This window comes from Salmo salar, chromosome ssa15 (assembly GCF_905237065.1).
Source record: "Salmo salar chromosome ssa15, Ssal_v3.1, whole genome shotgun sequence".
NCBI classification, from domain to species: domain Eukaryota; kingdom Metazoa; phylum Chordata; class Actinopteri; order Salmoniformes; family Salmonidae; genus Salmo; species Salmo salar.
The window spans coordinates 36739137-37027494 of record NC_059456.1 but is presented as its reverse complement, the minus strand read 5'-3'; the positions used below and the strand labels follow the sequence as shown (position 1 = coordinate 37027494).

At 42.7% G+C, this 288358-nt stretch overlaps 4 protein-coding genes, 3 long non-coding RNA genes, 1 other non-coding gene and 1 pseudogene across 26 annotated transcripts; 4 read left to right on the top strand and 5 right to left on the bottom strand.

The window, feature by feature from the left end:
* Positions 1–19353: 19353 nt before the first annotated feature.
* Positions 19354–22315, top strand: LOC106571365 (solute carrier family 35 member D3). Its single transcript, XM_045696072.1, has 3 exons — positions 19354–20318; positions 20838–21445; positions 21498–22315. Exons 1-3 carry the CDS (start codon positions 19883–19885, stop codon positions 21693–21695), a joined length of 1242 nt encoding a protein of 413 aa, XP_045552028.1. The 5' UTR covers positions 19354–19882; the 3' UTR covers positions 21696–22315.
* Positions 22316–55000: 32685 nt separating this feature from the next.
* Positions 55001–62175, bottom strand: LOC106571364 (interleukin-22 receptor subunit alpha-1). 3 transcript variants are annotated; one of them, XM_045695678.1, is made up of 7 exons: positions 62104–62175; positions 59964–60096; positions 57726–57931; positions 57436–57611; positions 57083–57227; positions 56596–56735; positions 55001–56509 (listed from the first exon to the last, which is right to left on the bottom strand). In XM_045695678.1, the coding sequence occupies exons 3-7, from the start codon at positions 57916–57918 to the stop codon at positions 55499–55501; spliced, it is 1665 nt and encodes a 554-aa protein (XP_045551634.1). In that variant the 5' UTR covers positions 57919–57931; positions 59964–60096; positions 62104–62175; the 3' UTR covers positions 55001–55498. The 3 variants fall into 3 exon arrangements, with proteins under 3 accessions (XP_045551634.1, XP_013999842.1, XP_013999843.1); XM_014144367.2 differs by lacking the exon at positions 62104–62175 and adding an exon at positions 61933–62090; XM_014144368.2 differs by lacking the exon at positions 62104–62175 and adding an exon at positions 61933–62090 and having other exon boundaries at positions 57083–57143.
* Positions 62176–68618: 6443 nt separating this feature from the next.
* LOC106571518 (mediator of RNA polymerase II transcription subunit 23-like) lies at positions 68619–110956 on the top strand (annotated as a pseudogene).
* A 17787-nt stretch (positions 110957–128743) lies between these two features.
* Positions 128744–131137, bottom strand: LOC106571363 (uncharacterized). 2 transcript variants are annotated; one of them, XR_006759164.1, is made up of 3 exons: positions 129968–131135; positions 129630–129804; positions 128744–129531 (listed from the first exon to the last, which is right to left on the bottom strand). It is a non-coding gene; the product is annotated as an uncharacterized lncRNA (long non-coding RNA). The 2 variants fall into 2 exon arrangements; XR_001320917.2 differs by having other exon boundaries at positions 129630–131137.
* Positions 131138–131589: 452 nt separating this feature from the next.
* LOC123723884 (A kinase (PRKA) anchor protein 7) lies at positions 131590–137601 on the bottom strand. 2 transcript variants are annotated; one of them, XM_045695676.1, is made up of 3 exons: positions 136803–137601; positions 133876–133911; positions 131590–133264 (listed from the first exon to the last, which is right to left on the bottom strand). In XM_045695676.1, exons 1-3 carry the CDS (start codon positions 136849–136851, stop codon positions 133059–133061), a joined length of 291 nt encoding a protein of 96 aa, XP_045551632.1. In that variant the 5' UTR covers positions 136852–137601; the 3' UTR covers positions 131590–133058. The 2 variants fall into 2 exon arrangements, with proteins under 2 accessions (XP_045551632.1, XP_045551633.1); XM_045695677.1 differs by lacking the exon at positions 133876–133911 and having other exon boundaries at positions 136803–137600.
* Positions 137602–160569: 22968 nt separating this feature from the next.
* Positions 160570–168919, bottom strand: LOC106571361 (A kinase (PRKA) anchor protein 7). The gene is made up of 7 exons (XR_006759163.1): positions 168592–168919; positions 168175–168357; positions 166933–166972; positions 166504–166640; positions 165905–166063; positions 161673–161785; positions 160570–160671 (listed from the first exon to the last, which is right to left on the bottom strand). It is a non-coding gene; the product is annotated as an A kinase (PRKA) anchor protein 7 (transcript).
* Positions 168218–173919, top strand: LOC106571362 (uncharacterized). The gene is made up of 3 exons (XR_001320916.2): positions 168218–168363; positions 172456–172621; positions 173321–173919. It is a non-coding gene; the product is annotated as an uncharacterized lncRNA (long non-coding RNA).
* A 2310-nt stretch (positions 173920–176229) lies between these two features.
* Positions 176230–283985, top strand: LOC106571359 (band 4.1-like protein 2). 15 transcript variants are annotated; one of them, XR_006759162.1, is made up of 25 exons: positions 176230–176387; positions 221520–222088; positions 223017–223244; positions 246119–246223; positions 248095–248137; positions 256783–256858; positions 259809–260027; positions 261169–261256; positions 262444–262596; positions 262914–263011; positions 265485–265657; positions 268278–268375; positions 270831–270884; positions 271019–271051; positions 271640–271702; positions 275286–275444; positions 276412–276561; positions 277112–277174; positions 277483–278217; positions 279322–279450; positions 279547–279645; positions 280292–280372; positions 281100–281215; positions 282470–282599; positions 282884–283985. XR_006759162.1 is itself a non-coding variant. In XM_014144353.2 (24 exons), the coding sequence occupies exons 2-23, from the start codon at positions 221534–221536 to the stop codon at positions 281205–281207; spliced, it is 3510 nt and encodes a 1169-aa protein (XP_013999828.2). In that variant the 5' UTR covers positions 176230–176387; positions 221520–221533; the 3' UTR covers positions 281208–281215; positions 282884–283985. The 15 variants fall into 15 exon arrangements, 14 of the variants coding, with proteins under 14 accessions (XP_013999828.2, XP_013999832.2, XP_013999834.2 ...); XM_014144353.2 differs by lacking the exon at positions 282470–282599; XM_014144356.2 differs by lacking the exons at positions 176230–176387; positions 282470–282599 and adding an exon at positions 215737–215937.
* Positions 283986–284226: 241 nt separating this feature from the next.
* LOC106571360 (uncharacterized) lies at positions 284227–285572 on the bottom strand. Its single transcript, XR_001320914.2, has 2 exons — positions 285090–285572; positions 284227–284584 (listed from the first exon to the last, which is right to left on the bottom strand). It is a non-coding gene; the product is annotated as an uncharacterized lncRNA (long non-coding RNA).
* Positions 285573–288358: the final 2786 nt, after the last annotated feature.

Below are 288358 nucleotides of genomic sequence, written 5' to 3'. Positions count from 1 at the left end.
TCCAATTGGCTATACTAAAACTCTTTAAACAACATCATCCTTAGCTCTGGCATCTTCACCAATATTTGGAACCAATGACTGATCACCCCAATCCACAAAAGTGTAGACAAATTTGACCCCAATAACTACTGTGGGATATGCGTCAACAGCAAACTTGGGAAAATCCTCTGCATTATCATTAACAGCAGACTCGTACATTTCCTCAGTGAAAACAATGTTCTGAGCAAATGTCAAATTGGCTTTTTACCAAATGATCGTACGACAGACCACGTATTCACCATGCACACCCTAATTGACAAACAAACAAACCAAAACAAAGGCAAAGTCTTCTCATGATTTGTTGATTTAAAAAAAATATGAAATTTGGCATGAGGGTCTGCTATACAAATTCATAGAAAGTGGTGTTCGGGGAAAAACATACGATGTTATAAAATCCATGTACACAAACAACAAGTATGCAGTTAAAATTAGCAAAAAACACATACATTTCTTCCCACAGGGCCGTGGGGTGAGACAGGGATGCAGCTTAAGCCCCACCCTCTTCAACATATATATCAACGAATTGGCAAGGGCACTAGAACAGTCTGCAGCACCCGGCCTCACCCTACTAGAATCTGAAGTCAAATGTCTACTGTTTGCTGATGATCTGGTTCTTCTGTCACCAACCAAGGAGGACCTACAGCAGCACCTAGATCTTCTGCACAGATTCTGCCAGACCTGGGCCCTGACAATAAATCTCAGTAAGACCAAAATAATGGTGTTCCAAAAAAGGTCCAGTCGCCAGGACCACAAATACAAATTCCATCTAGACAGCGTTAACCTAGAGCACACAAAAAACTATACATACCTTGGCCTACACATCACCACCACAGGTAACTTCCACAAAGCTGTGAACGATCTGAGAGACAAGGCAAGAAGGGAATTCTATGACATCAAAAGGAGCATACATTTTGACATACCAATTAGGATCTGGCTAAAAGTACTTGAATCAGTTATAGAACATAGGTATAGGTCTGGGGTCCACTCACCAACCAAGAATTCACAAAATGGGACAAACACCAAATTGAGACTCTGCATGCAGACTTCTGCAAAAATATCCTCAGTGTACAACGTAGAACACCAAATAGCACATGCAGAGCAGAATTAGGCCGATACCCGCTAATGATCAAAATCCAGAAAAGAGATGTTAAATTCTCCAACCACCTAAAAGGAAGTGATTCCCAAACCTTCCAATAACAAAGCCATCACCTACAGAGAGATGAACCTGGAGAAGAGTCCCCTAGCAAGCTGGTCCTGGGGATCTGTTCACAAACACAACAGACCCCACAGAGCCCCAGGACAGCAACACAATTAGACCCAACCAAATCATGAGAGAAAAAAAAAGATAATTACTTGACACATTGGAAAGAATTAACAAAAAAACTAGCAAACTAGAATGCTATTTGGCCCTAAACAGAGAGTACACAGTGGCAGAATACCTGACCACTGTGACTGACCCAAACTTAAGGAAAGCTTTGACTATGTACAGACTCAGTGAGCATAGCCTTGCTATTGAGAAAGGCCGCCGTAGGCAGACCTGGCTCTCAAGAGAAGACAGGCTATGTGCACACTGCCCACAAAATAAGGCGGAAACTGAGCTGCACTTCCTAACCTCCTGACAAATGTATGACCATATTAGAGACACATATTTCCCTCAGATTACACAGATCCACAAAGAATTACAAAACAATCCCGATTTTGATCAACTCCCATATCTACTGGGTGAAATACCACAGTGTGCCATCACAGCAGCAAGATGTGTGACCTGTTGCCACAAGAAAAGGGCAACCAGTGTTAATACAACACATATTTATGTTGATTTATTTTTCCTTTTGTACTTTAACCATTTGCACATCGTTACAACACTGTATATATACATAATATGACATTTAAAATGTCTTTATTCTTTTAGAGCTTCTGTGATTGTAATGTTAACTGTTCATTTTATTGTTTATTTCACTTTTCTATATTATCTACTTCATTTGCTTTGATAATGTGAACATATGTTTCCCATGCCAATAAAGCCATGCCAATAAATGGAATTGAATTAATAAGCAGGTAATCTCTGCACTTTGGTAAAACTGAGGCAATTATTTTTGGGTCCAGACCTAAATTGTGTAGGTCCTCTGAAATCAGAGTGGAGTTAGGGGGTGAGATGCTGACTATTAAAACCTCTGTTAGCTACCTGGGATGCATCATTGATGGAAGCTCGGTAGGTGTGAGCATGGTCATTAAAGTGCTAGGGAAGGTTAATGCTTGGGCAAAGTTTTTGTCTAGAAAGTCCAAGCTGCTTGATAAAGACTCCAAGAGAGTTCTAGCCACTGCCCTCATTCAATTACATTTGACTACGCTAGTACTTCATGGTTTGGGGGCTTATCTAACCTTCTGAAAGGGAAGCTCCAGCTAGCCCAAAATACGCTGATCAAGGTAGTATTGAAGGTGAGTCCACATACTTTCAGGAGCTCGAACGGCTGCCTGTTCAGGCTAGGGAGTTCCAGATCAAATCAAATCAAATTTATTTGTCACATACACATAGTTAGCAGGTGTTAATGCAAGTGTAGCGAAATGCTTGTGCTTCTAGTTCCGACCATGCAGTAATATCTAACAAGTAATCTACCAATTCCACAACAACTACCTTGTACACACAAGTGTAAAGGAATGAATATGAATATGTACATAAAAATATATAAACGAATGATGGCCGAACGGCATAGGCAAGACTGGGTCTGGTTAATAGGATTATTTATGGTTCTGCACTCAGACACAACCACAGCACCAGATCAGGTGTTGCTAATGTGTGCTTATACAGGTTCATGAGTAATGCTGGGAAGGGTACTTTCTTGTCAAGGTGGAATGAGCTGCATCTGCCCATAAAAACAGCTTCAAGAAAAATACTTTAAACCTTTCTGATTTCTTGTCTGCCCATGTGAATGTCCCTTCTGATATAACTGCAATAATGAAAAAATATGTTTTTCTTCTTTGTTTTTATGTTTTTTATATATTTCGCAGCCATACTGTGTACAACCGTGTTGCCGATCTTGCCGAGCCATCTTGTCATAAGAGGACCACAATAGAAATTAGTCTGTGATGATTTTACTCATGTACTTTATTGAAGTTGTATGTGTGCTTGTTTTTAAAAAGGTTGAATGAATAAACTAAACTAAACAACATGCCTCCACCAACAGAGCCCACATCATCACAGCAGGCCTCCCCAGTGCAACAACTTGTCTATCTATCTGGTGGCGTGCAGAGGACAGGCTAGCTGGTTGGCTGCTGAGGTTTGGACCAGCACCAGCCTGACTTATTGATCTGGTTGCATCACTGCCTGGTATGGCAACTGCTCGGCCTCCCACCGCAAGGCACTACAGAGGGTAGTGCGTACGGCCCAGTACATCACTGGGGCCAAGCTTCCTGCCATCCAGGATATCAGGCGGCATCAGAGGATGGCCCTAAAAATTGTCAAAGACTCCAGCCACCCTAGTCATAGACTGTTCTCTCTGCTACTGCACGGCAAGCGGTACCAGAGCACCAAGTCTAGGTCCAAAAGGCTTCTTAACAGCTTCTACCCCCAAGCCATAAGGCTCCTGAACAGCTAATCAAAGTGCTACCCAGACCCCTCTTTTACGCTGCTGCTACTCTCTGTTTATTATCTATGCATAGTCACTTTAATAACTCTACCTACATGTACTTATTACCTCAATTACCTTGACACCGGTGCCCCCGCAATTTGACTCTGTACCGGTACCCCCTGTATATAGCCCTGCTATTTTTATTTACTGCTGGTCTTTAATTATTTGTTATTATTATCTCTTACTTTTTTGGGGGTATTTTCTTAAAACTGCATTGTTGGTTAAGGGCTTGTAAATAAGCATTTCACTGTAAGGTGAATGTGTTGTATCTGACAAATAAAAATGGATTCAACAATTTGATTTGATTTGATCGGGCTTACCAAAGAAAAACTTCCCACTCAGGACTGAGTCCTTTTTGGGACTTTTTCTTTGATATTGTCACGTCCTGACCAGTATAAGGGTTATTTGTTATTGTAGTTTGGTCAGGACGTGGCCGAGGGTATTTGTTTTATGTGGTTCGGGGTGGTGGTTAATTTAGTAGGGCGTTTGATTTATTATTTCCAGGTTTTGGTTTATGTTCTATGTTTTGTACTTGTATTTTCTTTCTTGGTTGGTATATTTCTATGTGTAGGTTAATGGGGGGTTGGACTCTCAATTGGAGGCAGGTGCTTTCTCGTTGCCTCTGATTGAGAGTCCTATATATGGGTAATTGTTTGGTTTAGTGATTGTGGGAGATTGTTTCTTGTTTTGCCTGTGTGAGCGTTACAAGACTGTTTTGTTGTTCGTGCGTTGTTGTTTTTGGTGTTCTCTTCATTTAAAATAAATGATAAGATGCGCATCCACATTCCTGCTGTGTTTTGGTCCTCCATTCCAGACGACAACCGTGACAGATATGCCCTATCACTGGATTACTGTAATTCAAGGCACACCTTGAACTCTTAACACACACCACACATATGCTGCTATTCACTTTCCTTGATCTGTTTTTTTGTTTCCACTGTCACATGTGAAGGTCAGTGGCTATGGGAGAGCACTCCTATATATTATAGTCATCATTGTGTCCCACCCTGGTGCTTCTGGGCACAGAGCAGGATCATGAGTCTCTCACACGCGGCACATGACAATGTTTGCCTCAAGGCTAGCTTACAATATTGTGGTGTTCTGGCCTCAGTGACTTGTATTTGTGTGTAACATCATTCACATTTGTGTATGTGTAACTGACCGGGTATTGAACCAGGATTGTCAGTGTAAGTTGTAAGACCATGTGTGTATACAGATTTGTATCCGAAGTACGGCCACTCTGGAAGCTAATACCAGTTTACATGAACAACTCCTGGAGCATTACTGTTTAGAGCAGTGTGTTTTACCATTTGGAACATGTTGCTGTCTCATATTCAGCTAGGACACCAGGTCATTATTGTCCAGTACTGCACTGCATCGATCACCTTCACTTTAAAGGTAATTAACGGAAATTATTTCCCTAAGATCGTCATGGCGCTTCTGAACAAAAGCTTTTTCCTATAGATCGAAAAAGACGGCCCGTGCCTTGTGTGCCATGCCTGTACTGTCCATTCATTAGAGGCATGGGACTGGATTGAGGTGAAGGCATCGGTTGTAACACAGACCTCATCCAAGGCCTCATGTTGGGTGTCTTTAGAATTCACCAGCTTCTGGTGTTTACATGACATGTGTCCTGTTTGATTTACAGTGCTAGGTGAGCTTGGCTTGCCATGGTGGGCTCTGTTCATTCAGGAGTGTTGGGACAGAAGATAAACGATGCGCTGGCCGCTGCCTCCTGTTATTGGAGGGCTAATTATAGCAGGATATTGTCTCACCTGAATTCGCCTGAGCGCTGGCTGGGCATTGTGGCAGGAACGAGAGCGAGAGCCACCTACAGTGTCTGAGCCAGACCACGTCATCACTGGGCCTGGATCAGATGTATTGTTTGTTTCCACAGAAACTTAGTGAGTGTGAGTCATGGAGATAGACCGTGTCATCTTCTGAGTCCTACTGACACTACTCTCTTAAAGTGAATGGGTTGTTATGTACTGCAGACTTAAAGGGGGGAGCCTTGTTCTCTTTGTGGATCTGTTTCATTCTTCTGTTGAACACCGATCTATCATTTAGACTAGAGAACACACATTCATCCTCTGCATTGTTTTTCCAAACCTCTTATTTCCTTTGATTCAAACGCGTTGTGCATTCTCTCTTGGTAGCCTAGTGTGTAGAGCATTGGGACAGTAACCGAACGGTTGCTTTTTCAAATCCCCGAGCCGGCAAGGTGGAAAAATCTGCCGTTCTGCCCTTGAGCAAGGCAGTTAACCTCCCAACAACAACTGCTTTCCTGCGGTCCCCCACACCCCTCTGATTCAGAGGAAAGACACATTTTGGTTAAATGCATTCAGTTGTCCAACTGACTAGGTATCCCCTTTCCTTTTCCCAATCCAACTTGTTAACTTCCAATGGGCTCCAGTCCCACAGTGCAGTCATAGTATGGGAGAGGCCTAATGCTGATTAACAGCTTTCTTCTATAATATCACTCTAAATGACTGACTCCTCTGGCACACATAAAACACAGGCCTTGGCCGTGCTCTATGGCAGTGTTAGTATTATTGCTTCCCTAATGTATTTCAATAGGCCCAGAGTATTTTCAAAAGAAATGATTTAATTACAAATGCAAAGTGGATCAGTCTGGCGCGGGCTGCGTCGGGGCTTTTAGCCACCACCCCCGCCGTCAGAAGGGGAAGGGTGAAAGAGAAATGGCTTTTCAATTAGTTTGATTGCCTGGTGTTGTGTTGGGCTGTGTTTGCTTCCACAGGCTCTGGGACTACAGAAACCCAGCCTAAAACCCCAAACAGCAAGCAACGCAGGTGTAGAAGCACGGTGGCTAGCACGGTTACCTCCGACCTCCTTCAATATCAAATCATTTCTGGGTAACAATTAAGTACCTTACCGTAATTGTTTTAAATTAAAAGGGTAAAAAAATAAACAAAAATAGCCTCTTAGCAAAATGCAATTTCTCAAGAAAGTATTTTGCTTGGACTGTCTGGGAGTGGTCAGAGAGGGGGCAAATTGTAGGAGCCTAATGGGAGGGATGTTTAACCTGAAAATGAGCTGGCAGAGAAGAGGGCAAACTCTCTTTGTTAATGGTCTATTAACTTATAACCCACTCAGCCAAACAATCTGACATTTCTGTCTTTTCAAACAGCTCTTGCACTAAAAGTGCATTATCATAATTTTCCCAATTTCACAGTATTATTCCAACCTCATAGTGTGAAAATATATGTAAAACACATGAAAATCACTATTTTAACTGCATCCCTTTTCAGGATATGCCTGCACTTGAACAGTAATCAAAATGATTCAGATGCACAAATTTGCCCTGCTTCTAATTGTTATGAATGGCGATGTACCTGTCATCTCCAGTTAGCCAAACTCAGTTCATCTGGGGGCTGAAAATCTCTTTCTGGCAGATGTGTGCCAGTTGCACGTCTCCGGCTGCCAATGGAAGTCGTGCCTACCCAGCACAACTACACAAAAGCCTGCTTGGCGCTCCAAACAATTTGTTGGGATAAGTGTGTTTGAGCAAGCATGCATTTTGCCTAAATTGTTCTCTGTCAGGCCCAGGTTTGCCTGTTGCCAGCCTGCGGTGGTGCTGGAGGGTTTGGTTAGCTGTGCCAGGAAGAGGGGGCATGCAGCATGGAGGAGGGGAGATACTCCTGCAGCAGTTCTTCTCTCCCTCTCCCCATCAGTGGAGAGAATAAACCACAGGCTAAAGCATATAGCCTCCCAATCTCTATCTCATTACGGCAAGAAGATACAGCCTTTACACAGCCCACCACCCTCTTCAGTCTACACGTGACGGGTTGTCTCCTATAATACAGCCCCAAACACACAGCATAGCACCACACAGTATAGCACCCCACAGAACACCACCACACAGTATAGCACCACACAGTATAGCACCACACAGTATAGCACCGCACAGTACCACACAGCATAGCACCACACAGTACCACACAGTATAGCACCACATAGTATAGCACCACACAGTATAGCACCGCACAGAACAACACCACACAGTATAGCACCACACAGTACCACACAGTATAGCACCACACAGTACCACACTATAGCACCACACAGCATAGCACCACACAGTATAGCACCCCACAGAACAACACCACACAGTATAGCACCACACAGTATAGCACCACACAGTATAGCACCGCACAGAACAACACCACACAGTATAGCACCACACAGTACCACACAGTATAGCACCACACAGTACCACACTATAGCACCACACAGCATAGCACCACACAGTATAGCACCCCACAGAACAACACCACACAGTATAGCACCACACAGTATAGCACCACACAGTATAGAACCCCACAGAACAACACCACACAGTATAGCACCACACAGTACCACACAGTATAGCACCACACAGAACAACACCACACAGTATAGCACCACACAGTATAGCACCACACAGTACCACACAGTATAGCACCACACAGAACAGCACCACACAGAACAGCACCACACAGTATAGCACCCCACAGAACAACACCACACAGTACAGCACCACACAGTATAGCACCCCACAGAACAACACCACACAGTATAGCACCACACAGTACCACACTATAGCACCACACAGCATAGCACCACACAGTATAGCACCCCACAGAACAACACCACACAGTATAGCACCACACAGTATAGCACCACACAGTATAGAACCCCACAGAACAACACCACACAGTATAGCACCACACAGTACCACACAGTATAGCACCACACAGAACAACACCACACAGTATAGCACCACACAGTATAGCACCACACAGTACCACACAGTATAGCACCACACAGAACAGCACCACACAGAACAGCACCACACAGTATAGCACCCCACAGAACAACACCACACAGTACAGCACCACACAGTATAGCACCCCACAGAACAACACCACACAGTATAGCACCACACAGTACCACACAGTACCACACAGCATAGCACCACACAGTATAGCACCCCACAGAACAACACCACACAGTATAGCACCACACAGTACCACACAGTACCACACAGATCAGTACCACACAGATCAGCACCACACAGATCAGCACCACACAGCATAGCACCACACAGTACCACACAGTATAGCACCACACAGTATAGCACCACACAGTATAGCACCCCACAGAACAACACCACACAGTATAGCACCACACAGTACCACACAGTACCACACAGATCAGTACCACACAGATCAGCACCACACAGATCAGCACCACACAGCATAGCACCACACAGTACCACACAGTATAGCACCACACAGTATAGCACCACACAGTATAGCACCACACAGAACAGCACAGTATAGCACCACACAGAACAGCACCACACAGCACAGCACCACACAGAACAGTACCACATAGTACCACACCATATAGCACCACACAGAACAGCACCGCACAGTATAGCATCACACAGTATAGCACCACACCACACCACACAGTATAGCACCACACAGCACCACACAGTATAGCACCACACAGTATAGCACCACACAGTGCCACACAGTATAGCACCACACGCACCACACAGTATAGCACCACACAGTATAGCACCACACAGCACAGCACCACACAGCACAGCACCACACAGCACCACACAGCACAGCACCACACAACACAGAAGAGCAGCCTCTCCTCCCCTACATAGACCCTCCAAACTTTAACAATTACATGTTAACAGCTCCTTATAGAGCAGGAGCTTGAGCTGCTTTGAGGCCAGGCTGGGATAATACATCACAGAGGGGGAGAATATGACAGCTATTCTAGCATTCAGAGGAAATCCACAAAGAGGCTCTCACACTACAGAATTCAGAATTCCTAATTCCGATTTTGGAGAAAGTTGAAGTATGGGATTGGATCTCTCCGCTCTCGGCCACCCAGCAGGGACTGGGGATAGGTATACCCCTCAGGGGTCATTCCTCTTCCTACCGTCCTCCTCTTCCTAAGTTAACCCTCCAGACTGCTGCAGTGCTGGCCTTTATGTGGCTTTCACTTTATGTTTTACAGTAAAATAATTAATGGAGGCCATTTTTTCCTTCAATGGAAGTGTCACGGGCTGCTTGGCAGCGAGACAGTCTCCTCTCTGTAGTACTCAGAAATAATGAATCCCCCTCCCACTGAGATACACAGGAGAGGAAATTAACTGTGCAGCTCATTGGAGACGTATTTCTTCCAGGCTAAATCATACTGGACGAATTATATATTGTAGGTCCATGTTTGTTTTTATGACCCTCCATACTTCATTGTTCATAAAAGAGAAATCATCTTAGCCTTTATTCAAATGTACGTGGATAGATAGGCCAATATATAATTTGTTGCGTGTGAAGACTTTTGACTGTCGTGCCATGGAGCTTTTTGCCTTTGGAGCTAAAAAGGCTAGATCAATTTGCCACGCATGCTATTGGATAGCATTGTCCATGTCTTTATGAAGACTAGATGAAAGTGGACAGTATGTAATTCAGTTGACAACCATGACATACTGTACGTCTGGTAGAGTTCAACCTAATAATAAACCCCACTAAGGCTCAAAGACATATTTGTCTACACATTGTTGAAAAGGCACTTTGAGGCCTTTTTGAAGGTGCTTTAAAAGCAATGACTGCTTGAATTGCCAATTTTCTTTCAATCTCCACCCAGACACTCTACCCACAGCATGTAAAATAATATTGAACATTGCTAAATAACAGTGTGTGCATGTCTGATGATCAAAAATATTTTCCCCAACACTAAGACACTATAAACGTCCAATGCTATTATAGGAACACAGTGTCACGCCCTGGTCATAGAGAGGGTTTTGTTCTCTATTTTGGTTAGGCCAGGGTGTGACTAGGGTGGGCATTCTATGTCCTTTTTTCTATGTTTTGTGTATTTCTTTGTTTTGGCCGGGTATGGTTCTCAATCAGGGACAGCTGTATATCGTTGTCTCTGATTGGGAGCCATACTTAGGCAGCCTGTTTTCCTTTGGGTTTTGTGGGTGGTTACTTTCTGTTTAGTTGATGTTCCTGACAGAACTGTTTGGCTGTCGTTCTTGTTTTGTTTAAAGTGTTCTATTAAAAGTTTATGATGAGCACTCAACACGCTGCGCCTTGGTCTACTTCCTGCAACAACCGTTACACACAGTACAACTGTGCACCGAAATGACCCTCAAAGCTTTCCATTCAACTCTCAAATCCAGACCTATTGTATGAATGTGACCATACAAAACTCACATGCATCCTAATATATCAAATCAAATTGTATTGGTCATATACACATGATTAGCAGATGTTATTGTGGGTGTAGCGAAATGCTTGTGCTTCTAGCTCCGACAGTGCAGTAATATCTAAAAAGTAATATCTAACAAATTACACAACATATTCCCAATACACACAAATCTAAGTAGGAATGAATTGACTATAAACATATGGACGAGCGATGTCAGAGCGGAACGGACTAAGATACAGTAGAATAGTATAGAAACAGTACATACATATGAGATGAGTAATGCAAGATATATAAACATTATTAAGTGACATCATAGTCCTCTGTCTGACACCAGTTCGAAGCCCAACAAAACTTAATTTCTCATCATATGAAATCACATGAGGACATCATCTCCATCCCTCAGATCACATGGAATCTCCTTTTGATGAGTGCAGTCTGTCTGTGTGTTCACAGGTGGTGGACTGCTCCTAGGTCAAAATCTACACACCTCCATGCCTGGCTGCCCCTCTGCCCAGTGCACCGCAGAGATCTCATAATTGGCCTGCTGCAAGGAACGGAGGACTTTTAGGACGGTGGTGGGTTTGCCAAAGCTTCCCTTCAGCTTTCATAGTGCTGCTATTAAGAGCCCCCACACACAACTGAGCCTGAATACAGATGGGAAAGCAGGGATTCCTCCTTAGCTCAACACACAGGTCTGGACTCTATCAATTATCTTTGATAAACTGTCCATTGCATTACAATGTTCAAATTAAATCAAACTTTATTTGTCACATGTGCCGAATACTTAGGATGCGCCAAATGCTCATTCTTAGGATATGAAAGTAAATGTCATGAATCTGACAGAAAGTTCTGTGATCCCTAGAGGAACAGTTGAGAGGAGAGATCCCTAATTTAGCCCTCAGCGATCCCAGCTTTGTGCTGCTTAATGCATAAGAGTTACAATGCTGAGGCCTGATCCAAATGTTCTCTGCAGCCATTTTTTTCTGTGAGTAATTATCATAATAAAAGTGACTGCACTCAGACTCTATGGGCACTCACTCTGTCTTTGAAGGTCTTACATGAAGCAGAGTCACTTCAGAGCTGTCTGGCATGGCACAGAACTGAAACATTTGCTATAACTCTCTTTGAATTAGTTATTTACAGTCTTTGCAATTGCTTTTTTTTGCAATTCATTGTCTTTCACCACTTTATTCTGTCGCCTATAGGCCTACTTTTATGTTAATGTTTATGTTCTTTTTTGTTGTTCATGTCTTATCAAGATTTGCTTAGAGCTATGGACTAAATTACTTAATGGCAATAGCACTGGATGCATTCTTATCACTCCTACAGTAATTCCTCCTTGTCGATATGGGGAAACTAACGGGGAATATTAGAATTTGCCTTTCTTGGCTCAAAATGTGATATCATCATGAAACATTCTAATTAAAAGTGTTGTTAATCTATTTTGTATGCCTATTGTATTTTAATTATCTGCCCTAATGTTGATTTTCCACACTGGAAGCTATATTGGCGTGGTCAAAATGAATCTATAGATATAGTTAAGACATCAGAGGCAGTAATGAGTGGTTGAGATAACATAGTGAGGAATTGAGGATTCTCCTCAAAGTTTTGTCTTAAGGAAAATGAACTGGGTCCATGTGCCCGGCTCCCCGTTTATCATGGCACGACAGACAAAGACAAAAGATTTAAGTGCCTTTGAATGGGGTATGGTAGTAGGTGCCATGCACACCGGTTTGAGTGTGTCAAGAACTGCAACGCTGCTGGGTTTTTTATGCTCAACAGTTTCCCGTGTGTATCAAGAATGGTCCACCACCCAAAGAACGAACATCCAGCCAACTAGACAGAACTGTGGGAAGCATTGGATTCAACACGGGCCAGCATCCCTGTGGAACGCTTTCGACACCTTGTAGAATCCATTCGAACTGATGAATTGAGGCTGTTCTAAGGGAAAAAAGAAGTGAAACTAATTTAATGTAGGAAGGTGTTCCAAATGTTTTGTACACTCAGTGTAGGTCTTCACTGTATCTGAGCATACACCACAGCCCTGGACTTCCCTACTGTATTTTCTTACATTTACATAATTTAGCAGACACTCTTAACCAGAGTGACTTACAGGAGCAGTTAAGGTTATGTGACTTGCTCAAGGGCACATAGACAGATTTTTCACCTAGTGGCTTGGGGATTCGAACTAGCGACCTTTCTGTTACTGGCCCAATGCTCTTAACCACTATAGGCTACCTGTCGCCCCATTGCATTGCTGTGGCGCAACAGTTGGCACCTTCTTGCTGAAACTGAAATGCTGTGCGTTGAAGCACTTGCAGTTGAGTTGCTTCTGTGTTGAGCACATGCAGCTGACATCACAATATATCAGATGGCATATCCACATATAAAGATTTAGACTCTACTTTAGACTGTAAAGATCTACACAGAAATGTTGATTGACAAGAATAGAATGCTCTCTCCAGTGACTTCACTCTAATACACCTATACACATGGCCTATGGACTGCTGTTTATATCACAGGAAGTTGGTGGCACCTTAACTGGGGAGGACAGGCCCGTGGTAATGGCTGGAGCGGAATGAGTGGAATGGTATCAAATACATCAAACAAATGGTTTCCATGTGTTTGATGCCATTTCATTTACCTTGTTCCAGCCATTATTATGAGCCGTCCTCCCCTCAGCAGCCTCCACTGCTATATATTCCTAAAGGTCACCTTTGGGCACGAAAAATTGTCCAACTCCGCCTCTTTCAAACAGAAATGGGGTGTGCCTTTGGTGGTTCATCAATGTGTCATTTTGGTTATGCGTAGCTAGTTCATTAGCTAAGCTAGCCACTGTAGCTACTGTAGCCAGTAACTCCTCCTGTATGTGTTGACTTCATTTCACAGGATTTGTTTTTGGACGGAAGGTGTAGAGATCGGTAAGAAATAGCACTTCTGTATCCAAATATCTTATTCATCCATTTTATATATATTTTTTTGCATTAAATGACCTGGTATGATGGTGCATTGATCAGTTATACAGTTTAAAGCCGTTATTTTTTGTGTTTTTGCCCAAAGTCGACCTATAACATGGAGAACATTACAGTCAACATATGCATGTGGTTATAAGAATAAACATAGACAATAATTCATTGGAATAATTGGAAAACTTCACAAACAAAGTGACAAACTCAACCATGTCACACTATTACAACCCTGCTATAGTCAAACAAGTATTGGGGTTGAGTGTGGCTGGGTTGAGTTTTTTGGCTCAAAATGTGCTCCTCATGTGGTGAAGAACAGGAGACGACATGGCATGCATGAAATTAAGAATTGGCTTATATTTTTGCAATAAAAAAGTTTCGATAAGTAATAGATTTCTATCTTTATTTCATGTAACAGAGTTGAGTTGTTGAGCATGAGGACACCAATCTAACAATAAATATACATTTAAAAAATATACAGTGAGGGAAAAAAGTATTTGATCCCCTGCTGATTTTGTACGTTTGCCCACTGACAAAGAAATGATCAGTCTATGATTATAATGGTAGGTTTATTTGAACAGTGAGAGACAGAATAACAATAACAAAAAATCCAGAAAAACGCATGTCAATAATGTTATAAAATGATTTGCATTTTAATTAGGGAAATAAGTATTTGACCCCTCTGCAAAACATGACTTAGTACTTGGTGCCAAAACCCTTGTTGGCAATCACAGAGGTCAGACGTTTCTTGTAGTTGGCCACCAGGTTTGCACACATCTCAGGAGGGATTTTGTCCCACTCCTCTTTGCAGATCTTCTCCAAGTCATTAAGGTTTCGAGGCTGACGTTTGGCAACTCGAACCTTCAGCTCCCTCCACAGATTTTCTATGGGATTAAGGTCTGGAGACTGGCTAGGCCACTCCAGGATCTTAATGTGCTTCTTCTTGAGCCACTCCTTTGTTGCCTTGGCCGTGTGTTTTGGGTCATAGTCATACTGGAATACCCATCAACGACCCATTTTCAATGCCCTGGCTGAGGGAAGGAGGTTCTCACCCAAGATTTGACGGTACATGGCCCCGTCCATCGTCCCTTTCGTGCGGTGAAGTTGTCCTGTCCCCTTAGCAGAAAAACACCCCCAAAGCATAATGTTTCCACCTCCATGTTTGACGGTGGGGATGGTGTTCTTGGGGTCATAGGCAGCATTCCTCCTCCTCCAAACATGGCGAGTTGAGTTGATGCCAAAGAACTCCATTTTGGTCTCCTCTGACCACAACAATTTCACCCAGTTGTCCTCTGAATCATTCAGATGTTCATTGGCAAACTTTAGACGGGCATGTATATGTGCTTTCTTGAGCAGGGGGACCTTGCGGGCGCTGCAGGATTTCAGTCCTTCACGGCGTAGTGTGTTACCAATTGTTTTCTTGGTGACTATGGTCCCAGCTGTCTTGAGATCATTGACAAGATCCTCCCGTGTAGTTCTGGACTGATTCCTCACCTTTCTCATGATCATTGCAACTCCACGAGGTGAGATCTTGCATGGAGCCCCAGGCCAAGGGGCAGGGACAGTTCTTTTGTGTTTCTTCCATTTGCGAATAATCGCACCAACTGTTGTCACTTTCTCACCAAGCTGTTTGGCGATGGTCTTGTAGCCCATTCCAGCCTTGTGTAGGTCTACAATCTTGTCCCTGTCATCCTTGGAGAGCTCTTTGGTCTTGGCCATGGTGGAGAGTTTGGAATCTGATTGATTGCTTCTGTGGACAGGTGTCTTTTATACAGGTAACAAACTGAGATTAGGAGCACTCCCTTTAATTAAGAGTGTGCTCCTAATCTCAGCTCGTTACCTGTATAAAAGACACCTGGGAGTCGGAAATCTTTCTGATTGAGAGGGGGTCAAATACTTATTTCCCACATTAAAATGCAAATCATTTTATATCATTTTTGACATGCGTTTTTCAGGATTTTTTTGTTGTTATTCTGTCTCTCACTGTTCAAATAAACCTACCATTAAAATTATAGACTGATAATTTCTTTGTCAGTGGGAAAACGTACAAAATTAGCAGGGGATCAATGTCACGACTCCCACCGAAGGTGGCGCCCCCTCCTGCTCGGGTGGTGCTCGGCGGTCGTCGTCACCGGCCTACTAGCTGCCACTGATTCCTTTTTGTTTCCCCCTTTGTCACGTCCTGACCAGCAGAGGGAGTAGTGGTGTAGTATTTTGGTCAGGACGTGGCAGAAGAAGTCTGTATGTGTTGTCTAGATTATCTGTTTCTGTGTTAGTCTTGTGACTCCTGATCAGGAACAGCTGTGGATCGTTTTTTCCTGATTGGGAGTCATATATTTAGGAGTATGTTTGTCACTTGGGTTTGTGGGTGGTTGTGCTAACACTGCTAGTCCTTTTGTTTGTAGTAAGCATGTTAGCCTGTTGTGAAGTTGTGTTTATTGGTTTCCTGTGTATACTTTGCTTTAATTTATTATTCTTTACATTAAAAGATGAGTATCCACATTCCGTCTGCAGTTTGGTCCATACAACACGGCTTCAACTTGTATGACACCCTTTCTGTTATTGTTTGCACCTGTCCTTAGTTGGGTTGATTAGCGGGGCTATATTAGCTAGTTGGCCCGCCTGCTCTTTGTACGGGATTGTTTATCTGTTAGTTGCTTTGTTACGCGCTGTGTTGTATTTAGCGCTAGTGCGTGGGTTGTCACTCACTGTGTTTTGTCCCCTGTGTTTGGGGCACTTTGATTTTTGTGTGCGCTGAGTTCGTTATTTGGGGTGGCAGGTGTTTTGCTGTGTCGCACATTAAAAAGCCATCACCCGTATCGCTGCTTCCTGCGTCTGATTACTCCTCCACTACGCCTAAGCATTACAATCAAATACTTTTTTCCCTCACTGTTGTTAAAGTAGCGTGAATTCGATCTGGTATCGGAACAAAATAGTCAGCACATAGTAACTTCTGATTTCTTTGTACTTTAATTAATGCAAACCCTTGAAGGGTAAATAGGTGGTTCGTATATACGGGCTCCCTGTAACACCTCGCAGGGAAAAACAGAGAACTGAAATGACATAAGTTCTTCCTTAAATACTTATTGACAGACGTAGTTCCCTCTCCCTGAGGGCCTGTCATAGTAGAGGCTTGGGTGTGGTTTAGACTTACTCCAGCCTATCGTTGGCGTGCAGGCTGGTCCCAGCCTCTAGACGCATCTTTGTTGCCAAGCATAGTTGTCTTCTAGCTTATCTTCATGTGTGTAACCGAGAGTCAGACACTCAAGGACAGTGCCTGTTTTTATGCTACAGCCATTCTCCCCTCTATCAGTTCCTCACATACACCTGTCCTTGAGCGGCCCCACAACCAGGCAGTGTGTGTGTGTCATGAGTCTACTCAGCCTACACTACTAGTCAGCACCTCTCCAGTTAGTCATGTCTATTATATGTTGCTCAATCTATGTTAATACAATATAAACCTCTTAGTGCATTACAGTCCATTCATACTTAGGCCTACATCTACTGTAAATGGTAATGCATCACATCTAATAAGTGAAATAAAACCCACCAATGTATATATAAAAAACGCATGACGTGCTTGTCTTTGCACTATATTGTTCAGAAGACTTGTATGATGTCACTTCCAGTTGATGACACAAGGATAAGTTCATTATTGTTATGGGTGTAATGATGGGACGGTGAGTCGGAAGCAGGTGCAGGTGAAACGTTTTAATAAAACAACAAAACCAAGAACACGACACTAACATAAGGCAGTACGTCGATACACAAGAACTATACCAACTGGTAAGTGAACATGGGAGAGTGACATATAAAGGGGAGGAAATGATTAAGGTAATGGAGTCCAGGTGTGAATCATAATGATTGATTAGGACGAGGAGCTTGTCGGCGAAGGTGGAGGATAAGGAGGAGCAGGAGACCATGGGGGAGATTGGTTGACGCAATGGGAGGATAGACTGAGGTATGCAATTTAATATTGTGATTTTAATCAATAATCATGCATTTATTTAAAAAAAATCCTCAACAAAAAAGCACAAATAGATGTTTACATCTACGGCAAAATCTATGACAAAATGCTTTCTGTCAGTTAATGTATGTGGACATCCCTTCAAATTAGTGGATTTGGCTATTTCAGCCACACCCGTTGCTGACAGGTGTATAAAATTGAGCACACAGCCATGCAATCTCCATAGACAAATATTGGCAGTAGAATGAACTTACTGAAGAGTTCAGTGACTTTCAACGTGGCACTGTCATAGGATGCCACCTTCCCAACAAGTCAGTTCATCTAATTTATGCCCTGCTAGAGCTGCCCCGGTCAACTGTAAGTGCTGTTATTGTGAAGTGGAAACGTCTAGGAGCAACAACGGCTCAGCCTTGAAGTGGTGGATCAGACAAGCTCACAGAACGGAATCGCCGAGTGCTGAAGCACGTAGCGCATAAAAATCGTCTGTCCTTGGATGCAACACTCACTACCGAGTTCCAAACTGCCCCTGGAAGCAACGTCAGCACAATAACTTTTTGTCGGGAGCTTCATGAAATGAGTTGCCATGGCCGAACAGCCGCACACAAGCCTAAGATCAAAATGCGCACTGGGTGTAAAGCTCGTCGCCATTGAACTCTGGAACAGTGGAAACACGTTCTCTGGAGTGATGAATCACGCTTCACCATCTGGCAGTCCAACAGACGAATCTGGGTCCAGCGGATGCCAGGAGAATGCTACCTGCCCCAATGCATAGTGCCAACTGTAAAGTTTGGTGGAGGAGAAATAATGGGCTGGGGCTGTTTTTATGGTTTGGGATAGGCCTTTTAGTCCAGTGAAGGGAAATCTTAACGCTACAGCATACAATGACATTCTAGATGATTCTGTGGTTCCAACTTTGTGGCAACAGTTTGTGGAAGGCCCTTTCCTGTTTCAGCATGACAATGCTCCTGTGCACAACGTGAGGTCCATACAGAAATGGTTTGTTGAGATCGGTCTGGAAGAACTTGACTGGCCTGCACAGAGCCCTGACCTCAACCCCATCAAACACCTTTGGAATGAATTGGAAGGCTGACTGCGAGCCAGGTCTAATCGCTCAACATCAGTGCCCGACCTCACTAATGCTCTTATTGCTGAATGGAAGAAAGTCCCCGCAGCAATGTTCCAACATCTAGTGGAAAGCCTTCCCAGAGGATTGGAGGCTGTTATAACATATATATAATAGGCTGTTATATCCATATTAATGCCCATGATTTTGGAATGAGGGTTTTGATGAGCAGGTGTCCACATACTTTTGGTCATGTAGTCATTGTAAATAAGAATTTGTCCTTAACTGACTTGCCTATATATATTTACACATTTAATTTAAAAAGCTTTTTTATGACCCAATACTTAAAATATACTTAAGGTAAGAGTGACTCAAATCGTACCGGTTTCATGGAATGACCCCTTTATTGTGAGTAAAATGTAACCGTTGTTGCGGCAAATGTGTTATTCCATAAGGCAAATTCAGCGCTTAATTAAGTGTTGCGCCCATGGAGCTCTCTGGTGCTAGAGGGGATATACAGTACTGGTGGGCTTATCCATATGCACGTCGCACTGTAGTTTAGTTCTTTCCCAACAGCTCTTCCAGCAGTCTCTGGTCTCTCTCTGCTGTATCCAACAGCATGGGAAGCAAAAGAAAGAAAGCTAGAACTTCTCCAACATGAGGTAATTTAATTGATGAAAAACGCATGCTGGCTGGCTGCAAATTTAAACAGACGCGTCAGAATACCCAAGCTTTTTTTCTCTTCAACGTTTTGGGACCAGCCTCTATTTGCGTTTACGGACCCCTTTATATGGAAAGGTCCTGCTTGCAATTAAAACCTTTTCCTGACATTAACAACTTAGACTTTTACAGCTGTGCGTTCAAGGAGGAAGACTGTACACTGTGTACACCACTTTATTCCAAGGGACTGAGTGTTCAATAAAGACTCACCAATATTTTCATTTTCTTGCTCTTGCGTAAAGGGAAATTCAAGGCAAGTATGGAAGTTTGTAAAGGTCGTTTACTTGGTATCTCAGTCGCTGTTGCTCATGGATTTTTCTCGGGATCGTTGAACATTTTACTAAAATTTCTCATCACGACTTATAACTTCAACTACCTCACTCTCATCCAGTGCCTCACCAGCACGCTGGCAGCGATTACACTGGAGATTCTGAGGAGACTGGGAAAAGTAGACATACCTCCGTTCAGTCTTCAACTAGCCAAAGTCTTCGGAGGTGTTTGTATTCTGTCCACATTACAGTCCACTCTAACACTATGGTCTCTCAGAGGACTGAGTCTACCCATGTATGTGGTTTTTAAACGGTGTCTACCGTTGGTCACCCTAGGCATCGGCGTGTGCGTTCTGAAGAACGGTATCCCGTCAGTGGGGGTCATAACGGCGGTGCTCATCACTACTGGAGGAGCAGCTTTAGCTGGTAAAATTACTCTTATTCAAATAACATTAACTTCTAATTGTACAGTCAAGTAAAGTAGAAATGAAACGTCATAATTGATTCTAAATAGCCTATACTACGCAGTAAGTTGTGATGAATGTGTATAGGCCTCAAACTGCATACCAGCAATAATCTATCCTGGAGTTTATATTACACATACACGAATGGGGTTAGTGTAAAAATAAAATAAAAAAACAAGCGATTACCACCGTTTTTTCTAGAAACGTCCCTTTGGTAAAGTATCCAGATGCAACAACTCTCAATGTTGCTGCTACTGTGAGGAAAGTTCAGCACCATGCTCTGTCCCCTTTACACCATACATTTAAGACGCACATCCTATCCATATGGATAGAATGTGTGTTAAAGATGTGGCTCCTCACTACCTTTTAATAATGCTCAGAGCATCAGGATACCTTACAATAGGTTTCACCCTGCAAAAAACTAATGTAATCACCATATTTTTTTTAATGTTCTCTCACCACTGTGTCTGTGTTTACTCAGGGTCTGGTGACGTGACGGGTGACACGTTTGGCTACGTGACGGGTGTCCTGGCTGTGATCATCCACGCCTCCTACCTGGTCTTGATCCAGAAGACCAGCACAGACAGTGAATATGGCCCCCTCACGGCCCAGTACTCCATCGCCATTATGGCCTCCCCAGTTCTCTTAATCTGCTCCATTGTCAGCATGGACTCCATCAACATGTGGAGCTACACGGGCTGGAGTAACCCCTTCATCTCAGGCATCTTCTCCCTCTGCATAGTCATCGGCTGTGCCATGAACTTCACCACGCTCCAATGCACCTACATCAACTCGGCCGTCACCACCAGCTTCGTGGGAGTGGTGAAGAGCATTGCCACCATCACAGTGGGCATGGTGGCCTTCAGCGACGTGGAGCCCACCAGCCTGTTTGTTGCCGGCGTTGTGGTCAACACTGTGGGTTCCATCACCTACTGCATCGTCAAGTACTTTGAGACCAGGAGGAAGACCCTCTACCAGGACCTGGAGGAGCAAAGCAAGGACGAGAGTCTGCCTGGACAAACTTACATTGAGAAGAAGCCTCCCAACGGAGACCTGGAGCCCCTGCCCAAATGGTCACGGATGGTCCGATGAAGGATCGATTGAACAGGTCCCCACACAGGACCACCTCCTCAATGATCAGAGCCTCAGTGACTACCCACTTCCAGACACCAGCAACAGCATGGAGTCTGTAGAACTCCAGAGAGAGGCCTTTCATAACGAGAACCAGGCCAACCAGTCTGTGAGTGACAGTTACCTAAGGGTGTGGAGGTCCATCCGTAACCTGCAGTTCTCCAACAAAGACACCTTAATAGATAATATGGAGGTGCAGAGCCCTTAATGGGGAATCACTCTAATTTCAAAGGGTGCATGTTTGGTCAGTCTTTTCTGTTTGTATGTTTTTTCTGTTTGTTTGTAAGACTGGTTGGACATTGGGCACTGATTTAATGTTTAGAGATCCGTATTTTTCTCATGAACATGCGCTTATGGAAGCAGCAAAGTATTTTTGAGAAGATGGAGTGTTTATATGAATTGGAAAGAATATACTGACTATTTATAAAAGCATTTATGTTTAAATGTTTTATATGGATTTATCACTCATATTAATAACAGGTGAATAGTTGATGGTAAATTGCTAAAACTAGGGGTCAAAGACATCTGATACCATAATAATGGAATACCTCCCCATCTTCCCCCAACCACTATTTTGCTGTATGGTGAACAAAATGAATTGTCCGTGTGACAGTGCATTGGGTAAGGTATGTTATAAAAAGATGAATACCAGTTGTTGTATGAATCATTTTATTTGCACATAATGTTACTGCCTGTCCAGATTCTGTAAGTGAAGAGCAATAGCAACTGACATTTGCATGTACAATGCAAAGTACATTTAAATGTTTTTATGAAACTCTTACACTGTGATGTTGGCCTCTTCTTTATGATAAATCCATTACATTGAAATCCATGGTAAATGTTTTACTTTCCATTGAGAAATCTTTTTGAATTACCAACAATAGATAACTGTTTTGGTAAGGTTCACTTAACATCAACACAATATAGGCGTACTGAACATTTCTCCCTGGGGCAGATATGAGGTAATTGTATTTGTGAGGAGATCATTCTCAGTAGAGCATATAGATCCTTAATGTCAACATTAGATTGGAAAGAGACTAGAGAATGACTTCGATCCTACAGAACACATCACTTCTCTTATTGGCTCATTAGTCAAAGTACACCACAAAGTACATCCCTCAGAGAAAGTCTCAACTGCTCTGGAGTAGAAAACAGCTATTTCACATCACACCCAAGGATGATGCCTGTGTCATGATTAAAGTAATACTGCATACATAGCTGTAAGGTAATGCATTCTCCAGTATGTCTTAGAACCCCTCCTTATCTAAACGCATGCAGTGAGAGTATGTCCTTCCAGCATACCTGCAGGGAGAGGAGAGGGAGAAGTGTGGGCAATCTGTCCCCTCACCAACCAGAAAGAGAGAGGCCTGCAGTCAGCACATTAGTTGCAGGAAAATCCATCCCAAATGGCTTTGAAATGCTTCATGGGACTCTTGAAGTACAGATAAACCAGGAACTCTGAGTGCTGATAACAGAGGACTTCCAAGAAAGAGGAACAGAAAAAAATTCAACTTTGTAAAGGAAAAGGGGTTGGTCGGTGAGTTTTATCACATCCTCTCTTTTTTTTGGGGGGGGGGGAATTCAGTCAAATGAACCAGGAAAGGAAACACCATGCAGTCTGAATGGTTTTGAAATTAAACAATATTCAAGATTGGCTGTTATGCTGCATTCCAATATTCTATTTTCAATTATGCTGTTATCCGGGTATTCTCTCTGTAGACCACTGATTGTGGAATCATAGAGGGATATTTAAACACCTCATTAACCATATCTGCATGGATGCTCCTAACTCCGTACAATCCAAACCGTGCAGCTACACTTTCTCATTTTGGCCTGCCCATCAGCACAGCCTCTTCCTAATCCTCATCTATGTGATAAGGAAACTACTTTAATGAAATGCAATCTGTTTTTTCCATTTTCCATTTTTGCTAGCACTTAGAGGTCCTTCAGAAAGTATTCACACCCTTTACTTATTCCACATTTTGATGTGTTACAGCTCGAATTCAAAACTGATTTAAAAAAATGTCATGTTTTTTTTGTACATTTGCACATTATTTTCAAAATTCTTTAAGCTCTGTTATGTTGGTTCAAATCAAATCAAATTTGATTGGTCACATACACATGGTTAACAGACTGTCACGGGCGTCGTAGGGATTGGACCAAAACGCAGCGGGAATGTGAATGCTCATTATCTTCTTTATTAAACAAAAAATGAACACCGAACAAAAAGAACGACGAAAACAGTCTTGTCAGGTGCAACAAACACTAAACAAGAAACAACTACCCACAAATCCCATAGAAAAAACACCCCTCTTAAAGAGGACCTTCAATTAGAAGCAACGAGGAGCAGCTGCTTCTAATTGAAGGTCAACCCAATAAGCACCACATAGAAATAGACATACTAGAACTAACATAGAAATAGACTAACAAGAACATAGCCCAACAAACCCCGAAACACTCTAAACAAGCAACCCCTGCCACGCCCTGACCAAACTACAATAACAAACAACCTATTTTACTGGTCAGGACGTGACACAGACGTTAATGCGAGTGTGGCGAAATGCTTGTGCATCTAGTTCCGACAGTGCAGTAATATCTAACAAGTAATCTAACAATTCCACAACAACAACCTAATACACATTAATCTAAGTAAAGGGATGGAATAAGAACATGTATATATAAATATATGGATTAGTGATGACCAAGCAACATAGGCAAGATGCAATAGATGGTATAGAATACAGTATAAATAGTTGAAGTTGGAAGTTTACATACACTTAGGTTGGAATCATTAAAACTCGTTTTTCAACCACTCTACAAATTTCTCGTTAACAAACTATAGTTTTGGCAAGTCGGTTAGGACATCTACTTTGTGCATGACACAAGTCATTTTTCCAACAATTGTTTACAGACAGATTATTTCACTTATAATTCACTGTATCACAATTCCAGTGGGTCAGAAGTTTACATACACTAAGTTGACTGTGCCTTTAAACAGCTTGGAAAATTCCAGAAAAAGATGTCATGGCTTTAGAAGCTTATGATAGGCTAATTGACATCATTTGAGTCAATTGGAGGTGTACCTGTGGATGTATTTCAAGGCCTACCTTTACATTCAGTGTCTCTTTGCTTGACATCATGGGAAAATCAAAAGAAATCAGCCAAGACCTCAGAAAATAAATGGTAGACATCCACAAGTCTGGTTCATCCTTGGGAGCAATTTCCAAATGCCTGAATGTACCACGTTCATCTGTACAAACAATAGTACGCAAGTATAAACACCATGGGACCACGCAGCTGTCATCCTGCTCAAGAAGGAGATGCGTTCTGTCTCCTAGAGATGAACGTACTTTGGTGCGAAAAGAGCAAATCAATCCCAGAACAACAGCAAAGGACCTTGTGAAGATGCTGGAGGAAACAGGTACAAAAGTGTCTATATCCACAGTAAAACGAGCCCTATATCGACATAACCTGAAAGGCCGCTCAGCAAGGAAGAGGCCACTGCTCCAAAACCGCCATATAAAAGCCAGACTCCGGTTTGCAACTGCAGATGGGGACAAAGATCCTACTTTTTGGAGAAATGTCCTCTGGTCTGATGAAACAAAAATAGAACTGTTTGTTCATAATGACCATCGTTATGTTTGGAGGAAAAAGAGGGAGGCTTGCAAGCCAAAGAACACCATCCCAGCCGTGAAGCACGGGAGTGGCATCATCATGTTGTCGGGGTGCTTTGCTGCAGGAGGAACTGGTGCACTTCACAAAATAGATGGCATCACGAGGGAGGGAAATTATGTGGATATATTGAAGCAACATCTCAAGACATCAGTCAGGAAGTTAAATCTTGGTCGCAAACGGGTCTTCCAAATGGACAATGGCCCCAAGCATACTTCCAAAGTTGTGGCAAAATGGCTTAAGGACAACAAAGTCAAGGTATTGGAGTGGCCATCACAAAGCCCTGACCTCAATCCTATAGATATTTGGGGGCAGAACTGAAAAAGCGTGTGTGAGCAAGGAGGCCTACAACCCTGACTCAGTTACACCAGCTCTGTCAGGAGGAATGGGCCAAAATTCACCTAACTTATTGTGGGAAGCTTGTGGAAGGCTACTCGAAATGTTTGTCCCAAGTTAAACAATTTAAAGGCAATGCTACCAAATACTAATTGAGTATTTCTGACCTACTGGGAATGTGCTGAAAGAAATAAAAGCTATAATAAATAGTCTCTCTACTATTATTCAGGTTTTTCACATTCTTAAAATAAAGTGGTGAGCCTAACTGACCTAAGACAGGGAATTTCTACTAGGATTAAATATCAGGAATTGTGAAAAACTGAGTTTAATTGTATTTGGCTAAGGTGTATGTAAACTTCCAACTTCAACTGTACATATGAGATGAGTAATGCAAGATATGTAAACATTATTAAAGTGTCATTATTAAAGTGACTAGTGATCCATTTATTAAAGTGGCCAATGATTTTGAGTCTGTATGTAGGCAGCTGCATCTCTGTGTCAGAGATGACTGTTTAACAGTCTGATGGCCTTGAGATAGAAGCTGTTTTTCAGCATCTCTGTCCCAGCTTTGATGCCCCTTTTCTGACCTCGTCTTCTGGATGGTAACGGGGTGAACAGGCAGCGGCTCGGGTGGTTGTTGTCCTTGATTATGTTTTTGGCCTTCCTGTGACATCGGGTGCTGTAGGTGTCCTGGAGGGCAGGTTGTACCAGGCGGTGATGCAGCCCGACAGGATGCTCTCAATTGTGCATCTGTAAAAGTTTGTGAGGGATTTAGGTGACAAGCCAAATTTCTTCAGCCTCCTGAGGTTGAAGGCTGTTGCGCCTTCTTCACCACACTGTCTGTGTGGGTGGACCATTTCAGTTTGTCCGTGATGTGTGCGCAAAGGAACTTAAAACTTTCCATATTCTCCACTGATGTCCCGTCGATGTGTGTATCGGGGTGCTCCCACTGCTGTTTCCTGAAATCCACGATCATCTCCTTTGTTTTGTTGACGTTGTGTGAGAGGTTGTTTTCGTGACACCACACTCCGAGTGCCCTCACCTCCTCCATGTAGGCTGTCTCATCGTTGTGTATAATCAAGCCCACTACTGTTGTGTCATCTGCAAACTTGATGATTTTGTTTGAGGCGTGCATGGCCATGCAGTCCTGGGTGAACAGGGAGTACAGGAGGGGGCTGAGCATGCACCCTTGTGGGGCCCCAGTGTTGAGGATCAGCGAAGTAGAGGTGTTGTTTCCTACCGTCACCACCTGGGGGCGGCTTGTCAGAAAGTCCATGATCCAATTGCACAGGGCGGGGTTGAGACCCAGGGCCTCAAGTAACTTCTTATTGGCAGGTAACTTCTTATGGGCAGGTGGGACGGTAGCGTCCCACCTGGCCAACATCCGGTGAAATTGCAGAGCGCGAAATTCAAACTACCGAATTATAAATATTTAACTTTCATAAAATCACAAGTATATTACATCAAAATAAAGCTTAACCTGTTTAGGATAGGGGCAGTATTTTCACGGCCGGATAAAAAACGTACCCGATTTAATCTGGTTATTACTCCTGCCCAGAAACTAGAATATGCATATAATTAGTAGATGTGGATAGAAAACACCCTAAAGTTTCTAAAAACTGTTTGAATGGTGTCTGTGAGTATAACAGAACTCATATGGCAGGCCAAAACCTGAGAAGATTCCATACAGGAAGTGCTCTCTCTGACCATTTCTTGTCCTTCTATAGCCTCTTTATGGAAAATAGAGGATCTCTGCTGTAACGTGACATTTTCTAAGGCTCCCATAAGCTCTCAGAAGGCGCCAGAACGGGGAATGATGACTCTGCAGTCCCTGGGTGAAAAACAGTAGGGCTTTTGGAAAGTGGTCGTGCTGAGAACAATGAGACGGGCGCGCGTGCATGTGACGACTCCATTTTCTATTTTCAGTGTTTGAACGAAAACAAGGTCTCCCGGTCGGAATATTATCGCTATTTTACGATACACGCCGGCGCGTCACCCTTCGGATAGTGTCTTGAACGCAAGAACAGAACGCAGCTATTTGGATATAACTATGGATTATTTGGAACCAAAACAACATTGGGTGTTGAAGTAGAAGTCCTGGGAGTGCATTCTGACGAAGAACAGCAAAGGTAATCCAATTTTTCTTATAGTAAATCTGAGTTTGGTGAGTGCCAAACTTGGTGGGTGTCAAAATAGCTAGCCATGATGGCCGGGCTATCTACTCAGAATATTGCAAAATGTGTTTTCACCGAAAAGCTATTTTAAAATCGGACACCGCGATTGCATAAAGGAGTTCTGTATCTATAATTCTTAAAATAATTGTTATGTTTTTTGTGAACGTTTATCGTGAGTAATTTAGTAAATTCACCGGAAGTTTTCGGTGGGTATGCTAGTTCTGAACGTCACATGCTAATGTAAAAAGCTGTTTTTTGATATAAATATGAACTTGATTGAACAAAACATGCATGTATTGTATAACATAATGTCCTAGGGTTGTCATCTGATGAAGATCATCAAAGGTTAGTGCTGCATTTAGCTGTGGTTTTGGTTTTTGTGACATTATATGCTAGCTTGAAAAATGGGTGTGTGATTATTTCTGGCTGGGTACTCTCCTGACATAATCTAATGTTTTGCTTTCGTTGTAAAGCCTTTTTGAAATCGGACAATGTGGTTAGATAAAGGAGAGTCTTGTCTTTAAAATGGTGTAAAATAGTCATATGTTTGAAAAATTGACGTTTTTGGATTTCTGAGGTGTTTGTAATTCACGCCACGCTCTATTGGATATTGGCGAGGCGTTCCGCTAGCGGCACATCTAGATGTAAGAGGTTAACTTCTTATTAATCCAGCCGCTGTGTCAGATTTCAAAAAGGCTTTTCACCGGATGTTGGGCAGGTGGGACGTTACCGTCCCACCTGCCCATAAGAAGTTAACGCCTCTTGGAGAACCAGGTTTTTGTAAAAGCAGAGAAGTGCGAATTCCATCACTCCACCATCTCCTTTCTGGGTTACATCATTGCTGCAGGGAGTGTACAGATGGATCCCGGGAAGGTGAGAGAGGTGGTGGATTGGCTCCAGCCTACGTCCAGAGTACAGCTGCAACATTTCCTGGGATTTGCCAACTTTTATCGCCGCTTTATCCGGGGCTGCAACACCCTGGCTTCCCCCCTGTCTGCACTCACCCCTCCCAAGGTTCCATTCACGTGGTCTCCAGCTGTCGACCAGGCGTTCCAGGATCTCAAACATCGCTTCACCACAGCTCCCATCTTGGTTCATCCTGACCTGTCCCGCCAGTTCGTGGTGGAGGCCGCTGCTTCGGATGTCGGAGTGGGGGCTGCCCTGTTCCAGCGGTCTACCCTGGACCTCAAGTTACATCCCTGTGCCTTCTTCTCCCACCGCCTCAACGGAACTACGATGTGGGGAACCATGAGCTTCTCCCGGTGAAGATGGAATTGGCGGAGTGGAGGCACTGGCTGGATGGGATGGAACATCCATTCATTGTGTGGACCGACCACAAGAACCTGGAATATCTCCTCACCGCCAAGCCCCTCAATTCCAGGCAGGCTAGGTGGGCCTTACTGTTCACCCGGTTCAACTTCTCCCTCTCCCACTGGCTGGGATCCAAGAATGTCAAGCCGGATGCGCTGTCACGCCGCTATAGCCCCACGACTACTACCCTGGAACCTGAGATCATCCTACCCACCTCGCGTCTGGCAACGACACTCAGTTGGGGAATAGGAAAGCAGGTTCGGGAGGTGCAGCGTTCCCAGCCAAACCCAGGGGGGGTCCAGATAACTGGATGCTGTGCCTGACGTGGTCCGCTCTGCGGTCCTGGAGTGGGCCCACTCCCCCAGGCTTGCCTGCCACCCGGGCTCCCATCGGACCCTTGCTTTGTGTGACAATGCTTTTGGTGGCCTACCATGGTTCCTGACGTCTCCGCATTCGTCGCTGCTTGCACGGTCTGTGCACAGAACAAGACTCCTCAGCAAGCTTTGGCTGGTCTCCTCCAACCTCTGCCTGTCCCTCACCGTCCGTGGTCTCACATCTCCCTGGATTTTGTCACGTGTCTCCCCCTGTTTGATGGCCATACCGCCATCCTGACCGTGGTGGATCGGTTTTCCAAAGCCGCTCACTTCATTCCTCTCTCCAAGCTACCCTCTGCCAAAGAAATGGCCCAGCTCATGGTGCAGCACGTCTTCTGGATCCATGCACTACCAGTAGACATGGTCTCCGACCAGGGTCCTCAGTTCTCATCCGCTTCTGGAAGGCGTTCTGCACCCTCATTGGGTTGTCGGCCAGCCTGTCCTCCGGGTTTCACCCCCAGTCTAACGATCAGTCGGAGCCAACCAGGACCTAGAGACTACTCTGCGCTGCCTGGTCTCCGCCAAACCCCACCACCTGGAGTCAGCAGCTTGTGTGGGTTGAATTCGCCCACAACATCCTTCCGTGCTCTGCCACAGGCCTATCACCTTTTGAGTGTTCCCTGGGGTATCAGCCACCGCTCTTCCCTGAACATGAAGAAGAGGTCGGCATACCTTCTGTCCAGATGTTTGTCTGTCACTGTCGTCGTACCTGGAGGAGAGCCTGGTCGGCCCTCCTCAAGACCACCTCGAGGTATTGACGACAAGTGACGTCACCGGACCCCGGCTCCCCGGTATCGTCTAGGGCAGAAGGTATAGCTGTCTACCTGGGATCTGCCCCTCGGGGTGGAATCCCACAAACTCTCCCCCCGGTTTATCAGCCTGTTTCCCATCTCCAAAGTCATTATCATCAACCCCGGACTGTCTTGTCTGATTACACACACCTGGTTCCCATTTCCCCTGATTATTATGTTATATATGTGCCCTCTGTTCCCTCTGTCTTTGTCAGTTATTGTTCCCATGTCCGTTGGTCGTGTGAGTACCTATGCTTTGGTGCAGCTGTTATGCTGTGTGCTTTATATATTGTGTTTAAGGGTATCGTCCCATGTCGTTCAACGAGGTTTACCCTCGCTCTTTTGTTTGGGTACAGCCCAGTGTTCTGTATACGTGTTTGTTTTGGGTGTATTAAAAAAAACTATTGTGTATTCCTGCGCCTGTCTCCAAATCCTTTATACAAGCGTGACACATACCCTTCGTATACATCACACCTTTCATGTGTCCAGAGTTAAACCCATGTCTCACAGCCCTTTGTCTCCTGTTTCCAGGATACAAAGGCTGCCTGCCGTTCTATACCTTGCCCCACCTCACTGGATTATTGACCCATGCCAGCCCTGACCCTGAGACAACCTGCCGTTCGGGACCCTTTGCACCTTCTCTGAATTCCTGACCCCTGCCTGCCTTTGACCTGTTGTTTGCCTGCCCCTGTATTAGAAATACACTTTTGTTTCTTCAACACTGTCCGCGTCTGGGTCATACCTGAAACGTGATAATCCAAAGTGTAATTAATAACTTCACCAGCTCAATCCATGCAACTCATTATGTGAATTGTTAAGCTAATTCTTACTCCAGAACTTATTTAGGCTTGCCATAACAAAAAGGTTTAATATTTATTGACTCAAGACATTTCAGCTTTTCATTTTTTATTAATTTTTAAAATGTAAAAAATATATAATTCCACTTTGACATCATGGGGTGTTGTGTGTAGAATACTGACAAAACATCTCTATTTAATACATTTTAAATTCAGGTTGTAAAACAACAAATGCGGAAAAAGTCAAGCGTTGTGACTACTTTCTGAAGGCACTGTAAATTTACATTACTGGAATTAGCAAGTATTTAAAAAAATGCCATGGTGAAACAGAAAAAAGTATTTGCGTCAGATGCTAATTTATTTTAATATCGCTGAGCTTTTGGTCAATCGAAATACAAGAGGTACACAACTGATTACCCGTCTACAAGTAGACATTTGAGGCCCCCACGAAACAACATAAACCAACAGAGGGGTCCAGAGGGGTCCCCACCACCAATCGGACAGTGACTTCCCAAGTGACTCAGATTCCAATCAGAGCGGCTATTACCACCAAGACCTCGGACACCAGCGATCAAACGGCAGACGGGGCACATGAAGATGAGGAGGGGCAAGAGGAAACCACGATCCCAGGAACAGGCCCCATACCCGCCAACCGGCGAGGATGCTGTAGTTGGTCTGATAAGGTATTTATCACACATCAGGTGTCCGTCTTAAATAAACGCCTCTCTTTTGTTCCCACATATGAAACTAACTCTTTTGATGTAAAGACCGGTATTTTTAGCTTAAAAAAAATCAAACTTACAGTTGAAGTCAGAAGTTTACATACACCTTAGCCAAAAACACTTCAACTCAGTTTTTCACAATTCCCGATATTTAATCCTAGTAAAAATTCCCTGTCTTAGGTCAGTTAGGATCACCAATTTATTTTAAGAATGTGAAATGTCAGAATAATAGTAGAGAGAATGATTTATTTCAGCTTTTACTTCTTTCATCACATTCCCAGTGGGTCAGAAGTTTACATACACTCAATATGTATGTGGTAGCATTGCCTTTAAATTGTTTAACTTGGGTCAAACGTTGTGAGTAGCCTTCCACAAGCTTCCCACAATAAGTTGGGTGAATTTTGGCCCATTACTCCTGACAGAGCTGGAGTAACTGAGTCAGGTTTGTATGCCTCCTTGTTCTATAAATGTTCTATAGGATTGAGGTCAGGGCTTTGTGATGGCCACTCTAATACCTTGACTTTGTTGTCCTTAAAACCTCTTAGGGCTAGAGGGCAGTATTTTCACGGCCGGATGAAAAACGTACCCAATTTAAACAGGTTACTACTCTGTCCCAGAAATTATAATATGCATATTATTAGTAGATTTGGATAGAAAACACTCTGAAGTTTCTAAAACTGTTTGAATGGTGTCTGTGAGTATAACAGAACTCATATGGCAGGCAAAAACCTGAGAAAAAGTCTGTGTGGAAAGTGGAAATCTGAGGTTGTAGTTCTTTCAAGTGATTGCCTTGACTGTATACAGTGACTTAGGGTTCATTTTGCACTTCCTAAAGCTTCCACTAGATGTCAGGAGTCTTTAGAACAGTGTTTGAAGATTCTATGGTGAATTTGAAGGGAATACCAGCTGTGGTAAACTGGTGTCCCATTATAAGGCATGGGCTCAAGTCACGCGCAATGACTTGGGAGCGAGCTGAGTTCATATTCACGCCTAAAGAGAACGGATAGGTCCGGTTGGAATTTTATTCAAGGTATATGATAAAAACAACCTAAAGATTGATTCTATACATCGTTTGACATGTTTCTACAAACTCTAGTATAACTTTTTGGACTTTTCGTTTGAACTAACTAAGCACGCGGATTTGGATAGTGAACCTAACGCGCGAACAAAATGGATTATTTGGAAATAAATATGAACTTTATCGAACATTTATTGTGGAGCTGGGATTCCTGGGAGTGCCTTCTGATGAAGATAATCAAAGGTAAGTGAATATGTATAATGTAATTTCTTAGTTTTATTGACTCCAAGATGGCAGGTTTGCTAGTTGTTTGTGTCATCTGGGCTGTACTCAGATTATTGCAAATTGTGCTTTCGCCGTAAACCTTTTTTGAAATCTGACAAAGCGGTAGCATTTAGGAGAAGTGTATCTATAATTCTGTGCATAACACTTCTATATTGATCACTGTTTACGATGAAAATTTACGTACTATGTGTGCTCATTGTGCTCATTCACCGAAAGGTTTGGAGGGAAAACATTTCTCAACATTACACGCCAATGTAAAATGCAGTTTTTTGATATAAATATGAACTTTATCGAGAAAAACATACATGTATTGTGTAACATAATGTCCTAGGAGTGTCATCTGATGAAGATCGTCAAAGTTTAGTGCTTCATTTATCTGTGTTTTGGGTTTTTGTGATGCATCTAGTTGCTTGGAAAATGGCTGTGTGGTGTTTCTTGTGAAGTATATGTCCTAACATAATCTAATTTTATGTTTTCGCCATGAAGCCTTTTTGAAATCGGACAATGTGGTTAGATTAACGAGAAGTTTATCTTTAAAATGGTGTAAAATAGTTGATTGTTTGAGAAAATGGAATTATGAGATTTTAGCCGTTTTAAATTTGGCGGTCTGATTTTCCACTGGCTGTTGTCAAAATCAATCCCGTTAACGGGATGAGAACGGGAAGGAGTCACCAACAGGTTAAGCCATTTTGCCACAACTTTGGAAGTATGCTTGGGGTCATTGTCCATTTGGAAGATCCATTTGTGACCAAGCTTTAACTTCCTGACTGATGTCTTGAGATGTTGCTTCAATATATCTACATAATTTTCCCTCTTCATGATGCCATCTACTTTGTGAAGTGCACCAGTCCCTCCTGCAGCAAAGCACCCCCACAACATGATGCTGCCACTCCCGTGTTTCACGGCTGGGATGGAGTTCTTCGGCTTGCAAGTCTCCCCCTTTTTCCTCCAAACATAATGATGGTCATTATGGCCAAACAGTTCTATTTTTGTTTCATCAGACCAGGGGACATTTCTCCAAAAAGTAGGAACTTTGTCCCCATGTGCAGTTGTAAACCGGAGTCTGGCTTTTTTTATGGAGGTTTTGGAGCAGTGGCTTCTTCCTTGCTGAGCGACCTTTCATGGTTATGTCGATATAGGACTTGTTTTAATGTGGAAATAGACACTTTTGTACCTGTTTCCTCCAGCATCTTCACAAGGTCCTTTGCTGTTGTTCTGGGATTTATTTGCACTTTTCGCACCAAAGTACGTTCATCTCTAGGAGACAGAACGCGTGTGTTGTCTCCTTCCTGAGCGGTGTGATGGCTGTGTGGTCCCACGGTGTTTATACTTGCGTACTATTGTTTGTACAGATGAACGTGGTACCTTCAGGCATTTGGAAATTGCTCCAAAGGATGAACCAGACTTGTGGAGGTCTAACATTTATTTTCTGAGGTCTTCGCTGATTTCTTTTGATTTTCCCATGATGTCAAGCAAAGAGGCACTGAGTGTGAAGGTATAACCTTGAAATACATCCACAGGTACACCTTCAATTGACTGAAATGATGTCAATTAGCCTATCATAAGCTTCTAAAGCCATGACATCATTTTCTGGAATTTTCCAAGCTGTTTAAAGGCACAGTCAACTTAGTGTATGTACATTTCTGACCCACTGGAATTGTGATACAGTGAATTATAAGTGAAATAATCTGTCTGTAAACAATTGTTGGAAAAATTACTTGTGTCATGCACAAAGTAGATGTCCTAACCGACTTGCCAAAACTATAGTTTGTTAACATGAAATTTGTGGTGTGTTTGAAAAATGAGTTTTAATGATTCCAACCTAAGTGTATGTAAACTTCAGACTTCAACTGTAGGTATGTTTGGCAATCTATTTACTCCAAGGATACACAAAAGCCCATTATGCCTGTGTTCAAACACACATTTTGTTACATTATATTATTTTTCTAAAATTGATTCAATAGTTTTTCCCCCTCATAAATCTACACACAATACCCCATAATGACAAAGTAATAACAGGTTTTTATGAAAAAACACAGCGTTGTCTTGGCTGTGTGCTTAGGGTCGTTGTCCTTCGCCGCAGTCTGAGGTCCTCAGCTCTCTGGAGCAGGTATTCATCAAGGATCTCTCTGTACTTTTCTGACTAGTCTCCCAGTCCCTGCCGCTGAAAAAGAGTTCAGTCTCAAATAATCTTGTTTCTCATGTTCTGAGAGTCTTTTAGGTGCCTTTTGGCAAACTCCAAGCGGGCTATCATGTGCCTTTTACTGAGGAGTGGCTTCGATCTGGCCACTCTTCCATAAAGGCCTGATTGGTGGAGTGCTGCAGAGATTGTTGTCCTTCTGGAAGGTTCTCCCATCTCCGCAGAGGAACTCTGGAGCTCTGTCAGAGTGACCTTCGGGTTCTTGGTCACCTCTCTGATCAAGGCCCTTCTTCCCAGATTGCTCTAGGAGGAGTCTAGGTGGTTCCAAACTTATTCCATTTAAGAATGATGGAGGCCACTGTGTTCTTGGGGACCTTCAATGCTGCAGAAATGTTTAGGTACTCTTTCCCAGATCTGTGCCTCGACACAATCCTGTCTCGGAGCTCTACGGACAATTCCTTCGACTTCATGGCTTGGTTTTTGCTCTGACATGCACTGTCAAATGTGGGACCTTATATAGACAGGTGTGTATCTTTCCAAATCATGTCCAATCAATTGAATTTACCACAAGTGGACTCCAATCAAGTTTTAGAAACATCTCAAGGATGATCATTGTTAACAAGATGAACCTGAGCTCAATTTCGAGTCTCATAGCAAAGGGTCTCAATACTTATGTAAATAAGGTATTCTTTTTTATAATTTTTGTTATTGGAAAAAATATCTATAAACCTGTTTATACTTTGTCATTATGGGGTATTGTGTGTAGATTGATGAGGAGCATTTTTTATTTAATCTATTTTAGAATAAGGGTGTAACAAAATGTGGAAAAAGGGAAGGGGTCTGAAAACCTTCCGAATGCAATCTATGTGTGGTCTATTTTGAGCAAAAGTTTATCTGTGATGAGACCAGGAACCCTTACTTCTCCAAAAATCCTCTAATGGTTCAGGTATATATTTATATTCCCTGTGTGTGTATTGGCCCTGAACAAGAACTCCATGAATTCACAACCTTTTTGAACAGTATGAACACTGACCTGAAGTTCTCTATTGAATATGACCATAAGCGGATCCATTTCTTGGACATGTGGATAGAGGTTGCTAATGGGGAACTTATCACCACTCTATATCAGAAAGAGACTAACAGAAACACTTTTCTCCTAGCAAGTAGCGCTCATCCTAGTGCCCTAAAAAGAGGGTTACCCAAGTTCTATAGGCCAGTTCTATAGGCCCAGACGTGTGTTATTCGACATAGGACTTTATTGATAAAGATGTCAACATAAAACAATATTTTCTGGACAGGGGTTACTCCACCCACTGTTGTGGAAGAGGCATACCAAATTGTGCTCTCTAAACCTCGCCAGGAAATACAATTTTTTTGGTTGTTGCTGAAAACTTCTAAGGAGTTATCTGTTACTTGCATGACTACATTCACCCCCAAAGCCTTTATGATTAGAAACATAGCGATGAAGCACTGGCATACGCTCACCTCAGACGTGGCACTCAGCCAGGAATTCAAGGAGCTCCCCTTATTCGTTTACAAATGGGGCCCCAATCTTCGCAGCAGACTAGTCTGAGCCAGCCTCAGCACAGGTTCTAAAACCCTCCTTACTCCCCTGAGAGATGGAAACTACCCCTGTGACAATTGTGCTCAGTGCAACAACACCAACAAAAAACACCCTAGGTGTCGAAAAAGATAGTGTTAAAGGCGTGATCGCAAGCAACACCAAAGCATTTGATTTACATCTTATGCTGCGTTTGTGACAACATGTACATGGGCAAGACTGAATTAATCGTGAATAATGATGAGTGAGATAGTTACAGACAAATGTGTCTTGAGGGTATGATATTTGTGCATCTGTAACTTTCTCACTCATCATTATTCATGATTAATTTAGGACTATCCGTAATCATGGTAGCATCCACGTTAATGTAGAAGTGTTTTTGAAGCATATTCTATTCTTATTTATAATAAAAGTGACTCCAAAATGGCACAATACATTATTTACCATTCATTTCTATTGGGCACAAAATAATATGAAACAACCGAAACAAACAGCAAATGCATCCAACACGTTTGTAGAGTCACAAGCTTGATGTACTCATTGTGTGCTAGGAACATGAGATCAAATGCTAAACTTTTGACTACTTTAATACAAATATAAGTACATTTGTCCCAATACTTTTGGTCCCCTAAAATGGGGGGACTATGTACAAAAAGTGCTGGAATTTCTAAACGGTTCACCCAATATGGAGGAGGAAAATACCCTCAAGTTAAACCTGAAAGACGGCAAAGTTGGCTAAAAATGAAAGTGACGTAATTAAGCACGTGTTGTAATGAGTAGGATTCTATGTTTTTACATGCAAAAGTTATTGCTTTTGATAAAAACGCTTTATTTACCTTCCCTCCCCACTTTTGACGGATGATGTGAAGGACCATAGATTTTCTACTTGCTTCAATTGTGTGCCATGCTGTGCACAGTCAAAATACAATTACATGGTTGCTAACTTAGTTAGCTACGTGACTAAATTAGTCGGTAGTCACTTAGGCAGGTTACCTTGGTTTTCTTGGGCACAAGGACTATGGTGGTCTGCTTGAAACATGTTGGTATTACAGACTCGGTCAGGGACAGGTTGAAAATGTCAGTGAAGAGACTTGCCAGTTGGTCAGCGCATGCTCGGATTACACGTCCTGGTAAACCGTCTGGCCCTGCGGCCTTATGAATGTTGACCTGTTTAATCGGCTACAGAGAGCGTGATCACACAGTCGTCCGGAACAGCTGATGCTCTCATGCATCTCGTACTCTGCATTGTGTTTTTATCTTCTAAATATTCTTACTGTAATGTTCTCTAGTTGCGCCATAATTGGCTCAGTGTTGTGTCACTCATGGGGACACTACGTCACCACAAAATCTACAGGGTGAGCTAGAAAGGTCAAGCCCCTTGGGTGCTGCCATAGATTTACACTAGAAGTACCCATCCAAGAAGGCTCAAGGTCATTGGTCACAGATAAAATGACATCAAATCATGTCATATATACCGTAGCTTTGATTGGACTGATCATGTCAACATCATACTTTCAAAATCTTGGCTAGCAAGCTAGACAAGCAGTCATCTTCATGAATTAAGTTTACAATATACTGGCAAATCCTTTTCAATCCTTGTCATATGAAGAGAAATTATAGATAAAACGTGTTGGTGCTCCTCGGCCATTAGAAATAAACATTACACAACAAGTTGGAAATCGCAATTTTAACAATGAGTGGTTGGGAAGGAATCAGTGGCTAACTGCAAGCATTGCAAAGCAATCACTAGCCTGCTATTCACTAGCCTGCTATATCTACTGCAGCCCTTATCCTCCACATACAACACCCGTTCTGCCAGTCACATTCTGTTAAAGGTCCCGAAAGCACACACATCCCTGGGTCGCTCTTTTTTTCAGTTCGCTGCAGCTAACGACTGGAACGAGCTGCAACAAACACTCAAAATGGACAGTTTTATCTCCATCTGTCATTCAAAGACTCAATCATGGACACTCTTACTAACAGTTGTGGCTGCTTTGCGTGATGTATTGTTGTCTCTACCTTCTTGCCCTTTGTGTTGTTGTCTGTGTCCAATAATGTTTGTACCATGTTTTGTGCTGCCACCATGTTGTGTTGCTACCATGTTGTTGTCATGTTGTGTTGCTACCATGCTGTGTTGTCATGTGTTGTTGCCTTGCTATGTTGTTGGCTTAGTTCTCTCTTTATGTAGTGTTGTGTTGTCTCTCTTGTCTTGATGTGTGTTTTGTCCTATATTTATATTTTATTTTGTTATTTTTAATCCCAGTCCCCATCCCGGTAGGAGGCCTTTTGCCTTTTGGTAGGCCGTCATTGTAAATAACAATTTGTTCTTAACTGACTTGCCTAGTTAAATAAAGGTTAAATAAAATAAATAAATAAATATTCAGTGGAGAGGGTGTCTGGTCCAAGTCTGGGATTAAGGGTATATTTTCAATCAATCAATCAATCAAATTTATTTTTATATAGCCCTTCGTACATCAGCTGATATCTCAAAGTGCTGTACAGAAACCCAGCCTAAAACCCCAAACAGCAAGCAAAGCATGTAAAAGAAGCACAGTGGCTAGGAAAAACTCCCTAGGAAAAACTCCCTAGAAAGGCCAAAAACCTAGGAAGAAACCTAGAGAGGAACCAGGCTATGAGGGGTGGCCAGTCCTCTTCTGGCTGTGCAGGGTGGATATTATAACAGAACATGGTCGAGATGTTAAAATGTTAAAATGTTCATAAATGACCAGCATGGTCAAATAATAATAATCATAGTAGTTGTCGAGGGTGCAACAAGCACGTCCGGTGAACAGGTCAGGGTTCCATAGCCGCAGGCAGAACAGTTGAAACTGGAGCAGCAGCACGGCCAGGTGGACTGGGGACAGCAAGGAGTCATCATACCAGGTAGTCCTGAGGCATGGTCCTAGGGCTCAGGTCCTCCGAGAGAAAGACAGAAATAGAGAAAGAGAGAATTAGAGAGAGCATATTTAAATTCACACAGGACACCGGATAAGACAAGAGAAATACTCCAGATGTAACAGACTGACCCTAGCCCCCCGACACATAAACTACTGCAGCATAAATACTGGAGGCTGAGACAGGAGGGATCAGAAGACACTGTGGCCCCATCCGATGATACCTCCGGACAGGGCCAAACAGGCAGGATATAACCCCACCCACTTTGCCAAAGAACAGCCCCCACACCACTAGAGGGATGTCTCCAACCACCAACTTACCGTCCTAAGACAAGGCCGAGTATAGCCCACAACGATCTCCGCCATGGCACAACCCAAGGGGGGGGCGCCAACCCAGACAGGAAGACCACGTCAGTGACTCAACCCACTCAAGTGACGCACCCCTCCCATGGACGGCATGGAAGAACACCAGTAAGCCAGTGACTCAGCCCCTGTAAAAGGGTTAGAGGCAGAGAATCCCAGTGGAAAGAGGGGAACCGGCAAGGCAGAGACAGCAAGGGCGGTTCGTTGCTCCAGCCTTTCCGTTCACCTTCACACTCCTGGGCCAGACTATACTTAATCATAGGACCTACTGAAGAGATAAGTCTTCAGTAAAGACTTAAAGGTTGAGACTGAGTCTGCGTCTCTCACATTGGTAGGCAGACCATTCCATAAAAATGGAGCTCTATAGGAGAAAGCCCTACCTCCAGCCGTTTGCTTAGAAATTCTAGGGACAATTAGGAGGCCTCGTCTTGTGACCGTAGCGTACGTGTAGGTATGTACGGCAGGACCAAATCGGAAAGATAGGTAGGAGCAAGCCCATGTAATGCTTTGTAGGTTAGCAGTAAAACCTTGAAATCAGCCCTTGCCTTAACAGGAAGCCAGTGTAGGGAGGCTAGCACTGGAGTAATATGATCAAATTTTTTGGTTCTAGTCAGGATTCTAGCAGCCGTATTTAGCACTAACTGAAGTTTATTTAGTGCTTTATCCGGGTAGCCGGAAAGTAGAGCATTGCAGTAGTCCAGCCTAGAAGTAACAAAAGCATGGATTAATTTTTCTGCGTCATTTTTGGACAGAAAGTTTCTGATTTTTGCAATGTTACGTAGATGGAAAAAAGCTGTCCTTGAAACAGTCTTGATATGTTCTTCAAAAGAGAGATCAGGGTCCAGAGTAACGCCGAGGTCCTTCACAGTTTTATTTGAGACGACTGTACAACCATCCAGATTAATTGTCAGATTCAACAGAAGATCTCTTTGTTTCTTGGGACCTAGAACAAGCATCTCTGTTTTGTCCGAGTTTAAAAGTAGAAAGTTTGCAGCCATCCACTTCTTTATGTCTGAAACACAGGCTTCTAGCGAGGGCAATTTTGGGGCTTCACCATGTTTCATTGAAATGTACAGCTGTGTGTCGTCCGCATAGCAGTGAAATTTAACATTATGTTTTCGAATGACATCCCCAAGAGGTAAAATATATAGTGAAAACAATAGTGGTCCTAAAACGGAACCTTGAGGAACATCGAAATTTACAATTGATTTGTCAGAGGACAAACCATTCACAGAGACAAACTGATATCTTTCCGACAGATAAGATCTAAACCAGGCCAGAACTTGTCCATGTAGACCAATTTGGGTTTCCAATCTCTCCAAAAGAATGTGGTGATCGATGGTATCAAAAGCGGCACTAAGACCTAGGAGCACGAGGACAGATGCAGAGCCTCGGTCTGACGTCATTAAAAGGTCATTTACCACCTTCACAAGTGCAGTCTCAGTGCTATGCTGGGGTCTAAAACCAGACTGAAGCGTTTCGTATACATTGTTTGTCTTCAGGAAGGCAGTGAGTTGCTGTGCAACAGCTTTTTCAAAAATTTTTGAGAGGAATGGAAGATTCGATATAGGCCGAAACTTTTTTATAATTTCTGGATCAAGATTCGGCTTTTTCAAGAGAGGCTTTATTACTGCCACTTTTAGTGAGCTTGGTACACATCCGGTGGATAGAGAGCCGTTTATTATGTTCAACATAGGAGGGCCAAGCACAGGAAGCAGCTCTTTCAGTAGTTTAGTTGGAATAGGGTCTAGTATGCAGCTTGAGGGTTTGGAGGCCATGATTATTTTCATCATTGTGTCAAGAGATATAGTACTAAAACACTTTAGTATCTCCCTTGATCGTAGGTCCTGGCAGAGTTGTGTAGACTCAGGACAATGGAGCTTTGGAGGAATACCCAGATTTAAAGAGGAGTCTGTAATTTGCTTTCTAATGATCATGATCTTTTCCTCAAAGAAGTTCATAAATGTATTACTGCTGAAGTGAAAGCCATCCTCCATTTGTGAAGGCTGCATTTTAGTTAGCTTTGCGACAGTATCAAAAAGAAATTTCGGATTGTTCTTATTTTCCTCAATTAAGTTGGAAAAATAGGATGATCGAGCAGCAGTGAGGGCTCTTCGATACTGCACGGTACTGTCTTTCCAAGCTAGTCGGAAGACTTCCAGTTTGGTGTTTTGCCATTTCCGTTCCAATTTTCTGGAAGCTTGCTTCAGAGCTCGTGTATTTTCTGTATACCAGGGAGCTAGTTTCTTATGACAGATGTTTTTAGTTTTTAGGGGTGCAACTGCATCTAGGGTATTGCGCAAGGTTAAATTGAGTTCCTCGGTTAGGTGGTTAACTGATTTTTGTCCTCTGACGTCCTTGGGTAGGCAGAGGCAGTCTGGAAGGGCATCAAGGAATCTTTGGGTTGTCTGAGAATTTATAGCACGACTTTTAATGCTCCTTGGTTGGGGTCTGAGCAGATTATTTGTTGCAATTGCAAACGTAATAAAATGGTGGTCCGATAGTCCAGGATTATGAGGAAAAACATTAAGATCCACAACATTTATTCCATGGGACAAAACTAGGTCCAGAGTATGACTGTGGCAGTGAGTAGGTCCAGAGACATGTTGGACAAAACCCACTGAGTCGATGATGGCTCCGAAAGCCTTTTGGAGTGGGTCTGTGGACTTTTCCATGTGAATGTTAAAGTCACCAAAAATTTGAATATTATCTGCTATGACTACAAGATCCGATAGGAATTCAGAGAACTCAGTGAGGAACACTGCATATGGCCCAGGAGGCCTGTAAACAGTAGCTATAAAAAGTGAGTGAGTAGGCTGCATAGATTTCATGACTAGAAGCTCAAAAGACGAAAACATCATTGTTTTTTTTTTGTAAATTGAAATTTGCTATCGTAAATGTTAGCAACACCTCCGCCTTTGCCGGATGCACGGGGGGTATGGTCACTAGTGTAACCAGGGGGTGAGGCCTCATTTAACACAGTAAATTCATCAGGCTTAAGTCATGTTTCAGTCAGGCCAATCACATCAAGATTATTATCAGTGATTAGTTCATTGACTATAACTGCCTTGGAAGTGAGGGATCTAACATTAAGTAACCCAATTTTGAGATGTGAGGTATCACAATCTCTTTCAATAATGGCAGGAATGGAGGAGGTCTTTATACTAGTGAGATTGCTAAAGCGAACACCGCCATTTTTTATTTTGCCCAACCTAGATCGAGGCACAGACACGGTCTCAATGGGGAAAGCTGAGCTGACTACGCTGACTGTGCTAGTGGCAGACTCCACTAAGCTGGCAGGCTGGCTAACAGCCTGCTGCCTGGCCTGCACCCTATTTCATTGTGGAGCTAGAGGAGTTAGAGCCCTGTCTATGTTCGTAGATAAGATGAGAGCACCCCTCCAGCTAGGATGGAGTCCGTCACTCCTCAACAGGCCAGGCTTGGTCCTGTTTGTGGGTGAGTCCCAGAAAGAGGGCCAATTATCTACAAATTCTATCTTTTGGGAGGGGCAGAAAACAGTTTTCAACCAGCGGTTGAGTTGTGAGACTCTGCTGTAGAGCTCATCACTCCCCCTAACTGGGAGGGGGCCAGAGACAATTAATCGATGCTGACACATCTTTCTAGCTGATTTACACGCTGAAGCTATGTTTTGCTTGGTGACCTCTGACTGTTTCATCCTAACATCGTTGGTGCCGACGTGGATAACAATATCTCTATACTCTCTACACTCGCCAGTTTTAGCTTTAGCCAGCACCATCTTTAGATTAGCCTTAACGTCGGTAGCCCTGCCCCCTTGTAAACAGTGTATGATCGCTGGATGATTAGTTTTAAGTCTAATACTGCGGGTAATGGAGTCGCCAATGACTAGGGTTTTCAATTTGTCAGAGCTAATGGTGGGAGCCGTCGGCGTCTCAGACCCCACAACGGGAGGAGTAGAGACCGGAGAAGTCTCGGCCTGCGACTCCGACTCGCTTAATGGGGAGAACCGGTTGAAAGTTTCTGTCGGCTGAATAAGCGACACCGGTTGAGCATTCCTACAGCGTTTCCCTCCAGAAGCCATGAGAAAGTTGTCCGGCTGCGGGGACCGTGCGAGGGGGTTTATACTAACGTTACTATCTGTACTTACTGGTGGCACAGACGCTGTTTCATCCTTTCCTACACTGAAATTACCCTTGCCTAACGATTGCGTCTGAAGCTGGGCTTGCAGCACAGCTATGCTTGCCGTAAGGCGATCGTTCTCCTGTATATTATAAGTACAACGACTGCAATTAGAAGGCATCATGTTAATGTTACTTAGCTTCGGCTGTTTGAAGTCCTGACGAAACATGTCCAGATAAAACCTCCGGGGTGAAAAAGTTGAATGAAAAAAGTTGAGTGAGGGAAAAAGTAAAAATATGAATGAAAAAAGTTGAGTGAGGGAAAAAGTAAAAATATACGGTAATGAAAAAGTAAAAAACCGTCAGGTAGCAAAGTAAGATCGGCAACAAAACGCACAGCAGCGTAAACAAGTCTGCAAGTTGTGACCGGAAACAGGAAACAGCTTAAAAGGATAAACATTCACATGCAGCACCATGGGCCAGAAAAAGTTGAATACATTGGTCATGCTGTCAATCCAGCATGACTTCTGCTTCGTTCAAAACAACTAGAAACTGTGAACTGGGAAAACTCAGACTTCAGTGAATTCAAGACAACTGAGAACTCTGAAAAAAACTAGCTCCGACTGAGAAGATACGTTTTGAACGGTCATCCAACTCAGAAGTCCTAGGCGGGAACTCGGGCCTCTTTCTGGAGCTCTGGCCTGAAGATCACTGACTTCATGATTCAGCCTGTTTTTTTCCGAATTCACAGTTGTCTTGAAAGCACCATAAATACAGAGAATGACAGACTTTGATGACAAAATGTGTCCACAATAAGGACCGCCGCACCACCTTCCTGTTCAAGTGAGCACAACAAGGTGAGTCCAAAAATGTATTGTATGCTGCTGCATAAATTATGTAATATGTCTTGGAGATATGTAAACTGTAGCTAAGAAAGTAATACTAAGTGTATGTTGTGTAGTAAGCTGTTAGTAGCCCATGTGCCTCACCCTAATAATTTGGTCCCTTTCCCCCTCATAACTTAGCCTACTGTTCTGACTTGGTGGTGCACATGTAGCCAATAGTCTGTTTTATCATCATTTTATCATCATCGAATATTGTAAGAGCTTCCATTGGCTACTTACATGTCCTCTTTAGTCATCCTATGGTTCTGACTTAGTGTACAGAGAGAATGCTGTAAGAACGGCCCATGTTCTGAATTTTGTACATGTACATTTCAAAATTGCTGAATGAATAGTCATATTAACTATGTTTGTCTTAGCTCGCTCATTAATGTCATAATAGAAATGACAAATTGCCTCTTATCCACTCATCGTTCCTTTATGCCATAGTTTATACATCTCAATTGTCAGTAGAAACCACATTTGTTTAAGCAAGTCAGCTGAATGAACTGTTTCGCTGCCAGACGAGGCTCAATTGATAGCCAGGTGTAGCGGAGGAAAGGATTCGCTCCATGGTGCTGAAAAGAAAGCTCTGCTGTTGGGACAGCTTTATGTAGGCCCTAACAGTTTGTGGGCCTTGTTTGTCACTGTTATAGTATGAGTAATGTATTGTTTAGTGTTGTATTGTGTAGTGGCTTTGCTGGCATGCATCAAAAATAATGTTTTTTACTTTGTCCCACCAAGATTTACATGCTAAAATCTCCGCTGGTGCTACCACATCTAATTCTACTACTCAGCTGTTCATCAAGACCTCAGCTGTTCATCAAGACCTCAGCTGTTCATCAAGACCATGAATAGTAGAGTCAGTTTTTGTAGAACTGAGGTTGAACAAAAAAGCCTGCATACAGTGAATGTGGAAGTATTCAGACCCCTTCACTTTTTCCACATTTTGTTACGTTACAGCCTTATTCTAAAATGGATCAAATAAAAACATTTCCTCATCAATCTACACACAATACCCCATAATGACAAAGCAAAAACAGTTTTTTTGAACTTTTGCAAATAAAAAAAACAAAAATGTAAATACCTAGTATTCAGACCTATGAGACTAGAAATTGAGCTCCTTGAGATGTTTCTACAACTTGTTTGGAATCCACCTGTGGTAAATACAATTAATTGGACATGATTTGTAAAGCCACACACCTGTCTATATAAGGCCCCACAGTCGATAGTGTGTGTCAGAGCAAAAACCAAGCCATGAGGTCGAAGGAATTGTCCGTAGAGTACCGAGACAGGATTGTGTCGAGGCACAGATCTGGGGAAGGGTAGCAAAAAATGTCTGCAGCATTGAAGGTCCCCAAGAACACAGTGGGATCCATCATTCTTAAGTGGAAGAAGTTTGGAACCACCAAGACTTTGGACCCACCAAGAACCACCAACTGAGCAATCTGGGGAGAAGGACCCTGGTCAGGGAGGTGACCAAGAACCCGATGGTCACTCTGACAGAGCACCAGAGTTCCTCTGTGGAGATGGAAGAACCTTCCAGAAGGACAACCATCTCTGCAGCACTCCACCTATCAGGTCTTTACGGTAGAAGGAAGCCACTCCTCACTAAAAGGCACTTGAAAGCCTGCTTGGAGTTTGCCAAAAGGCAACTAAAGGACTCTCAGACCATGAGAAACAAGAACAGAACAGCTACGTCTGGTAAGACAACGGGTGGGGGTGTGTGTCTATTTGTCACTAACAGCTGGTGCGTGATGCCTAATATTAAGGAAGTCTTGCTCGCCTGAGGTAGAGTACCGCATGATAAACTGTAGAACACACAATCTACCAAGAGAGATTTAATCAGTATTTTTCGTAGCCATCTATTTACCACCACAAACCGATGCTGGCACTAAGATGACACTCAATGAGCTGTATAAGGCCATAAGCAAACAAGAAAATGCTCATCCAGAAGCGGCGCTCCTAGTGGTCGGGGATTTTAATGCAGGCAAACTTAAATCCGTTTTACCTCATTTCTACCTGCATGTCACATGCACAACCATGTGACATGCAGGGGAAAAAAACTCTAGACCACCTTTACTCCACACACAGAGACAAATACAAAACTCGCCCTATATTTAGCAAATCTGACCATAATTCTATGCTCCTGATTCCTGCCTACAAGCAAAAACTAAAGCAGGAAGTACCAGTGACTCACTCAATACGGAAGTAGTCAGATGATGCAGATGCTACGCTACAGGACTGTTTTGCTAGCACAGACTGGAATACGTTCCTGGATTCATCCAATGGCTTTGAGGAGTATACCACCTCAGTCACCAGCTTCATCAATAAGTGCATCAACGACGTCGTCCCCACAGTGACTGTATGTACATATCCCAACCAGAAGCCATGGATTACAGGCAACATCTGCACAGAGCTAAAGGCTAGAGCTGCCGCTTTCAAGGAGCGGGACTCTGATCCGGATTCTTATAAGAAATCCCGCTATGCTCTCCGACGAACCATCAAGCGTCAATACAGGACTAAGATGGAATCCCACTACACCGGCTCTGATGCTCGTCAGACGTGGCAGGGCTTGCAAACTATTACGGACTACAAAGGAAAACCCAGCCGCGAGCTTCCCAGTGACACAAGCCTACCAGACGAGCTAAATGCCTTTTATGTTCTCTTTCGAGGCAAGCAACACTGAAGCATTCATGAGAGCACCAGCTGTTCCACATCTCCGTAGCCGATGTGAGCAAGACCTTTAAACAGGTCAACATTCACAAGGCCGCTGGGCCAGACGGATTACCAGGACATGTACTCAGAGCATGCGCAGACCAACTGGCATATCTCCCATTTATAACAATGCACTAATCCATGAAAGTTTCTCACAATAAAGTGTAATCTGTGTGTTTGCTTGTTTACGTCTCTGTCCCTTACCCTGTTCCTTTTAACTCTGCTCCTGTTCTCCAGGACCTAGGAGTTCTGCCCAACACCCAGACATGGATCCACCTGATGTCCTCCATTACCAACCATTCTCCAACGTTTTATTACATCATCTACAGCTACTGTCATGTTGTCATTATCCGCTAAGAAAGTTTTATTGCTCTATCGTACCGGGCACATAATATGTGAGATACACAGATTAACTAAAAACACTAGCACTGCAAACACTCAGAACAAAGAGAGCAACAGTGCCTGGACTTTGCAGTTTCCCTCTTCAAGTCCCCCTTCTGAGACTGGCTTCCTGTTGAGAACATGTGACAGGCAGAAACTCGCAGCCACCTCTATATTCCAAACACCAGAATTCAGTATTTTAGTCTATGATTGCCATGTGAGCGCGGTGAAAATAAATGAATGACGATCAAAGTTTATGTATTAAAATCTTAAATATTGCAGTTTTTTTCTCAGCTGTTTCACAGGGTGTTCATTATTGTAAGTTATCCTTTGATTGTATTTATTTGCTCCACATTATTCATTGTTGTGTCCTAGGACCTACTAGATACATGTATATTCAACGACAAGGGTGTATTAATGTGCTATGCGAGATAGAAAGGAATGAATCATAATAGAGGACTAGTGAAATGATATTATTTCAGTGTAGATAAGGGAAGGGCAGGTTAAAATAAAAACATGACAGCCAGACAAACCAATGTATGAATCAAATGGATTTGCGTATGAATGGAGTGGAAATTAGCTGACCTCGTCATCTGTAAGGTAAGTAAATTCAATGTTGGGGTTGCAGAAATCAGTCTTGTTTGCATAGCAATGATGAAATGAACATCATTTAGGCCGTAATGATCTCCAAAATTATAATCATTAGGTCATCACAGCGTTGATATAGCAACGGACGCTAATAGTTTATCGAATCCCATTGTGACGTAGAGGAGGACGGGGGACATTACTTGGGATGGGGGCCCCTCAGGGGAGCATGCTTTGTCCCCTCAAGTACTCCCTGTTCACCCACGACTGCAAGGCCAACCACGACTCCAGAACCATCATTAAGTTTGCTGACGACAAACAGTGGTAGGCCTGATCACCGACAACTATGAGGCAACCTATAGGAAGGAGGTCAGAGACCTGGCAGTGTGGTGCCAGGACAATAACCTCTCCCTCAACGTGAGAAAGACAAAGGAGCTGATCGTGGACTACAGGAAAAGGAGGGCCGAACACACCCCCATTCACATCGACGGGGCTGTAGTGGAGCGGGTCGAGAGTTTTAAGTTCCTTGGTGTCCACATCACCAACAAACTATCATAGTCCAAACACACCAAGACAGTCATGAAGAGGGCACGACAACACCTTTCCCCCTATCAGGAGACTGAAAAGATTTGGCATGGGTCACCAGATCCTCAAAATGTTCTACAGCTGCACCATCAAGACCATCCGATGGTGCAGCTGATTGGTTGCATCACCGTCTGGTATGGCAACTTCTCGGCATCCGACTGTAAGGTGCTACAAAGGGCAGTGCGTACGGACAAGTACATCACTGGGGCCAAGCTTCCTGCCATCCAGGACCTATATACTAACCTGTGTCAGAGGAAGGCCCAAAAAATTGACAAAGCCTCACACAAGTCATAGACTGTTCTCTCTGCTACTGCACGGCAATCGGTACCAGAGTGCCAAGTCTAGGTCCAAAAGGCTCCTTAACAGCTTCTACTCCCAAGCCATAAGAATCTGAACAATTAATCAAATGGCCACCCAGACTATTTACATTGACACCCCCCCCCCCCCTTTGTTTTTACACTGCTGCTACTCGCTGTTTATTAACTTTACCCCTACTTACATGTACAAATTACCTCAAATAACCTGTACCCCCGCACATTGACTCGGTACCGGTACCCCCTGTATATAGCCTCGTTATTGTTATTTTATTGTGTTACTTTTTATTAAATATTTTACTTCAGTTTACTTAGTAAATCTTTTCTTGAGTCTATTTCTTGAACTGCATTGTTGGTTAAGGGCTCGTAAGTAAGCATTTCACGGTAAGGTCTACACCTGTTGTATTCGGCTGTCACGTCCTGACCAATATAGGGGTTATTGGTTATGGTAGTTTGGTCAGGACGTGGCAGAGGGTATTTTGTTTTATATGGTTCGGGGTGTGTGTGTACTTAGAGGGGTGTTGTATTTATGTGTTCCGGGGTTTTTGGTTTATTTTCTTGTTTTGTATTCTAGGTTGTCTATGTTGTGTATTTCTTTGTTTGCCTGGTGTGGCTCTCAATCAGGAACAGCTGTACATCGTTGTTTCTGATTGAGAGTCATACTTAAGGAGCTTGTTTTCCACATGTCCCTTTGTGGGTAGTTGTTTTTATATTGCTTGTAGTCTAGCCTGCAAAACTGTTTACTGTCATGTTTCTGTTTTCTTGTTTTTCCGTGTTCATGTTTATAATAAATAGAATGATGAGCACGCAACCCGCTGCGCCTTGGTCTAATTCCTACGACAGCCGTTACATCGGCGCATGTGACAAATAAAATTTGATTTTATTGCTAAAATAAAGGTTTAAGGAAATACATGCATGCAGCACATCAAAACAAGAAAAAACAGCTCAATGAAGCCTGATGGATTTTTAAGAACAAAATCAAATCTTGCCTTCATTTAACAAAAATTTTAAAAATCATGAAAATGTAACATGATGTGATAATATCTTACTGTGGTGTGTAAAGAATCCAATAATTGACCCTGTATGCAGTACAAATCACATTGTTTTGGAAGCACCTCCTCTAAGAGTATGAATTAGGCTGTTTGAGAAGGTTTGAATCCTAAGCAACCTGCCTACACATAGTTTGAAGCACAATACCAACATAGCTACAGTAGTAGGTCAAAGTTGTGTGCTGGAAAATCTTGGTACAGCATGGGTGGAATAGGCATTGTGGTGTTTGTGAATTTCCTTTATTTTTCTGCTTCAGATCAATGCCTATTCTCACTTAAAACATAGTATTTTAGTTTTTAATAGTCCCAAGCTCTCATCTTCTGGCCTATAGATCATCCATCAGCATTAAACTTTGCTTCGTCCATAGCTGTCTATTACCCAGTTCTGCTGCAAATATGGATTTCCTTTACAGAGGAGCACAATCATGAATTTCTGATATGATCATTCACCTACCATAAAACCTACTTCCCGATAATGAAAGGGCTTTGGAGCAGTCGTGTGATAGATCCAGCTCAGACCTGTATATTACCCCATGGATCTGGCTGGGAGGATGACAGACTTTGAAGCTTGGAGTGGGAAGATTACCTGAAAGCTTTCCTGGCCATTACCGCTGTTGTCTCCTCAGCTGCACAAGGTAATTGAGCAGAATATATGTCTGGTCTCAGCACTGTGTTCAATATCACCCCACTCACCCCTCATTTGTGCAAAATCAGCAATATGACTTAAACAGGCAAGCACTCCTTTGTCTTCCTCAAAAGAGTGAGGCCGGCTGTGAGAGGAGGGAGAGAACTCAGTGAGTGAGGGAGAGTGTGACAGAGAGTGTGAGGACTTTACTTTGATGGTGTTTGCAGTGCGTGACCCACATGGAAACACAGCCTACAGGTTTGAGCTGTCTTCACTCTGTGTAGTGCTGCATATCCACATTTGCCAGGCTTACGAGATTTTAAATACAGCAGAGCTTTGCTAAATCAGCTAAATTGGAACTTCCTAAGTTTTTCTTTAAGAAGCATATGAATTATGTTTTTTGCCTAAGTAAAAGGAATGCTCAAAGAGAAGTGAGATAAGCTTGCCTTGAGCTATCACGTTTGTACAGAAATTACACTTCTGTACAGAGCAGGAAACTGTCTCTCAGAAGTGCATCTTCCAAATCCACATCTTCCAATTCACAGTCAGTACAGACAGATAGACTGCAGATGTGCTGTTATAGGAAAAGGGCCCCATCTAGTGTACCTATGATTCTGTTTTTATGATATAAGATATGAAGTTCTGGTTTCACTTGTGAGCAACAGATTTAGGGCACTGATGTGTACAGTAGGCCTGCATGTATTTTTTTATTAAAAAAAACTCAGTCTTGAAGTCTTGAAGTGCTGTGCTTTATCTTGGCCAGGTCGCAGTTGTAAATGAGAACTTGTTCTCAACTAGCCTACCTGGTTAAATAAAGGTGAAATAAAAATAAAAATAAATAAAAAAGTCTTGAGAGATCTTTCATATTTAATCTGTTCAATTTTCAAGAATGTCTGAATCATGAGAATAAAATACTAACATCCACTAAGCTCCTCTTTTCTGAATCCTGATTGGTGCATTTCCTTTTCTTCAGTTCCTCTTTTCAAAAGCTTTCATCACAAAAGAGAATAGCTCGCTTGTGTTATGCCTCACAATGAACCAACATTATGCTTCTGGCAGTCTGTTCTATGTTTTGATGCTGTGTACAACACAGGAGGTTGGTGGCACCTTAATTGGGGAAGACGGGCTCGTGGTAATGGCTGGAGCGGAGTCAGTGGAATGGTATCAAATACATCAAACACATGGTTTTCATGTGTTTGATGCCATTCCATTTGCTCCGTTCCAGCCATTATTATGAGCCGTCCTCCCCTCAGCAGCCTCCCCTGGTGTACTGTACAATATATTGTAGGCCTACATCATTGTTGATTTCTTAATTAAGAACAACAATTGCATTGCTTTTGTGCACACCCAGTGCTGTATGATGTAAAACTATGCTCTTGAGTCACTGGCCTTCTCATATAATGGTTGTAAACCCTTGTTTGAACACACAGATAAAAGCACACAGTTGATTCACACCATGTTTCAAATCTACAGTAACTGCACCTTTTATTCTTAAGAACAGATGACAAGATATTTCATAACCACTATGTATTCTTCAGTCTATTTCCTCACGCCCTCCCTACTCAGTGAAGATTAGAATACATGGAGATTCCATAGGGAGCTTTGTCACCTCCTCAGGTATTGGTCAGAGCATGGACTATTATTACCAAATAGTTTTACGCCACATGGACGGTCGTTTTCAGGATTGAATCATGACTAGTAGTGTGGGTGATGCCCTCCACAATGTAGGGCATAACACAATATGTTGTTATATGATAATTTTATAATTAACCACTAACAAGCCTGCAGATGGAAGCAGGAGTTATCAGGGTGTACAATCATTTATCTGGAACTGACTGGTTCTGTCCTTTAAAGAGACTACAATAAAGCTCACATTCTGCAGTATAAAGGCAAATCTGTTTTTAAGGAATGATGTTAAATATCAAACACAGGCAGATATTTTTTTGACCTTTGTGGATGCCTTTTCGTGACATAAATGACCCACTTCCTTTTTAATGTGGTTTTTTGGAACAAACAAAAACAAAAGGTCCCTCAGTTCATATTCTAAATGGTAGACTTCTTCAAAGAGGTGATCATGAGAATAAATATCCAGAGTCCATGTGAAAGTCAACTGTTAACAGTTAACCAGTTCACACACGCACGCATGCACGCAGTCACACTCGCATATCCACCAAAATATTAAGTAGAAAGAAGTGAATAAACATGCTTTTGGTCGTTGGTGCTTTTAAAAGTCAGGTAACATTGTAAAGTCAATATTGCCTCAATGTGCTATGTATAATACAAGTCACCAACGACATCAACGTGTAAAGTGTTTAAGGAAATATCAGATATACAGTACCAGTCAAAAGTTTGGACACACCTACTCATTCAAGGGTTTTTCTTTATTTTTACTATGTTCTACATTGTAGAATAATAGAGAAGACATCAAAACTATGTAATAACACATATGGAATCATGTAGTAACCAAAAAAAAGTTAAACAAATCAAAATATATTATATATTTCAGACGCTTCAAAATAGCCACCCTTTGCCTTGATGACAGCTTTGCACACTCTTGGCATTCTCTCAACCAGCTTTATGAGGTAGTCACTTACATTTCAATTAACAGGTGTGCCTTGTTAAAAGTGGAATTTATTTCCTTCTTAATGCGTTTGAGCCAATCAGTTGTGTTGTGACAAGGTAGGGGTGGTAAAAGACCAAGTCCATATTATGGCAAGAACAGCTCAAATAAGCAAAGAGAAATGACATTCCATCATTACTTTAAGACATGAAGGTCAGTCATTGTGGTAAATGTCAAGAACTTTGAACGTTTCTTCAAGTGCAGTTGCAAAAACCATCAAGCGCTATAATGAAATTGGCTCTCATGAGGACCGCCACAGGAAAGGAAGACCCAGAGTTACCTCTGCTGCAGAGGATAAGTTCATTAGAGTTACAAGCCTCAGATTGCATCCCAAATAAATGCTTCACAGAGTTCAAGTAACAGACACATCTCCACATCAACTGTTCAGTGGAGACTGTGGGAATCAGGTCTTCATGGTCAAATTGCTGCAAAGAAACCCCTACTAAAGGACACCAATAAGAAGAAGAGACCTGCTTGGGCCAAGAAACACGAGCATTGGACATTAGAGTGGTGGAAATCTGTCCTTTATTCTGATGAGTCCAAATTCTTGATGTTTGGTATCAACCGCCGTGTTTTTGGGAGACGCAGAGTTGGTGAACGAATTATCTCCGCACTTGTGGTTCCCACCGTGAAGCATGGAGGAGGAGGTGTGATGGTGCTTTTCTGGTGACACTGTCTGTGATTTATTTAGAATTCAAGGCACACTTAACCAGCATAGCTACCACAGCATTCTGCCGCAATAGGCCATCCCATCTGGTTTGTGTTTAGTGGAACTGTCATTTGTTTTTCAACAGGACAATGACCCAAAACACACCTCCCGGCTGTGTAAGGGCTATTTGACCAAGGAGAGGGATGGAGTGCTGCATCAGACGACCTGGCCTCCACAATCACCCAACCTCAACCCAATTGAGATAGTTTGGGATGAGTTGGACCGCAGAGTTAAGGAAAAGCAGCCAACAAGTGCTCAGCATATGTGGGAACTCCTTCAAGACTGTTGGAAAAGCATTCCAGGTGAAGCTGGTTGAGAGAATACCAAGAGTGCGCAAAGCTGTCATCAAGGCAAAGGGTGGCTACTTTGAATAATCTAAAATATACCTGAATTAACAATTTTTCGGTTACTACACGATTCCCTATATGTTATTGCATAGTTTTGATGTCTTCACTGTTTTTCTACAATGTATAAAATAGTCAAAATAAAGAAAAACCCTTGAATGAGTAGGTGTGTCCAAAAGTCTGACGGGTACTGTATATATCCTTTATTTGCATTGTCTTCATAGTCAAAGGGAAAGGACATATTGTTCTCTGTAAGTTGACAGTAAGCTTTGAAGTTTAGTATGTGGTTAGAAACCTTTACAGCCACACTCCTCCTGCTTGTTAATCATCATGAGGTAAAGTGGCATTGCATGTGCCTTCATATAAACTTTGTATTAAATTGTAAACAAAAAAGCTATCTGGCAATACGTCAATCGTAATAAGTTAGCAGAAAAGTATGGATAAAAAGGTACAAAGTAAACAAAACCTCCTCAAAAATAAGTTAGTTACAATCACATTGCTGAAGCATTTACAAAGCGTTTTGGATTAGTTAAAAAGATGTCCTTCATTTGACTTGGCAACTGAATCAATTGGTACATACAGCAATCTGAATTATTCTTCCACATACGGTAAACAAACTTTTTTGCTGTAATAATGTGTGTCCAATAGGTTAACTGTCTAATAGGTTAGTCCTCCATGTTGATCTTTAGACTCCAGACATTCTGTAGTTTAGTCAGGTCACTCTCACCCTCACTCTCCTCTGAGGATTGCCTCACTAACACACTGGGTAAGATCTCCAACTGCTCTGACTCCCTGTCCTTCCTCGCTCCCTCCACTTCTGGAATAGGCTTGGAGAGCAAGGGCATCTGGAGGATCCCTGTTGTAGGGCTCCAGTCAACACAGTTACCACCACCTAATCCATCCTCTTCCTCAGACTCCTGTGGAAACAGAGCTTGCCTCTGGCTTCTGTACAGGTTGACCTGGGCTAGCAGCAGGGGCTGATTATCCCTCCTGTTAGACCGCGTCTGGTACTTTGTTGTCACCATCTGCTGCTTTGGGGCTGCTCCCACGAAGCCGTAGTCTGAGGGGTAACTTTGGGGCTCTTCAGTTTTGTCACCCCACAGGTCCACCTCAGTGGTCTCTCTGACAGAGAAGTGCTGTAGTGCGTAGGGACCCACCTGATCAGGCTCTTTGTAACTTGTGCTCTCCACCCCCAGCTTTATATCAGACAGCAGTGGCATTCTAAAGAGCCCTGTCTTGGGGTCCATGTCTAAACAGATCCCAGTCAAAACATTCTCCACAGGCTCCTGTGAACCTGGTGCACATCTCTGTGCTATGTACGGGTTGACCTGGCTGAGACGCAGGGGCAGGGTTTTCTCACTGTCAGATGCCTCACTTTCCCTTACTTCCGGCATCTCTGGGACCGCTCCAACAAAGCCGTAGTCTAGAGGCTCTGGTTGGGCCTCACCGAACTCATCTTCGCATGATCCCTCCTTTGGAGGCTCTATGCCAGGGGCTTGCTGGGCAGTGTAGGGTAGAACGAGTTCCCGCTCTGTTTGGTGGATCAGGGCAGGGATGTTGTTAGGCTTTATGGCCATCAACTCCATGGGCTTGGCAATGTTGACCAGTACCACATTCACTGTCACAGCATGCTCAGGACAGAAAGTCATCGGTGGGTTCTGAATGTCCAATATTTCCTGAAAGAGCAAAAAGGGTGACATCTTAGTAAATTGCACTTCGTAGCCATTGTTGAAGGCTTCTATTAGTCACATATTATTCTTACCAGGAAAGGGGGACTTTTCTGTTTATTACCACAGACAAAGTGGTAGACAAGGCATCCGGCCAGGATCAGCATGAAAAGGCAGATAACTGATGGTACAACGGCTCCCATCAGCATCAGTAGCAGCTGGTGGTAGAAGGGATCTGTAAAGACAGAGTGGTCGGGTAGAGATCAAACAAGAGATCTATACAGTGTACAGCCATCACAGGAAGAGAAAAGTCTATACGTTACAGCTGAGAACACACACACACACACACACACCTTCAAATTCAATATAATTCCTTCTCTACCAGGAAGAGAAAATACACCATGGGAAAACACCTAATGTCTCCTGTCACATTTACCGGTAGAGAGAACAATTCTTGGAATGCTTTTGTGATTTACCAAAACCTGTTGGGCAGGTTTATCCTGACAGACATCCATGCATGTAATAAACATTTACAAAAACACTGCACACTAGGTCATTGGATTAACTCGAGTCTTATTTTACCCTTTGGGGTTGTTAGGCACTGCCATTCAGATGCATGCCAAGGTATAGGAAGTGATAGGACCTGGGAATTAGCAGAGAAACAATACTGGGTTTCATAGGCAAGCAACCTATATTCAAAGGATCTGTTTTCCACAGTGAAGTGATGCTAAAAGACAAAATGAATACAGAAAGTTAAAATACAGAAAATTGAACTAACACTCATAAAAATCTGCATTATAAAATAATTACGATGATATAAAAACATAGAATTGTCTATTATAATATATTAATGCAGCAATTTGCACTGATTAAAGTCCCTATATTATGTAATTGAATTATTTACACAGTGTTACAGTAACCAACATAACACCAACCGTTTTGCTGCTTCTGTTGTCGTACACAGAGAGGTTGTATGTCATCTGAGGGTATATTTTCAACAAGGAGTACTCTTTTGTCATGTTTTCAGTCTTCCATCTCATTGGACCCTTCAGCTTGACAGTAACACTATTCTCCTTCATCACAAGTTTTACAAGTGGAGGTCCAAAGGTTGCTGTTGGGGATGATAAACATTTCATATCCTTCTCTGATTTTATTTCGAAGTGGTTCGCTATCGCTCCTAATTCATAGATAAGGAAAATTATATTTGAAGAGGATCTCAACTTACTGTCAGCTTTGGGGTCAAACCTCTTTTCCGTGAATGCCCATTTGGAGGATAGGTTTGTGCCCACAGCCTTGACTCTGGCAAAGTAGCCTTCATCCAGGTCAGTGGTCTCATTGGATAGATCACACCAGGTCTGAGGGATGTCTCTGCACTGCTTCTTCACCCTCCAGCGCACCTGTGTCGCCCCACTATCCATTCTGTCACCATAACTAGGAGACAACAAATAAACACATCATGAGATGTGTCCTTAAATCCATGGATCATGGGTATCTATTTACAATTATAAACTGGGTGGTTCGAGCCCTGAATGCTGATTGTCTGAAAGCTGTGGCATATCAGACCGTATACCACAGGTATGGAAAAACATTTATTTGTACTGCTCTAATTACATTGGTAACCAGTTTATAATAGCAATAAGGCACCTCCGTGTTTGTTGTTTATTGCCAATATACCACAGCTAAGGGTTGTATACAGGCACTCCGCGTTGTGTCATGCATAAGAACAGCCCTTAGCCGTGGTATACAGTGGGGGAAAAAAGTATTTGATCCCCTGCCGATTTTGTACGTTTGCTGACAAAGAAAGGATCAGTTTAGAATTTTAATGGTAAGTTTATTTGAACAGTGAGAGACAGAATAACAACAAAAATATCCAGAAAAACTCATGTCAAAAATGTTATGAATTGATTTGCATTTTAATGAGGGAAATAAGTATTTGACCCCCTCTCAACTAGAAAGATTTCTGGCTCCCAGGTGTCTTTTATACAGGTAACGAGCTGAGATTAGGAGCACACTCTTAAAGGGAGTGCTCCTAACCGCAGCTTGTTACCTGTTTAAAAGACACCTGTCCACAGAAGCAATCAATCAATCAATCAGATTCCAAACTCTCCACCATGGCCAAGACCAAAGAGCTCTCCAAGGATGTCAAGATTGTAGGGCTACACAAGACTGGAATGGGCTACAAGACCATCGCCAAGCAGCTTGGTGAGAAGGTGACAACATTTGGTGCGATTATTCGCAAACGGAAGAAACACAAAAGAACTGTCAATATCCCTCGGCCTGGGGCTCCATGCAAGATCTCACCTCTAGGAGTTGCAATTATCATGAGAACGGTGAGGAATCAGCCCAGAACTACACGGGAGGATCTTGTCAATGATCTCAAGGCAGCTGGGACCATAGTCACCAAGAAAACAATTTGTAACACACTACGCCGTGAAGGACTGAAATCCTGCAGCGCCCGCAAGGTCCCCCTGCTCAAGAATACATATACATGCCCGTCTGAAGTTTGCCAATGAACATCTGAATGACTCAGAGGACAACTGGTGAAAGTGTTGTGGTCAGATGAGACCAAAATGGAGCTCTTTGACATCAACTCAACTCGCCGTGTTTGGAGGAGGAGGAATGCTGCCTATGACCCCAAGAACACCATCTCCACCGTCAAACATGGAGGTGGAAACATTATGCTTTGGGGGTGTTTTTCTGCTAAGGGGACAGGACAGCTTTACCGCATCAAAGTGACGATGGACGGGGCCATGTACCATCAAATCTTGGGTGAGAACCTCCTTCCCTCAGCCAGGCCATTGAAAATGGGTCGTGGATGGGTATTCCAGTATGACAATGACCCAAAACACACGGCCAAGGCAACAAAGGAGTGGCTCAAGAAGAAGCACATTAAGGTCCTGGAGTGGCCTAGCCAGTCTCCAGACCTTAATCCCATAGAAAATCTGTGGAGGGTGCTGAAGGTTCGAGTTGCCAAACGTCAGCCTCGAAACCTTAATGACTTGGAGAAGATCTGCAAAGAGGAGTGGGACAAAATCCCTCCTGAGATGTGTGCAAACCTGGTGGCCAACTACAAGAAACATCTGACCTCTGTGATTGCCAACAAGGGTTTTGCCACCAAGTACTAAGTCCTGTTTTGCAGAGGGGTCAAATACTTATTTCCCTCATTAAAATGCGAATCATTTTATAACATTTTTGACATGCGTTTTTCTGGATTCTTTTGTTGTTATTCTGTCTCTCACTGTTCAAATAAACCTACAATTAAAATTATAGACAGATCATTTCTTTGTAAGTGGGCAAACGTACAAAATCAGCAGGGGATCAAATACTTTTTTCCCCCACTGTACCACACCCCCTCGGCCCTTATTGCTTAACTAGTTCATGGAAATAGTCTCTCGTGACAAAATTGAGGAGCTGATTTGGTTCTGGGTACCAAGATTATGGAAATGTATAAAAGTGACCTTACATTGCATACTCCACTGTGTAATGTGTGTCATTTGGTGTGTCTTTCCCAGGATGCCACTTTACAATGTTCCTCAGGTTCACAGAGTTAAAATGAACTCCTTCAGGACATCCGACACTGGACCCATGTGAGACAACTAGGAAAGGAGAAACAGCAGAAAGTAGGTGATCAACTGCCAAGGGCATTACAAATTGTCAACTTGAGACACATTACACTTTTTAGAGAGCATCACTCCCTGTAAACAATTCTAAAATAAATAATAAGATCATTAAGAGAATGAAATGACATCCCTTTTCCTTAACATACTGTAGAATGTCTTAAAGTTCTAGTTGAAGAGAAACATTGTATAGAACAACAACAGGATGTTGATGTGATTAAGGTTGAGAGATAAGATATTTCATAAGCCCTCACAAAGAAACGCTTATTTTCCCAACTGCACGAGACCACATTTGTTTCCTGTGTGTTTCAGAATACCACATGTGCTCAGTCAAACAGGTCTTTCAAGGACCTCTCATGATTATATTAACCATATTAACTCCATTCATAACTTCAACATACTTTTTGTTGTGATCAATGCCTCAGCATAGCATTAGCATTAAGTGTTATATATGTCACTACTCAACTCTGTAACTATATATTTTTTCGATATAGCACATACTATCTAAGGTTGGGATAAAATACAGTAGAGGGAGTGAAAACAAAAGTAAACCAAAGTAAATGCCACCCACATAAGTGCTGCAGTTGGCTACAGCTGAAGGTGTGTTTGGGCAAGTTTTAAAATGACACAAAATGATTACATTGGTTAAGCATGCTTAAAATGCATTTTTAACCATCTACTGGACATCGTTGCCCTAAGGCAACAGAAAACCTTTTTGCCCCTCACACCCCCCATAGGGCGACAGGTAGCCAAGCAGTTAGAGTACTGGGCCAGTAACTGAAAAGTCGCTGGTTTGAATACCTGAGCCGACAAGATGAAAAATCTGTCGATGTTCCCTTGAGCAAGGCACTTAACCCTAATTTGCACCATGGGCGCTGTACTACTATGGCTGACCCTGTAAAACAACACATTTCACTGCACCTATTCGGGCGGTGTATGTGACAACAAAACATGTTTTTTTATGCATATTTGATGAAATGTCTGTAAACAATCCAATGAGGTGCAGAAGTTGGTATGACGTATCAATTGAGGTAGGAAGCAGAGTGAAGTGAAAGCATTGTGTGAATAGAGACATGTACTTGTGTAGGAATTTCTAAAGAAGCATATTTGATTGGTTTTGAACATATTTTGTTTTTATATATATTCAAAAAAGTTTTATATTTGTTGCCTCAGGGCAACGTTGTGTAGTTAGGGTACTTTTCAGGGTAATGAAAGGCATGTTACATGATGTTAAAAGATGGCCTTGGTCAATGTTTTTGTCAACATATCCACTGACATTGACAAGCAATTGAGCAGTTAGGATCATACCCTCTGATAGTGAGAACAGTGAGCCTAAGGACAGTGACAGCAAAGAAGAATAGAACCCAGAATCAGGTTTGAGAGGCAGTGAAAATTATTAGTTTATGTCCAACTTGTATTTTTTTATGAATAGTTTTTGTTTCTATTATATTTCACTTAATAAATGTACTGAAAATATTTTAGTATCCTTATGGCACAGCATTATGCCATAAATGTCTGTGTGTGGGGGGTAAAAGTGTTTTATTTGTATTATTATTGATGGGAAATGGGAATTTTAAATGATATACAACATGTATCTTCCAAATTGATCTACAACAGCTGAACAATGACAGCTGAACAATTCCTATAGCTTGACGGAAAATAATACTTTGTATTAGCAAAATATTGAGATTAAGACATAATTAAACTTGCCTGCTCAATATGTGATAAGATGTAAACTACACTACATACCACAATAGTAAACATTTTCCTTGTAATTACTGATTATGAGACGCAGCCAATGAAAACGAAGCCTACCTGCCGTCCATAGATAAATAATCAAGAGATATTTGACCATTCTTTCCGGTAGCATTGGTAAAACAAATATATAATATTAAGCTCATGGACATTTCAACCAATCGGCTACAGTAAATTATTCAGTTCGAGGATCTCCTTCAGTGTCTTATGTTGCTATTTGCTTTACTTTACCTTGGTCAGGTAGCCTTGTTGTCAATACGTGAAATGGGTGGAGTTATTTACAGTAAGCAAGGAGGAATTTAGTGAACACGCATCTGTATGGTGAGAAAGCGCTCCGTAAGCCACGCCCCAGTGGGCAGAGCTAGGCATGTTGGACTGGGACACGTTTTCATTCTAAAACGTTGGGGGGAGGGGGCTGCTAAACTGACATGGATTTTTTTTTTAAAGATGGTCATACTATGGATCATTTAGCTATTTGATTTAGAATCAAAAGTATTACAAAATGAATTGATAAAATATTGATTTTGGCCTTTACTACTAAAGCCCATAGAAACGTATTGAATAATACAATCATAAATGGCAAAGTACAATAAATTAAAAATTAAAAATAAGAAACAAGGTTTAAACTAGGAGACATAAAAAAAAAATCCGGAAATATATATATTTATTATTTTATTTTACACATATTTAGCACCTTTTTGGGGGTAGGTTCAAAACTACCTTCAAACTTCCTTCGGTTTTTAAAACCGGTACCGGTGTTGTGCCGAAAGTCTGCCAGAACCCCCATTTCACTGATCTTAGTAGCAGAAAGCTTTTTTTATTTGTGTCCTTTAAGGTAACTGTCAATTATCATGTTAAGCTGCATTTCCTTTACATTTTTTATGGCAATTTGATTGTGGGGGAGGCACTAGTAATGTCTGCAGTTTTCGGTTTGGCTATTTGTTTCAAGTGTAGTCTACAAATACATCTCTTTGCCAAAAGTCATCTCTCCCATGTCTTATTCGACTAGTAGTTGTTCTGAAATGTTTATTGCTTGCCTATATTTTACTCCCTCCTCTATAACACACATTCATTCATTATTCATTTCGGTTGCCTATCCAGAAACTATTTGACTCTAGTGACAAAATGAAGGAATTTAGAAGGGGAGGGGGGGATTTCGGCAAGGCCATTTTCTTGCCTGACGAAATTCTCCCCCCATTCTAAATTCCTTCATTTTGTCACTAGAGTCAAATAGTTTCTGTGGCACACATCAGAGTCAAATACTTTCTATAGAACAAACTTCACTTTAGGATAGGCAACCGAAATGAATAATTAATGTATGTGTGTTATATTAAACATAGAGGAGGGATTGACAGCTTCCTTGAAGGACACAAATAAGAAATGCTTTCTGCTACTAAGATCAGTGAAATGTAGGCTAAACTGACAGAGTGAAGAGCAGAAATCTCAACTAGCAAGCAAGTCGCAGCAATGAAGAATTGAGTGTGTGCGCGTTCACCCAAAGGGAGGGAGAATTCTGGCAGGGGGGACATTTTCGGCACAACACCTGTTACCGTCAGACAAGTTCCCTGGGTTGAAGAGCAAAACGGAGAACACCATTGTGTTCGTAAGAGTCTCCCCTTTCCATAGGTTTTAATACGATAAACTATCTCATTTTACAATGGGTCCACCATGGTTCTGTGTAACCTAGTTATGATAATATAGGCTATTTGAGACCAATCTATTGCAGTTAATTTCGTCTTTGACCTAATAAGCCAAATATCTTTGAGTGTATTTGAGTAGTAAGCAGGTAAACAACAACGAGTCTAGACAGTTTGCAATAGAACATACCAGAGGGGGGCATTTTTTACTAGGCTACTTAAATTATTGGGAACATCTGGTTACCAGCAGTGTTCGGAATACATTGAGTTTATGACAAAACAGATCAGAGGACACCTTTTCACACAGAGATGTATTTATAGCAGTGAATATCATGTATTTTTAAGTAGCAGCCATATCAGGCAGGGAAACTAATTGTTCACATTTTGGTAGAACATTCAGATTTTACAGCTTGACGGTGGAGCCACTTTTGCATACCTGAATTGTTAGGATGTTCATGTGATCACAACAAAACTACTTATTGGGCTCAAATAGATATATAATTTTTCTTTTAAAAAATTGGCCTGGCTGAGAAAAGAAGATTCCGTTTTCTGCCTGAGTGTGGCGCCGTTTACAGCAATTTTCTGGATTATCTCGTGACCAGAACAAAACGACCTATTTTACTAGCTATTGAAATAAATGGTGTTTCTTTGAAGAGATGGGCCTGGATGACATTAACAGTTTTCTCACCTTATTCTCCTTGAGGTGATCCATGGTTGTTGGTTATTTACCAGGTAACAAGAAGTGAAAAATGAAACAAGGACTGAAGCAATAGACACCTTATTTTACATAACTAGAGATTTAAAAAAATGTTGTTTCTTTGAAAAGAAAGACAGGCCTGGCTGACATGAAAAATACATTAAAGGGAAAGGATCCACAGACACACAGGCTGATTATCTTCCTGCACATCTCTTTATTTACCATGCTGGCTGCCATGGTTAACACAAACGCAGGACATTGAATGCTACCCGAATTTACTCAGAAAAGTAGCATAAGTAGGCCTACAGTATCACAGCGAGGTCGAACAGGTGTGTGCTAGTTAGATTATCCAGGGTCCACAGCAACACTATTGATTATTCTCTACCTCCAGTGCATGCTCTCACTAACACTCATCTTATCTTTGTCTCCCCTTTCGGAGGGCCTGAGGCTCTAGAACCGTGACTGAGGACTCCCTGGCCTGACACCTCGACATGCCTGGCCCAATCCAAGCTGTCCACACTCTACCTGCTACCTGCCTGTTACCATGACGACTTTATGAAAAGCGATCTGACCATAGGGTCTTGAATGTATGCTTTTATACGGCCTGTATCTTTGTATTACAGCAGTCAAATAAAAAGTATTGCAAACTGGAAGTGTGACTTCTTTCCCTAAGGATTTCCTATGGCTGAGGTATTTTGTTAGTTATCAGGTATTCCATACCAAGGCTAGATGAGCCTGAATGGCAACAACACCAGACACAAATGCAATGCTAATTAATCTCATTGGTACATGACGGTTCAGTCTGTTGAATACTGCATCAATGAAAAGATGGATTTGTTGGCTGAATTAAGGTTTTATTAAAACTTCAAAAAGGTCACACACACAATAGAGTACGTTTATAAAATAAAGTAATTGACAGGAAAGTAATTTACAACATCAATTATTGTCACCGGCTCTCCCTTTATTTTGCTTAACTGGGGGAATGGGATGGAGAAATGGTTTACAGTAGGCAGGGTGGTGCACTATGTATTGGGAAAATGGTGCCATTTGGGAGACATTCCATCTGTTGATGAAGCCACCTAAAAATCAATGGCTGCATACCAATTATCCATCCCTCGCCTAATGGGTACCCAAGCATTGGATAGGTGTAAGCATTGGCTTGAGTTACTTTACGCCATTGTTAAATGGATATGCAGCCAAAGTTAATGGTCACACACCTTTGAATTATTAGTAAAAAAGGGTGTTATATAAACAAGCAAATAATTGACACAAGTTGTTACAGTAGTGGGTAAGACATTGGATCCAGAGCTGTATAAGTTAATTATGGATTTTAAAGTAACAGGCATGTAGAGGGGAGCCAGGTGGGATTGGGCCAGGCACGCCCAGCTGTCCTCAGTCACGGTCCAAGTGCCTCAGCCCCTCCGAAAAGAGATACAGAGAAAAATAAAAGTTAAGAGTTAGTGAGAGAATGGCTAAGACTATAGTACACACCACATGCACTGGAGTAGAGAATAATCAGTAGTGTTGCTGTGGACACTGGATAATCTGACTAACACACACACACCCGTTTGACCTCTATGTGTCACTGTAGGCCTGTTTATGTTACCCTGTCTGATTCAATTTGGGTAGCATTCAACCATGGCAGCCAGCATTGGAAATAAAGAGACATGCAGACAGATAATCAGTCTCTGTCTCTGTGGGTCCCATCCCCTTAATGTATTTTTCATTTCAGCCAGGCCTATGTTTTCAAAGAAATACCATTTCATTCAATCTCGAATTGAGAAAAATAAGTTGTTTTGTTCTGTTAACCAAATAATGAAGAAAATTGCGGTAAACAGCCCCACACTTAGACAGAAAGAGGAATGTACTTTTCTCAGCCAGGCCCATCTTTTCAAAGAAAACAATTGAATTCTATCTTTATTTGAGCAAAATAAGTAGTTGTGATCACAAGAAAATCCTAACAGAGATCAGGTAAAGAGCACCGCAGTCAGGCAGAAAATGTGCACTTAAATATGTGTAAAATAATATATATATATATATATATATATATATATATATATATATATATATATATATATATATATATATGATGACTTTAAAAAAATCTCTCCTAGATTTAGGACAGACACTTCAAAAACTTGTTTCTTAAGATTAATTTCTTTATTTGATTGTCCTTTTTGCCATTTATGAATGTATTATTCAATGCATACAGTGGTCTCGAATATATTAGCATAACTAGGTTACACAGAACCAAGGCGGACGCATTGTAAAGATACTTATCATATTGAAACGTGTCCCAGTCCAACATGCCTACCTCTGCCCACTGGGGCGTGGCTTACAGAGCGCTCTTTGAAATAAGCGCTCTGTATCGTCGTATTCCACCGGATCGAGTTCTCTTCACACCGGTTGTAAAGCACACATTAACCCTACAATTATTGCCTAATTAAAGCACTGGTCTATTCTGACTGGGTAACACAGGTTATTTGATAACTTCTGTGACATGATATATGATAATTAAATGTTTTTACAGAAGAATATACAAGATTTTGTAATAACTTTAGTTTTGTAGGGCACAATAACATTGACCCTTTGTCAGGCCCACAACATTCTTGAGACGGTAGTGCAGTCATTAATGTACTTGATTGCCTGATTGAAGACTGGTTTGACTGATCTGAATAATTAATCAGATTGTCAAAAGAGCACCAATGGCACCACTCGATTTGAAGCTCTTGATGTTTTACATTATTATGAATAAGTACGTTGAATTCATTTTAACTGGACGAGACATATTAAATGTAGCGGTCTCAGTCATATTTCCATTTCAGATATGCCACTGATCTCATTGAACCGTAGATCATATTTTTTTTATATTAGATGAAATTACTGTACAGATGTGGAACAATTTAGTTTTGATTGTGCCACATCGGTTTGTTTTTAAGGCTGTACAAACGTCCAGTTAACTGTTTAATTGAACTACAGATGATGACAGTTCTAGAGTTGTTATACAAATATTTGCCTTAGCAAAGACAGTACAGTTTAGAAACTCCGTGGCCGTTGCATCCAAAGGCAATCCATGCTATGTGAATGGAGCAAAGTGCTTTTGCGATTTCTGAAATGATTTCGTAATGTTACTTTTCATCGTTGAAACATGGCGATTTCATGGAAACCCAGCTTCAGAGCATATTTAAGCAATAAAGAACGCGGGGATGTGTTATATGGCCGATATACCACGGCTAAGGGCTGTTCTTAGGCACGACGCATCGCAGAGTATATTTTTTCCATTACATTTACTTTTGATAATTAAGTATTAAAACCAAATGATTTAAACTTTTACTAAAGTAGTATTTTTCTGGGTGACACTTTTACTTGAGTCATTTTCTATGAAGGTATCTTAACTTTTACTCAAGGATGACAATTGGGTAGTTCTTCCAACACTGTTCCATAGTCTGAGTTACTCCTTGGCTAATGAACAACACGCCATAGATTTGTCAACTAACCTGGGGTGCATTCATTACGCCGATTCGTTTTGCAACAGAAACCGTTAACTCCAAATGCTCTTCAAGGTGATGTAGGGCGGCAGGTAGCCTAGCTGTTAGACCAGTAACCGAAACATCTCTGGTTCAAATACCCGAGCCGACACCGTGAAAAATATGTTGATTTGCCCTTGAGCAAAGCACTTAACCCTAATTTGCTCCAGGGGCAAAGCACAGTAATACTATGACTGACCCTGTAAAACATCACATTTCACTGCACCCATCTGGTATCTGTGACAATACAACATTTTTATTTAGTTTTTATTTGATAAAACTTGTTCTTAAACGGAAGTTGTAGTTCATTTTAAATTGTATGGTTTCTGCAGTTGCCATTCTAATCTGAATAGTCTGCAAATTGCCTACACATCAGACAGGTTTAGACATTTTTGCAAATGTATTAAAAATACAAGTGCATGCATATTAATTACTTTGAAATTACTTTGGCAATTATTTGATCGCAAAAGTGACCAATCTGGTGATATAGTCCATCTTCTCTGGGATCAGGGCTTTCTTTGGCAGTGGTGTAGTTTTCATGTCATGCTGTTTTTTGTGTGTGTGTTCTGTTCTAACCAACTTTTCTGAGACTCCCATTTGGGCCAAGTGACTTTAGTGATGTTGGTGTGAGACAGTGTTTGGGGTGAGAGGGAAGGGAACTAGAATGAAGCAGTCAATGAGGCCAGTCAAGCGCCACCTTTTTTTAAATGAACAATATTTCTGAATCCACTATTGGCTGATCTCACTTATTTTGGTGAAGTGCAGGTCAGTGTTGGAACACCCCACCCAAAGTCAAGCAAATTCCCTGTATTGACATTAACTGAATTTTACACCCTTCTCTGACCTCTGGCATCGCTCTCTCTGGGCCCTCCCCCCTCACATCCGGTAATCGAGGACCAGCTGGTGTACGCCATTGAGCGCTCTGAGATGTAGGAGCAGTTTTATGACGGCGGCACCAGCTAGCTCCTGTGGCAGCACCTCCCCAGCCAGCTTATTTTCTTTGTGCTCTTCCAGTTCGCAGCTTCCCACACATGGTGCTCTCGCTTCACCAGAAGGTGGGATGGTGTTGATTGGAACAGAAACACACTTGTAGATGTGGACACAGTCAATTGTCCTATTATCTTTAACACTTGTTCTTGCTTAATTTTTACCATTAGCGGATGAATAAGCACTTCTGTTCCACACAGTTAGTGTGTGAGACAGAGACCGTAAGACAGACCGTGTCTAAAATGTCTGTCTTGTGTGTGTTGCTCCTCAGCTGGCCGGCCGAGGCCTGATCAAAGGCAGAGACCACCTGATATGGGTCCTGCTCCAGTTAATCTCTGGCAGCATCCAGAAGAACGCCCAGGCAGACTTCCTCCCTGTCATGAAGCTGTTCGACCTGCTCTACCCAGAGAAAGAGGTGTGTGTGTGACAATGACTGAATATATGAATGGACAAAGCCATGGGTCACGTGACTACATCCATTCCTATGTGACTCAATAGCGCATTGAAGCCAAATAAAGTTGGTTAAGATTAAGATGGCAGCCTCCCGAGTGGTGCAGCGGTCTAAGGCACTGCATCGCAGTGCTTGAGGCATCACTACAGACCCTGGTTCGATGTGTCACAGCCGGCCGTGACCGGGAGACCCATGAGGCGGCGCACAATTGTCCCAGCGTCGTCCGGGTTAGGGGAGGGTTTGGCCGGCCGGGATTTCCTTGTCCCGTTGTCCTCTAGGAACTCCTTGTGGTGGGCCGGGCGCCTGCAAGCTGACTTCTGTCGCCAGCTGGACGGTGTTTCCTCCAACACATTGGTGCGACTGACTTCCGCGTTAAGCATGCAGTGACTTGGCAGGGTTATGTTTTGGAGGACACAAGGCTCTCGACCTTTGCCTCTCCGAGTCCTTAGGGGAGTTGCAGCAATGGGACAAGACTGTTGTCTTGTCCAACTACCAATTGGGGAGAAAAAGGAGAAAAAGTACCCAAAAAATTTATAAAATATTATTAAGATGGTGTGTCATGGAGACATAACATAGCAGTTTGAGCTACTCCAGGAAGTGACGTTGCAGGCTAGCTCGGTGCTGCCCCCTCTCATTGAGTAACTCGAGTTGAAGGCCGACCGGGGTACTGCAGGCTGCTAAATTGTCCTTATTTCTTGTGTGTGTGATTTATAAAATTATCGGTTCAAGGTCATACATCTGGTGTATTGGAATCAATTATTTTCTTGAAAAAAATATTTTTGACACACAAAGATTGCAATTTTTCCATTCCTAATAATGGGGGATCCTGTTTTCTGCAAACCAGGCCTGTAGTACCACGGGTGGCCTTGAACTTCCGTGGCTTCAATGAGAAGGGCCAGTCATTCTCCCCTGGTATGTGTATGTCTACCGGTGTAGAGGTTAGCATGCTCACTGTATCTAGAGGGGAGATCATGGAGTAGGACTATACAGTAGCATTGCCCCCTGTGTATCTGTGTGGTAGCTCAAGTAAGAAGTGACTGTGCTGCCATCAGAGCTCTGAGGGCCTGTTATTTCAGTTTCCTCCATCTGTCTGAGCAGCCCTGCAGGAACCAGGATCCTCCACTTTGAGCCTAACTACATCTGGAGCTGCTGTATCCAAGGGAACGCAATTAAGGCATCTGCAGCCCCATCTCCATCAATTAACTGCCAGCCAAATCTTGCATTAGCATGTAAATACTGAATCTGTGTACTAACGCTGCACTAACACACACACTCATGGTTGACTCGTACAGCTTAGCCCGGAGCTAAGTGGTTATTTATTAGCTTTTGACCAATGATGATACAGCAAATTGTGAACGGATGAGTAACGTGTTTCAATGAGATAATAATGCATTATAATAGTCCGGTTCTAAAGCTATTTACTTGGTGTCTACTTTGTTTACAAGATATTGTTATGAATTGAGGATTTATTGAAGACGATTTATTTAAGGTTTTATTGGGATTGCTAAAGACATTGTGATGTGTGTATTTCTACAGTGCATCCCGGTGCCGGACATCAGCAAGCCCCAGTCGACCCACGCCAGATCCGCATTTCCCACTCCCTCAAGCTGCACCATGAGTAAGAGACTGTCTCCTCCACCTTATAGAACAATAGGCCCTTAATACCAGCTCTTATCTGTCATGCTGTCTACTAGAAAGCTCAGATGGATACACTTACATGTAAGGTGTCCACATGCTTCCCATCCGAATCAGTTCAGAACAGTTCATGCATATACATTATGATGACATTTTGGTCTTCGGCAAGGGTTTTTCCAGCTGTTAGTGCACACACAAAGAAATCTCAAGACAACTCGAAGTCGGTAGTCTGTAGCCGAAGTCTACGCCCCTTCGTTGGTGATTGGTCAACAGAATGGATTCTTCAATTAAGTGTTTGTTGTCATTCAGCGAGAGATGAATCGTTTTCATATACAATTTGTCACTTGAGAAATACTGCAATAAACATCTTAATGTAAAATTGTGCGATTAAGATCGGCAAAACGTCAAAATTAATGACAGATTTCTTGATTAATTCTGACTATTTTGAGGAAGTATGCTGGCTATGGCGTCTCAAGATGGACAAACAGTACTATTGCCACATTTTGTTATTGTTTTTCAAGTTAAAGTTTTTTTAAAGGGAGTATGCGAGCACACTCGCTCGGTAGGCACCAGCTGAACCGAAGCATGCAGAAAGAAGGCTTTAGGCAGTCAGTCTAAAAGTATTACAGTGGTCACCAACATGCAGTGTTACTCTCAGATGCATGATTTTTGATCCCTTGAGTTTGAGATAAAAGCAACATCTCAAATCTGGGATTCAATTGCATTTAAACGACTTGCCTCATATTGAACTCTACCTGTCCTTGTGTGTTTAGGTTTCTCCAGCAGAGTCTGAGGAACAAGTCCCTGGGGATGATGGATTATAAGACCGCCTTGCTGTGTAATGCCTACTCCACTAACTCAGAGTGCCTCACTCTGCCCATGGACATGCTGGTGGAGACTATCTATCTATGGCAACGGCAGCATGCGCATAACCTTACCTGGCACCAACTGTACCGCATCAGCCTCCGTCACACCACTACCCATGAATCTCCTGGACTCTCTCACTGTCCACGCCAGGATGAGGTGAGCTATACTTACCATTGAGATAGATACAGATACCATATATTTCTATTGTCCCTACAACCACTACTACTGTTCTGCTCACAGGATAATACAGCAACATCAACAGTAATGATTAATTTACACTGAACAAAAATAAACACAGCATGTAAAGTGTTAGTCCAATGTTTCATGAGCTGAAATAGAAGATCCCACAGATGTTCCACAAAAAAAGCATATTTCTCAAAAATGTTGTGCACAGATTTTCTCCTTTGCCAAGATAATCCATCCACCTGACTGGTGTGGCATATCAAGAACCTGATTAAACAGCACGATCATTACACAGGTGTGCCTGGTGCTGGGGACAATGAAAGGACACTAAAATGTGCAGTTTTGTCACACAACACAATGCCACAGATGTCTCAAGTTTTGAGGGAGTGTGCAATTGGCATGCTGACTGCAGGAATGTCCACTAGAGCTGTTTCCATAAGCCGCCTCCGACGTCGTTTTAGAGAATTTGACAGTAGGTTCAACTGCAGACCATTTGTAACCAGGCCAGTCCAGGACCTCCACATCGGGCTTCTTCACCTGCGGGATTGTCTGAGACCAGCCACCCGGACAGCTGAGGAAACTGTGGGTTTGCACAACCAAAGAATTTCTGCATAAACTGTTAGAAACCGTCTCAGGGAAGCTCATCTGCGTGACCATTGTCCTCACCAGGGTATTGACCTGACTGCAGTTCGGCGTCGTAACGTCATACTTCATTTACAAAAATATAAACGCAACATGTAAAGTGTTGGTCCCATGTTTCTTGAGCTGAAATAAAATATACCAGAAATGTTCCGTACGCACAAATTTGTTTACATCCCCGTTAGTGAGCATTTCTCCTTTGAGATGAATATCTGTATTCCCAATCATGTGAAATCCATAGATTAGGGCCTAATGAATTTATTTAAATTCACTGATTTCCTTACATGAACTGTAACTCAGTGAAATTGTTGAAATTGTTGCATGTTGCGTTTATTTGTGGTCAGTGTAGTTAGAGCTCTTAATAGGGGTTATTGAAGTAAAAATAGAATATCCTCAGCATACGAGAGGCTTACAGGAAGACTTGAGGATGCGTCCTATGATGTTTTAAATTAAGTAAAAAAACACCCTGCTTGAAATACTGTGGTAAAAATACTCATTTGGATCTTTGTCGTGTTTTTTTTAATGACATGCCATGTCAATTTATTCCCATTAATACTGCCCTATTTAAAACGGAATGAGTTTTAAATAATGAGTTTATATTTAAACATAACATTTATACGTTGTCGTCATCTCACCTCACTCAGTTCAGTGTGTATGAAATTACATTTCTCTGTGATACATCACAAAAAACAGATGAGCATGTTGAAGCGAGACGTCTTCCTCCCTCTCTTGTTGATCATGGTTGTATTTTCCCTGCTGTTAGTTGCCATTTAGAACTGAGGATAGAAGGTGGTGGTGGTGATGAGTTTAAACAACATATATCGATTTCAACCTAAAAGCTATTTTTACAGAGATGAGTTCTTTAAGTCATGAAAAAATATGCTCTGGCGGCTTTGCAGAGGATTCAGTGCTTATTGATTTTACAATAAAAAGCCATCTGCAATTTCTAAGCCAATAATGCCTCGAACATTCAGCTGTTTTCTGCAAATACCAACACTTGCATATGCGGTATTCTGACAGTTTAGTGATCAAAGCCTATTAAAAAAGGTAAGCGAAAACTCAATATAAAAATAAAATCAGACTAAATGTCCCGTCTAATTTCACTCTAGCCTCATCAACAGCATCGCCACGCGGGTGATCAAGTTTGCCCTGGCCCCAGTCCTGGTGGAGAACTACAGCAGACTGCTGGTCTACATGGAGATAGAGTCCCTGGGCATCAAGGCATTCATCAGTAAGTCCTGGGCTGTGTTCAGCAGGGCACAGCGTTGTGGAACGTTCAAATAAAACATTATGTTGAACAAACATGCCTTTCACTGTAGAAAAAGAAGTCACGTCAGATATAGCGCGGACATTTGGGTCTGCTATGTTCCAAATCAAATTAAGCTTAATTTATACAGCACATTTCAGACATGGAATGCAACGCAATTTGCTTTACAGGAAAAATATAACAAAACAATGAAAATAAAAGCTGAAATATTTACCACACCACAAACCTAAGATACAAAACAAAAGAATGACAAACTGAATAACTAAAAACCATCCTAGGGAAAAGCAAAGCTAAAAATATGTTTTAAGATCATGATAAATATGTCCACAGTCCAAAAAGTTAGACTTTTGACTCATCTGTCCATAGAACATTCTTCGAAGAGTCTTCCAGGTGCTTTTTGACAAACTTGCGTCAACATTTTAGACGAGATTGGTTTTCGCCAGACATAATGGGACCTAACACTGCATTCCACAGCAAGAACCTCACACCAATGGTCAAGCATGGTGGTGGTAATGTGATGGTTTGGGGACACTTTGCTGCCTCGGACCTGGAAGACTTGTCTTAATAGAAGGAACCATGAATTCTACTCTGTATCAGAGAATTCTACAGGAGAATGTCAGGCCATCCGTCTATGAGCTGAAGCTGAAGCACAGCTAGGTCATGCAGCAAGACAATGATCCAAAACACACAATCAAATCTACATGAAAATGGTTAAAAAGCAACACATTTGAAGTTTTGGAATGGCCTAGTTAAAGTCCAGACCTTATCCCATTTGAGATGTTGTGGCAAGACTTGAAAGAGCAGTTCATGCTATAAAACCCACAAATGTTGCTGAGCTAAAGCAGTTCTGCATGCAAGAGTGGGCCAAAATTCCTCCACAGTGATGTGAGAGACTGATCAACAGCTACAGGAAGCATTTGGTCGCAGTCATTGCAGCTGAATGTGGCACCACTAGTCATTGAGTATAAGGGGGCAATTACTTTTTCACACAGGGGAATTGGGTGTTGCATAACTTTATTTTATTTATTTAAGTATACATTTATTTTGTTATTTGTTATCTCAGGTTCCCTTTATCTAATATTAGGTTTTGGTTGAAGATCTGATAACGTAGAGAAAATCAGTAAGGGGGCAAATATTTTCTCACTGCATTTGGAAAGTATTCAGACCCCTTTACTTTTTCTACATTTTGTTACGTTACAGGCTTATTGTTTTTCCTCCTCAATCCACACACAATACCCCATAATGACAAGCAAAAACAGGTTTTAAAAAATATGAGTATTCAAGTATTCAGACCCTTTACTCTGTACTTTGTTGAAGCACCTTTGGCAGCGATTACAGCATCGAGTCTTCTTGGGTATGACACTACCAGTTTGGCACACCTGTATTTGGGGTGTTTCTCCCATTCTTCTCTGCAGATCCTCTCAAGCTCTGTCAGGTTGGATAGGGAGCGTTGCTGCATAGCTACTTTCAGGTCTCTCCAGAGATGTTTGATAGGGTTCAAGTCCGGGCTCTGGCTGGGCCACTCAAGGACATTCAGAGACTTGTTCCGAAGACGCTCATGTGTTGTCTTGGCTGTGTGCTTAGGGTCATTGTCCTTTTGGAAGGTGAACCTTCGCCCAAGTCTGAGGTCCTGAGTACACTGGAGCAGGTTCATCAAAGATCTCTCTGTACTTTTCTCTGTTCATCTTTGCCTCGATCCTGACTAGTTTCACTGTCCCTGCCGCTGAAAAACATCTCCACAGCCTGATGCTGCCACCACCGTGCTTCACCATAGGGATGGTGCCAGGATTCCAACAGATGTGACGCTTGGCATTCAGGCCAAATAGTTCAATCTTGGTTTCATCAGACCAGAGAATCTTGTTTCGCATAGTCTGACAGTCCTTTAGGTTCCCTTTGGCAAACTCCAAGCGGACTGTCATGTGCCTTTTACTGAGGAGTGGCTTCTGTCTGACCACTCTACCATAAAGGCCTGATTGGTGGAGTGCTACAGAGATGGGAGAACCTTCCAGAAGGAAAACCATCTCTACAGAGGAACTCTACAGCTCTGTCACTGTTTGAATGATGTCTGTGAGTATAACAGAACTCATATGGCAGGCAAAAACCTGAGAAAAATCCAACCAGGAAGTGGGAAATCTGATGCTTGTAGTCTTTTCAAGTCATTGCCTATCTAACACACAGTGACTTAGGGTTCATTTTGCACTTCCTAAGGCTTCCACTAGATGTCAACAGTCTTTAGAAACTTGTTTCAGGCTTTTGCAGTGAACAGAGAGCGAACAAGATGGCCGGGAAGTTGGTGACTCAGAAAATGACATGAGTTCATTGGCGCGCATTCACCTGATGAGGTAGCTGTGTTCCATAACGTTTTTCAAGACATTGGAATCGTCCAGTTGGAATATTATTGAAGTTTTAGTTTAAAAAGGCCCTAAATATTGATGCTATACAACGTTTGACATGTTTCTACGAACGTAAATAGAACTTTCTTGACTTTCGTCGTGAAATTTTCAGCGCACCTACATTTGGAGTAGCTTACTGAACGCGCAAACAACAAACGAGGTATTTGGACATAAATTATGGACTTTATCGAACAAAACAACATTTATTGTGGACCTGGGATTCCTGGAAGTGCCTTCTGATGAAGATCATCAAAGGTAAGTGAATATTTATAATGCTATTTATGATTTTAGATGACTCCAAAATGGCGGGTATCTGTATTGCCTGATGTATTTTTCTGAGCGCCGTACTCAGATTATTGCAAAGTGTGCTTTCCCCGTGAAGCTTTTTTAAAAATCTGTCACAGCGGTTGCATTAAGGAGATGTTTATCTACAATTCTTTGAAAAACAGTTTAATATTTTATCAACGTTTATGATGAGTATTTTTGTAAATTGTTGTGCTGATTCACCGGCAGTTTTGGAGGCAAAATATTTTCTGAACATCACGCGCCAATGTAAAATGTTTTTTTTATATATAAATATCAACTTTATCGAACAAAACATACATGTATTGTGTAACATTGAGTCCTAGGAGTGTCATCTGATGAAGATCGTCAAAGGTTAGTGCTTAATTTTAGCTGTATTTCTGGTTTTTGTGACCCCTCTCCTGCTTGGAAAATGGCTGTGTGGTTTTTCTTGTGTTGGCACTGTCCTAACATAATCTAACATTATGTTTTCGCCGTAAAGCCTTTTTGAAATCGGACAATGTGGTTGGATTAACCTGTTTAGGATAGGGGGCAGTATTTTCACGGCCGGATAAAAAATGTACCCGATTTAATCTGGTTATTACTCCTGCCCAGAAACTAGAATATGCATATAATTGTTGGATTTGGATAGAAAACACCCTAAAGTTTCTAAAACTGTTTGAATGGTGTCTGTGAGTATAACAGAACTCATATGGCAGGCCAAAACCTGAGAAGATTCTATACAGGAAGTGCCCTCTCTGACCATTTCTTGGCCTTCTATAGCCTCTTTATCGAAAACAGAGGATATCTGCAGTCCCTGGGCAAAAAACAGTAGCGCATTTGGATAGTGGTCGATCTGAGAACAATGACATGGGTGCGCGCGTGCACGTGAAGAGTCCATTTTACATTTTCAGTCTTTGAACGAAAACAACATCTCCCGGTTGGAATATTATCGCTATTTTACGAGAAAAATCGCATAAAAATTTATTTTAAACAGCGTTTGACATGCTTCGAAGTACGGTAATGGAATATTTTGACATTTTTTGTCACGATACGCGCTGGCGCGTCACCCTTCGGATAGTGTCTTGAACGCAAGAACAAAACGCCGCTATTTGGATATAACTATGGATTATTTGGAACCAAAACAACATTGGGTGTAAACGAGAAGTCCTGGGAGTGCATTCTGACGAAGAACAGCAAAGGTAATCCAATTTTTCTAATAGTAAATCTGAGTTTGGTGAGTACCACACTTGGTGGGTGTCAAAATAGCTAGCCTGTGATGGCCGGGCTATCTACTCAGAATATTGCAAAATATGCTTTCACCGAAAAGCTATTTTAAAATCGGACATAGCGAGTGCATAAAGGATTTCTGTATCTTTTATTCTTAAAATAATTGTTATGTTTTTTGTGAACGTTTATCGTGAGTAATTTAGTAAATTCACCGGAAGTGTTCGGTGGGAATGCTAGTCACATGCTAGTCACATGCTAATGTAAAAAGCTGGTTTTTGATATAAATATGAACTTGATTGAACAAAAATGCATGTATTGTATAACATAATGTCCTAGGAGTGTCATCTGATGAAGATCATCAAAGGTTAAGTGCTGCATTTAGCTGTGGTTTTGGTTTTTGTGACATTATATGCTAGCTTGAAAAATGGGTGTCTGATTATTTCTGGCTGGGTACTCTGCTGACATAATCTAATGTTTTGCTTTCGTTGTAAAGCCTTTTTGAAATCGGACAGTGTGGTTAGATTAATGAGAGTCTTGTCTTTAAAATGGTGTAAAATAGTCATATGTTTGAGAAATTGAAGTAATAGCATTTCTAAGGTATTTGAATATCGCGCCACGGGATTACACTGGCTGTTGAGTAGGTCCCACATAACCCATAGAGGTTAACAAGGCACACCTGTTAATTGAAATGCATTCCAGGTGATTTCCTCATGAAGCTAGTTGAGAGAATGCCAAGAGTGTGCAGAGCTTTCATCAAGGCAAAGGGTGGCTACACTTTTTTGGTTACTACATGATTCCATATGTGTTATTTCATAGTTTTGATGTATTCACTATTCTTCTACAATGTAGAAAATAGTAAAATAAAGAAAACCCCTTGAAGGAGTAGGTATGTTCAAACATTTAACTGGTACTGTACGTGTGTGTGTGTGTGTGTGTGTGTGTGTGTGTGTGTGTGTATGTATATATATATATCTGTGTGTATATCTGTATATACACACTATCTGTGTGTATATACAGTACAGTCAAAAGTGTGGGAACTCCTTCAAGACTGTTGGAAAAGTATTCCAGGTGAAGCTGGTTTAGAGAATCAAATCAAAATCAAATCAAATGTATTTATATAGCCCTTCGTACATCAGCTGATATCTCAAAGTGCTGTACAGAAACCCGGCCTAAAACCCCAAACAGCAAGCAAAGCATGTGAAAGAAGCACGGTGGCTAGGAAAAACTCCCTAGGAAAAACTCCCTAGAAAGGCCAAAAACCTAGGAAGAAACCTAGAGAGGAACCAGGCTATGAGGGGTGGCCAGTCCTCTTCTGGCTGTGCAGGGTGGATATTATAACAGAACATGGTCAAGATGTTAAAATGTTCATAAATGACCAGCATGGTCAAATAATAATAATCATAGTAGTTGTCGAGGGTGCAACAAGCACGTCCGGTGAACAGGTCAGGGTTCCATAGCCGCAGGCAGAACAGTTGAAACTGGAGCAGCAGCACGGCCAGGTGGACTGGGGACAGCAAGGAGTCATCATACCAGGTAGTCCTGAGGCATGGTCCTAGGGCTCAGAATGCCAAGAGTGTACAAAGCTGTCATCAAGGCAAAGGGTGGATACTTTGAAGAATCTCAAATATAAAATATATTTTGATTTGTTTAACACTTTTTTGGTTACTACATGATTCCATATGTGTTATTTCATAATTTTGATGTCTTCACTATTATTCTGCAATGTAGAAAATAGTCAAAATAAAGAAAAACCCTTGAATGAGTAGGTGTGTCAAAACTTCTGACTGGTACTGTATGTATATTTACAAAAAATATATGGGGGATTGGAGATGATGCAGACAATTACATTAATGGAAGCTATAATATATCTGCCAGATTAAAGTTGATCTACCCCCTAAAAAAATAATAATTGTATTCAACCACTTTATGGTAAGCCTAAATAAGTTCAGGAGTAAAAATGTGCTTAACAAGTCGCATCACTCTGTGTGCAATTAGTGTTTAACATGATTTTTGAATGACTACTTCATCTCTGTACCCCACACATACAATTATCTGTAAGGTCCCTCAGCCGAGCAGGGAATTTCAGACACAGATTCAACCACGCAGACCAGGGAGGTTTTCCAATGTCTCGCAAAGAATGATACCTATTGAGCATGGTGAAGTTATTAATTACACTTTGGATAGAGTATCAATACACCCATTCACTAGAAAGATACAGGCGTCCTTCATAACTAATTTGCCGGAGAGGAAGGAAACCGCTCAGGAATTTCACCATGAGGCCAATGGTGACTTTAAAACAGTTACAGAGTTTAATGGCTGTGATAGGAGATACCTGAGGGTGGAGCAACAACATTGTAGTTACTCCACAATACTAACTTAAATGACAGAGTGTAAAGAAGTAAGCCTGTACAGAATATAAATATTCCAAAACATGCATCCTGTTACAAGGCACGAAAGTAAAACTGCAAAAAATGTGGCAAGAAATTAAAGTTATGGCCTGAATAGTTATGGCAAATCCAAGAACACACATCACTGATTACCACTCTTCAAATTTTCATGCATGGTTGTGGCTGCATCATGTTATGGGTATGCTTGTCATCGGCAAGGAATAGGGAGTTTTTTAATAAAAAGAAACGGAATAGAGCTAAGCACAGGCAAAATCCTAGAGGAAACCTGGGTGTCTACTTTCCGACAGACACTTGGAGACAAAATCACCTTTCAGCAGGACAATCTAAAACACAAGACCAAATATACACTGGAGTTGCTTACCAAAACAACATTGAATGTTCCTGAGTGGCCTAATTACTTGAAAATGGCTGTCTAGCAATGATCAACAACCAACTTGACAAAGCTTGAAGAATTAGAAAAATAATAAATGTACAATACATGTGTGCAAAGCTCTTAGACTCAAATCAAATCAAATGTTATTTGTTACATCCGCTGAATACAACAGGTGTAGACCTTACCGTGAAATACTTACTCACGAGCACATAACCAACTATCTAGTTCAAGACTTACCCATTAACTCACAGCTGTAATCGCTGCCAAAGGTGATTCTGACATGTATTGACTCAGGGGTGTGAATGCTTATGTAAATTAGACATTTCTGTATTTAATTTTCAATAAATTAGCAAAAATGTCTAAAAACAAGTTTTCGCTTTGTTATTATGGGGTATTTTGTGTAGATGTGTACGAAAAAAATAAATATTTAATCCATTTAGGATTCAGGCTGTAACACAATTTTGGGGGGAATAAGTCAAGGGGTATGAATACTTTCTGAAGGCACTGTGTGAATACCAGATGGCTCAACATAATGTTCTAACTATAACAACAGGATGTCCTGTTTTACAAGGCCAGCCCCTGCCCAACGTGTTCAGGTCCCACGCCTGGGGCATCCTTCACACTCTGCTGGAGAAGTTCAGCTACCATATGCGCTACATCCAGCCCCACAACCGTGTCCAGCCGCTCAGCCACCTGCACTCGCTGGCCGCAGTGCCCCAGACCAACAAGAACCAGCTTCACCTTTGGTCAGTAACCCCAGGATCAGGCACAGTCAGACGCTATTTGTAGGGCCAGATGTTTTTTGACCAGGTTTATAAGGGCCAGCAGTTTTTCCTGACTCATTACAATAATGCTGACAGATACTTCAGACTGGGAAGGATTTAGTACTAGTCTATACTCTGAGGTCAAGTCAGTGCAAGACAAGGTGTTATACAGCAGTGTCTTAAAATGAGAAGGTGAATGATGTGCTATTGAAGTAATTAGGTAAGAACATTCCTTAGAAACACCGGAATGGGTCAGCGCTTTGCAAATACGCTATTTTCTACAACATAACCACTAGCTTTTATAATTCCGCTTCCTCAGTGACCCCAAAACAGTGCTGTCAGCTGAATATGAGGAGCTCAACCGTGCCCTCATCCTCACTCTGGTCAAAGCCACCCACATGACAGGTATGCCTCTATCTAATGTTAGTTCAATATTTAACACGTTTCTGATAAAGGCTGTGAAACTCATTATAGGTCAGTGTTTAACGCTAACTAGTAGGTTAGCGTTAAGAAAATGTTCTCCTAACCCAGTGTTACTCACAATTTTTGTAAGGGGGCCACTTTGGGTTGAGACAGTCATTCAGTCATTTCATTTGTTGTACTTTTTCTTCCAATATTATCAATTATTAATTGAGAGCAAATTCAGAGCAATAGAGCACATGCAATTGATTTGATGTACAGTACATCACAAATATATACATACACACATCAAATAGGCTACATCACATGTATAAGACCCATTTTAAGGGTTACCTCAGTAGTTGGATGAGCGAAAATGTCCCTTCTGCTCCTTGACTGAATTCATTCTAAATGTATAGTCTGCTGTTGCTGTCCTTGTGAGGCAAGCCAGGTGCGCATTGGTCAGTCTGTTTCTCTGTTTTTGTTTCACAATGCTCATTGTTGAGTCCCTTCTCCTTTCCTCACATGTTTGGGGCGCAGTCAGTGCACACAGATGCCACATTTGACCAGTCAATATTATTAATCAGCAGAAAATGTAACAAGGGTTTTCAGAATATCCTCTCCTCGTGTTTGTCCCTGAAGGGGCAGTAAACATAAAAGTCCCTCTATGAACGACTCGTTTTGAGGGAAGCGGAACCAAATATAATTGGGCAATGTCACTTACATCAGTGCTTTCGTCAAGCGCAATACTAAAACACGGCGCCATGGATATGTCAGTAATCAGTTGCTTACCGATGTGTCTTGTTATGGTCGAGTCTGAGAGTTGCAGTCCCTTGATTTAAAATAGCTTTCTTGTTTTTGAAATCAGCATACAATATTTCGACTGAGGCCAAAAAACATTATTTTACAATCTCCACGTCTGTGAAGGCCTTCTTGTTTCTCGCGAGTATTCTAAGCAATCTCTTATGTTGCCTCTTGTCGTTTCCTCTGCAACAGTGCAAGATCTGTCCATCATTTGTCGTTGTCCTTTTAGCTGTCCTTTGACTTGCGCTATTTTGTTGTTTCTGAGATTGCTTCGTGGCGGATATGTTTTGTCAAAGTGGGCATGGTGTGACTGGAAATGTCGCTCTAAATGTGCTTGTTTAAAAAAATTGACTGCCTTGTATAATAAGACAAATTGAGCTAGTCCCGTCATGCAGTACAAAAGAATACTTGTCTGTCCATTTCTCTTGGAACTTTGTGTTCTTCTTGAATCGACTGTATCATTTAGCTAGCTGCATTTCCCCGCCTCCATCTTCCTGGTTATCTGGTGGTTGTTCGTTCATAGCTGTCACGTTGTTCTCCAGCTCTTCCCCCTCAATTTCATTGTCAATAGATTTACGTTTATTTTTTAACAATAAATCGATCCATGTCGACCAGACTGCAAAATGAGCTAGTAGCATATTGATGTGTCAGTCGCTGTAGGTGAGCGGTTGCTTTCTATTTCGGCAAACGTTGTATTTTGGCCTTTCTGTTCAACAGCTACGCTATACTGCCATCTATCTACCATCCAGGGAACAATAGATATATTCAATGAAGTGATTCAGGCCTGCATTAAACACATTGAATTGAAATTGTATCATTGTTATGTATTATGAATGGAAAATGGGAAAATAACCACGAGCTGCAAAAGTAGGGAGGCCCGTGGGCTGCGCAATGAGTACTACTGTCCCAACACAAGACTAATTCTCCTTCCTCTGCTTTCCCTGTCCCAGATTTCTTCACAGGCACTGACTCCATCCAGGGTACTGGTGTAAGGACATCCTGCAGACCATGATGAACTTCACTCTTCACAGCTGGGCCTCTCACACCCTCAGCATCTTCCCTGCTCCTCTTCAGGTACAGAGAGTTAGTCCCTGACTGAGCTTAGGGTTTATGTCTACAGGGGCAGCCATAGAGAATTATTGACTCAGAGAATCTGATAGATATCTATCTCTGTATCTATACTGAATAAAAATATAAACACAACATGTTAACTGTGGGTCCCATGTTTCATGAGCTGACATAAGATCCCAAAAATGTTCCATATGCACAAAATTAACATCCCTGTTAGGGAGCATTTCTCCTTTACCAAGAAAATCCTTACAGGTGTGACAGGTGTGGCATATCAAGAAGCTGATTAAACAGCGTGCTCATTACACAGGTGCACCTTGTGCCAGGGATGATAAAAGGGCACTCTAAAAATGTGACTCAACTCTAGCCACTTTAATAATGGAAAAATGTATGTAATAAATGTATCACTAGCCACTTTAAACAATACCACTTTATATAATGTTTACATACGCTACATTACTCATCTCATATGTTTATACTGTACTCTATACCATCTACTGCATCTTGCCTATGCCATTTGGCCATCACTCATTCATATATTTTTATGTACATATTCTTATTCATTCCTTTACACTTGTGTGTGTATAAGGTAGTTGTTGTGAAATTGTTAGGTTAGATTACTTGTTAGATATTACTGCATGGTCGGAACTAGAAGCACAAGCATTTCACTACACTCGCATTAACATCTGCTAACCATGTGTATGTGACAAATAAGATTGAATTTGATTTGACTAACAGATGCATATCTGTATTCCCAGTCATGTGAAATCCATAGATTAGGACCAAATAAATGTATTTCAATCTATATATATCATTAATAAATAATATGAGTTAACATGGGAACATTGTAATAAGGTAACATTTTTTTGATAAGATGATTAGGTGAGCTCTGTGAATGTTAAGTGAATGGGGAATAGAGGGCATGGTCTCCCTGTGGTGCAGCTGCTCCCTCTCCAGACAAAGGACAGTTCCCTTTCAGTCTATCACTCAGTATAACATACTATGAGGAGTCAACGACCAATCCTATTCACCGAAGCAAACTGAAATCACGCCCAACGGGCCAATGGATGCCGAGCTCGCCCTCTGAAGCCCCACCTTCCGGGCTATAATACCGGGGCCTGCATCCATTTCCTAAATTCTTTGCTCTTCAGTGAGCCTGAAGGAATAACGTGTCACGCAATTTACAAACTTTTCAAGCACTTGAAGGCTACGAGATTCGGCTCCAACTTAGGTGTCTGTTAGTGGCGAGAGAGTACTTGTCCCCCTAGATGTTGCGAGTTTTGGGTCTTGGTAATGGTTTTTGTGTTTGCTAAAAGCTAACTACTTTCTGCTCTGCTTGTGTAGCCAGTTCTTCCTTGTTTGAGGAAGATGGCCAGTGGTAAGAGTCAGTTCAAAAAGACTAACCAGCCGAGTGGGGCTCATGCTGGTTTCGTTGGCAGAGATTATGCACTATTCCTGATTGGCTCTGAAGGGTTTTCAAAGTGAGAATCTGTTGACATCAGTCATCTTTGGAATCAGCGGAGGAGAGTGAACAATTGGTGGTAAACGCGCCTTTGATGGCGTTTTCTCTATCAAAGCAGAGTTCCTCCAGGTTTGGATGAAGGTATTTATCTCCTGTCCCTGCAGCGAAGTGTCGCTTACCCGTTTAAAGTTTTTGCAGATGAGTGGCGAGTTACTTCACTCCAGAGACTAACAAGGGCTAATCCTAGCACGGTGCTTCCAAATAAACGTGCCGGTTCTCTGGATTCCTGAGAGGGACAGGCGGATGAATTTGGATGAGCCTGTTTCGTCAAAAAGGTTGTTTGGCTCGGGGCCCTCCTCCCCAAGCATTTACTGTGGCAACAGTACCCCCAAGTGGCTTGGTCAATGGGGGCAAGTTACTAGTTGCCGAGGTCCCTGAAACCGGTCTGGGCCAGGTATCAGAATGCACAATTATTTCCGCACGTTCAGAAACACAGTTGTCAAGAGTGGTGGATATGAATAACATAAAATGACAGGAATTCACAATTCAGATATGGTCCTGTGTATGACCGGTAGGGGGCAATGCAGTTCAATCCACATGATCCTGGCTGGCTACCTACCTTACTGCTGTCCCCCACCCATTGGGCAACGATGGTATTAATACCGTTTTAGGTTCTCTGTTGTGTGCCTCTCCTTGTTCTCAGTGGTTAGTACATGGAACTTCATGTCCCACTTCTCATTAATGTGATGGCTCGTTGCAGTGATTTATGACAGCGTGTTCATAGACGTCCAACAATCTGTTAACGCCACATATGGCATTTGAGAGATCGCGCTTTGTACTTGTAGAGCAATCATTGTAAAACTGATCCATCAGGACTGTCACGACATCCTCTACCATTGACAATGGCTGCATATCAACTGCAATCATTTCTGTAATCAGCACTGGGATTTTCTCACTCTGTCCCTTGTCACACTGCTGCCAGCAATGGGTTGGGTCTCACGGTGCCTTCCTTTCAGCATTACATCTGTACTGCCACTGTAGCCCAATTCCACCTCGCAAAGTTTGAATTTCATCACCTTCTCATTTAACTTCTCAAAGTATTGCCATACAAGACTTCGCTGCTGTCGCTTCCTTGTCTCCCTCTCTGCCATTTTTCCAACTATGCAGCTGATGACAACGTGCGGTGCGCTTTATATCCATGGCAAATAATTTGAAAGATGTATATCTCCTAGTTACAGCATTGTTGCATTAGGTATTTGTTTAATTTAAATGTTTGCCTTTATGATGATTATGATTTGGACCTGTTAGTGGTAGTTTTGTGATAACTGCATTGTGGTTAGGAATTTTTTCTAAACGTTCACAATGCCAAATTTGTTTAAACGTCACACCTCTAAAAGGTCCCACAGTTGACAGATCATGGCAGAGCAAAAACCAAATCATGAGGTCGAAGGATTTGTCCGTTGAGCTCCGAGACAGTATTGTGTCAAGGCACAGATATGGGGATGTGTACCAAAACATTTCTGCCGTATTTATATTTATATTTTAGTCATTTAGCAGACGCTCTTATCCAGAGCGACTTACAGTAGTGAATGCATACATTTCATACAATTTCATACATTTTTTTTCTGTGCTGGCCCCCCGTGGGAATCGAACCCACAACCCTGGCGTTGCAAACACCATGCTCTACCAACTGAGCTACAGGGAAGGCTGTATTGAAGTTCCACAAGAACACAGTGGCCTCCATCATTCTTAAATGGAAGAAGTTTGGAACCACCAAGACTCTTTCTTGAGCTCTCCGCCTGGGCAAACTGAGCAATCGGGGGAGAAGGGCCTTGATCAGGGAGGTGACCAAGAACCCGATGGTCACTCTGGCAGAGCTCCAGAGTTCCTCTGTGGAGATGGGAGAACCTTCCAGAAGGAAAAACCATCTCTGCAGCACTCCACCAATCAGGCCTTTATGGTAGAGTAGCCAGATGGAAGCCACTCTTCAGTAAAAGGCACATAAAGGACTCAGACCATGAGAAACAAGATTCTCTGGTCTGATGAAACCAATATTGAACTCTTTGGCCTGAATGCCAAGCGTCACGTCTGGAGGAAACCTGGCACCATCCCTACGGTGAAGCATGGTGGTGGCAGCTTCATGCTGTGGGGATGTTTTTCAGCTGAAGGGACTGTAAGAATAGTCAGGATCGAGGGAAAGATGAATGGAGCAAAGTACAGAGAGATCTTTGATGAAAACCTGCTCCAGGGGACTCAGGACCTCAGGATGGGGCGAAGGTTCACCTTCCAACAAGACAATGACCCTAAGCACACAGCCAAGACAACACAGGAGACACTCCCCATCCAGCCTGAAAGGATCTGCAGAGAAAAATGGGAGAAACTCCCCAAATACAGGTGTGCCTGTCACACCCTGACCTGTTTCACCTGTCCTTATGATTGTCTCCACCCCCTCCAGGTGTCGCTTATTTTCCCTGGTGTATTTAGCCCTGTGTTTCCTGTCTCTCTGTGCCAGTTCATCTTGTATCTCTTTCAAGTCAACCAGTGTGTTTTCCTGTACTCCTGCATCTATTCTCTTTTACTAGTCCTCCCGGTTTTGACCCTTGCCTGTTTCTGGACTCGGTACTCGCCTGACCATTCTGCCTGCCCTGACCTCGAGCCTGCCTGCCACTCTGTACCTCCTGGACTCTGAACTGGTTTTGACCTTTTGCCTGTCCACGACCATTCTCTTGCCTACCCCTTTTGGATTGAATAATACATATCAAAGACTCAAACCATCTGCCTCCTGTGTCTGCATCTGGGTCTCGCCTTGTGTACTTATAGTGCCAAGCTTGTAGCGTAATACCCAAGAAGACTCAAGGTTGTAATCGCTGCCAAAGGTGCTTTAACAAAATACTGAGTAAAGGGTCTGAATACTATTTATTTTTAATAAATATGCAAAAATGTCTTAAACTGTTTTTGCTTTGTCATTATGGGGTATTGTTTGTAGATTGATGAGGGGGACTTTTTTTTTCAAATCCATTTTAGAATAAGGCTGTAATGTAATTTTGGGGGGGGGGGGGGGAAGTCTGAGTTTATTTTCATTGTACAAATGCTATGGCATAGGCTAAAGGCTAAATAGGCATAGGCTAAATGTGTCTGGAATTTTTTAGTTATTTATTTATTTCACCTTTATTTATTTAGGCAAGTTGAGAACAAGTTCTCATTTACAATTGCGACCTGGCCAAGATAAAGCAAAGCAGTTCGACAACATACAAAAACACAGAGTTACACATGGAGTAAAACAACATACAATCAATGATGCAGTTGAAAAAAATAAGACTATATACAATGTGAGCAAATGATGTGAGATAAGGGAGGTAAAGGCAAAAAAGGCCATGGTGGCAAAGTAAATAAAGTATAGCAAGTAAAACACTGGAATGGTAGATTTGTAGTTTGAAGAAAGTTCAAAGTTAAAATATAAATAATATGGTGCAAAGGAGCAAAATAAATAAAATAAATAAATACAGTAGGGGAAGAGGTAGTAGTTTGGGCTAAATTATAGATGGGCTATGTACAGGTGCAGTGATCTGGGAGCTGCTCTGATAGCTGGTGCTTAAAGCTAGTGAGGGAGATAAGTGTTTCCAGTTTCAGAGATTTTTGTAGTTCGTTCCAGTCATTGGCAGCAGAGAACTGGAAGGAGAGACGACCAAAGGAGGAGTTGGCTTTAGGGGTGACCAGAGAGATATACCTGCTGGAGCGCGTGCTACAGGTGGGTGCTGCTATGGTGACCAGTGAGCGGAGATAAGGGGGGACTTTACCTAGCAGGGTCTTGTAGATGACCTGGAGCCAATGTGTTTGGCGACGATTATGTAGCGAAGGCCAGCCAACGAGAGCGTACAGGTCGCAGTGGTGGGTAGTATATGGGGCTTTGGTGACAAAACGGATGGCACTGTGATAGACTGCATCCAGCTTGTTGAGTAGGGTATTGGAGGCTATTTTGTAAATGACATCGCCGAAGTCGAGGATTGGTAGGATGGTCAGTTTTACGAGGGTATGTTTGGCAGCATGAGTGAAGGATGCTTTGTTGCGAAATAGGAAGCCAATTCTAGATTTAACTTTGGATTGGAGATGATTGATGTGAGTCTGGAAGGAGAGTTTACAGTCTAACCAGACACCTAGGTATTTGTAGTTGTCCACAAATTCTAAGTTAGAACCGTCCAGAGAAGTGATGCTGGGCAGGTGCAGGCAGCGATCGGTTGAAGAGCATGCATTTAGTTTTACTTGTGTTTAGGAGCAGTTGGAGACCACGGAAGGAGAGTTGAATGGCATTGAAGCTCGTCTGGAGGGTTGTTAACACAGTGTCCAAAGAAGGGCCAGAAGTATACAGAATGGTGTCGTCTGCGTAGAGGTGGATCAGAGATTCACCAGCAGCAAGAGCGACATCATTGATGTATACAGAGAAAAGAGTTGGCCCAAGAATTGAACCCTGTGGTACCCCCATAGAGACTGCCAGAGGTCCGGACAGCAGGCCCTCCGATTTGACACACTGAACTCTGTCAGAGAAGTAGTTGGTGAACCAGGCGACGCAATCGTTTGAGAAACCAAGGCTACTGAGTCTGCCGATGAGGATGTGGTGATTAACAGAGTCAAAAGCTTGCAGCAGCAATAGCTAGACATCCATTAAGGTATTTATTAGCCTATTTCATTGATAATTGAATAGAACTAAGTAAATGAATCATGCGTATTTTCATATGCCGTTCTTGTTCTTTGTACTCTGATGGTCATCACTAGTTACCACAGCCACAAAGTCATAAACCCTGCCTATTTCTACAATTTATCTTCTTAAAATCTGATTTTAAACCTAACCCTAAACTTAACCACACTGCTAACCTTATGCTTAACCCTAACCTTAAATTTAAAAAAAGAATTCATACATTTTTTTCAATATAGCCCATTTTTACTCTGTGGCTGTGGTAAATAGTGGAAACCCTCTGAGATGCGCTCTGGGTGATAGTGCAGTAAATGGCTTTACAGGCATTTAAAGCACACTTCTGGGTTTTCCGATCACGAGTGAATCCTATTATGAGTATCAAGTGTGACGCAGACGAATAGTAGTTTTACGAGATCGGCACACCCTGTTTATAACTGTACGTTGTGTGGATGGAAACAGCCTGACCATACACACACACACACACACACACTCCTCATCAGCCCACTTGTCATTCTAATCACAAGCGCTGAATGAGAACTACACTTGGCTAAATGTGAATCTCTACTCTCCACTGTCTCTGACAGCACCGATAAAGCTTCCCTGCCGCTACCATCTTTAATTTTTTTTTCACAGGACCAGTCTATACTAGCAAGGCAGTTTTAAAGTGTTTTCTGAAACAGAAGTTGTGGAGTCTGACTGACAACCTGTAGCCAGTGCCGTGCTGCTAAAGTGCTGTTGTGGATTCCCTCTCACAGTGTAAAAATCAGCACAGCCTCACAACCAATCCCTGGAGCCACATGGCAAGCCATGTGCTGAGAACTACTGTTCAACAGAGGCTATATTCTATCTGATGTCTGCTCTCTCTGCAGGCCAGGGGTTTGGAGAGCAGAGACTTTCTGCTTATCACCAGGCAGGAGGAGTGATAATGGGTCTGTGAAGGACTGTTGTTTGCGTAACCCTCCGGAGAGAGTTGCTGCGAATGTTATTAAACACTTCAACTCCCTCCCTAGCACTTTCTATCCCGCTCTCTATCCCTCCCTCTCTTTTTTTATATATCCCTCTCCCTCTCTCTCTTTCTCTCTCCCTCCCTTTTCTTTCTCTCTCCCACCCTGGCACTTTCTCTCCAATTCTCCCTCCATCTCTCATCTGTAGGAAAGAATCTGCACCCTCTTTCCCCCACAGAGTTTGAGTGTCCGGAATGAATAAAGCCTTTTCTATTGTAACCTGCCTGCGCTCTTTACGTCACTACCCAGCAGAGAGTGATGGCTTTCTCGAGAAGGCAGTCATGGTGGGCTTTTTGTAGCATTGTGTCAAGCGCCGCACACCTCCATTTGTAATATGATTTACCGCCAGTGAAAGCCTCAGGTATTTTCCAAAAGGGCTTTAAATTAAGAAGTGGCTAAAGGCTTTGGAGGGGAAAGTGTGCTTACTCTTCCAGTGACTGGAAGTCTGGTAATGACTGTCTTGTAACGCAGCAGAGCTGGTACAGTAAAACTGTTCTCCTGTTATCTAAATAGGGCCTGTCTACCAGGAAGCTGGGGGATTGGGAGATGCCAGTATAGTGGTTGTGGTGTGGCCAGGTGTGGTGGTAGGAAGGGGTCTGCAGGGGGAACTACCACTGGGAAGAGGAAGGGGCTGCTGTGGGCCCCTGGCGCTCTGTCTCTGGATGCTGTTGAGGAACACACACACACAATCTCACACACACACACACACACACACACACACACACACTAGAGGCAGATGGTGTCAGAAAGCTGTTTGGTGGTTGTTTGTGTTGATGATTGTTTTAAGGGTGCTGATAGTGTTTGAGACAACAGCTTTGCGTTGAATCATGAAATGATCTTGTTATTGACAGATGGCCTTTTGAATTCAGAGGAAGACTAGTAATGATGACTCATGGTAAACAATGAGCCATGTTACAGTACATTATGCCAATTTGACGTGTCTGTGCGTTCGTTGTGAGGTGAGGCCATCATCCTGACCAGGCAGTGTGTCATGTCTTGCCCCAGCGTTCTGGAGAGGATAGGAGCGCGGGCTCTGGTGGCCCATGTCAGGACATTTGCAGACTTCCTGGTCTATGAGTTCTCCACGTCGGCCGGTGGCCAGCAGCTCAACAAGTGTATCGAGATCCTCAACAATATGGTGTGGAAGTACAACATTGTCACGCTGGACAGACTCATCCTGTGTCTGGTAAGGGTGTGAACATTATTTATAATAAGGGTTACATGGATAAAATCGTACCTCTCTGAAATGAAAATGGATGGCCCTCCCTTTAGCTAAATATATTTTAACTAAACCCATTCTTAACGCTTGGAAACGTGACCCTCCCCTATACCCAAAATAATGAATTTAAACAAAGTGGATAGCAGAGAACATGTCTACTGTTAACCCTCACGTCTTGGACAGACCAGAGCCTTAGAAATGCCGTTTTAGAAACTGTTCTTCGTCCTGTGAGTATTACATGGTTATGCAGTAGTTTTCATAGCGCACCGTGGACAAGAGTAGGGATGAAAATATCTCCTTTATAGTAAAAGCCTTGCATGAATCTATCATCGTATTTGCAGGTCCGAGAAAAAAGCATTTTATAAACATTTCATGCAATTCTACGTCATTTTACATATTAGCAGAATCTTTTTTAATACCACAGAGCAGCCTGGTGACCTAAAGGCCGGAGAGGGAGTGTAACCGATGTGAAATGGCTAGCTAGTAAGCGGAGTGCGCGCTAATAGCGTTTCAATTGGTGACGTCACTCGCTCTGAGACCTTGAAGTAGTTGTTCCCCTTGCTCTGCAAGAGCCGTGGCTTTTGTGGAGCGATGGGTAACGATGCTTCGTGGGTGTCAGTTGTTGATGTGTGCAGAGGGTCCCTGGTTCGAGCCCAGGTAGGGGCGAGGAGAGGGACGGAAGCAAAACTGTTACATTGGTGCCGTGACCCGGATCACTGGTTGCTGCGGAAAAGGAGGAGGTCAAAAGGGGGGTGAGTGTAACCGATGTGAAATGGTTAGCGGTGGTGCGCGCTAATAGCGGTTCAATCGGTGACGTCACTCGCTCTGAGACCTTGAAGTAGTTGTTCCCCTTGCTTTGCAAGGGCCACGGTTTTTGTGGAGCGATGGGTAACGATGCTTCGAGGGTGGCTGTTGTCGATGTGTGCAGAGGGTCCCTGGTTCGAGCCCACGGTAGGGGAGGGACCGAAGCAGAACTGTTACAGGAGCACACGTGACAGTATTTTACAGCTTGTTTGCACTGTTATAGATCACTTTATATAATCGGATTTGTGTTATTTTCTTAAATATCTTAAACTAATAAGTGGTAGGCCTGTCCTTTTTGACATTTTCTTTAAGAAGAGGTAGGCCTATGGCATACCCTCTGAAACCCCCTCAATTCGAGTCCTGGTTTTAACTTAACAGCTTTTCACTGACTCGGAGGTACGCTCATTAAAGAGTGCGTGGTGGGTGGAGGATTTGACCGACACATCTATGGATATAGCAGCCTATAGCCTAATTCCGTCTATCGAACAGGGAGGCGTACCTGTTATTTATTAAATAGGAAGAAATAGGCTACAATACAAATCCCTCTTTGTTGTTAAAGTCTAATTAAAATGAAGACTGTTTAAATGAATTTTGACTACTCAAATTTACCTACTTACAGCACCATGAGCAGTCCATTTCTGATGTATTTTTTTATTTAACCTTTATTTAAACTAGGCAAGTCAGTTAAGAACAAATTCTTATTTACAATGACGGCCTAGGAACAGACAGAGATACACTGACCTGACAGAGACAGGTTAACTGCCTTGTTCAGGGGCAGAACGACAGATGTTTACCTTGTCAGCTCGGGGATTCGATCTAGAAACCTTTCGGTTACTGGCCCCACGCTAGGCTACCTGCCGCCCCTATTATGCCACGGCTGTTGCTTCAAGTTTCAGCACCACAATGTAAGTTACTCGAATTTGGCTTACTGTGAAGTCAATAACTCTGATAAATACATCATGTCCAAGAAACATATTGTTTGTTTTATAAAAATCAATTCTAGTAGTAGCAAGCTATCAAAGTTGACCTCCGGTCCTCCTTCTCATCTTCACGCTCTCCTTCTCAAACTGAACAGAACATAGGCTATAGGCATGCAAGAGAGTGGAAGAAGCCTGACTCTCCTCCTGAACTGCCACCGTAGGCCTACACAGCACAGCATTGTTTAGGCAGCACACAATACGTTTTGATCAGTAAGAGCAGAGCAGGTCGGGACTCAGGGATGGAATATCCATTGCAGTATGTAATGCAGCCTAGTTGTAGTTACACCATCCCAGCAGCGATCTTAGAAATATAACTTTGCTCTGTGCTTCCCCCGAGCATGCATTTTGTAGCCTATAGGCTATGGGTCATTTGATTAAGACCACACTATAGGCGCACTTGATATTGCGAGCCAAGCGGAGAATCAGAGATGAAAAGCTGCATCGGGCACACGTCGATATACACTGAGTATACCAAACATTGGGAACACCCTCCTAATATTGAGTTGCTCTCAGAACAGCCTCAATTTGTTGGGGGCATGGACTCTCCTTCTTTAAGGCCAGGCACCACAGGCAAACATTTAGATTTCGCATCCATCGGTCAATTTTCAGATTTTGGGATATTTTACTATAACTTATATAACTACTATTATGACTTCCCTACTTTCATAAAATGTCTAAATAAATCGGCAATAATGTATATAAATACTTTATTTGTATCATTTTATCCCAACTCCGTCAACTACACCTAGCATACATTTTGTTCTTGTTAGCATGTTTCATGTAGATATTCAACCACTATTTTTAAAACTCTCCATGTTGAATCATATATCATTCAAAAGCTTGTTTTACAGAGCATATCGTTAGCTAGTCCATACATGGCGATATGCTTTGTAGACGTAGTGCTTTGTGCTGAAAGATTAGTCATTTCCTGACATCCGATTGGTTACTGGCATTTAAAGGTCCTTTCCGGCAACCTGATTGGTTAAAATGCCTCACGTGCGCGCAGCACTTCCTTGTTTGAAAATATCTCTGGCGAAGGATCTACGTAAAGCGAGACAAAATCAGCAAATCTCAAAGAATATACCAACAGTATGTGAATAAAAATAGTCGAGCTCAGTTAGCCAATGCGAGAAAAGCATTGAATGAAATAAAATTGAGCCTGATCAGCCGATTGAGGCAGTGGCAGTACAGGTAGATGAGTAAAAGGAGGTAGCAGGCGCAAATTAGTTGAAACGAAGATGAAAGCTAGCAGCGATCAACCGGATAGGTGTGTGCATAGACATTGCAACAGGTCTTGTGATAGACTATGAGGTGTTGTCTTCATACTGCCATGCATGTGTGACGAAAAGGAAAAGTGGAATTAGTGAGGAGGAGTTCTGGGAATGGAAGGATTCACATGCAGATGACTGTGCTCAAAACTTCTCTGGTTCAAGCAAAGCAATGGGAGCAGGAATCCGCTAAATGCATGTGGACCAGATCAGTCAGTCGCTACCACCGAGATGCTCTCAGATGGTGACAGTACTGCATACAATGCAGTTGTCAAATTAGATCCCTACCCAGGCATTGAGAAAGGGGAACTAGAATGCATCAATCATGCCCACAAGAGGATGGGTACAGCGCTTCGTAAACTTAGTTCAGAGAAACACCTTGGGGGGAGAGGTGTAGGGAAACTCAATGCACAAAAATGTAAGAGTCTGCAAAACTATTACGGGGGTGAGATTCTTGATAACCAGGGTGATGTAGAGGGCATGAAGAATGCTATCTGAGCTGGTCTTGTCCATTCCATGTCAACAGACAAAATCCCTAATCACGGTAGATGTTCGTCATCAAGGTGCTGGTACCAGCGAGCCCAAGAAAATGGTGAAGATCCACCCAGTCACAAAACCATGGAGGCCATACATTTTTGAATAGAGAGGTTGCACAGAAAATGGTACCTCTATATCATAGGATGTCAAATGATAACCTCCTCAAAAGAATGCAGTACGGAGGAACCCAGAATGCAAATGAATGTCTGAACTCTAATATGGTCGCGATGCCCCAAAACTGTCTTCGTGGGCTAAAGCCACATTGATGCAGCAGCCAGTATGGCAGTAGCAACCTTCAATGAGGGAGCCACTGCTATATCAAATATGATGGACAAATTGTGGCTTGACAGCACCTTGGTGACACTGGAAGCAATCAGAGAGGAGGATGCGAGGCGTGTTGTGAGAGCTGATGCTGCTTCAACGGAGTGTGCCAAGCGTAGGCGCAGGTCCCATGACAAAGTCAAGAAAGTAAAGCGGCACTAGCAACAACTCAAAGAGGGCCTTACATATGGGGCAGGCATAGCTGATTCTTGTTCTGCACATTTCAACAGCCATACAAAATCCTTGTATGTGACAAATTGAGCAAAGCGATATGAGAAGTTGCCCAAAACTGCATATTTGCCCAACAGACCAGTATTCAAAGCATATGCTCTATTGCTAGAAACAAATGTATTAAACGTGCAGCCTTCCCTGTAGCTCAGTTGGTAGAGCATGGTGTGTGCAACGCCAGGGTTGTGGGTTCGATTCCCACGGGGGGCCAGCACAAAAAAAAAAGAAATGTATGCATTCACTACTGTAAGTCGCTCTGGATAAGAGCGTCTGCTAAAATGACTAAAATGTAAAATGTGCTAATGTATTTATTTGTAAAAGGTATATTTGATGTTTATTTGTCAGTTTTTAAGTGATATATGAATAAGAGTTTAATTAATGTGACAAATGGTCATATTTATGGAAAGCACATTTTAATTGCATTAGCATATCTCTATCGGCCATTTTCTGAAAATTACATGTTCCCCGTGCGCCAATTCATTTTTCTTAGTCTTCCAAGGACGTACATTCACATTATTCCACATACATGTTCTTAGGTCTTATAGTCAGACTTTTACAGAGGCTGTTTTTTTATATCTTGTGTTGTTTTGATTTTAAGTGTCATTTTATATGTAAATATATGAAAAATATGCATCAGTCATACATGTGAAGTGTTTATCAATATTTTGATCAACTGATCTGTAAAAGTCTGACCATTGAGTGTCTTATCACAATAAAAATAAAAAATGAATCTGCCTTGAAGCAATGTGTTGAAAAAAAATGGTTTCCTGTAATATGCAAATTGACGCATATTAAAGTAGGTTGTCTCATTTGCATATATTTATGTTAAAATATATCAAACTTGTAATACAATAACATGTTGTATTTATGTATACTTTCAACTGGTAAAGATTCAGTCTGACTAGACTAAATAAGAAAAAAAATCCCTATTAGCCTGTGGTGCCTGGTCTTAACCTGTCTCCTCCCCTTCATCTGCACTGATTGAAACGGATTTAACAAGTGACATCAATAAGGGAGCATAGACTGACCAGATAAACACTGTCATGGAAAGAGCAGGTGTTCTTAATGTTTAGTATCCTCAGTGTATACTGTAGCCTAATAAGCAACTAATTCTAAATTCTGAAATTTCATTAATTACGAATTACATGACCCTCCGTTGGACTAGATTTAAAAAAGACTAAACCCTCCCCGGCTCTGAAATTTTCCTCCAGGTAACCATTCTGTAAATTTCGATCCATCCCTAAGAATGAGACAAACAGATTTAGAACTATGGTCCAGTCATATGTTTGAACTCTATTTAAGTCTTTGGAAGCTTCAATTACATTGTGATAACATACATTCATATTTCTTTGTTCAATATTAATCTGTGCCGGTTCAGCAGCTATCAAACACATGTTTAATTCCCTATTAACCTCCCTCTCTTTCCCATTCCTCACTCATCTCTCCCCATCTCTCCCTCTCCTCCCCCCTCCTGTCCAGGCCATGAGGAGTCACGAGGGTAACGAGGCCCAGGTGCTACTTTATCATCCAGCTCCTCAAGCCCACATGACCTACCACATGGTACCATACTGGCTCCGACTCTGCTGTCTGCTAGCATGAAAAGAGCAGCGTTGCCAGAAAGACGGTTTGAAAGAACCACTAGGCACACAGTGGCTCAAGGCGATAAGAACGTGAATGTCAACGAGAGGCCGCTATTGTTCAGCCTGCTCCATTCCCTGTTGACGTTTGGTCCTGTTTAAATTTGATATTTACATTGGCTCAACTGTGTTCTTTAACTGAGCAGTGGAAATGGGTTGTCTCTCGTTCTGTTCTGCTGTGGTGACTATTGCTTTGACCACTTACTGTTTTGCTGTTATCAAACATGCTTTTTTAATAAAGCTTAAAGATGAGACAGTTACAGCGTTTGACGTTTCATGTACTTTGAGGGTCAGGCGGAGCATGTAAATCCGCCCATGCAGCATCAGTCCCACTACCTGCCCATCTACTTCGGTAACGTGTGCCTCCTTATCCTGCTCGTCTTCAACATTGTCATCCACCACTTCCTGCAGCTGCTGCCCGGAGACGCTACTGGACCACCTGGGAGGACTCTACAAGTTTCACGTGAGGGAGGGGGAGGGGGAATGGTTGTGGTCTGTAGCTTTGATTGTGTACACAGCCTGGTATAGCATGTATTTTCCACAATTCTACACATTTTTCCATGGAGCTGAGAGAAATTTCCTGCAATTCTATGCATTTTCCCATGACTAATACTGTTATTTTGCTCAAACATAACAAAATATATACTGCTAAAGTCATTGTTTTTGGAATTTTCAAATCTCCCTGACTGTCGGGCCATTCCCGAACTGTGACTGGAGGTTCAATGAGTTCCCCAACCCGGCCTCCCACGCCCTGCATGTCACCTGTGTAGAGCTGATGGCCCTGGCAGTGCCCGGCAAGGACATTGGCAACGCTCTGCTCAGCGTCGTCCTCAAGAGGTCAGCATGGGGTCAAGGCTCGTAGGTCGAACAGGGGCTGCTAACCAGCCATTGAGAGGGGGAGAAGTCTGAGAACGGGCTCTAGACTATATAAAAAAAACATATATTCTGACTGCACTGTCCTCTTGATGCATGTGCTCCCGAGTGGTTCAGTGGTCTAAGACACTGCATCTCAGTGCAGTACCTGGTTCGAATCCAGGCTGCGTCACATCCGGCCGTGATTGGGAGTTCCATAGGGCGGTGCACAATTGGCCCAGCGTCGTCTGGGTTTGGCCAGGGTAGGCTGTCATTGTTATTAAGAATTTGTAATTAATTGACTTGTCTAGTTAAAGAAAGGTTAAATAAAAGTCTCCATTATTATGCAGAAGCCTTGTGTGAGGAATGGATGATGAGTCATCTTGAAGTGGTGCTGAATCACTGCAGTGTGTTAGTTTTCTGCAGTGTGTGCCCCTCTAGATGACAGTGTCTGTATCTGTGTTGTGTGTGGATGCTTATGTTGTGTGTGGATTGGCCTCCTGATGTCATGTGCCCTCTAACAGCCAACCACTGTTGTCTTGGGGGAACATAAGTGCCTGGATGAACGCTGGTGATCACTTCCTTGCCTGTAAGATTCCTCTCTACACGTGCACACGCACACACACACACACGCACGCTTTGTTACAGATCAGGAATGTAGTTCATGGCATACAGCAAACTTGTTTTTCCCCATTCGCATGATTAAGTTTCAACTATCCATGAAAGACAAGGTCCATAAATTGTGGTCTTTTACTGCTCACTGTGAAATTCTGGGCTGTAAGACAAGAGTGATGGCTTTACCCAAATAAACATAACTTCATCCATCCTCCAGACTCCTGTCTGGAAGCTTCTCTAAAGTCTGAAAAGAAGCGAGCTTAACGTTGTATGTTTTCATCTCTAGGAGCCTTACTGGGTGGTCCTGCAGGACCGTATTATGAGTGTGCTGGGCAACCCGTGCCTCACATCAGAGACTGAGTGGGTGGGGTACCCCTTCGCACTTCTGGACCGCCTGCCGCCAGTCCTACTCTTAGATGTATTGCAGCTACGTGCTGGCCCTGGCCCACACCATCTGGCACCACTCCAGCATCGGACAGCTCTCCCTCATACCCAAGTAAGACCCACCAGTAGCCCCAGATTAGCTGTTTTCCACCCCTCTAGTCCTGGTACCAGCTGCCCCCTGATTAGCTGTATTCCACCCCACTAGTCCTGGTACCAGCTGCCCCCTGATTAGCTGTTTTCCACCCCTCTAGTCCTGGTACCAGCTGCACCCTGATTAGCTGTTTTCCACCCCTCTAGTCCTGGTACCAGCTGCACCCTGATTAGCTGTTTTCCACCCCTCTAGTCCTGGTACCAGCTGCACCCTGATTAGCTGTTTTCCACCCCTCTAGTCTTGGTACCAGCTGAACCCTGATTAGCTGTTTTCCACCCCTCTAGTCTTGGTACCAGCTGCACCCTGATTAGCTGTTTTCTACCCCTCTAGTCCTGGTACCAGTAGCCCCCTGATTAGCTGGTTTCTACCTCTCTAGTCCTGGTACCAGCAGCTCTCTGGACTCTCAGCCCAGGCTGGATCAACTGTCCTCTGCCTCTCCAGCCTGGTCCTGTCTCTCCCCACTAGCTCTGTTTCTAACTCTCCTCACCAAGTCAGGCCCACCAGCAGCCTGGATTAACTGTCCTCCAGTCATGGGGTACGTCCCAATTACAGTGAGGGAAAAAAGTATTTGATCCTCTGCTGATTTTGTACATTTGCCCACTGACAAAGAAATGATCAGTCTATAATTTTAATGGTAGGTTTATTTGAACAGTGAGAGACAGAATAACAACTAAAAAATCCAGAAAAACGCATGTCAAAAATGTTATAAATTGATTTGCATTTTAATGAGGGAAATAAGTATTTGACCCCCTCTCAATCAGAAAGATTTCTAGCTCCCAGGTGTCTTTTATACAGGTAACGAGCTGAGATTAGGTGCACACTCTTAAAGGGAGTGCTCCTAATCTCAGCTTGTTACCTGTTTAAAAGACACCTGTCCACAGAAGCAATCAATCAGATTCCAAACTCTCCACCATGGCCAAGACCAAAGAGCTCTCCAAGGATGTCAGGGACAAGATTGTAGACCTACACAAGGCTGGAATGGGCTACAAGACCATCGCCAAGCAGCTTGGTGAGAAGGTGACAACAGTTGGTGCGATTATTCGCAAATGGAAGAAACACAAAATAACTGTCAATCTCCCTCGGCCTGGGGCTCCATGCAAGATCTCACCTCGTGGAGTTGCAATGATCATGAGAACGGTGAGGAATCAGCCCAGAACTACACGGGAGGATCTTGTCAATGATCTCAAGGCAGCTGGGACCATAGTCACCAAGAAAACAATTGCTAACACACTACGCCGTGAAGGACTGAAATCCTGCAGCGCCCGCAAGGTCCCCCTGCTCAAGAAAGCACATATACATTCCCGTCTGAAGTTTGCCAATGAACATCTGAATGATTCAGAGGACAACTGGTGAAAGTGTTGTGGTCAGATGAGACCAAAATGGAGCTCTTTGGCATCAAGTCAACTCGCCGTGTTTGGAGGAGGATGAATGCTGCCTATGACACCGAAGAACACCATCCCCACCGTCAAACATGGAGGTGGAAACATTATGCTTTGGGGGTGTTTTTCTGCTAAGGGGACAGGACAACTTCACCGCATCAAAGGGACGAACCTCCTTCCCTCAGCCAGGGCATTGAAAATGGGTCGTGGATGGGTATTCCAGCATGACAATGACCCAAAACACACGGCCAAGGCAACAAAGGAGTGGCTCAAGAAGAAGCACATTAAGGTCCTGGAGTGGCCTAGCCAGTCTCCAGACCTTAATCCCATAGAAAATCTGTGGAGGGAGCTAGGGAGCTGAAGGTTCGAGTTGCCAAACGTCAGCCTCGAAACCTTAATGACTTGGAGAACATCTGCAAAGAGGAGTGGGACAAAATCCCTCCTGAGATGTGTGCAAACCTGGTGGCCAACTACAAGAAACGTCTGACCTCTGTGATTGCCAACAAGGGTTTTGCCACCAAGTACTAAGTCATGTTTTGCAGAGGGGTCAAATACTTATTTCCCTCATTAAAATGGAAATAAATTTATAACATTTTTGACATGCGTTTTTCTGGATGTTTTATTTTTCTGTCTCTCACTGTTCAAATAAACCTACCATTAAAATTATAGACTGACCATTTCTTTGTCTGTGGGCAAACGTACAAAATCAGCAGGGATCAAATACTTTTTTCCCTCACTGTATATCTCTGTTCTCCTAAATTGTACACTCATTACTTCCCACAAATCTAAAAGCATTGGATTGGTGCAGGCATGGGCTAGTGGCAGTTTCCATAATATTTCTTATACCAGTCATTTCCTTTCAAATGAGAGAAGGGAAGTGAACACCTACACATTTTGGGAAGAAAGAGAGATAATTGGGACACCTCTACCCTCCTCTTTCTCTCTCACTCCTCCTCCCTCCACCCCCACAGTCCTGCCTCCTCCCTCAGCCCAGGCCTCTGCCAGCCCAAGCTGCTGACTCCTATCAGCTGGAGTTTAGTTAAACCTCTGTTTGCTCCACTCCTACCTTGTTTTATCTGGACATAGATGTTAAAGTCCTGCTGCCTCCCAGGCCCAGTTTAGGCTTAGCTCAGCAGGGCCTCTCAACTAGCCTGGGAATATCTCCCCCATAACAGTGTGTTCAGGCCTTGCTGGACTCAAAAGTCAGCTAAAGTGTCAGCAAGTGCCTTTCCTGCTCCGACGGACTGTCATGTGAAATGACAGCAGAGCTATGGCCTGCTGAGATTACATTACTGTGAAGCAGATGGAAATACCATCAGTGTGGGCCGTGATATGTGGGAGGGCGGAACATGAGACATGGGAGATCTCAGCGGGCGACGCAGCATTCTGACGGCAGAGCCCGGTGATGAGACACCCCTAGTGGCACAGGCAGCCGAGTGTGTACGCCTCACACTGACGCTTCTGAAACACAGAACACACATGGCTCTCGCTCTGGAAAAACTCTGTGTGTACACACACACCCACCCACCCCTGGGATCTATCTTGTCATCTGCAAACACACTCTGAAGCTTTTGTTCTGCTGTACATCTGGTTTATTATCCGCTGTCTGTTCATTCAGAAAAGCCTGTAGTTTATCATTCAAATTCAGTGCCTCCATTGTCTTCTCCCATTTGCACACAGCTCTCACAGTGAGCGCCTTAGTCACTTAATATCAGGTCCTTGGCTTTACAAAGCCTTTCATGAATTTCTATAGAGATGTTTTTATCCTTTTCTCCTCCTTCCCAGTATGTCTTTGAGAGAGCAGTCCATTCTCTCCTCTTCAGTCTCTATCTTTCTTAGACATCTAACATCTCCTCTCTCCTCCCTCCCCAGGTTCTGTCTGAGGTGCTGAAGCCCATAGTAAAGACAGAGTTCCAACTCCTCTATGTGGACCACCTGGTGGGGCCCTTCCTCCAGCGCTTCCAACAGGAGAGGACCCACTGCATGCTAGAGGTACTGACCTATGGCCACTTCTGTCCATATATCCCCCCTCCTTTCCTCCCCCATGTCCCAGTATAACCCGAATACACCATACAATCCCACACAAAAGGCCTGTAAATGAAATTCCCTTCCACACTCCCTCGTCCATTAGAGAGAATAGAGCTGATGGTGGGTGTGTGGGTGGGTATGTGCACGTGCTGTGTGTGTGCACGTTTGTATTACCTCAACTAACCTGTACCCCCGCACACTGACTCGGTACCCCCTGTATATAGCTTAGTTATTGTTATTTTGTGTTACTTTAGCTTATTTGGTAAATATTTTCTTAACTCTTCTTGAACTGCACTGTTGGTTAAGGGCTTGTAAGCATTTCACGGTAAGGTCTACCATCAACCGTATTCGGCGCATGTGACAAATAAAGTTTGATTTGATTTGTTCCAAAGCTTTAAAACAGCCAGTCAGTCCAAACACAACCGAGCACAACCAGACACAGACATGAACTGTTACACATCACAGACATACATTTTTATAAACTTTAGCTTTATAGTGCTTTTTCATAGATCTTGTTGAGGAGTGTATTGGAAAAAGACAAGTGTTTCCTCTGCAATCATTGATCTCCTAGTGTGTACATAAAATATCAGGGTTGATGTATGCTTCTCGCTCTGTTATTGCTCTTCCTTTGTAATAACATGAGACGGACCAGCGCCTTGTGACTCCCCACTTAATCATGAAAGAGGTGGTTGATCTTGTATTTTTCACATTAAATAATAATAATAAAAATGTCTTAGACTACAGGGTACTGTGTTGGATTGTTGTTGTCTGATCATCTGTGTTATTCTGTACTGAGCTCTGTAGAAAGGATCTGTAGTCTGTCAGCTCAGGACCTCTGCCAGATGTCTGTACAGATGTATGATCTTAATTTGATCACCCTGTTGCAGGATAACTTTGTAGTGTGCTTGAGTTTTAAAAAGGCTTCTTTAGTTTGTAATTTCACTTCGAAGTTTCAGACTTGATATTTCCTTACGAAAACATGTATCAACCCCTACAAAAGTGTCCATTAAATATAATCCACATACTTCACATTTCCTTTTGATGCAGGATTATTTTCCTGCTGTAGCAAACTGTCTCAAATTAAGATTCTACATCTGTATGTTGATGCACAAACACTAAGGTCAGAACAGGGTCAACAACTCACTGTTCTTTAAACACAAACTGACTGGAGAGGCTTAGTGTGTTAACACTATCTCCACATGATTGGAGTGAGTCAATCCACTCATAGTGAGATGTGTAAAAACATGAGAATGGATTTGAATGAGTATTGATTGACTGGTTCTGAGGATGCTCTAGAACTCCTCAAGCAGAATAAGAAGCTGTCAAGTGGATTTGACTGAATTATCATAATAACCCTGTCACTTGTGTTCCCTCTCCGGCATCTAGGTCACCAGGCTGCTCATTAGGGCGCACACCTGTCACCAGTGTTACGTGCATAATGACACTCACCTGGACTCCATCTTGATTACCTGCCCTTTATGTCACTCCCTATGGTTTCTTCCCCAGTCGTCATTGTTGCTGTTTCATGTCGGTGTGCTGTTTGTTTCTTGTTTTGTTCATTTATTAATTAAATGTATTCACTCCCTGAACTTATTTCCCGACTCTCAGCGTACATCGTTACAAACCTCTTGTGGATTCCCTTGTCTAGTCCTTTGATGGTGTTTCATATAGTATTCTCTTATACATAGAAAAAACGGCAATGTTGCTAGTGTTTTCTTTAGGGGCTGACTGTGCCTGTGTTTATTTGATTTACCAGTTGTGATAAGTCAGAAAAGTCCTTTAGATGTGTTATGCATGTGTTCATATCTCCCATAAATTAATGTATAATTTGGGTCAATCATACCTTATCACTGTCTGCTGCCTTCAGTGCCGGTAGCTTTTTTTCAATAATTTTTCAGATATTGACAGGAAATTAGGTGTTGCTGCTAAAGCAGGCTCTTAAGACATTACCAAGTTAGAGATGGGGCTCTGACAAACAGCATGACAGCACTAGCAGTCAGTGGGGGGATGTGTGATTTCATGTCAGCACTGTTGCAAGGCCTGTGCTAACTGGAATGGAAGTCATTTTAGGTGGGTACTATGTACAGTACGAGTGGTAGTTCTTTCAGAAAGAGTATATGATAGCAACTTTTTGGGAATGAGTCCAGTGTTCATTGAGACGCACAAGGCTACACTCTCCTAAAGGAGCCTTTCACCTTCCAAGGACACTAATGTCACATTGGAATAGGAAATGAACTCAGACGAGGGGAATAGGGTAATCATCTTTTATGTATTTACTTAACCTTAGTAATTCATTTCCATGCCCTAGGATTCTTATAGACACTCATACTGAGTGACAGGCGTTTTGCTGAGTGATGACATCTAACTGGTGCTGTAGGGGTGGGCCAAGGGATGTGAGCGTTACACTGCATTGTGAAATCTTGACCAATCACAGCAGGCACCGCATCACTCCATTTGTTGTTTTATACTGCATAGCGCAAGTGATGCGTGCTTATGGAAACTCACAAGACTTGATTTGCCAATCAAAAGGTTGGGTTTGACCAAAAACATCCGGGGTTGAAGCCCCGGAAGCCCAGGCCTAGTGCGATGTTCTATGGATTATGTGATTCGCATAATCTATAGAAAGAAATAGATTTTATAAAGAGGTTTCAGAAAGCTGTCAACTGCTGCACTGAATGATGTATACAGTATAAGATGGCTGTAATTCTGGTACTGTATGCAATGACACTAATTTAAAGATGCTCTTGATAAAAAACTGGGGCAGTGTATTTGCTATCATGCCTCTAGCACTTGTTGATATAAATTTAGCTGAGTATATGGTTTTACATTTTTTCTCTCCCATCTTTCCAGTTGGAAACTGGAGAAATATAGTAGCTTAGACCAGCATCCCCCAACTGACGGACAAATTTGGCTCGCAGGTGCTTTTATTCCCCCCCCCAAAGTTTTCTAAGCCAAAAAAAACATAAATTTTTTAATTTTCATTGTTGGACATAACAGACTGTAAAAACACCAGGAAATCAGCTCCAAGTGATTTACATTTTGGAAATCTGTTCCCAAGTATTCCCATGCATAATAGAGAGACACGTGAAATGCATCAAGTGGTTGCTGATGCTGAAGCTCAGTAAAAAAGCAGCAGGCTGTGGAGTCCTGGAGGACAGTGGCAAGGCACTAATGGTATATCAGTGTTCACACTTCATACATTCCTGAACTAACCCTTACAGTATCTATTCTCCCAGTTGCCCTTCCAGATCGTTCACACCACATGACTTTTGATTGCACATATGTCAATCAATATAAAAAGGACCTGAATATTGATGGCTATGTAAAAGGGAGGTGGCAGCGGGCTCCTGTCGATACAAATGATCACTGAGATGCTTAGCCTACGTACCGGGGTATTTGTCGTCTGAGATGTGGAGGGGTTTAAGTTACTCACATCCTCTCAAATGTTTTGTATGCCCCTGGGGATCTATTTGCACAATTATTGTATCATCATATTTATGTCCCTGGGTAACCGCCCAAGAGTTTATTTGGCATTAATGGTTTGTTGTTTGGATTTGATAATATGTAGCTGCTGGGTGACATTAATAGAGTTATTCTCAGGGAGTATAATAATAAAATAATTTGGGAAAAGACGATATATAAATACATGGTAAAGGCAACACAGGCCAATCGAATTTCGCTTGCTCACGATAAATCTAATTAATGAGATTAATGTTACGTTAGGTTCAGATTTCTACTTTATGGAATTATGTAAAGAAAGTGTCACTAATAAATAAGTACACAAAGTCTTCCAGTAGCAGACCTTACTCTCTCCTACACAACCAGGATGCCCAAACAAATATCGTCCTTTACAGAGAGTCTTGGCTTGGTTACTGTGGAGAGACAGGGCCAAGTCTTCAGCTCCCACCTCACCTCTACTTCCTGTTAATGGTCCCAAGGGCCTGCCATTGGTGGACTGCTGCAGTTGCCATGGTCACAGTGACCAGCCAGACCTTTCAGACCAGATCAGAGATCCAATGTGACTCCAGGGAGCCTGAGGGAGAGAGCGAGGGAAAAAATAAGGAGGAAGAACTGGAGAGAGGGAGGGAGTGGGGACAGTCTGGGTAAGGTGCTTTGCTGCTTCCTGTGTTCAGAGGATCAGGCCCTTTCTGTAGGGTCACACAGGTGCTACAATAAGCATGATTGCTTTCAGTAATCCCTGGTTAAAGCCGAGACGGTCAATTAAAACAAGTGATGCTACTTGTACGAGGGCTGAAAGTTTATGTTCTGTGGAAGGGAACAGGCTGAACATAAGATTGTTTTTGTTTTAGAATTTTGAGTTCTTTATTCCAAAATGAAAAACAACCGTTTGTTTTTCTGGAAGTGCATGCTGTGTCTGACATTTTATTGTAGGCTGCACTGTAATGGCTGCTATACCCCCCACCAAATTCAGTTGCCGTTAACAGCTACAATGCCAAAACATTTTGTTGTGTTATAAAGTGGGATTAAATTGATTTTTTGTCAACAATCTACACAAAATACTCTGTCAAAGTGGAAGAAAAATTCTAACATTTGTAAAAATATAAATAAAACAACAAAAAACGAATATATATTGATTAGATATGTATTGACTCAGTGGGTTGAATACTGTTAGAATCACCATTGGCAGTGATTACAGCTGTGAGTCTTTCTGGGTAAGTCTCTAAGGAGGACCGAGCACGCGCCCATTCTCATCGACAGGGCTGGAGTGGAGCAGGTTGAGAGCTTCAAGTTCCTTGGTGTCCACATCACCAACAAACTATCCATGGTCCAAACACACTAAGACAGTCGTGAAGAGGGCACGACAAAGACTATTGCCCCTCAGGAGACTGAAACGATTTGGCATGGGTCCTCAGATCCTCAAAAGTTTCTACAGCTGCACCATCGAGAGCATCCTGACTGGTTGCATCACTGCCTGGTATGGCAACTGGTCGGCTTCCTACCGCAAGGCACTACAGAGGGTAGTGCGCACGGCCCAGTACATCAATGGGGCCAAGCTTCCTGCCATCCAGGACCTCTATATCAGGCAGCGTCAGAGGATGGCCCTAAAAATTGTCAAAGACTCCAGCCACCCTAGTCATAGACTGTTCTCTCTGCTACTGCACGGCAAGCGGTACCAGAGCACCAAGTCTAGGTCCAAAAGGCTTCTTAACAGCTTCTACCCCCAAGCCATAAGGCTCCTGAACAGCTAATCAAAGGGCTACCCAGACCCCTCTTTTACGCTGCTGCTACTCTCTGTTTATTATCCATGCATAGTCACTTTAATAACTCTACCTACATGTACATATTACCTCAATTACCTCGACTAACCGGTGCCCCCGCACATTGACTCTGTACCGGTACTCCCTGTATTTAGCCTTGCTATATTGCTGTAGTCGATAAAAGACAATACTGTGCAGCCGTATTCATCGACCTGGCCTAGGCTTTCGACTCTGTCAATCACCACATTCTTATCGGCAGACTCAATAGCCTTGGTTTCTCAAATGACTGCTTCACCTGATTCACAAACTACTTCTCAGACAGAGTTCAGTGTGTCAAATCGGAGGGCCTGTTGTCCGGACCTCTGGCAGTCTCTATGGGGGTGCCACAGGGTTCAAATCTCGGGCCGACTCTTTTCTCTGTATACATCAATGATGTCGCTCTTGCTGCTGGTGATTCTCTGATCCACCTCTATGTAGATGACACCATTCTGTATACTTCTGGCCCTTCCTTGGATACTGTGTTTACTAACCTCAGCCACGCTCAAGTTCCTACCGATCCTCGACTTCGGCGATGTCATTTACAAAATAGCCTCCAAAACTCTACTCAGCAAATTGGATGCAGTCAATCACAGTGCCATCCGTTTTGTCACCTAAGCCCCATATACTACCCACCACTGCGACCTGTATGCTCTGAACACTTTCTGAAGGCACTGTACATCATTATTACATTATTTCCCTTGCAATTGTATTTTATCAAGTATGTTTATATTGACTGCATCTGAAAATGCAATGCATTCTCAGTCCTTGTTATTCTCCCAGCAGGGTACAACAAGCTCTTTCTCCAAATGCCATGCTCACTCGTCTGAGAATTTGTCACGTCCTGACCAGTATAGAGGATTATTTGTATTATTTGGTCAGGGCGTGGCAGAGGTATGTTTGTTTTGTATGGTGTTTTTTTTTGTGTATAGCTTAGAGGGGTGTGTTATTTATGTGTTCTGGGGTTTTGTGGTGTATGTTAGCACTGCTTTTGTTTAGCCTGCTACACTGTTCCTGTCGTGAGTTTTGGTTATTGTTTTTTCCTCGTGTTCACATTTAAATTAAATGATGATGAGCACGCAATCCGCTGCATATTGGTCCACTTTGTCCGACAGCGATTTCAACATATCTTCTGACGAAGAGGTTTGTGACAGAACTGCCCACCTTAAAAGGACCAAGCAGCGGAAGAAATCTGGTGAGAGAGCCAATATTTATTTTGGGGGGGGGCACAAGGGTAGTTTGGCTGGGCAAGGATGGAGCCCCAGGCCAGCTCCCCGTACCCTTTTTGGGCAGAGACCTACTGGACAGGTCCCGTGCTTTGGGGTGATGGGTGCTGTGGCGAGGCCTGGTATTTTTCAGGCCGGTACGCGCAGTACCAGCGCCCCGCATGTCCTAGGGGAAAGTGGGCATCCAGCCAGTAGGGGTGATGCCAGTCCTGCGCTCGAGACCGCCAGTGCGCCTCTACGGTCCAGTGTTTCCCGCTACACGCACTAGCCTTGAGGTGCGTGTCTCCAGGCTGGCACGTCCAGTACCAGCCCCACGTATCAGGCTTCTAGTGCGTAAGCCCAGCCTCGCCAGTCTGGAGCCGCCAGAGCCGCCCGCCAGTCTGGAGCCGCCAGAGCCGCCCGCCAGTCTGGAGCCGCCAGAGCCGCCCGCCAGTCTGGAGCCGCCAGGGTCGCCCGCCAGTCTGGAGCCGCCAGGGTCATCAGCCAGGCGAGCGCAGCAAGAGTCGCCCGCCAGCCGGGAGCAGCCAGGGTCGCCCGCCAGCCGGGCGCATCCAGGGACGCCCTCCAGCCGGGCGCAGCCAGGGACGCCCTCCAGCCGGGCGCAGCCAGGGGCACCCGCCAGCCGGGCGCAGCAGGAATCGCCCGCCAGCCGGGCGCAGTCAGGGTCGCCCGCCAGCCGGGCGCAGTCAGGGTCGCCCACCAGTCCTCCGACGCGGCCAGGGGCGCCACCTAAGTGGGCGACGCCGAGGGTGGAGCGGAGTCCACGTCCCGCACCTGAGCCGCCTCCAATATAGGTGGGTTGGGAGGGGGGGTGTAGCACAGGTGCCGTCGTTGACGGCAGCCACCCTCCCTTCCCTCCCTTTAGTTTAGGGGGATTTTTCTGTTTGTTTTGGAGTATCTACTGGGTTTTGTGTAAGGTGCATCCGGGGTCTGCACATTTGGGGGGGGTTACTGTCACGTCCTGACCAGTATAGAGGATTATTTGGTCAGGGCGTGGCAGAGGTATGTTTGTTTTGTATGGTGTTTTTTTTTTGTGTATAGCTTAGAGGGGTGTGTTATTTATGTGTTCTGGGGTTTTGTGGTGTATGTTAGCACTGCTTTTGTTTAGCCTGCTACACTGTTCCTGTCGTGAGTTTTGGTTATTGTTTTTCCCTGGTGGTCACATTTAAAATAAATGATGATGAGCACGCAATCCGCTGCATATTGGTCCACTTTGTCCGACAGCGATTTCAACATATCTTCTGACGAAGAGGTTTGTGACAGAATTAACAATACGGTGTGCCAGGAAACAGGAAACCTGCTCAGAAGGCTGATGGGGCATCCATGACTGTCTATTCTGGCCTGACCCTGCTCTTGCCTTTCCCCAGCCTGCACCAGACTCTCAGCCTTTCTCCAGCTTCTCAGACACTCAGCACCTGCCCCCAGGCCATTAGCCCCAGCCTCTTGGGCTTCTCAGCCCTCCAGTTTCTCAGATGCTCAGCCTCAGGACCCCAGCCCGATCTCCTCCATCTGCTGCCTTGCGTTCTGCCCCTGGGACTCCTGATGAATGGTAATCAGGCCAGAGCTGTCATTAAAGACTGGAGAGACAGCCAGCCCTGCTCTGGATGACAGGATGGCCATTAATTACATGCCACAGTCACAAATGGCACAAATCAATGAGCTGCAGATGTGAGACGGACGCCAGGAAATATGCATAAAATGTTTTCCCAGAGTGCGTCACCAGACATCGACATTTCATGGCTATAGCTTTTTTCTGCTGTGTTCAATCAATGCAATTTCCATATTATTCATGTTTTCTTTCCGGCCATACCACTCTCAATGCATGTAACAGGTGCATGCATGTAACAAGTTGACAATGAGTTGAGTTGATATACACTGAGCATACAAAACATTAACATGACAGACTGACCAGGTGAATCCAGGTGAAAGCTATGATCCCTTATTGATGTCACTTGTTAAATCTACTTCAAATTAGAGTAGATGAAGGGGAGGAAACAGGTTAAAGAAGGATTTTTAAGCCTTGAGACAACTGAGACATGGATTGTGTATGTGTGCCATTCAGAGGGTGAATGGGAAAGACAAAAAATATAAGTGCCTTTGAACGGGGTATGGTAGTAGGTGCCAGGCGCACCAGTTTGTGTCAAGAACTGCAACACTGCTGGGTTTTTCAGTTTCCTGTGTGTATCAACAATGGTCTCACACTCAAAGGACATCCAGACAACTTGACACAACTGTGGGAAGCATTGGTGTCAACATGGGCCAGTATCCCTGTGGAAGGCTTTCGACACCTTGTAGAATCCATGCCCCAACGGATTGAGGCTGTTCTGAGGGCAAAAGGTGTTCCTAATGTTTATTATACTCAGAGTAGATAATTGATTTGCAGTCACTATTTGAAATAGGAAATTGTTAAGCCTCTGCAAGAGAGAGGCACAGTTGTCATTTCCTAAACTGATGCTTTATCATCTCCCTGGCTGATGAGACAGACATATGATATGAACCATTGAAGTCTTTGACAGACTCCTATTTGTGTGAGATTAATAGTGTCTGTCAGGGATATCATAAGATGATTCTCCCTGAGGCTACAGGGTGTCTGAATGATTCAGGAGTGCCTGTTGCTTGTCATTGCATATTTGCAGAATGCTGTTCTGTGTTACCTGGCAACGTAAATGTAGATGGCAGCCTGAAAAGCCAGGGTCTGTTTCTGTCAGAAAAGTCATGCCCTCACAATTCAACATTAACTATTTCCATTTTAGGATCATGTAAGTTCATATTCTGAATCATATGGTTGAATACATGTTTATGATGCTCTTAAAAGTAACCTTTATACTGTTGCAAATCTCTCTGAGAAAAGAGAGCTGCAGTAGATTTGTATTCTGTCTGAAAAGCTTTAGCCATAATGACTGCGCCAAAGACTTTTATAACTAAACCAAGATAGACCACATACTGTCGTTTCCAATGGGAACAAATAAGTCATAGTGGGCAGAACAAGCAAGGAGGTGGGCAGAGCCAAGCACGAGCTAACGAGATCTTATTGGCCTGTTCTAGCATGCATCTGCATATTTCCGTTAGGGAACGCCTACTCTGTGAAGTGCGTGTGTGCAATATCTCAATTCGCCTTTGCACTCCTAAACAATGCAATTTTTTAAAACTTTAGCAAAGGGTAAAGTCTACAAAACATAGTCCACTCTGTTCATAACAGATTGTAGTTTTGGGAATGGAGGAGATGGCTGCCGTTTTATGGGCTCTTAACCAATTGTGCTATTTTGTGTATTTTTTCACATTGTTAATAACTTATTTTGTACATAATGTTTCTGCCACGGTCTGTTATGACTGAAAAGAGCTTCTGGATATTACAACAGTGATTACTCACCTCGAACTGGACAAAGATTTTTTCTTTAACGAGTCGGACGCAAAAGATTTACTGCTGATACCGGACCAGGCCCAAATCCCTGTCATTCGCATGAAGAGACGGCGATTTAGGAGACGCAGGTCCGAGTGCCTTGTGAGAATTCGGCGGCGAGTGGGTAACCCACCTCTACCATCCATCCTTTTGGCCAACGTGCAATCATTGGAGAATAAACTAGATGAGCTTCGTTCGAGACTATCCTACCAACTGGACATTAAAAACTGTAATATCTTGTGTTTCACCGAGTCATGGCTGAACGATGACATGGATAATATACAGTTGGCTGGATTTTCAGTGCATCGGCAAAACAGAATTGCTGCCTCCGATAAGTGGGGGTCTGTGTCTATTTGTCAATAATAGCTGGTGTGTGAAATCTAATATTAAGGAAGTCTCAAGGTTTTGCTCGCCTAAGGTAGAGTTTCTCACGATAAGCTGTAGACCACACTAATTACCAAGAGAGTTTTAATCTATATTTTTCATAGCTGTCTATTTACCACCACAAATCGATGCTGGCACTAAGACCGCACTCAGCGAGCTGTGTAAGGCCATAAGCAAATAAAAAAATGCACATCCAGAGGTGACGCTCCTAATGGCCAGGGACTTTAATGAAGGGAAACTTGAATCCCTTTTACCTAATTTCTACCAGCATGTCACATGTGCAACCAGAGGGAAAAAACTCTTATGCCACCTTTACTCCACACACAGAAACGCGTACAAAGCCCTCCCTTGCCCTCCATTTGGCAAATCTGACCATAATTCTATCCTCCTGATTCCTACAAGCAAAAACTAAAGCAGGATGTACCATTGACTCGCTCAATACGGAAGTGGTCAGATAACGCAGATGCTAAACTACAAAACTGTTTTCGGGATTCATCCGATGGCATTGAGGAGTATACTACATCAGTCACTGGCTTCATGAATAACTACATCGATGATGTCGTCCCCACAGTGACCGTATGTACATACCCCAACCAGAAGCCTTGGATTACAGGCAACATCCGCACCAAGCTAAAGCGTAGAGCTGCCGCTTTCAAGGAGTGGGAATTCTAGGCGCTTATAAGAAATCCTGTTATGCCCTCCGACGAACCATCAAACATGCAAAGTGTCAATACAGGACTAAGATTGAACCCTACTACATCGGCTCCGACGCTCGTCGGATATGGCAGGGATTGCAAACTATTACGAACAACAAAGGGAAACCCAGCTGCCTAGTGAGCCTACCAGATTAGCTAAATTACTTCTATGCGCTCTTTGAGGCAAGCAACACTGAAGCATGCATGAGACTACAAGCCGTTCCGGACGACTTTGATCACACTCTCCATAGCCAAAGAGAGTAAGACCTTTAAACAGGTTAACATTCACAAGGCCGCAGGAATTCTGTAATTCTGATAGACTTTGGTTATTAATGTAAAGATATCATTTAATCTTATTATTATATGTAGTAGAAAACGATGGGTTAGAAGAAGCCTACATAACCAACCCATAAAGTAAAATGTAACATCTATATGGCCAGCTATGTAAACATTAACATTGATTTATCCTGCAATAGATGGTGTTCAATTGATAACATACATTTTTGTCTTCTAATGCCTTTTTAGGGGAAATAAATCTAAAAGTAACTGAATGTATTCAGATTATGTTACTGAGTTTTGGTAGTCCAAAAGTTACGTTACTGATTATAATTTTGGACAGGTAACTAGTAACTGTAATGGATTACATTTAGAACGTAACCTACCCAACCCTGCCAGCCACCGAAGGTAGATTAAAAAAATCTACCAGCCGCTCAGATTTTTTACAAACCCAAATATTTTTTTCCTGCTAAAATTACAGCAACAAACACCAACAAAACGTATGAGCATGCTTTGGAATGTTCCTAAAACAATACATGTATTACTAGTAAGAAGTAATGTGGTATATTATTTAATAACATTTTTGGTGACCTGAGTCTTATAACCAAAACATTTCACCTGCCTCTTAGAAGCGTTGACTTCCCTTCCCTAGCAGTTGAAACTAAAACATAACAAAACAACCTAGCTTGTGAACAAAACAATGTAAGTATCCAAGAAACACAAGGACAAAGTCTCACTTCATTAGACTTTCATTTCAAGTAAATTGGATCAACTTTTATGCCAGTGTGCAGCGCTTCTAAAATGAATCTTTCACTCAGCTCTTCAAGTGGAATAGGCTATATAGGAGTCATCTTTTTTTCAGCGATTAATTTACCAGCTATGAAACAAAATGGCAGAATTTATTTGACTATTAATGTGATCATACTTGACAATTTTTTATTCACAAATACAAGTGAAATGCTCGCACTGTGTAGCCCTGACCATCCGCAAACGTGGCTGATGAAATAGACATTTTACCTGCCAATGTCAAAATCTACCCGCATTTAGCAGGTGTTCATTTTAGGCCCTGGTCTCTGGCCTCTAGTGAACTCCAGTCATTTGCAGCTGAATGGAAAACTGCACATTTCCCCTTCCCATCTTTAGTGCTCTATTTTTCACCGCCAGCCAGGGTTGCCATGGTAACAGGGAGGATTGGTGTCTACCTGGTGTTTGTCAGTCTGTCTGTCTGTCATTGCCCCTCATGGCTGGCGTGTAATCTGCCTGCACCGTGGACCTTGTTAAACCACCTTATTCGCTATTCATTACTTCTGCTACAAGCACTCACATCAGCCTCCAGAGGACGAGATGGAGGCAGACCAGACCCCGCTCGCTGGCTGCAGGCTTGTTCAGTCCAGCGACAAGGGCCTCCCTCCCTCACTCCCCAAAGAGCAGCCTTGGCCTGGAGATGTGGGCTGCTGTCCAGAGATAGTGTACAGGAGTGTGTATTTGTCTACGCTTGAGTGCTTGTGTGTGTGTCTGAGAGAGAAAGAAAGATAGGAAGGGATGGAGGGAGAGAGATAATGCAGTGTTTCATGAACAATTGTAGAGTTTAATCCACAGTGATGACAGTGTGATGTGGACAAGAGACAGAAACAAAGCCAGAGCAAACCAAGTTCAGAGGAGCCTTCAGGACGGTCACACCAGAGTCATGCGGTCACAGTTGACAAGCTAACATGGTTAAGGCTACTTGAGCACAAAGCAGTGTTACAGGGATTCAGACATTCCATTTATAGATCTTTATTGCCCCAGAGGGACAATTCTTGACATTGCTTCCTATTGTTTCTAGCTAGCAGATGCAGTTATATACCAGGCAGGCACGCTATAGTATAATGACATGGGTCTGTAGACTGAATACCATTATGATTACACGATAGATCTGTTAATTTCTCCAATACTGCTCCAATTGGTACACAGTGTGGCATCCATCATTGCTACCGGGGGAATAGTCATTTTTTCACAATTGAATAGGCATCAGGTAATTATGCAGGCCAGCCCTCAGGCAGTTCTGGAGTGTTTATAGGGGAATTATAATCAGAAAGAGAAGAGTTTTGGGAGAGCGTTCAAGATGACAAGCACTCATTCTGGTAATCACACTTGATAAAAAGTGCCCAGTCTACCCATACACAACTGCCCTAATCAAGACAGAGGCATCGAAAACAATGCTGTCTGAAGGGCACCTGCACCTCTCGTGGACAGAACAGCCACCTGAAATACACTACATGGACAAAAGTATGTGGACACCTGCTCGTCGAACATCATTAATATGGAGTTGGTCCCCCTTTGCTGATATAACAGCCTTCACTCTTATGGGAAGACTTTCCACTAGATGTTGTTACATTGCTGCGGGGATTTGCTTCCATTCAGCCACAACAGCATTAGTGAGGTCGGGGCACTGATGATGGGCAATTAGGCTTGTCTGGCAGTTGGCGTTCCAATTCATCCCAAAAGTGTTCGATGGGGTTGAGGTCAGGGCTCTGTGCAGGCCAGTGAAGTTCTTCCACACTTATCTTGACAAACCATTTCTGTACGGACCTCACTTTGTCCACGGGGGCAATGTCATGCAGAAACAGGAAAGGGCCTTCCCCAAACTGTTGCCACAAAGTTGGAAGGACAGAATCGTCTAGAATGTCCTTGTATGCTGTAGCGTTAAGATTTCTCTTCACTAGAACTAAGGGGCCTAACCCGAACCATGAAAAACAGCCACTGACCATTTTTCCTCCTCCACCAAACTTTACAGTTGGCACTATGCATTCGAGTAGGTAGCGTTCTCCTGGCATCCGCCAAACCCAGATTCATCCGTCGGATTGCCAGATGGTGAAGCGTGATACATCACTCCAGAGAACACGTTTCCACTGCTCCAGAGTCCAATGGTGGCGAGCTTTACACCACTCCAGCCGACACTTGGCATTATGATCTTAGGCTTGTGTGCGGCTGCTCAGCCATGGAAACCATTTCATGAAGCTCTCGACGAACAGTTCTTGTGCTGATGTTGCTTCCAGAGGCAGTTTGGAACTCAGTAGTGAGGGTTGCATCCGAGGACAGACGATTTTTACACGCTATGCGCTTCAGCAGTCGGCGATCCCTTTCTGTGCACTTGTGTGCCCTACCACTTCTACTTTACAATAACAGCACTTACAGTTAACCAGGGTAGCTCTGGCAGTGCAGAAATTTGACAAACTAGCTTGTTGGAAAGGTGGCATCCTATGACGGTTCCACGTTGAAAGTCACTGAGCTCTTCAGTACGGGCCATTCTACTGCCAATGTTTGTCTATGGAGATTGGTTGTCTGCTCGATTTTATACACCTGTCAGCAATGGGTGTGGCTGAAATAGCAGAATCCACTCATTTGAAGTGGTGTCCACATACTTTTGGCCATGTAGTGTAGGTGGATCTGGAATCCACATGCTTGGTTCCAAGTACAGCTCAAGGTTGCTTTATTGTTGGATAAAAGCGATTATTTTCCAGAGAAATATAAATACATGCGCTGGTATATGTCTCTGTGCTTTTCTGTTCATTGCACTCCCTCACACTGCAGACTGGCTTTAGGCATTGCCTCAGGGGGGAAACTGAAGACTTGGCCCGATCTCCCACAGTAACCAAGCCAAGACATTCTCTGCAGATGAAGATGAGGGAGAAAGTAAACTACTGGGAGGCTTCATATAATTATTTATTCGATAAATCTAACCATCTTCATATCAATAAAGTCTGAAGATAAAATCTATTTTCATTAGCTTGATTAATCATGAACAAACTGTAAACTATTTTATTTGTAAACCTATGTGTCATCATGATGGTTTTGTGTATCCTCACAGCTTTAACCTCTCCAGCGTCTGATCCCGTTAGCGGGATCAAAATCCAGCGAAAAATCATATCGCCAATTAGCATAAAAAAAATCATAATAAAAAAATATATATATATATATATATATTTTTTTTTATATAGATACACCTCTCCTGAATCGACCCACGTCGTCCGATTTCAAAAAGGTTTTACAGGAAAAGCAAATCATTAGATTATGTTAGATGAGTCCATCGTAAAAAGCAGCAACATAGCCATTTTCTGACCAACCACTTGCATCACAAATAATCAAAAAACAGCTAAATGCAGCACTAACCTTTTACAAACTTCATCAGATGACACACCTAGGACATCATGTTATACAATGCATGCATTCTTTTGTTCAATAAAGGTCATATTTATATATAAAAACAGCATTTTACATCGGCGTCTGACGTTGACTAAATAATTTCCCCTCAAATGCGTCCCGGTAAACAATGCTACAATTCCCTAAATTACTATCCGATAACGATTTTTTAAATTTATATTGTCAATCTAACATTTATAGATGAATATCTCTTGAGAACACCTGTCATACCAGATTTTAAATTAACTTTACTGGGTAATCACACTTTGCGATAAAAGGAGATGCGATACTCAGAAAATGAGCTAATATACAGAGCTCGGCGCCATCTTGGAACAATCGCATGTCACATCTCATCTTGTATAATATTGTCAATAATCGCCTACCTTTAGTTGTCTTCATCAGAAAGAATCCCAGGTCCACAACAGATGTATTTTCGGTCGAAAAAGTCCATACTTCACGTTCCATTAGCCTGCTGTTGGTAGCGCGTCCTTGGGCTCTCTCCAAATTCTCCGATGTGCGCAGGGCTGAAGTTTCGGATAAAATGATTCTCCCGCCTGTAGGTTCGTTCAAACATGTCAAACGTTGTAAAACATTAATCTTCAGGGCCTGTAACACCAAGAGAGCCAATAAGATTCGAGGGGGATGATTTAATTGTCTTTCAAACCGTTTCCAAAGGTGGGGGTAGACATGGCCGCCGGCGTCATAATGGTGATGGCCCATCCCCTGTGACCAATTTCCAATGAGTCTCATTCACTGAGTTTCGACTGTATAAGGCTCAAACCACTGTGAAAAGACTGGCGACATCTAGTGGAAGCAATAGGAAGTGCTCACTGAACCATGGTTAACGGTGTGATTTATAAGGAAAGATGAGAAGTCGAGTCCACAATTCTGAATTCCACTTCCTGTTTCAATCGGTCTCGGGGTTTTGACTGCCATTTGAGTTCTGTTATACTCACAGACACCATTCAAACAGTTTTAGAAACTTTAGGGTGTTTTCTATCCATATATAATAAGTATATGCATGCCCTAGCTTCTGAGTTTGATTAGTAGGCCGTTGAAAATGGGAAAGATTTTTTTTCAAAATGCGCTGTGGCGCCCCCTATCCTAGGGTATCCTCAAGAGGTTTTTTAAGGTTACATGTCTGAACTCTAATTTGAGAGGTAATGTTACGTGGAAGCGCAATCGCACAGGAACAGTACTGACTCGAATTAGGGTGCCCTGAGCTAGTGAATAGATATCGCCCCCATACCTACACACAGTAAGATACCACACCATGATCATGTGCAGCACACTGTGCCTTCTACATATCTGGTTGCCTGTGTTTTGTTCCCCTGTTGGAGTGATGCTGTGCTGTGGAGATTAGTTATGCAGTAGGATGATAAAACACACATCTTCAAGCGGTTTGACGAGGCACACAAGATGAGTGCATGTATTACTGAGCTTGCGGTGTGTCAGAGCAACACAGTGGAGGGCGGCAGCAGCTAGAGCCGCGTGGGACTCACATGCTCTCCTCAACAACAATGTTATTCTAATGAATGCTATTCCCTCACATATCTCCCTTCATTATAATGTGGAAAGCTGGACGGCCACTTCTCCTCTAGCTGTGTAATAGGAAGTGATAAAGATCTATCACAACTCTGACTAGGGGTCTCTATCAGGGCTGGAGCTTTAGATCTCTCCTCAGAAGGGAGCCTGGGAGGATGGAGGGGAGCCGGGGAGGATGGAGGGACATGTTCCACAAGAAGTCATCACAGCCTCCCCCTTCATTAGCAGACAGAGAAATAAATGGATGGAGAGAGACAGCTAGAGCAAGAGAGAGAAAGAGAGAAAGAAACGAGTGTTCTATAGTCAATGGATGTGTCTCTCCAAAATTGTACTGCAGCTGCACTTTATGATATCTGTGGATGCACAACCCTGAGAAGATATAGCAACACCGAACCCTCCCGCTCCGTTTCCCGCTCACTCTTATCTCTTCCCAGGCCAGTAATGAGACTGGGAAGCCAAGATTTAAAGGGGGGGTAGAGGGGCAACAGCCATCCGACATGAAAACATACTATGCAGGCTTTATAGTTAATACTGTAATACTGTAGTATACTGTAGTATTTACAGTTAACTATAGCATAAATACTGTAGTAAAAGAAAACTATAGTATATACTATAGTTTTTTGCGGATTGTAGTATACTGTAGTATTTATTGTAATGTTTTTGCAAACTGTAATATACTGTTGTGTTCAGTGTTTTTGTTTTATTATCTTTGACAAAAAAGTGGAGGCTTTCTCCTTGAGGAAACCTACTGGAGAAATACTAAAATAGCATGGCATGTAGGTAGGTAGGTAGGTAGGTAGGTAGGTAGGACTGGGGTTTGAATGGATAGCTCAGAGCTTCTGCTCTTTTATATAACCTGTATTGAACACAATTTATACTTGGCATGTAGGTTTCTCAGTCATGGGTGGCACAAATTGGGATATGGGGAAGGGGAATGGGCAGGTTATATGCTAATTAAATACTGTAGTATTTACTTTAGTTAAAAAAGTGTAGTGTTTTTGCAGACATTACTGTAGTATTTACTACAGAGTTTGTGGTTAATACTGTAGTATTTACTATATTATTCTACAATTTACTACAGAATTCTATAGTACAGTAAGTCATGTGGGCTGCCCTGTGATCTCAGCTAGCCTAGTGGCTTCTGTGGAAGGGATACTGCGTCAACAGAGGAGTTGACCATATGTGATAAACTGTACGGCTGTTTTAGACTAGTGCGCAGTAATGGAACAATGTGATAGTGTGATACAGTATACTTGTTGCGATAGCTTTGTTTATTACAGGTAGTTTAAGTAGCTAGGTAGGTAGATCTGTTCACTCACTCAGGAATAACATCTTCATCCACTGATGGTTTCTACCCTTTCAGTCTGTCTGACCTTGCTATAAAAGGGACTTGAAGATATTTGCTTTCATGGTCAGGGATAATAGTGGGCTGAAATCTAAAAGAAATAGCATTATAACTATGGGGGCTTCTCGCTGTCTATCATCCTCTCTCTCCTTCCCTAAGGCAGGGATGATGAAAGTAATGTTGAACCATTAGTGGCCTTCATACCCACTGACCATTGTAAGGCTAAGATGATTTACTGGAATAAATGGCTTTGTAAGCACAGACGCAGCGACTTAAGTGATGGATTAAATCAAGACTTTGACCAGACCCACTCTATCTCAGCACTCGTCAAAGAAATGTGAACATGTATTTCGACCATCACAAAGAGTGCTTTAGCAGTGCTGTGATGCATTGACCTACTCTACTTGTAGTAGTAGATTTGTGATTCATTTCTCAGTGATGGAGGCAGGGGAAATGATGAAGTACTCCTCAATGTCAGGGATCCACGTACCTGGCTACCTGTAGTAGACACATTTATCAAAACAAGCACACTGTATCAGGCTATCAGATCGTTCCATCACTACGCAGTAGTCTACAACAGCAGTACAGTTTATCACCTAAGAAAGATCAGCTCTCTTGACGCAATTTCACTGCCGCAGGAGCCGCTAGGCTAGCTGAGATCACAGGGATATGACAGTCTGCTGTAGCAGGGCTGCTGAATCTATCTCCTCTCAATCCCTACTGCCTCTATCCCAACTTTAAATCTGGGCTTCTCAGTCTCATTACTGGGGTGGGTAGAGATAAGCGGGAGTGGGAAACGGAGCGGGAGGGTTTGGTGTTCCTCTATCTTCTCTGGTTCGTCAGACTGTGAAGGCAGCGGCTGGTTACACAAGTCTAATACCCCTGTCGGAGTAGAGGTAATAACATTAGGGGAAAAAAGGGCTTTTCTTTTCTCTCTCGTCCACCACTACAGTCCAACGACGTGGTACACCACGGGTCAGAATGGATGGGTGGAGTGCTTAAGTGTCCCCAGAGGGGTGAGAGATGAGGGTTTCATTGTGTAATTCTGGAGTTCCCATGAAACAGAGCTTTGTGAAGAGAGATGGAGAGGGTGTATTACTGTGTCTGCAAGAATAATGTAGAATAAAGCAGACTTCCTCAACTGTTGAAGGGTTCGAATTCTCACACATTAATGTAATTTTTTGTTGTTGATAATTTCACTACTATCAAGGCCATAATACATAAAGCTTACTTCTGTCATCATGAAGTGCTTTGAGAGGCTAGTCAAGGATCATATCACCGCCACCTTACCGGCCACCCTAGACCCACTTCAGTTTGCATACCGCCCCAACAGGTCCACAGATGACGCAATCGCCATCACATTGCACTCTGCCCTATCCCATCTGTAAAAAAATAATACCTATGTAAGAATGCTGTTCATTGACAACAGCTCAGCATTCAACACCATTAGTACCCTCCATCATCAAGCTGGAGGCCCTGGGTCTCAACCCCGCCCTGTGCAACTGGGTCCTGGACTTTCTGACAGGCCGCCCCCAGGTGGTGAAGGTAGGAAACAACATCTCCACTTCGCTGACCCTAAACAATGGGGCCCCACAAGGGTGTGTGCTCAGCCCTCTCCTGTACTCCCTGTTCACCAACGACTGCGTGGCCATGCACGCCTCCAACTCAATCATAAAGTTTGCAGACAAAACAACAGTAGTGGGCCTGATCACCAACAACAACGAGACAGCCTACAGGGAGGAGGTGAGAGCCCTGGGAGTGTGGTGTCAGGAAAATAATCTCTCACTCAACGTCAACAAAACAAAGAAGATGATCGTGGACTTCAGGAAACAGCAGAGGGAGCACCCCCCCTATCCACATCAAAGGGACAGCAGTGGAAACTCATGAGGCTGAAGAAATGTGGCTTGTCACCCAAAACCCTGACAAACTTTTACAGGTGCACAATCTCGAGCATCCTGTCGGGCTGTATCACAGCCTGGTACGGCAACTGCACCACCCTCAACCGCAAGGCTCTCCAAAGGGTGGTGCAATCTGCACAATGCATCAGCCAGGGCAAACTACCTGCCCTCCATGACACCCATAGCACCCAATGTCAGAGGAAGGACAAAAAGATCATCAAGGACCACCCGAGCCACTCCCTGTTCACACCGCTATCATCCAGAAAGCGAGGTCAGTACAGGTGCATCAAAGCTAGGACTGAGATAGAAGCTGTTTTACAATCTCAAAGCCATCAGACTGCTAAACAGCAATCACTAACGAAGAGGCTGCTGCCTACATTGAGACCCAATCACTGGACACTTTAATACATGGATCACTAGTCACTTTAAACAATGCCACTTTAATAATGTTTACATATCTTACATTACTCATATCACATGTATATACTGCATTTTATACCATATACTGCACCCTGCCTATGCCGCTTGGCCATCGCTCATCCATATTCTTATATGTACATACTCTCATTCACCCCTTTAGATTTGTGTGTATTAGGTAGTTGTTGGGGAATTGTTAGATTACTTGTTAGATATTACTGCACTGTCAACTAGAAGCACAAGCATTTCGCTACACTCGCATTAACATCTGCTAACCATGTGTATGTGACCAATAAAATTTGATTTGAGCTATTTCATTGATCTATGCACTTCAACACGCCATGTTTTCAGCCTTTATTCTACCTGCTGTGTGCACTGCAGCCAGCAGCTCACTGACAGTAATCCCTCTCTCTGTGGTCAGAAAAGCATCAACAAAAGGACAGACATCAATATTAGGAATGTGGGAAATTAAAATAAAAGCAGAAAACTTGCTGTTCAATTTCCAAGGTTTGGATGGTGGTGAAAGGAAAAAGCACTCTGTGTGTGCAGTCTGTCGTGTCCTGCTGTGTGCCTGTTTCTCCAGTCCTAAGGTTTCCGCTGGAACAGGGAAAATACACTAATGAACACATGCTAACCCAGGATGACCAGCTTTTATCTTTTCTGATGAAAGAGGAAAAAGTTTAAAGAACATATGGATCGTAAATGCGATAGTTGTATTTGGTGCATCGGCAAAATCATTAGTAGCAATAGGAAATTGATGAAGCGAGAAAAATACCAGCTCTCCCCTCATTTAACACAAATGAAACAGTCTCATGCAGGTTAATTATTCACTGACAGGATTTATGTTATGTTCTGTTCCTGAGAAAATCATCTCTGCACAATCAATTTATAGATCTTTGTCTTTGTTGTGAAAACAGCAGTAATTAAACTCTCAATGAAACTGTTGGGAAGTGGAAATACCTTCATTATCTATGGGGGAGGGGGTTGGATGCTCAGTGCTACTATGTCTTCCTTGTCCATGCCATGAAAAGAAAAATGCTAAATTATTGTTTGTGCATCTAATGAGGGGTGATTATTCTGGATCTATTTCTATCTGTTACCCATCACTGTAAAACCAAAAGCTCTAATCTATCTCTTTCTGCTTTAGTTCCATTAGTTCAGAATAGATCTGACATCTTTTCTTTTCTGAATGAGAGATTTAATTATTAAAACAATGAACAAAAAGAGGAAAGTTCTGGTTATGAATACGTAATGAATGGAATACAAACATGGAGCATATGAGACAAATGTTAAAATATGCCCCAGAAAGCATACATATTCACAAGGCACTATCTTACCTAACAACATGCAAACACAAGCAGTTGAATGAGGTGGAAATCACAGACCTGCCAATGAAAACAGTAAAATATGAAATATGTTTTCTCCTAGTGGAGTGAGCCTGCATGCTGTCATTGTCTAGGAATACATGCCAGGATTTATCATGAACTGTTACAATCATGCAAGGTGTTTGGGGTGACAAAGCCACAACCATAGAGATACATACAGTGGGCCAGAAATTATTGACACCCTTGATAAAGATAAGCAATAATTCACATACTGAGCTATATTGTATACTCTAGAAAAATTGGGAAATTATATATTATATATTTGTTTAACAAGTAATACTTTTTTTTCTGAAAAAGTTAGGGGGTCAAAATTATTGAAACCTCTAAAGATGACTTTATTAAAAACAATCAAAAATGTAGTATTTGGTCCCATATTCCAAGCACGCAATGACTGACTACATCAAGCTTGTGACTCTACAAACTTGTTGGATGCATTTGCAGTTTGTTTTGGTTGTGTTTCAGATTACTTCTCAATCATTATTCACAATTCATCCAGGACTATCAGAACTTTCAGAGTCGTATAACTAGAGATATAATAGTGTTGAGGATGGAGGTGATTGTCCAAGCATTAGAATAAATTGTTTTTATTTTGGACATATGATTGACAGTTCACATGGCTCACAGGATTAGATGCACATGGTCTCTTCTACATAGGGCAGCCAGCTAGTTAGTTCATCATAAAACACAATCTTAGAGAAAAGGTAAGAGAGTACAGAGCAAATGTCTGCTATATGATTTATATGACCCTAGTATCGACAGTGGAATTCAGCCACCAGATAACAATGAAATACTCAATTCTGACTTCACTCAAACATGGATTACAAATATACTGAAATAAATTGTTCTGGGACTGATTTCATAACATGACACATTTAACTTGTCTGTGGCTGTTATGATTGAGGTCATTCTTGAAATGCAGCGTCATTTGGGCCTGGCATAGAAAACATTTAATGTATTTAGGTACATCTTCCCATTCTAAATCAACTAATATGCCAGCTTAAAGTGGGACTGACAGCATTTTAGCAACATATTATTCAAATCTGTTCATATACACCCCTAGGAAGAATATGACACTTTTTAAAACATTTGACACTTAGATATGGTCATTTTCACCTTTTCATAAATTCTTACAATGTTTGTTACGTACTAAAGGCATTTGTGAAAATTCTATAGCAATAGAGTGTGAAAGCGTCTGTGCTTTTGGAAAATTAATAGACTGCAGTAAATAAAACCTAATAAAAACATCTGTCTCGTCCAGGACCAGTTTACGCAGACCAGTGCACCTAAGCCAATCATAGCTATATGTAAACAAGCCATTTGCACACAGGCCTGCCATCATTCACTTTGAACCGGACTGTGCGTTTACAGGCAGTTGCCACAATGCGACTTTAGATCATTAGAACACATTCACCAAAAAATACACCTGAATGGATTTCTGCAAATATGTCAATACAACTTGGGAGTCCTCTTACATTTGGGAACTTTAAAGTCCAATTGATCAAACCACCATGAAAATGTAGGCTCTTTCCCTCAGTTATGCACATCAACAAAAACAAGATCAACAACTAAGGCTAACCAGAGAGACATCTTATGAAGGAACATTAGATAAACCCTCTCAAACCTTTTCAGCTAGTTGGTCGCCAAAATTGCACCGATAAACGATGGGGAATCGTAGCCTACTCGTCCTTCTGCAGCTTGTCCCAACCAAGCACCCAAATCGAACTGGCTAAAGTTGGCAAGCTTGCTAGCTAGCTACTTCCAGACACAAATGCAGAGCTGGTTAGGCTGTTTACATATTATCTAGAGCATTCCTGACTAACTATTACTTTCTTTGCCTACGTTTACTGACACCGGTCATATTCAGTGGATGTTGAGCGTTCGTAAATTCATCAGTTATTCTGTGCTTTCAGATGAGAGTGCTCTGAAATCGGAATAGATAGCCAAAGTCAATTCCTCCTTCGGCCGCCTTTCCTTCCAGTTCTCTGCTGCCAATGACTGGAACGAACTGCAAAAATCACTGAAGCTGGAGACTCATATCTCCCTCACTAGCTTTAAGCACCAGCTGTCAGAGCAGCTCACAGATCACTGCACCTGTACATAGCTCATCTGTAAATAGCCCATCCAACCACCTCATCCCCATACTGTTATTTATTTTGCTCCACCCCAGTATCTCTACGTGCACACTCATCTTCTGCACATCTATCACTCGTGTTTAATTGCTATATTTGTAATTATTTCACCACTATGGCCTATTTATTGCCTTACCTCCCTTATTCTACCTCATTTGCACACATTGCATATAGACTTTTTCTATTGTATTATTGACTATGTTTGTTTATTCCAAGTGTAACTCTGTGCTGTTGTTTGTGTCGCACTGCTTTGCTTTATCTTGGCCAGGTCGCAGTTGTAAATGAGAACATGCTCTCAACTAGCCTACCTGGTTAAATAAAGGGGGGGAAAAAAAGAAAAAAAGTGAATTTGCAAATGCAAGAGATACTATATGCTAATTGGATAACAGTCATTTAAGTTCTTACTAGCTAACGAAATGACACCTGCATCTCTAGCTGTGTATAACCAAGGAAAATTGATGAGGGGGAAAAGTCATTCTCCCACTCCTTCAATGACATGACATCCTCCTAGCAGCTAATGTTAGGCTGCACTTTTTTGTAGCTTGCTACATAAATAGATACGCTAGCCTATTAGCCATGCAATGACTGACTTGTGATCATTGCCCTTGCTAGTTTGATAGTATTGTCATTCCCAGCCTTAGTTACATTCGTCTGTTTTTGTCCAAAATTGTCACGCCCTGATCTGTTTCACCTGTCTTTGTGCCCTTTGTGTCTTTGTGCCCTCCAGGTGTTGCCCCATTATCCCCTGTGTATTTATACCAGTGTTCTCTGTCTGTTGCCAGTTTGTTTTGTTCATCAAACCTACCAGTGGTTTCCCCCTTGCGCCTGTCTTGTCTATAGTTCCTGTTTCTAGTTTTCCCGGTTTTGACCTTTCTGCCTGCAGTCCTGTACCTTTGCCTGCCCGTGTTCGATTGAATAAACTTCTGTTACTTCGACACTGTCTGCACCTGGGTCTTACCTTCAAACGTGATACAAAATATTGAGCCATTTAAACTGAAACAGTGCATCCTGAATGGATGCAGCAAACAATGTATCAGACCAGTTGTGATTTACAACCTGATAGCAATATGTTTGGGACTACCAAGAAATGTATTGGTGAATTATATTAATCATGCATTAAACTGAATCAATCTATTCTGCCAACAATGCCTTAGTGTACATCATGGAATGTTGAGGCAAACAATACCTATTTTTAAAACCTGTTATGAAGTTGGTTTTGTAGCATAAACTGGGAATTTGATATTTTTGACTGATATGATTGTCTGTTTCATATCTGCAAAGTAGTTCAAACGCTGTCAGTTCCACTTGAATGACTTAACATGTTTGTTTTTACCATTGTGTCACTAGTATCAGTAGTAACAAGACATTTTAAGTTGGGTATTTTCTTAAATGGAGCCCACAGATGGTCAAATCTAAGGTGGTTAACCCTTTAAAAATCCTTTACACAAAATTATTAATCAGATCACTTAAATAATGTTATTTCCCTTCATTTAAATGAAAACCAAGTGACACTTCAGTTTTAGACACAATTAACAATGTAAATTATGCCATTAAAAGGGTGTGATTAGCTAACAATTTTCTTTAATATAGACCCCTCCCCTGATAGTTTTCCACTGGAGAGAATTGTGATTTTCAAGATGGTAACACCAATTACATAAAACTGAGGGACAGACATTATACTAGCTGAAAATAGCTATTTTAATAGCCTTTTGTTTTTATTGATCTATACAATATATTGAATACTTTTGTTGACTTTCTAGAATTCTAAATAATAGATCTCTAAATCCCCAAAACATTTCACAACTCTACACAAGACAATTTGCACTAACATAATTTTGCAGTATAAAGGACTTGTATTATGTTTTATCATTGATAAACAGCGTAAAATATAAACAAAAACATGTATGATGTGTAATTGTCTTTACATTTTCATGATTACAAAGCCAAGGGATGAAAATACCTCCACAATTCAAGAACAACCCAATGGCTTCAATGCAGTGGTCATTTCATACTGAGAGCTATTGAGTAGAGGGGAGTTTATGACGATAAAGACTGGTCTGAAGAGAAGACTACACTCTTAAAAAAAGGGTTCCTAAAGGGTTCTTCGGCTGTCCCCATAGGATAACCCTTTTGGGTTCCATGTAAAACCCTATGGGTACAGCCGAAGAACCCGTTTAGTAGTGGCTCTGGCAGAGAGCGTGTATCAATCGGAGCAGGCAGCACCAGAGATTCATAAAATGATAAGTATAGTTTCAGCCCACAGCCTGCCAATCCTTATCCGCTCACGCTGTGCACTCCTTTGTGTTTTCCTCCTGCTTTGGCAGATGGATCCAGAGCTGAGGCGAACGGGAGCTTTGAGGGCGAAGACCAAAAATAGAAGCATATGAGTAAAAAACTGAAAAACACAGCTAGAGGCAGATGCTTTAAAAATACAAGAAGAAGTCACTGACCCATCTGCTGCGAGGAAATCCCAATATAAGGGTGCAGTGTGCATTACACAAGGCTCTCCATCACAGCACCTAAGAGTGAGAGCTCTTTGCCTTTAACCTTCCCATCGCCCAAGATAGACACCATAGATCCCAGGTCCTCCTTGAGAAAGTGGTTTCTAACCTCAAGGGTCTTGTCCTGGTTAAATAAAAACAAATAATCTAAAACCCACATCCCCATGGCTTCAGATTCACTGAACCACATGGGAAACAAACTCTTAAATCAATCTTCATATCATGATTTTTGTATTGTTCATTGTGGCTAGACATGATACACAAACAGAAGTTGACATCCAGCACACCTGGTATACAGAACAACATCGACTGTTGAGACCATGAGCAAGGCAGCAGACAATGTTGTAGCATCCCATGACACATCTGTGACACAAAGCATATATTAAGGTTCTGGTGAAATTATGCAAAAGATAAACAAAAACATAACACAAGCTGCAGTGAATAGCCTCTGTCTTTATTAAAGCCACTTGTAAGTGGTATTTTAAGCATAGTGCTAAAAGCATGTAAAAAATAAAAATAAACTGAAATTCACAATGTGCTTTTTTTCCCCCCAACTAGTTTCTTTCTACTCTTTTCAAATTTAAACATTTTCTTTAAAAATATATAAAAGTAATCACGGAAAAATGTGTACACTTCCTGTTGTGTTTGTTCTGTGGTACAGTGCATTAGAAAAGTATTCAGACCCCTTCCCTTTTCCCACATTTTGTTACAGCCATATTCTAAAATAGATTAAATTAATATTTTCTCATCAATCTACACAGAACACCCCATAATGACAAAGCAAAAACAAGTTTTTAGAAATGTTTGCAAATGTATTAAATATAAAACAAATACTTTATTTACAGTATGAGACAAAATTGAGCTCAGGTGCATCCTGTTTCCATTGATCATCCTTGAGATATTCGTACAACTTGATTCAAAATCAAATCTTATTTGTCACTTGCTTACTTACAAGCCCTTAACCAACAATGCAGTGCAAGAAATAGAGATAAAAAAGATTCACCAAACTAAAGTAAAATTAAATTGATTGGACATGTCTATATAAAGGTCCCACAGTTGACAGTGCATGTCAGAGCAAAAACCAAACCCTGAAGTCAAAGGAATTGTCCGTAGATCTCAGAGACAGGATTGTGTCGAGGCATTGATCTGGGGAAGGGTACCAGAACATTTCTGCAGCATTGAAGGTCCCCAAGAACACAGTGGCCGATCACAGAACACAGTGGTCATCACAGAATGATGGACCATTCTTAAATGGAAGAAGTTTGGAACCACCAAAACTCTTCCTAGAGCTGGCTGCCCGACCAAACTGAGCAATCAGGGGAGAAGGGACTTGGTCAGAGAGGTGACCAAGAACCCGATGGTCACTCTGACAGAGCTCCAGTGTTCCTCTGTGGAGATGGGATAGTCCTTCCAGGAGGACAACCATCTCTGCAGCACTCCACCAATCAGGTATTTATAATAGTCGCCAGACGGAAGTCACTCAGTAAAAGGCACAACAGCCCGCTTGGAGTTTGCCAAAAGGCACCTAAAGGACTCTCAGACCATGAGAAATAACATTCTCTGGTCTGGTGAAACCAAGATTGATCTCTGACCTGAATGCCAAGCGTCACGTCTGGAGGAAGCATGGCACCATCCCTACGGCGAAGCATGGTCGTGGCATCATCATGCTGTGGGGATGTTTTTCAGCGGCAGGGACTGGTAGACAAGTCTGGATCGAGGGAAAGATGAACAAAGTAAAGTACAGAGAGATCCTTGATGAAAACCTGCTCCAGAGCGCTCAGGACCTCAGACTGGGGCAAAGGTTCTCCTTCCAACAGGATAACAACCCTAAGCACACAGCCAAGACAATGCAGGAGTGGCTTCGGGACAAGTCTCTGAATGTCCTTGAGTGGCCCAGCCAGAGCCTGGACTTGAACCCGATCTAACATCTCTGGAGAGACCTGAAAATAGCTGTGCAGCGACACTCCCCATCCAACCTGACAGAGCTTGAGAGGATATACAGAGAAGAATGGGAGAAACTCCCTAAATACAGGCATGCCAAGCTTGTAGCGTCATACCCAAGAAGACTCGATGCTGTAATCGCTACCAAAGGTGCTTCAACAAAGTACTGAGTAAAGGGTCTGAATACTAATGGTAATATGATATTTCAGTTATTATAATTCTTTATAAAATTGCTAAAACTTTTTAAAAACAGTTTTTGCTTTGTCATTATGGGGTATTGTGTGTAGATTGATGAAGGGAAAAAAACATTCAATCCATTTTAGAATAAGGCTGTAACGTAACAAAATATGGAAAAAGTCAAGGGGTCTGAATACTTTCCGAATGCACTGTATCTATCTACTGTGTGTAGTACACTAGCCTACTACAGTATCTGTAGTTCCTTGGTGCTGTCTCCGCCCTGCTGGTGGGAGCTGGGAGTGTTCAGTCAGGTGCCAGAGATCTCCCAGCGGATGCTAGCTCGGACAGCCGGCTGGGATAGATGCTCCTTTATGTCCTGTAGTTTCTGAGACAGAGACCGGTTGTGTGTGCACCGGGCCTTCCTAACCAGGCCTGCTGCATCACCAGCCCCTCCTACAGGGGACAAACAAACAAACACGAACCTAACATGATCTTCATTTCTGGTAGGTCAACCTTTTTGTCATATTTGAATTTGCATATTTTACCACAGGTAGCACATGGGACCCACTCTTCATTTACCTTTTCAAGTTTTAGCCACATACAGCACACATGAGACAGGATCATGTAAACATAGTTCACAGCATATTGTCTAGCTGCATAGATGAGCTCATTTCCCCTGGTCTCAGGTTTTTGAGTTGCAGTTCCTTTTGTAGTGCTATTTTGTTTTAGCTTAGTAGAAAGACGGTGAATGTCTTTGTACTGACTGCACCTTGTAGAGGGCCGAGGTACAGCCTAACCTAACCAAGATCAGTCTGTAGTGTGTGTCGTGACATGTCAGCTCCACTCTGAGCATTGGAACGACCCACACCTCACGCAGCATATTAATCAGAACAGAAATTTCCTTCAGAAGGCCAACTCTTTCTCCCAGGGCACAGATAAAACAAGAATGAACAAAGGTCCACACTAGACAGATGGACTGACAGACATGACAGGAGGGATTGTGTGGAGCGAGGCTGCCTTGAGCATTGGTGACAATCAGGTACACAAAATCAAGTACACAAAAAATCTGCATTTGGATTCCACACGCAATCGAGAGTTTTGCCCCCAAAACCTTTCTTCCTTCTCTAGTAAAAACACCTCAACTGGGCTTGATCCAGTAACAGTACTGCCCATTGGCTCCTGGGCCGGTTGGCTGGCTGACTGCCTGAGTTCCTGCCTGACTGGTTAGTGTCCAGTGCTGCCTGGGGGAATTAGCTGTGGTCACTTGCTGCTGGCACTGGTGTCGGTTGTTTTGACAGCGTTAGTGTTGAGGTTGTCTGAGGGCCGCGCCGGGTCGGATGACGCGGCCCCGTTGTGTTGAGTCTCGTCCATGAACTGCTGCATGGCTAGCAGCACGGCGTCTTCCACCAGCCTCTTACTCAGGCTCACAAGCTCCTCATCGTCAGGCTCCGGACCCCTCTTGACACCTATACAACCAACGACACCACAACAGCTAGCGTCACTACCCTGTTACCACTCACACCATGCAGCCTAGCAGCTCTAGGCTATATTACTCTATTCCAGCTCAGTGTCACCTACTGTCAACACAACAAAAGCTCCTTGGTTAAAAGCGCTTCATGGCTCAAAGTTAATCAGTTAGTAGTGATGGTAAGATCATACAGTATCAAAGCACAATCACAAATAGACTGGGAAGTACATTTGAGAAATTAAGTGACCTGTTACTAAGGGAATTTGTGAATTTACTGTGGCTATAGTTGCATGAGATATTCAGTGGCTGCAGTAATGTTCTCTTGTTAGCTATTGTATCAGTGACAGTCTGCCAGTGTGTTAGAGTTGGGATTGTGCATTAGAATGACAGGGGATTGGGTATTGACAGTGAGAACACTGAGAAGCTAGCTGAGACTAAAGCAGGACAAACACTGCTATCACTCTTTCATGCTGTTGCTCCAGTAGTGTTTGTGAGTCAGTCAGCTAGTTACACAATAACATGTCAAGGGAGGGAGTCAGGGAGAATACAGTGCATTAAATAAAATGGTGCTTTGGGCCTCAGAGAGCCCACTGAGAGAGAGGCACGTACTTGTCCGAGCAGCCCGAGGCCCGCTCTGAAAAAGATCTGCAAGACAAACAATAGCCATTTAGCAACAGAATAGCACTTCTCAATTTAAATCAGACTCCATTTCTCACAATCAGAGGAGATTGTGTGGCAATTAGCGTATTCATTTTTTGGATTGGCCATAAATATTTTAATTGATTGACAGAGGATACCTTGATTGCAGTACTGAATGCTTTGAGTTTGATAAATGTCAACACTCATTTTGAAGTAGTACCTCAAAAATACCTCACACATTAGATTTATGGTGCTTTATGGTCTTGTACTCAGAGGACCACTGTGTTACAGAATCAAGTAGTCAGTTTAAGAAAGATTAAGTGTATTATTCTCTCTTAGGGATGAGTCTCCATCTCCAAGACATTTAATTAAATACTTACAGCAAAGGTGGATAAATTATTTGCTTTCTTTAGACTGCAAAGTAATAACTTTTTTTTTTTTTTACCTACAGTGTGAAGATTAGAATAAAGTGTGTGCCGGTATATTAGTGATATTAGTGACACGTGTAGAAGTTAGTTATCAGAAGTGTGAAGAAAAACATAACTCAATCAAGGCAGGAGAGTGCACTTTGAACCATGGAAGTCCTCAGAACAGAGACACAGTGTACAATACATATAAGGTTGTGCATACATCCATTGAACTCTATGCTAGTCATTCTATTTCTAGGTATGCATACATCCATAGAACTATGTACTAGTCATTCTATTTCTAGGTATGCATACATCCATAGAACTATATACTAGTCATTCTATTTCTAGGTATGCATACATCCATAGAACTATATACTAGTCATTCTATTTCTAGGTATGCATACATCACACCTAGAGACAGCTTTGCGTTGACTGACACCAAACCTGAACATCATAGACTACAGACTTTTTCTCTTCCACTCTAACTAGAATATTGAGCCGCCTGAGAGGCTAAACTCTATTCCATTAGCTGCTGCACAACCTTATGAGAGCAGTAAATGCTCCATCAGCACCAACAATAGTGTGTAAGATAAGGCTGACAGATTAAGAGCTGGCCAGCAGGGCGTATCAGAGAGAGAAGTGGTTCACCTTTTCATTTGGACTGAGACGAGGGAAGCCCAAACCCATTCTCGTAATCATGGCGATAGCATTAGAATGAGTTTGAGAGTATTGAACTATGCAGGTATCGAACACCACTCACTCAGTCTGTCTCTCTGTTGCCCTCTCTCCTCCACTCGTGGCCAGACATTTCATTAGAAATGCCAGAAATTTAAGTTGTTTTCCTCCATCCCCGGGAGGGGGAGCTGTGCGGTGGAGCCAGCCTGGAGGGATTTCCTGAGGAAACGGCAGCTCCATTAGAGAGATCCTGAGAGGAGAGTTCCTCCTAAATCACCAGGTCATCTGAGGGAAATGAGGCGCCAGGGGGCCTGGTGGCCTGACAAGATTGTCATTGGGTCTCAGCTCCAATCTGTCCTAACGAAGTTAGCAAAGGCTGTGTGTGTGATAGAGAGACATGCTTTGCTTTATCTTGGCCAGGTCGCCGTTGTAAATGAGAACTTGTTCTCAACTAGCCTACCTGGTTAAATAAAGGTGAAATCAAATTTAAAAAAATAAAACATCCAGTATGAGACGGAGTAAAGAACAAATGGCAGGAGAGAAAAGGAGTGCCCTCTTTCCCCAGGGCACAGTGGCTGCATAAAATCAAGCAGAATGACAGACAGAGAGGAGTGCAGACAGGCAGCAATAAGCAGGACAACAATGCCATTAGGCCATAGCAAGAAACCAATCAAGGTTTCTCTCGCAATATGGATGCAGCGTAGAACACACTGAAATGAGAATTGTATCACAGATACAAATAAGGCAACTAGCACTGATTTTCTGTGTGTGTGTCTTTGTTCTGAGTCATTCCCCCAGCTTTCCTCCTCCAGTGGCTGCTAACTGCACTGTGAAGGACAGGCATACCGATCAGCTCTAGCTGGGTACAATCCCCCCCTCTTACCACCACCCCACCCCTCTCCGCCATGCTGCCTTTTAAAATCCCAAAGCCATTATGTAGCCCTGTCGGGGTTGTCAGAGGCTCTGGGCTCATAGTTTGTGCCGGTGGAACAAAAGACAGCCCCTTTTTCCATGGAAAATACAGTATTCACACGGCCAGCCAGCGGCCAAACGAGCACACGCTTCTCGCACCCAGCTGTGCTCACGAGGGGTGGCGACGTCAGTCATCACCCAACAAGCATCTGACCTCTTACAACAAACCTATTCACCCCTCTCACTCCCTCTATTTTCCCTCTCTCACTCCCCCTCACCCCCTAGCTAGAAGTAGGGCAAACAGGCTCTCAAAACAAGGCAAGCTCTCTGACTGCAGTGTTTCAGAGAAAGGGCTGCATAGAGTTGGAGACAGAGAAAGAATGCAGACAGAAAATCCTGCCAAATCAAAAAATACATCCCAATTTAACCTAGCTTTGCCAGACTGGCTAGACCTTTGGACCAACTCATAAAAATGTCTTGAGAAATGAAAAATTAATTGGTTGGCAGCATGGGAGCTGCCAGTGCTGAGAGTGCTGCAATGTCCATTGCTGGAGAGGCTGTTAGCACACAGCAGCTCTAGAAAGAGAAACTGTCACTTTGACAGACAGCCCCAAGTCCACATTTACACACTAGTTACAGAGACAGGAGCACGCACATTTATGGCATGTGCACGGTGTTGGACTGTAAACTCCTCCGCAATGCCAAGATGAGACCTAAAGTGCAAATACAAGTACACACGCACACAAAATCACATACTTACCCCCACACACACAATACAAACACAATTATGGACACTTAGACACACACAATACAATTATGAGCCCCTTTATTTCTCCTATAGATCTGATTTAGAGTCCCAGCCACATGCAAACCATAAGACAGACACACACACACACTTACTGATCTTCTCCTCCGCTCGGGAGAAGGGAAAGCAACACAACTGCCCCATGGCCGATCCTCTCCGCTCCCTCTCTCTCTTTTCCCCTCTCTATCACTCCCTACTCTATTCCGTTGCAAACGGATGAGTGGTAAAATCCAGCACAGCTTCCACACCGCCTGAGATGGAGTGAGTGAATGAGGGTGTAAACGAGAGGCTGAATGCTGCACTCACTCTGTGATAGAGAGGGGAGGGGTGTGAGAGTCCGGACAATGTGACCGGGAATATTTTAATTTACTGGCAATTTGAGAAATTTACCGGACCCACATGCATTGGGTGAGTAACCCATTAGGGCATCCACCCACGGTGCTCAGAATAACAGAAATCACACTTAGATTATGGTAATGCATCTTAACAGAACATGTAACTCATGTAATGAAGCAGCCAATAAAACATCATTTTCAAATATTTGCCTAAATGCAATTTGCTGTAAATCACTATTCTAAACAGTGCACCTGATAGTGATTCCGTAAAAACAAGGACATTTCTAAGTGACCCCAAACTTTTGAACGGTAGTGTACATTTGGCAAATGTATTTCCATGTACTTCCCTATTGGACCCACTGATATGTCATTTCGCTCCTGTTCTATTGATTTTCGTATCAACTTTCTTTCGTTGTCCAGAGCCAAAGGCACAATTCCAGTCATATTAGCAGCCCATCCTAGTTGTTGCATTTTTAGACTCCCCCTCTTTCAAGTTCCTAACAGAGATTTAAATCTGAGCCTGTAATCGAACCCACAAATGCTGATGCTCCAGATACTCAACTAGTCTAAAGGTCAGTTTTATTGCTTCTTTAATCAGGACAACAGTTTTCAGCTGTGCTAACATAATTGCAAAAGGGTTTTCTAATGATCAATTAGCCTTTTAAAATGATAAACTTGGATTAGCTAACACAACGTGCCATTGGAACACAGGAGTGATGGTTGCTGATAATGGGCCTCTGTACGCCTATGTAGATATTCCATAAATCAGCGGGTTTCCAGCTACATTAGTCATTTACAACATTAAGAATGACTACACTGTATTTTTTATCAATTTGATGTTATTTTAATGGACAAAAAAATCAACGTTTTTCTCTCAAAAACAGGGACATTTAAGTGACCCCAAACTTTTGAATGGTAGTGTATATAATGAATCCTGTCTATACAGAAATAAATAAAAATCATTCAAAATACTTCACCAGAAAGCCTGACATAGCCACAGAGGAATTGAGGATCATTACCTTAATTTAAAAAATTGCTGTTGATTGTTTCAAATCGCAAGCTTGTAGGCCTATGACTATTTGGGAAGCCCTCAATTTGGGCAGCGCGCGTGGCAATAGGCCTATGTCTATTCAGGAAGCCTGCGTGGCAATAGGCATATGTCTATTCAGGAAGCCTGCGTGGCAATAGGCCTATGTCTATTCAGGAAGCCTGCGTGGCAATAGGCCTATGTCTATTCAGGAAGCCTGCGTGGCAATAGGCCTATGTCTATTCAGGAAGCCTGCGTGGCAATAGGCCTATGTCTATTCAGGAAGCCTGCGTGGCAATAGGCCTAGCTGATTATTGAGTTGCGGCCGTCAGTGAAAAGCATCTAAAATATGTGTGAAGATAATGTGTCGAGTATAATTTTAAATGTTGAGACAAGGGGTGTTTGGCGAAGATATAGGCGAGTCTCTCTCCAGAATGGCTCAGCTGTCTTCTGCCAATTCTTGCGCTTTCACTGTGTGAATTGTTCGCCCTTTAAAAGAAATGTTTTATCAATTCCCCATTACATACAGTGAGTGTACAAAACCTTAACACCTGCTCTTTCCATGATATAGACCAGGTGAATCCAGGTGAAAGCTGGGATCCCTTATTGATGTCACTTGTTAAATCCACTTCAATCAGTGTAGATGAAGGGGAGGAGACAGGTTAAAGAAAGACTTAAGCTTTTTGACAGTTGAGACATGGATTGTGTGTGTGTCTAATGTTTTGTACACTCAGAGTATTTCAAAACTATAGTTCCTCACAGTAAGCTATTTAAAAAAATCTTTCCAACAATCTCCACCTTGATAATCACCAATCCTCAGCGTGAAAGAGCAATGGAAGTTCTAGGCCTACTCCTGCATTGGTTTATAAGCTATGATTTCCATGTGATAATTTCTTTAACCTCCAATGGATCACAGTGTATCAATGTGTCCTTACGGCAGAGGCTGGTGATCTCGCATCAGTTGAATTTTTTTATGTTTATGATTAACCACACAGACAATGTTTTTGAAAAATGAAAACGTCATTATTGAAATTAAGCTCATCCACGAAAATGCGCATTTGAAAATCATAACTGGCACGCAGAATGGTACAGTAGGATACATTGTAAGCATCCCGACATTCACGCACCAGCTATGAAGTCTTTATAAAATAATTGCCTCCCATTTCCGTGGTAGGATTTAGCATATAGGCTACTTTGAAGCGAGGTAAGACATGCCTCATAATATGAAATAAAACATTCAGCTTTCAAACCATTAAGTATATTTTCTAAACACATACTGCCTTCAGCTCACATTGTAAAGTGGTGGGTGACACAATGATAGCCTGTTGCCTGCAGTTGAATGGTGAATGTGAGGCGAGCTTCAATTACCAGTTGAGAAATAAAAATAGTATCTCTTTTTAATCGTGCACCAAAACTGTTTTACACACATGACTGCATTTAGAATAGTTGCACAATGAATGGAATAATAAAGACATGTTTTATTCCAGCAGCAACCAGCTGAGTAGCTGCAGGAGAAGTCCTTCTCAAAACAGGCTCTGTCTGCTGGGCGTGTGATATTTGTGTTGGATAAATATGATACATGACTATCGACACACAAAAGGCCAATTTAATGTCACTAAATTATGCAAATGAACCTATGGACAGATAAGCATGACGGTCAAACGTATTTACATCGACTGCTATTTCAATCAATGAATAAAAAGCATTTTGCAACAGGATTTATTTTTGGCCCATTTTGGCCGACGACTTACTTACAAATTGAAGCACTACGACTATAACTCACATTTAATGCGCTAACCTACAGACCCAAAAGATCAAATAAAAATCACACCAACCGATCAAAATGTCAAAGTGCAAATCCAATCATCCTTTTCAACAATTCAATAGTTGAACAATGGTAATTGCTTTTAGACAGTGGCTTTTCGAGCAAAAACTAAGAATAGAAAAATGACATGTCAGGCAGAGAGACAGGACATACAGATCTAGCTATAGGTAATGAACACTCATCTGATGTCCACTTCATTATTAGCCATCTCTGCTCTGACTCCACTGGCCCAGGTACCCCTCTCAACAAAGGCACCACCTCTCACCCACCATCCAAGGCCCACTAGAAGGCAGCCTTTGTGAAATACTACGCCAGGGTAACTACAGTCCTCTACTTAACCCTCCACATACAAGACTTAATTAGCAGCTAATTCAATCTAGTCTGTTGGTATTCAAAACATCTGTGATTGGAGGAGTGAGAGATGGATGGGTGGGCACACTATGGCCAGCTTGGATCTCACACACACACGGCCATGACAGGGTGACGCCTGCTTAGAAAATAATGAAATAAAACTGCTCTCTGGACATCAGCACTGCTAGATGCCTGGAAGTCTCTACCAAGGGGGGAAAAAACGGTCTGTCTATCAGTCTGTGGACCTCATCTAGATGACGGTGCTGATATCAGACACAGCTCTGTTATTGTTGTTAAACACTGATAACATCAGAGCTCTTTTAGCTTGGAACGCCGGTGTTTATTATTTCTGGAATGTTCCACTGATGGCGATTTACCAGGTCTAGTTGCGTTTGAAAGATGAAAGCCTTGATTAAATCAGATCTATCGATGTGTATTGAAAGCCAAATGCACCCGAGCATTACTTTTAAATGTTGTACAGCGTGAATCTGACAGATACTAAATGAATCAGGGACTTGTTTTTGTGCGAGAAATGAATACATTTATTCAGACAGTGCAGAGACTACTGAGCCTTACAGTGTAGATCATAGAGATGTGTCCACATAATTCATAAATCGCACAACAACAGCATCAGATCCATACAACAGCATGTTTCATATGCAGAGTCTCTGAGCGAGCAGGTAGGGCGAGGCCATTGTTGTGTGGTGGCAGGTAGTCTAGCAGTTAAAAGCATTGGGCCAGTAACCAAAAGGTTGCTGGTTCAAATCCCTGAGCCAACTAGGAGAAAATAATAACTCCATCTCTATAATAAAAACACAAGATAAGGCAACAGGGGGATTTTCTTGTCAATACCAGTAGCTCTGTGAACGATAAGGTTTGACGAGGCAGCTGAACTTCTTATCAAAGCTTTGTTGCTCGGCATATGGGAGCCTAAGCCGCGCCGAACTGTGATTGTCATCGATGGGACTATGCTGGACTCTTAAACTGTGATTGGAAGAGAATTAGTTGGAGACAATCTATTATGGAGGACCAGCAGCTGTCTGAGTGATGAGTTGTGGCCAATCCTTCCAGATGCTGGATTCAACCTGAGTCAGCCAGTTAAGGATGTGTGATGGCATTGTAAGTAACAGGCCATTGATGAACCACATACACGGCAGCATTTGTCCTCAGCTGGCTGAGAGGGCCAGCAGTCTCCAGCTCCCAACAACAGTAACCACACAGCTGCTTCTACTCTAAAATGCACAGATTCACTCACACACACACCCACACGTGTAGGCAAAATTATGCACACGCAGACCCAAATGGGCACACATACACTGTTAAACCCTCCCCATCCCATTGTGGTGCTACAATGTGCCAATCGCTGTGCTTCAACGGAACAGGAGAAAAGTTAGAGTACAAAAACACATGACTGGATGTTCATGATGAGCTAGGGCAGTTTCCCCAACGCCAGTCCTCCAGTAACTCCAACAGTACACATTTTGTTGTAGCCATGGACAAGCACACCTGATTCAACTTGTCAACTAATCATCAAGAGAAAGAAAAGGATTCTGGCCAAGGAAAAAGCTTTTAAACAGATTAAATGATCACTCTAAACCAACAAATTGACAATTCTTCTAAAGATTAAGTTACAACATTACAATTACTCAGTGGAAAACAGAGAGATTTGGAGCCACATGGTGAAAAATGCTCCAAACATTTCATGCATTTACAGAGAAATGTTGCCAGGAAAAATATATCAAAACAAATTTGAGAGAATGGCAGTCATCTCCCAATGATATATATAATATTTCAAAACAGCTGTTCACCTTAGAGGAAGACAGCCCTAAAATCTGAGAATTCGCAGAGATTTTATATAGAATCACCTCCACCCGAAACTTACTGACAAGCAGCAAGGTTTGATCGAGGAGGAACTACTTTATGCCATTGAATCATTCAGAAATAGGCAAGTCACTAGGCTGATGGAATTCCAATTGAGGTTTATAAAATGTTCTTTACAGAAACCCCTACTATCTGGCACCCACCACAAGGGAATAATTTCATTATTAAAGCAACATGCAGAAGTTCAATATAAAGAGCAAATTAAACTGAAAAATTGGAGACCCATCACGTTACTTGGTTGTGATGACTGTATAATGTCGAAAATGTATTTCCTTAAAAGTTAGAAAAGTGATACGAAATATAATCCACCATGATCAAAACAGTTTCTTGGCAGGGAGATTCATAGGAGACAGTATCAGAAGGCGTCTTGAAATGATGTATTATGATGATAAAGCAAATGAACCGGTCCTTATATTTATTGCAGATTTTGAAAAGGCATTTGATAAGATCAGATGGGACTTCTTATATGAATGTCTGAAATACTTTAACGAGTCCCTCATAAATAAGGTAAAGGTATTATACCAGGACTGGGCAAGCAAAATCATAAATAATAAGTACATCTCAGATAGTTTAAAACTGTCAAGAGCAGTGAGACAGGGTTATCCTCTCTTGCCTTATCCATTTTTAATTGGAATTGAAATATTAGCTAAAAGGTGACAAATAGAGATCGAAGGATTAGACATGTATGGTTTTATGACCAAGAGTTCTACCTATGCAGATGATACCACCTTCCATCTCTGTCCTCAAGCTGCCTCCACAAGTGCCCTCAAAGATTTAGATGATTTTGCCAATGTATCCGGCTTGAATCCAAATTATGACAAGTGCTCACTACTTAGACTGGGATCTTTAAAAATACTCCAACTTTGTATTACCATGTAGTGTGCCAATTACATGGACAGACGGGCCAGTAAATAAATGTTCTTGGAATACATTATGCCTGAACGCATGAACAACCTACATTTTCAAGCGAAATGTAAAAAGATTGACAAAATATTAACCATGGAAAGGCAATCATCTTTCCATACACTGAAAAGTCATTAATACATTATTTAGCTGTCTCAATTCAATTATCTTATGTCTCTCCCGTCGCAAGATAATTTTTTCAAACAATATGAACAGAAAATATGTACATTTCTATGGAACAATAAACCAGAGAAAATTAAGAAAATATATGAATAAATCATTAAGAGGGTGGACTAAGACTGACTAATTTAAAAGGCCCTGGTTGCAACCTTGAAGGCGTCCTGGATACAGAAACTATAATCCAATCCAAACTGGATTTCAGTAAATGAAGTTCCCTTTTCTTCAATTTAAAAATGTCTCTACCAAAATAAAATAAGTAATTTTAGCAATGCATCTCCATTCCTCCAGGAGGCAATAAAATCAGGGATATACTTCCAATTCTATCCACCCGAAAACCCTGGGGAAATTCAGCAACTTACTTGGTACAACACAAATATTGAAATTGATGGACAACCTCTTTGTTGGCAATCTTTAATTGAAAAACACATTTATTTTCAAAATACATTGTGGACACAAATGGAAAGTTTGATATTGGAACATTGTGTAGAACCTATGGGGATATTTGTACAACTCATACATATTCTCAATTGGTGTCTGCTATAGCCGTCACATGGAAAGTTAAGATGAAGAAAGGAAAGCACAACTTAACTGTATGCCGTACTACTATAAAAAACTATAAATGATTTGTCATTGTGTAGCCAATTCTGAAATTTGTATGGAATTGCAGAGTAAATTGGTATATTTCAAACATATTGGGAAGATATTTGACAAGCCAAAATCATGGAAGCAGGTCTTAAATTGTACATACAAAACATCAATAGATACATATTGAAAAGCCTTTCAGTTCAAGATATTCTATCAAATTCTGTCAACAAAGCAAATGCTTTGCATTTGGGGTGTTGAGCAAGACACGAAATGTAGATTCTGTCATGATGCCAGATGGTGAAATGTGCGCCAGAGTCCAATGGTGGCGAGCTTTACACCACTCCATCTGACGCTTGGCATTGGGAATGGTGAATGGTCATGGACACCCATTTCATGAAGCTCCTGACCAACAGTTCTTGTGCTGACTTTGCGTCAGCGGTCCCGTTCTGTGAGCTTGTGTGGCCTACCACTTCGCGGCTGAACCATTGTTGCTCCAAAACATTTCCACTTCACAATAACAGCACTTACAGTTGACCGGGGCAGCTCTAACAGGGCAGAAATTTGACGACGTGACTTGTTGGAAAAGTGGCATCCTATGACGGTGCCACGTTGAAAGTCACTGAGCTCTTCAGTACGGGCCATTCTACTGCCAATGTTTGTCTATGGAGAGTGCATGGCTGTGTGCTCGATTTTATACACCTGTCAGCAACAGGTGTGGCTGAAATAGTCAAATCTACTAATTTGAAGGGGTGTCAAGAGATATATATATATATATGTCTCTATCTGCATGTTTCTATCTATCTATCTATACATACACACACACACTGCTGATAGATATATTTATAAAAATGTATCATCCAGCCCTCAAATGAGCTGAATCAGGTGAGTTTGTCCGGGGCTACAAATATTTACACTACTGGTCAAAAGTTTAAGAACACATACTCATTCAAGGGTTTTTCTTTATTTTTACTATTTTCTACATTGTAGAATAATAAGAAGACTTGCGTGGGCCAAGAAACACGAGCAATGGACATTAGACCAGTGGAAATCTGTCCTTTGGTCTGGAGTCTGGAGTCCAAATTAGAGATTTTTGGTTCCAACCGCAGTGTCTTTGTGAGACACGGTGTGGGTGAACGGATGATCTCTGCATGTGCATTTCCCACCGTAAAGCATTGAGGAGGTGGTGTTATAGTGTGGGCATTCTTTGCTGGTGACACTGATTCATTTAGAATTCAAGCCACACTTAACCAGCATGGCTAACACCGCATTCTGCAGCGATACGCCATCCCATCTGGTTTAGGCTTAGTGGGACTATCATTTGTTTTTCAACAGGACAATGACCCAACACACCTCCAGGCTGTGTAAGGGCTATTTGACCAAGGAGAGTGATGAGTGCTGCATCAGATGACCTGGCCGAAAACAATCCCCCAACCAAATTGAGATGGTTTGGGATAAGTCTGACCGCAGAGTGAAGGAAAAGCAGCCAACAAGTGTTCAGCATATGTGGGAACTTCAAACCGCGACTCGTCACTGAAGAACACTTTTTGCCAGTCCTGTCTGGTCCAGCGACGGTGGGTTTGTGCCCATTGGCAACGTTGTTGCCAGTGATGTCTGGTGAGGGCCTGCCTTACAACAGGCCTACAAGCCCTCAGTTCAGCCTATTGCGGACAGTCTGAGCACTGATGGAGGGATTGTGCGTTCCTAGTGTAACTCGGGCAGCTGTTGTTGCCATCCTGTACCTGTCCCGCAGGTGTGATGTTCGGATGTATCGATCCTTTGCAGGTGTTGTTACACGTGGTCTGCCACTGCGAGGACGATCAGCTGTCCGGTGAGTAATCGCAGCTCTTTTCGGTCATAAGAGACGGTAGCAGCAACATTATGTACAAAACAAGTTACGAACCACACACACACAAAAAAAGACAATAGTATGGTTGGTTAAGAGCCGATAAGACGTCAATCATCCCCTCTGGCGCCATCATGATGGGTATGTTTGTAATCGTTAAGGACTGGGGAGAGTTTCAGGATAAAAAAAAACAATAACAGAATGGAGCTAAGCACAGGCAAATTCCGAGATGAAAACCTGGTTCAGTCTGCTTTCCACTAGGAGATTCATTCACCTTTCAGCAGGACAACAACCTAAAACACAAGGCCAAATCTACACTGGAGTTGCTTACCAAGACAGTGAATGTCCTCTTTCCATGGTTAAATGCGGTGGTTCGCGCTTTCAGTTTTGTGCAAATGCCGCCATCCATCCCCAGTTTCTGGTTAGGGTATGTGACGTTACTGAGTGGCCGAGTTTGTTTTGACTTAAATATGCTTGACAATCTAAAATCGCAAGACCTGAAAATGGTGGTCTGGCAATCAACAACCAATTTGACAGAGTTTGAATAATTTTGAAAAGAATGGAAAAATGTTGCACAATCCAGGTGTGGAAATCTCATCTCTTACCCAGAAAAACTCACAGCTGTAAATTGCTGCCAAAGGTGATTTTACAAAGTATTGACTCAGGTGTGAATACTTATGGAAATGAGATATCTGTATTTCATTTTCAATCAACTTGCAAAAACATGGTTTTCACTTTGTCAAATATCAATTTTGAATTTGGGCTAGAACACAACAGAATGTGGAATACATCAAGGGTTATGAATACTTTCTGAAGGCACACATAAGCAGTGTGTACATAAGCAGTGTGTGCTCACACTAAAGATGAGGCCCTTCCTATCACCTTTCTGAATATGACTAGTGTTATTCATCGCTGTGCCATCATGGCTTACTCACTACACAAGAGATTATGTTTCTAGTTGCTACCCAAGATAAACATCCAAGATACAATATCAGCTGGCCAAGCCTAAATACCACACACACTTACACCCACTCAAAGTCGAGGCCATTATCATTAAAACACACTTGGGCCTATATAAATATCAACTTACAGCGTATAGTAAAATCTGTCTGAAATGCCAGGCAAAGGACAATTAATAAATAATACCACAATATATCAATACATACACAGTGCTCATTTGAACAAATGTAATGATGCCTCCAACATGAGCAAGAGGACTGTCCAATAGGCCTATTACACGTGATGAAAACATCCTGCATCTTGTAGACATAGTTCAGCAGGACAGCTCAAATGCTATTATCTCTCTTTTAACCAATGAGGCCTGAAGGAATTGAGCATGTGCACCCCTAACTGGAGATCCTCCTGCATCCCCTAACTGGAGATCCTCCTACATTTACAAAAACAACACTGTTACGCTACACCACCACCGTGCTACAGCAATGTCCAGCTCACAAAATCCTAGTTGATGTGTTCTGCAGCAGAGGGGGAACATCCCATCTTTAGGACTATTAAAAATGGCCAGCTTCAGTCAGCTGATTCTGGTTAGTTCTAGTCGGGCAGCTTAGTCTCCCATTCAGAGGACCCCCACTTTTGTTAGTGTCTTATGTCAATGTCACACCAAATAATTATCACCACATCTCGTTCAGCGGCCTTGACTCCCGGGATTTCAGTTTGTTAGTTTATGACCCCAGCACGCTTTGTAGTCAGAAACATGAATTTTACATAATTATGACATAAAATTGAAGGTTGTGCAATGTAACAGCAATATTTAGACTTAGGGTTGCCACCCATTCGATAAAATATAGAACGGTTCCGTATTTCACTGAATGACTAAAATGTTTTGTTTTCGAAATGACAGTTTCCGGATTTGACCATATTAACGACCAAAGGCTCGTATTTCTGTGTTTATTATATTATAATTAAGTCTATGATTTGATAGAGCAGTCTGGCTGAGCGCTGGTAGGCAGCAGCAGGCTCGTAAGCATTCATTCAAACTTTACTGCGTTTGCCAGCAGCTCTTAGCGCTGTGCTTCAAGCATTGCTGTTTATGACTTCAAGCCTATCAACTCCCGAGATTAGGCTGGCAATACTAAAGTGCCTATTAGAACATCCAATAGTCAAGGGTATATGAAATACAAATGGTATAGAGAGAAAGTCAACACGTCATATTTCATAATACCTACAACCTATAACTTCTTAACTGGGAATATTGAACCACCAGCTTTCACATGTACTGGGCAAGGAACTTAAACGTAAGCTTTTTTTACATGGCACATATTGCACTTTTCCTTTCTTCAACACTGTTTTTGCATTATTTAAGCCAAATTGAGCATGTTTCATTATTTTACTAAATATATTTTATTCATGTATTATATTAAGTTAAAATTAAAAAAAGTGTTCATTCAGTATTGTTGTAATTGTCATTATTACAAATATAAAAAAAGCTGATTAATCGTCATCGGCTAATTTTGGTCCTCCAATAATTGGTATCGGCGTCAAAATCATAATTGGTCGACCTCTAGTTCTCACTGGACAGGAGTCTCAGTTATCTGAACCATGAGTGGTCAGATGTGTGTGAATGTGGACATCTTCCATTAAACTTCCCTTATCCTTGTTCGCCTCATCCTTGTTCTGACCAGACATTCTGTAGTGGTTTCTACTGGCCTTAAGCCAGCACCTAAGATTTCTTATTACATTCATGGTCTTTCGAGTCTCTACAACCCTACCCCTATTTTTCAAGAACCCACCAGTAGCACACCTCACGCCAAGTTCACCCACACTACTTACTGCTAGTCTGCTGACAAAATGTAAAATCAAATGTATTCGTCACATACAGTTTAGAGCAGGTGTAAAAGATAAGCATTTTGCCCTATGCGTTAGCTCCCTCAACAATGCAGTACATTTAAGCAATAAGGCATCTCAGGGGTTTGTAGCATATGGCCATTATACCATGGCTAAGGGCTGTTCCTGGATACAGCCCTTAGCCATGCTATATTGGCCATATACCACAAACCCGAGATGCCTTATTGCTATTATAAAATTGGCTACCAACGTAATTACAAGGGTAAAAATAAATGTTTTGTCATACAACAGCTTTCAGGGCTCGAACCACCCAGTTTATAATAGTAAAAAAAATTTTAAAAAGTTACCAGTAGCACGCTCCTCTCGCCACATTACCTCCCTACTGCTAGTCCGCTGACAAAAATCAAATTTACAGCAGGTGTAAAAGGTACAGCAAAATGCTTATGCGCATGCTCCCTCAACAATACAGTAAATAAAAGTAAAAAAATAAGAGGTAGAAGAGGAAGCATCCAGTAGACAGTAATAGACTGTATTTACATATATAAAGTGGGTAGTGGAATCAATAGTATATAATATACTGAAAACAATTAAATGCAACAATTTCAAAAAATGTACTAAGTTTGAGTTCATAAAAGGAAAGCAGTCAATTGAAATAAATTAATGAGGACCTAATCTATGGATTTCACATGACTGGGAATACAGATATGCATTTGTTGATCAGATACCTTAAAAAAAAAAAAAAAAGTTAGTATCTGGTGTGACCACCATTTGCCTCATGAGACACAACACATCTTCTCATAGAGTTGATCAGGCGGTTGATTGTGGCCTGTGGAATGTTGTTCCACTCCTCTTCAATGGCTGTGCGAAGTTGCTGTATATTGGCGGGAACTGGAACACGCTGTCGTACATGTCGATCCAGAGAATCCCAAACGTGCTTAAATGGGTAACATGTCTGGTGAGTATGCAGGCCATGGGAGAACTGGGATATCTTCAGCTTACAGGAATTGCGTACAGATCCTTGTGACATGTGATGAGGCGGATAAAGGGAACGACAATGGACCTCGTCACGGTATCTGTGCATTCAAATATCCATCAATAAAATGCAATTGTGTTGATTGTCCGTAGCTTATGCCTGCCCATACCATAACCACACCGCCACCATGGGGCACTCTGTTCACAACATTGACATCAGCAAACTGCTCGCCCAAATCTGCCCGTTCCAGTTGAAACCGCGAGTCATCCGTGAAGAGCACAGTTCTCCAGCGAGCCAGTGGTCATCGAAGGTGAGCATTTGACCACTGAAGTCGGTTACGACGCCAAACTGCAGTCAGGTCAAGACCCTGATGAGGACGACGAGTAAAAGAGATGAGCTTCCCTGAGATGGTTTGACAGTTTTTGCAGAAATTCTTTGGTTGTGCAAACCCACAGCGTCATCAGCTGTCCGCAGGTGAAGAAGCCGGACGTGGAGGTCCTGAGCTGGTTACATGTGATCTGCGGTTGTGAGGCCGGTTGGACATACTGCCAAATTACCTAAAATGACATTTTAGGCAGCATATGGCAGAGAAATTAACATTTAATTATCTGGCAACAGCTCTGGTGGACATTCCTGCAGTCAGCATGCCAATTGCACGCTCCATCAAAACTGGAGACATCCGTGGCATTGTGTTGTGACAACTGCACATTTTACAGTGCCCTTTTGTCTCCAGCAAAAGGTGCACCTGTGTAATGATCATGCTGTTTTAAATCAGCTTCCCACACCTGTCAGGTGGATGGTATGGCACCGACAGAGATGGTCGCCTTGCTTCAAGTTCTTAGGAAACTACGCAGTAATTTCATTAAAAAAAATGTAAATGCATAATTTCTTACATTGTTACCCCAGGAAATCTTAAGTCTTATGTACATACAGCCGGGAAGAACTACTGGATGAGAGCAACTTCAACTTACCAACATTACGACTTTCCGGAAGCGGAGATCTCCGTTTGGACCACGACGGACAACGGAGGTAATTCCAGTAGGCGATCCAAAACAACGAAGCCGCAGAAAGGGCAGACGAAGCGGCCACCTGGCTAGGCCCCGTAGACGTGCACATCGCACACCGCTCCCAAGTATACTACAAGCCTATGTCCGGTCTCTTGACAACAAGGTAGATGAAATTCGAGCAAGGGTTGCCTTCCAGAGAGTCAGAACGTAACATACTGTTTCACGGAAACATGGCTCTCTCAGGATATGTTGTCAGAATCGGTTCAGCCACCGGGCTTCGCCATGCATCGCGCCGACAGAGATAAACACCCCTTTATGATTTACAACTCATTGTGTAATCATAACATACAGGAACGCAAGTCCTTCTGCTCACCCAATCTAAAATTCCTTACAATCAAGTGCCGGCAATTCTACCTACCAAGAGAATTCTCGTCAGTTATAGTCACAGCTGTGTACATTCCCCCTCAAGCAGACACCAAGAAGGCCATCAAGGAACTTCACTGGACTATATGCAAACTGGAAACCATACATCCTGAGGCTGCATTTATTGTAGCTGGGGATTTTAACAAAGCAAATATTAGAACAAGTCTACCTAAATTCTTCCAGCATATTGATTGCGCTACACCCATGCGCAACACCCTCGACAACTTCTACTCTAACTTCCGCGATGCCTACAAAGCCCTCCAACACTCCCTTCGTCAAATCCAACCACGACACCATCTTTCTCCTTCCTTCTTATAGACAAAAACTCAAACAGGATGTACCAGTGACGAGAACCATTCAGCGCTGGTTGTTTTGATCTCGCGGACTGGAATATGTTACGGTCAGCCTCAGAGAACAACATCGACCTTTACGCTGACTCAGTGAGTGCATTTATAAATAAGTACATTGGACATATTGTACCCACTGTGACTATTAAAACCTACCCTAACCAGAAACTGTTGATGGATGGCGGCATTCGCGCACAACTGAATGCACGATCCACCGCATTTAACCATGGAAAGAGGTCTGGGAATATGTCTGAATATAAACAGTGTAGTTATTCCCTCCGCAAGGAAATCGAACAAGCGAAATGCCAGTACAGGGGCAAGGTGGAGTCGCAATTCAACGGCTCAGACACAAGACATATGTGGCAGGGTCTACAGGAAATCACGGACGACAAAAAGGAATCCAGCCACGCCAGGGACACAGACGTCACGCATCCAGACAAACTAAACACCTTCTTTGCCCACTTTGAGGATAATACATTGCCACCGTCACAGCCCACTAACAAGGACTGTGACCACCCCCCCCCCGGCCAACACGAGAAAAACATTTAACCGTGTCAACCCTCGCAAGGCCCAGACGCATCCCGAGCCGCGTCCTCAAAGCATGCCCAGACCACATTCAATCTCTCCTTATCCCAGTCTGCTGTCCCAACATGCTTCAAGACAGCTACCCTTGTTCCTGTACCCAAGGCAAAGATAACTGAACTAAATGACTACCGCCCCATAGCACTCACTTCTGTCATCATAAAGTGCTTTGAGAGACTAGTCAAGGATCATATCACCTCCACCTTACCGGCCGCCCTAGACCCACTTCAGTTTGCATCCCGCCCCAACACGTCCACAGACTACACAACCGCCACCACACTGCCCTATCCCATCTGGACAAAAGGAATACCCATGTAAGAATGCTGTTCTTTGACTACAGCTTAGCATTCAACACCATAGTACCCTCCAAGCTCATCATCAAGCTGGAGGCCCTGGGTCTCAACCCCGCCCTGTGCAACTAGGTCCTGGACTTTGACGGCCTGCCCCCAGGTGGTGAAGGTAGGAAACAACATCTCCACTTTACTGATTCTCAACACTGTGGCCCCACAAGGGTGTGTGCTCAGCCCTCTCCTGTACTCCCTTCTCACCCACGATTGCGTGGCCATGCACGCCTCCAACTCAATCATTAAGTTTACAGACAACAGTAGCGGGCTTGATTAAAAACAATGACGAGACAGCCTACAGGGAGGAGGTGAGGGCCCTGGGAGTGTGGTGTCAGGAAAACAACCTCTCACTCAACATCAACAAAACAAAGATGATCATGGACTTCAGGAAACAGCAGAGGGAGCAGCCCCCTATCCACATCAAAGGGACAGCAGTGGAAAAGGTGGGAAGTTTCAAGTTCCTGGCCATACACATCACAGACAAACTGAAATGGTCCACTCACACAGACAGTGTGGTGAAGAAGGCAGAACAGTGACTCTTCAACCTCAGGTGGCTGAAGAAAATTTTGCTTATCGCCAAAAAGCCTGAAACTTTTACAGATGCACAATCTGGAGCATCCTGTCGGGCTGTATCACAGCATGGTACGGCAACTGCACCACCCTCAACGCTCTCCAGAGGGTGGCGCAATCTGCACAACGCATCACCGGGGGCAAACTACCTGCCCTCCATGACACCTACAGCACCCGATGTCACAGGAAGGCCAAAAAGATCAAGGACAATCAACCACCTGAGCCGCTGCCTGCTCACACCGCCACCATCCAGAAGGCGAGGTCAGTACAGGTGCATCAAAGCTGTGACGAAGAGACTGCTAAACAGCAAATCACTAATGCAGAGGCTGCTGCCTACATTGAGACTGGCCACTTTAATAGATGTATCACTAGTCACTTTAAACAATAATGTCTCTTTAATAATGTTTACATATCTTACATTACACATGTATATACTGCATTTTATACCATCTACTGCACCTTGCCTATGCCGCTCGGCCATCGCTCATCCATATACTTATATGTACATATTCTCATTCACCCCTTTAGATTTGTGTATTAGGTAGTTGTTGGGGAATTGTGAGATATTACTGGACTGTCGGAACTAGAAGCAGAAGCATTTCGCTACACTCACATTAACATCTGCTAACCATGTGTATGTGACAAATATAATTTTAATTTGGACCTGACAACTGCAGATCACGTGGGGTGCTGAGGAGTATTTCTGTCTGTAATAAAGCCCTTTTGTGAGGGAAAACTAATTCTGATCGACTGGGCCTGGCTCAGTGGGTGGGCCTATGCTGCATCATACAGTACGTTAATCAATAATACGTTTAAAAAAAAATAGAGGTAAAAGAAAATACAGCATCATATGATTCAAATGCATCATACAGGGATGATTTCTGTATTTTGAAAGTTCCAGATCTTTAAAATTTGATTGCTAACAAGCAAAGCATTTTGGGACTATGTCAATTTTATTTGACCTTTATTTAACCAGGTAGGCAAGTTGAGAACATGTTCTCATTTACAACTGCGACCTGGCCAAGATAAAGCGACAAAATCAGAGTTACAAACAAACGTACAGTCAATAACACAAGAAGAAAAAAAAGTATGTACAGTGTGCAAATGTAGAAGAGTACGGAGTTAGCCAATAAATAGGCCATAGTGGCGAAATAATTACAATTTAGCATTAACACTGGAGTGATGGATGTGCAAGTACAAATACTGGGGTGCAAAAGAGCAAGAGGGTAAGTAATAATATGTGGGTGAGGTAGTTGGGTGTGCTATTTACAGATTGGCTGTGTACAGGTACAGTGATCAGCTGCTCTGACAGCTGATGCTTAAAGTTAGAGAGTGAAATATGAGTCTCCAGCTTCAGAGATTTTTGCAATTTGTTCCAGTCATTGGCAGAAGAGAACTGGAAGGAAAGGCGGCCAAAGGAAGTGTTGGCTTTGGGGATGACCAGTGAAATATAACTGCTGGAGCATGTGCTATGGGTGGGTGTTGCTATGGTGACCAGTGAGCTGAGATAAGGCGGGGCATTACCTAGCATAGATGACCTGGAGCCAAAGTTTGGCGACGAATATATAGTGAGGGCCAGCCAACGAGAGCGTACAGGTCGCAATGGATGGTAGTATATGGGGCTTTAGTAACAAAACAGATGGCACTGTGATAGACTGCATCCAATTTGCTGAGTAGTGTTGGAGGCTATTTTGTAAATAACGTCGCCGAAGTCAAGGATCGGTAGGATAGTCAGTTTTACGAGGGTATGAGTGACGGAGGCTTTGTTGCGAAATAGGAAGCCGATTCTACATTTAATTTTGGATTGGAGATGCTTAACCTGTTGTGCTATAGGGGGCAGTATTTTCACGGCCGGATAAAAAAACATACCCGATTTAATCTGGTTACTACTCCTGCCCAGAAACTAGAATATGCATATAGTAGATTTGGATAGAAAACACTTTTTTTTTTACCTTGTCAGCTCAGGGATTCAATCTTGCAACCTTATGGTTAACTAGTCCAACGCTCTAACCACCTGCTTTACATTGCACTCCACGAGGAGCCTGCCTGTTACGCGAATGCAGTAAGAAGCCAAGGTAAGTTGCTAGCTAGCATTAAACTTATCTTATAAAAACAAATCAATCATAATCACTAGTTAAACTAGTAATATCATCAACCATGAGTAGTTATCTAGCCTGTCCTGCGTTGCATATAATCGATTAGGTACACGTTGCTCCAACCAACATAGCAGAGAAAGTACAGTGGGATTCAAAAAAATGGTCAGTGATCTACTTGGCTTTCGAAGACCTTAGAATGGCAGGGTAGGATAGATATAGGTCTGTAACAGTTTGGGTCTAGTGTCTGACCCCGGCGGCTTTCCAATCTTTGGGGATCTCAGATGATACAAAAGAGGTTGAACAGGCTATTGCAACAATTGCGGCGGATAATTTTATAAAGAGGGTCCAGATTGTCTAGCCCAGCTGATTTGTAGGGATCCAGATTTTTTTCAGCTCTTTCAGAACATCAGCTGTCTGGATTTGGGTGAAGGAGAAGCGTCTGTCAATAATGGACTAGTGAAACAAATACCAAATACAAATTCGGTGGACTTTTCCTTTAACCTCTATGGGACCGGCGGGACGAATTCGTCCCACCTACGTAACAGCCAGTTGAATCCTGTGGCGCGATTTTCAAAACCTTTGAAATGCTATTACTTCAATTTCTCAAACATATGACTATTTTACAGCTATTTAAAGACAAGACTCTCGTTAATCTAACCACACTGTCCGATTTCAAAAAGGCTTTACAACGAAAGCAAAACATTAGATTATGTCAGCAGAGTACACAGCCAGAAATAATCAGACACCCATTTTTCAAGCTAGCATATAATGTCACAAAAACCCAGAAGACAGCTAAATGCAGCACTAACCTTTGATGATCTTCATCAGATGACACACCTAGGACATTATGTTATACAAAACATGCATTTTTTGTTCAATCAAGTTCATATTTATATCAAAAACCAGCTATTTTACATTCGCATGTGACGTTCAGAAAAAGCATACCCCCCGCAAACTTCTGGGGAATTTACTAACAATTTACTAAATTACTCACGATAAACGTTCACAAAAAGCATAACAATTATGCTATTTAGACACCCGGCAAGTTTAGCCTTCACCAAAATCCCATTTACTATAACAAAAATGGTCTTATCTTTCCTGTTCTTCGTCAGAATGCACTCCCAGGACTGCTACTTCAATAACAAATGTTGGTTTGGTCCAAAATAATCCATCGTTATATCCGAATAGCGGCGTTTTGTTCGTGTGTCCCAGACACTATCCGAAATGGTAAATAACGGTCGCACGCATGGCGCATTACCGTACTTCGAAGCATGTCAACCGCTGTTTAAAATCAATTTTTATGCCATTATTCTCGTAAAAAAGCGATAATATTCCGACCGGGAATCTGCAATTAGCTAAACAGCCGAAGGAAAATACTGCACGGGGTCGAATCGGGCACGCGCCTAATTCCATTGTCCTCTGATGGGCCACTTGGAAAAGGCGATAATGTGTTTCAGCCTGAGGCTGCCTCGTCATCGTTCAGGTTTTTCCCGGGCTCTGAGAGCCTATTGGAGCCCTAGGAAATGTCACGTTACAGCTAAGATCCTGACTCTTCAATACACAGAAGCAAGAACAACACCTTGTCAGACAGGCCACTTCCTGCATGAAACCTTCTCAGGTTTTTGCCTGCCATAGGAGTTCTGTTATACTCACAGACACCATTCAAACAGTTTTAGAAACTTTAGGGTGTTTTCTATCCAAAGCCAATAATTATATGCATATTCTAGTTACTGGGCAGGAGTCGTAACCAGATTAAATCGGGTACGTTTTTTATCCGGATGTGAAATACTGCCCCCTAGCCCAAAGAAGTTAAACTGGAGACAGACAGCTCATTTGGGTGCTCATATGAAGCACAGAGACTGCGTTTGGGATAATAGGGTGGTCGTGTCTAACCCTGCTCATTCCTTCAACTTCGCTCCCAACAATTAATCGCCTATAGAGCCCATGGCCTGTATCACTAGACCGCTCATAGCGACTAGTGAGCTACAGGCAGGAATCAGCAATGCTAAATTGTAATTATTTACACCTCTATGGCATTTGCGGGTACTAAACATAGAATAATCTATTGTGTTATTGACAGTAAGTTTGTTTATGTGCAACGTAACTCTGTTGCTGTTTTTGTCACACTGCTTTGCTTTATCTTGGCCAGGTCGCAGTTGTAACTGAAAACTTGTTCTCAACTAACCTACCTGGTTAAATAAAAGGTGAAATAAAATAACAAAATCCCAGTAATGAGCCACCTATGGGAGGGGCGCCCCCTTGTGGACACTGACCCAACTTGTCACACTCACCCTGGGGAGACCGATATACTCCTTGAACCCTGTGAACACCATGTAACCGAGGCAGCATTAAACATGGACAAGCGTCCAACATATGTTGGGATTTCGTGAGACTGTATAGCCTACAGCCCTCGCTCCAGGAGTTACCCTGCATGCAAACCCTGTTTTCTTCATTCCCTCCAACTCCAGGAACTAAAAATATGAATTGTGTTGCCATAACACCAGGGGAAAGCTAGTAAGTTATTCGTCAGAAGTTAAGCATGCTAGCCAATGTTACCCAGAACGCTTCTGAGCATAAGTTAGGCTAGCTAGCCTCTTTGACCTCAGCAAGATCTGTTTAGAATAACTAAGCGAGTTACCGCTACGTATACCAGACAAGAGCTACCCCAGCAACTTCACCATAGGGAGGCAGGAACCTGGCTAGCACGCTATGCAGTGCACGTTTAGCTAGCCTGGTCTCAAAAGTCCACTTAGGACCGGATCGCTTCATCAACAAGTCTAGGAATAGGCAAGCAGTGCTAAACCGAGGCAGACAGGTGGCGGGGGGTACCCACCGAACCTGGCTGCCCTCTGAGTAGCCTCCCGTAACTGGTGACAGAGCGCACAGGAGCCGGTGGGTGCAGGCAGCCACCAGATACCCCACGCAGACAAGACATTTGCTCCCACCACTCAACCCAACTCCGCTTCGTGCATCTCGGTCTCAGCATCCAGAACCTTGGCTGTGACCGAGATGCAGGAAGCGTTGGTAACTACACATTCTGTAAATCGTGAGTGAGTATCTTCCAGAGAAATTATATAACCGCACGACTAGGAGAATGATCTCGACCCCGAACCCAGCTTAGCCATCATCGTCACTGAATCATCTCTGTTTTCGTAGCCATCTTACTCAATGCACCAGCAAATTGAAACTAATTGTGATTAGAAAACTTATTAGAACAAGTACAACCTTCAGTGTACAACATTCAGCACACAACATCCAGGGGGTGAATAGACTCTACCACTACAGGACAGTTTAGTAGGTGCAACCTAAGACCGTCTTGTTTTGCAATTGTTTTAGTGGCTTGAATCGTTCCTGTTCATACCGAGATGAAGGAATGAATCCGAGCCTCACGCTTATCACCTGTGGAAGGTGGGACTTCCAGCGAGACGCCGATTTCATTGGCCTTGTCAGGCGTGAATGTAGATCCTTCAACCGAAATTGAGAGTGCGACCCCCCCCCATAGCAGCGTGACTAATGAATAGCGTACAATCCATAATATGAGAGGAACCAGCCTGCAGCATCCTTGGCGGTTGGCACAAAACAGAGTCATATTCACAACCCAGTAACACTATCAAATCTAAGTCTCACACACACATACATGGGTTAACCTCTTGCCCAACCTTAGAGGGTGAGCATGGCAACAGTGTTTCTGAACTGTGATGTCAGCTCCTTCACATGGGCTTCACAGCTGGCTGCTTGTGTAAGGTGAGAGAGAGGGAACCCTCAGTGTCCTGTCTGTGACACCACAGTCTGACCCAGTCAGGGGAGGGGAGTGGGGCCATCCCATCACAAGGCCAGCTCAGTGGCCCACAGTCCCCACCCCATCACACAGGACCTAGGCCAGTGCTGGGAGCAGCTAGTAGAGAGCAGAGGGCTGGGGAGAGACCCCCGACCTGCCCTGCCAACTACACACATCTAGTGAGCAAGACCTGGAAAGCTTGCCTAGCTGGCACTGCTGCCCAACCATAGCCGTCATGAGTCCAAGTGACAGCTGACGGAGACAAGAGAATAATATACTATATATGGACTAATCAACTCACCAGTATTTATGTGCACACCAATCCCAATTATATCTTCATTGTAATATCAGTCATTTTAATTGTGTGCATTTACAGATTGTTTTCAAATTAGAAATTGGCCATGGAGCTGAGCATTGGTGAGTTCTATTTCTGTCATGTATAACAAACACAGCCTCCTAAATCAACACCCTTCCATTTTCTAGCCTGCCCGCTGCTGACAGTTTCCTGATCCAGTTGGAGTCCTTCCAGACCAACCCTGAGTACCAGGCGAATTAATATAGCATTTCTATTGGAGCCATGTTGCTCTCAACCGGATGCTTTTAGACATTTCCATGTTAGTCATGTAGACCAACCAAAAGCTCTGTGGACTAACTAATTACAGATGAACAAGGTCTAGGCTATAGCCAAACCATATTTTCATGTTTTGTTGTCGACCCTACATACATCACACTGAGCCCACACTGGTTGAATCCACGTCATTCCAATAAAATGACGTTGAACCAACGTGGAATAGACGTTGAATTGACATCTGTGCCCAGTGGGATGGTACATATTTGATATGCAGAACAAGTCTATTCCCAGTACCACCAATTTCACAGGCTGTTAGACAGCAATCTGAGGCAAAATTAACTTGTTCCTGATCGTCTTAAAAAGCAGACTTAACACACACAGCCAAAGGAGCGTACAATGGAGACAGTCAGTGCACATGAAATCGGCTGCCCTGTTCCCACAACGCTTCTTCCCTCGTCAGCTCTGTGTACTGGCTAATCATTTCCAAGCCTTTAGCTGAACTCACTGACAATATCTCCCTCAATGCGGGTGCATTCGACTTTTGCCAAGCTTGTTTAAGTGGCTTTAAGAGCAAAAACCAAAATCTCCAGAAGTTGGAGGCCAAACGTAAACATTCCTGGGCTTTTAAACAATTAGGCTAATTCGAAAAAGGTCTGTTCTGTGGTTTACTCAGTCAAAATAGAACACGAAGTGAACAGCTGACAAGGACACTTGTTCCCAGAGAAGAACATCATCCTCAAATAATTTATTCATCCAAAGAAAGCAAGCAGGGAATCTGAACAAAAAACAAGTACTAAAAGCCACAAAACACAATCCCCACCAATTGTGTCTTGATTATGAGTGTCTATTGATTGTCAGAACAAACCGGATATCAAGGCAGGTCTGAACAACAAGCATCTTAAACCTCCTAATGTTAGTCCCTGGGTAAAGAGTTGACCAGATGATATAGAGGAAAAGCACCGCCCTGACAGACAATCACCTAAAAAAAGAAACTCCCTCTGCTGGTCAAAATATAAACAAACCAACCCGCAAGAATTCCGTTCAGTAACATCAAGGGGCAGTTTGAAAATAAAATCTAGGCTAAAAAACAATAACATCCCTTGCTACGTCACATTATATAAACTGGTTCTGTAAATTTTTCTTGGATAAATATTAAATCCCAGTAAGAAAATCCCCACTGTACTCACTATTAGTCTGTATTATGATATTTGGACTTTCCCTCAGGTTTAGTTTACCTCCCAAGTTTGAGTAAATCAAGTTATGTGCATAATTCATGTGATATTGAAGTGGTACAGTAGGTCTGAAGCAAAAAACATTGTGTTCATCTCTTGGAATTCTAAATTATGTCAATGCGGACAGCAGATGAGATTTTCAGTCACAATTCTTTCAAGTCTGCCTCATGGTTCTACTCACCGAAACTGACCTCGGTGGTAGTATCCATCTGGGGTCTTTTTCTTCAACATTGAGCAGAGGGCCAGTCTGAACACCCTCTCGTTTCCAAAGTGGTGTCGAGCGTAGTTAGAGTACAGCTTCTTTAAACCCTGGGAGACAGCAGACAGACAGACATGGGGATGTGCACAATGTCACGTCTGACCAGATATGGATGTTTCTGAACACACCCATCCACCCTGACCCCACACAGTAACAAAGTATTCTCTAGGCTGCCTGTTGTCGGGTGGGAATAATAACACCAGCAGGAAATATGGCATCCACTGCCAACAAACCAATAAAGCAGGGGGCTCCCATCTTCCCCTCCTACTATCCCCCCCTCCAGGTCAAATGCTCCTCATCCCTCCTCCTTTTGCCAGACCACTGTACATCGACTGCCATAACCATCATTCACTCAGCCAGGAGGGTAAACATGTCACATAGTGGACCGCTGCTACAAATTCACTCAACCCGGGTGAATATCATTGTTCACAATTTGATCAAAGGGCCTTCTTCCTTCCATGGGACAGTGACTTAGGATAAAGATACTGTTAAGTTTATAAATGGCTTACACTATCACATCCAGCCGTGATTGGGAGTCCCATAGGGCGGCGCACAATTGGCCCGGCGTCATGCCAGTTTGGCCGTCATTGTAAATAAGAATTTGTTCTTAACTGACTTGCCTAGCAAAATAAAGGTTACATTTATAAAAACTGTCAGGTATTATATTGTATTACTACAACTACTGATGTTCATTCCTAAGTCACTGAATGTGCATGATCAGACTTATTTCATGATAATCTACGCATTATTATAATCAATGACATTATCATAAGGACTTTGGTCTTGCAGCGTAGAAATACATTAACATTCATTTAAATCGATTTGAGTCAATCAAGATGTCTCGACTAAATTGATATGAAAGGCAGAATAAATACACACACTTGGCTTTGAATTCTCTGAACCACTAACAATCTTACCTACACAACCAAATAAGGTATCCCTCAAAGGCAGAAAAGGTTGCCAGTAAGAAGGGATAGTGAAGCTGCGCTAGTCCTCCACACAGCTGTGTTCTCTCTATGCATATCGTTCCAGCAGGAGTGATGAGGCTCACCTGACTGTGTAGCTGAGGAGTTTTGGACAGCTTCATGAAGATAAGGTGAGGCTTGAAGGCTTTGCGGTCACCAGATGAGACGCATTTCTCCTCAAACGTTTTCCTCACAAGACCTGGAGCAAATGACCAGAGAGAGCGAGGGTGATGGGAAAAACAACAGCAGATCTATTTGTAGCTCAGGACCACAGGGGAGAGAGCAACTTTAAGCCAGGGTGGTGTAAGACAAGGAGATAATCAATAGGAGGAGAGGGCGGGGGGTATAGGGGTTAGTGGAAGAACACAAATGGGCAGTAAAAGACAGCAGCTGATAATCTGTTAGTGTCTATTTTAGGGAAGCTTTCTCCATCTAAAAAGCACAGCTTCATTGAAAAAAGCTTGTAATATCTAAAAAGTACAAAATAATAAAGATATCAGATTTTGATAATGCGAGAAAAAAGCAAAACATTAAAGATGCACTATAATGCAGAAATAGCACCATTTTGTGGTTGCTAAAATTGGAGGTAAGTCTAATTTCAGTTTGTGACAAAACAAGTATAGTGTAGACAAACATTGTGTGAAATATATTTTCCATAACTACAAATAATTGTATTTTCAGCCAGTGTACAAAACCGAAAGTAAGATGCAAAAACTAAACATAGAAGCATAAAAATAGTGCCCATAGAACAGATCTACCGCTTCTTAGAGACTTGCTTTCAATGACAATAACTGATCTATAACTAGGGCTGTTGTGGTGACCATATTACTGCCAGTCACTTGTCATGAAGGCAAGTGAGGACAAGTGACCGCCAGTCACTTGTCTGTTAAGTCACAGTAAGTAGGCTTCTCCAAGCTCTGATGCTGCTGATGGTCATTAGCAGCCAACCAAACTTGCTAACTGCCTGGTACTCAGCACTCTATTGTCCCTCTAATCACTGACATCAATGCAAATGTAATCAAAATGTCATAAGAGCCCATGAGCTCATGTTGCGCAACATATCTATAGGCTATGCAATTACGTGATGGCTTCTATAAAAAAAATATTTTTAAAAGGATCCCATCAGCTTTATATATTTATATCTTAACTTCCCTAATATTTAGCACATTGCTTTTCTTTACAACAGGAGTATAGCCTACCTGGCTGGCACAAATTAACCACGGGAAAGCTTCCTCCATTCGCCATTTAAGTGAATAGATTACACTTATTTTTTCTCGCTACCCCGGTTTTGATACAGGTGCATGATAAAGACACATTCTAAATCAAAACAAATTTCACATATATTATTTTATATATGTAAAAACAAGATTAAATCAAGAATAGTCTGAAGGGTGACAATATTAACCTATCACTCGTGTGCCACTTGTGAATTATATAGTCGCCTGTGAATGACACCCAGCATTTACTTTTTCGAATCATACGCGCACACCTCATGTAGCCTAGCCCATAGGCATATATATGTTTTGATCACAACTTCTTAAAATTAAGCACCTTAATCCGCTTTACAAGGGGTGTAAACCTCCCCCTCTGTCTGCTCGTTTTTCTTAACAGGATGTCGGTGGGCGGAGCCGGGAGGGTCGTCAGCAACATGGGACACCCCTGGGCTCGGGTGTGTTCCGGATATAAATAAATACGTCTTTCCCCCATACATTGAAGAGACTCTCTCCACGCAGACACACTTGTTTTTAGTTGTGGCAATTTGGGGCTTCTTTGAGTTAATTTGTTTTGGCACCTCTCTATATATATATATATATATTTTGTTATTCCGTTATCAACGTTTTCTCCCTTTTTGTTATGGGCTACGAGCCAGTTCGTGACAAGCCTAAATTGCATACACAAGCAGCGAGTGATTTTCAAAGTTTGGGGAAGATCATTTCACCATAAAAATGCACCTTTATAATAAAAGCATTACATGCATAATTGCATTTGCGGTCACTTTTGATAATGGTGTTTTCTGCTAATGGAACATTTACGCTTATAGCCTACTACAATGAGCGCATAGCAGCGCTTGTGAAGAAATAAACTATTAGGCTATCAACATTTTAAGCTAAATGTTGTGATCTTATGCATACATTGCGTAAAAAAGGTTGATGCTAGTGGTATTCAATTTGGGATCTAGCGCATCCCACAACTGTCCCAGACTATGTTCGGAATATTTATTTCTCGCACAGAATGTCAACTTTTGTACTATGAGAGATAGTAGAATGACATAGGTTAGTGATTTTGCTGTTCGTTAGGCCTACTCATCTTGTTGGCTGATGAAAAGTAAAATGGGGACAGTTATTCCAATATCTTCAATATGCACCTCGGAATTGGATAAGGATGCTCACAGTTGCGTCCCCGATGGGTCTGTCTTCACTTGTAGCCTGTGAGAAAGACCCGATCACATGATGGAGAGCCATGTGAGTGAGTGGTGATTCGTGACCGCCACAGCCCCATCTATAACACACTATGTGAATTTGATCGGGTCGCCCAAAAAGTTACATTCGCAGGTCCTAAATTGGTTTAGGACCTATTTAACCGTTAGTCACACTTGGTGAACATAACTCAGAGAAAACATATCACATGTGGCGTTCCACAAGGTTCCATGTTGTGCAGTTTAGTACTCAGATCCCTTGACTTCTTCCAAATTTTGTTACGTTACAGTATTACTCAAATGTATTAAAAACATTTTCCCGCATCAACCTACCACCAATACCCCATAATGAATACTTACTCTACACAAGTATTCAGACCATTTGCTATGAGACTCAATTGAGCTAACGTGCATCCCGTTTCCATTGATCATACTTGATGTTTCGATTTGGAAAGGCACACACTTGTCTATATAAAAAAAGGTCCCATTGTTGACAGTGCATGTCAGAGCAAAAACCAAGCCATGAGGTCAAAGGAAGTCTGTCGAGCTCCGAGACAGGATTGTGTCGAGGCACAGATCTGGGAAAGGGTACCAAGAAATGTCTGCAGCATTGAAGGTCCCCAAGAACACAGTGGCCTCCATCATTCTTAAATGGAAGAAGTTTGGAACCACCAAGACTCTTCCTAGAGCTGGCCGCCCAGCCAAATTGAGCAATCGGGGGAGAAGGGCCTTGGTCAGGGAGGTGACCAAGAACCCGATGGTCACTCTGACAGAGCTCCAGCGTTCCTCTGTGTAGATGGGAGAACCTTCCACAATCTCTGCAGCACTCCACCAATCAGGCCTTTACGGTAGAGTGGCAGCCCGCTTGGAGCTTGCAAAACACACCTAAAGGACTCGGACCATGACAAACAAGATTCTCTGGTCTGATGAAACCAAGATTGAACTCTTTAGCCTGAATGCCAAGCATCACATCTGGAGGAAACCTGGCAGAATCATGGTGGTGGCAGAATCATGCTGTGGGGATGTTTTTCAGCGGCAGAGACTGGGAGACTAGTCAGCATCGAGGGAAAGATGAACGGAGTAAAGTACAGAGAGATCCTTGATCAAGTCCTGGGCACTCTGGAGCAGGTTCTCAGACTGAGGCAAAGGATCACCTTCCAACAGGACAATGATCCTAAGTCCACAGCTTTGGGACAAGTCTCTGAATGTCCTTGAGTGGCCCAGCCAGAGCCCGGACTTGAACATCTCTGGAGAGACCTGAAAAGAGCTGTGCAGCGACGCTCCCCATCCAACCTGACAGAGCTTGAGGGGATCTGCAGAGAAGAATGTGAGAAACTCCCCATACAAAGGTGTGCCAAGTTTGTAGCTTCTTACCCAAGAAGACTCGAGGCTGTAATCGCTGCCAAAGGTGCTCCAACAAATTACTGAGTACAGGGGGACTGAAACTGTGGACATTCTTAAAACACACCTTTTTAGCCATTGCTTTTCCTTAGGGTGCTTTTTAGTCATTCAGTTTTTAATTGTTATTCTTTAGTTTATCCTTTTATGTAGTAAATATTTAAGTTATTTTCATTGTTAATTCGATTTTTTCCCCCCCTCCTGTGACGCACATTGCGTTGCATTCCATGTCTGAAATGTGCTGTATAAATAATTGATATTGCAGCTTAAATATTAATTTATGAAAGCATACCATTTAAAATGGCTAAAAACAATCCTCATATACACAGATTTATTAAAAAATTGGCAGCCCAACTCACATCAATATACAGCTAGAAAGGCACAGTGAGTGACGTCAAAGATTCCGCACACGGGATAAAAGCAGGTGGAGGAGGATGGGAAGAGGGAGAGTAAGGAGAGGGGGGTTGGGTGGGGGAGCAGCAGCCGACTAGCAGTAGTACCCACCTGCAATCTGGACCAGTTAGACAACGTTCTCTCCCTGGGCCAACTCTACAAAACGCCACCTTCCTGAAGTGTCCGATGCTATGGAAGGGCAGGATGAGCTCTCGCCCCCGCAGCAGGTCCTGCAGCGATGCCTTCATCTGGGCCACTGCACACACTGCCCTGCAGTCAGCAGAGCACAGCATTAATCCTCTCCATCCCTCTACTTCATCCTCTTTCCACCACAGTCACACACATCAGGCTAATACATAAATTTACCCCTGCAGTATTTCGTGATGGAAATATACATTTCCTGGGATGTGTACACAGTCAGACATGTAACCATGTGTTAGTCATAGGGAGATACAGTTCCAGGACTATATATTTAGTGGCTATGGAGGTTCAAAAAAGTAGAAGTGGTTGCCTACATTGTGTTTTACTGTATGTTTTCAGAAAATACCACACTGCACTGAATATTTTCACCTATGGACAAATTATATTTTAATCAATATTCTCTCTACAAATGTGTAGGATATAGAAACAGACAGAATATGGCTTCTGCCATCTATAAACAGAGGGTGGCTGTTTGGTTGAAATAAGTGAGATCAGCTGCAGATACTCACAAGTTCACTTCCTCTTGACTGGCCAAGTGGGTCACCAGCAGCGTGATGTGGAGACTGGCTACAGGCACCAGAGCCCGAGTGAGTCTGGAGTCCCTCTGCATCACCAGGGCCTGCACCACCCCCACGCCTACACTGATCTGCACAAGTAGAGCATGCCATTCACTCTCTGGCCATTCAGTTCCAGCAGTTGCCTTGTGATGACATTTAAAGTGAAACAAGCAGTAATGTATTCCAATTATCAGTGAGTTCATGTGGAGAAACTTGAGAAATACACCAAAATAAAAATATAACATTTACTTTTCAACAAACAAAAAAACTAATTCATAAAAATCGTACTTTACGATTTGTGATGGGTATTGAAACAAAGTAGTTTGGGCCTTGTGTTTTCTTTCTCTCTGCATCCTCCTCACTCTCTAACCAAACACTCACCTCTTTCGCTTCTTCTTCAAATTGGCCTCTGGCTTAGTGACTAGGGGAAATGTAGCACAATGATATTAGTGTTTTACAAGAGACAAATGTGTGATTCTGTTATTCTGTAGTTGGATCCTCTTCACTATTTAATTTTCTGAGGAACAAGGGGGAGATGACAGCATGCAAATGGCTAAGATGGATCCTCCAAATATCACAGACATAATTTCCAACAAAAGTGCTCCAAGACTCTGGGTGAATGTAATGAATATTTGAAGCTAGTGAACACAAGCTATTCCTTGAAAGTAGTTGAGCAACAGAAAAAAACTGCTCATAGCAAAATGTATGGTCTGACTGAATGGATTGTGTGTGTGTGACTCACAGGATGCGGAGGGGAGAATGGCTCATAATAATGTCCAGAACGGAGTAAATGGATTCAAACATCTGGAAACCATGCGTTTGATACCATTCCACTCATTAACATGAGCCCATTCTTCCCAATTAAGGTGCCACCAACTTGCTGTGGTGTAACTCCACCCCATCCATTGTGCTGCGTTGACAACAACAAGCATGCAAACAGTATCTTGTGATGCAGTGTGACAGCGATGATCCTAGAACTTCTGATATTAAGCCATGGAACTGGCCACCACCAAGACAGTACATAACAATATAAGGTACTTGGATGGAAAAAAATAAAAAAAGGGGGGGGGGGCTCCGTTTGTGCAGCATGTCATCCAATTACTATGGAATGCACTTTCCCTTTGATGTTAGTGAGAAGAGAATGTTCTCACAATTCTCTAATAATAGTTCTCTTTTTCAAATTTGTCACATGGGCCAAATACAACAGGTGTAGACCTTACTGTGAAATGCTTACTTACAAGCCCTTAACCAACAATGCAGTTAAGAAAATATTTACAACAAAAAAGTAACAATAATGAGGCTATATAAAGGGGGTACCAGTACGAGTCAATGTGCAGGGTAGTCGAGGCAATTTGTACATGTAGGTAGGGGTAAAGTGACTATGCATAGATAATAAACAGCAAGTTGCTAGTGAAGTCTTTCAATTTTCCATTGAGGTTGGACTACTTAAATGTCAAGAGTCACAAAGCCACAAGAAGGTAGAACACATTGTAAACATTGCTTGTTAGGGGGATGTAGTTGCAGAAACAATGGATTGGTTTAGTCGACTTCGTCAATCGCTGTTCCAAATTACAAAGTGATTTGTAGCGCATTTCTGTGATGAGATATATATATATATCTTACCAGGGGCGATGAGCTCCTTCACATTGTAATGCAAGTGACTTTCCTCAGCAGCAACTATATCAGTCGATCGATCATGTGCAGGTGACAGCAAGAGGTCGTTGTCATGGTCCTTGCTGCTCGTCTCGAGCTCGACAGCATAATCAGTCCCAGTGACCGGCTGCATTCCAAAGAAGTTTACCTGACCTTGAGGTAATACAGAAAAGTAGAAACCGTTTTGATTAGTTTCCTTTGTCAAATTTAGCGTGGGGCTTCGTGCAGTTTGCACATTGATGTTCTCGGAACTGCAAGCATTCTTTGAAGCAGGCAAATCCCTCTAACAGATTTAAGAAGTGAAGTCTGAGCAGGACAACCTAAATGAGACTAACCAGATAACGTTAGCTAGCAACATAGCATTTGGCGTAAGGATAGTTAACTCACGCGTGACCAGGCCATGGCATTCAGTCTTTTATTACTCGCTAGCTACCTTTAGCTAACTAGCGCCTGCCATCTGTTAAAATACGTCTAATTGAAGTTAACTAGTAACGTCGCTAGCTTTGTAGAGAATAAAAACAAAATGTCCAGCATTTGTTTTTAGCATAAAGTTAAATGGTACTTTATGCAGCAAACCTGAAAAATGTGTGCTTACTTCTAGCTAGCTAACATAACTCACTACACTTGTAAATACAAGACTACGGATACTCAAAATGATCAAATTTCATACACTTATGTCAAAAACAAACGTTAGTTGACATAATTTATACAACGAGTGGGTCTAATTTCATTGGTTAAAACCGCATTCCCGCCGGTGTCTATTCCACAAATTACCACCGGCTAAATCTATGACGTTTACGTGCCTATTTACTCTGTTCCATCTGACTGCACAATTCACTGTCTCATCAGCCCAGCCAGGCAATTTATAACTTGATTTCCACTATAAAAGCATCTACACATTATCTCACATTTCGCTTAGACAAAAATGTCGTTTTCAACAGCGGAGATCTATATAAACCTTGCAGTTTGTATCTCCGACATTTGCAACATTGTTTCAGTCGGAACGAGACAGACAGACAGGCAGGCAGGCAGGCAGCGTTTCTCAGCCAGTTTGAAATCAAGAGTCTGCTGGCATCATTTTTATGGATATATACAAAAACATTTATTTTTTTATTTATTAAAACAAAACAGCTAATTTGCAGTCTTTCCAGCTTTAGTTTGACGTGATTCTGTTACTGTTGCTGTGTTTTTGGCTCGTTCCTATGAACGACATTGTCCGGACAAGTGAGCACATTTTCAATGCCAGGCGAAATAACCGCCTCATTAGCACATTGTTATGGATGTATCTAAATAAATATCACTGAAAACAGCTTTAAAAAATGCAAATGAAGCTACTTTGCTGTTATTCTGGCTGCACTTTTTGACGTGACTGTAAGTTAGCCGTAGTTGGCTAGCTAACAAGCAAGGGATAAGAATGTTGACAGCCAGTATGGAACGAAGGATTGGGTCGCGTCCGTAGACATAGAACAAAAAGACAAACCGACTGGGTCGCGTCTCTAGCAACCCTAGATTTGGATTATATCTCGTGGAAGGATGAAATAGTATGAATAAACTTATCAAAATAACATTTTTAAAGAAAATATGTCAATCATTATTTGAATATGTTGGTAACCCGTTGTATAAAAGTGATAATGCCCTCGAAGCCGGTGTTTGGAGGATATATTGGCACGGTTTGCCGGCCCTCGCAATAAAACCTCCAAACACCGGCTTCGAGGGCATTATCACTTAAATGTTTGCTAGGTATATTATGACATTCTCGTGTTGATTGCTACAGTTTTTGACAATCATGGCAACGTGTTACCTTTTATATTTGTTTGTCTGTAAATGGTATTAAATTAGCTTTTTATTTGACCTTTATTTAAATAGGCAAGTCAGTTAAGAACATATTCTTATTTACAATAAGAACATATTCTTATTTACAATGATGGCCTGGCAAAAGGCCTCCTGCTGGGACGGGGGCTGGATAAACAATAAATAATAATAACAAATATAGGACAAAACACACATCATGACAAGAGAGACAACACTACATAAAGAGAGACCTTAAGACAACAACATAGCATGGTAGAAACACAACATGGCAGCAGCACAACATAGTAGCAGCACAAAACAGGGTACAAACATTATTGGGCACAGACAAAAGCACAAAGTGCAAGAAGGTAGAGACAACAATACATCACTCAAAGCAGCCACAACTCTCAGTAAGAGTGTCCATAGTTCACTCTTCAGAATATATAACATTTTCTAATACAGATGTAGTGATGTTGAGTAGTAACCTTCACTTAGCCCAACACTTGTATGGAGCCTAACCTTACCGTTACTGCTTATGAAGGTCCAAGTACCTTAGCTACTGTATATGTCATTTTCATAGGTAGACTGGCTCTGGCAGCCAAATACTCAATCTAAATATGAATCGATTCTCAATTGCGATATGGTTCTAGAAATATAAAGCCCACAACTTTCATATCACGCCAAAATAATTTCACAAATGCAAAATGCACAATTACTGTACAGTTTTAAACAAAGATTTATAGAAACCCTGGATTACTAATGCTATGTATTGGCTTTGAAGCCAACGGTTGGCCACGTTGGCAATCCTCAGAAAACCAGTCCTCCATAGGAATGAATGGAATTCTACAGTATTTCATTTAAATGTTTCAAGGACAAAATTACATGTTTTCAAGTATTTTTGTTGTTGTAGTGGGGACAGTAACATTAGTACTTTCAAAAAAGTCTACCTTAATGAAAACGTTTTTCTATATATGTTTTATTTAAATTAGTATATTTAGCTGACCTAATATAATTTAAAAGTAAGCATTTAGGTGTCTGTAATAGAATGAACATGGCAAAAACAAATGTAGACATTAGTAAATGCATTTCTATAATGTTTTTTACAACGGCGAGGGAGTGCCAAGATGGAGGCGCAGCTGCTTCAAAACAGCACTCCTGTTGTCAGCTAGTGTGTGTGTGTGTGTGTGTGTGTGTGTGTATATATATATATATATATATATATATATATATATATATATATAACAGTAGTTTTAACCGGCTTTATCACTGTTGAAGCCGAGAGAGTTGTTTTTCATTGACAACACGTTTCTGGCAGCCTTCGTCCATTACATACAATACATGTTTTCGGGGGGGCATGTAATAACAGGTGGTCCTTCTGTCTTCTGTAAACACGTAATGTAACATGGAGATATGGCCTTGTGGGAACATTAACCCTATAAAGGTGTGTATCAATTTAACGTTTTGTTTTTTGGAAAGGATTTCTCTCTGATATGAAAAATTAGGACCTTAAGCGTCCAAATCCGTACCGCAAGAGAAGCGTGTTAATGTTCAGACCAAGCAGCAGGGATCTGAACAAAAACCCGTACAAAAGACGCCTTCATCCAATGACTCTGATGTGTAATTTAATGGAACTGATCCATGATCAAGTATTAACCTTCACTGTGCTTTGACACTGTTACTGAAACTGAAACACAGTGTTTCTGTTAACTGGTACAATAGCTAAATGATAATGGGGTGAGGTGATTACAATATTGTATAGACAAGGTATTTACAAGATAATCATTTTCCTTGCACTAATTTCTCACTAAATTTTGAAAGTTGTCAATCACTTTTCTGTGCCTGAGTACTGGTACTTCCTGAAAACAAATAGCCAGCAGCAGGTGGTGATAGAGTATCAGTTTATGCCCTGTTAACCTCAATTAGACTAGGCCACACCCATTCTTGTAACAGACATCAGAATCAGGACATGGTAACGCACACATGCTGTGTAGATGGCCTAGTGTACAACCCCAACCCAGCCCTAGAACAAACGAGACACAAACTAGATAGAATAGAGTTCTAATAACTGTATGTCGCCTTTCTTCGTGTATTTAAATAACTGGCAGGAAAAGACTGATTAAATCAATACATAATATACACCCTCCTGTAATAAAGACAGAAGTCACACACGTTGAAGTGAAGGGCAGATCTCTAAACAAGCCAGTAGTTTGTCATTATGCAACATTGAGCTTATACAGTATTGAAATATTACATAAAAAAAGTGTAGTGTTACATTTCCATACAATATTTTAAAAGTACACCACGATACTTCTTCCTTGTTCACCATCCTCTCCCCAGGTAACACCTGTATTGTTTGCGGAACAAACAATGCCTTGAAAAAAGGCTCATGTATGTTCTTCCCTCTACTGTTAACGCCATTGTTTGTGTTTTGTAACTGCACACCACTGGATTTGGTTTCAGATTGTGGGGGAGATACCTGCTATCACAAGGGAACAGGTGTAATAGCAGGACCAGTTTGGCGACTCGTTCTTTAACTGAACAGAAGCAGACAGGTGAACGCCTGGAGTGTCTATCTCCCCATCTTATCTCTTGGTGCCTATGTCAATTTAAGTACACAATCTCTGAGGTGAGTGAGAATCTGAAACGCCTATATTTGCTCACAGTTCCTTCCTCCAGGATATGTGTAGCACAGGAACTTAGGCTCTGGTTACAGAGCATGTTTTGTTGATGAATTTTTCATAGTAAATAGAATAATGAAAATTGGGGTGCAATGTTATACAACAGCTATCATTCATAGAACCACCATTGTAAGATGTTTTACATGTAAATTGTAGCTGTGTATGTGTTTCACAAAAATCAAAAGACCTCTTCTTACACTGAAATATTCTTGAAATGTACATAATCATCTCAAAGATGTGTAATTGATTGTGGTATGTACTGAATGTCAGTCATTAAAGGCATGTGCGTGCAGTCATAAAACAGATTATAAAATGGAGGATTACAATTCATGGCATTTGAGACATTCAATCGGCTCTACTGTCAGGCACCTGTACACCGCAAAGTCATCCTGCATCATGGAATCCATTTATGACATTACAGAGAGGCTATTGCATGAAAAGGTTATGAAGAGAGCAGTTGCTGTCAACTCAATCATCAGTCTGCCACACTGCCTTATAAAGTAATCTTTTTAACCAGCCTGGCTGTGTTCAAGACTCTGCCCCAAGATAGCATCAACAGGATTTACGTGCACACAGAGTGTGACAGAGTCACTGCTCCAAGTACTTTGTCTCTCTCCCTCTTAATCCACTGTTTCCTTTAACACTAGCCCTCCTCATTGAGTCAGCAGTAAGGAGACCTTGATGTACTGGAATTTGCCGCATCAAAGGTGAACTTGACCTAGCTCTTCTACCGCCGGTGATGTTATTAACCTAGAGCAACCTCTTTGCCGTCAAAGAGTAAGCAGCTAGGGTATCTTTTAATAACCTTGTTTTTTTTATGCATTTGATATCTACGGGCCAGTTGGTGGATTGTGATAATTCTTCTAACTAATCCCTTGGGGTAAATCTGTCACCATGTTTCGGGATTTGATTAGAAACAACAATCCTGGGGGGGTAACAGAAGACAGTTTGATTCCCTGGTAGTATCACAGCACATATCATGCTAATCAACTGGAACTAGGATTTATGTCTGTAATTGATCATTTGTTGCTTAAACAGGAAAAACAGTATTGAGGTACATCATTTTTTTCTTACTTCTCATTTTAAAGTCTACAGTATATGGGTGTGATCTTATGTTGCACAACCTCTGAAAGCATATGAAACTATGAAATTAATTATAGGCCTAATTCTCCCTATGCTTTTATTTTGCACCTGGATCTCTTGGAATGAATCGATGGATGTGCCTCTCAACTGTGATTATGTTCATCTTCTGCTGGTGAGTTGGATGTTACTTTTACTTTGATGTGTGAAGAAAGACAGACTTTTGTTTTACATTTGTGCTTTAATCCTATTTGATATTTACCTTTCAAAACCTGACAAAATACATATTTAAAATGTGATTCCTCAGTCTATTTTATGTATTATTTGGTTGGCTGAAATGAAGATGTTGGTTTTGGTTTCATCATGGTTTGATGCTTAAGATGTAGGCCTTTTGACATATGACCCTATCACATGACAGTGTTGTGAGTGTCCCTTTAGACCTATGTAGCACAGTCCTGTTATTTGGTACAACACAGTGGCAATGTACTAGTAAGTAACTTAATGTACCTTGTGCAGTAAGTACTAGCATGTCAAGGTTATAAACAAAGACAAGGCCATCGATCCATTTCGCTACAAACATACAACAAGAGGCAATCAATGCATTAATAATGAACGCTCAACCTCCTAGACTTTAATGGTATCTATTGATCCTCAGTGCCCACAACCGAATATCTGCTCTGTAATGGATATTTGATGGAAAGCGAAAGTGCTAATGGTTGTTTTGTGTGTGCTGCTGCACTACCCTGCAGCAAGGTGGTCCATTCTTTATTTGTTTTGCCAAGTAAAGCTGTTGATATACAATACCAGTCAAAAGTTTGGACACACCTCCTCATTCAAGGGTTTTTCTTTATTTGTACTATTTTCTACATTGTAGAATAGTAGTGAAGACATCAGAAATATGAAATAACACATATGGAATCATGTAGTAACCAAAAAAAGTGTTCAACAAATCAAAATATATTTTATATTTGAGATTCTTCAAATAGCCACCCTTTGCCTTAATGACAGCTTTGCACACTCTTGGCATTCTCTCAACCAGCTTCACGAGGAATGCTTTTCCAACAGTCTTGAAGGGGTTCCCACATATGCTGAGCACTTGTTTGCTGCTTTTCCTTCACTCTGCAGTCCAACTCATCCCAAACCATCTCAATTGCATTGAGGTTGAGTGATTGTGGAGGCCAGGTCATCTGATGCAGCACTCCATCACTCTCCTTGGTCAAATAGCCCTTACACAGCCTGGAGGTGTGTATTGGATCATTGTCCTGTTGAAAAACAAATGATAGTCCTACTAAGCGCAAACCAGATGGGATGGTATATTGCTGCAGAATGCTGTGGTAGCCATGCTGGTTAAGTGTGCCTTGAATTCTAAATAAATCACAGACAGTGTCACCAGCAAAGCACCATCGTTGATGTTGAGATGTGTCTGTTACTTGAACTCTGTGAAGCAGTTATTTGGGCTGCAATCTGAGGTGCAGTTAATTGTCGATTTCTGAGGCTGGTAACTAATGAACTTATCCTCTGCATCAGAGGTAACACTGGGCCTTCCTTTCCTGTGGCGGTCCTCATGAGAGCCAGTTTTATCATAGCGCTTGATGGTTTTTGCGACTGCAATTGAAGAAACTTTAAAAGTTCTCGAAATATTCCGGATTGACTGACCTTCATGTCTTAAAGTAATAATGGACTGTCATTTCTCTTTGCTTATTTGAGATGTTCTTGTCATAATATGGGCTTGGTATTGTACTAAATAGGGCTATCTTCTGTATACCACCCCTACCTTGTCACAACACAACTGATTGGCTAAAACGCATTAACATTTAACAAGGCACACCTGTTAATTGAAAGGCATTCCAGGTGACTACCTCATGAAGCTGGTTGAGAGAACCAAGAGTGTGCAAAGCTGTCATCAAGGCAAAGGGTGGCTACTTTGAAGAATCTCAAATATAAAATATAATTTGATTTGTTTAACACTTTTTTGGTTACTACATGACTATATTTCATAGTTTGGATGTCCAAACTATTATTCCACAATGTAGAAAATAGTAAAAATAAAGAAAAACCCTTAAATCAGTGGGTGTGTCCAGACTTTTGACTGGTACTGTAAGTCATCTGATGCTGCTGCTGTTGAACTTGGAACACATGACTCTGTGATACTAAATTGGGCCTATTTTAAAAAAAAGTATGTTTAGTCTGTTCAGATAAAAATTATCCTGTGTTGTTTCTGCTCCACACTGATTTCCAAAAGAAACTGAAAGGCAATAGTTCAACCAAATATCATTGGATAATACTGTAAATGGAAAATCCTTTCAATGACAATATATTTTCAGTAGTGGGAGCCACTTCACCACCCCAACACAACATGCAAATACTTTTAGGCCACCAATAGAAAACGCCGACATTTACAGACTGGTGAAGGAACCAATCACAATGCATTCTCTGATACTTGTGAAATGCCCAAGCCAATTCAATTGGAGAGGCACATGTATTGCTTTACTGGGTGGAGTTAGTGTATTGTCGACAGTTGGATCTTCTCCCAGACAGATTTTGGTCTGGGAATTTCAATTTTTGGTTCACCAGAGCACATTTTTACGAGACCACGTTGTAAAAGCTTTTCTTATTTCATCTGAACTGCATCAGGTAAGTTGATTTAACGTTATGGTGCTACCTAAATTGCACACAATTGGTAGAACGATAAAAGTGCGGTAAACAAATCCGTTTTTTAAAACGCTACTTACATCATTGTAGCCTGCGAGATAGTTAGCAATGCTATTTTGTAACGTTATCAAACATTTCAATTGTTTTCGCTTGTAACTAGTTAACTTGTAAGCTAGCAAGCCATGCAGTTCATAAACTGTAAAAAAATATATAATTAAGAAAAAAAAGTTTAAGTATTGGAGCATCTCCAACTGTTCCTTGCAGAATAGGCCTTTTTCTCGGTTGCTTGTTAATGTTTCACGTTATAGACACCTTTTCGGATGTTAATTACCGGCCGTAACGAGTGTAGATGATGATACCAGTAGTTGCTCAGCGAAACTCCATATTGGGTGATCAACAAAGGTATTTTGACACTATAACGCGTGCAGAACTGGTGAATGGGAGTTTGAATCAGAGCTTTCTTTCTGGGCGTTACAGTTCTCAGGCAGAGATACTGGTTCAGCTAAGTTAGCTGGTTAATTTTAAAATCAATGACTGTCAATTAGCTACTTGGTTCTCTCAAGTCGCTAAATTTGACTAGTGCATCATTCGTGCCGTAACTATGTAAACAAGGGGTAGCTAATCTTCAATCAATTTGTAAAACCATCTGTGCATTGGTTGCGCCCCGCCCCCATTACCTTGTGTTGGAAGCTCCTGCAAGTTTTTCTAGCTAACGTTAATAATTGTCGACTTAACTAAGTGTTTCAGGATATGCCCAGCTATATTTTGGTTTGCTAGGTTAAGTTTCAGTGGAGTAAATTACACCAACTATATAACTCGCAGAGAATACTTAAAGCAAGAGTGTCAATGTTAGCAGCACCACTCACGAGCGGATACTGCACTTGTTACATCCAGAATTTACGATATGGTATATAATTGTTGCTAGTTAGCCAACGTTAACTACAATCGGCTTAAAAAGTTGGAGTTGCTAGACATGGCGCATTGAATAAACAGGTTATCAATTCGTGACTTGGTTTTCTTTAGTGACTCACTCATATCCTCATAGAAACTTTCGAAAGGAGTCATGATTGCAGAAATGGCATGTACGGTCAGCGACACACTGCCACAGTGTTTGTTTGATTTCACTAGCAAAGCAGAAAGCTAGCTGGTTACAAACGCTATGCTTTTCTAAAATGTCAATGTGTTACATTGTGTATAGCAATTGTTACATTGTTATACACTTTTGTGGCCACTCCTGGCACAATCTTTATTTTGTGTCTGTAGGATGGACGGCCACTAAACTAAAGTAGTAGCTATGATGTTTTTGATCGTTTTGTAACATGGTAAGATCATGAATCTGGAACGTTGAGTAATCATTTTTTTTGTCTCTCCCATCCCTCTCTGGTCTCTGTGTGACACTTCCAACCAAATCCATAGCATGCAATGACAGATGACTTGCCTTCAGCTCAAGGGGAAGGCTCACTTGTGACAGAACACGCTGCATTGGAAGAGAGCCAAGTGTAATTAAAACCTCAACCTCACCCAAAGCATAACTATAGTGGTAGCCCCCACCTGCCACCTCCCTTTAACCTAAACCATAATCCATGTGTTTCTGTCAATTCCTGCAGTAAAGAAATGGCTTTAGATTTCTTAAAATAAAAGCAGAGGCATGCGTTTAGTTTTAAACTCCCTTGTAGCCCACACAGTTGCAACAACTAATATTTGAATACATGATATCATGGTCAGAAATTATGCTTATGTTGCAGTTGAGTTATTCCCTGAATCATATTGGTTTAATTACAGGCTGAAATGTTGTCTATAGTTACCCATCCACATGACCCTGTCATTTTAATTTGGGTCCATCTGAATGAAATGGATTACACAGTGGCAATCCAGACTATGGGAAATCTGCTTTGAGGTGTGCTGCCCAGCAGTACATGTTGATGTGTCATCAGGTGACCCAGTGTTCTCTCACTCGCACACATTAAACTTTGCGTGTTTGCAGGAGGAGAGTGTTTGATGTTAAATGGTGCTCTATAATGCCAGCAAGCGTTGGGCCTGAACATCATTTAGAGTATACTCTTGAGATATTTATGATGAGATGCAATGCTAAGTCATGCTTCATGACTTGTCAATACTTCCGCCTGCAAATTACTTGCAAGTTCATTTGTTTGAAAGGATGAAAGTGAACACAGTGCCTCATTGTGGCTTGTTGTGTCAGACAGCCTAATGAGACATGGTTAATTGTTTGGGGTTGCTTATCTCATTAGACGGTGGTTAGCATGGCAGTACACTGGACAGTGAGTTATTGTGTGAAGCTGTTGGTGCCTTGTCAGAGGGCCGTAGGTTTGGTAGTTGGCATATTGAGTGTAGGTGGGTTCCCTGGTTGAACAGTCAACTATTTGAGTTTATTGAGCTTTATTAGTAAATAAGTCTAGAATTCTCTTTTAATTAACCAGCAGGGATAGACTTGGCCACTTACTAGAAAGAATGCCATGTTCCTGTGGCACAGAGTTGAACACAGTCTTCATGGCACACTTAATTGTTAACTTCCCATTGAAAGGTTTATGGTACAACAAATCCTGTTTTTTGTTTCTGGGGCTTTTGGGCCACACCGGACACAGACTAGGAGAAATAGACTTGCTTGAGTTGTCTTGGGCTCCAGTTTGAATCCCAGAGCCGACAAGGGAAACATCTTATGTGCCCTTGAGCAAGGCACTTAACCCTAATTGCTCCAGGATCACAGTTGATGATGGTTGACCCTGGCTGTGACCCCCATTCTCCGTGGGTGGCTCAGGGAGAGTTAGGATATGCAAAAAGCACATTTCCAATTCACACATGAATACACACTTGTACATGTGTGAAATAGGACAACTATAAGCACCCACCAAATTGTATTATTTGTCGTAGGGAATTGATGCTGTTAACTGCTGTATTATTATCTATCCCCTGGCCAATGCTCTTGCACCTTCAAGATTTCTTTCTTTGACATACTGTACCAGTCAAAAGTTTGGACTCCTACTCATTCAAGGGTTTTTCTTTATTTTTACGATTTTCTACATTGTAGAATAATAGTGAAGACCTGAACTATGAAATAACACAAGGAATCATGTAGTAACCAAAAGTGTTAAACAAATCAAAATATTTCAAAGTAGCCATCCTTTGCCTTGACAGCTTTGCATTCTCTCAACCAGCTTCATGAGGAATGCTTTTCCAACAGTCTTGAAGAAGTTCACACATGTTGAGCACTTGTTGGCTGCTTTTCCTTTACTCTGTGGTCCAAACCATCTCAATTGATTTCAGGGAGGGTGATTGTGGAGGCCAGGTCATTTGATGCAGCACTCGTCACTCTCCTTGGTCAAATAGCCCTTACACAGCCTGGAGGTGTGTTTTGGATTATTGTCCTGTTGAAAAACAACAAATTATATTCCCACTAAGTGCAAACCAGATGGGATGGCGTATTGCTGCAGAATGCTGTGGTAGCCATGCTGCTTAAGTGTGCCTTGAATTCTAAATAAATCCGACAGTGTCACCAGCAAAGCACCATCACACCACCTCAATGCTTCACAGAGGAACCATGCATGCGGAGATCATCCGTTCACCTAGTGGTTTCTTTGCAGCAATTTGACCATGAAGGCCTGACTCACGCAATCTCCTCTGAACAGTTGATTTTGAGATGTCTCTGTTACTTGAACTGTAGCAGTTATTTGGGCTTCAATTTCTGAGGCTGGTAACACTAACTTATCAATCAATCAGATTTATTTATAAAGCCCTTTTTACATCAGCCGATGTCACAAAGTGCTATACGGAAACCTAGCCTGAAACGGCAAACAATGCACATGTAGAGGCACAGGGGCTAGGAAAACCTCCCTAAAAAGGCAGGAACCTAGGAAGAAACCTGGAGGAACCAGGCTCTGAGGAGTGGCCAGTCCTCTTCTGGCTGTCCCGGGTTGAGATTGTAACAGTACATGGCCAAGATGTTCAAACGTTCATAGATGACCAGCAGGGTTCGATAATAATCATCAGTGGTTGTAGAGGGTGCAACAGGTCAGCGCCTCAGGAGTAAATGTCAGTTGGCTTTTCATAGCCGAGCATTCAGAGTTAGAGACAGCAGGTGCGGTAGAGAGAGAGTTTAAAACAGCAGATCTGGGACAAGGTAGCACGTCCAGTGAACAGGTCAGGGTTTTATAGCCGCAGGCAGAACAGTTGAAACTGGAGCAGCAGCATGACCAGGTGGACTGGGGAAAGCAAGGAGTCATCAGGCCTTGTAGTCCTGAGGCATGGTCCTAGTGCTGAGAGGGAGAGACTATACCACCCACCCACTTGGCCAAAGCACAGCCCCCACACCACTAGAGGGATATCTTCAACCACCAACTTACTACCCTGAGTCAAGGCCGAGTATAGCCCACGACGATCTCCCCCACGGCACGAACCCGAGGGGGTCACCAAGCTGGACAGGAAGATCACGTCAGAGACTCAACCCACTCAAGTAATGCACCCCTCCTAGGGATGGCATAGAAGAGCGCCAGTGACTCAGCCCCTGTATTAGGGTTAGAGGCAGAGAATCCCAGTGAAGAGAGGAACCGGTCAGGCAGAGACGGCAAGGGTGGTTCGTCGCTCCAATGCCTTTCTGTTCACCTTCACACCCCTGGGCAAGACTATACTCAATCATAGGACCTACTGAAGAGAGGAGTCTTCATTAAAGACTTAAAGGTTGAGACCGAGTCTGCGTCTCTCACATGGATAGGCAGACCCTTCCATGGAAATTAAGCTCAATTGGAGAAATTCTAGGGACAATAAGGAGGCCTGCGTCTTGTGATCGTAGCGTACGTGTAGGTATGTACGGCAGGACCAAATCGGAAAGATGGGTAGGAGCAAGCCCGTGTAATGCTTTGTAGGTTAGCAGTAAAACCTTAATCAGCCCTTGCCTTAACAGGAAGCCAGTGTAGAGAGGCTACCACTGGAGTAATGTGATCAAATTTTTGTTGTTCTAGTCAGGATTCTAGCAGCCATGTTGAGCATTAACTGAAGTTTATTTGTGCTTTATCCGGGTAGCCGGAGAGTAGAGCATTGCACTGGTCTAATCTAGAAGTGACAAAAGCATGGATTAGCTTTTCTGCATCATTTTTGGACAAAGTTTCTGATTTTTGCAACATTATGTAGATGGGACGTTGGGGAAAGCTGTCGTTGAAATAGTCTTGATATGTTAGTAAAAACAGATCAGGGTCCAGAGTAACGCAGAGGTCCTTCAGTTTTATTTGAGACGACTGTACAACCAAGATTTATTTACAGATCCAACAGAAGATTTTTTTTTTTTTCTTGGGACCTAGAACTAGCAGTTTAAAAGTAAAAAAAAATTCCTCATGTCTGAAACACAGGCTTCCAGGGTTGGAAATTTTGAGGCTTCACCATGTTTCATCGAAATGTACAGCTGTGTGTCGTCCCCATAGCAGTGAAAGTTAACATTGTTTCCAAATGATGTCACCAAGAGATGTATAGTGAAAACAATAGAAGTCCTAAAATGGAACTTTGAGGAACACTGAAATGTACAGTTTATTTGTCAGAGGACAAGCCATCCAGAGACAAATTGATATCTTTCCGACAGATGAGATCTAAACCAGGTCAGAACTTGTCCGTGTAGACCAATTTGTAGACATTTCCAATGTCTCCAAAAGAATGTGGTTGTCAATGGTATCAAAAGCAGCACTAGGGTCTAGGAGCACGAGGACAGATGCACAGCCTTGGTCTGACGCCGTTAACCTGTTTGGGAATAGGGGGCAGTATTTTCACGGCCGGATAAAAAACGTACCTGATTTAAACTGGTTACTACTCCTGCCCAGAAACTAGAATATGCATATAATTAGTAGAGTTGGATAGAAAACACTCCAAAGTTTATAAAACTGTTTGAATGGTGTCTGTGAGTATAACAGAACTCATATGGCAGGCCAAAACCTGAGAAGATTCCATACAGGAAGTGCCCTGTCTGACAATTTGTCGTCCTTCTGTAGCATCTCTATCGAAAATACAGCATCTGTGCTGTAACGTGACATTTTCTAAGGCTTCCATTGGCTCTCAGAAGGCCCCAGAAAGTGTAATGGGGTGTCTGCAGTCTCTGTGCGAAGTACAGCAGCTCTGTTTGTGAGTGGTCAGGCTGGGAACAGTGACACTGGAGATGCGCGTCCACGAGACTACTCAATTTTTTTCTTTCAGCCTTTGAATGAATACAACGTCGCCCGGTTGGAATATTATCGCTATTTTACGAGAAAAATAGCATAAAAATTGATTTTAAACAGTGTTTGACATGCTTCTAAGTACGGTAATGGAAAATATTTATTTTTTTTGTCACGAAATGCGCTCGCGCGTCACCCTTCGGATTGTGACCTGAACGCACGAACAAAACGGAGCTATTTGAATATAACTATGGATTATTTGGAACCAAAACAACATTTGTTGTTGAAGAAGTAGAAGTCCTGGGAGTGCATTCTGACGAAGAACAGCAAAGGTAATACAATTTTTCTTATAGTAAATCTGAGTTTGGTGAGGGCCAAACTTGGTGGGTGTCAAATTAGCTAGCCCTGATGGCCGGGCTATGTACTCAGAATATTGCAAAATGTGCTTTTGCCGAAAAGCTATTTTAAAATCTGACACCGCGATTGCATAAAGGAGTTCTGTATCTATAATTCTGAAAATAATGTATGTCTTTTGTGAAGATTTATCATGAGTAATTTAGTAAATTCACCGGAAGTTTGCAGTGGGTATGCTAGTTCTGAACATCACATGCTAATGTAAAAAGCTGGTTTTGGTTCGTGGACGCGCATCTCCAGTGTCACTAGTGTAACCAGGAGGAGAGGCCTCATTTAACACAGTCAATTAATCAGGCTAGAGCCATATTTCAGTCAGGCCAATCACATCAAGATTATGATCAGTGATTAGTTAATTGACTATAACTGCCTTGGAAGTGAGGGATCTAACATTGAGTAGCCCTATTTTGAGATGTGAGATATCACAATCTCTTTCAATAATGGCAGGAATGGAGGAGGTCTTTATTCCAGTGAGATTGCTGAGGCGAACACTGCCATGTTTAGTTTTGCCCAACCTAGATCGAGGCACAGACACGGTCTCAATGGGGATAGCTGAGCTGACTACACTGTGCTTGTGGCAGACTTCACTAAGCTGGCATTCTCATTGTGTAGCTAAATTAAATGTATTTATTAAGCCCTTCTTACATCAGCTGATATATCAAAGTGCTGTACAGAAATCCAGCCTAAAACCCCAAACAGCAAGCAATGCAGGTGTAGAAGCATGGTGGCTAGGAAAAACTTCCTAGGAAGGCCAGAACCTAGGAAGAAACCTAGAGGAACCAGGTTGAGGGGTGGCCAGTCCTCTTCTGGCTGTGCCGGGTGGAGATTATAACAGAACATGGCCAAGATGTTCATAGATGACCAGCAGGGTCAAATAATATTGTGTCCTGTCTATGTTCTTGTATAAGATGAGAACACCCCTCCAGCTAGGATGGAGTCCGTCACTCCTCAACAGTCCAGGCTTGGTCCTGTTTGTGGGTGAGTCCCAGAAAGGGGGCCAATTATCTACAAATTCTGTCTTTTGGGAGGGTCAGAAAACAGTTTTCAACCAGCAATTGAGTTGTGGGACTCTGCTGTAGAGCTCATCACTCCCCCTACCTGGGAGGGGTCCATAGACAATTACTTGATGCCGACACATCTTTCTAGTTATCCTTTGCATCAGAGGTAACTCGGGGTTTTCCTTTCCTTTTGCGGTCCTCATGAGAGCCAGTTTCATCATAGCGTTTGATTGGTTTTGCGACTGCACTTCTTGAAATGTTCCGGATTAACTGACCTTCATGTCTTTAAAGTAATGGACTGTCATTTCTCTTTGCTTATTTGAGCTGTTTTTGCCTTAATATGGACTTGGCCTTTGACTAAATAGGGCTTTCTTCTGTACACCACCCCTACCTTGTCACAACAGAACTGATTGGCTCAAATGCATTAAGAAGGAAATACATTCCATAAATTAACTTAACAAGGCACACCTGTTAATTGAAATGCATTCCAGGTGACTACCTCATGAAGCTGGTTGAGAGAATGCCAAGTGTGTGCAAAGGGTGGCTACTTTGATTCAACACTTTTTTTTATTTTTTTAGTTACATGATTCCATGTGTGATTTCATAGTTGTGTCTTCACTATGATTCTACAATGTAGAAGTTTGTAAAAATACAGAAAGATCCTTGAATGATTTGGTGTCAACTTTTGACTGGTACTGTATGTCTTTGAGCACATGCAGTGCTGATATTTGCGAAAGTTTAAATTTTATAGAAATTTAAACTTGAATCATGCTGTATAGGATTTAGCCTATGACTGTGGCTTAGGGTTCACACATAGCTCATGTTCCATTAGCTTTAAGAGGTTGAAATGTCTCTGTAGTGTATGGGAGGGTGAGCGAGAAGCTACAGCATAGGGTATTTGTTAGACTACCTCAGGCAAAGAGCATGAGTTTCTTTCAAGTTACATCGAGATGGTATGAGGTGGCAACTGTCCCCTTTCCTCTGTTCAGTACCCCAGAAGGACTGTACACGTGTTCCATCTTCTGTGTACTTTACCATCAATGATATTGTGTAGTCATGTGTGCAGTCCTCTTCACTGATCCTGCCTCTCCCCCCACTTGTTAGTGGTGTTTGGACTTATCTGTGTTTGTAGGCTAAATGTAGCATCCAGTATGACCCCTGTGTACTCAAAGACCCCTGTTGAACAGGCTTTCAACTTTACTTTCTCACAGTAGTTTCACTAACCATTCGAATTAGAGGTCGACCGATTTATGATTTTAACGCCGATACCGATTTTATTTTAGGGCCCCAAAAAAAGCCGATACCGATTAATCGGGCGATGTTTTTTTAAAATTTTATTTTATTAAATCTTTTTTTATTATTATTATTTTTTTAAATGTATTATTATTTGTAATAATGACAATTACAACAATACTGAATGAACACTTATTTTAACTTAATGCATCAATAAAAATCAATTTAGCCTAAAATAAATAATGAAACATGTTCAATTTGGTTGAAATAATGCAAAAACAAAGTGTTGGAGAAGAAAGTAAAAGTGCAATATGTGCCATGTAAGGAGGCTAACGTTTAAGTGCCTTGCTCAGAACATGAGAACATATGAAAGCTGGTGGTTTCTTTTAACATGAGTCTTCAATATTCCCAGGTAAGAAGTTTTAGGTTGTAGTTATTATAGGACTATTTCTCTCTAAACGATTTGCATTTCATATACCTTTGACTATTGGATGTTCTTATAGGCACTTTTTCATCCAGGATGGCACATCAATGCGAGCTGTGGCAAGAAGGTTTGCTGTGTCTGTCAGCGTAGTGTCCAGAGCATGGAGGCGCTACCAGGAGACAGGCCAGTACATCAGGAGATGTGGAGGAGGCCGTAGGAGGGCAACAACCCAGCAGCAGGACCTCTACCTCCGCCTTTGTGCAAGGAGGAGCAGGAGAAGCACTGCCAGAGCCCTGCAAAATGACCTCCAGCAGGCCACAAATGTGCATGTGTCTGCTCAAACGGTCAGAAACAGACTCCATGAGGGTGGTATGAGGGCCCGACGTCCACAGGTGGGGGTTGTGCTTACAGCCCAACACCGTGCAGGACGTTTGGCATTTGCCAGAGAACACCAAGATTGGCAAATTCGCCACTGGCGCCCTGTGCTCTTCACAGATGAAAGCAGGTTCACACTGAGCACGTGACAGACGTGATAGAGTCTGGAGACGCCGTGGAGAATGTTCTGCTGCCTGCAACATCCTCCAGCATGACCGGTTTGGCGGTGGGTCAGTCATGGTGTGGGGTGGCATTTCTTTGGGGGGCCGCACAGCCCTCCATGTGCTCGCCAGAAGTAGCCTGACTGCCATTAGGTACCGAGATGAGATCCTCAGACCCCTTGTGAGACCATATGCTGGTGCGGTTGGCCCTGGGTTCTTCCTAATGCAAGACAATGCTAGACCTCATGTGGCTGGAGTGTGTCAGCAGTTCCTGCAAGAGGAAGGCATTGATGCTATGGACTGGCCCGCCCGTTCCCCAGACCTGAATCCAATTGAGCACATCTGGGACATCATGTCTCGCTCCATCCACCAACGCCACGTTGCACCACAGACTGTCCAGGAGTTGGCGGATGCTTTAGTCCAGGTCTGGGAGGAGATCCCTCAGGAGACCATCCGCCACCTCATCAGGAGCATGCCCAGGCGCTGTAGGGAGGTCATACAGGCACGTGGAGGCCTCACACACTACTGAGCCTCATTTTGACTTGTTTTAAGGACATTACATCAAAGTTGGATCAGCCTGTAGTGTGGTTTTCCACTTTAATTTTGAGTGTGACTCCAAATCCAGACCTCCATGGGTTGATAAATTGGATTTCCATAGATTATTTCTGTGTGATTTTGTTGTCAGCACATTCAACTATGTAAAGAAAAGTATTTAATAAGATTATTTCATTAAATCAGATCTAGGATGTCTTATTTTAGTGTTCCCTTTATTTTTTGGAGCAGTGTATATACTTGTGTATTGATTTTACGAAAGGCATTGCTGTTATTGTTTAGGTACACGTTGGAGCAATGTGTACCGAAGCGATTATATGCAACGCAGGACAGGCTAGATAACTACACATGGTTGATGTTATTACTAGTTTAACTCGTGATTACGATTGATTGGTTGTTTTTTACAAGTTAAGTTTAATGCTAGCTAGCAACTTACCTTGGCTTCTTACTGCATTCGCGTAACAGGCAGGCTCCTCGTTGAGTGCAATGTAAAGCAGGTGGTTTGAGCGTTGGACTAGTTATCCGTAAGGTTGCAAGATTGAATCCCGAGCTGACAAGGTAAAAATCTGTCGTTCTTCCCCTGAACAAGGCAGTTAACCTAGGCCGTCATTGAAAATAAGAATGTGTTCTTAGCTGACTTGCCTAGTTAAAAAAAAAAAAAAATCGCCGTCCAAAAATACCAATTTCCGATTGTTATGAAAACTTGAAATCGGCCCTAATTAATCGGCCATTCTGATTAATCGGTCGACCTCTAATTCAAATGCTTCATATTGGCACCATTGCCAGCTGTCAGATCAATCACTGATTTGCCAATTCTAAATTGTTGCAAAAGAGAAAGAAATACCAGAGCTCTGAAATGTCAACCTCATACTGTCACTACAGGTAATTACCTCGGATTATGATTGGACAAAAGTGAGGTGGGGATTTACTCCAACATTGGGTCTTGTGGTGAGCTTCCTGTTGGAACAGACCACTCTACGTGTCACTCAGTCTCCTAATTCTGCTGCGCACTGTGAGAGATTGCTTAACCATTCGTAAGGGTTATGGGAACATCCCGCTTTTAGAGTACTGTGTTCCTGACATCCTGCCTTGGACACTGTTTTTCCACAGGGATTGTCACAGTGGTTTAGGCTCTTATGGAATCACTCAACAAATAAAGATCACAAACTCTGTGCAACACCAACTCTGTTGATTCTCAGTTTCATATTGAGCATTTTTCAAAGATGACCTTTCCAATCCAACACAAGGCTTTTGATTCCGTCACCTTCAAAGCTCCATACAATTCTCTCAACTATACTTGTTTGCAACAAGTTGGGTTCATAGATGGACAAAACAAAATTCAACCGTGACCAGAAATTACTTGTGCTAGTAGTAAGCCACCATGTCGCAGCTTTTCTCAGAAGCTGCACTACCAGCCCTTTGAATGGCACAATAAATGCAATTTTCTGCTCATTACTGAGGAAAGGGGGAGTTTGCCATCTCCTAGCAAGTGTCCTGCTTTGAAACAGCACAGGGAGGAAAAAAAAAATTCCCCTTAATTGGGTGCCTGTGGCTTGGCACCCTCCCAAAACATAGTTAAAAAGAGATTATCTGCAGGAGTCCAATTTTGCAGCAAGGGCTTTCCATGTCAGTAAGGCAGAGGTAATTTGGATCAAATTATACTTGTCTTGGAATCTAGGCACATTTGTCTTTTGAAAAAAAAAAGTTGCATTCTTTACAAATTTACACCACCCCTGGGACATTGAGCTCCAATTGTTGCATTTTTAGTTGTGGCTATACACGAGTCTTTTGCCCCATAGTAAGGGATTTTTCTGCAAGATTTATTTATATATATATATGTGTGTAGGTTTCAAAGTTGGGAAACTTTTTTTAGTTTAGTGAAATACAGCTTTTGAATTTGCACAACAATTAGTGAAGGCTGAGGCACAGGTGTTCTTCAATCCCTCCTAGTTATATGCTCCTCTGGAGCCCTCTGTCCACAAGTATGTGGACATCCCTTCAAATGAGTGGATTTTACTATTTCAGCCACACCCGTTTGCGGGTGTATAAAATCGAGCACACAGCCATGCAATCTTCATAGACAAACATTGGCAGTAGAATGTCCTTACTGAAGAGCTCAGTGGCACGTCATAGGATGCCAAGTTTCCAACAAGTCAGTTTGTCAAATTTCTGCCCTGCTAGAGTTCCCTGGTCAACTAAGTTATTATAATTTTTTTTATCTCGCCTTTATTTAACCAGGTAGGCTAGTTGAGAACAAGTTCTCATTTACAACTGCGACCTGTCCAAGATTAAGCAAAGCAGTTTGACACATGCAACAATAGAGTTACACATGGCATAAACAAACACAGTAGAAAAAGTCTATATACAGTGTGTGTTCAAATGAGGTGAGATAAGGCAATAAATAGGCCATGGTGGTGAAGTAATTACAATATACTAATTAAACACTGGCGTGATAGCTGTGTAGGACATGAATGTGCAAGTAGAGATACTGGGGTGCAAAGGAGCAAGATAAATACAGTATGGGGATGAGGTGGTTGGCTGGGCTATTTAGATGGCCTAGGTGCAGTGATCTGTGAGCTGGTGCTTAAAGCTAGTGAGGGGAATATGAGTCTCTAGCTTCAGTGATTTTTGCAGTTCGTTCCAGTCATTGGCAGCAGAGAACTGGAAGGAAAGGCGGCCGAAGGGGAATTGGCTTGAGGGTGACCATTGAGATATACCTGCTGGAGTGAGTGTTACGGATGGGTGCTGCTATGGTGACCTGTGAGCTAAGCTAAGGCGGAGCTTTACCTAGCAAAGACTTGTGGGTTTGGCGCCGAGTATGAAGCGAGGGCCAGCCAACGAGAGCATACAGGTCGCAGTGGTGGGTAGTATATGGGGCTTTGGTGACAAAACGGATGGCACTGTGATAGACTGCATCCAATTTGTTGAGTAGGGTGTTGGAGGCTATTTTGTAAATACATTGCCGAAGTCGAGGATCGGTAGGATTGTCAGTTTTACGAGGGTATGTTTGGCAGCATGAGTGAAGGATACCTTGACGCGAAATAGGATGCCGATTCTACATTTAATTTTGGATTGGAGATGTTTGATGTGAGTCTGGAAGGAGAGTTTACAGTCTAACCAGACACCTAGGTATTTGTAGTTGTCCACATATTCTCAGTCAGAACTGTCCAGAGTAGTGATGCTGGACAGGCGAGCAGGTGCAGGCAGCGATCAGTTGAAGAGCGTGCATTTAGTTTTACTTGCAATTTAGAGCAGTTGGAGGCCACGGAAGGAGAGTTGTATGGCATTGAAGTTCCTCTAGAGGTTAATTAACACAGTGTCCAAGGAAGGACCAGAAGTATACAGAATGGTGTCGTCTACATAGAGGTGGATCAGAGAATCACCAGCAGCAAGAGCGACATCATTGATGTATACAGAGAAAAGAGTCGGCCCGAGAATTGAACCCTGTGGTACACCCATAGAGACTGCCAGAGGACCGGACAACAGGCCCTCCGATTTGACACACGGAACTCTGAGAAGTAGTTGGCGAGGCAGTCATTTGAGAAACCAAGGCTGTTGTCTGCCGATAAGAATGTGGTGATTGACAAGAGTCGAAAGCCTTGGCCAGGTCAATGAATACGGCTGCACAGTAATGTCTCTTATCGATGGCGGTTATATTGTTTAGGACCTTGAGCGTGGCTGAGGTGCACTCATGACCGCTCTGAAACCAGTTTGCATAGAGAAGAAGGTACGGTGGGATTCGAAATGGTCTGTAATCTGTTAACCTCTATGGGCTAGGTGGAACGCTTACTCAACAGCCAGTGTAATCCTGTGGCGCGATATTCAAAAACCTTAGAAATGCTATTACTTCAATTTCTCAAACATATGACTATTTTACACCATTTTAACCTCTTACATCTAGACGTTCCGCTAGCGGAACACCTGCTCCAATATCCAATGATAGGCGTGGCGCGAATTACAAATTCCTCAAAAATACAAAAACTTCAATTTTTCAAACATATGACTATTTCACAGCATTTTAAAGATAAGACTCTCCTTTATCTAACCACACTGTCCGATTTCAAAAAGGCTTTACAGCGAAAGCAAAACATTAGATTATGTCAGCAGAGTACCAAGCCAGAAATAATCAGACACCCATTTTTCAAGCTAGCATATAATGTCACAAAAACCCAGAAGACAGCTAAATGCAGCACTAACCTTTGATGATCTTCATCAGATGACACACCTAGGACATTATGTTATACAATACATGCATGTTTTGTTCAATCAAGTTCATATTTATATCAAAAAACAGCTTTTTACATTAGCATGTGACGTTCAGAACTAGCATACCCCCCGCAAACTTCCGGGGAATTTGCTAACAATTTACTAAATTACTCACGATAAACGTTCACAAAAAGCATAACAATTATTTTAAGAATTATACCTAACTCCTCTATTCACTCGATATGTCCGATTTTAAAATAGCTTTTTGGTGAAAGCACATTTTGCAATATTCTAAGTACATAGCCCAGGCATCACGGGCTAGCTATTTAGACACCCGGCAAGTTTAGCACTCACCAATATCAGATTTACTATTATAAAAGTTTGATTACCTTTTGTTGTCTTCGTCAGAATGCACTCCCAGGACTGCTACTTCAATAACAAATGTTGGTTTGGTCCAAAATAATCCATCGTTATATCCGAATAGCGGCGTTTTGTTCGTGCGTCCCAGACACTATCCGAATGGTAAAGAAGGGTCGCGCGCATGGCGCAATTCGTGACAAAATATTTGTAAATATTCCATTACCGTACTTCGAAGCATGTCAACCGCTGTTTAAAATCCATTTTTATGCCATTTTTCTCGTAAAAAAGCGATAATATTCCGACCGGGAATGTCCATTTAGCTAAACAGAGGAATGAAAACAAACCTTTCGGTCGACGCGGGCACAAGCCTGAGTCTCACAGTACTGTAACCAGCCAGTACCCAAACGCGCTACTTTGTTTCAGCCAGAGCCTGCAAAGCCACGATTCCGCTTTTTGCCGCCTTCTGAGAACCTATGGCAGCCGTAGGAAGTGTCACGGGACAGCTAAGCTCCTCACTCTTCAATAAACAGAGACAAGAAGAACGACACCTTGTCAGACAGGCCACTTCCTGCATGGCAGGTTTTTGCCTGTCATATGAGTTCTGTTATACTCACAGACACCATTCAAACAGTTTTAGAAACTTTAGGGTGTTTTCTATCCAAAGCCAATAATTATATGCATATTCTAGTTACTGGGCAGGAGTAGTAACCAGATTAAATCGGGTACGTTTTTTATCCAGCCGTGAAAATACTGCCCCCTAGCCATAACAGGTTAAAGACAAGACTCTCGTTAATCTAACCACACTGTACGATTTCAAAAAGGCTTTACAACGAAAGCAAAACATTAGATTATGTCAGCAGAGTACCCAGCCAGAAATAATCAGACACCCATTTTTCAAGCTAGCATATAATGTCACATAAACCCAAACCACAGCTAAATGCAGCACTAACCTTTGATGATCTTCATCAGATGACACACCTAGGATATTATGTTATACAATACATGCATGTTTTGTTCAATCAAGTTCATATTTATATCAAAAACCAGCTTTTTACATTAGCATGTGACGTTCAGAACTAGCATACCCCCGCAAACTTCCGGGAATTGTAAATTTACTAAATTACTCACGATAAACGTTCACAAAAAGCATAACAATTATTTTAAGAATTATAGATACAGAACTCCTCTATGCACTCGCTATGTCCGATTTTAAAATAGCTTTTCGGTGAAAGTACATTTTGCAATTTTCTGAGTAGATCATCACAGGGCATCACAGGGCTAGCTATTTAGACACCCACCAAGTTTAGCACTCACCAAAATCAGATTTACGACAAGAAAAATGTTATTACCTTTGCTGTTCTTCGTCAGAATGCACTCCCAGGACTTCTACTTCAATAACAAATGTTGGTTTGGTCCCAAATAATCCATAGTTATATCCAAATAGCGGCGTTTTGTTCGTGTGTTCAAGACACTATCTGAAGTGTAAATAAGGGTCACGCGCACGACGCATTTCGTGACAAAATATTTGTAAATATTCCATTACCGTACTTCGAAGCATGTCAACCGCTGTTTAAAATCAATTTTTATGCCATTTTTCTCATAAAAAAGCGATAATATTCCGACCGGGAGTGGTGGTTTTCGTTCAAAGAGAGAGAAAGTAAACATTGAGTCGACTCGGGCACGCGCGCCCCGTCCCATTGTCCTCAGATCGGCCACTTACAAAATGCGCTGATGTTTTTCAGCCATGGGCTGCAAAGCCACGATTCGGCTTTCTGGCGCCTCCTGAGAGCCTATGGGAGCGTTAGAAAATGTCACGTCATGCCAGAGATCCCCTGTTTTTGTTAGAGATTATCAATAAGGCCATGAAATGGTCAGAGAGCGCTTCCTGTTTGGAATCTTCTCAGGTTTTGGCCTGCCATATGAGTTCTGTTATACTCAGACACCATTCAAACAGTTTTAGAAACTTTAGGGTGTTTTCTATCCAATTCAAACAATTATATGCATATTCTAGTTACTGGGCAGGAGTAGTAACCAGATTAAATCGGGTACGTTTTTTATCCGGCCGTGCAAATACTGCCCCCTATCCCCAACAGGTTAACTTGGCTTTCGAAGACCTTAGAAATGCAGGGTAGGATAGATATAGGTCTGTAGCAGTTTGGGTCTAGGGTGTCTCCTCCTTTTGAAGAGGGGGATGATCGCGGCACCTTTCCAATCTTTGGGGATCTCAGACGATACGAAAGAGTTTGAACAGGCTAGTAATAGGGGTTGCAACAATTTCAGCAGCAAATTTTAGAGAGGGTCCAGATTGTCTAGCCCGGCTGATTTGTAGGGGTCCAGATTTTGCAGCTCTTTTAGAACATCAGCTATTTGGGTGGGGGAGGCTTGGGCGAGTTGCTGTGGGGGGTGCAGGGCAGTTGACTGGGGTAGGGGTTGCCAGGTGGGAAGCATGGCCAGCTGTAGAAAAATGCTTATTGAAATTCTCAATTATAGTGGATTTATTGGTGGTGGCAGTGTTTCCTAGCCTCAGTGCAGTGGGCAGCTGGGAGGAGGTGCTCTTATTCTCCATGGACTTGTGTCCCATTACTTTTTTGAGTTTGTGCTACAGGATGCAAATTTCTGTTTTGAAAAAGCTAGCCTCAGCTTTCCTAACTGCCTGTGTATATTGGTTCCTAACTTCCCTGAAAAGTTGCATATCGTGGTGGCTATTCGACGCTAATGCAGAACGCCACAGGATGTTTTTGTGCTGGTCAGGGCAGTCAGGTCTGGAGTGAACCAAGGGCTATATCTGTTCATGGTTCTACAGTTTTTTTTTGAATGGGGCATGCTTATTTAAGATGATGATGAAGGCACTTTTAAAGAACAACCAGGCATCCTCTGCTGACGGAATGTGGTCAATATCCTTCCAGGATACCCTGGCCAGGTCGATTAGAAATGCCTGCTTGCTGAAGTGTTTTAGGGAGCGTTTGACAGTGAGGGGTGGTCGTTTGACCGCAGACACATTACGGATGCAGGCAGTGACCTTGGTTGAAAACAGCAGAGGTGTATTTGGAGGGCAAGTTGGTTAGGATGATATCTATGAGGGTGCCCATGTTTACAGATTTGGGGTTGTACCTGGTAGGTTCATTGATCATTTGTGTGAGATTGAGGGCATCAAGCTTAGATTGTAGGATGGCTGGGGTGTTAAGCATGTCCCAGTTTAGGTCACCTAGCAGCACGAGCTCTAAAGATAGATGGGGGGGGGCAATCAATTCACATATGGTGTCCAGGGCACAGCTGGGGGCAGAGGGTGGTCTATAGCAAGCGGCAATGGTGAGTGACTTGTTTCTGGAAAGGTGGATTTTTAAAGTAGAAGCTCGAATTGTTTGGGCACAGACCTGGATAGTATGACAGAACTCTGCAGGCTATCTCTGCAGTAGATTGCAACTCCGCCCCATTCGGCAGTTCTATCTTGTTGGAAAATGTTAGGGATGGAAATTTCAGGGTTTTTGGTCTTCCTAAGCCAGTATTTAGACACAGCTAGGACATCCGGGTTGGCAGAGTGTGCTAAAGCAGTGAATAAAACAAACTTAGGGAGGAGGCTTCTAATGTTAACCTGCATGAAACCAAGGCTTTTACGGTTACAGAAGTCAACAAATGAGAGAACCTGGGGAATAGGAGTGGAGCTAGGTGATGCAGGGCCTGGATTAACATCTACATCACTTGAGGAGTAGGATAAGGGTACACCTAAAGGCTATAAGAACTGGTTGTCTAGTGCGTTCGGAACAGAGTAAAAGGAGCAGATTTCTTGGCGCGATTAGAATAGATTCAAGGCATAATGTACAGACAAAGGTATGGTAGGATGTGAATACATTTGAAGGTAAACCTAGATATTGAGTGATGATTAGAGAGATATTGTCTCTAGAAACATTTAAACCAGCTGAGTTGGCTAAGGCATATTGAGCAAGGCTAGTGGTTCTACTGTGAAATAAGACAATCACAAACCAGAACAGCAATGGACAAGGCATATTGACATTAGGGAGAGGCACGCGTAGCTGAGTGATCATAGGGGTCCAGTGAGTAGTTAGGCTGGGTGGAGATACGGTGATTCAGACAGCTAGCAGAATGGCCTTAGAGGGACGTCGCGACAGAGGAATTATGTTATAGCCTTGTGCGGTTACATCGATAGACCAGTCGTGATGGATTAGTAGGGTTCCGTGTAGCTAAGGGGTCCAGTCCAATTGGAAAAATAGGTATAGTGGCCCAAGAAATTGGCCGATGGATCTCTTCAGCTAACAGCTGTTATCGTGAAGTGGAAACATTTAGGTGCAACGAAGGCTCAGTAGTGAAGTGGTAGGCCACACAAGCTCACAGAATGGGACCACCAAGTGCTGAAGCCCATAGCATGTAAAAATTGCCTGTCCTTGGTAGGGCTGACCCCATTTAATCATCTGATCAATTTTTTGGCGATAGGCTGTTGGTCCACCGAGATTTCTTTAGTCAAGCAGTATCAAAAAAATATCGCTGTACAAGACACCTGTCTGAGTGGACTGATCCATTGTGGAGGCCGTGGGGATGGCGCTTTCCATCAGTCTAAGACGTGCTACTGAAATTGTATATGGTTAAATTACATAAGAACAATGGTGCAACACTAATAAAAATGATATTTTATAATAAATGATATTTTATAATAACAAATGTTATTTTTTCTCTCGTTGGAAAGCGGTTGCTGTGTACGGTTCTGAAACGCATCAGTGCGCTGTTGAATTAGCAACATGATCTAGGAAAAAGCGCCATGTGCATAATAGCAAAGTTAACCAGCACATTAATGTTGAGAACAATGCCTGAGGCAGCAGCAGAATGAGATGAGAAAGTCCTTGCCTTATTGTCTATGAAAAGTGAGGAGAGGGGAAACCCCAACTTAATTAGGTCTATAATCAATGACCTAGCTGTTAAATCTACCTGGCTTTATAAATCATCCATATATCTAGAGAAATAAGACAGATGCTGCTTTTGCTGCCTGTGCACGTTTAATAGATACTGATTCCATAAGCACCAAGCCTCACACATGTCAAGTAAACGATTTCACAAATGCGGCTTTTTTTTTTTTTTTTGCTTTTCTGTAATAAAGGCTTTACACTTTTTTGTTAGAACAGCCTCTTTGTTATTACAGTGAGGGGGAAAGTATTTGATCCCCTGCTGATTTTGTACATTTGCCCACTGACAAAGAAATGAATAGTCTATAATTTTAATGGTAGGTTTATTTGAACAGTGAGAGACAGAATAACAACAAAAACATCCAGAAAAACGCATGTCAAAAATGTTATAAAATGATTTGCATTTTAATGAGGGAAGTAAGTATTTGATCCCCTCTGCAAAACATGACTTAGTACTTGGTGGCAAAACCCTTGTTGGCAATCACAGAGGTCAGACGTTTCTTGTAGTTGGCCACCAGGTTTGCACACATCTCAGGGGGGATTTTGTCCCACTCCTCTTTGCAGATCTTCTCCAAGTCATTAAGGTTTCGAGGCTGACGTTTGGCAACTCGAACCTTCAGCTCCCTCCACAGATGTTCTATGGGATTAAGGTCTGGAGACTGGCAAGGCCACTCCAGGACCTTAATGTGCTTCTTCTTGAGCCACTCCTTTGTTGCCTTGGCCATGTGTTTTGGGTCATTGTCATGCTGGAATACCCATCCATGACGCAGTTTTCAATGCCCTGCCTGAAGGAAGGAGGTTCTCACCCAAGATTTGACGGTACATGACCCCGTCTATCGTCCCTTTGATAGGGTGAAGTTGTCCTGTCCCCTTAGCAGAAAAACAACCCCAAAGCATAATGTTTCCACCTCCATGTTTGACGGTGGGGATGGTGTTCTTGGGGTCATGGGCAGCATTCCTCCTCCTCCAAACACGGCGAGTTGACTTGATGCCAAAGAGCTCCATTTTGGTCTCCTCTGACCACAACACTTTCACCCAGTTGTCCTCTGAATCATTCAGATGTTCATTGGCAAACTTCAGACGGGCATGTATATGTGCTTTCTTGAGCAGGGGGACCTTGCGGGCGCTGCAGGATTTCAGTCCTTCACGGCGTAGTGTGCTACTAATTGTTTTCTTGGTGACTATGGTCCCAGCTGCCTTGAGATCATTGACAAGATCCTCCAGTGTAGTTCTGGGCTGATTCCTCACCGCTCTCATGATCATTGCAACTCCACGAGGTGAGATCTTGCATGAAGCCCCAGGCCGAGGGAGATTGACAGTCTTGGGTTTCTTCCATTTGCGAATAATCGCACCAACTGTTGTCACCTTCTCACCAAGCTGCTTGGTGATGGTCTTGTAGCCCATTCCAGCCTTGTGTAGGTCTACAATCTTGTCCCTGACATCCTTGGAGAGCTCTTTGGTCTTGGCCATGGTGGAGAGTTTGGAATCTGATTACTTCTGTGGACAGGTGTCTTTTATACAGGTAATGAGCTGAGATTAGGAGCACACTCTTAAAGGGAGTGCTCCTAATCTGTTTGTTACCTGTATGAAAGACACCTGGGAGCCAGAAATCTTTCTGATTGAGAGGGGGTCAAATTTTTATTTCCCTCATTAAAATGCAAATCATTTTATAACATTTTTGACATGTGTTTTTCTGGATTTATTTTGTTATTCTGTCTCTCACTGTTCAAATAAACCTACCATTAAAATTATAGACTGATCATTTCTTTGTCAGTGGGCAAACGTACAAAATCAGCAGGGGATCAAATACTTTTTTCCCTCACTGTATTTATTTAGTGGTTACTCTGTTCCAAGTTGTTGGGAAAATAATATTTATAATAACGCTGCTTATTACTATTATAATAATGTCATTAGCAGGCTTAGTATAGCAGCCTTGTATAACCACCATTGAGCTTTAGGCCTAAGAGCGCATCCTGTTTAGTCTTAAAACCATATCTTTCTTAGGCCTATATTTCAATACTTTGATAGTCTACTGTATCAATCATTCATTCATCACACAGCATACAAGTCATAAATGATTTGAAATGCAGTCAAGGATTTTAGTTTTGAAATAAAGTGAGCCTTGAATAATTTTCTTAACAACTTATGGGTACCTGGGACGGTAGCGTCCCACCTGGCCAACATCCAGTGAAATTGCAGAGCGCGAAATTCCAAAATACTCAATTCAAATATTTAACATTCTTGAAAATGTGTTATACATCAAAATAAAACGTAACTTCTTGTTAATCCAGCCGCCATGTCAGATTTCAAGGCTTTACGGCGACAGCAAACCATGCCATTATCTGAGGACAGCGCCCCGCATACAAAAGCATGAATCATATTTCAGCCAGGCAGGTGCACAAAACCTCACATTCTGCCCAAAAACAATGATAATTTCTCTCAACCAGTGCCATATGGGCTTTTTAAGTGAGCGCTGATGCCGCCCTTTGATAAGCAGTGCCCACTTCGACAAAGGCAGGGTCACAAACAATTTGCTTGTTCGTTCCCAGCGCCCTTCTACAGGGTGCTGAAGGAGAGACACATCTCTGCAGCGCTCCACCAAGGTTCAGTCAAAAAAATGATCTTACATAAATCATGTAACCGATATGGTAGAAAGAGTGTGGCATTTTCTGTAGCCTACAGGCTAGAGATAAAATGTAATGAGATGGATGACACTAGTCCCGTGCGAATCGACATCCCTGTGTTTTGAGAGAAATGTCTGAGTTTGACAAGTGTTGCTCACGGTTTGAGCAAGAAAACAATAACTGATTTGATAAATTGAACTAAGTGCTGTACATAAACTCTATATGAATAGGCTACATGTAGGCCAATCAACTTTCAGTGAATGCTTTTTGTTATATTTTGTGCATATTCTGGAGTGATGAATCACGCTTCTCCCTCTGGCAGACCGACGGCCATCTGGGTTTGGCCGATGCCAGGAGAAGGCTACCTGCCCGAGTCCATTGTGCCAACTGTAAAGTTTGGTGGTGGAGGAAAAATAGTGGCTGTTTTTCATGGTTGGGCTTCACCCCTTAGTTTCAGGGAAGGAAAATCTTAACATTACAGCATACAATGACATTCTAGACGATTCTGGGCTTCCAACTGTGTTGGCCTGTGCACAAAGTGAGGTTCATACAGAAATGGTTTGAGATAAGTCTGGAAGAACTTGAATGGCCTGCACAGTGCCCTGACCTCAACCCCATCAAACACCTTTGGAATTAATTGGAAGGCTGACTGCGATCAGTGCCGATCTCACTAATGCTCTTGTGGCTGAATGGAACCAAGTCCCTGCAGGAATGTTATAACATCTAGTGGAAAACCTTCCCAGAACAGTGGAGGTTGTTATATCAGCAAAGGGGGACCAACTCCATATTAATGCCCCTGATTTTGGAATGGTATGGTTGATGGTGTTTTTTTGTATCACACACACACTACATGACCAAAAGTATGTTGGTGTAGCTTACAGATCAGTGTCTCCTGCTGGGTGTCCTGCAGGATGGTGCAGGATGGAGGAGCAGTGACGAAACCCCAAGCTGTGTAAACAAGATGTTTTGGCAGTGCAGCCGCTCTACTGCTGGTTACAGGGGCAGCAGCACTGGAAAATCATGAGAATGCCCTGTCGCTTCCCACTTTTCCCATCAGGAAAATGTCTGCGCCACTGATTTCCGCTTTTGTATGGGGAATTCCAGTGATGATCACAGCAAAGACTATTCTTCCGAGGGTTGTCTCTGGCTGTCTGAAATGTGTCCGTCCCCACTGTGGAATACAAATTGGAGCCGTGTTCACAGCCCCTTGTTGTATCCTCCACCACAAGTAGCCGTGCCAAACGGAGGGATCCTCAAGATCTTTAATCCGCTATTAGCAGATCGGTTTAGTAAACCGAGGAGGCTATTGTCCCAATCATCTATTTTGGACCGCTATCTTTCTCAACCCCAGCTAAAGAGAAATAGATGGAAGTTATTGACTGCTCTTATTCGCCCACAGATTTAGCTGGATTGATTATTCTAAGGAGCCTGATTTAAGCTGCTGAAGGATTTGTTTGTGTAGATAAAGTAAATCACACCGTGAGGATTCTCTTTAAACTGCAGACTTCTGTTTTCCATACCCTTTAGTGAGACAAAAATGCCCTTGTGTTCATGCTGGAGAGGGAGAGATAAAGGAATGAGGATTAGCGGATGAGACTGAGAAAACGGCCAGGCCTGAATGGGACGGATGGAGTGTGTCACCACGTCAGACTTGCTGTTACCCTGGGCCTGCTCTGCGGGGACAAAGTTCGCAGGGCTGTTTAGGGAAGACTGCAGGACGTGCTGATGGCTCCTTCTCTGGAAAACAAACTTGGCCCCTAACTATGACGACTAAGAGCTGGTCTGGCGGAACAGGCTGCTGCTCTGCTACGGTCCTCCTGTGCAGTCACACACTTTATTTATTTGAGTGTAACTAATACTTTGTCTTGCAAAAAAACAGGGATGTCCCGTAAGGACTGCTGGTGAAGAGGTAAGTGTATATTAAAACGGATCATGGGAAAATTTTTCAGTTTGGTGATTTACTGTTATCAGAGCCAAGAACAAGACTAAACACCTGATATTTTTTTGAAATTATTCATATCACCATAGTGATGTAGTATTTTTGAAAGTGTATCGTTTTGTCTTTTTTAAATATTTTAACATTCTCTCTCTCTCTCTCTCTCGCTCTCTCTCTCGCTCTCGCTCCCAAAAGGCTTAAAAGCTTCTACACCCAAGCCATAAGACTTCTGACCAGCTAATCAAAGGGTTACCCAGACCCCTCTCTTACGCTGTTGCTACTGTTTATTATCTATGCATAGTCACTTTAATAACCCTACCTACATGTACATATAACCTCAACTAACCGGTGCCCCGCACATTGACTCTGTACCGGTACCCCCTGTATATAGCCTCGTTATTGTTATTTTACTGCTGCTGTTTAAATTATTTGTTACTATTTAAAAAATTATATATATATAACACTTTTTTTCTTTCTTCTAGCGTTTTCAAAACGGTCACGTAAATAAGTGCTGAAAACTCATTATTTTAAAAGAAGATGGAGATGAAGGAAAAATACTGTTTTGAAACAGCTAGCTGTGATACAATAGTGTCAAATGTCACGATGTGTAAATATCGTTTAGATACAATATGACATTTTTGAATGGTTTCTCATTTTGTTCTTGTCCAAAGTTGAACCCTATTTAGGGGAATACATTTTTTTTTATTTTTTTCAAGGAATCTCTCAGAATAACAAAGTTGTGGTGTAATTCCTGGGGTGTGTTTCCAAGGGAACCCTGTGCAGAGATGACCTCCACGTGGCCCCTTGGGAGCACTCATCTCTGTGGCTCAATGCACTAATGGGGGATGAAAAGGGAATTTAGCGAGGGACCATGGGCATTTATAACTGATTTTGTATTATTCAGATTTGGAACACTCAGCCATTCAGAGAGAATAAAGGGGGAATGGGCGGTCTTGTAGGGCGCACAGTCAGCCTGTATTACTGTTTAAACACAGCACACTGGAGCTCTCTCCACATGAATGTCCCTCCATTATGACACCATTTTAACCTGTCAGTGGCAAGGAAGCACTATGGACTACGTCTTAATTTCGCCCTTAGCCATAGATGTATATCTATGAACATCAACATGGCAGTGCTTGCTCTTGGAGTGCTGCGTCAGATGACAAAACATGTTCCTACTTCAGTTATTTACTGTTCAGGACAACGTGCCATTTCAATGAATTAGTCATTGTTCATACTCTGGTGTATGAAAAACAAAAACCCGCAGGGTTGTTATCATTAGGTGTCATAGAAGACCATGTCACATGGCTGGGCTTGCAGTGCAACACATCAGGGTTTAAATTTGTCATCATTTACTGTGAAATTGTTGAATTAGAATATTAAGTATTCCATTACCAAAGAACTGTTGTCTCTGAGTGTGACAGATGGCTGGCACTGTCAACAAGGATTAGGTCATGGTTTGTTTTTCTCAGGTTATTAACGCAATACATATTTTTACTCGAAGATGACCCTCACAGGTATCTACCATATACCACTCATCCCCATGTTTGTTGGGAAAATAGCCTCAAGTAGCCCTAAGGCTCGACACACACGTAAAAGATATGCTCTAATCTACAGAAAAACAAAGACATTGTATAATTGTTTCAATAAGTCTCCCTTGAGCCTGTAAGAGGGTCACTGTTAGGGTTGGTTATCATTCATTAGATTAGCTCTGTCCCAGCCCAGCTGCTCCATAATGCTGCTCTATCTCTGCTTTGAGGGAGATGATATTTTCGGGGTCCAGCCCTGAGTTGGATTTAAACCTCTGACTCCAGTCTATTGTGGGTGGGCGGGAGTCCAGGGCGGAACGTGGTCACTGCTCTAGAACCCAGATGTGTTCCCTCAGGAGGTCCATTCCAGGCCTGGGCCCATAGAATAAAAGCCATGACATCACCAGTCCGTCAGCCCACTGACTTTAATCCACAATAACAACTCCACCAGACTCAACAGCTGTCTGGATTAAACAGGCGTTATTCTGTGTTTGATTTAATCTGTACTATATGTACTGAACTTCACCCTTACAGCCAGCTATGTTTTGTGTATCAATATCAGAGGAATGTACAAATCTGATGTCTGACTGGAATTTGAGCCTAAATCTTTTGGCTGCATATTTGTCAGTTTACAAAAAAATGTTTGGAATTTTGACACTGACCAATATTATAACACTTTTGTTTTCCTGCCCAGATGATGGGAAAGTCCTGACAGACTTTTTTTGTTGTTGTGTGGAATCTCATGTAAAAGAAAAGGCTAAGCACATCACGAAGAAGAGCTCAATATGAGTCTGTTTTGCAATCCTTCTTGAATTGTGTGGTGTTTGTGGGCTCCCAGAGCAGGCTGATGATATCCAGCCCTGTCTGGAGCAGGGGTTGAAGCTGGAAGTTGGCTCTCTGGACTGGGGTCCCTGCAGTGGGAGTATCTATGGCCAAATAAAGTCTAGTACAGACACTGAGCAACAGAGACCAAATGCTTCAGGGGCAAACCGGAGGCCAGGAAGTGTGCTAATATCAACCCAGCATCTCTGTGGGTCTGTGTCCTATACATTGTGGTGTTGGATTCCCTCCTTCCCTGCATCAGTTCTAGGAACAGCTGAACAGACTCCAAGAGGAGGGAACCATTAACTAAAGCTGTCCTGTCACCACAATGTATTGCTGGATTTATGTAGTGCAACTTCACGCTGGAGTTAAGTGATATGCCCTGATTCTGGATTTCTGTCCCTCGACACAGCAAAATCGGCAGTGCTGCAGCCAGGAGCTTATTTTTATCTCTGGGAAGGACCGTTGAGGATGTGAGGGGGAAAAATGGGACTCACACAATGCTATATTTGGCATGTTTTAAGTTGGTCTTGATATCAGCATTATGAATTCTGGACTTGGAGTTTCTGTGCTTTACCCTCTTGGTTGCGTGATGCCATGGGACAGGCTCTAGCTCATGTGCACTTGTGACTGTCTATTTAACCTTTCTCTCTGATGTAATGTGTAGATACACCTAATATTAGCCTAAACCGTCAGACTGGGTGTGGACTTAACACAGTAAACACTATTGTCTTTGTGTAGTTTGATATCAACAAACTGCTTTCAATTGCAAATCAAAGAGAAACTTTGCAGACACAGGAAGCCACATTTGATGCCCTTCATTGTTACTGTTAACTAGCTGCAGTGTTCTCTGGTGTCCGACGCAGGTAAAGAAGCATGGATAGCTGCCAGTGTGTGGCTGAAGATGACCTGAATGCATTTTAGATACTGTAACTGATGGAAATGAGAGGAGTTATTCTAGGGGCCTACATCACCCCTTCAGACACCATCTAAACCAGTGATGGTCATGGATTCTCTGTAAAATTCTAGGACTCTTATCTCGGTTATCTTTCCCTTCAAGCCACCATAAATAGCCTACCGCTTAGTCCTTCAGTGCTCAACCAGGCCCTGTGAGAGCCAGCCAGAAGGGAACAGTGGAACACAGTAGCCCAGCGGCTGACACTGATTGATCACGGTATTGTTGTGGACTCACAGGCAGCAGGTCATTGTAGATGAGACAAAGTTGGTCTCAGTCACTGCCTCAGGTATGGATGGTGACTATGGGAGGAATTCATAGACCACAAAGGAAATTACTAAGCAAACAAGGATGTCTAGATGAGAGAGATTGAGGTTAGGTGTAGGTGGCTCAATATGCATACAAGTGGGTTTTAACACATGGGATAAATCTATGTCTTGATAAACTCATCAAATTATTGATAAACTTGTAAGTGAAGATATTTCAGTTTTACTGGCATTGACCAACAAATGAGATCTTCTGCATAAAATATCCAAGTAAAATTGTTCCAGCATCTCATAACATGATTTTCTAATTTAACATCAACACTTTAAATTAAGTAAAGCAATTTGTTCTATACCAGTGTTTCCCAACTCTGGTCCTTGAGTACCCCCAACAGTACACCGTTTAGTTGTAGCCCTGGACAAATACACCTCATTCAGCTCATTGAGGGCTTGATGATTAGTTGGCAAGTTGAATCAGGTGTGCTTGTCCAGGGTTACAAAACAAATGTGTACTTGAGGACCAGGGTTTGGAAACATTGAGTCTGAGCCACTGCACATTTAACATCTCCCCATGTTGTGGAGTTTCTCAGCAGTGTCTGAACCAGAGTATGTCAGCAGAGTTGAGTGGTCGGAAATCCCAATACCCATCTATTTTTGACTACCTGGACCTACCTTTTTGGTTTTGAAGTATTAAAACCATGTGATTTTAATAAACAACAAAAGGTTACAGTAAGAAAAGCTCATCATTGCAAATATGCTACTGTACATGCTGTACTAAGCAACATATAAACACTAAATTGCAGGGCAGTAATGGTACAAGTGTTTGTAGCGAACTGTTCGGTCCACAATATGAACCACAATAAAGTCAAAGTTTACATACACTGCCAAATATATTTAAACAGTTTAACAATTCCTGACATTTAATCCTAGTAAAAATTCCCTTTCTTAGGTCAGTGAGGATCACCACTTTATTTTAAGAATGTGAAATGTCAGAATAACAGTAGTGATTTATTTCAGCTTTTACTTCTTTCATCACATTCCCAGTGGGTCAGAAGTTTACATACACTCAATTAGTATTTGGTAGCATTGCCTTTTAAATTGTTTAACTTGGGTCATAACATTTCGTGTAGCCTTCCACAAGCTTCCCACAATAAGTTGGGTGAATTTTGGCCCATTCCTCCTGACAGAGCTGGTGTAACTGAGTCAGGTTTGTAGGCCTCCTTGCTCGCATACGCTTTTTCAGTTCTGCCCACAAATTTTCTATAGGAATGAGGTCAGGGCTTTGTAATGGCCACTCCAATACCTTGATTTTGTTGTCCTTAAGCCCTTTTGCCACAACTTTGGAAGTATCCTTGGGGTCATTGTCCATTTGGAAGACCCATTTGCGACCAAGCTTTAACTTCCTCACTGATGTCTTGATGTTGCTTCAATATATCCACAATTTTCCAACCTCATGCTGCCATCTATTTTGTGAAGTGCACCAGTCCCTCCTGCAGCAAAGCAACCCCACAACATGATGCTGCCACCCCCGTGCTTCACGTTTGGGATGGTGCTCTTCGGCTTGCAATCCTCCCCCTTTTTCCTTCAAACATAACTATGGTCATTATGGCCAAACAGTTCTATTTTTGTTTCATCAGACCAGAGGACATTTCTCCAAATAGTACGATCTTTGTCCCCATGTGCAGTTGCAAACCGTAGTCTTGCTTTTTTTATGGCGGTTTTGGAGCAGTGGCTGCTTCCTTGCTGAGCGGCCTTTTCAGGTTATGTGGATTTTTATTATTATTATTATTTTTATTTTTTTAGGACTCGTTTTACTGTGGATATAGACACTTTTTTTTGTACCTGTTTTCCTCCAGCATTTTCACAAGGTCCTTTGCTGCTGTTCTGGGATTGACTTGCACTTTTCGCACCAAAGTATGTTCATCTCTAATGCGTCTCCTTCCTGAGCGGTATGATGACTGCGCGGTCCCATGGTGTTTATACTTGCGTCCTATTGTTTATACAGATGAACGTGGTACCTTCAGGCGTTTGGAAATTGCTCCCAAGGATGAACCAGACTTGTGGAGGTCTATAATATTTTTTTTTCTGAGGTCTTGGCTGATTTTTCTTTTAGATTTTTCCCATGATGTCAAGTAAGTAGGCACTGAGTTTGAAGGTAGGCCTTGAAATACATACACAGGTACACCTCCAATTGACTCAAATGATCAGAAGCTTCTAAAGCCATGCCATTTTCTGGAGTTTTCCAAGCTGTTTAAAGGCACAGTCTTACTTAGTGTATGTAAACCTCTGACCCACTGGAATTGTGATACAGTGAAATAATCTCTGTAAACAATTTGGAAAAATTACTTGTCATGCACAAAGTAGATGTCCTAACCCACTTGCCAAAACTATAGTTTGTTTACAAGACATTTGTGGAGTGGTTGAAAAATGAGTTTTAATGACTCCAACCTAAGTCTAGCAGAGAACTGGAAGGAAAGGCGGCCAAAGAGTTGTCTTTGGGGATGACCAGTGGAATATACCTGCGGGAGCGACTGCTATGGCTGGGTGTTGCTATGGTTACAAGTGAGCTGAGAAGACGGGACATTACCTAGCATGACTTATAGATGACCTGGAGCCAGTGGGTTTGGCGACGAATATGTAGCTTTGGCCTTCCAATGCGCACATACAGGTCTCGGTGGTGGGTAGTGTATGGGGCTTTGGTGACAAAACAGATGGCACTGTGATAGACTGTATCCAATTCGTTGAGTAGAGTGTTGGAGGCTATTTTGTAAATGACATTGCTGAAGTCGAGGACCGGTAGGATAGTCAGTTTTACAAGGGTATGTTTTGCAGCATGATTGAGGATGCTTTGTTGCAAAATAGGAAGCCGATTCTAGATTTAATTTTGGATTGGAGATGTTTAATGAGTCTGGAAGGAGAGTTTACAGTCTAACTAGACACCTAGGTATTTGTAGTTGTCCACATTTTAAGTCAAGTGTCCAGAGTAGTGATGCTAGGGGGGCGGGTAGGTGCGGGCAGCAATCGGTTGAAGAGCATGCATTTAAGAGCAGTTGGAGGCCACGGAAGGACACACACACAGAGAGAAAAGAGTTGGCCCGAGAATTGAACCCTGTGGTGTCCTCATGCACTGCCAGAGGTCTGGACAACTGGCCCTCAGAGTTCAGTGTGTCAAATCGTTCTGCGAAGTAGTTGGTGAAACAGACGAGGCAGTCATTTGAGAAACCAAGGCTATTGAGTCTGCTGATAAGAATACGGTAATTGACAGAGTCGAAAGCCTTGGCCAGGTTGAATACGGCTGCACAGTATTGTCTTTTATCGATGGTGGTTATGATATCGTTTTGGACCTTGAGCGTGGCTGAGGTGCACCCATGACCAGCTCGGAAACCAGATTGTATAGCGAAGAAGGTACGGTGGGATTCAAAATGGTCGGTGATCTGTTTGTTAACTTGGCTTTCGAAGACCTTAGAAAAGCAGGGCAGGATGGGTCTAACAGTTTGGGTCTAGTGTCTCCCCCTTTGAAGAGAGGGATGACCGCGGCAGCTTTCCAATCTTTAGGGATCTCAGATGATATGAAAGGGGTTGAACAGGCTAGTAATAGGGCTTGCAACAATTTTGGCAGATCATTTTAGAAAGAGGGTCCAGATTCTCTAGCCCAGCTGATTTGTAGGGGTGTAAACTCTCTCAACATCAGCTATCTGGATTTTGGGGGGGGGCTTGGGCATGTTGCTGCGGGGGGTGCAGAGCTGTTGGCCCGGGGTAGGGGTAGCCAGGTGGAAAGCATCTATAACAAGCGGCAACGGTGAGACTTATTTCTGGGAAGGTGGATTTGTTTTAAAGTCAAAGCTCTAACTGTTTGGGCACTGACCTGGATAGTATGACAGAACTCTGCATGCTATTTGTGCAGTAGATTGCAACTCTGCCGCCTTTGGCAGTTCTATCTTGACGGAAAATGTTGTAGTTGGCGATGGAATTTTCAGAATTTGTGGCCTTCCTAAGCCAGTATTCAGACACGGCTAGGACATCAAGGTTGGCGGAGTGTGCTTAAGAGGTGAATAAAACAAATTTATGGAGGAGGCTTCTGATAACACATACATGAGACCAAGGCTTTTACGGTTACAGAAGTCAACAAATGAGAGCGCCTGGGGAATAGGTGTGATGCTGGGGTCTACAGGGCCTGGGTTAACCTCTACATCACCAGAGGTACGGCTAAGGGCTATAAGAACTGGTCGTCTAGTGCATTGGGAACAGAGAATAAAAGAGGCAGATTTCTGCGTGTGGTAGAATAGATTCAGGGCATAATGTACAAACGAGTATGGTAGGGTGGGAGTACAGTGGGGGTAAACCTAGTCATTGAGTGATTATGAGAGAGCTTGCATCTCTGGAGACGCCAGCTAAACCAGGTGAGGTCTCCCCATGTGTGGGGTGTGTGACATAAGAGCTATCTAAGACATGTTGAGCTGGACTAGGGGCTCTACAGTGAACTAAAACCAATAACTAACCGAGACAGCGGAAGACGAGACATATTGACATTGGAGAGAGGCATGTGTAGCCGAGTGATCATAGGGTCCAATGAGCAGCAATGGGTGAGTCCAGGAGCTTTTCGGTAGTCGCTACTATGCTAGGCAAGCGGGAGGCACAGCGTTTAGAAAGCTAGCGGGCCGGCGCTAGCAGATGGGTCTCCGGTGACATTGCAACAGAAAAGCTTGTTGATACCACATCGGACTATTACGTTGGCAGACCAGTCATGGCGGATCGGCGGGACTCCGTGTCGCCAATGAAGGGTCCAGGCCAATTGGCAAAAGAGGTATTGTAACCCACGAATTAGTGGGTATACCTCTTTCGCTAGCCGGGAGATAGCCTTGAGCTAGGCCTAACTGGTGTTTACATTCGGGACAGAGGCGGAAGCCAGCGGTAGCCACTCAGATTGCAGCTAGCTAGCTGCGATGATCCATTGTAAATGGCCCAGAGCTTGCGGCAGGAATCCGGTGATGTGAAGAAATGCAGTCCGATATGCTCTGGGTTAATTTCCCTCTGTGCAGGCTGGCTGGTGACCGAGCTAAAGGTGAAGACCGCTAGCCGTGGCTAACAGTGACTAGTAGCTATTTAGCTGGCTAGCTTCTGATAGAGGTTCCAGTTATAATGTATAAAAATAGCAGATCCAGTCAATTAGGAATCCTGACTTAAGGAAGTGGTGATTTTAAAGAGCTCAGCCATGTGCTCCTTGTCAGTAACAACCAAATCATCAATGTTAAGGGACATGGGCAGCTGTGAGGAGGAGGGTTTATTCTCCAGGTCTTTCACCATTTTCCAGAACTTCTTGGTTAGACCTTCAGAGAGAGAACTGCTCCTTAAAGTATGTAACTTTAGCCTTCCGGAGAGCCTGTGCACTTATTTCTCATTTGCCTGAACGAGAGCCAGTCTGCCTGAGTATGCGTGGGCCGAGCATTTCACCAAATGGAATTCTTGAGGTGGAGTAACTCTGCTAGATAATGGTCGAACCAGGGCCTGAACTTGGTTTTTAATTCTCATTTTCTTTATGGGTGCGTGTTTGTTAACAATTTAAAATATAAACAAAGGAGGTCCAATTTTACAGAGTTATAGTTCATATAAGGAAATCAGTAAAAAAATAAATACATTAATTAGCCTGTAATATATGGATTTTGCATGCCTGGGAATACAGATATCCATCTGTTGGTCACAAATACCTTAAAAAAAAGAAAGGTTATCACCTTTCCAGGAATTTGGCTCCCGAGTGGCGCAGCGGTGTAAGGCACTGCATCTCAGTGCTAGAGGCGTCACTACAGACCCTGGTTCGATTCCAGGCTGTATCACAACCAGCTGTGATTGGTAGTCCCATAGGGCAGCGCACAATTGGCCCAGCGTCTTCTGGGTTAGGGTTTAGCCAGTGTAGGCCGTCATTGTAAATAAGAATTTTGTCACGGTATTTCTGTGCATTCAAATTGGCAACAATAAAATGAAATTGTGTTCGTTGTCCATTGCTTAGGCCTGCCTGCCCATACCATAACCCCACCGCCACCATGGGGCACTCTGTTCACAACGTTGACATCAGCAAACCACTCGCGCACACGATGCGATACATGTCTGCGGTTGTGAGGCCGGTTGGATGTACTGCCAAATTCTTTAAAACAACCGAGGCGGCTTATGGTAGAAAAATGTGTATTAAATGCTCTGGTAACAGCCCTGGTGGACATACCTGCAGTCAGCATGCCAATTGCACGCTCGCTCAACTTGAGACATCTGTGGTATTGTGTTGTGACACAACTGCACATTTTAGTGGCCTTTTATTGTCCCCAACACAAGGTGCACCTGTGCAATGATCATGCTGTTTAATCAGCTTCTTGACATGCTGCACCTGTCAGATGGATGGATTATTTTGGCAAAGGAGAAGTGCTCACTAACAGGGATGTGAACAAATATTTTTGAGAAACTTTTTGTATGGAGCATTTCTGGGATCTTTTTATTTCAGCTCATGGAACATGGGACCAACACTTTACATGTTGCGTTTTTATATTCTTGTTCAGTATAGTATTACAAGCAAGAAGTTAGTCTGAAAGCGCCATTCGGCTCAGTTGGTTGCTTCCTCCCCCTCCCTCACTCCTTGCTTCCCGTTTCTCGCTCACAGTACAGTACACACACTGCAAGGCCCCTCTGCCTGCTGTCCCTCGGGCTGTATCAGCTAAGGTTAATAAAGTAGCTTACAAATGGACTGTTCTGCTGCTTCCCTCACTCGAACCCGACCACGTCTATACAGAACTGATCGTCCTCGGGTCCGCCAAATAAACAACAATTACCTATAGTAACTATTGGAATTTCATTTTTCTGCTGTACTGTAACCGAACCGTGACCCAAAAACCACAATACTTACCCAACCGTGGGTTTGGTGAACCATTAAACCCCTATTGAATAGGTCAGGAGCCAAACATGTAGCCTAAGTAGGGAGGAAAGTTAATTATTTAGGCTATATTATTAGCCTATTTCAAGGTTCTAGCCTACAAAGAAATAATTTGAAGCATTTGCGAGTGCAACACATTAGGCTGGCAGAAGCCTAAAAATAATAATCCACCCCCAGAAAGACAAGTCATGAAACTCCTGTCAATTTGGTAAAAGCCAATGTTCTATCAGTGGGTAAAATAAAACATTTCTACATGATTTAACTTCTAAGTGGTCGGTCTGTGAAAATGAGGAAATCGTGTAGGAACGTGGCATAGGTACAAAATTCTCGTCACTGGAGATGGTGTCATCCCCTATCACATTTTAATAACGCTTTTACAACAATGACCTGCACTCCAGATTGTCAATTCAGCCAATAGATGGTATGTATGTACGTACTTGTTTAGAATGCATCCATCCATTTTAGATCATCTTGATAAAGTATATATTTCGCTTAGATGTGCTAAACCTAAACTATTAAACAAACTCAATTATTCAACTGTTTCTCGTTCAAGTACCATGTCGCGATGCACCCTGTGTGTCTCTAATCTGTTTCCCACAAAGGAGGCGATAGGAATCCCATTGGGCAATGAATGGAGAAACTACACACCCAACTGACAGTCGACGCATTGCATTCACTTTGTCATGCTGCGTCACGCGGTTGCTAAGCTAATCGTCACGTTATCCCTTCTCAAAGTCGGGGTATGATTCAAGAAACCTGCCTAATTTCCTCAAGTACGTAGTGTCCCGATTCCAAAGCTAAACTCAGCAAAAAAAGTCCTCACTGTCAACTGCGTTTATTTTTATCAAACTTAACGTGTAAATATTTGCATTAACATGAGGTTCGATTCAACAACTTAGACGTAAACTGAACAAGTTCCACAGACATGTGACTAACAGAAATGGAATAATGTGTCCCTGAACAAAGTGTGGGTCAAAATCAAAAGTAACAGTCAGTATCTGGTGTGGCCACCAGCTGCATTAAGTACTGCAGTGCATCTCCTCCTCATGGACTGCACCAGATTTGCCAGGTTTTGTTGTGAGATGTTACCCCACTCTTCCACCAAGGCACCTGCAAGTTCCCGGACATTTCTGGTGAGACAAAACTGCGACTTGTCAGTGAAGAGCACTTTTCGCCAGTCCTGTCTGGTCCAGCAATGGTGGGTTTGTGCCCATAGGCGACATTGTTGCCGGTGATGTCTGGTGAGGACCTGCCTTACAACAGGCCTACAAGCCCTCAGCCCAGCCTCTCTCAGCCTGTTGCGGACAGTCTGAGCACTGATGGAGGGATTGTGCGTTCCTGGTGTAACTCGGGCAGTTGTTGCCATCCTGTACCTGTCCTGCAGGTGTGATGTACCGATCCTGTGCAGGTGTTACACATGGTCTGCAACTGTGAGGATGATCAGCTGTCCGTCCTGTCTCCCTGTAGCGCTGTCTTAGGCGTCTCACAGTATGGACATTGTAATTTATTGCCCTGGCCACATCTGCAGTCCTCATGCCTCCTTGCAGCATGCCTAAGGCACATTCATGCAGATGAGCAGGGACCCTGGGCATCTTTCTTTTGGTGTTTGTCAGAGTCGGTAGAAAGGCCTCTTTAGTGTCCTACATTTTCATAACTGTGACCTTAATTGCCTACCGTCTGGAAGCTGTTAGTGTCTTAACGATCGTTCCACAGGTGCATGTTCATTAATTGTTTATGGTTAATTGTTTCCCATGCTTGTTCTGTGTTTAAACCCTTTACAATGAATATCTGAAGTTATTTGGATTTTTACGAATTGTCTTTTGAAAGACAAGGTCCTGAAAAAGGGACGTTTCTCTTTTTGCTGAGTTAATATTACAGAGAAGTTAATTTTCTCACATCTTGGAAAAGACTGGCAATGTTGTACTTATTGTAAACGAAATTTGTGCTAATGTTCATTTTTTTTTTTTTTTTAGCTAGCACCCAATTGATTCCCATTCACTCCTTGATTTAGAGCGTTCCTTGTCCCAGAATTGCCCAGAATGCAGTACACGGTCCATTGATGAAGCATGGACAACGTAAATAATACGATTCTAATGGAGTTTCTCTTCTCAAAAGTATCTCTTTGGGTAAGAAATGTAATTTGCGCAGCGAGAGCGAGTGAGCGCATTGCATTCTGGGTTTTGTTGTAGACTTGAGCTGCAACAGATTTCCAAAAACGTTTCTACCAACCTTGTTATAACGGCAAAATGAAAATTGTTCAATTCGTTTTCCTCACATTTTTACTTTTAATCATAGGAGTTTGGGGTGGATTATCCCTTTTAAGCGCTCAGCATTTAATCAACTCTTCATTGTATTAAATCATTATAGTCTAAATTGCACATATAGGCTGCGAATTAGTGCCTTTCACTTTTAGAAACGCTAGTTTGGCCAGAGTCATGTGATGGTGCCTGGAGAGCAGGCCAGCAGTGGAGGATACCCTCTCTGCGCTTCCGGAGCCCTTCGGGACACTCCTGCCAGCCTGGGTAGGGATGCAGTTGTTGTTTTTGTATTTCTCTATAGCTAGGCCTAAACGTTTTATGCAAAATAACCCTATCAAAATAGAAAGCTCTGTGAAAGAGCTAATATGTCAGTCCTATTGGGCCAAAATCAGTGATACCTTATTGTATAGATAATAGAATAAAAATGAACTAAACTTTTAAGAGATCAGATATAAAAAATAAATACTTTGCTACAATGAAACACTTAGCTAGCTACCCACCTTGTTTTCTTTATGTTATGTGCACGTACTACACCTTTTGGGATATGTGTCTTTTCAGATTCCACAATGATTCTTTAGTTGTGGACACTACATCACCGCACTCCCTCTCATGCTCTTGGTCCTCATCTTGTAAGTCACCTTGATGTGCACCTGTGTGTTTTATCCTTTTTTAAATTTTTTAATTTTTATTTAAGAAAATATTTACCAAACTCCATGACAATAGTTAAAAGAAGGGGCTATAGCAGCACACATGTAGCCTACAAAAGCATGCTGAGCCGGGCATGCCCGGAGTTCATTAAATGAGCAGTACTGGAGTGAAATTGGAGCGGGTAAGAAGGCTGACGCTCCAGCCTTTGGGTAACTCGCTCCAATCTCCAGTCAAATTTGTCTCTCTCCGCTCCAGCTCCGCTCACATACTCGGGTCTGAACTCTAGAGCGACATTGATTCAAACAGGCTTTTATCCTGCCGTTGAGACCCTTGCTGTGTGTGTCACTGCCGAGGTAAGTGTGAGATGCATGCACAACTGTGAACTTCCTGTTGCTATAGCAACTCTCCTAAATCCCAGATAAAGTTTGGTTTAGACGTGGTTCAAAATAAATGCTTCAGTTCTGGAACTTGTGGCTTTTTGCTCTTCCCCGTATCCATTTAACAGCCGAACTCATTGTTTGACCTCCAATAAAGAAATCTGTACTTGGTGTGCTTCGATACAGTCGCCAAAGGCTTCAGAGGAAAGATGAAATGTACACTTCGTGCCATGAGACCCAGGGAAATGAACATCTTTGTCTGTGGTATTTTCATCCTTTGGGGCGTCTGGACATTCCTCTTAGTTTAATCCTGTGGTGACCTTCCCAATGGGGCTGTGGCTTCGGCACGACACACAGCTTTGATCTCTCTTGGGACATGGACCCCTTCATAGTGCACACTTTGAGGATACCGACTCTTCAGAGTGCCCCTCCAAAAGTGCTCCATTCTCTGGTGTATTACTGTACCATGTTGGACACATGGCTATTAACTCCCACTATCGTGTGTACTGTAGATCCAGCTGTTTCACTGTACATTGAAATGACTTGAGGTCTTCCATCTGTCACCCAATGTTTTCAAGTTTATTAGTTGGATGTACAGGATACTCATTGTATATATCGTCCAACTAAATACAGCTTCCTTCTCGACAATGCAACAACAATAAGAAATGATACAAGATAACAATACGAACATAAAGTAAATGGCAGTAGAATATAAAAATGTTTGCATAAGTATAAATTAATAGAAGTATAATGTGTGATGTTAGCACTAATACTGGGATAAAGCTTTGGCAAAGTAATTTAGGGCAGCGCCTGCTTACACCATTAGAATAATAGAGTTAGAGAACTTTTGATTCTTGTACTGTAAGCCTCTTGTGCTGAGAATAGGCCTACCTCTTGTCTATGCTCTGGAATGGTGTGTAAAACTGGATTGTTTGAGGACTGGCTCCTCAGTTCTTTAAACTCCAGTCATTTAGGTTAGATGGGCGTCAAACCACAGTGGGTCCGCATGTTAAAGCTTGTGGTTAGTTATCTTCTGCTGCACAGAGCTGGTTTGAGACTGTTAAACTAGCTTTGGATTGAAGTGTCCCCTGAGGAGACAGGAGAGGACACTACTGACGAGGAGAGAGATCCCTGAATGCAAGTGTCCACTAACAACCCCTCTCTTGGCACATGCACAGCAGGGGTGGGGTCTGCCTCCTTCGTTCACTCTCTCCCTCCTCCCTCCCCATTATCTCTCTCTATCACGTTTGGCTCCCTCTCTCTCAGCCTCATTCATCTCTCTGGCTCTGTCTGTCCCCCTGAGTTTGGTGCTGAGTGCGGTAATGACCGCAGCGTGTAGAGCAGGAAGCTGATCAGCTGGAATAGAGCACAGGAAGGTGACAAGAAAGGAAAGTCTGAGTCGGACATCAGAGGGGAGAGATCACGGTAAGGCGCTACTTAGTACTCGCACCACAGTTGTGCACTGGCTTACTGTACTGAGGCTACTGCTCTGAGGCTGACGTGGCTGGCTAATAGTCAATGCAGTTCATCATCCGTTCACTTTGATAGAATGTCAGTTCAGCTGATTTGAGTTTAGCCAGACACAGAGTGCTCAGGACGCAGCCATTCCAGGAACTTGTGGTTCATAAGGTTGAGTAGATATGGGGATAAACCAAATATTTTGCTTTGGAATTTGAAAATAATTTCCTGGCAATTTGACTTTAGCTAGTCAATGTACCCGCTTTTAATGAGTTTTGATTGGACTAATCAGTGTGGGGCGTTGTCTTGGTTGTTGTTGCAGTGACACCCTTGTTTTCCCAAGCACATCATTGTCAGGTTGTGTGTGTGTGTGTGTGTGTGTGTGTGTGTGTGTGTGGGGTTATGACTTGAGTATTCCTTACGCATGTGTGCTCTGTTGGTGATAGAAAATTCCCCATGTGGTATTGTCACAAAGCGAGGAGATGCGAGGGCGTTTCTTTCAATCGCTTGATACACAAACACAACACCGTGCTACAATAAAACAGCTAACCTGTGTCTAAAGATGAAACCGAATGGAAGCCATGGCAGCTTTTTCATAGTATTCTTCTGCCACTATTGGGGGATGTCATTTTTATTGGAGGCTGGGGTGGAGTCGTGGGATAAAGGGGAAATGAAAGCCTGCTTGTCGCAGATCCTTTCGAAGCTGCAGCATTCCCGGTACGATATGCATCGTAGGGCGCAGACGCTAGGCAAAACAATCGCCAGCCAGCCAGTACAGCAGCACGCTTAGCTGCAGACTGCTCTCTGCACTACCTAGACTATAATGATTTTCACATTGAACAGTACAATAACGACAAACACACTGCAGTCAATTGGGAATGACCAGAGAGATTATCACAAACCACGTTTTCATCCAAGTAAAGTCAGAGTATAAAAAAATCACAACAGCTGTGATGGAAACAGGACGTTTTCGGTACAATTGTATAAATGCCGACAATTTGTTTATCCGGCGTGTGGGATCTTTTTGTGTCGGTAAAATGTAGTATGTGAGAGATTGCGGTGGAAACAGTTTGAGCAAATATTGATTATAAGAACCATCATACCGAAGTAAACTTGGAATCACACAATGATATGGTGTGTGTGTGTGGTCCTCCCACTACGACTCGAAACTATGCAGTTTTATTAGGCTTCAAATGAAATAAGTGCTGAACTTCACAGGGTGGTGAAAGTGCACGGTGAGTAAGCTTAATGCTCCTTTCCAGTCAATATTGGTCTTATTCTGGTGACATAATGATCGACGCTTGACTGCCCTTGATAAATACAAATATGCTCACTCTTATCCATAATCTCATGTAGACAAGACTACCCACACTGTATCTGCGAGTTGTTGGCTAGAGCGCACGTGCCAAGATCAGAGTAGGCACATTTGCTATTTAACGCGGTAGAGTTGAAAATTCAATGGAAACACATGACACTTTTTTTCGTACATAAAAACTTAATAAAAAAAAGGTCATTTTATGTGCACTTTGTCATTACACACTGATTTTTATCTACAACAAGTCAATTTGGTGGAGAAACACCATTGGTGAGGAAAAGATCTTAATGCAGATTTTTTTTATATTCTCAATTGGATGGAAACCTAGCTAGAGACTGTCACAGTGAGTGTCTGTAACAAGAAAATCATTTCCTTATTGTATACATGTTGTCTGTGCAGTCGGTGTACACTTAATTGTCCAAACGTACCTAATTAGTGTAATGAAGCGATAGGCTTTTGTGGTGAAGGGTTTGATACGACTGGAGATAAGCCAAGTCCCTCATCACTCAACACCTCCATGTAGCCTACACTTGAGCTGGATGTGTACAGCAAACACACGCACACGCACACACACGCGCTTATTAAAATACATCTGACTGTCACACCCACAGTTCTCCTAGGGTAATTGATGATTATATAGACGATGTAAACCGAGACGCATGTTTTTACAAGCAAAAACACTTAGGCTTACCATAACCCACCTCCAGGACCAGTATGTGTTGAGGGGATCTATGACTTCTGGTCTATTGGATTATGTCTGTGATGGTATGAGCTTATTAAAGAAAAGATCTGATGGCATGAGATTGGAGCATATCAGTCACATCTCTTTCTATAGAGACACCATTTAGTTTTTTGCTGACAAGGACCTTGATTGGTTCTGACAGGCTGTGTTGTTTCACAAACTCCCATGATGTGCAAGCGTTTGCAGATTTGTGATTTAGCCTGCACACTGCTGGGGTGGCCAGGCCATAATGCCACTGAATGGCCGAGCTAGTCACTCCCCTGTGGCAAGGTTGAGTTTTGAACCTGCAGGCTATAGTATTAAACATAATATTCTATTTCAGGTCATCTCTGTTGTGATTTCATATTCCAGGCTGAGCCTGCCCTACATTCAAGGGGCATTATTCACAGTGAATTGATGTTTAAACTCAAAATAGTATTTTCTTGATTAGATTAGGCCTAGATGTAGCCTATTTCTTTAGAATAGATTGTGATTTATAGGTCAAATTTGAACAATTTGATGTGTAGCCTAGGCCTACACAGCATGTCTTCATTTGTTTCTGTATGTGTGTCCTAAATGTAGCCCACACATCAGTGAGGAAACAGTGTCCATTACGATGCCATTCATTGGGTTAAGTTTCTCACGGGTGATGCATGTCATCTACACAGTTTACTTTTTGGGCTCTGTCATTTTATTTGTTGCAGAGGTCTTTTACTTCAGTTTAACTTCATTAAGACTAATCTGATCTGAAGAAGCCCGAAATGTGTCCTAGCCAGTTCATTCCGTTACATTTTGATACCAATGTGTCCCTCGCCCTTTTTAATTATTGCTAGAATAATACTAGAATGTCCTTTCCTTGGTTACATTTTCAACCGTTCCCCTGAGTCTTCTCAGTTGCTGCCTTCCTTAATTCCTGTGTCAATGTTGTCACATGACCTGCTATAAAATTTGCAGAACCCCAAAGATGACCATAAAATGGCTTCTCTCCCTCAACCCAGTGGCCAGTCATGCGCGAGGGACCATTTTCTATTTATAAATCCCCCTGCGTGTTGCCTAGTGTATCTATAGGTAGCTAGCTAAGGTTAATCTCTTTTACAAAAAACAATATTTTCAATACAATCACATTTATCAGGAGAAAGGAAATAAACTGATTTAGTCAGGGTAGATAATTTAAGTGAATTCGTCTCTATGGAGACTGGCTGAGTCATTGCTCTAACCTGCAGCACTTTGTCCATTTCATTTCAGAGGGTAGAGTTGAAGTTGGAAGTTTACATACACCTTAGCCAAATACATTTAAACTCAGTTTTTCACAATTCCTGACATTTAATCCTAGTACAAATTCCCTGTCATAGGTCAGTTAGGATCACCACTTTATTTTAAGAATGTGAAATGTCAGAATAATAGTAGAGAGAATATTTATTTCAGCTTTTATATCACATTCCCAGTGGGTCAGAAGTTTACATGCACTCAATTAGTATTTGGTAGCATTGCCTTTAAATTGTTTGACTTGGGTCCAATGTTTTGGGAAGCCTTCCACAACTTTCCCACAATAAGTTGGGTGAATTTTGGCCCATTCCTCCTAACAGAGCTGGTGTAACTGAGTCAGGTTTGTAGGCCACCTTGCTTGCACATGCTTTTTCAGTTCTGCCCACACATTTTCTATAGGATTGAGGTCAGGGCTTTGTGATGGCTACTCCAATACCTTGACTTTGTTGTCCTTAAGCCATATTGCCACAACTTTGGAATGTATGCTTGCGGTCATTGTCCATTTGGAAGACCCATTTGCGACCAAGCTTTAACTTCCTGACTGATGTCTTGAGATGTTGCATCAATATATCCACATAATTGTCCATCCTCATGATGCCATCTATTTTGTGAAGTGCACCAGTCCCTCCTGCAGCAAAGCACCCCCAAAACATGATGCTGCCACCCCCATGCTTCACGGTTGGGATGGTGTTCTTTTGCTTGCCAGCCTCCCCCTTCTTCCTCCAAACATAACAATGGTCATTATGGCCAAACGGGTCTATTTTTGTTTCATCAGACCAGAGGACATTTCTCCAAATGGTACGATCTTTCTCCACATGTGCAGTTGCAAACCGTAGTCTGGCTTTTTTTTTTATGGCGGTTTTGGAGCAGTGGCTTCTTCCTTGCTGAGTGGCTTTTCAGGTTATGTCGATATAGGACTTGTTTTACTGTGGATATAGACACTTTTGTACCCATTTCCTCCAGCATTTTCACAAGGTCCTTTGCTGTTGTTCTGGGATTGATTTGCACTTTTCCCACCAATGTACGTTCATCTCTAGGAGACGGAACGCGTCTCCTTCCTGAGCGGTATGATGGCTGCATGGTCCCATGGTGTTTTATACTTGCGTCCTATTGTTTGTACAGATGAACGTGGTACCTTCAGGCGTTTGGAAATTGCTCCTAAGGATGAACCAGACTTGTGGAGGTCTACAATTATTATTATTATTATTATTATTTTTTTAATGAGGTCCTGGCTGATATCTTTTGATTTTCCCATGATGTCAAGCAAAGAGGCACTGAGTTTGAAGGTAGGCCTTGAAATACATCCAAAGATACACCTCCAATTGACTCAAATGATGTCAATTAGCCTATCAGAAGCTTCTAAAGCCATGACATTTTCTGGAATTTTCCAAGCTGTTTAAAGGCACAGTCAACTTAGTGTATGTCAACTTCTGACCCACTGGAATTGTGATACTGTGAATTATAAGTGAAATAATCTGTCTGTAAACAATTGCTGGAAAAATGACTTGTCATGCACAAAGTAGATGTCCTTACCGCCTTGCCAAAACTATAGTTTGTTCACAAGAAATTTGTGGAGTGGTTAAAAAACGAGTTTTAATGACTCCAACCTAAGTGTATGTAAACTTCCGACTTCACCTGTATGTCCTTCTCTCTGGAACATGACGCTTCCAACACAATCTGTCGGATTCACATTCTCCAAGAAACTCCTAACACCATTATCCAGATTCTCGGCTCTGTCATTCCATGATTTTATTTTGAGCTGTGCCCTTTTCTGTGAAACGGGGAGGGGTGTGGCAAACCTGAATCTCTCAACTTTTGATTCCTGTTGTCATGTTGAGTAAGTGCGCTGTACAGTGCTGCGTCCTTGTCACTGATATTTGGGTTGAAGCCTGGTTCTGCCTGTGGCTACTGCTCCTCTCTGGTGGGGGATGCAGTTAGCTCCTTAGCAACCAGCCATCGATGGCCACCGCACATGCCATTTTAGTAAGCTCCAATATTTATGTCAGCGAAATCTGTCGAAATGAATCACGGCTGACAAACGTACAGCTGATATTATTGCGTCTTTGTTTTATCAGTTGTGTTGCATGATAAGAAAAATAACGTGTAGAATTGATTTACACTTTGACCTACCTGCAACATGACATCTACACCCGTTTGCTAATAGACTATCATATGTACTCACATCACTAGCTGTGTTATCTTCTCCTGGTTTAACTCTGTGTCCCATCTCTCTTTCTCTGTGTGAAGTGTGACTGTGGACCATGACGACAGAGGTAGGATCTGAAACGGAGGTGAAAAAAGAGCCGGAGAAGGCGGAGGAGCAGCCTGCAGAACCTGAACCACCAGCCACCAACCAGACAGACGAGGTCAAGGCCGTTGAGGCCGCCGAGCAGTCCAACGAAAGCCCCGCTCTGGCCACAGACTCAGCAGAGGCAAAGGAGAACCAGGAGGAGGCCCAGCCTACCGACAACGCCACAGGACCAGCGGGAGAGGACCCCTCAGTCTCACCACCAGCTTCAGAGAAGAAGGGCATCTCCAGGTTCCTCCCTCCATGGCTTAAGAGGCAAAAGTCTCAGAGCGCGGTGGGACCCAAAGAGAGCCAGGCGACGCCCAAGGAAGAGGGAGATGTGGTCCTGGTGAAGGAGGAGGGTGAGAAGGCGGAGCATGCCAAAGCAGAGCAGACATCATCGACCACAGCAGCTGTGCCACAGGTTGAAGAAGAGCAAGTGAACGGCGAGGCGGAGCAAGAACAGAAAGAGGAAGTGAATTCAGAGGAACAAGAGGAGACTCATTCCACTGGCAGTGCAGAAACTCGGGTATGCTAGCCTATATTCGCCATATAAATACTCTACACACCCCTTACTGTCTCTCCATTATCTTTGCATTGGTTTTTCAATTAAACTATTCTCAGATTTTAGATGGATTCCTGGCAGGTGAGAACCCAGATTACTATGTTTACTGTAGCTTTACTTATCGAGATGGTCTGCTTCTCTGCTGGTTTGCTGACAATAGTGTGTCATGGTTGAATTTGCAGTCACACAAACTGATTCAACCACAGCAAGCCAGCAGAGAAGCAGACCATCTCAATCCACTAGAGCTCTCTGCCAAGGTTCATCCTTTGCAACCCTGAGGTTAGGAGTTATGCGTTATAAACAATGTCTGTTGATACAGTATTATTCAACAGTCACAGAGAAGGTACCAGAAGACCATCTCGATAAGTAAAGCTACAATAAACATAGTAATCTGGGTTCTCACCTGCCAGGAATCCATCTAAATCTGAGAATAGTTTAATTGAAAAACCAATGCAAAGATGATGGAGAGACGGTAAGGGGTGTGTATTAGTATAGAGATGTTGCATGTTCTCCTTATTGGTCATTTATAGATATTATTTAATAAGACGTTTGTATTATGTTGGATCCCTGCAAGCTATTATGCTGCAGGAGAAACATCTCATTGTGCTTGTCGATATTCCAGCCAAACCCAAGCCCTTGTCAATGTTAAAAATGTTATCCACCCGATGACATCATCTGCGGTGATCAGGCCAATGGAAAACACGAGTTCTGCTGGTTAAAAGTGGTGTGTACTGCGATAAAAGTTACACTCATCGTTCTCACAGAGCTGTGCCAACAATCTATGGCACTAAGCAGAACTAGGCTACTCTTTGACAAATCACTGACAAAATGGCCTGCATGGATTTAAAGGGTTGTTCTGTCTCTGATTCTCCTCTTGGTGATTTGTGTCTAGCCTGCTAAGGAGGAGAAAGCATCAGAGAAATCTCAGAAGAAGAGTGCAGCGGAGGAGGAGAAAAAAGAGACAGAGGAAGGAGGAGAGAAGAAAGACCAGGAAGAGAGCTTGAAGCCCGAGGAAGGACGTTATTTTATCAAGTCGCCACTGAAACTGACCAAGAAGGTGAAGCTGGTGATATGTCATGTGACCATGCTGGATGGAAGCCAGTTCCCCTGCGAGGTGGAGGTGAGTGTCTTTAGTCTGTCCCATTGTTCTAAGCAAAGTAACGCGCTCTATATCAAAGTCCAGATCCTGGACGAGACCCCAAATATAATAGTTTCTGATCACGTCAGATCATATGTGACCGACCGCCTTGATTCGGTTTTATGTTCCAAAATTTGAAATTGTTTTTTACATTAGATAAAAGTAGAGACTCAGAGCTAGAAAATGCTATATCATACACTGCAGTTGCGGAACAATGGGAAAGTAATTCTGCTTTGAAAGTTGAGAAACTTGCAACCCCACTTTTGAGAAAATGCCCCTTTAATGTTTTGGTACCTACTGGTGGGCTCTTCTTTGTCTACACCCATTCAGCATCGTTCACACCCTCTTAAGACTTAGTCCCGCCCATATCTATGGATTCACATGTGAGGCCATGTGGTAAACACATAGTGACGTGCGACATACGCCTAGTTTCCTGAAATGAGTCGCATATCGTTGAACATTGGTGATAGAAGTCAGACCAGGCGTTTACTATAGTGTATATTGTGAGGAGTCCCAAGGTTATTTTGAAGCTTGTGGTAATTGCCTTTTTTCTATTTTTCAGAGGAAAAAATAGCCTACCTTTTTAACCCCGTGTTCTGACAGATTAATAGCCTAGTTCACATGTCAAACTCATTCCACTCAGGGCCTGCGCGTTTTCACTCCTCTCTTGTACTTGATTGATGAATTAAGGTCACTGATTATTAAGGAACTCTTCTCATCTAGTTGTCTAAGTCAGGCGTTCCCAAACGTTTTCACTCAGGCCCTCCTTCCAGCATTGGAGAACATCCTGCGCCCCTCACATCTATTTCTATGTGCACAAGCACTGTTCATCACACAAATCGTTCACACCCTTATTGTTGGTGGAGAGACAATTTTGTACGTTTAAAAGATTAAATTCTGCAATTTTTTCAATGGGTACAGAGATCATTTAGCAGATTTAAAGTAAATTTTTTTGCAATTTATATACATTTTGCCATGTCTCGTGATATTTCAGTGACTCAAACATTACAACAATCTATGGGCTAAAAAATGTTAGCTGACATGGGTTAGTTGATTTTGGACATTTCTGACAAGTTCTAAATAGCTCTCTTAGGTATACAATGACTAACATGACGAGAAACAGATGATGCACTACCCAATTACAACTTTCAAGAGTAAGTTGAAAGCCGGACTGAGTTTCTCGGGGTGCGCCCCACCATTTGGGAACCACAGAAACTGTGAATTAAAATAAAAAACCTCTGGTCTAGGTCTTAATTGAAAAGGAAAAACCTAAAACCAGCAGACACTAGGCCCTCCATGGAATGAGGTTGACACCCCTGGCTGAGTTGTATCTCTGCACTAAGAAGATTCAGAACCATTGTCAGATTTACTTAGTATTGTCCCAAGAGAAAACGGTGCAGTGCACCCATCCCCTGGCTGTATTGGAGCTATCCACAGCACTGCAGCCTCTCCTTATTCGATTTACCTCATTACGATAATGTTGTTTAGTGCAGGAAGAGGAGTATAATCCTGTTGAATAGATTGCCAGGTTTTCATGTCAGGCCCATTTTGTTATTTCCTCCCATGCTACTGGTGGACCCTGGGGCTATTTATAGCTCCTCTGCTGTGTGCTGCTGCTTCTGCAGATGATCTCAACAGGACATCAACCTGTAAACACACAGGAGAGGTGGTGACTGAGTGATTCTCTCCAAACTGGCATTTCACAACAAACGTGTGTGTGTGTGTGTGTGTGTGTGTGATATATACTGCTCAAAAAAATAAAGGGAACACTTAAACAACACAATGTAACTCCAAGTCAACCACACTTCTGTGAAATCAAACTGTCCACTTAGGAAGCAACTCTGATTGACAATAAATTTCACATGCTGTTGTGCAAATGGAATAGACAACAGGTGGAAATTATAGGCAATTAGCAAGACACCCCCAATAAAGGAGTGGTTCTGCAGGTGGGGACCACAGACCACTTCTCAGTTCCTATGCTTCCTGCCTGATGTTTTGGTCACTTTTGAATGCTAGCGGTGCTTTCACTCTAGTGGTAGCATGAGACGAAGTCTACAACCCACACAAGTGGCTCAGGTAGTGCAGCTCATCCAGGATGGAACATCAATGCGAGCTATGGCAAGAAGGTTGGTTTGTTGTGTCTGTCAGCGTAGTGTCCAGAGCATGGAGGCGCTACCAGGAGACAGGCCAGTACATCAGGAGACGTGGAGGAGGCTGTAGCAGGGCAACAACCCAGCAGCAGGACCGCTACCTCCGCCTTTGTGCAAGGAGGAGCAGGAGGAGCACTGCCAGAGCCCTGCAAAATGACCTCCAGCAGGCCACAAATGTGCATGTGTCTGCTCAAACGGTCAGAAACAGACTCCATGAGGGTGGTATGAGGGCCCGACGTTCACAGGTGGGGGTTGTGTTTACAGCCCAACACCGTGCAGGATGTTTGGCATTTGCCAGAGAACACCAAGATTGGCAAATTCGCCACTGGCGCCCTGTGCTCTTCACAGATGAAAGCAGGTTCACACTGAGCACATGTGACAGACTCTGGAGACGCCGTGGAGAACGTTCTGCTGCCTGCAACATCCTCCAGCATGACCGGTTTGGCGGTGGGTCAGTCATGGTGTGGGGTGGCATTTCTTTGGGGGGCCGCACAGCCCTCCATGTGCTCGCCAGAGGTAGCCTGACTGCCATTAGGTACCGAGATGAGATCCTCAGACCCCTTGTGAGACCATATGCTGGTGCGGTTGGCCCTGGGTTCCTCCTAATGCAAGACAATGCTAGACCTCATGTGGCTGGAGTGTGTCAGCAGTTCCTGCAAGAGGAAGGCATTGATGCTATGGACTGGCCCGCCCGTTCCATAGACCTGAATCCAATTGAGCACATTTGGGACATCATGTCTCGCTCCATCCACCAACGCCACGTTGCACCACAGACTGTCCAGGAGTTGGCTGATGCTTTAGTCTAGGTCTGGGAGGAGATCCCTCAGGAGACCATCCGCCACCACATCAGGAGCATGCCCAGGCGTTGTAGGGAGGTCATACAGGCACGTGGAGGCCTCACACACTACTGAGCCTCATTTTGACTTGTTTTAAGGACATTACATCAAAGTTGGATCAGCCTGTAGTGTGGTTTTCCACTTTCATTTTGAGTGTGACTCCAAATCCAGACCTCCATGGGTTGATAAATTGGATTTCCATTGATTATTTTTGTGTAATTTTGTTGTCAGCACATTCAACTATGTAAAGAAAAAAGTATTTAATAAGATTATTTCTTTCATTCAGATCTAGGATGTGGTGTTTAAGTGTTCCCTTTATTTTTTTGAGCAGTGTGTATATATACATACACACACACACACACACACACACACACACACACACCCAACAGTGCCTTCGGAAAGTATTCAGAACCCTAGAACAGCCTTATTCTAGAATTGCTGAGGATTTTTATTTAATGAATCTACACACAATACCCCATAATGACAAAGCGAAAACAGGCTTTTGTAGAAATGTTTGCAAATGTATTAAAAATTAACATACCTTATTTACATAAGTATTCAGACCCTTTGCTATGAGGCTTTAATTTGAGCTCAGATGCATCCTGTTTCCATTGATCATCCTTGATGTTTCTAAAACTTGATTGGAGTCCACCTGTGGTAAATTCAAGTAATTGGACATGATTTGGAAAGGCACACATCTGTCTATTTAAGGTCCCCCAGTGCATGTCAGAGCAAAAACCAAGCCATGAGGTCAAAGGTATTGTCCGTAGAGCTCCGAGACAGTATTATGTCGAGGCACAGATCTGGGGAAAGGTACCAACAAATGTCTGCAGCATTGAAGGTCCCCAAGAACACAGTGGCCTCCATCATTCTTAAATGGAAGAAGTTTGGAACCACCTAGACTCTCCTTAGAGCTCGTCACTCGGCCAAACTTAGCAATCGGGGGAGAAGGGCCTTGGTCAGGGAGGTGACCAAGAACCCGAGTGTCACTCTGGCAGAGCTCCAGAGTTCCTCTGTGGAGATGGGAGAACCTTCCAGAAGGACAACCATCTATGCAGCACTCCACCAATTAGGCCTTTATGGTAGAGTGGCCAGACGGAAGCCACTCTTCAGTAAAAGGCACATGACAGCCTGCTTGGAGTTTGCCAAAAGGCACCTAAAGACTCTCAGACCATGAGAAACAAGATTCTCTGGTCTGATGAAACCAAGATTAGACTCTTTAGCCTGAATGCCAAGCATCACATCTGATGGAAACCTGGCACCATCCCTACGGTAAAGCATGGTGGTGGCAGCATCAAGCTGTGGGGGTGTTTATCAGCGGCAGGGACTGGTAGACTAGTCAGGATCGAGGGAAAGATGAATGGAGCAAAGTACAGAGATCCTTGACAAACCTGCGCCAGTGCGCTCAGGACCACAGCATAAAAAAACCGCATTTCTCCAATGTCTTTACAGCCACTATTAGTATGTTAGGAAGTGGTTATTTATGGTTTTAAGGTATTTTAGATGTGAGTTCTGGTGGGCCTTTGCACTTCAGCAATCAAAGGGATGGTGGGGTGCTCAACAACTTTGACAAAGTTGGAGCACTCCAAAAAAAGCTGAGATTAGATTTATTTTGATGTCTTCCTCGAGACAGCTTGACAACGAAACGTCATTCACCTACTCGCATCCTGTATAATGGATTATAGTGAGCAAAAATACATCACAGCTTCTGTTGTTGACTTCTCCAACTCCTCCTTTCTACCTTGAATTTGACTTTTGGATGTTTTTGGTAAGCAAATATGTATTTTAAGATTATATCTATCTAAATTGAATGGTATCCTATGGGCACATGGCATAACATGATATGCCTATAAAGTATCTAAATATGTGGGGATATTGACAAAACTGTCTTGGGCTCTCAAACTACAGTATAGTTAAGTGCTAAAACGGGTATACATGTCAAAATGGGGGATATCCTCTAAGTGGCAGGGTTGTTTACTTAAACACAAACTCCAGATGGTGGCTTTAAGGAAATTAAATGGTTTAAACACCCATATTTCTTAACCCCTACTTTATCAAATAACTGTTTTACAAAACATCTATACAGTAGGTGTGAGCAGTGATCCTAGTAAATAATTAAAGCTACCAGCACACCTATTGACTACATTAGAATTAGCTTATTATCATTACATTAAGGTTCGCATTACCAAAACCAACCTAAAAATTGCTGTAATGAGAAATGTGTGTTTCGGTAATGTCCTTAGCGCAATCTGGAAGTAATAGGAGAACGCAATGACGAGACCACATCACTAAAGCCCTTCCATGCCTTTTTATTTAACTAGGCAAGTCAGTTAAGAACAAATTCCTATTTACAATCACTGCCTAAACCGGCCAAACCCAGACGACGCTGGACCAATTGTGCGCCTCCCTATGGCACTCCCAATCACGGACGGTTGTGATCCAGCCTGGATTTGAACAAGGTACTATAGTGACGTCTCTTGCACTGAGATGCAGTGCCTTAGACCGCTGCGCCACTCGGGAGAACCATTAAGGTAATGGTTCTGAGTTTTTCCCAATTTGAGCTTTTAAGTAATTTCGCTAATGAGAAGGTCAAGCGTTGTAAAGGGGGCGTTTGAGAAGGCTTAAGTGAAGAAATTTAACTTGTTCTCCTCTAGATAAGTGGGTCATTTTTTTTTTTTTTATTTTTTTATAAACGATTATAGTGTTTACAGCAACTTCAAAAAGTCTTAATGTAACGAGAAACATGTCTAGACAATATTATACGTAATAAAGAGTTTGCTGTAAACTTCAACCAGTATACTATTTTTATGATTTATTGGACAAACAACAACATATTTTGTTTTATTCAAGAAAGTTAAGTTTTTCTAAAGTAAAATTACCTGCAAATTTAATCTGGACACATTTCGGTAATGAGAATTTGGGTTGGAAATGCACAAAATTCAGGTGAATATGTAACATTGATTTTAAAAGATAACTGTGCCATAAACTAGGCATCTTAGTCTTCAGAATGACAGTTGATTGTTGCAGATGCATCATGTTTGCAACTGTCTTGGTTAAAACTGGTTTCATGAGAATCACTCAACTATCTAGGGCACAGAGACAGGAACATCAGGGTGATGAGATTTAACCGTTTAGCTGACTCTGCTTCTCTCAGGGACCATGACAACACAAGTGACGTTGCTAATACTGTATTTGGTAGGTCTAAATCTCAGCCGGATTAAAGGATTTATTGTTGATTTAGGCCCATCTCTGGAATGCAATAAATTATGATTATTTCATTTTTGGTCTTGAGCCAGGTAATCATTAGCATGGTTGCTTAGTAAATTCTGGTGTGCCCTGTAAGAGGTAGGATAGAGAGGCTGAACACATCAAGGCAGCCAGTCTTGGCTCACTAAATGGCTCTCACCGTCACTGCATGGTATAGCTGTTATTATTGGACAGGTTTGTGACTGCATTCTATACCACTCTAGCCTGTATCTCAAATCAGTTATTTTTAAAACATTTTTTCTGTTTGATGAGATCATGTATTGTTTCTCCAGCTCCACATATCAGATGGTTTTACTCATTATTGTAATGTCAGTATACAGTACCAGTCAAAAGTTTGGACACCTACTCATTCAAGGGTTTTCTTTATTTTTACTATTTTCTACATTTGTAGAATAATAGTGAAGACATCAAACTATGAAATAACACACATGAAATCATGTAGTAAACAAAAAAGTGTTCAACAAATCAAATTTATATTTGAGATTCTTCAAAGTAGCCACCCTTTCCCTTTGACAGCTTGGCACACTCTTGGCATTCTCTCAACCAGCTTCATGAGGTTGTCACATATAACAGATGTCTTGTTAAAAGTTAATTTGTGGAATTTCTTAATGCGTTTGAGCCAGTAAGTTGTGTTGTGACTTGGTAGGGGTGGTATACAGAAGATAGCCCTATTTGGTAGAAGACCAAGTCTATTAGAACAAGAACAGCTCAAATAAGCAAAGAGAAATGACAGTCCATCATTACTTAATGACATGAAGGTCAGTTAATCTGGAAAATTCCAAGAGCTTTGTAAGTTTCTTCAAGTGCAGTTGCAAACAGGAAAGGAAGACCCAGAGTTACCTCTGCTGCAGAGGATAAGTTCATGTAGAGTAACCAGCCTCAGAAATTGAAGCCCAAATAAATGCTTCGCAGAGTTCAAGTAACGGACATCTCAACATCAACTGTTCAAAGGAGACTGAGTGAATATGGCCTTCATGGTCGAATTTCTGCAAAGAAACGACTACTAAAGGACACCAATAAGAAGAAGAGACTTGCGTGGGCCAAGAAATACGAGAAATGGACATTAGACCGGTGGAAATCTGTCAATTTTTGGTTTCAACCGCTATGTCTTTGAGACACAGAGTAGGTGAACGGATGATCTCTGCATGTGTGGTTCCCACCGTGAAGCACGGGGGTGGAGTGATGGGGATTTGCTGGTGACACGGTCTGTGATTTTATTTTGATTTCAAGGCACACTTAACCAGCATGGCTACCACAGCATTCTGCAGCGCTGGTTTGCACTTAGTCCCACTGTCATTTGTTTTTCCAACCGGACAATGATCCAAAACACACATCCAGCCATTCCTCTTGAAGCTGGTTGAGTGCGTACCAAGAGTGTGGAAAGCTGTCGTCAAAGCAAAGGGTGGCTACTTTGAAGAATCAAAAATCCCAAAAATATTTTTGGGTTAACACTTTTTTTGGTCCATACAGTTGAAGTCGGAGATTTACATACACCTTAGCCAAATACATTTAAACACAGTTTTTCACAATTCCAGACATTAAATCCTAGTAAAAATTCCCTGTCTTAAGTCAGTTAGGTTCACCACTTTATTTTAAGAATGTGAAATGTCAGAATAATAGTAGAGAGAATATTTATTTCAGCTTTTATTTCTTTCATCGCATTCCCAATGGGTCAGAAGTTTACATACACTCAATTAGTATTTGGTAGCATTGCCTTTAAATTGTTTAACTTGGGTCAAACGTTTCAGGGAGCCTTCCACAAGCTTCCCACAATAAGTTGGTGAATTTTGGTCCATTCCTCTTGACAGAGCTGGTGTAACGGTCAGGTTTGTAGGCCTCCTTGCTCGCACACGCTTTTTCAGTTCTGCCCAGAAATTTTCTATAGGATTGAGGTCAGGGCTTTGATGGTCACTCCAATACCTTGACTTTGTTGTCCTGAAGCCATTTTGCCACAACTTTGGAAGTATCCTTGGGGTCATTGTCCAATTGGAAGACACATTTGCGACCAAGCTTTAACTTCCTAACTGATGTCTTGAGATGTTGCTTCAATATATCCACATAATTTTCCATCCTCATGATGCCATCTATTTTGTGAAGTGCACCAGTCCCTCCTGCAGCAAAGCACCCCCACAACATGATGCTGCCACCCCCGTGCTTCACGGTTGGCATGGGTGTTCTTCAGCTTGCAAGCCTACCCCCTTTTCCTCCAAACATAACGATGGTCATTATGGCCAAACAGGTCTATTTTTGTTTCATCAGACCAGAGGACATTTCTCCAAAAAGTAGGATCTTTGTCTCCATGTGCAGTTGCAAACCGTAGTCTGGCTTTTTTATGGCGGTTTTGGAGCAGTGACTTTTCTGAGCGGCCTTTCAGGTTATGTCGATATAGAACTAGTTTTACTGTGGATATAGCTACTTTTGTACCTGTTTCCTCCAGCATCTTCACAAGGTCCTTTGCTGTTGTTCTGGGATTGATTTTTGCACTTTTCGCAGCAAAGTACGTTAATCTCTAGGAGATAACAGAACACCGTTCCTTCCTGAGCGGTATGACGGCTGCGTGGTCCCATGGTGTTTATAGTTGCGTACTATTGTTTGTACAGATGAACATGGTACCTTCAGGCGTTTGGAAATTGCTCCCAAGGACTAACCAGACTTGTGGAGATCTCCAATTTGTTTTCCTGAGGTCTTGGCTGATTTCTTTTGATTTTCCCATGATGTTAAGCAAAGGGGCACAGTTTGAAGGTAGGCCTTGAAATACATCCACAGGTACACCTCCAATTGACTCAAGCTAATTGACATCATTTACCAGAAGCTTCTAAAGCCATGACATAATTTTCTGGAATTTTCCAAGCTGTTTAAAGACACAGTCAACTTAGTGTATGTAAACTTCTGACTTGAACTGTATGTGCTATTACATAGTTCTGATGTCTTCACTATTATTCTACAATGTAGAAAATAGTAAAAATAAAGAAAAACCCTCGAATGAGTACGTGTCCCAACTTTTGACTGGTACTGTACAGGTGAATTAGCTTTCACTACATTGGACCTTAGCTCAAGTTAAGTCTGGCTCCATTTGGCTTCTTCCATGGGTTTTAATGATGTGGGCTATCATCTGGTTTGGCTGTGTAATGATCAGTGTTGTGTGTCTAGGGCTAGGAGATCATTGCACTGGACTGGGCCTGTGGCTGGAGGGCTGGATGCCCTCTCTCTCTGGTCCTCGGATGCACATGAAGCCTGAGTATGGGTGGGAGTAATGTGGTGCAATGCACAGGTTCCCAAACTTTTTCACTCCGGTCCCCGTTCCAACATTGGGGAACATCTTGCGAGTGCGCCCCAACTTGCCACTCCTTAAACATTTTGCAGGTTCAAATTTGTCGTAGGCGCAAAGACAATTTTGCAGTTTTAAAGCAACTTTTCTTGCAATTCCATACATTTTGTCATGTCTAATGTGTGTTCATGTTATATTTTTTTGAGTGATTCGAACATTACAACAAAATCTATGTGGGTAAACCTAGTGAAAAAAGGTTAGCTGACATGTGCTAATTGATCTTGAAATGTATGACACTACACAGTTTGGGAACCATTTATGTTTTGCACTACTGGGGTAAGCACTCATACTGATGGAAGTGGGTAAAAGATCAGCCAATGAGCTCATTGAGGGGACCGGCCCTTAACCCCTGACCTTGACGTTGTAGGGATTGGGGCGGGTGACACCCCTGCCCAAGCCCCAGGGCCTGGCTGGGGTAAAAGCAGGGTGGACGGTGGGGGCTCGTCTGGTGTTCACGTCTGGTTCTCTGAAGCCTACCACAGGCAGGGCAGATTAGCGGGGGGTCCTGAGCCCCCCACAGATTAAACCTGTAGCATCTGCTGTCCCCCGCAGACACATGGCAAACCAACCCTCCCTGACTGCAAACTCATAACCAGTCATCATATCCTCCAGTCAGTCAGCCAGTTATGTCTACATATAAAGGACTAGGAAGGGGGAGAAGTGACAGAGGGCAGTGATCCAATGATCCACTCAGTTGGATAGATGGAGCTTCTTTATTCATAATTACAAGTCAAGTGTTAAAGCTAGTTGGTAGCGGTTGCTGAAGTCTACCTCACCAGGCTCTGATCTGTTATGTTATTGCTTTTGACTGTCTCATTGGTTATTCATGTGTAGGCTAGTCATTTTACTATCCTAGAGGCTAGAGAGGGTTGCACTGTGTGATCGACAGTGTTAATGGTGGATCCCAGGGCCGCTGAACATGCGTTTTGCGATGGAGGTATGGTTTGTGAATGGGGTCCAACATTAATTGCACAGTGCTGTTTGAACAGAGACAGCTTTGTTCGCAGTTTCAGAAAAGCTGAGGCATCAGTACATGCCATTGTTGGTGAGTATTCAGCCAGAAGACAGTGGCAAATTTATAATGAGACTGCAGTGGAGGAATTACATCTATCTGGAGGCGTTTAGAAAATGAATGAGGACAACAAAGCGTTCCAGAGATTAACCTTAATTTTTTGGGGAGAAGCAAAGCAAGCGCCAACACTAACCCTCAGTGGAAAACAATTGCATGTCTCATGTTAACACACTAGGGTCGCTTCAGACATTCTCAACAGTCTCCCTTTGAAAAAATTATTTATAGGCTGCTCTTCTCGTTGTTTAGTTCCTTATTCGTCACTCAACTGCTAGCTAATGTCAATGCAAAATGAGGGCTCTAACTCTTAAAAACACTAGCACAGCCTGAGTTTACTCTCTGACTCCAAGGTACTCTCTAATCTCTCTACCCTGAGAAGTTGTGCAGAATGGAGCCTGCTGGAACTCTGAGGCTCTCCTGGTCTCTCTACCCGCCCTCCCCGTCTCTGCTGGGCTGTGTAGCACCCAGGCCAGGCAGACCGAGCCCATTAGAACTCAGTGGGGCATTGAGGTGTCTCTGGGAGACTGCAGCCTCGGCGGCGCCCTCCTCCCCCCCCTTCTCCTCCCTCCCCCTCTTTCCTTTTCCTCTCTCCTCCTCTTCCCCCTAATCAGTCTCTCTCCCTCTGGGGGTCTGGGCTTCAGGGTGGATCCACTGGTGGGATGGGCCTGGGGTGTGCGTCTGTCATCCAGAGGGATCATCATGTGTGTGTTGGGCACGACTCTGATTATCCAATCCTTCATTCTCCTGTCGCCTACTTTATTGATCTTCCATCAATCAACCCTTTCGGTAATGTCAGTGTACTGGAAAATAATATTCATGCATATCTAAAGAGGACTAGCCTATAAATGAATCTCCGCTCACTCTGTAGTACCGGCGAGAGAGCTTGAGTCTAATGCATTAGCTATCATAGAAACACAGTGCTCTGGTACTACACACTACACATGATTCTCAATCACTCTGACAAAGCCCTGCAACTCAAGGTACAGTATATCCTTGTCCTCACGCATACAGTATTTTCCCTTGCGTTGTGAGTGCCTTGCAATATAAGAGTGATGAAACCATGATATGTTGTGTGTCAACAAACCGTAATGGCGTCTGGGGCTCATTAGAGAGGAGAGGCACAGTCAGTGAGTGCAGCAACACGGTCCTCTCCTCTTCAGCCAGTGGTGTGGCTCTGTGCAGTTCAATGTTGCCTCCACTGCGCTCTGCTTGGCTACAGACTCCTGCTGCATTATTTAGCCATCCAGCTCATCGAGCATTAGGGCTCCAGTCCCGATGGATACATTTGAGTCTAATCTGCTGTAACAGCCCAGAGCTCTGGGGATCCAGAGAGACCAGCCTCGCCATCACACAACACACCTCTCTGCAGATAGAAACCAAAAGGCTTTTAAGGGTGTTTGAGTTATTGTCTGTCACATTCTCTCCTTGCCCCACGATTTTCTAGATGTTTCTATGTATGAATTTGATTCTCATCGTTTTGGAGAAGAAGAGGTGGAGTGTTTTCCAGCTGATTCTCTAAAAGCCTATGGGAAATTGTAAAACTACATCTGGATATCAGGGTTCTTGACTTCCAGCCATGGACAGACGGAGTCACATACTCCCCTCTGTCTCTCCCCCACCCTGTCCCTCTCTCCCACCCTGTCTCTAATTCCCCAGAGATGGAACCGTCCCTTCTCTGAGTGCAAAACAATATCCAGACCATCAGGAATGCTCCCATAAAGCCAAATGAGTAGAAAGCCTGTGTGGATTCCCAGTGTTTAGAGGCCTAGATTTTTGGCCAAATCTGTCATTTGTTTAGTAGGACAATGTGTAGGCCTACTTTGGTACTGTTTTTTTTTTTATGGTGCAAATCTGAAAAGGCCTTATGAGAGGTGTACCCTGTGAGTGCCCTTATAGGAATCATAGGGCTGGGAATTGCCAGGGACCTCATGTAACGTAGGTGCCAATACGATATGTATTGTGATTCTCACGATTCTATATGTATTGCGATTCGATGTTCCAAACATATTGCTCACAATATTCACTCACCACCTCGTTCACAAAAATGGATTGCTCCTGAGAGACAGGCAATGAGGCATTCAGTTACTGTTCAATTGAATGTTAGAATGGGCAAAACCAATAACCTAAGTGACTGAGTGTGGTATGATCGTCGGTGCCAGGCACGCTGGATCCAGTATCTCAGAAGCGGCCACGCTCTTGGGCTTTTCACATTTACTGAAAAATAGTGCGACACCCAAAACACGTCCAGTTAGCAGCAGTCCTGTGGGCGAAAACAGCTCATTGAGAGGTGGAATGAGAATAGCAAGAATCGTGCAAGCTAACAGGTGGGCCACAAACAGACAAATAATAGTGGAGTGCAGAACAGCATCTCAGAACTCCCAACTCGTCAAACCTTGTTACGAATGGGCTATTGCAGCAGACGACCACCTGGGTTCCACGACTATCAGCTAAAAACAACAAGCCGCCGCTCCAGTGGGCACGTGATCACCAACACTTGAAAATTGAGGAGTGGAAAATCATCACCTGAAAGATGACAGCGAGTTCAGTTTACTTGAGTGGCCTGCACAGTCCCCAGACCTCAACCCAATAGAACATCTTTGGGATGAGATGGAACGGGCTGTTCGCAGCAGGAATGTACCTCTGCAGCAACTGTGGGATGCCATCGCGTCAGCGTGGACCAAGATCCCTGTGAAACGTTTCCGACACCTTGTTGAATGCCCTGAAGAATTCTGGCGGTTCAGGAGGCAAAGGGGGGTCCAACCCAGTACTAGATGTTTGTACCTAATAAACTGACTAGTGAGTGTCTATCTGCTGCACAGAGACGAGAGTAATGAGAAAATTAGTTTGATCAGTCATTGAAATTAAAGTGCTGAAAAGATATTGGCTCCCTATTTAAAGAGATGGAAAACAAACTATGAAGGAAAAATTTGGTGCAGGTACAGAATTATCACAAATATTGCGATATTGTCAAAAAGAATATCCCAATATGTAACTATCAAATATTATTATATATATTTTTTAAATACCGTCACTAAGCAGGGATACAAACATCACTTTTGGTGATATTCGCCGTTTTGATCTCAAAATAGGCCATCCGTGTGAATCTTGTCGATCCAAAGTCTGTTTCTCAAATCGAAGTCATTGACTGAGCACAGAATGCGTCCCTACGCGTTCTACAACGCTATAGGCCTACTACTCTATCGTGATACTTTGCCTGGTATCGCATCACTAGTCCAATTTTGGTATCGTGACGACATACAAATAAGCACAGTTTCTTGCTCTTTACACAGGTTTTTTGTGTTTCCGTGCAGGAAAAATGTCACCTTTTTTAGTCCTTCACCAGTTTGCATCCCTGACTAAAAATCCTGCTGTAAAGATTCACTCTTGCAAATCAACTAGCCTGCGAACGTTATCCCTACCAGCCTGCGAATGTTACATTAGCACTGAATGAGTCAGCCAGTTGCTATCAACACCTAGCTTACAGCGGCATTCAAGTAAACCAATGTTTTTGAAATACGTCAAAGAATATATCAAAGAATGTTAGCTATATGCAGTTATCTTAGCTAGCCAGCCAGCAAAAAAAAGCTATCCAGCTAACATTTGCTATTTAGCCAACTAACGTTAGCTATTAGCCTAGCCAACCAGCACGGCTATGGTCAGCATGCTCGAGCCTAACTACTGGAGACCAATCGAACACAACTAAAACATAATCCCAGCTCAAAAGAGCAGAATCTTACAGATGGTAAGAGTCTGTGAAAATCTAATAGCTATAGCGCGAAAAATCCTAAATAAATTCTAGATGTCAGCTAGCATGTTAGCACTAAGCCAAGGTCGGACATGTTACCAATCTCCCGTAGCCTACTTCAGAGAACATGCCGAAAAGTTGATATAACAGAAAGGTGAACAGACGAGGTACCACCATTACACAATTAGAGCCAGCAGGTATGATTTTTATCTTGTTTTGAGCCCATAGCAAGAAGGCACCAGAGCAAACGGGTTCCCACTAGATAACACAGCCACAAAGTCAGTGAAGAGCATGAGGTGTGGCTAACGTTAGCCAGCTTGATATATCTACGAGCTACCATAAACAGTATTGAATTTTTTTAAATACAGATCAACAATTTACATTCTGACATGCTGACCAGACCGGACACGTCGCGTGCACGAGCATCGCAAAATAAATGTAGAAATCCATGTTATTCAGTTATTGCACCCACACTGCTCGTGCGCGCCAACGAGCGTCTGCGTTACCAAGGGCTAAAATAGAACTCCTTTCTATTTGTGACGCAGATCGCGCTGCCTCTCCCATCTCCTCATTGGTTTATAGAAGCAGGTACTCACGTGGGTGATTGAAAGATGAAGTGTTTTGCCGGTTGTCGTGGTAATACTATGAAAGTGTAGATGCCAATCACCATATAAGTTCAAAGAAATGAAAAGGCCTGGAAGGAGGAGAGATGACTAGAAACGATTCGGTTGGCCGTTTTATGTGTGGATTAATTGTCGGAGTAGAGGACCTTGTGCATTTCAGGTAAAATAATAACTCAATGTTTATATACCAGGACAAATTAGCTAGCAACAGCAAGCTAGCTAAATAGGACAAATTAGCTAGCAAGTGCAAGCTAACTAGCTAAATTGCCATACATGTTTAATGCTTTTCGACCTGTCCCCAAATTAATGTCATTGGTTCAGAGTTTGTTTTGATATTTTAACCTGCATGTCGTGATCGCGTTTGGTGTAGGGGGACAAAATACATTTATGCACGATAGGGCATGATGGCGCACGTGCGCAGCTGGTTTGGGTTCCGTGTTACATCATACAAAACAGAACGCAGGTATTAACGAGAAAATACTGAAACAAACAAATCTAAAGAAAATAAACAATTCTAGTGCAATCACTGAAAAAATTGTAATGATTTAGGACAATGTTCTTGTTATTGTTCACTAGGGTTAATGTTTTAATTAAATAGTTAAATTCAATCAAAAATAAATGCAATTTTGGTATAGAATTTTGGTTTGTGTATGAAGTATTTGGCAACAAGAAATTCACAATTTCAGTGGTCTTGTTATCATTGCAATAGTAACATATATCTTTCATGTCAAAAACATAATGGTAAATAAGTATTTTTGCAAGGTTTTCCCAAAAATTCGGACAAATTTACATTCAAAGAACAAATGAGACAGATCCTTACCTTTTTTCACAAAAAACGCAGATATCATCAATAGCCACAAATTTGGATATCATAGAATTACATGGAAATATCTTATGTAAAATTTTGAAGTGCGCTTCCTTAACCTTGTTTGGTATACAATATTTGTAAGGCCTTAACCATGCATATTCCCAGACAATGTCATTAATAAGCATGTTCCAGAAAAACTTTCCTCTCGGTGTAAGTTGGTTTTGTGAATGAAGAATTTGCAATCCCACGCCTTCCAATCTGAGTTTTGGATAAACTTTGTGATCATTACCAAAGCTAAGATGAGTTTTCATTAGTGTAGTTAGACCACTGGGAACGGCTTTGATCACAGAAATAAACTCTCTGGAAGGTATTGGAAACTCTTTCAATGTTATAAATTGTTCATATGTGAGAATATTACCCTTGTTGTCGAAAACATCAAGAACAAAGTCAATATTTCTCTCATGCCAGCTGGGGTAGAACAATGACTTATTCCTTACGGTTATGTCTGAATTATTCCACAAAAGAGCTTTGTGGGGAAAAATTGTGCAGGAAACGTATTTTCCAGGCCATTAAAGCTTGTTGGTGAAACCTAGCCAATTTAGCAGGTAATCTTTCAGGAATATAATTACATTTTCATAAAAAACTGAAGACCTCCCAATTTATTAAACACATTATTTGGAAAGAAATACCACATTGAATCAGTATTGATCAAACATCTTTTCAACCAGTTTATCTTGAAATTGTTATTTATGTCAACAAAATCCAACACTTCTAGACCGCCTTCAACTCTTTTGTTAGAAAGGACTGACTTTTTTAGTTTGAGACTTATATTTTCAGATGAAGTCAAGAAAGGTCTTATTGGTCTCTACAAGTAGCAGGATTTACACATAACGATAATGAGGGGTACACAAAACGAGATAGTCCCTCTGCCTTGGACAGAAGTACTCTCCCAAGTATAGAGAGATCTCTTTGTAGCCAATTATTGAATATACTTTTGGTTTTCTTAATGTTAGGAGAGAAATTCAAATGTCTGACTAAATGGTTTTTTGACAGATGTATTCCTAAATATTTAACACAGTCCTTTCCAGGAATCTTTTCTATTTCTTGATCATCAGAGTCAAATAAACATAAGATTTCACATTTAGAAGGATTCAGTTTTAATCCTAATGCAATAGAAAATGCAGTTATAGCATTAAGGGCATGGGAGACCTGGTCTTTGTCTCTTAAGAGTAGTATCATCAGCCAGTTGGGAAATTTTGATTTCTTTGTTAAAAATGGTTAAGCCATACAAATTTGCATTTTTCATAATTACCTAGAGATCGAAGTTCCACAACCAAAATGAAAAACAATTGCGAAATTGGGCATCCCTGTCATACACTTCTGTTGATACTGAATCTTTTGGAAGTATTAAGGTTTAGTAACACAGAACTATTTATATCTTTGGAAAACATGCAAATTACTTTATAAACTTTTTGCATTTGGTGAAAATGTTAAGAGACCTAAAGAGATTCATGTTTAATTGTGTCAAAGGCTTTACAGAAGTTCAAAAATAAGACAACCACATCTGAGTCAATTGCATCTGAATAATCTATAAGGTCCAACACTAAACGAATGTTAGACCTTATGTGACGGCCCTTCATAAATCCTGTTTGATTCTCATTTATAATGGTATCTTCCTTTATTTTTGCATAAACCAAAGCAATCAATTTGTAATCAATATTTAAAGTAATTGGTCTCCAATTGTCAATCAGAGAAGGGTCTTATCGGGCTTCGGAATCAATGAAATAAGGCTCTGTTTCATAGTGGAGACCATTTCCCCACTTTTAATGCAATCTTGAAACATTAAAAATTGGGTCTTCTAGTAACTCCCAAAACTGTCTATAGAATTCAACTGACAGGCCATCAGGGCCAGGTGATTTCCCTTTTTTCATTGAATTCAGAGCCTCTCTAATTTCTTCAATTGACACAGGTGAATTGCAAACTGAGTGGAAATAATCCTCAATTACAGGGACATAATTCTGAATGTGGCAAATGTAGCTTTCACAACCATCTTCCTGAAATTGAGAGCTGTCAAGATTTTCATAAAATAAATTGACATGATGATATTGTAATGGGATCTTTGCATAAAACATCGTCAATTTTGAGTGCAGTTATATATTTTATTTTGTTTCTCTTTTCAACTGCAAAGAAGTAACTAGTGTTTCTTTCCCCCTCAATCCATTTTGCTCTTGACATTACAAAGGCACCCTTTGCCAGATCCGTGTAAAGCTGTTGTAATTATAGTTGTAAAGACTTGAATACAGACTCCTCTTCTTCAGATAGATTGTCTTTCTTTAGAAAACTGTCAAGCTTGCTCATCTCTTTTTCTCTAAGGTTCTTTAATTGCATCAGCTCTTTGGCACGTTTTAATGGCTACCACTCTGACTTTATATTTAAAAAATTCCCATCTACTTCCATGACCCAAGTCTTTTCTTGCAAAAATATCTTTAGCTAACGAATTTATGTTTTCAATGAGAGTAGTATCTTTTAGAAGTGTTTAATTTCCAATATCCTCAAGTACCTTTTTGGATTTTTTTTAGTAGCTTGTAAATTCAGGGAAATCAAGTGATGATCAGAAAAGGGAGCCAACTGATCTACATCTATAACAAATTGTAACAAAAAAGGGGAAATTAGGAATAAATCTATTCTAGATTTACTTGACAGTTTTGTTGGTCCAGGTATAACCCTTGGCATCCGGATTGAAATAACGCCAGGCAGATGCATCAGGTGTTTCATTAAAATCCCCTGAAGTAATTAGAAAGGCCTCTGAGTATTTGTTGCATAAATCCTGCACTTTCTTGGTAAAAAGGGTCTTATTAGGAGTGTGTGAGTTATGTCCATATACATTACAAATGATGGAAATAGCATTGTCAAGTTTAACAGTTACTATGGCCCATCTCCCGTCTTGTGAAGATGTGGATTCTAGAACGTCACCTTTAAACTTGTGAATAAGTATCAAAACACCAGCAGAATGATTTGATCCATGACTGAAATAGGCCTTATCTCCCCATTGTGCTTTCCAAAATTTCAAATCATTTTCACCTGAATTAGTTTCCTGAAGGACCAAATCTGTGTTTACAATATAAAAATAAAGCTTTACTTTTTGTAAGATTTCTCAAATCCCTAGCATTCAGACTAATGATATTGAGTGAATTGATAAACTCCTGCATTAAAAAAAAGAACACAAATTAGATAACACAAGTAGTAATGTGAACAATAAAACAAACAGTGAACCTTGAGTGGATTACTCCAACGGAAAACTACGCTCGGCTGAGGTAGCGGTGGTTAACAGAATAACAAATATATTTACTTGGCAAGTGTTCATCAGTTGTAGTTCGAACAGTACATTTATTCGTGGCAGTACCTTAACTGTGTCAATGTCAACCGAGTTACCCAGTAATCATTCTTCCTTCGATAAACACGTGTGGGCCCTTGAACCCAGGCTTCTTTCCCTCTTGTCATGCATTCTGTATAAGCGGCCACAGTTTCTCTATGGCAGCCTGATCCTGCGGTATCAGAGCTTCTTTGATGCGGAGCTTCTTGTCGTCCAGAAACTTGTTACCCTTGGCCATTTTCCAGATGATGTCCCTGTAATGGCGCTTAGTTAAGTGCAAGATGATATTGCGAGGGGGTCCATCAGATCTTCGTTTCCCAAGTCGATGTACCACATCAATCACGTCTCTTAGCTTGTCTGATGCACGGAGCCACCTTTCTTAGGATATTAATGACTGCTTCTCTAATATCCTCTCCCTTTACCTCTTTTACACCTTGGATTTTCAGATTCCACCTGCGAGAGTACCTTTTGAAGTTCAGCTACATTCTCATACAGCTCATTATTTTGGGATTGCATTTTCTTCAACTCATTCTCTAGGAATGCTATCTTTTCCTTGTTCTCGCTCACAATTTTGTGTAGCTGATTGACAGTTTCCGACAAATTATCGATCTTCTTTGATGTTTCTTCGGTAGCCTGCTCTATGATGGACACTTTGGAGAGCGTGGCGTCTTATTTAGTGGACAGGGACTGGAATGCAGAGAAAAGTTCAGACATGGAAATGCCGTCTTTTACTTTTTTCACTGGTGGATTTTTAATTGGTCTGAGGTAAAGAGGTTGCAAGGATTTCATCCTGGTCAGTTTTGTTCTCTCTCTTGCTTGAGTTCACGGTTTCTTGTGTATCCATGCTGCTCTGGTTCTCATTGAGACTAGCTAGCATGTCTGCCGTCTTCTGTGAGACATGTATATTTCGTCTACTCTTGTCTTTCTGTCGTGTTCTTCCCATTCAACTTGATAAAAACTAACTCTAAACTTATCCCATGTCCCTAAAACAAGTTATAGTTAGTTTCTTTCAACATTAATAGCCAATATTAGACTTAACCACCTAACCCTCAATGTTGCTTTGAAGAGTGAGAAAACACTCCCTCTCACAGCGACGCCATCTTGACTTTTCTACCATACAAACTCTGTAGCACAGAGTAGATCCTCCATATGATGTTGAGAAATAGTGCATTGTGGGTAGTTCTGAAGATATCCGGAAATAAGTTAAATATTTAAAAAATACAAAATAACTCTAGTTATAGGTAACGAGCGTGACTACAACTACGTTACTAAGTCATTCACCTCACTGTGTTACTTTTGGTGAGTAAAAACTGCTTCCTACCCTTAACCATGTGCTGTGTTAAATCATTAGCAGACAGCCCAGGCCTTTTGCTTGTTCCAACCTGCCAATTTCAATTAGGCTGCAGCCCTGCACACAGCTCTAACCCATCTCCCCTTGGCCTGCTAGTCCTCCTCACTGGGTGTATTGTGCCACTGTGTTACTCTATGGGCTGGTTCAGTATGACGATGGAACTGTATGCATCATCCCCTGCACCGCTGCATTATTGAACACACTTTTAGTGTGTTTACAGGGCAACTCGCTAGCATTCATAATTTGACCACACATTTACTGTAATGTGCCAAAGCATGACTTTGTTTCCCATGAAGATTTCTGGTGCTCTGTCTACACTCTTGGTAAGTCAAAGCTTGGTGCGCAGGTATAGGGAATGTGTACACATACTGACGTAAAACATACGCAAACTCGCTAGTCCATAGAGACCCATAGTGGATGATCTGCCTCTCATGCACAAGTTTGTTTCCATGGAGCATTGTCCTGGTTACGACAGCCCTCAGGAAGGAGCATTTCTCTCACCAACACTGTGGGGATTAGGGTCATGTATGTTTACCTCACCTCCAGTTGAACATAGCGTAAATAGCGCTGTGATTTAAAAAAAAAAAAAAAAAAAAGTTAAGGCTGTAAGAGACAGTCTTAGCCTATTTGGATGGAATGTTCAGTATACGACCTGAAGTTTTTTATGAAGCCTTTTGTCTGTGGCTCTGTACTATTACACCCACCAATGAGATTGGGTTGCTTTTCTCGTTCCAATGAGATGTAGCCATCAAACATATTTTATTGGGAATTACATGACATGGAGCAGGAGGCAGTAATTCATATCAGGACTAGTCTGCTTGTGCTGCGGTCTCTCTCTGTCGGACACAATTATCAGCCTAGGGCACAGACAGTTCCATTGCATTTGCACCGTAACCCAAGATTCAATTTGAAGCATCTGAAATCTCTTGCCTAATGGGCAAACTGACATTGTTTTTTTTTTTGTTTTTTTACAGTGCTGCCTAATGCACTCCAAGGCAATGGCTTCTGCATGATCAGTAGTAAACATGTGTGAAATCCATTTTGTTCTGTGCCAACAATACTTAATGACTGTTGACCAGTCAGCACTAAAGTGCTTTAGTAGTAGAAAGAGCTGGCCCTGAACATTTGTCTTTCCCATCAGCCTTGTTTGTTATATTTAACTTATCTAACCAGGCAAGTCAATTAAGAACAAATTCTTATTTACAATGTAAATAAAAATTCAACTGCTTTCCTGTTCTGATTGATCAATATGTAGCTCAGATGGACGTGCCATGGCAGAAGATGCAAGGTCATGTGTAAAGAGGTTTATTTGAAACCAAAGGCAAAACCTTAGACCCACACAACTCAGAATCCACCTGGTGCCAACTTATGTCTCTCAGGGCTGCTCTCCTCTGGCTACCAGCATGTTGCTGCCTCTCAGCAGATAGTCTGCACACACACTCAACATACTATCTAATGTAACAGTGTCTGTTGTCATAGAGAGGGGAAATTTAAGAGGCATTCAAAAATCCTCGAGTGTCTTTCTCTGAAGTGGCTGATACCAGCATACCTTAAATGTCTCGACTCTCCCAAGGAGGAGAAACACAAATGCACAGCATTCTTTATTTCCCCCCCTATCCCCCTCTGTCTAGAATGCAGTGTCATTGTTCTTTGTGGACTTATTATGGTTATTGTTCCTTCCGTCTGAGGCAATGTGTTACCCCGAGGAGGTAGTGTGTGGTAGAGTTTGTCCCCTTTGTCCACACTGCAATTCATCTCAAATTGCTCCCTCATTCCAGGAGTGTCAAAGGACCAATATGCAGTGATCATGCAGTTCATGGGCTTCTGTGGGGATTTTTCTGTAACGCCCATACTGTGTCTAGTTCTGCTGTGCCGGCGAATACAGGACCAGCTGAAGAGAGCTGCCAAGCTGTCCCAAACTGCTGCATGTTTGTCTGTCTGCAGGGCAAATGTCAGCTCACACCCAAGAGATGCCCCGGGGTAGTGCATTCTCTAGAGTTTCTGACACTTTCCACACACAACCAGCTGTTGCATTCATGAGCCACATAAATGAACCTCCGCGTAAATTAACCCTGCCGTAACGAACTGTGAAAGATTGTGTAATTTAAGGTTTGGTAAGGGTGTTTTCCGTTAAATCAAATGCATGAGGAATGATGGGTGGTAGAAATATTTATCCTGAGTCCAGTTCTCTAAATAATCTGCCTTGCTGAGGTTGTAGGTCGTTATTTCTAAATGTCAACTGTTCTTTCTAATTGATGATTTATGTAATGGTTTTCATTCTCTTCTTTGTTCTTCCCTCTCTGCAGAAACGGGCCAAAGGCCAGTACTTGTTTTTCAAAGTGTGTGAAGCCCTGAACCTACTGGAGAAGGACTACTTTGGGTTGAGTTACAAAGACAACGCTGACCAGACGGTAAAGTCTTTTTTTTGTACCTCATTCTTGTACAGTAAGAGGCTTTTCCAGAACAGCAAACACATTACAAAATACAAACTCCTCTTGTACATAAAGCCTTGAATCCATTTTTTTTGTATGTTTTGTTTCTGAAGTACCAGTACTACTTTAGGCCTAACTACTTCATAACATGTATCATATAACAACCTTCTCACCTAATGGCACAGATGTTTTTGCAATTATGTCCTAAACGTTTTATATTGTTTCTCTGCTACAATAGCAACAATGCCTAATGGCTTGACTTGTAACTGATACCACATAATATTCCTCAAGATCAATGTGCGTTCTTTTAGAAATTCTAAACCTTCAGCGGGCCTGATAGACCATATAATTTATCGTTTTAACAAAGCCCTGAATGAACAAACAGGGATTCTTAACTGTGATGGATGATAAAGTACTTCCCTGTGTTTTAAGTCCATCCCATCCTCAAAGGATGTCTGAAGTGTGCAGTAAACCTCCAGAGAACCCAGATATGCTTCCAGGGAATAACAGCCGTTATTTTCCATATCTGTGTCGACACGGTTTATTGGAGAGAGCTGCAATATCACTGGTTGGAGACAAACGAGGCTCCGCTCACAAACTTCAGTCCAAACTGACTCTGCTCTTGCCCACTGCCAAGCAGGCCTGGTTTGAATAAGGGTTGGGGTCAATTTAAATTCAGAAAGTAAACCAAATTCCAATTCAAAATGTTCCTAATTGAAAAGCATTGAGGATGGGCCGAATTTATAATTTCAGTGTACTTCCTGAATTGAAATGGAATTGATCCCAATACTGGTTCAAATACTATTTTAATTGCACTTTTGGGACTTATATTGGTTCCATTGCAACAGCTAATCAATCAAGCACACCTAAATATTTGAAATAATTTCAAATAGTAATTGAACCCAGGCCTTGTTCACAGACCGTATCCTCCTCACATGATCAGTAATGTACATTTTAGTCATTTAGCAGACGCTCTCATCCAGAGCGACTTACACTAATGAATGCATACATTTTTATATTTTTTCCCCCCGTACTGGTCCCCCATGGGAATTGAACCCACAACCCTGGCGTTGCAATCACCATGCTCTACCAACTGAGCCACACGACATCTTATGGCTTGGGCCTGGATGTTAAACTCTCCCCTGCACACTGTAATTGGAGCTTAATGACAGACAGTCAACACGCTCCACAGTCTCTGCAGGCTCCAGATCAGTCAGTGAGGGAGACTGTTGGGAGCGAGAACAGCATATTTGTGGTGGGGCTAAATGCTGAGTTTTGTTCCACTTTGAACTGGAAACTGTAGGCTAGCCATGGGGGTGGGGGGTGGAGACGAGGGAAGAGCCTAGGCTGTGAAGTTTAGTGGAATGTGTTTTCATCGTGTGTGTGTTTGTTTGTTTATATGAAAGTGGTGTGCTGAAGTTCAGGGATCAGACCAGTAATTACCACCATGGCTAGTTTTGTTGTCTGTGGTCTGAATTGGTGCTAAATTGAGAGTTATGTTCTTTACAGCAGCTTTGTGCCAAATGCTACCTTCTGTCTTGTTTTTGATTCAACTTTTCTTGACATACCTGATCTACTAAAGTACCTGAGAAGGGAAATAAAAAGGAAGGCCTAGTTAGTGTATTTGGATTAGAAACTATGTTTAGGTGGTAGAGTCTGGCCAAGTAGTTCATTGCAATATGAATGTTTTTAGAATCCAAATCCCAGCTCATTATTCTAACATGTGTGGCCAATCACCATGGTTACTCAACAGGGAAAATATGAAGTCTGTGATTAATTGGTAGAAGTGTGTTAGAATTTTTGTGTACTTGTTAATACCACAGCTAATATCTCCTTATTCTCTTCTATAGTGCTGGCTGGACCCTACAAAGGAGATCAAACGTCAGATCTGCAGTAAGTTGTCTTTTTAACCTTTTGAAACTTTCTGTATGAAGTGTCTCATTAACCTTTTAGTGACCCCTTAACACGCGAATCCCGTTAGCGGGATTGTTTTGACAACAGCGAGTGAAAAATCAGAGCGCCATATTCAAAACAGCAAAAATCTCATAATTAACATTTCTCACACATACAAGTATTATACACCATTTTAAAGATAAGATTCTCCTTAATCTAACCACATTGTCCGATTTCAAAAAGGCTTTACGGCGAAAGCAAAACATTAGATTATGTTAGGACACCACATCAACAAGAAAAGCCACACAGCCATTTTCCAAGCAACTAGATGCATCACAAATACCAGAAATACAGCAAAAATATTCACTAACCTTTGATCTTCATCAGATGGCACTCATAGGACTTCATGTTACACAATACATGTATGTTTTGCTCGATAAAGTTCAAATTTATATTCAAAACCCCATTCTACATTGGCGCGTAATGTTCAGAAATGTTTTCCCTCCAAACCCTCCGGTCAATGAGCGCACACATTACAGAAATACTCATCATAAACTTTGATCAATATAGAAGTGTTATGCACAGAATTATAGCTACACTTCTCCTAAATGTAACCGCTTTGTCAGATTTCAAGAAAGGTTCACGGCAAAAGCACAATTTGCAATAATCTGGGTACAGCCCAGAAGACACCAACAACAAGCAAACAGAAACCCGCCATTTTGGAGTCAATAAAACTAAGAAATTACATTGTAAATATTCACTTACCTTTGATTATCTTCATCAGAAGGCACTCCCAGGAACCCCAGCTCCACAATAAATGTTCGAAAAAGATTGTCCAAATACATCCATTTTGTTTGCGCGTTAGGTTCACTATCCAAATCCACAACGCGCATGCTTACTCAGTCCAGACGAAAAGTCAAAGTTATACTACAGTTTGTAGAAACATGTCAAACGATGTATAGAATCAATCTTTAGGTTGTTTTTAACATATCTTCAATAAAATTCCAACCGGACCTATCCGTTCTCTTTAGGAGTGAATATGAACTCAGCTCGCTCCCAAGTCCTTGCGCGTGACTGAGCCCATGCCTTATAATGGGACACCTACTTCCTTGGGCTGTTATTCCCATCAAATTCACCATATAATCTTCAAACAACGTTCTAAAGACTGTTGACATCTAGTGGAAGCTTTAGGAAGTGCAAAATGAACCCTAAGTCACTGTATACTGTAAAGGCAATCACTTGAAAGAACTACAACTTAGATTTCCCACTTCCTGGTTGGATTCTCAGGTTTTTGCCTGCCATATATTATATATTCTGTTATACTCACAGACATCATTCAAACAGTTTTAGAAACTTCAAGTGTTTTCTATCCAAATCTACTAATAATATGCATATCCTACCTCCTGGGCCCAAATAGCAGGCAGTTTAATTTGGGTATGTTTTTCATCCGGCCGTGAAAATACTGCCCCCTATCCCTAAGAGGTTTTAAGTAACATGGCCACCGGAGTTCACACTAATTGGCTTTACTGTACATACCAACCTAAAGAAAGGCTTCCACACTATAGCCTATAATTTCCCCTAACAAAGCACCCCTATCCCCCAAGTCTATTCCAGTAGAACTAATAACTAATGTTACTGTTGCCATTTACTGGATTTTGAGCAGATATGTTATTTATCTTCTCCTTTTGTGACATGCTCTTTTCACATCTGGTAACTGGATTGCAGTAATTCTGGATGGGGTTGGGGGGGGGGGTGTGTTTGGGATGACGTGTGGGGGGAGGCTGCTCACCCGTCCCCAGTCTGATACTTCCAGAGCACTTAGCACTGCCAGTAACACGCAGACACGCGTTTATAAACACACAGACAGTATGCCCCGGAGGGAATTCACTCTAGCCATGGGAACGGCAGCTCTGAGCGGAGGTACTTTCCTGTCCAGGGCCTGGGATGCGTTACCCTACTGTTAGTCTACAGCGGACCAAAACTGGCCTCTTTCTCTCTCCTTAACTTGATGTATCCGTTTACATCATGATCAGGGTCGCTGGGCTGGCCTGGTCCCTCCTTCAGGGGAGAGAAAGGGAATGGGATCCTCCCTCTGAAACATGCAGCAGTCAAGGCTGCTTCATGTGTTGTACCCCTGCCTGGTGCAATAAAGACCCATTGTGCTGCCTGGTAGTGATTTTAATGTGTTATTATCCAAACTCACATCTGCAGGTCACCCAGGACCCAGTCACTGCACCAAGCCAGGCACAGCCATGCTTATTAGTGCCTTTTGGTTGTTCTGTTTTTTTTTAGTTTTCTGCTACACCGACTGTCAGTGACGATGCAAGAACATTTAAGAGCAGATGACTGTCAGCAAAGAAATCCTCATTCTTCCTGGCTGTCCAGCAGCCAAAGCTATGCCTATTTTCTAGACTTATCTCTCTTGTTTGAACCGCTTTAACACCTTGCGTCAATGAGTGAGATACAGATGCCCTATACCTGTCTGTCAGCCACAGTTTGCTCTCTGTGAGATAGTCAAAGGATCTGGAGCACTTTCTGAGAAGTGACATGACTGATTCTGGTCTGTAGGCAGGCAGAGTTCACTACCAAGTCTGTAACTGAGATCACTAGGGGTTTATGGTCACTGACTGCCCGTGGGATCCAGGGAAATGGTAGATATTGGGACACTCCATTTTCTTTGAAGGCGGTGTAGCGCCTATTTCTCAATGCCAGAAACGCATATAATAGTAACTTGGAGAACCCCAAGAAAACATTACCAAATTAAACTCTTTAAATCAATTGTTATAATATTGTTCTAAACGTTGGGTTTGAGGTTTTCTCCAAATCATCTCTAGCCTCACATGGTGAATTAAAAACGTACATATAGTAGGATCAATTTGAAAATGAGACGGGCGAATTGGGTGTCTACTCGTCAGTCTGTGGGGCACATTTCATCCCTGACAACTTCCAGGGCTATCAACAATGGGAGGATGACATTAACAAGAAGTTGCTTTTCAAAGTGGATGCTGTCCCTACCACTGTGGCTCTAAAGCAGTTCACTTCTATGCCAGTGATAATGCTCACGGCTGTTTGAGAAAATCTAGCAAGCTTGCTACCTCTATGGTCTATGGAGTTTTCTATAAGGTCTGCCGAGTGCTGGCTCTACTGAAATGCCATGCTGCGGCCATGGCTTCGGCCATGGATCCGATCATAGATCGGGTGGCGTCTCGTAGAAGCCACGGAGCCATGCTTTCTTTGGAGGGGTGGATTTTAGGATCAATGTGGTCACAGTTGCTTCTTGTTGAAGTGGCAGCAGATAACGTTAGCTTGCTATAGCTAGCTATCCTCTTCCTACATTTTTTAATTAATTTAAGCTAGTCCTTCTTTCACCATAACAATATTCTCTCTTGAACGGAGTTCCTCGAGTTTCTCAGCCGTAGCCTGCGTAGGCTATATGCCTGTGCTTGAAATCAACAAAGGTAGGCATAAAAGTATTGTTTGCAAAAATGTATTATTGGCAATGGCAGCTAAACTTATTCTAGCGACCCGCACAGACAGCTGTGTGTTATGCTGTTCGTTTGTTGTGTTGTTCTTACCAGTAACCAGTGTTGGCAGGGTCCGACATGCTAGTCAACCTACTATCTGCCAACCATGGGAATGCCTGGAAAATTCCGGTACCGAGCATCCTTGTGGTTGGTGGAGCACTGCAAGTTTAAGACCATGCTTAGCCATTGTTCTCTCTCAAGTTTTGTCTTAACCTTTTTAGGATAGGGGGCAGTATTGACACGGCTGGATAAAAAACGTCCCCGATTTAATCTGGTTACCACTCCTACCCAGTAACTAGAATATGCATATACTTATTACATATGGATAGAAAACACCCTAAAGTTTCTAAAACTGTTTGAATGGTGTCTGTGAGTATTACAGAACTCATTTGGCAGGCAAAAACCTGACAAGGTTTCAGGCAGGAAGTGGCCTGTCTGACAAGGTGTCGTTCTTCTTGTCTCTGTTTATTGAAGAGTGAGGATCTTAGCTGTCCCGTGACACTTCCTACGGCTGCCATAGGGTCTCAGAAGGCGGCAAAAAGCTGAATCGTGGCTTTGCAGGCTCTGGCTGAAACAAAGTAGCGTGTTTGGGTAGTGGCTGGTTACAGTACTGTGAGACTCAGGCGCGTGCCCGCGTCGACCGAAAGCTTTGTTTACTTTCCTCAGTTTAGCTAAATGGACATTCCCGGTCGGAATATTATCACTTTTTTACGAGAAAAATGGCATAAAAATGGATTTTAAACAGCGGTTGACATGCCTCGAAGTACGGTAATGGAATATTTAGATTTTTTTTGTCACGAATTGCGCCATGCGCGCGACCCTGATTTACCATTTCAGATAGTGTCTGGGACGCTTACGAACAAAACGCCGCTATTCGGATATAACGATGGATTATTTTGGACCAAACCAACATTTGTTATTGAAGTAGCAGTCCTGGGAGTGCATTCTGACGAAGACAACAAAAGGTAATCAAACTTTTATAATAGTAAATATGATTATGGTGAGTGCTAAACTTGCCGGGTGTCTAAATAGCTAGCCCGTGATGCCTGGGCTATGTACTTAGAATATTGCAAAATGTGCTTTCACCAAAAGCTATTTTAAAATCGGACATATCGAGTGCATAGAGGAGGTCTGTATCTATAATTCTTAAAATAATTGTTATGCTTTTTGTGAACGTTTATCGTGAGTAATTTAGTAAAATGTTAGCGAATTCCTCCGGAAGTTTGCGAGGGGTATGCTAGTTCTGAACGTCACATGCTAATGTAAAAAGCTGGTTTTTGATATAAATATGAACTTGATTGAACAAAACATGCATGTATTGTATAACATAATGTCCTAGGGTTGTCATCTGATGAAGATCATCAAAGGTTAGTACTGCATTTAGCTGTCTTCTGGGTTTATGTGACATTATATGCTAGCTTGAAAAATGGGTGTCTGATTATTTCTGGCTTGGTACTCTGCTGACATAATCTAATGTTTTGCTTTCGTTGTAAAGCCTTTTTGAAATCGGACAGTGTGGTTAGATTAACGAGAGTCTTGTCTTTAAATAGCTGTAAAATAGTCATATGTTTGAGAAATTGAAGTAATAGGATTTTTAAGGTTTTGAAAATCGCGCCACAGGCTTCAAGTGGCTGTTACGTAGGTGGGACGAATTCGTCCCGCCTAGCCCATAGAGGTTAACAAGATGTAGTCAGTGTTGTTTTATACTGGGATCCTTGATTTGTTTGGCGTGGGCTTCGGCCAAACAGTAGCTTCTTTTGAGTTGTGTTAATAAACGGGGAATTCGTGAACTCAAACCTCTGTCTGGACATTTGTCATGATCTAGCCAGGTCAAATGCTGATGCTCCAGATACTCAACTAGTCTAAAGAAGGCCCGTTTTATTGCTTCTTTAATCAGAACAGCAGTTTTCAGCTGTGCTAACATAATTGCGAAAGGGTTTTCTAATGATCAATTAGCCTATAAAATGATAAACTTGGATTAGCTAACACAACATGCCATTGGAACACAGGAGTGATGGTTGCTGATAATGGGCCTCTGTACGCCTATGTAGATACTCCATAAAAAATCTGCCATTTCCAGCTACAATAGCTATTTACAACATTAACAATGTCTACACTGTATTTCTGATACATTTGATGTTATTTTAATGGACAAAAAATGTGCTTTTCTTTCAAAAACCAGGACATTTCTAAGTGACCCCAAACTTTGAACAGTAGTCTATATCTTTTTTTAATGAATCACATTTTTATTTGGCGTGCCCCCGAACGGCATTGCGCGTTCCCCTGGGGGTATTGCTGCTTGTGGATATGATTCTATGATATGGCACTCCCCTCCCAATTCCATTTCATGCAAGCTGCTGTGCCTGTGTGCCCTGTAATAGCACTCTATGGTGTGTGTGACTGGGGAATGGAGGCTAGCCTATCACATGAATTGAGGCCTCAGCTCAGACCCATTTATCTTCAGCCTGTGACTCAGACTGGAACGTTTCAAGGATAATTGAAAATCGCAAAACAGGCCAGAGATGAGGGGGAGACTGAAATCCCTTGTGCCCATGTCACACCACCACAGCTGACTTCGAAGGTCATCTTTATAAAAACGCTTACTTTGTACGAGTCTGCCCATGAATGCTCACTTAGAAAATTACCCTGATTTCCAAAGCTGTTTCTGTGCTAGTTTTTTACTCTCGGTTTTTGTCCATTCACACCTGAAAAACTACACCTAATCAGACCGTTGAAGATACTGTTCTGCACAGTTTTTCTACTGCTCACACACACACACCATGTTCTTGGACAGATCCTCACATTTTAAGTGCATCAGTCTTTTAAACTGCTCCTTGCTTCCTCAAACGGTCACTGACCTCTCCGCTCGGTCTGGCCATAGGACAATGGCTACAATATGACCACAGTTGTAACAGGAGAGGAACAGTGGCAGTTTAGTTTGTGGGGTCATTTTTGGAATTCCTCTTTAATAACATATCCTGTATCTCATGCCTGCACTAAGCATGTGTGAATTTGGCATGGTTTTCCTTCTTGTGTTTTGTAGATTTAAAAAGAGAGCATTGTTTTGTATGATTTTCTATGAATTCTCGATGTTGTGCAGACTTGAAAAGAGAAGTGAATTCCTCCCCAAATGTAATTTTCTCCGCACAGTCAATGGAATTCCTTCCTTGCCTGGCTCTTCTTCCCTATATTCCTTCTCACGAGGCCTAGGGTTCTGGGAAGAAGGAAAAGCGGAGCCATTCAGTTTTGCAGCAAAACAAATGGCCCCCATGGAATCCCTGTATGATTACTCTGTTCCAGCATACTGTCCAGACCAGATTAAACTCACTCGCCTGCAGCTAGACAGAAAGGACATTACTCTCGCTCTCCACTGATGAGCAGACACAGAAAACCACTTTTTATTATTTCACTCTCTTTCTCTCTTAGCTAGCGGTTGCTAGGTGACAGCCAGCCCTACCCTAATGCTGACGAGGCTCTAGGCATCGCCACATCAAGCCAGTGGTCTGTGACTGGACACACACACAGAGATGAGTAGGTAGTGTGTATTAGCACTGCTAATCCTGTCTCATCTCACATGGCGGCTCTCTTATCGCTGACAACAAAGTATAACATGGAGCCCTGCAAAGGGCTCTTAAGCCCATCTGGCCCCCATCTGACCCCAACACTAGTAGTCTCTATAAAAAGTAGGCTACTACTAGAAAGTAGATTGCTTACCGTAATTTCCGGACTATTAAGCGCACCTGAATATAAGCCGCACCCACTGAATTTAAAAAAATATATATTATTTTGAACATAAATAAGCCGCACATGTCTATAAGCCGCAGGTGCCTACCGGTACATTGAAACAAATTAACTTTACACAGGCTTTAACGAAACACGGCTTGTAACAAAAAATTAAAAAATAGCAGTAAGCTTTAGTTGTCTTTTTGCACTGAGTCAATTCCTCACGCTGCTGTTTCCAACGTCTTATCATCGACTCATTAAGACCAAGCTCCCGTGCAGCAGCTCTATTTCCTTTTCCAACAGCCAGATCAATCGCCTTCAACTTGAAAGCTGCATCATATGCATTTCTCCGTGTCTTTGCCATGATGAGAGTGACAAAATGACTACCGTAATCAGAATGATGGGAAGTTTGAGAGCGCTCGATTTAATCTAAACAGTAAACAAAAAAGTTGTTTGACCTTAACCCGTTGGGCAATTTCATTGGTCTAATGAAAGCTTCATGCCGCCAAAAAACTGAGCTCGTCACAGAATGTGTTTTTTTGAGAAAAAAAAATTTGAAAGCGGGAAAAATCCATATATTAGCCGCGTCATTGTTTAAGCCGCAATGTTCAAAGCGCGGGAAAAAAGTTGCGCCTTATAGTCCGGAATATACGGTATGTAAAAGTGAATCCATATCATGATTTAGTGTTGAAGATTTGACGTTGATTTCAATAACCCCTTTGTGGGAGTTGTTGAATGTGTGGTTCTGAAATGTTCTCTGCTAGCTGGTTGAATCCAAATGTCTATTTTACTGATAAAATCCCCCCAGCGTGTCTAATGATGAATACTCAAAATGGAAAAGGAGTGTAATTTTAAAGGCCTTGTTTCTACTCTGCCATTTTAGATTAGTCTCTATGCACGACCAAATCAAAACGACTCTCCTCAGGCTGGCCCATGTCTTTCCAGGCTTGATAAAACTTCCACTTCAAAGCCTCTCCTCGCGGGTCTTAGCTGTTGTGTAATTGCTTACAGCTGCGCCTTCCCGGTGTGTTCTCTTTCCATCTCCTTTGCCCCCTCTCCCCCCCGTCTCTGATTTCTCTCCCCCACCACACCCATACTCCTTACGGACAGTCGATGAGCACAGCTGTTCGAGCAAGGATGTGTTCTTAGCACATCTGGCTCGGGAAGATTCCACCATCGCTTGTTTTCTTTGTTGGTTATTTGACACTAAACGCATAATTGCCTTCCTCTACATACAGTACAAACGCTCACCCAAATGCTTAGCCGGAGTCTTTTCTTCTAGGCTTGAACACATGTGTCCTGGCGCCTCAGAGGAATGTATAATATGTTGTGTTATGATAATGAAGAATGTATTTCCTTTAGTCTTTAAATCAGATGAGTCCTGTTCTCTCTCCACAGATACCTCCTGGCAGTTAGCGTTCAATGTCAAGTTCTACCCTCCTGATCCATCCCAGCTGACCGAGGATATTACCAGGTATTGTACTGTCCGTTTCATAAGGAAACAAAGGTCAAACAGCCACTCCTTTTGTTTGTGCATTTGATTGTTTGGCTTTATTATGTTAGTCATGTAGCAATGAAATGATCTGCCCAGTTGTGCAAACACAGAATGTATGTATGCTAGAGGTTGACCGATTATGATTTTTCAACGCCGATACCGATTATTGGAGGGCCAGGAGAAAAAAGGCCTATTAACGATTTTAATCGTCCGATTATTATAAATAAAATAATGACAATTACAACAATACTGAATGAACACTTATTTTAACTTAATATAATACATCAATAAAATCTATTTAGCCGCAAATAAATAATGAAACATTTTCAATTTGGTTTAAATAATGAAAAAACAAAGTGTTGGAGAAGAAAGTAAAAGTGCATTATGTGCCATGTAAAAAAAGCTAACGTTTAAGTGCCTTGCTCAGAACATGAGAACATATGAAAGCTGGTGGTTCCTTTTATGAGTCTTCAATATTCCCAGGTAAGACGTTTTAAGTTGTAGTTGTTCTAGGAATTATAGGACTATTTCTCTCTCTACGATTTGTATTTCATATACCTTTGACTATTGGATGTTCTTATAGGCACTTTAGTATTGCCAGTGTAACAGTATAGCTTCCGTCCCTCTCCTCGCTCCTACCTGGGCTCGAACCAGGAACACATCGACAACAGCCACCCTCGAAGCAGCGTTACCCATGCAGAGCAAGGGGAAACAACTACTCCAAGTCTCAGAACGAGTGACGTTTGAAACGCTATTAGCGCGCACCCGGCTAACTAGCTAGCCATTTCACATCGGTTACACCAGCCTTATCTTGGGAGTTGATAGGCTTGAAGTCATAAACGGCGCAATGCATTGCGAAGGGCTGCTGGCAAATGCACGAAAGTGCTATTTTGAATGAACGCTTACGAGCCTGCTGGTGCCTACCGCCGCTCATTCAGACGGCTCTATCAAATCATAGACTTAATTATAACATAATAACACACAGAAACACGAGCCTTAGGTCATTAATATGGTCGAATCCGGAAACCATCACGTTTATTCTTTCAGTGAAATACGGAACCGTTCCGTATTTTACCTAACGGATGGCATCCATAAGTCTAAATGTTCCTGTTACATTGCACAACCTCCAATGTTATGTCATAATTACGTAAAATTCTGGCAAATTAGTTCGCAACGAGCCAGGCGGCCCAAACTGTTGCATATACCCTGATTCTGCGTGCAAGGAACGCAAGAGAACTGACACAAATTCACCTGGTTAATATTGCCTGCTAACCTAGATTTCTTTTAGCTAAATATGCAGGTTTAAAAATAAATACTTCTATGTTTTGATTTTAAGAAAGGCATTTATGTTTATGGTTAGGTACAGTTGTGCAACGATTGTGCTTTTTTTCGCAAATGCGCTTTTGTTAAATCATCCCCCGTTTGGCGAAGTCGGCTGTCTTTGTTAGGAAGAAATAGTCTTCACAGTTCGCAACGAGCCAGGCGGCCCAAACTGCTTCATATACCCTGACTCTGTTTGCAAGAGAAGTGACACATTTTCCCTAGTTAAAAGAAATTCATGTTAGCAGGCAATATTAACTAAATATGCAGGTTTAAAAATTGATGTTTATGGTTAGGTACACGTCGGAGCAAAGACAGTCCTTTTTCGCGAATGCGCACCACATCGATTATATGCAACGCATGACTGGCTAGATAAACTAGTAATATCATCAACCATGTGTAGTTAACTAGTGATTATGATTGATTGATTGTTTTTTATAAGATTAATGCTAGCTAGCAACTTACTTTGGCTTCTTACTGCATTCGCGTAACAGGCAGGCTTCTCGTGGAGTGCAACGTAAAGCAGGTGGTTAGAGCGTTGGACTAGTTAACCATAAGGTTGCATCCCCAAGCTGACAAGGTAAAAATCTGTCGTTCTGCCCCTGAACAAGGGAGTTAACCCACCGTTCCTAGGCCGTCATTGAAAATAAGAATGTGTTCTTAACTGACTTGCCTAGTTAAATAAAGGTCTTATTTTTGGTGGCCAAAAATACCGGTTACCGATTGTTATGAAAACTTGAAATTGGCCCTAATTAATCGGCCATTCCGATTAATCGGTCGACCTTTAATGTATGCCACGCAGGTGGCCCGGAGCAGTCAAAACCTGCAGTCTGTTAAAACGTTGCATTCACACTATTTTGACATCTTTCCACAGTATTTTGTACTCAGGAAATGTAAATAGTTGTTACGGTATGTACAGTACATGTTACTGATTTTCTGCCAGCATGCACACAACTAACACATAAGCAAGCACTGTTATTCACTGTACAACTGTGAATATATAACCCTCTAATCCAGTAAAGGGAGGTGTACTACTGTGCTGCGCAGTAGTTGCACACTGCAGCAGCAACATGCAGTAGACCGCTGGTCGATAAGGTCAGAAGAGCACAGCACGGAGGGGAGATGTCCGTGAGTTCCCCCAGTGTCTCATCACACTCGGCTCTGAGCCCTCAGCAGGATCACTCTGGTCACTCCCTAATCTAACGTAGAATGCCCTCTTTGATCGGCACCCGTCAAAGGTTACAGCAATATCGAATGCAGTGGAGCTGTCTTCACCCTCCAGAGTTTAGTTTCAGCACAGCCCCAGATTCAAGGTCACAGGCAATCATCTCACACACCTACCTCTTTTTTTTCTTTGTGTGCCGTTACCACACACGCTATTTCTGCTGTTGTGAGTCTGCAGGCTGCTGGTGTACTATAAGGCACAGGAAACCGCCCTCACACACACCCCTTTCACTTACTGAATGTCAGATCTGAAGTAGTGGGTTAGTGTCATGATAAACATACAGACCAAGTGTACAAAATCTACTTCATGCCCTTTGATTCCATCTCGCTCGCCTCTCTTTCTCACTCTTTCTTCCCCTCCTCCCATCTCTCCATCTCCCTATAGATATCTCCTGTGCCTTCAGCTCCGGCAGGACATAGCTTCGGGGCGTCTGCCCTGCTCCTTCGTCACCCACTCTCTGCTGGGTTCCTACTCCCTGCAGGCCGAGCTGGGAGACCACGACCCCGATGAGCAACGCCTCGACTACATCAGCGACTTCCAGTTTGCCCCCTCACAGACTAAGGAGATGGAGGAGAAGGTGGTGGAGCTCCACAAAACTCACAGGTCAGGGCCGTGTGGTGTTAAAGGGATAGGTCAGAGAACTATCCCTTTAAAGCAAGCAAGAGGAAGTGACACTCAAATCGCATTTTATTGGTCACATACACATGGTTAGCAGGTGTTAACGCTTGTGCTTCTAGTTCCGACTATGAAGTAATATCTAACAAGTAATCTACCAAATTCACAACAACTACCTTATTCTATTCATCACTTTACATTTGTGTGTATATGTCCATATAAATATATGGATGAGCGATGGCGTGCGGCATAGGAAAGATGGTATAGAGTAATGTAAGATTTGTAAACATTATTAAACTGCCGTTATTTAAGGTGACTAGTGATACCTTTATTAAGTCAATTTATTTACGTGGCCAGCGATTTGGGTCAGTATGTTGGTAGCAGCCTCTCTGTGTTAGTGATGTCTGATGGCCTTGAGATAGAAGCTGTTTTTCAGTCTCTCGGTCCCAGCTTTGATGCACCTGTACTGACCTCGCCTTCTGGATGATAGCGGAGTGAACAGGCAGTGGCTTGGGTGGTTGTTGTCCTTGATGATCTTTTTGGTCTTCCTGGCAGGTAGTTTGGCAGGTAGTTTGCCCCCGGTGATGCGTTGTGCAGACCTCACTACCCTCTGGAGAGCCTAGCGGTTGAGGGCGGTGCAATTGCCGTACCAGGCGGTGATACAGCCTGACAGGATGCTCTCGATTGTGCATCTGTAAAAGTTTGTGGGTTTTTGGTGACAAGACAAATTTCTTCACCACGCTGTCTGTGTGGGTGGACCATTTCAGTTTGTCTGTGACGTGTACACCGAGGAACTTAAAACTTTACAACTTCTCCACTACTGTCCCGTTGATGTGGATGGGGGGGTGCTTCCTCTGCTGTTTCCTGTAGTCCACAATCATCTCGTCTTCTGACATTGAAGTCCTCACTGAAGGGGCCTCTTTAAAACCACCCGGCTTTGGGGACTGGGGAAAGACACCTGTGTAGAAATTAGATTGAAAATGACCCCTGTCCTGTACTAAACCCTGTGATTATCATATTTTGAATTCCTTGTTTTCAGCACCTGCCATTTATCTATTGATTTATCATTGACTTGAACTTTTCACCTCTGTTTGTTTTGGATTGTTCTTTGTTTTGTCTACCATTCTAGGGGGATGACTCCTGCTCAAGCAGATACCCAGTTCTTAGAAAATGCCAAGAAGTTGTCGATGTACGGTGTCGATCTCCACCATGCCAAGGTGACTGACACACGGCCCCAGGCACTGGGTTTTGAAATGTCCAATCCAACCAGAAATTATGTTTAAGAAATCACTCCTGTATACATTTTTTTGGAAATACATTTTTGATATTTATAAAATGCCCTGCGATGAGAAAATGTCAACCTCATAGCCGTAAAAAATATGATTGAACTGTAAGTTCTTAACAAGGAGGCATAGCCTACTGGTCACTATCCAAACTTAGTAATTTGTCAAGGAACTGTTCTCCTATGCTCCATTCTTTGTGTATGGAAGTCTGTTGAAACGCCTGTGAGAGCACACAGGACTCAGGGAGGCTCCTTTGATGTAGTGTGCAGTGAGGGGAAGAAAGAGGCAGGCAGAAAACACAAAGCCAAAGCAGAAGTGCATCAGCTGTACAAATACATGTGGTGGAGCCGGAGCTCTTTTCACTGGGCCGTCTGCATGGGAACAGCCCTGTGGAATGAACCCTTCTCTCTCCCGGTGGACTGAACATTGGTTGAAAATACTCCCAGAAATGTTCTGTTGGTCTAGAGCACAGAGGGGTATGGCGAGCGAGGGGGACCGCGAGCGAGGGGGACCGACCGAGAGAGAGAGAGAGAGAGAGAGATCAGTGACAGATCAGTGACAGATCAGTGACCTCTTAGTGCAGATCCCAACCGTCATAAATCAGTGAGAAAAGTGCATGTCAGGCCCTTATGTCCTCTCTCTCTTTTGGTAGGTAGACAGCCACGTACAAGGGTTGTGTGGAGAAGCATGTCATGGCCATGTGGAGTGAGAGGGGGTGGTTAAAAACCATGCATTGGTGTCTAATAGTTGCCATGCCCATCAGCGGCAATGGATTTTCCTCCTCGTTTTACAGTTGAATACACAAATCAATAGCCACTCAGTATCAAACTATCCATATGTCCCGGACTTAAAAGACCCTTTATGGCGTCATGCAAGTTCGATAACAACATTACCATTGAGTGGGATGAGTGGTTATGGTGGGATGATTGAATATCCAGCCTTATTCAATTGTATGTAATATGTAATCTTATTCCATTGTGAGCCTTGGCAATATTATAAATCTTCTGGACTGAAATCTGAGAACGTTGTCTCTATCCATGTTGTCTGTACTGCTGCAAACGTGACTATGTTCATTATACTTTGCTGAACTGTTGCTTTGGCTGTTGTCTTTGTGTCTGAAGGACTCTGAGGGAGTGGACATCATGTTGGGAGTGTGTGCCAATGGCCTGCTGATCTACAAAGACCGACTCCGGATAAACCGCTTTGCCTGGCCAAAAATCCTCAAGATCTCCTACAAACGTAGCAACTTCTATATCAAAATCAGGCCGGGAGAGGTACAGAACTGCACCGGCCTCAGAGGAAAAACAAGACATTTCCACATTTTACTCTTGTCCTTTCCAAAACCCACTCCAGAGATCAGCTGTAGGAAAGAGACTTCGTCATTGAGCCAAATACTGACAATGTTAGGACATGGTTTGATTGTGGAGATGGAAATGCTGACATTTAGGTATTTCTTTCTCAAGGCCCAATTCAAACTAGTTTTGTAGAAGGGGGGGGGTTGGTCCATACCTCGTTTTTTGTGGAGCATATGTTTTCTAACTTGGCTACTTCTAGTACTCGGGGGAACTCATCTATATACTCTGTCTTCCAGACGGAGCAGTTTGAGAGCACCGTGGGCTTCAAGCTGCCCAACCACCGCTCTGCCAAGAGGGTCTGGAAGGTCTGCGTGGAGAATCACACCTTCTTCAGGTAACAATCACACTCTCAGCTCCCATGTCAACGACACCAACATAGGTTTAACCTCAAACTCACTGCATCAGACTTGTTAGGTCCTCTGAAGTCTGATGTTTTTGAATGATTGCACCTTTCATTAAAGTGTTCTGTTCTACCTTGCAACTTTATCTATAGGCCCTTTCTAACCTGTTGACTGTGAAATATGTGTAGAAGCTAACACAGTTAGTCCAAGCCCATGTCAGTGGAGAGTGTTAAATGGTCCCCAACCCTATGCACTTATTTGTTCAGGCAGCTTCTCTGTCCGAGGCTTAAAGCCATGGCCATTGTCATGCGCTTAAACTCTCTCTTTAGCTTCCACTCTGCAGGGCTGTATCATTAAGGAAGCAAGTGTCCCTAGTTTTTGCCTCAGCCAGCACCATCTTCAGATTAGCCTTGACGTCGGTAGCCCTGCCCCCTGGTAAACAATGTATGATTGCTGGATGATTCTTTTCAAGTCTAATATTGTGGGTAATGGAGTCGCCAATAACTAGGGTTTTCAATTTGTCAGAGCTAATGGTGGGAGGCTTCGGCAGCTCAGACCCCGTAACGGGAGGAGGAGAGAGCTGAGAAGCCTCGGCCTTTGACTCCGACTCATTGCTTTGTGGCGAAAACCAGTTGAAAGTTTCTATCGGCTGAATGATCGACACCGATTTCAGCGTGCCGACAATATTTATTTCCAGAAGCTGTGGGGACTGCAGGGGGATTAACACTACCTGTATTTATTGGTGGCACAGATGCAGCATCATCCTGTCCTACACTTAAATTGCCCTTGCCTAACGATTAGCGTCCCAAGCCCGGCTTGCAACTCTGCAATCCTCACCATAAGGTGATAGTAATCCTGTATATTAAGAGTACAGCGACTGCAATGACAAGGAATTATGTTACTTAGTTTTTTTTGTTGCCCGGAGGAGGTCCTGCAGATCTATGTCCAGATAAAGCATCCGGGGTGAAAAAGTTTAATAAAAAAAGTTGTGTGAGTGCAAAACTAAGACCTTGGTAAACTTGTTAAGTACAGAGTTTGATGAAATACTTAAAAGTAAAAAGCAAAAAACGTTTGGCAGGTAGCCAAGTAGCAACAAACGGTACAGCAGTATGGAGACAATGCGGAAGTGTGTTCCATCACTTAATAATTCCCACCTGCTGCGCCTCGCATTATTTGACCGTTCGTAAGAGGATTGTCGGCACACGCCAAATTGAAACCAGATACAGCATGGAGATCCTCGGCTGTTTAATCGAGTTCTGTTATTCTTGGCACGGACAACGAGGAGGGGAGCCACAGCCTCAACAAACACAAAGAAAAATCACTCACTGCCTTCAACCCAACCAGTAATATCCCAAAGCCCTGTAGCGCCCCTCTTTCTCCTCTCATTCAGATCCTCTGTGTGCTAAAGCAACTCCTAGTAATGACTGTCCTTAATCTGTCAAATTTGAATTTCAAACACCGCCATCCACTTTAATGGTCTTGTACACTGATATCAATACCAATGAGGGCTTTTAAATTGTCCCGCTTATTAGCAATTTGGTCCAAAGAGCGGATTTTCTTGGACTGTGTTGTGAGGGCATGATGTCATGACAGACCCAGGCCGTCCCTGGGATGGAGAAGTCATGCTTGGATGCTGAGATCATAATGGGATCCAGACACCCTGACATCCCAGCAGCACACCTAGGGCCAGTGTGTTTAAATGGGGTTGAAATCAGCCTTGGCCTGCATGCCCCTGGGTTAAACAACAGAACAGAGCTCTTCCTAGTCTGCCTGTATAACAGCAGAGAGCAGAGCCTTGGAGAGGACCCCAGTATGGCTTAACTTGACACCACTAGAAAGATGCCAGAGACATCTGGACCCCCCCCCAGCCTGCCGCTCCCTCAGGCTGGGCACATACATGTGTGTGTGTGTGTGATCTCTGAGTGAGGGGCCCTGCAAAGCAAATGGGGGGGAGCTGGGTGGACAGGAATGCCCTGTTTCCATGGGAGATTAAGGATAGGGGCAGGGATGATTTTGAATATCTAGCCCCAAACACAGCTGTTACGCAGAGCCAGCGAAGGAGAATAGGAGACCACTTGCTGTTCGCCGCCCAGAGTTTGACAGGGTTTACAACTCATGTTCACTTACGGTCGCTGACAAACAATGAGAATATTGAACGGATCCATTTTACCTAGGTCTTCATGACTCATCCATAATCTCTCTATTTACACACAGAGATAGCTAGGATTATCACTTCCGTCTCAGTGGTTAGCCTAGGTCACAGGCAGGACATTTTTATTTTTTTATGATTAAAAAAATATAGTACTCAATATAGTACTCTTTATCTATATAGCCTCACTGTCATCCAGTAAACTGAAATAACATATCCACATGGAGTTTACACACTGCACCAAATACTGTATATGATACAGTATTTGTTTGTTTTCAGAATAGTTTAATCTTATTTTGGTCCTATTCTCGCTCCAGGTTGATGACTCCAGAAGCGCCCGCTAAAGCCAAGTTCCTCACACTGGGCTCCAAGTTCCGCTACAGTGGGCGGACCCAGGCCCAAACACGACAGGCCAGCACCCTCATCGACAGGCCGGCACCCTACTTTGAGCGCACCTCCAGCAAGCGCATCTCACGAAGCCTGGATGGAGGTAGGCAGTGGCACTAGACAACACACATACAGTTGGGATTTGGGTTGATGTGTTGTTATGCCCAGTGCCCATGTAACCGATGTGAAATGGCTAGTTAGTTAGCGGTGGTGCGCACTAATAGCATTTCAATCAGTGACGTCACTCACTCTGAGACGAAGTAGGGTTTCCCCTTGCATCGCAAGGGCCGTGGCTTTTGTGGCGCGATGGGTAACGATGCTTCGTGGGTGTCAGTTGTTGATGTGTGCAAGGGTCCCTGGTTCGAGCCCAGGTTGGGGCGAAGAGAGGGACTGAACCTACACAGTTACACCCACTACCTTGGACTATGGGCAGCGCTGGTATTCTGGTAATGAGTACAGTATGAGTCAGTTAGCTGTCTCTGCAGGCGAGGAGATGAGTGTTACTCAGTGGAGCATAGCCTCTGATCCTGGCCTACACTAGCAGCAGGTCTCTTTGTGATCATGAGAGGGTTCTCATTCAGTCAGCTTAGTGCAGACAACATAGGGGGGCCGTCACAGAACCACAGGCTACCTCAGCCTTGCCATCAAAGAGACATTTAGATAAACTGCTGAAGAAACACTCAGAAAACAGCAAGCGAGAGAAGTAGAGAAAGTAACAAAGGACCCGCAGGATCAGAGGAAAACCATTACCGTGAGATGTACAGAAACGGCCCCGTTCAGATGTCACTCGGAACAACGCTCATCAACATGCCTCAGCATGCATTCTGTTCCCCCGCCAACCATTAAAGTTTAGAGGGAACAAACCACTATCCTCCTAGTTTTAGTCAGCTCAAACTGTCTGGTGAGCTGAACTATGCTGGTCTTGCATTTAGTCAAACATGTTACAATGACTGGGGATGAACATTCCTATAGCCTACCATGAGGCTATTTCTCTCTTCCAAGTGTTTTTGGAAGAACCATTTTGCAGTGTCCTGTACAACGTCAGCCAGTGTTTAGCTGTAGGCATGACATATTCCTTCACTGTCATTGCTATTGGCTATATACAGGAAATGGCTCCAACATCTGTTTCCCTTTGTTGGAACTTTGGGAAGGACTGTGGGTGAAACTTGACTCATTCTTCTTGACCAGGGGATTTCAATGTGTTTCTATGGCTAGACCCGGGCTGTATACATTACATTGTACATTTAACATGGGAAAGAAACAGTGCCACTAAAACGTTAACAAGCATGAAGGATGTTCTCAGGCCAAGGCCCATGTGAATTTGTAAGCCTATTTTCCACCATAAAAGCATTCTAGAAATTGCTCTGAGCAAAACCTAGTGTCTTTGCGTGACATGGGGAATTAGACTAAATTACAGTAATACTGGAATGGCCCGGCTGCTATGCAGATAAATGCAGGTGATGGTGTAGCTGAAAGTGAAATAGTAATTAAATGGCGAAGCTTGAAAATGTACAGTGCCTCTGACAAAGATTAGTGTGTTATATTGACTGTTCAGTTTTTTGCTTCCAACTTCAGCAGCACAAATCTAGGAGGAGAATCCTAGATGAACATGAGTCACATAAGGAATGCTGATCACGATACTTTACGTTGCCATGAATGGCCTACAATAACATTTAGCAAGATGAGGGCTTTCACCTTTCTTCCCCCTCTGTCTAGCTTGTAAATCTAGGATAACTCAATCAAAAGTCCCAAATACCCCATGTGTACTATGGCCGGGCCATTCATTATTAAAGGGTTACTCGACTCAATCCAGCTGTGGGCTAACCTGGCCTGCTCTGGAATCCCTTTTCTTTGCTTCCTCACTCCTTCTTTCCCCTCCTGTATGTAGGGCCTCTCTGAGCCTCTTGATCATTCATCAGCCCAATGCAGTGTACTATTAATTCCCTCGCCTTCCTCTGTAGTAGAGGGATAAATAAGAAGAGGGCGGGAGGGAACCATTTTGTTTTCCGTCTGGCCAGCCGTGGAGACTTCGCTCTCTCTGCTCTGGCCCCTGACTAGGCCCCCTAGAGCTTCAGATACAGTCACAGCAGGTGTGAGACTGGGACTCTGAGACGGGGCTAGCTGAGGAGAATTTGGTCCTGGTCTCTGGATAAATCCCTCCCTCCCCTCCCAACACATGGCACAACAATACAGGGAGTGGCGGCAGTGCTGTGGGTGGCATGGTCAGTTACTAATGATATCAGGTTCCATATCAAACCCTTACTACTAAACCTCAAGAATCCATGACTACACCACACCGCTGTGTGTGTTGGCACTGCTAAATACACTACTGTACACTACGGCTAGCATGACATGTCAATCATTACTGTAGTTTCACATAGACCGAGCATTTAGCCAAAGAACTGATCCTGTGTAATTTCTCTAACCTCTTTCCATCTGAATAGCTATTGGACATAGGCATTTGCTATACCAAAACAAATAGCCATGTCTGGTATGTACTATGAATCCATGCAATTATGGTCTTATCTCATCCACAATAGGCGGTTACATTTTATTTGTATTTTTTTCATATGGTCCAGATTAAACTGTGCTCTGGGGTTAGAGCGCCCTCTGCTGGCCAGGCGTTGACATTGGCATGATGTGCTGAATTGTGCATAAATGAATGGAGAATATGAATGTTATATAAAGCTTGGATATGTGTCGTCTTGTCTGTGCCCCTTCAGCTCCAGTGATCAACGTGATCGAGGCCCAGGACTCGGCCCCCACCCCTGTGGGGAACGGCAGGGAGCCTGGCTTGGAACTCTCCTCTGACTCCTCCAAGGTGAGAGAGGAGGGAACGGGATGATTTAACTCAATCTCTTGTCTTTCAAGGAAGAACCAAACATCAGACATCCTGTTGTTGAACTGGAAATTAATAGTCTGTCTGACTAATGCCTAATGATTTTGTCTCAAAGAAACTCAATTCATTGTCTACTGTCTAGCTTAGTATAACTAGCTTCTTGTTCTGTTTGTTAGATTTATTGACTTAATCTTGGTTTTGTCACCCCCCCCCTACTGTAGCACTGTGGAGTTGAATTAGAAAGAGATATAGGATGACATTCTGAATTAGCCAGAGATATAGGATGACATTCTGAACTGTCTGAACTTGCTCGGCGGATGTTGTCCTGCCATGGTCAGGGAAGATTTCTGGTTCTCTAGGGGGTTTACCTAGAAGTAAAAATTAAGGGGACAGGGCTTAAAAGTAATAGTTTTGAATTCAAATTGAATGAGAACAACCGGAGTATAACTGTGCTGTATCTCTAACTCAATCACAAAGACCTTCCTGTTTTTGGGTTGCTTTAGATTCTTCCCCTTCCTGTCATCTACTCTGACTTCTCTCTGCATCTGTCCACTAGTGTTCTCAGTTCTGATCCTGTTGTTGTAGAATGAGCTTGACCCTCCTCCCCCAGCTCCTCCTGGACCACCCCCTGACCTTTGACCCCTGACCTCTCACTGCCCCCACTACGTGACCTCTTGTCTGCACCCGTGTTACTCTGCTGCACCCCTGACCTGACACGTCTCACTAATGGTGTTTCTTTCTCCCCTCTTTTCCTGCGCACACTTTCCTCGTACCGTTTTATCATTTTTCACACACATTTGTTTCTTCTTCTCTTGGTTGTGATTATTGCTTGTGTTTTTCCTCCTCACCGCTTCCTTCCCCGCATGGTGTCTACATGTGGCCTTCTCTCTCTTTCTCTGTATGGGGGAAACAACGGGTTAATCAGTCAATCTTCATGTTCCCCCTGTCCTTATCCTCCTCCAACTCATCCCTCCCTCCCATCCTGGACACCATCTCTGAGCTAGACGTTCTGTCTGACATCTCGGAGGACGACCCCCTGTCCTGGGTCCAGCTAGATGGGGACGGGGACTACCCGGGTATTTGGGATCCTGATTTTACCCCCCAGCAGCATGCAGACAGTTTGGCTGCAACAGGGCACTACCATCACCAGCCTCTAGAGGCCTTTCCTCCACCCTCCCCCCTGGCCTGTAACTCAGAGCCCCAGGAAGGGTTACCTGTCCAGGCCAAGGATGCGGCTCAGTCCAGTCTGGGTTTCTCCCTGCTGGGGATGTTGATGGGCCTGGGCCTCCTGCCCTTCTCTCTGCTGGACGAGGATGGCTACCTCTGCTTTCCCAGCCTGCCCCAGGACTGTGCTGCCTGCTTGATCCCCTCAGGGCTGCAGCGCTACCTGCCCCTCTCCTCCCCCTCCCTGGTGCCCTCATTCATGTTCATCTTGGCTTTGCTGCTGTCTGCCTCCCAGTCCCTGGCTCTGGCCTTCCTCCTGCCCCTGGCCCTGGCCCTGTCGCTCTGCTACCTGGAGCATAAGGCACCTGTCCCCGCTCATGCCTCTGTGGCCACACCCTGCTCAGATACACACACTTCCCTGCTGCAGGAAGAGCTGTGTGACCCCGCTGCCTAAATGTCACCATCTCACCACCCCCCTGCTTCTGTCAGCTCCTCCCACCCCTCACCTTAGCCAGCACGTGTTTGTTCTGCACTCCCTCCATCCCCGTTACGTTTCACTCTCCCTTTTCCTTTCTTAAAACCCTTGATTTTCTGTATAAAATGACTAAATAGAATTTAAATCTTTCGCTATGCTTTAGAGATCTTAAATGAGTTCTTAAGAACTAATCACACTTATTGTACCAGTATTGGCTGCTCTGTCATAAAAATAATTTAAACCTTTTTAGTCCATAATGATATTTCTTAATCCTGTGTCCCCATCTGTTTGGCTGTAAATGCCTTAGTCATAAACAGGTAGATTAACAGTGTGTATATATAGCTCTTTTTTCAAGTTAGTTTTGCCCTATAAGGACGTCATTGCCTGTTGCACCCCCTGTCCCGTTCAGTGTTATTAGTCGCCATTTAGTACACCAGAGTTTCTGACATTTAGTACACCAGAGTTTCTGACATTTAGTACACCAGAGTTTCTGACATTTAGTACACCAGAGTTTCTGACATTTAGGCAACAATAAGAAACATAAAGTAGGTAATGACAGATGATGCAAAACAGTTGAATCAGCTCTACACAGAAAAATGACCAGTATCCCGAGGCCAGCATGTGCATCGCCCCCATCTCATGTCTCACTCTCATGTGGGCAGAGCCTGGGCGCTCCTCCCTCTGTCACATGGCATGGCACCGTTAGGTGGTGCTGCTGGGAATCAGGCTTTCTCATCATCCATTTCACTTTTCCTTTTCCTTGACAAAAAAAACATTCCCACTACAAAAACCACGCAGGTAGAGGAGGAGCCTAGCGAAGGGGCGGCGGCCACACCTACTGAAGGCACTGAGGTCTGTGAAGGCAGTGGGCATTTTTACCATCATACTGCACCTTTCAAGATTATTTGTAATACAGTGTATATACACGGAGCTCTGGGCAGTGCAGGTATCAAACTAACATGTCCTTTTCTCCTGGGCGCTCACAGATGAAAAGAGATGAGCCAGACTCCTCCCAGCAGGTTGATTGATTAACTGTGATTGGTTGTTTGATGGTGAATTTGTCAATAGATCATCTGGGCTTTTTTACATCTTTCGCTGCTCTTTATTTTGTAACCTGGGTTTCACTTATCCTGCAGGAATGTATGCTTTGTTTTTGGTTTCTTTGTGCTGCTGCCACTGTGATCTGTGACGTGTATGGTTTTTCTCAACACACTGCTGTTCAACCACACGCCACCACAGCTGAACATGCTGAGGATAGGACATTGTTCTGGATAGGACATTGTTCTGGATAGGCTTGCCTTAGCTGCAGCATTCTACGGATTAACACCCAAATAAGCTCTACCTTGTGAGGTGTAAATATTCTCTATCTGTACAGTATTATAGTTAATCACTACACAGCTAAGGTGACGTGTGGTTTAGACAGGGTCCATCCTGGTCTGCCCTGACCAGTAGTGGACGTCCAGTGTAGTTCTGTCCCAGTCTCCACAGCCTCTGCTCTGAAGTGGAACTGTCCTGACTGCACAGGTTCTCACCTCTGGGCGCTTGGGCATTTTATTTCCTTTTTTATGTATTTTTCACACATGCGTCTTCATTTTTTGATTCCACAGAGCGGAAAGTTGAGAGTGCAGGGGGAAAATATATATGTCAGACATAGCAATTTAATGTTGGAGGTTGGTATGACTGTGATAACTATTGTCCCATAACTAAAGGGAATCAAAGCCCAAGCCTGTGTCCTTTCTCTTGGCTCTTGTCCCAGGCTGTCTTCTCCAGTCTACCTTTCACTCTCAGGCTCTGTGTATCTCTGTGTGTGTGTTTGAACACCATTGCATGATTTTGCATGTGGGATGGGGTGCATGTCTGACCAAACAGGGTTTGTGGTTTATTGGGGCGACGGGGAGCGCTGATGAACGCTCAACCTCTCCTGTTATTGATTTGAAAGTTGTTTTGGATATTTAGTATTTTCCGGTGATGTGTTTTTAACAGGACTAATGTTTCCCTAACCCAATAAGGGATTTTCCTGCTCTGGTTTGCTTGATTTGAGTTGTGAATTTGTAATGGTGTGATAACAAACTAAACCTACCCAGAGTGTTCTCTAATCTCACACATTAGAAATGTGGAACTGTCATTAGTGCCCTTTAAAATCGTGTAATTACCAGAATGTCTTTTTACAAAATGGTCTGTAGTGTCGGAACGGTTTGGCCTATTATTATGACCCTCTATGGAAAGATGAGACTCTCATGAACACGATTGTGTCTTGGGGCTCGTCTGAAGTCGGCACAGCCGATCTGCCAACATTGGTCTGTAGCGTCTGAACAGTTTGGGCAACAACTACCATGTGGAAAGGTGAGACTCGCAAACACGCCCACAGGCGATATTTTTACTATTTTCTACATTGTGGAATAATAGTGAAGACCTCAAAACTATGAAATAACACATGGAATCATGTAACCAAAAAAGTGTTAAAGAAATCACATCTATTTTAGATTCTTCAAAGTAGCCACCCTTTGCCTTGATGACAGCTTTGTACACTCTTGGCATTCTCTCAACCAGCTTCATGAGGAATGCTTTTCCAACAGTCTTGAAGGAGTTCACACACACATATGTTGAGCACTTGTTGGCTGCTTTTCCTTCACTCTGCAGTCCAACTCATCCAAAACCATCAATTGGGTTGAGCTTGGGTGATTGTGGAGGCCAGGTCATCTGATGCAGCACTCCATCACTCCTTGGTCAAATAGCCCTTACACAGCCTGGAGGTGTGTTGGGTCATTGTCCTGTTGAAAAACAAATGATATTCCAACTAAGCGCAAACCAGATGGGATGGCATATCGCTGCAGAATGCTGTGGTAGCCATGCTGGTTAAGTGTGCCTTGAATTCTAAATAAATCACAGTGTCACCAGCTAAGCACCGTCACACCACCACCTCAATGCTTCACAGTGGGAACCACACATATGGAAATCATCCGTTTACCTAATCTATGTTTCGAAAAAACACGGCGGTTGGAACCAAAAATGTCAAATTTGGAGTCATCGGACCAAAGGACAGATTTCCACCGGTCTAATCTCCATTGCTCATGTTTCTTGGCCCAAGCAATTCTCTTCTTCTTATCGGTGTCCTTTAGTAATGGTTTTTTTGAAGCAATTAGACGATGAAGGCCTAATTCACTCAATCTCCTCTGAAAGGGAAAATGGGATACCTACTCAGTTGTACAACTGAATGCGTTCAACTTCCGCATTTAACCCAACCCCTCTGAATCAGACAGTTGATGTGTGTGTTACTTGACCCTGTGAAGCATTTATTTGGGCTGCAATTTCTGAGGCTGGTACCTCTAATGAACTTATCCTCTGCAGCAGAGGTAACTCTGGGTTTTCCTTTCCTGTGGTGGTCCTCATGAGAGCCAGTTTCATCATAGCGCTTTTTGCGACTGCACTTGAAGAAACTTTCAAAGTTCTTTACATTTTCCAGATTGACTGACCATGTCTTAAAGTTATGGTCTGTCGTTTCTCTTGGCTTATTTGAGTTGCTCTTTCCATAATATGGACTTAGCCCTATTTGGTAAAAGACCATCTTCTGTATATCACCCCTACCTTGTCACAACACAACTAATTGGCTCAAATGCATTAAGAATGAAAGAAATTCCACAAATTAACTTTTAACAAGGCACACCCGTTAATTGAAATGTATTCCAGATGACTACCTCATGAAGCTGGTTGAGAGAATCCCAAGAGTGTGCAAAGCTGTCATCAACGCAAAGGGTGGCTACTTTGAAGAATCTCAAATATAAAATATATTTTGATTTAACACTTGGTTACTTTTTGAATTCTTCACTATTATTCTACAATGTAGAAAATAGTAAAAATAAAGAAAAATCCTAGAATGAGTAAATGTGTTAACTTTTGATTGGGTACTGTATATATGGCGAGTGTTTTGTGGCCAAAAATAAGGAGTAAGTGTGTGTGCACTTATTTTGTTTCCTGATCTTTCAAATCTCTCAGATATACAGTACTGTTCTACAATGTAGAACATAGTAAAAATAAAGAAAACCCCTTGAATGAGGTGTGCCCAAATGTTTGACTGGTACTGTAGGACCCACTTCCTTTAGTCCCCAGAATAGATCTATCTGTTCCATGTATGTAGTGAATGTTATTCAATTTAGTTTGTATGGGGTAATGGCAATAAGGCCAAAATACATTTGATCCCTTGAGGGGTCTACAAATTCGAAATCAAATTATCCTTGGTGTGACCTTGAAACATTTCCGTATAGCTTACAGGGCTTAGACTGTTATGGCTTAAATGGCACTTACTATATGACCTTGAGATCAGAAGATTGGAGAAATTTACTTAAGAATTGACTCAACTCGTGATGAGAATTGTAGATGATGAAACCAGCTTTTCAACCTTTCTGGAGTATGTTAAGTGGAAATAATAATGATATAATTGTATGTATAGTGAAGCCGCCCCCATGTCACTTATCGCCATGGCAACAGCAGGTGCCTATGCGATGTATAATTTTACACCTGCTGACTTGTGTGACAACAAGACTAACACAGGTCAAAGTCAAGCCCTTGTTCAACAATCTCATAAAGGGAAAATGTATCCCTCTGGTTGGGTTCCACTGGCAGTTCCACGTTTTGATGTTCAGGTGTACTACTGAATTAAAGGGTTTAAACTCATAACAAAGCCTCGCCTCACTGATCCCTCTCTCATCACAACCCTTGATCAGTGTGGATGTTTTCTACATCCTCCTCTCTAAAAAGGGTCACAAGTTAAACCCAGAGTGCTTTCAATTCGATATTGTTATCTGATAATTAGATTGAGGTCTCATTTGGGAGAGTGCGTGACCATTTGAAATAGGTAGTGCCCAATAATACCCTGTACATTCTGTGGAATGATATCGCCTCCTGGTGGCTCCTTGGGAAATGCAGTCTTTACTCTGCGCTAGGTCTAAAACGGTTCACCCGTACACACACTAAAACTAACCATAAACGGCCATACACACACTAAAACTAACCATAAACGGGCAGTCAGTGAGGCTTGGCATCCATCTTGTTACTATCATGGTTTACAGACTAATGTACCTGTTGTCCGTTGTTCCCCCACCACCATGTTGTCCGTTGTTCCCCCACCACCATGTTGTCCGTTGTTCCCCCACCACCATGTTGTCCTCTCCACCACCATGTTGTCCTCTCCACCACCATGGCGTCCTCTCCTCTCCCCCACCATGGCTGTGTGTGGCATCCTCCTGACACCGCTAGGACCTGGATAAGACTCAGGAGGATGTTTTGAAACATCAGGCTAGCACTAGCGAGTTAAAGCGCAGTTTTATGGAGGCCACCCCTGAGACGCGTCCCAGTCAATGGGAAAAGCGCCTCACTGCCAGCCCGGCTACCAGCCTGCGTCTGCAGGCCCAAGGGGTACGTGTCCAGCCGTGTCCTCCTGTCCCACCAGCCTGCCTGCATGTCCTCTACTCTCCTCCCTGTTTCCACGTCTCTCTGATCTCTCTCTAGTCTGCAGGGAGGCCCTGGCTCCAACCTCTGTTCCCTGGTTCTGACTCTCTCTGTTTGATTGATGTGACAGTTGGATATAGAAGTATCACCCCTTCTCCCTGTGTTCCTAATTCCACTAACACTTTTTTTTTTAGCTACACATGTCACAATGCACCAACCGATGTTCTTTTGCACTTGATTTTCTGTGTTCACAATTTTCTCAGCCTCTTTCTTATGTTTTGAAGTTACACTGAACATAAGGGTATATTTGCACTACTGTTGAAAATTCCTTTCTTTCTAAACTTAAATTTTCACTGCTGTATTATTTAAAAACGGCATGCTTCATTCACGTGCATCGGTGTAACCGCTCCTCCTCCTTTCAGCTGGACAAGCCTCACTTTTGATTTCCTACTTCGTGTCTCCTCTTGTGATTTCCCACCCTGGGTTTCAGACCTGTGTTTGACTGTTGCGTGACGTACTGCATGCCTCTTGTCACTCTGTCTACACCCAACAAGCAGGTGATAGTGTTCACACACAGGCCTTGGGCCACATCCTGGACCTGTGTGATAAACGGTGTGTGTGCCATGTCTTTGTGTTACAGATGTGCTGCCTCATTCCTAGAACACAAACCTCCATTATCCCTGTCTCCCTCTTTGTTTCACAGCTGAAAGCTTCTACTGTGGCACCTTTTCCAGCTTTCCTCTCTCCAGTTTCTCTGATGTCAATCTGCCACCCTTAGCCACTAAAGTTTTAAGGGCACTTCTATGTCTTCTGTTATGTTTTTTGAACTGTGGATTAGCTTGTGAAAGTTACAACTCGTCTTCTCTCCATAAATGTGTGTTTGTCCAGCGTCTAACTCTGATCTCTTTGCTTTGTCATTCTCTAACCCGTGTAGAGCTTAGAGGAAATTACCTCCATTTTATTCAGTAAATTTGCCTGCGAGTCTGGTCTGGTAGACCCTGGCTGTAGCACCATTAAGAGAGCAGCAGAGGGCGCTGGCGCTGTATTCTCTGGCCCAATGGCCTCAGCTTCACTCACTGCCCAGGTGATCCTCAGTACAGATCAAATAAAACCATGCGACAACTAATGTATTGTCCATTGTTCCTTCTCTCTGCTGCCGTAGCAAGTTCATGACCAGTCCAGACCACCACACAAAATCAAAGTGATGGCTGAATTTACAGTGTATACACATTATTGTGACAAGATGTCATTAGCTTGGCAATGCACAATATGATGCAAATATAATTCTTTGCAGATTACCTAATTTTGTACACAAGCTGTAAGAGTGCAAACAAGGCTGGCCATAAACTTGAATATTTTCTTGACATTTAATTATCTTCTGTCATTCGCCTCTTCTTGTTCTGAATGTTTGTGTTCTGACTTCTTTAAGTGCTCTGAGTGTTGCTACACTGTTTTTATATAGAACTGTTAAAAGTTCCCTTACAGATGGGTAATGAGATGGTAATGTTTGTGCATGGCAGAGTCTCTCCTTCCTAACCCGCTCAGAGGGGAACCTGTACAGTGCTATAGTAGCTAATCCTAGTGATTCTTGATGCCATGCTGATGTGTGAGTGACCGTTGCCTTTGTTCCACAGAGGAGCCCCCCACCCACAACCCAGGAGCCTCTCCCTGACCTCACAGTGGACACGGTCTCTAAGGTGGTCCCCCCCCCCCCCCCATCTAACACACCCACCTTCTGCTTTCTCTCCCCCACACATATTCTTAACTGCCAGCTCATCAGTTGTTTTATTCCAGACATCTCTTCTTCCATCCATCCATATCTCTCTGTTTGCTGGTTGCCATTACGCTGGCTGTTCTTCATCTGTTGCCATTTCCATCCCTCCTTATGTTTGTTGCGTTGTATTTTTTAATTGGTGTTGTTGTCCATTGTTGGGTTGTGTGGTCATCTTTTACGTTTTTGTTTTTTTCTCTCTCTTCCGTTTGTTGTTTTTGTTCTCTGGTTTAGAGTTCAGATGACAAAGAGAAATCAGACAAGACAACGTTGCAGGCAGCAGAGGTTGAGATAGAAGAGACAGTAGTCGTCGAGGAGATCAGGGTGGCACCCAAAGTCTCCGTCACCATCACCCCCGAGGTGGTGGTCACCCCTGTCGCCGTGGAGACAGAGGTCGAGAAGCCCAAAGAGGAAGTGATGGAGGAAGTGATGGAGGAAGTGATGGAGGAAGTGATGGAGGAAGTGAAGGAGGAAGTGAAGGAAGAAGTTAATGAGGAGCAGAAGAGGCCTGTGAGCGTGTCCTCGGACAGCCACAGTGAGAGCGAGGAGGAGGCAGGGGAGTACCACTCCCAGGTCACTATCAGCGCCTCAGTGGACCAGATCAAAGAAGAGCCTGAGGAAGAGGAGGAGGAGGAGGAAGTGGAAGACCATGAAGAACCAGAGCAAGTCGCAGAGCCCGAACCACTCCCAGAGGTTAAGGTAGAGGCCATGCCTTCCCCTGCAGTAGTGGAAGAAACCCCTATGGCAGAGCCAGAGACGGCCCTTGTGGCCGATGCCCTCGCCAAGGAGGAGAGCACCGAGGACATCCTGGTTACCCCCGACGAGGCCCCTAACGGGCATGCTGAGGACCAGTCTGGCCTGGTGGCTGTGGAAGAAGAAGAAGAAGAAGAAGAGGAGGAGCCCAGAGTCAACGGGGACGCGTCTCACGCTGAGACGGAGCGCATTCCTCAGGTTATTTGTTGCTCTGAGGTAAATGAATGACTGCGGCCTCACAGAGCTGCGTAGTACTGAGCCGTGCACACTTCTGACCTTCACCACCCACCTCCCCTCCTACCTACCTACTACATACCTAGCTTACCTACTGTACCTACACACCTACCTGCTGCCTCTGTCTGTCCGTGCTTCTCTCGCTTAGCACCTGAGCGTCATAGCAATGGGCAGCTATCTGAAGGCCTTTCACTTGCACAGCGGTCGCTTGGGCTATTTTTCGAAGCAAGTTGAATGTTGATAAGTGATAATCGTAAGAAATAATGGCTAATATCCCCCAGCAGCAGCACCAGCCATTGTGGATCTGTGCCAAAGTGCTGCCCTCCTCTACTGTCAATCTGCACCCCCCAGACTACTTCACTGTAATCATTACCACCTCAGTGCAGCACGTTTCTGTTGGGGTTTTATTTTGACTCTGCGTACTGTGTCCCTTCATACATTCATACATTATACATACTGTGAGCACTGTATTGGTCGGCCCTGTGTTTGTGAACGCACTGGCAGAAATGGAGCTGAGAATTGCATGGGAATGAAGCTGTTGTTGTGCACTGCATGTTGTGTTTGTGTTACAGCGTGTGGATTGTGTCTCCTCCCCTGTATAGGGTCTTTATCTGTAAGTGCTTGGGTGAGATGCGTTATTGCTTGGTCGTTGGCATTAATTGGGTTTAGTCACCAACGTGACTGTCTTCAAGGACTCGTCCTCCCAACCACTTAAATGTCACAACGTTCATTTGTGGGAACGTCAATGTATGTCCGTGTCAAGCTGTTGGTAGCCTGTGGCAAAGATCAAAGCAAAAATGCATTGTACAATTACAAAAACCTCTGTATATTATTTGCCTTTTTTGCATTTTCAGTTGGTAACTTAGCTGGCATGCGCTTGGTTGCATGGTTACGCCGAAGAGATTGTAGTTTATAGTTCTGAGTTTTTGTAAAGTTCATTTGCAGCCTGTGCAAGAGTTCTGTTCCTTCTACTTTAGCGGTTGTGCTGTTTTTGCCTTGCCTTTGCATGTGGTATTTGGGTAGTGAAGTGGACCAGTATGGTGTGTGTGTGTGTCTGTCCTGACTCTCTCCCTCCTTGCCCCCAAGCCACCTGTGGTGAAGACCGAGATGGTGACCATCTCAGACACGTTTGCAGCCCAGAAGACTGAGATTGCCACTAAGGAGGTTCCCATCGTGCACACAGAGACAAAGACCATCACTTACGAGGCTGCACAGGTAAGACCACTCTTTAGATAGATAGACCACCACCGCTATATAGCTAGTGTTCAGCCGGGTAATATGATGCTCAACCTAGCTCTGTTTGTTCTCCAGCTGGACGGCAGTGGAGACGGTGAACCAGGCATTCTCATGACTGCCCAAACCATTACCTCTGAGTCGCTGTGCACCACCACCACCACACACATCACCAAGGTAAACACACCACAAAGTTAACCACATACACGTCATCACGGTTACGACACACTTCACCATGGCAATGACACACTTCACCATGGCAACCACACACGTTGCCATGGTAACCTCCAAGCCGTATCCATCACCATGGTAACGGCCCAGCTCTCCCTGGTCCATTGTGTAAACACCATGGTATGAAAACTGTTGCAGGGAGGACTGGATTCCCATCTGGCAGCATTATTCAGTGTAATCTGTGTGCAAATGAAGAGCAGCCTGCTCTGTAGTGTCGATGCTTGGGGCTGTGACTGGCACCTACCCAGCCCAGGCATCATTCCTCTGTTGTGACTTGATGCCGACTCCTAGATGCCAAGCGCCTGGCTTAAGCAGACACCTGACAGCAGCTGCACTGCTGGACAGTGTTTCTAGCAGACTGCTGAAGAACTCTGGTTTTCCTCTGCTCTCATTTATACACATAGCTGGGGATGTTTTCTCTTTAATCCTCCCCCCTGGGAGCACACATGTCCAGAAGGAGATACTTCCAAGATTGGAAGATTTGAATTTGATGAAATTCAGCTCAGTGCATAATGTAAGCCTACTGATGGATTTGTTGTTTTACTAGTACAATATTTCTGTGCACTTATCCTGAACATCTGGCTGTTTGCAGACATTAAAAGGCGGTCTCTCAGAAACCAGGATCGAGAAGCGCATTGTCATCACCGGAGACTCAGACATCGACCACGATCAGGTGAGCATCAGTCAGTCACACCAATCAGACACGCCCTCTGGTGGGAACCAATTACACAGTACACCACAGCAGCTTGTACTACTGAATGGAAGTTGTCGGCCTAATACATTTGTCACTTTTGTCCATTTAGTGAACATTTTTACTTAATATGGAAATGAAATGAGAATCTGTCATATTTATCTAGCCTATGCCATACTACCAACTGTAATCAATAGCTCGCTCATATTGTGTAGTGAATGTCTCTGCTGAAAGAGATGCATCGATTCCTGTTACAAGACCCAGCTCTCTGATTTATTGTGTCAAGAGTTAGTCTTTTACCTCCCTCCGTATGAGAGTGCTGCTGATTTGTTCTGTTCTCTGGTCATTAAACTAAAGAGTACAGCAGACTGATAGACTCCATACAGAAGTCCCTGTAGAACGGACAAATATTTACAGCAACATGCGTTTCCACAGTAGAAGTTCACCCCAAACCCCAAAGGGACAAGCATGGGCAGACTACCAAGTCATGCTTTCCATATCCTCCTCAACCCCTCCCATCATTTGTCCTCTCATTTAATGATTTGCAGATTTTTGTTGTTGTTGCCACCACTACTTTTCTCATCTGTGTCCATAGTGCCTCCATTTTGTTTGTTTTCTGTTCCTTTGTGCTCCATTATTTCTGTTAATGCCATCGTCTCCCTTTCCTTTTGGGTGTGTTGTTGCTGGGGCGTGTTGCCACCCCGGATAGGCCTTGGCCCAGGCTATAAAGGAAGCCAAAGAGCAGCACCCTGACATGTCAGTGACCCGGGTGGTGGTCCACAAAGAGACAGAGCTGGCCGAGGAGGGCGAGGACTGAGGCGCCAGGTAAGGCCCAAGGGCGTGGTGATTAGAGGGGTATAGAGTGAGCGAGGCGTCCCTCTGCTCTGACTCTACAGTAGCCCTACAAGCCCAAACAGACAGCACATCAGCTGGAAATAAGTCCCCCACAGGGTGGAACTGTCTGTCTCCTTGTCTTTGAGTTCTTCATCTTCTCTGTTAACTCTCCGGTTGCTGTGTCTGCATTTATGACTGGGCTATTTTGGGATGAAATGTCACAATTCATACAAAATGTCAGAAAACCAAACATCTGCAGATGTATCATTTTGTCTGAGCAAAATATTTTGTTTTACTTGCTTCGCTAACCTTGTGACATCACTGTCTGTATTCTAACATGCACAGTGCTGGCAGACTGTGGCACCACACTCCACCAGACAGATGACACTTCATACACATTGGAACAGCAGATTAATGACTATGCTAATTAATTGGTGTAAGGGAGGAGAAAACAAATATTCCCTGTAGGTTGTTAGCTTGAAAGCCCTTTACAATAGCTCTTTCATCAGTCACTCAACGTTGTCAACCATTGGACAGGAAACCATTATAATCCATTGAGGTCTAAAAAAGCTTGGATCAAGCCCAGATAATTGTTTTGAAAACACCTCAATTACTTCAGTCTCAAGCAGTATCTATGGCTCATCAAATATGAGTCAGAAGTGGGTCCATACAATAGGATAAAATCTACCCACAGCAAAGCAGAGGCTCTGAGCCAATTGATTGGGACAGTGGATCCATGGGTGCTGGGTGGATCATATGCCTTCATTACTTTGGTATTACTCTGTATAAACTAGCTCATTGCTCTGCCTCCACCCTGTCCATATAGCGGTATATCCACGGGTCGTTTGGCAAGTTCAGACAGCCCATCATGCCAGTTGTCCGATGCACAGCGATTTGTTTACATTACAGTAAAGCTTTGGTTTACAATCCATCTCCATGTGGAGCCTGCTCTGCACTTCAGCAACGCAATAATTGCCAACAGGAAAGTGGACTGATAAAAGTAGTCAATTTATTTCCACTTCAGAGGTGGCCCAGATAGAGCCCCATCCAGAGCCAGCCAGCCCAGCCCAAGTGTTAGTTCTGTCATGCCTCTCCAGTTCTGCTGAATTGGGGGGAAATGAGCAAGACTGCGGTGGTTGCTGAGAGTAGAGTAACACTTTGATTGGTGAAGCAGCATGTGTAACCTTCTGTGAGAATGCTGCGGCAGCTGTTGTCAGATCATCAAGTGCTTTTGTCTCGCTGTAGTCTCCCTCCTCTCTACCTACCTGGCATGACGTGAGAGATACCTCTCTCATCAAAAGACTTTGAAGCAGGCGATGGAGTACTAGCTGGTTTGGGTTTGCCCCAAGGAGATGGTGGCTTTAAATCCCAGTAGGCAAGTATCTAATGAAAATCAAATTTATGCTGTTTTAGCACTAAAGCTCAGGATTTGGCCACTTTCAGTGAAGCAGATGAATTCTTCCTAATTAAATTAGAAAATAGTAGATATGATCAACTGTATAATCACTGTTAATCAGTGCAAGGCAGTGGCATTACCATACCAAGCTATTTTAGGTTCTATCAAATAGAGCTCTAGATACAGCTTTAAATTACTCCAGTTGGTGGTAGACTCATTCAGGTTGAATAGAATATTCATCCCTCTCTCCTTGTCTTTCTCAGAGCCTAAAGAGCCTGTGAAGTTCATACATGGATGTTTGAGAAACTCCTGTCATCTCCCAAACCGAGAGTCAACCTGGTGAGAAGACAAGGTGAAGACAACCCAGAGGCTGAACTCCTATGTGTCTGTGCGTTTCATCGCACGCCTTCCTTTTTTTATCACTCAGAAGAGAACCACTTAGCTAACATTTGTAGTGCGTTTTTATTCTTATGTGCTTTTTGCTAAAAGAAGAAAAAATGGCTATCATTATTAAAACCAGATAGGATTTATCAAGTGGTAATTTTTATTGTTGAGTAGTATTCACATTCCTAGTATGTACAGACAGCTGGTGTTATGAGAAAGTACATTTCAATATATAGCTTCCTGGATTCATGCATCTTTATGTGGACAGGAAGTAAGACTAGGTGGATATATTAGCTTTGGACCTAGTCTTGTTCCATGTTGTCTTAGAGCCAGATGTTTATCAGTTTTTTTTTGGGGGGGGGGGGGGGGAGAAGAGCAAATTAATTTAATTGGGTGAGTTTCCAAGGGACCAGCAAAGGGTGAAGCACTGTGTCATTTTGTACATTGCAATATAGTGCCAACACATGTTCTTCTCTATGCAGTCAAAACTGAAGCATTCCATTAAAGTGCAGGTGCTTTTCCAATACCTCCCTCAGAAGAAAAAAAAAAATGTAAAAAATAAAAAGCTTGGAAACTTTTTGTTTTCTGTGACTTTCTGGCATCATTAATCATAGACATATTTGTAGAATTCTTTTTTGTCTTTTAAACTTTTTTTGTATTTATCTGTAAACTGATTTACTGTAGATGTTGATGAGGTGTGTTTGCCCCTTTTTAAATATTTTTAATATATTTCAGAGGTTTTTTGACAGCTAAAAGAAACACAATTGCCACCATTTTAATATTTTACCTGTAGATAAGAGATGGCTGCCTAGTGTTCTCTGCAGTCTGACCAACCCCACCAAACCCAATGACGGCATCAATTAGCTCTTTGTTTATAGCAGATCATCTTAGATATTCAGCAGCTTGAAAATTGTTTTCCCCCTCCACCACAGACACCTAACCCTCTGTGTTACACTGAAATAAACATTTGTTATTCTCTAATTGGATGACTTTGGTTCCTTTTTACACAACACCCTTCAGCAGCCAAACATCTGAGTTCTTGCTTTCATTCTAGTTGAACCACAAAAAACAGACCATCCTCAAAAGTTTTTATTGCTTTAGAGGAGGCTCTGATCTTTTTACAGAAGCTCATTGTGGACTTTTGGGATCTGTGACCTATCAACCATAGGGAATAGTCCGAAAAGAACTTGAACAATTCTTAGAAATAATTGAATACTGATGGTACAATAAACAATGATTTTAGTAATAAAATATGCACATTATCTCTGCATTCCAACAGTTTGTAAACAGTGATTTGGAATTCCATATTATTATCCTTTGCAGGTTGTTGCTTCACTCTGTGTCTTAGCTGGCGTTTTATCCATGATCTGGAGGTGGATAGTAATTGTATTCAGCATCTCCATCCCCTGTGCTCTCCATGTGACACTATTGTGCCTGCATGTCCTGTGAGTTCTCAGAGGTCTGTACTGTACCCAGCAGGGGGCCATCCACAGTTCCCCTTCTCAGGTGTATATCCTGTCGTCTCTGCCTGGGTGAGGCCATGTCCCTGGGGTAAGGTGCTGAAGACAACTCTGCCTCTGCTGATTATAAAGGAAGGAGAGTGTGTGTGTGTGTGTGTGTGGTCACATCCTCTGTCTGTAGCCAGCAATGTTTGAAAGCTGTGAGGTCAGCCCTGCTGAGAGGCAGAGCTCCATCAGTAATACCATCAATAATGAAGTGGAGAAAATATCGACAGGTGACTGAGCCTTTAAGGCCAGCTCCACACTAAGCCACTTTCCAAAGACTTGGAAAGTTCTCTCAGATGGGAACATTTCTCAAAATCATGGTGTTTTTGTATGTTTGAAAAGTAGGACTGTTTCTATGCTAATGCAGCTGTAATTCAGTAATATGCAGCAGGTCAAATCATACCAGGTTTACACAGGCTGGTTGTCCAGTAACAATATGCTACAAGTAAGATGTTACAGATAGTCAATATCTTTATATCATGTAATTGTATATTGTCTAATTTTAGATCACTGACATTGTCCAAAATCACATTTGTTAACTATTATTACAGACCGAGCAGAGTGCAGTTTTAATAAGTACCTTCCTTCAGCTTCCAGTTCAGGTAAACAATGATCTGTATCAGCAGCAGAATGACAGGCAGGAAGACCCCAACCCACAGCAGCCATCCAGGGACCTCCCAGAGAACCTCTGACAAACACCAAGCTAGACATACTGATGGTGGTGTCTGGTGAGGGTGAGGGTGAGGCCTTTGGCCCTGTGGCACGCTGCTGTAGAAATACCACTTGTGATTTGGACTTTGTTCTGTTTAAACAACCCAGTGATTACTAAGATGTACTACTGCCTGGTTAATAGTTTACCCAGCCCTGGTGCTGGGTTGCCAATCCAGACGTTAACTCCTGTTATCCTGCTATGATGTCATAAACATGGTCTCCACTTTGGATAATTATCATTTCTCTGGGAAAGTATGAAGGGTTTGATGGACATGTCTGGTCTGTTGACGTAAACTGGATATTTGAGAGATTGTAATTGGCCGAACAGAGATTTTGAGTGAAGCTGTTGTTGGAAGGTTTTCTGTGTGAATGTCTATTGATTGGTTTGTTTAGTTGTAGTACATGTGATAGAAATAGATTGACTTTGCTATTATACTGATATCTGACTGTTCAAGTCTCTATAGTTAGTTACTTATTCAGAATACAATTGAAATCAGAATTGCTAACAGATCACTCCCGTTTGTCTTCCAAATCCCCAAGCTATTTCCAGTTGTTCATATATAGGATTTAAAAGGATTATGACTTATTATAAACAGGTGATGTTCCCTAACTTTCATTATTGGCACGATAAGCACTGTTTGCTTCGCGAAACAGGCTTTACTCTCCGCTGCGTCTTTGAACTTAATTAATTTCGGCTATCGAATGCTGTCAATATGCGGTGTGTTTCTTGAATAAACATGAGAGAATGTTCCCTGAACACTAAAGATATAAAGCCTCTGCTTGATATGATTAGAGGAAGGATTTACAACACTTAATGAGCAAATCTGAACCCAATTTACCCCCCCTCCCCCCGGGATTGCATTTCATTTTCAATAAGGGGTTCAAGATTACAACCAATTGTTCTGTGTAGGAAGAATGTTATACTGCTTCATCTGGCCAAGTAATGTTCAATTCTTTGCCGTTTGGTTATTTACTTATCCAGTTATTCAAATGAGCCTTTCTCAATCATCTGCATACAAGGCCATTTCTGAGGCTCTCGTTTTTGTGGTTTCTTGTTCATTTGCATAGAGTGAGAAATCCATCAGATTAATCTTTGATCTGCTTTGTGTAATTAATCCCTTGACCATAGCAACCGTCACCGCTCAGCTATCAGTTTGCGGGACAGACACTTTGACCGCTAATTTTGACTTCCAGCCATCATGATCAATGAATTAGAATGTCTCCTTCTCCCATTTGATCATTATCTTATTTTGGCAACAAAGACATTTTGCTCTGCCAGGCATCATGGTTTCTTGGGGATTTCTGTAGCAACTAAAGATAAAATCCATTTTGATATCATGGATGGTTAGTCCTTGCATCCATTGCTCTGTCTATGAATTTGAGTGTGGCTACATTTCTCCAGACCCACCTCTCAGCTTTTTCCCAAAACAGAGTATCTGCTTTATTTATTCAATTAAGGATTCTAGCTTTAAGGAATTTTCTGTCTCACTTGCTCTCATGTTCTCCGGAGAGGGGATGTGCTTAACATACAATCGCTGTGCTTATTATTGGATACAGAGGTAGAATATTCAATGGCATTCAGCATTGTGGGTGGCTTTTCTATGGGTCCTAGGTCTTGCTATATCATACTAAGAGAATACACCTCCAGCTTGACTTTAGACACCATACCTCCGAGATTAGGTGCGGGTGTGATCTCAATTAAATAGAGTAGGCTATAGCCAATGTATACATGAGCGGAGAAGCACGGGACAGGTTATCTTTCCAAGGAAATGTACTTCCTAAATAGGCCTATGATTAGACTATAGTTTACTACATTGCCTAGAAATAGGCCTAAATATTGATCAACAATTATTCTGTCTGAAAATCATCCCACTCCTAAAAGGTAGTCTATACATATAGCTCAAGAGAAAGTGCAAGTCTCTCCAACTCTGCTCTCTTCAAACTACATCTAGCATATTGGCATCACTCTCCTTCTTGGTCAAATAGCCCTTACACAGCCTGGAGGTGTGTTGGGTCATTGTCCTGTTGAAAAATAAACAATAGTCCCACTAAGCGCAAACCAGATGGGATGGCGTATTGCTGAAGACTGTTGTGGTAGCCCTGCTGGTTAAGTGTGCCTTGAGTTCTAAATAGATCAGTGTCACCAGCAAAGCACCATCACACCACCTCCTCTATGCTTTATGGTGGGAACCACACATGTGGAGATCATCTGTTCACCTACTCTGCGTCTCACAAAGACACAGCGGTCTAATGTCCATTGCTTGTGTTTCTTGGCCCAAGCAAGTCGCTTCTTCTTATTGGTGTCCTTTAGTAGTGGTTTCTTTGCAGCAATTCCACCATGAAGGCCTGATTCATGCAGCCTCCTCTGAATAGTTGATGTTGAGATGTGTCTGTTACTCTATGAAGCATTTATTTGGGCTGCAATCTGAGGTGATTTTAACTATAATGAACTTATCCTCTACAGCAGAAGTCACTCTGGGTCTTCCTTTCCTGTGGTGTTCCTCATGAGAGCCAGCTTCATCATAGTGCTTGGTTTTTGCGACTCCACTTGAAGAAACGTTCAAAGTTCTTGACATTATCTGTATTTGACTGACCTTCATGTCTTAAAGTAATGATGGACTGTCGTTTCTCTTTGCTTATTTGAGCTGTTCTTGCCATAATATTAACTTGGTCTTTTACCAAGTAGGGCTATCTTCTGTGTACCACCCCTACCTTGTCGCAACACAACTGATTGGCACAAACGCATTAGGAAGGAAAGAAATTCCACAAATTAACTTTTAACAAAGCACACCTGTTAATTCAAATGCATTCCAGGTGACTAACTTATGATGCTGGTTGAGAGAATGCCAAGTGTGTGCAAGGCTGTCATCAAGGCAAAGAAAGGGTGGCTACTTTGAAGAATCTCAAATATATTTTGATTTGTTGGACACTTTTTTGGTTACTAAAATGATTCCATATTGTGTTATTTCATAGTTTTGATGTCTTCACTATTATTCTACAATATAGAAAGTTGTAAAAAAGAAAGAAAAACCCTGGAATGAGTAGGTGTGTCCAAACATTTGACTGGTACTGTATATACAGTATTAATTCCTGTAGATTACACTAGATTTATATTTGATGGTTTGATTCCGCCCGTAA

Bases quoted from the DNA above. Each gene is read 5' to 3' on its own strand.
- LOC106571365 (XM_045696072.1), top strand. From the start codon at position 19,883: ATGGAAGTTTGTAAAGGTCGTTTACTTGGTATCTCAGTCGCTGTTGCT. The intron at 20,319-20,837 runs GTAAAATTACTC...GTGTTTACTCAG, and splicing joins TGGAGGAGCAGCTTTAGCTG to GGTCTGGTGACGTGACGGGT. The intron at 21,446-21,497 runs TGAAGGATCGAT...CTCAATGATCAG, and splicing joins AATGGTCACGGATGGTCCGA to AGCCTCAGTGACTACCCACT.
- LOC106571364 (XM_014144367.2), bottom strand. From the start codon at position 61,987: ATGCTACCGGAAAGAATGGTCAAATATCTCTTGATTATTTATCTATGG. The intron at 57,932-59,963 runs GTAAGGTCACTT...GTTGTCTCCTAG, and splicing joins TACACAGTGGAGTATGCAAT to TTATGGTGACAGAATGGATA. The intron at 57,612-57,725 runs GTAAGTTGAGAT...CATCCCCAACAG, and splicing joins GTTTGACCCCAAAGCTGACA to CAACCTTTGGACCTCCACTT.
- LOC123723884 (XM_045695676.1), bottom strand. From the start codon at position 136,851: ATGGGGCAGTTGTGTTGCTTTCCCTTCTCCCGAGCGGAGGAGAAGATC. The intron at 133,912-136,802 runs GTAAGTGTGTGT...TTTGTCTTGCAG, and splicing joins CCGAGCGGAGGAGAAGATCA to ATCTTTTTCAGAGCGGGCCT. The intron at 133,265-133,875 runs GTACGTGCCTCT...TTGGTTGTATAG, and splicing joins GCCTCGGGCTGCTCGGACAA to GTGTCAAGAGGGGTCCGGAG.
- LOC106571359 (XM_014144353.2), top strand. From the start codon at position 221,534: ATGACGACAGAGGTAGGATCTGAAACGGAGGTGAAAAAAGAGCCGGAG. The intron at 261,257-262,443 runs GTGACTGACACA...TTGTGTCTGAAG, and splicing joins TCGATCTCCACCATGCCAAG to GACTCTGAGGGAGTGGACAT. The intron at 263,012-265,484 runs GTAACAATCACA...TTCTCGCTCCAG, and splicing joins GAGAATCACACCTTCTTCAG to GTTGATGACTCCAGAAGCGC.